The following is a 260000-nucleotide window of genomic DNA, read 5'->3' on the forward strand; positions in this document are numbered from 1 at the left end:
TAATTCACAATATGGCTCCCATTCACCACATTTTCTGAACATTTCTCCAGATATGTGCATTTTTGCAAGTCTTAGTTGCTGCAGCGCTTTGTCCTCCGCCGCACTGAAAAGCAATCCCTGAGTAGAGGTAAAGTGTGCAGACGTGCTGGCCGCTCCCACCTTTGCTTGCTTCTCCACATACTGTTTGTAGAGGTCCTCGCGGGCAGCAGAGCTCTCCACGGCCTTGTAGCGCGGGTCTGTCTCCACCTTGTCCTTCACCTTAGCCCAGCGCTGCTGCACGTCAATATGGTGGTCACTCAGCAGGTCGAAAAAGTCCTGCTTGACCTGTGAAGGACACAGCGGAATAATCATCAATCAAACACAGCAGAACACAGTAGAATGATAAAATGGGGTGGGGATGAGGTTTACATATAAATAATGTATAAATAAGAGACAGACAGTTCTTGCAGGATTTCACGATTATTATTTTTTTTTGTGTGATATTTTGCAATCGAAATGTCTGATTTTGTGGGGAATTGGTTTGCGGGGAATTCTGAGATTTCTTTCTCTTTCTACACCATCTAAACACTACAAAGGCTATACCAGGAAATGAATGAATTGCAGAGAAAAGTGGCAGGCAGACATTTAAGACGTAATTTTCTTCTTTAGTTTTTGTGACCTTAAAGCAGCACTACAGAGTTTTGCTCTAAAACTAGGCATGCAAAACCTTGAAAACACCAGCCAGAGCCTTATTGGCACTGCTAGAAGCTTGCCAACATACAGCCTTTTGGCAATATGTAATGTGATCTTGAAAATCCCTTCACATGGTGCAATTTTACCAACTTATGATTCTGATACCATCCTAGCAACATCCAAGATTTTGGAAGGATAGTATCCAGGAGTTTGCTAGGGGAGTGTCCAGAATGTTGCTAGGATGGTTTCAGAATCTTAAGTTGATGAAATTTCACCAGAGCGGGTTGAAATGGAGCAAAAATCAAGGATGTTTGAGTGCACCATGTGAAGGGTTTTCCTAGATAGTCTGCAATGTTGTGCTTTCATTTTCGCAGTATGTTCCTACCGGAACACAGAACTGCACTGGCCTAGCGCAGATCCAGGATGGCTGGTGGGAATGTCACATGAGTCTAGCTGTCCTTCACATCAAAATGAATTTGAACATGACATCAAAACTACTATGATATGATAATATTGAATAGCCTAGTTTCTGACTTTGTACAATTCTGTTCAGATCCTGCCGTTATTTGAAGTTCAGTCACTGTCGTTAAGTTTCATCGTCGTTAGTTTCTGCCTTCTACCTTGTTCTGGTTGTATTATGCACAATTTATGTGTCAAATAAGAAAACATGCATTCACAGTGAAAAAATGCAGTAATTTGTTGATTTTGCACTAATCTCCGCAATCAGGGAATAGAAGGAGACTGAGATGGAAGGGGGAGGTCATTGGTGCTGACCTTTTCAACTCTGTTCTTGCTGTCCTCCTTCTCCTTCTTTCTCAGGGCGGTCATAAACTCTACGAAGATGGTCTCGCGGTCCTTCATTTTCTCGATGGCCTTAAAGCGGGTGTCTCTCGCATGCTTGGCGGCGAACTCGCTGAACGTCATCCTTTGATAATGAAGACAAAACAAGACTAATTTTAACAATCATAAAAATGTGGATACATATTTATAGCCAGCACATCATTAACATAATAACTATAATGTGTAAATTGACCAAGATGTTTCAAGAGGTTTCAATCATGTGCTTCTTTTTATTTTTTTCGTCCCTATCAACCAGCACAAATTAAAAAATCTATAGACCCTTTCAACAAGGTAAACAAAAACAATGCTTGAACGTTCTATTTGGGCCCCAATCTACTTCCTCTGCATTAAGATAACATATGGAATGTTAAAAAGGAAGTCTTGTGGGGCCAACTATGATGCTGATAATGGAACTCTTGAAAGGGTCCATACCTGATACAAACCAATCATATAAAGCCTTGATGTTAGACAGCTTGATAGTTTAGGAAGAGCTGGTTTCTCTGACATTCAGAATCAGTGAAATCTGAACCATCTATGTGGGTACACTGACCGGACATGCAGCCTGGAGTCCTCCATCATCTTCCTGAAGTCCTCCTTGGACTGCATCAGCTTGTTCTTCTTCTCCTTCCGCTCCTCCTCCGCACGGGTTTTCACATACTGGTCAAAGACCTGCGCATGACCAGGAGGAGATCATTTTAGCATCAAATCGGAGAAAAATGTATAGCTAATTTTGCTACCCATACTGCTACGTACATTCACTACAGCACTAGGACAACACATCTAAATGTATTCAGTTCTAGAAGCATTGAAGCTTCTTGGGAGTTCCTTATGCATTTGTTCTGTTTTCTTCTCCCCTGCGGTGTGCACACAAGGATTCTGAGAAAACAGCACATTTGCCTCTTCTGAGAAGATGTGGTGGCTGCAGCAGCAACTCCAGCAGCAGCATCATAATCAAAGCATTACAAAACCACCAGAAATGCTAAATGTGTTATTTAATATTAACCTAGCTAATGTGCTTCAGCTAGCTTCATCTACACCAAAAACAAAACAAACAAAAAAAAACACTTTGGAGGATTTTATCTGTACCTGTTTTCTCTCCTTTGAGTTTAGGAGGAGGTAACGAGGGTCGAACACTATCTTATGCAGCTCTTTCTCCCAGGTGGAAAAGGCAGATACCTACAGTAGGGGTACGGGGACAGTTATTTCAAAAAACCCAGCACAAGATTTGACCAATATCACATAGCTCAGAAAGATTCCTTTTCAAACACGGTGAAGGCATTCATTTATGTAATTTATAATTTATCTACAGAATATTTAATATTTAAGAGATATTTAATCTAATATTCAATGTTTTTAACTCTATTCATAAAATGTTTTAGCAGAGATATGGTAGTAGGTAATAAGAACATTCTGTACTGAGGTCCAATGTAGTTTTGGGAAATCAAAGGAATGCCTCTGAAACATGAAATCTACAGATATGCTACACATATTAACAGATCAGATTCATCAACATAATCGACATATACAACCAAATGATTGGTTAATACACTTATACAGAACATACAGAACTGAATCAAAAAACATAAATGTACATAAGAACAACATAATAATACAATATCAGTGGTGAGTCCCCAAGTTGACCATTAAAGCCTTTGTAGCCACTGAATAAATCTAAGGTTTAGCTCCAACTTCACAAAAGATGTAGAGAATTTGGTCAGAGTTGAGGTAAATGATTCACAGAGCGATACTGATTCTTAGGGCGGAAAAAAATAATTCTAATGGCACTAAGCTAAAAACAGATTCATGTAAAACTATTTTTTTCTCTCATATTAAAACAGTTCTATGCACATAGTTAGTGAGCTGTGGATTAAAACAATCAAAGATCCGCACTGTACAAATTGTGAGTCTGGAAAACAGTTCATACTCAATCAGCCAACTGAAATGTTAATTGTGCTATTAATTACACAGTGTCCCATCTTTGTCACAACTCTTTGATCTGAACTCAAGATTACCATGATCTACCGCCTCACCCTCCCCCTCCACGATTAAACTGGGACAAAATTTGAAACTAAATTAACTGAAAAGGAGCTGGTTTCCATCCGAATCAATGCAAATAAACCTATGTCTATCAATCTAGGTTGCTATTGCAAATGCAATATGCATGCTATGTAAATGAGAAGTCAACCCACCCCTTTCAAGCAAATTCATTCTTGATTTGACTTGGAAATTTGCAATATATCTTCTAAGTGTTTCCACTTGAACATTTGAATTAAAAGGTTGGATGGAAACCCAGCTACAGATTCTTGCCCGTGAAACCTCCTCGACAGCAACGGCAAAAACCTCCCTTGTCATTAACTACTGTTGGTTTTCCACTGCAGGTTTTAACCATGTCCACCTGAGCACAGTATCACTTGTGTCTCCTCTGGAAAAGGAACAGCATTGAATGCAAAATATAAAGTAGAAATAACATTCTGCATACTGATTCTTAAAAATGCAGACATGCACCAAACATTCTAAATGCTTCATAGATTAATAAAACATCAAAGCGCAAAGGCCTAGCATCTCCTCTCACAAATAGATTCAGAGACACAAGCGAAACCAATGCCCATTATGGAGATGTGACACAGCCAGAGTGAAGCATGCAAGTGGAAAAGTAGTCAGTTATTTTATTCTAGCAACTGTTTGTAAAGCTTGTTTAGTGGCACATTTCCCCAATGGTCTCCTAGTAAGACAATAGATTTAAAGAATTCCTTAAGGGAAAATAAACTCTGTCCTAGCAAAAACACATAACAATTCATCACCAATTCAAGACGAGAATTAAAACTCCAAGAACTTAGATATACAAAAGTAGTTCAAGACTCAAGAGATTTTAAAATCAGAGAACAGCATGAAGAAGGAGGAAGGTGAGGAGGGAGAATAAAAAACAAAAGGATAAGAAGAAACAAACTGAAGATTGTACCTTGCTTGGGCTTCCATTCAGTTTTATGTGTCTAACATTACAGAGCTGGTAACAGTAGTATTGCGGTTGAAGTGTTTTACCCCTCTCTCGAGCAGCATGTCCCGGAACTGCGTCATGCGCACATCCAGCGGCACGACGGCCCGTTCCCGAGCTGCCTTCAGCTCGGCCTCCAGGGCCGCCTCTTTCTCCAGGTCAGCCTCTTTCACTTCCTCCTTCCTGCCGTGCGAGTGGGGGAGGGAAAGGAAAGAGGAGGGGGAGATAGAGAAAAAGAATAGAGTCAGGGGAGGGGGACAGGAGACCCAGACGGCGTCTGGCGCTGGAAACGGATCTGGGCCACATCGAGGCCAGATCCGTACCAGAGAAAGCTGCCATCTGAGAAAAGGTTTTTTTTTGTTTCCTTTATTTTTTTTTTTCCTATTTCAATTTGTTCCCATGGGCCAGTGTGTGGATCAGAGGGCTTCATCTGTGACATTTGGATGAGGACAGAGAAGCTCCATGATCCCAAAAGCAGAGCTGAGGGTGCAATCTGGTGGCTAGTGGGTGCATTAGGGGGTTGAATGGTGGAGGGACTAGCTGGCGTTACCTTCAAACAGAACAGTGGAATAAATATGGAGTGCCTTCTTTGGAAGCTGTAGTGGTAAGGGCAAGTTTCAGCTTATCAATCTTTCTGTTTCAATTAATCCAGTTTATCTAAAAATGCATTAAACGCTTAATTTAATTTAATAATGATTTGCTAATTATGATACTCTTTCTCTCTCCATTCCATTCCCATAGCAGTCTAAAAGAAGGTCAAGCAAGGTCATTACCTCGGAGGCCCAATGTCGGCATCCCCAGTGCTAGAGGCGCTCCCTGAAAAATAGTCCCCAGTGCAACAGGACCACTGTATGGGGAAGGGAGAGGCAGGCTTGCAGAGGCAGGCTTGCACTGACGGGGAAACAGTGACTGATTTGGCTCTTTGATCACATTGGCAACACAAATCACAACATCACATCAGCAATCCCTATGTGTGAATGTGTAACACACCACACATGTAGAACTGTAATGGGTGAACTAAGAGGAATCAAAAGAGCAGAGTCTCAGGGTATGTTTAAGGAATCCACTCTGCTTTTATCCACATGTTCTTTTCGCCATCATAAACCTAAGAATACAACTTTACTTTTTAGGGGCCAGCTCTTGTGGCCAGAGATTAAAGTGACAATATAGGCTTCATCATATTACAAGGTGCATTTCTAGAGGTGATTTTTAAAGTAAGTATATATATAGCACTATGAACCATGCAGCTTCACAGCATACACTACCGGTCAAAAGTTTGGGGTCGCTTAGACATTTCCATTCTACTCCATTATAGACAGAATACTAGCTGAGATCAGTTGCATTGTGTTTTTAATCAGATTTCAGTTTCATCAGCAGTTTCATCAGCAGTTTTCAGATTACATTATGCGCTTACATAATTGCAAAAGGGTTCTCGACTGTTGTAGAAAGAAATGGCTGATCTTTAATTCAATATCTACATTGCCCATTATCAGCAACCATTCATCCAATGTTCCAAAGCCACATAGTGTAATCTGAAAACTGCTACCCTGATTAGAAAAACAATTGATATCAGCTGGTATTCTGTCTAAAATGGAGTGGAATGGAAATTTCTAAGTGACCCCAAACTTTTTGACCAGTAGTGTACATGCCAATTATATCCTCTACATGCATTAATTAGCAAGCTAGTTAGGTCTAATCAATGCCAGCTATGCTGCTGTTGTTGGTGTTTTAAAGGCAAAGCTATTGGCAGTTAGGTAGTTTGGTTGGGAGTGGGACGGCACCACCACCTCAGGGACTGGTACATGAGGAACGATAGCTGCTGTGTGGGGTTCTTCTCCAGCACGCCACACAGCTGTTCAGTGAGTCACTACGGCGACGCCCAGGTAATGAAGATACAACTTTCTTACTGATAAGACTCATGATTATTTATCATTTATCAACTCATCGTCTTTGGAAACCCCCTAACATCTGTCCCACATCACCCGTCCCAGGAATGTAACGGAAAAGATGCTGAAGTCAGCTAAGTGCTTAAGCTTTATCGTCTTCATATAAAATATAGAAAAATTCAACAACACGTGGCATCTATATAGCACCTCTCAGGGCACCTCAGCATCTCTCCGGGGAAACTTGGCACCTCTGCTAGCATACGTTCCTGGCAGCTTGCTTGTTAGTGTTTTTGCGTTGGGTTTCCACAGCGTCCTCTAAGAGGAACAATTTGAAGAGACCAAAGGAATGCTCAGTTACACACTAAATTAGCACAGTAGCTTCTTAAGTTGGGGCTCAAACACAAGTTAACTTTTTCAAATTTTGACTACAGGGAAATGCGTAAATTGGGGTTTGAGCCGTAAGCCTGTAACCCATCATTACATGCAGTCTGGCCACACAGTGCCAAAGTTGTATCTGTCCTTGTGTTTAGCTAGACAGAGGGGCGAGAAAGATTGTGAGTGTTCTTACTTCCTCCTTTTGGCCTGGACTGGCTCCTCCTCAACACTCTCCTCTCGGGCCGGCTCCTCCTCCTTTATCTCCTTGGTGATGACTGAAACATGTGAAAGGTCAGTGTTACAAAAAATTATTATCATACAAATACCAGTTCAGCCTTGATCGCAAAGAAAAGTCACTGGACAATAGATGGCCATTACCAGTTCAACATACATTTATGCATAACACATTTATGCACACATTTACACTTAACAGCTTTATATTTCATAACACATTTATAAGAGCTTTAAGAGCTCTTTTCAAAAATTTTAATGGAAGCAAACAAAATGACAAAGTTTTCTTTTTTGAAAAACACATAGCGTATTTTCCGGACTATAGTCACACTTTTTTTCATAGTTTGGCCGGTCCTGCGACTCAGGTGCAACATATATATATTTATATATATGTTTTTTTTCCTCTTCATGAAACATTTTTTGACTGGTGCGACTTATACTCCGGTGTGACTTATAGTCCGGAAAATACGGTACTAGAGTTTTTCACATCTGTTATCCAAAATTCAGCCCTGAATTCCAACACCAAAGCACTTTTCCTCTGTCGCACACACGCTATTTGTTTATCCAGCACCGGCTTTGGAAATAACGATGTCCATAGACAAGGCAGAGTATGTTGCATGATTTTATGAAAGCATGTCAAATGTGTAGTTTCTTATGTCTCATTCCATCGAACTACAGATCCACTACCCAATCTGGCAAAGTTGCATAGTGCGGTTATAGCCGATAGAGGGTTACGAAGCGAATGCACAAGTGTCATTCACTCCGTTACGAGTTGAGGAACCACTGAAGCGATTTTGGAAAAACTCTTTGGTGTTGCTTTAATATAACATACTGTTGTTGATCTAAGGTGTACTCCAGTCTCATCCTGTGTTTAAAATACTGCTAGAAGAAAAAGCTGCTTTGGCTTCAGCGGTTCCCAGTGCTTGTTTAACTGAGGAACATTCAAGTCTTCTACAGCATGGCATAGTCCCTGTGTTTTAATAAAGAAGGCGGTTCTCACCAGGTGGTTTGGGTCCATCCTCAGAAGTCTTCTTGTGTGGAGGCTCCTGAATGTACTTATCCACGTCGGCTCGGCCAACCAGCTCAGACGGTCGGTCCCACAGGGAGATGCGAGAGGTTGGGTTGTAGAAGAACACCTGGTCATCACCTGTCCAAACCACACACCTGTACAAGAACACAGCAACGACAGCTTGGGTCAGTCACATTTCCTAAAACTGCTTGTGATATCAGAGGAAAACAGGAACTCAATCGATGGTTTTCAGGGTCTGTCTGGAAGGGGTAAAACAGAACTGTGTTTACCAGGGGGTTCCAGGGATTGGGTTTGAAGCGACAGGCTTGGCTCTTTGTGCAGCTTTCTCTGCTTCTGTCATTTCCTCGTCTTTTGGCTCCTAAGCAAACCATACAACACACAACGATGGGAAATACTTCACAAGGGGAGATCAAAAATTCATAACCAATGGGAGACGTAATTGAGAAAAAGCAGTGTAATTATTTAGATTGGTACTATGGATTTTTATTTCCAATAATATATTAATGGAAAATTCCGGTATTTAGCACTTTGAGTCCCTTTTCTGGTTTGTTTTGAATGAACTAGAGTGGTGGACACCGAAATTTTGACGATTGGTCCTGTCTCGACTTTTCTGACTCGTTTTGAATCGCCTTTGCCTGCTCAGGGTGGCTGCCAACAGGCATACTGTAGTAGGCTACTCAAACATGTCCTAAAACATGTCCTGTTGGCAGCCACCCTGAGCAGTCAAAGGCGATTCAAAACGAGTCAGAAAAGTCGAGACAGGACCAATCGTCAAAATTTCGGTGTCCACCACTCTAGTTCATCCAAAACAAACCAGAAAAGGGCCTTAAAGTGCTAAAAACCGGAATTTTCCTTTAATAACACCAGTCAAAATGTCCATTACATCTGTAGTAAAAATGTCTATCTGCAGGAGAAATAAAGAACAAGATACCATTTTTGACTACTGAATCCAAATTCACAAACATGTTTTCCAAGGGGTCCAGGATATGTGCGCTTTACACCTTATTCAAGAGTTCCAAATAGCTTAACAATAATACTATTAGTACAAAAACTTTGACAATCCTCCACCTTACCTCTTTTATCTCAACCTTTGGCTCGACGAGGTCCTCCTGATCAGCCATGTCTACATCCTCAGAGTCCTCCGCAGCCTGCCTCTCTTTGGCTTTCTCGGCTTCCTTTTCTGTTAACAGTATGATGCACATAATGAGACACGCCAAAACCAGGGTGAACAGCAACCAGTATAATATGTCAGCTGATCTACTACAGCTACAAGGAACCTTGATGTCATTTTTCACAACTCTAGACACAAAACTCACAACCAATGAACAAAATGCACATTTTTTCAAAACTACACATAAAACTCAGATCATTTGTTCATTCAACAAAAATCACCTGTTCAATATGACAACTTAACATCAAAGTACTACTATTTCAAAAGGCAATTCACACATTACATTTCAAATGAGTGTCTATTCATTTCCTTACAATGATCTAACTATCAATTGATACAACTGTTCAAAATGATAAGTAACTGTTGCATTACTCTTAATGCATAGTTGTATGAAAACAGACAAACAATCGTCCATGTTTACTGCAAATCATGAATGTTCCAAGATACTGTAACGAGATTCATCGTCACCAATTAGTGTGGAGCATGAACCAGTTAGACTACAATATCCATGGATGTACCCTAATATTTACAATGCTTCATCATACACTGTTTCTATGGTCCCAAATACTGTACCACCTTTTCAGACTATTTACAGTATTGACAGTACTGCACTGTATAGATGCAGGCCCTTGTAATTGCTTGTCCATTTCTGCCAACATGTTACTGATGATTGCTAATTATTGTTGCTTTGATTAAAAAAAAATCTAAGTTGTGATTGTACTATAGTGTTTTGCATCAATATATTACAAACTTTGTTAAATGATTCCACTGTGTCTGTAGTATTCTCTCTACTACTGCAGTACTTTTACAAAGATGTATTTACTGTACATGTAGTACCATAACGAAACCTGTATCACCTATTTTGTTCTACAATATTTAATGATTGTATGAACAATGACACAGTAAAACTATCGGTTGCTTGTGTGTGGGTGATCTATAGTTATGTTTCAATGGTATTTCACAGTAAATTTGTTTTTTGAACCAATGATTCAAGTGGTGCAAGTGCAAGATTTCTTTAAAGATGTGAATGCACAATGCAATGTTTTGAACATTAGACAGCCTGTGTTACAAGTGATAACCGTTTTGAGTTTTGTGTCTAGAGTTCACAAATGACGGGTTGTCACAAGTCGTCACCACGTACAAATGGAACGCTCGATAAGTGGTAGCTCACTGGGCCTTGACCCACAGCTCACCTTTTTCCCTCAGCTCCAAAGGCTTCTCCCAGGTTGACTCCAGTGTGCGGTTGTTGTAGTAGTACGTCTTCCCATCCACTGTCTTGTACTCAGACCACTCTGGTAGGGGTAGGGTACCCGCCAGTGTCGCAGGTGTAGCTGCTATGGTCAGCTGGGGGTGGACCATGGGTACCAAAGGTGGGCCCATGCCTGGCAGCATACCTGGGTAAGATGAGTGAGAATGGACTGAATAGAAATAACAGGGGCGAGAACATAAGATGCAGACCAATGCCATGCCACAACAGAACAGGGACATTTGCTCATCATGACCCTAAACACTAAACACCCTAAAAGCTCATAGCCATGATGTCAAAAAGGAATAGGACTCTGAAACTCTGGAATGCATGCGTTTGCTTTGACACATCAGAATTCATTAATCTTAGGACCAGACTAAGCCACCACAGCCAATAGAAACACTCCAGTCCCTCCCTTCATTTTCAGCAACAAGAGCTTATTTGTTACCATCTATGCTGTCAGGACTGCCCTCTAGTGGCTACTCTGGCAGAGTTGATGTGGTCAGGGCTCGACATTAAATGGTTGCCAGATTTCCTCTTGGCATCCACAGTTGGGTGACTGATAACCACACTGTACTCTCTGGCTATCTCTCTTGGCAAATATTATGGCTAAAATTTCCCCAAGTACAACATAGACAACCAGCAACCAAGGAAACCCCCAACACAAAATCAACATTCTATTACTTGCTGAAAAAGCTGCCTGTGGTCACTGAATGAACCATTGTAATGGTTCCACACACAAGTAGTTGTATGTGTACTGATAAACCAGCTGCAGGCAACTTTGGTTGTGATGGTGAAAAAAAAAAAATTAAATAAACATTGTGGAATATGAACTAAATTCAAACCATAACTGACCCAAATTAAAACATCAATTCACACAAAGACAGCACAGATGGCAAAGCAGCCGAACCTGGACGGAAGACAAGCAGGCCCTTCGTCAAGTGTGAGTGGGTGAAGGCTTGTGGCGAATTCTCACCCACCGGCGGTCTCCCCACAGACAGTATGGGTCCCCCTCCCGCTGTTGAGACCGCAAGCAATGTTGTGTTGCTAATCTGTGGTTGCTACCATTATAGCCTCATGTAACACACACGTAACACTTACAGCACAATATATACACTGAAAACCAAATCAGGCTAAGTGGAACCAAATGCAGGTGGGTGCTCCTAGTTTGGCATACCTTACAGAAGTCTACATAAAGTTGAGGTTTGTAAACTATCATGCTTTTCAATTTGCCTATTACTTCTCAGCCTGATATTGCCTGAAATTGCTATTTCTACAGCAGAGTAGACACAACTCTTTCAACACCTACTAAGGCAGCCTGCCTTCTATTATCCCAGTAGCTCAAGTTGTCAAAATCATGTCACAGCAGCCATACTCTTGTGTCTCGTTGCTAAGCCTGGCAACCACCATTAAGTGTCGAGCCCTGGAATTGAATAAACCACACAGACAGCCACTCCAGTGCTAACCAGTGAATTATAACAATGACAATAATAATGAGAGTGTTTGAATACCGGGCAGAGGGATGTGCATCCCTGGCAGGGGCACTCGGAACGGAGGCACCATGACCGGAGGGAAGGCTGGCACGGTGGCGGTGGGCTGGGGCACAGAGTGAGGCAGGGTCCCCGGGAGACTCTGGGGCATCAGGGGGACCGTCTGCACCTGGGTCATCGATGCTGGTACCCCGGAGACACTCACCACGGTGACGGGTGTCACTCCCCCGGTGGAGGGCACAGAGGCTACAGGAGGCATCTCGGTGTGGGCCGGACCTGGACAGAAGACAGAGTGGACACAGAGGGAGACAGGAAAAAGGAGATTTTAAGGCAATGAAAGGTAAAGTAAAGTAAAGTACAACCCTCAAGTTTGCTGCATGTTTTTGTTTAAATCTATGTTAGGAACAGTTCTGCATAATTTGGAATCTTCTTTAGAGGTGAGGAGCAAAACATATCTTAGGTTGGGATGGGAATAGGTTGGGAAGGCAGCAGTTAAACGACATACTTAGTTAGTTTACATTCCTGTGTAAACACAACAGGCAATCTCTAACTACAAAAAATACCCTGCTGCTGCTGCAGACGGTGAGAAACAACATTGTGAAAGTCATACCCTCCAACTACAAATAACGAAGCCACAGCCAAACAGCAGACTAGCCAATCCAAATTCATAATTATATATTTGAAAGTTTGCTATGGAGTATTGCAATAGAGCATGTCTATCTGTTGCCTAAGTGGTTGACAGACATCCAAATTGAAATTGGTGGCTGCACACAGAGAAGTCACTTGTTAAAATGAAAGCAAAATGCTATCTTCTTTCCAATGAATGACTGCACATTAGGACCTTGACTTCTTTAAATCACTTACTAGACTAGGACTAGTGGACCAAACATCACCCATAACATGTTAAAAAGTATGTTTATGTTTATGGTCTTTGGCAGATGATTTTGTCCAAAGCAACTTACAGTATAACAGAGATTGTCCCTCAACATCTTTTCAGCTGACTTCCATAGAGTACTTACTTGGCCCAGGTGGAGGCAGCGATGGAGCCGGACTGACTTCCATAGAGTACTTACTTGGCCCAGGTGGAGGCAGCGATGGAGCCGGACTGGTGGCCAGCTCGGGGCTGGAGCTGAGGTTGCGGCTGGGCGAGGGGGCCTGGGTGGAGCTTAGGGATGGGGAGACGCTGATTGGGGCCGTGGTGCTCACTGACTGGACGCTGCTCATGCCGCCGTTAGCGTTGGTAGTGGTGTTGCTGACGCTGCTCCCAGGGCTGGTGACCATAGCGACCCCTGCCGCCGCTGCTGCTGCCGCTGCAGCTGCTGCTTGCTGACTGGCCGCCAGAGGAGTGAGCTCAGATTGCTGGATGATCTTTACACCTTCAGGTTTGGTCCAGGCTGACTCCCGCGTGCGAACGTTATAGTAATAGACCTGGGAAAGGGATAAAGGTTGAAAATGCAGGGTTATCTAAAAAGAATATTGACACAACATTTCCATTGCACATCACTGGAGAAAGGAAGACATCAGTGGACCAGTGTTGGCTGGTTGAACGTCTAAGTACATTTCCATACACCGATTGTGAATGGATAGCCTATTGCGGATAACACATAACCACTGACAGCATTAAGGCAAAATACTTGAGACACAGAAATATAGGCTCCGCAGGAGAATACATGAGGTCATGAAATAAATCGTTTTCACTCTTATTCAAATAACAGTGTAATTAACAACCAGGTATCCTTATTCAGACATAATTTCCTGTTTAGTGCTCTATACCAGGGGTTTTCAACTGATTGTGAACCAGGGACCACCATTCTGGCTAATTGCACAACCACACGACCACCACTGAATAAAAATACTGATTCCCACATTGCCACTACATGACTGAATCCATGGTCACAGACCACTAGCAAAGTCCTCACGGACCACAAGTGGGCCGCGAACCACTGGTTGAAAAGCCCATGCTCTATACCTTTCCCTCTTGAGTGGTATTCTTCACCCAGATCTCCTCTGATGGGGGTAGCTTAGGTGCCCCAGCTGAAGGGACTGGGGGCATTCCTGGGGGAAATATCATTCCTGGAGGTGGAGGCATGTTGCTCAAAGGCGGAGGCATGAAAGGAGGCCTCTGATAAACAAAAACAAAGAGTAAAATTATTACAGCCTGGTAAGAGTTTCACAAGTTGTTTGTTTTCCTAACACACAGGTGTTTGCTATCAAAACAAAGTTCCACCAAGCACAAATGTGTATATCATATACATTGCAGACCAACAGCTATCTAATACCATATGGTAAGATACACCAGAAAATAATATAACAGAAACCAAACAACACATGTTCCATATATCAATACACAAACATACCCTGCAACTTGAATGCCAGGGGTCCACAGACGACTTCTCAGTAATAGTTACCTGCAAATGAGGGGGTCCCATTGGTGGGGGCAACCCTCCAGGTGGTGGCATGGGTGGCATGCTTGGATCAAAAGGTGGGCGTCCGAATGGAGGCCTCGGTGGAGGAGGAGGCCCTCTTATAACACCGAAAGGTGGAGGTGGAGGTCTCAACAGGGGTGGAGGATTGCGCATTACTGGCGTGGGGGGAGGAGCAGGGGTGCGGAATCGCAGAGACTGCGGCTGCGCCATCCTGAATAACAGAACATGAGCAAAAAGGGAGAAAAATGAATAACCAACGAGAAATTGTGCAACTTCACTGGAACATGCAAGCAAGGCACACAGAGAGGTGCTCTCCCTTCCACATACAACGAGTGCTCGTTCTAGACAACACTTATTATGTGTCTTACTGAGGTAAAATCAACTGACCATGTTTATTCAACAGTTTAAGTTACCAAGCTCGTGTTGATCTTACTTCATAAACCTGCTAGGAGAAATTGCGTCCCACTTCTTGACTACACTAACTTCCTTGTCCAGTGCAAATAATTGGCAGTTGTTCAATGAAGACACCCAGAGATACCCAGCATGATCCGCCATCCTTGTTTGCTATGTGAATAGCTAGCTGGCTAGCTCGATATGGTCAAACATCCACTTTTAAACGTTAGCTCATATTAGAGCCACCACATAACTTTGACGTACAAGCTAGTAAGGAGAAACCATGTTGGAATGTCTAATATCTAGTACTGACCAGTTCGCTGATCACCGTTTGCACGATAAAATAACTTCAGTGCAATGCATGTCGCTAGCGTAGTTAGCTTCGGACTGCGAACATGTTTGCTAGCCAGCAAGCAAGCAAGACGACTAGCAGCTACCGCCAACAATCAAAACACTGTAGCTGATTAACCTAGCGCACCCTTAGCTAGCGGTACAGTGAGTTGTAAGATGTAAGGTTAAATAATTCATTGCACTTGTGATTCACAGTATGTTGCAGACTGACTGACACGTCTGCTAGCTCTGCAAAAACTCTGGTTTGTTTGGGTTAGGGTAGCTTGCATGGCAAACTCTTCCTTGCTATTAAAGTAGCTAACGTTACCTTCAGTAGCTACTAGCCCCTTCCTCCCAAGAGGATAACTGCTGCAACCGTAACGTTACTTTATTCGCAGTCGTTTTCCCCCTGAAATTACCTTCGTAGGTAGATCCTACCTACCTGTTCTCATTGAATCCCACACCTTCTCCTTCCACATTATCCGCCATAATGGACAGATAATATCGTGAATTAAAATAAAACAGATATTCTTGTTAGCTTTCTCGTTTACGATTTTACTCAGTTTGATGACGACAGCTAGGACTACCGCGCGTGCGCTGTAGAGCGCTGATTCACAAGTCGTCAATGAATGGATGTTGCATACTTGAATCACGAAACCTTAACGTTACTTTTAGCTGTTTAGTGGGAAAATAGGTTTCGAAAGGTTATTTGTAACCCCTGTCATACCTACATGTATTTTATCCTCTTCATGGATCCTTGACATCATTGTTTTTCTGATGAAACTGCCAAGACCAGAAGCAGCAATTCTAGACATGATAATGTAACACACATATGTTTAACAAATATATTTTATTACCAGCTTAAATAAAAATTCACAATACACAAAGATAAGAGTTCAATGACAACTAGGAGAAATTCATTCTGCTTACTAAGTTACTATGTAACCATACTAGGACATTTACTTTTATACACAGCCATAAATCCAATTAACTGTTCAGTTATGCTGAGAGTATTGGCAGTGCAGTCATAAATTATTTTAATTATTATAGTTATAAATAATTGCAAATTGAATGCAAATATTTCCATAACAAACCAACAGCAACACACACACACACACCAACAAAACAGGCTGGCATGCAATTAATGGATTATGAACTGAACAGAAACATTCAATTTTAGGACTGCATGTTAAAAGAATGATGAGCACAACAGGAGTGAGTTTGATGAGGAGAACGCCCTACAGGATCCTCATGACTCTGATTTCCTCCCCATCCTCGCTGACGGTCTGCAGGCGAGAGGGATCGTCTTGAGCAGCCTGGCTGTAGACCACCTCTGACGATGTGGGCACGGTCATGGATGGGGCCGAGACCATCACCATGGAGCTGGTGGAGGGGACCGTCGTGGCGTAGCTCTGACTACTTCCCTCCCCCGCCTCACGCAGCATGAACTCGCGGGACAGAGTGGCCAACATGGCCTCGTGCTTCTGGCACTGCTCCTCATAGAAGCTTCTGACGTCCGACACAGAGTGGGTGAAGTTCGGATAGGCGTAGGCACCTTGGGTATTAGGGTATGTGCTGACAGAATAATACAATAATATCAATTAGTATTAGTCATTATTATTATTTAACAAATGATTAACTACCTATTAATAATAGTTTAAACATTTGATTAGAAAGCTTAGAAATGATGACTAAGTTAAATACCATATGAAATATTGGTACAGTATGATATTTGATCCTCAGCTGATTTTATGTCGGGATTGCAGTGCTACACTCACCAAGGTGGATAGAACTGGGTCCCCTGCACATACATGGGAGAGGGGAAAGAGAAACGTTGAGTAGGGACGGCGTTTGTAGGGTGCTGCCCAGATGTCAATGGATACACTTGCTGGTGTCCGAGATTTGATGTTTGCAGCTGAAAGCCTTTCGGAAAGTGTATCACGTTGGCGGGAGTCACCTCTCTCGGTGGCTCCATAAGCTGGCCATGTTCAGACTGGACACTGGGCTTCATGTAGTAGGGCCTGTGGACCACATCCCCTATCATTTCACAGAGCGGAGCTCGATCAGCGCACAGTCCAGAGGCAAAAATGGAGTACTGCATAATGGATTAACATGATCAGGTGACGGGTGTCCTCTGAAAGCTTACCACATGCAAGATGTACTGTGGGTTGAGGAGCAGGTGGCTGAAGAAATATGGGTTGCCCACCAGGTATCTGGACTGGACCTGTGAACATGTGGACAGGTGGAAGTCCTACAAGGAAACAGTACTATGGATTGGGATTTTGGATTGGGATATCCCCATAAACGTGTGGTTTATATTCAGGGTGTATTTTATTCCAAGGAATAAATAGCCTCATATTTCTATAGTCATTAGGACAGTTTAGTTTCACTCAACAGGAATTTGACTTGTTCTATGTAACTCTGTTGTATTGTGAACATTAAAAAAAACATTAGTATTTTGCAGCTCTAAGATGTTTTACTGAAATGTGTTTAATGCATGAAATTGATATAAACTGTCAGGTGCTTTTCTACAAGACAAAATGCTATGTTTAGACTTACGGGGTCTCCCTGCATTTCTATACACATACTGTCCAGCGGCATTTCTCCCACGTGTAGAGGGTTGTCGTGCCAAGGTGTAGGTTGAAGAACAGTGGGGGATTGGAGGTGGCGAGGTGGTGGTCGGGGGTGGCTGTGTCGATGTTGAAGGAGCCTCGTCCCCGGCAGCACCACCTTTTCTTTTCCCTGGTCTTGGCTGATAGACCCAACCTAATTATGTGGTGGAACAATTAGAATTATATCCAACTGATTTAAAGTCACACTCAACATTTGTAACAACACTGAAAGCCTCCCTGGTTTACCTGGAAACTCCTGACGATGTTTATCTTTAAGTTTGTGTGCCTCCTTATAATAGGGCAATTTCTGCTCTTCAGTCAACCTACTCCACTCAAGTCCCAGCTGCACACTAATGTCTGCATTGTTGGCCATGGGATTGGCCCTGGAGAGGGCTTGACGGTGGATTCTGGCCCACACCATGAAGGCATTCATTGGTCTCTTGATGTAGCCATTGCGGTCTTTACACAATGGTATTTCTGGTTCATCTTGGAGAGGAATTTTCAGAAATTATATTAGATTAGATTCAACTTTAATGTCATTGTGCAGAATACAAGTACAGAGACAACAAAATGCAGTTTTTGGTCTAACCAGAAGTGCAAAAAAGCAGAAAAGTGCAATGTGATATACAAATTAGCCATTAGGCTACCTAGCCAGAACAGAACCTAACCTTCTATTACAAGCCATAATTTGACACTTTGTAACATTTGACATTTGAAGCTACTAAACAGATGTTTACAATTTAGAGCAGTGTAAAAAGAAAAAAGTGGGTCACCCATATTGGGTGTGGACTACACATTTAACTGATGATAATAAAAGTACAAGTAACCTCATTCAAGTTTAACATAACATGATACATTCTGACATTAGTCTTACTTTGAGCTTTGAGGCCTGATCAAGAGCTCACAGTATAAGCTACCAGAAACACTGCTCAGTGTGTTTAATTTAGCAGGGGCGAGAAAAATGGTTATGGGATTTGGCAGACGCTTTTGTCCAAAGTGACATACAAATAACAATACAATAGTTACATTTAACAGTAAACTATTTAAAAAGTTAAGACTGCATCAAGGAAAATAGCAGTAATACACAACAATGTCAATTCAATCCATAGCCAAATGAAAATAAAAACTATTATATACAAACCATAACGCATAAGAAAAGCTTAATAAACTAAGTGCATGTTAAACAGATATGCCTTTAGACCCCTCTTGCAAGACCCAAAACTATCACAGGAACGGAGAGCACTGGGCAACTCATCCCATCAACATGGAACCACTGAGGAAAAGAGTCTTGAATTTGACCTGGCGTTTATGGCTGGTCGACACAACAGATGCTCATCAGAAGACCGCAGTGGGCGGTTGGGAGTGTACATCTTGATCTTTGAATTAAGCTAGCAAGGAGCATATCCAGTCAGTGTCCTATAGGCCAAAGTGAGAGATGTAATCCAGTGGAGAGTAAATAGTGAGAGGAGTTACACGTGTTCTCTTTGGCTGATGGAAGAGCACGCAGCATTCTGACAATCAGTTGTAACGATCTTACTAAATAAGCAGGTAGGCCAGCTATAGTGAATTACAATAGTCCCACTTGGAGATAATCATGGCCTGTACAAAAAGTTGTGTGGAAACTTGTGTCCGATTAGGTCTGATCTTGTAAACAAAGGATAAACCGACATAATTTTGCAATTAAGGCTAGTGCTTCATGCTCAGAGAAGTCGATAAAATACAAACGTTATACAATGCGTAACGTCTATTGACACCGATAGCTGAAGACAGTTAACCACCCACTTACCTGCTGTTGATGGAGATTGTGTGAGATTTACTCCACTGGTATCTATTTTCACAGAGGACTCAGTTGGCAAACCCATGGGAGGAGGGGGGAAAGGAACCCTGCTAAGGGTGATCGGCTCTGCCCCTTCAAAAGTGTATTGTTGCTGGAAATCATTACTTTGAAGAATTTGTGTTGACTGATCCCCTGACATTTGTGGTTGATCGTGCTCGACAAGTTGAGTTGGGATGGAGAACACCTCTGTAATTCTTGGTGCATTAGGGTCATTGTAGTTAGCATTAGCATTGCTTTCTTCATTAGCCTGGACAGACTGCACTTCAACAGGTGAGTTTGTAAAAACAGGGGTTAGAAATAAAACGTTTTGGCTAGCATTAACAATTTCATTTTCCTCTGGTAAAGTTGAGTTGACCAAGTCTTCAGCTTCTTGAGTCGAAGAAGTAGTAACGTTAACTGGCACAATGCTGTCATGACTGGAGCCTGCTTTAAAAATTACTGGAACATTGCGTTTTTTAGAGTCCCCACTGCATTTAACGTTAACGATAACGTTGACGTTTTTGACCAGCTGTTTCTCTTCGCTGGTCTTGTCTTCCGACTGATCAATGTTAGACACTTTTGGTGGCCTACCTGGTTTCCTCACACCTTCGCCACCAACTCTCTTGCTTGGCTTTGGTTCACTTTCCTCATTTTTTCCTTGTTCGTTTTTCCTCAATGACATCTGCGCCCTTCTTTTAGGATGTCTGTCCATTGTTGCGGCGATGATTCTCAATCTCCTTTCAAACCGTTTGTGATCTCAGTAAAAAAACTTGACCGGCCGTTTCAACAATAAACTGTCGTAGAATCTTGCTCATTCAAAATGTTGCACATGCTCTTGGTTACCATGAAGACCAAACATCATTTAACCCGAAACAAAAGATAGAATAATTTATAGAATGTATCACAAAATGTCATAACAAAGTAGCATTATTGTGATGATGGACTGAAGAATGGGACTGATTGGTCAACACATAGTCTATGGGTCAACAATACAAGCTAGGATACATTTATTATTTATGAGAAATTAAATATTAAGTCTACATATAGCTGCTGCCATTAATACAATTTGTTTATCCTATAGGCTGTGCATAGCACTTTATTTAATATATTTTCCAAAATGCAATGGATTTGTGTGTGTGTGTGCTTGTTTTGACATGTTCACTAACTAACATTGACTGTTTATAAGGTCCACCACCTCCACCGAGATCGCCAGGGAAAAAAAAAGCAAATTCACACACTCACCTGTCAACATAGCCCCTTTGAACATTGCACAATCAGCCTACCACATAAACATGCGTGTTTTAAAAGGGAGCCGCGCATTTGTGTTTAGGTTACATACAGGACTTTGGAGGTGTTGTTTTGTCTAGCCTGGTTTGTCAACTGAACTAATTTACCTTCATGTTATGGTACATTCTTAGCCTAGAAATCTAGACGCGCCCCTAGCGTGCTGCCAGGGCTAGTCTAGCAACTCTCCTTTGGCTTGTGAGCTCCAGAAATCGAAACTTAATCAGGCCATTGAAATCGTGTATAGAGTCGTTAGGTGGGCTTAACATAATGATTGATGGCAGAGTTGCAATGGTTTGGCTTGAATTCCCTGCTACTTGAAAACAAATAAGATGGATGTTGCTGCTGGTGAACAGTGTGACATGAGTTAAGCTTTTATTATGTTGGCAAACGTTTGAACTAGCCAACTAGCTGGTGGGAAACGCATGGGACTCATAGCGCTGCCGCTGTCCTATTGCATGCAGAGGGAATTTGAAAGACAACTGATTATCCCGCCCCTCCGACTGAGCACTGCGAACGGTGAGTGCCCAGACCCTACATTTTAATGTGGGTCTGGCTCGCCAGGCTAGTACATTCTCACACAGAGAAAAATGATCAATACAATTTAGAAGGAACAACACTGTGACTAGCAATGCCATTATTAACTCAATTTACTAAAGGTCTCTTTTTAACTTGGATAAACAAGTCGACTTTTTAGGCAGTCATTAAAGTAGGCTAATTCAGACTTCCTAAAGTTAATCCATCCACCCATCCTAGACTATTAACAATAGAAAATGTGTGATTTTCACTTCATACTCCCAAGTTTTGTAAGGACAGTTGTAAAAACAAAATTGCCCAGCTAGACTGCTAGACTGTTCATACACATTTTAACGGGCCAAAGTTGAAGAGCTGTTGTCCGTTATTGTTCGTGCAAATATAGGCTGATTCATGTTCCCTTGCATTGTGTAACTGAGGTCCATGGCTAGTCTGGCTTTCACCAGACCAAGCTCAATCTTTTAAGAAATCAAAAAATAAATAGCGGGCAGATCAGGCTGGGTTCACCCAGCCTAGTCCATAGGCACCCGATATTGTTTAATTTTCCGATTGAGATATCCACGCTCTGGCTATTCTAAATGCAAAAATGCATCAGGGAGTTATAACAAAACTGTAACTAACAAACTAGATCCTAATAGAAAGCTGTTAGCTTCCCTAAGCTACAGGTAGGCTTATAAGGTAGGCCTATTTACAACATAAATTGTCAATATATGCTGGCGACACAAATAAAATCTCCTTTGGAAACCAATGGCTTAGGCCTACGCCTTACAGTATCAAGCGGACTTAAACTGCCATATCGTAGCGAAAAGTTGTAGGCCTAATAAAATTCACGCAGCTCCATGAGTCAAAGAAAGCGCGAATGAAGTAGCCACTTCTAAATGGGACCCACTACACAGTAGCTAAAGGTGTGTTGCTAAAGCAGCCATAATGAAATGAAGGTGTCATTGTTTGGACTTCACACACACGTGCTTTTTAATTTCACAGACTACAACTACCAAGATGGAATTAAAGCACATCGATTCCCCTCTCACACCCTGCACGCACTTAAAACAAAATAAACAGGCATCTCAGTCTCATGCATGTATAGGCAAAACTATCAGAGCGGTGTAACGTTGGTAAATCTTCCATTGCACAGAATGATTTTTGTATCATTGATTTTTGTAGCACGTACAACAAATGACAGTCGAAAGATACAATTACAGTGCTGCTATCAATTTGCTTGGTATAACCGCATTTATAGTTTTCTACAAATGCAATCAATCAAATTGGCCTCCATCACTCAACCAACGCTAATGGTAACATTACCTGGGTCCTTATTGATATTATAAGATTAACATACAGTAAAAACCAAGCATGTCCGATAAACATCCTCAGATTTATTTCGGCTTCAAGGAGAAATGGGAATTACATTTCATGTGAACATCATCCTATCCTAACCTCTGCGGTAAACTACAGTCCTTGTAAGAAGCGTCCATTGTTTTTCCAACCCACTTTTAACTTCCAACAAAATTACGTCTCACTGCAACGATGCGCCATCTAGTGGACAAACGACTAGGCCTACTTATCGCCAATACTGGAAATGCAGCCATGATGATGATGAATATTTATTTTGGCTTTCTTTTAATCCTACTGAATTTGTAATTATGTATCGGCTGTTCTAATACCGATAGTATGTGGGTGCCTGTGTGTGTGTGCATGTGTATATGTGTGCACCGCCATCTACAGGCCAATGAGTGTACAGTCACTAAATGTACACATAACCAGTGGTGGAATGTAATGAAGTACAAATACTTCGTTACTGTACTTAAGTACATTTTCCACGTATTTGTAAAATTTATAGTGCATACTTTCGACTTTTACTTCGTTACATTTTACAGCAATTATCTGTACTTTTACTCCGCTACATTTCTACAACACCATCGTTACTTTTTACGATACATTTTATGATCAGTTTTTTTTCTCTCTGACAAACACGTTTGTTTACCGGGGGGGTTGCTACCAAAGATTCTGGAGCACTACGTGCATTCTTAGAAACATAAGCTTCTAGTCTAGACCAGGCAAAGCGTGAGCTTGTAGCCATCTGCATTCGGTAGGCTATATTCACCAGACCCATGGCTACACTGTACATGCAACTGTGTTCTGTGCCTTTCTCTGTCTGTTATCTGCAGCGTTAGGGCCTCCTCTCCGATGAGATTGCTATCCGCGGATCAGCGAAGTTACAGGCTATGCCCATGCTTCTGTCACACGTCTGATCATTTGCGGCACAAATGAATGGTAGACTATTAATGAACCGGTGGCCGGAAAAGACGTAACATTTTCCAGATTAGGAAATATTCCTTAATTGTGTGTGATTAAATAAAGATGCATAGCCTACAATTGTGGCGTAACGTCAGCGCTCATTCAATGTCTATGCGTCTGCGCAAGTGAAACTGAATTTAATCATAAAGACACCTTTCTCAGCAACTTTTCTGTTCAATCAGCATAATTGGCATTACGATCCACCCGACGTTTCCCCTGTCTACCCCGTTAAACTTCAGGCTCTCGTGTTTTGCTGAAAGATATTACTCAGCAGATCACCCTAGTAGATAACCAGACTTACAGTCTCTAGAATTGTAGGTCAGAATGTAATGGGCCACAGATGGTAAGCACAATTGCATTAACTTAAAACTATCTAGTCGAGTATAACCTAAAACTAGCTTAGAAACTAACTAGATTAAAATGCCACAGCCCATATTGATTTTTCCTTTTAGAATATAGATATTAAGAGAATAAATCATTATGCAAATACTTTTACTTTTAATACTTAAAGTACATTTAAAAGCAGGTACTTTTTACTTTTACTTAAGTAGGGTTGTCATTGTGGTACTTTTACTTTTACTAAAGTAAATATTTCTCTGTGTATTTGTACTTTTACTTAAGTACTGAGTTTCAGTACTTCCTCCACCACTGCACATAACCTAATTTTTTTTAGACCCCCCCATGGATGAAATTCTACGAAACTTGGCATACCCCCAGAGAATGCCAGGTCAATCATACACATAAAATTTGGTGCAGTTCTGAACATCTTGAACTGAAGATAGGGGTGATTAAAGCAGAATAATATTGCATTTTCATTTTTTACCGGGGGGGGGGGTGGGGGGTGCAAATCACAAATCACAAATGAGTGATTATGGGCCAGATTGATGTGGACCCTTGAGACCAACATACCATAAAAGATTCTTCATCCTCAGTGCCACGGTTCAGGTAGTTATTTAGGAAAAACGGGGCCCAGCACGGGGGGTGTGGGAGTGGCCCCCGGGGACGAAACAAAATTTTTCCGTAAAAGTCTAGTGGGGCTACATACTCACCAAATTTCATGTGCCCCGGTGGTTCGGTGTCCCGGGTATCGTTGACCAAAAATTCAGGAAGTAGATGACGGGGAAAAAAAAAAAAAACTTTGACAATCCCTATATGACCGCTTCGCTAGCGGCGGTCATAATAATCATATCAATATAACATAGCCTATTTAATTTACTTAGGCTATGTCAAGTTTTGCTAGGCAACATGCTAAAGGTCTAAAGACATTCCTATTCAACATATACTTAGTTGTTTAAGCGCTTATGTGTTATGGTTTGTATAATGTTGTTTTATTTTAATTGGGCTGTTAATTAATTTGACATTATTGTTTTTTTATTGGTATTCTCCTTAATGTAGTCTTAGCATGTCATTGTTTTTATATTATTGATTGAATGGACATTATTGTTTTATTGCCTTTCCCCTTTTTTTTCCATTGCTTTTTATTAGGCTATTGATTGAATTGATATTATTGTGTATTATAACTATTCTCCTTATTATATTTCACCTACATTCTAATCTGTTCCCTGTTCAATTTTAAATATTATTATGTTGTTTTGTATTTATGTGTCGCTTTGGACAAAGGCGTCTGCTAAATCCATAACCATAACCATAAAGAGCTGCTCACAACTCTGCTGTCTGCGGCCCTGACGTCATAATGATGAGGTCACAATTGCGCTCCTGTCAATGTTGGCGAAAATTCTCATTTCAGATCACTTGATGCATCTTCACCTTAGGACTCACCCGCTCGCTCGCGCCTAGATAATTTGGATTTTGTTCAGTAGATTATATTTAAGTTCGATACCCTTTATTTTAGCTGTCATCAGCAAATTGTAATGTAGCTCGTATCCGTGAAATTTTAAGTTCAATGGATTTTCAAAAGGAGTTCGGAAAACTCCATGCAGAAAATGAGGAGATGAAAAAAATGATGCTACAGCTCCTAATTTTACGCCAGGAGCAGAATCAGAACACGATTTGTACCGCATGTGTGAGTTCCCTCAAACATCTAAGAGCCGGCGTACAGTTTTATATAGCCTAAATTATAACTAAATCTAATATTCCATGTTTCCTGCACTTCATTTGGCATCTATGCTGAAAGGGTAAAAGTCAATGTTTAAGTATGTTTTGATGATGGGCATCTATGAAGTGACCTTTCCAGGTCAAAGTTGAAAGGATACAGCTTTGGTCAAATCTGACTATCAATCACACTTTTTGGGTTAGTGGTTACCATCTATGTTAACAAAGATAATAATGCTAACCAAGTTACTATGCTAACCAGCATGCTAACAATGTTAAAATGCTAACTATGCTAACCATGTGACTTAGCTAACCTAGCTAATCATTTTTAGTAGTCAAGTCAAGTCAGTTTTATTTAGTATAGCGCATTTAACATGCACAAAGTGCAACCCAAAGCGCTCTACATACAATACATTGACAAAAGACAATAAGACAAAAAATGCCAGACGGAGCGGCGTAGTCGCCAGCATTGACACCAGATGACAAAAACATTTTTTTAAAAAAATAACAAACACAAAAGATGCCGGACGGAGCGGCGTAGTCGCCAGCGTTCCCGTGACACAAGACAACAGACATACAAGACAACACAGACATACAACACAGACAACACAGAAAATTGAAAATAATTAGTCCAATTTCCAACCAGCTGAAAAAGTCCAAGGGCAATGATGACCCGCGTGAAACTGCCAATGCAAGACCAACAAAGATCTTTCACTGACCAACTCAGATTTAGCACTACTGGCAGTCTGGAGAGCAGAGCACCGGAAGAACAACAGTCTGAAGTCATGATGGGCGATCTTCCTGCTGATCAGCAGCTCGGTGGCTTTAGCAAGATGTTTGTTGCTTCTCCCGACGTCGCCATCAGAGCTCCCCACGTCAGCACTCAATCCAGACTGCAGGCACCCAGCGTCAGAGGCTATACGTTAATGTTAACGTTATGGCAGCTCGCAGGTCAGCCGCAGCTCGGTGGTCGTGGCTGCTGCAGATCTCTCGCAGAGTAGGCCCATTGCCCTGAGCAATCTTTCCGTCCAGACGAGTCCAGACAGAGGATGTGCAGCGTCAGATGGAAGAGGGACGGCTAGCTTCTAGTCAAGGCAAGCTCATCAGCCCAGTCGAATAGAAACTAACGTTACCGTTAGTTATCAGCCAGAATAAAGGACCAAGAATAACACAAAAACTATCGAAAGTAACGTAAATAAAAGGTGAAAACATTTAACTTGACAAATAAATACAAAAAAATAACATTACATAAAATTATGAACATTACATAAAAACAAACAAAAACATGATGCCAGACGGAGCGGCGTGTCTCGCTAGCGTCCCCGTAACCTAGCAACCTCTTATTCTAACTAGCATGCTAACATACTAACTATGCCAACCATGTGACTTAGCTAACCTAGCTAATCATTTTAGTAGCTATGCTAACTAGCATGTTAGTTATGCTAACTAGCATGCTAACTATGCTAACCATGTGACTTAGCTAACCTAGCTAATCATTTTTAATAGTTATGCTAACTAGCATGCTACCAATGCTAACTATGCTAACCATGTTACTTAGCTAATCATTTTTAGCAGTTTTGCAAAAAATGCTAACTAGCATGCTAACTATGGTAACATGCTAACTATGCTAACCATGTTACTTAGTTAACCTAGCTAATCATTTTTAGCAGTTTTGCAATGCTAACATGCTAACTATGCTAACCACTACTAACAGAGCTGAAAAAATACATAGCACTCTTGTCCTAAGTAAGACCTACGTAACATAGTTTGAATGAAGTTTCTACGTTAAACGGTTGAAGCTGCATTAAATGCGTTAGAAGAAGAATAAGAAGAAGCCTAGGAAGAACAGTACAGTGTATTTTCATGCACTGTAATAAGAAGAAAAGTTGGAAGAACAGTACAGTGCATTTTCATGCACTGTAACTAGAAAAGCATTTCCTGAAGGAAATACAGTGCATGCAAAGTTGTTGCTGGGTTGGATGCTAGGGTAATTATAGTGGTTGCTATGCTATAAAGTGGTTGCTAGGCTGTTGCTAGGGTAATTATAGTGGTTGCTATGCTATAAAGGTGGTTGTTAGGTTGTTGCTAGGGTATTTAAGGTGGTTGCTAGGCTGTTGCTAGGATAATGATAGTGGTTGCTATGCTATAAAAGTGGTTGCTAGGTTGTTGCTAGGGTCATTATAGTGGTTACCATGCTTTATAATGTGTAAATAGTAAAAAAAAAAAGTAAGAATAGTTAAAAGTTATTGAAATTGGGAGAAATAGAGAGAGGGATAGAGAAAATGAGGGAAAGTGAAGAAAAGGAAGTGAAAGAAAGTTGGGATTAGAAGTGAGCTATTCAGTTGAATGGAGAGGGACACAGAGAAGAGGTTCCATTCAAGTTGCTGCAGGCAATCAGTGAGAGAGCACAGGCAGAGAGGGTTAAAGCGGAGCGAGAGGCGCAAACGTTCGACAATTTCCGCGTTCGATTATTGCAAGGGGGAGGGGGGGAAATCCCCCTTTATGCTGACCAGAGTAAACCCTCGCTGCACTAATGTCAATGGAGACTTGTGGAATTTTACCAATAAATTGGTCATTATGTCTTTCTGGATTTGTTGAGGTTTTTTTGGGAAATTTTGTCATAATCTGTAAGTGTTTGGGATCATTTCAAGCCTAAAAGTGTAATTTTTTAGTGTTCGGATTTGTAATAAAATAACCTAATATCAGACCATGCTGCTGCCAGTTACTGTCCGGTTGTTAGCATGCTAGCTAGCCTCTTAGCTAAGGTAACATTTTAAACGGAGAAGTGTAATTTCTTTGAAATGACAACTAGCTGAATAACATTACTGACATTAGTTAAAGTGGATAGTTTATACTCAAGTGAATTTGCAACAGTATATTAAGTTTAAGCGAAGTCCTCAACTAGTCACTTGTTAGCGCATAGCTGTACTATTGCCATAGCTACTCCCATCCACTTGTATAGCATTTTAAGCTAGCGTTAGCTAGCAAGCTAGCTCGGTTCACATGACTAATTAAATGATTCATATCATGTCCTAAAGAATGATTCATTGGTATCATACACGATTATATACAATAATACTGTGAACACAATTATGTTTATTTGTTCTTATTGCTTATTAAGAGAGAAAGTTTATTTAGTGACGTAGGGTGACACTCCCACTTATGCAGACCGGAACTGTCCCGTTTTGCTCCCATAGTAACGAATTACGTTGCTCTATCTTGCTAGTAATCAAGGATCTTTGGCACAGGTGCAGTTGATTGCATTCTATTTCCTTAATAGCCTATTATGATGTCATAAAGCCATGTTAAGTCTATGGAGAATTTTAAAGTTTAGTTTTTATTTAATATCTCAAAAAGTAAAAGTCGTAGAAATATGAAGTCATAGAACGAAAATTTGCAGCAAGAGCTGCGTGTCGAAGTTTGAACCAAGTTTCTACGATAAGCGGTTCAAGCCAAATTAGGGCCTGGAAGAATAATAATAAGTCGGAAGAAGCCCGTGGAATAACAATACAGTGCATTTGCATGCACTGTAAATATAGCTGCAAGCAGCAATGAGGGGGCCAAGCAGTATAGGCCGGAGTAGCCACGGTGACAAGATAGAACTCAGCAGACACCCGGGATCAACAGGACTGAAACAGGGCTGAGTATTGCCACCGCCTCCGCCAGCCAGCCCCCCCCCACCTAATCACCCCAGCCCGTCCCACCCCGTCCTGCCCTTGCACGCACGCATTAGAATTAACTGGATGGAACATGTTGTCATCAGTTTCAAATCAAAAAATAAAAGATTTATAAGCAACTACACATCAAAATGCAATATTGCTAATTGCAGCACCCCCTACAGGTCAAAGGTCACCAAATGTTTTGAGCGTCCTCCTAATGGGGTCATGAATATAAGTAGTAAGTTTGGTTATGATACATGGCAGGGTTGCTGAGATATGAGCTCACTTCCTGTTTGGCGGCTTCGCCACCAATTTCGATTGGCTGTTATGGGCGAATGCTTTTGTCAATTGTTCCAGAGAGCAATATATTGATAGGTTATGGTCTGAAGATGGTCTGTGCCAATGTTGGTGAAGATCAGATGAAATTTGCGACCTGTGATAACTTTTTGATGTTTTTGATTAAATCTAACATGGCGGCCGAATCAATTACGATGACATCACAAGTTGGCCTGGGTCGGTCTAAGGACCTCCATCAGTTTCACCAGACACCACTAGTACATTTTAATTCTAAGCACAAGAGCAGCTACAGGCCAAAAGGCATGTTTCTTAATTACAGCGCCCCCTAGAGTTCAAAGGTCACCAGATTCCATGAGCGTTCCCCTGATTGCGTCCTGAGTCCATGCATCAAGTTTGGCTTTGATACATGCAAGGGTTGCTGAGATATGAGCTCACTTCCTGTTTGGCGGCTTCGCCACCAATTTCGATTGGCTGTTACGGGCGAATGCTTCTGTCAATTGTTCCAGAAAGCAGTGCACTGATAACGCAAGGACTGAAGATGGTCTCTGCCAATTTTGGTGGGGATCCGCTGAAATTTGTGACCTGTGAAAATTTGTACGTGTTTTGATTAAATCCAATATGGCGGCCGAATCAATTACGATGACATCACAAGTTGGCTTGGGTCGGCCTAAGGACCTCCAACAGTATTACCAGACACCACTAGTCCATTTTAATTCTAAGCACAAGAGCAGCTACAGGCCAAAAGGCATGTTTCTTAATTACAGCACCCCCTAGAGGTCAAAGGTCACCAGATTTCTTGAGCGTCCCCCTGATTGGGTCCTGAGTCCATGGACTAAGTTTGGTTATGATAGATGAATGGGTTGCTGAGATATGAGCTCACTTTCTGTTTGGCGGCTTTGCCGCAAATTTCGATTGGCTGTTACGCGCGAACGGTTTTAGTTCCGAAGACAAAAAGCAATGCATTAATGAGGCATGGTCTGTAGATGATATCTGTGTAGTTTGGTGTCGATCGGACAAAATATGTGACCTCTGACAAAGTCCTTTGATGAAATCCAAAATGGCGGAAAATCCATCATGTCGGAAAATGACGTCATAGGGTGCGTTGAACTCGGCTTGGTCCAAGGATTCCAACGATACCTAATTTTTGACAATCGGGCATACGGGTCAAAAGTTACGTGCGTGAACGCACGTCCAACTTTGGCCTGTTGGTGGCGCTAGAGCGCTCGAAGTGCCAACATGAAACTTGGTGAAATTAATCATGGCACTGTCCCTAATCGGTGTGCCAAATTTCACAACTTTTCACCAGACGGTTCTGTGGGCTGCCATAGACTTCCATGGCAGAAGAAAGATGATGCGTAAATATAGCTGCAAGCAGCAATGAGGGGGCCAAGCAGAATTGGCCAGAGTAGCTACGGTGACAAGATTAAACTCAGCAGATACCCACCATCAACACTTTCAACAAGTTTCACATCAAAACAGAATTGATTTTGTAGGGCTGAAACAGGGCTGAGTATCGCCACTGCTTCCGCCAGTCAGCCCCTGACCTAATCACCCCTGCCCGTCCCACCCCATCCTGCCCCGCCCCGCCCTTGCACGCACACATTAGAATGAACTGGATGGAACATGTTGTCATCAGTTTCACATCCAAAAATAAAAGATCGATAAAACACATCAGCAACTACAAGATCAAAATGCAATATTGCTAATTGCAGCACCCCCTACAGGTCAAAGGTCAACACATTTTTTGAGCGTCCTCCTAATGGGGTCATGAATCTATGTAGTAAGTTTGGTTATGATACATGGCAGGGTTGCTGAGATATGAGCTCATTTCCTGTTTGGCGGCTTCGCCGCAAATTTCGATTGGCTATTACAGCCGAATGCTTCTGTCAATTGTTCCAGAAAGCAATGCAATGATAAGGCATGGTCTGAAGATGGTCTCTGCCAATTTTGGTGAGGATCCGCTGAAATTTGTGACCTGCGAAAACTTGTACATGTTTTTGATTAAATCCAATATGGCGGCCGAATCAATTACGATGACCTCACAAGTTGTCTTGGGTCGCCCTAAGGACCTCCAACAGTATTAGCAGACACTGCGTTTTAATTCTAAGCACAACAGCAGCTACAGGCCAAAAGGCATGTTTCTTAATTACAGCGCCCCCTAGAGGTCAAAGGTCACCAGATTTCTTGAGCGTCCCCCTGATGGGGTCCTTAGTCCATGGACTAAGTTTGGTTATGATAGATGAATGGGTTGCTGAGATATGAGCTCACTTCCTGTTTGGCGGCTTTGCCGCAAAATTCGATTGGCTGTTATGCGCGAACGGTTTTAGTTCTGAAGACAAAAAGCAATGCATTAATGAGGCATGGTCTGTAGATGATATCTTTGAAGTTTGGTATCGATCGGACAAAATTTGAAAACTGTGAAGACTTTTAAATGTTTTTGATGAAATCCAATATGGCGGAAATTGACATAGGAAATTGACATTGTCATAGGGTGCGTTGAACTCGGCTTGGTCCAAGGATTCCAACGATACCTAATTTTCGACAATCGGCCATACAGGTCAAAAGTTACGTGCGTGAACGCACATCCAACTTTGGCCTGTTGGTGGCGCTAGAGCGCTTAAGTTGCCGACATGAAACTTGGTGACATTAATCATGGGACTCAGCCTAATTAGTGTGCCAAATTTCACTTTTCACCAGACGGTTCTATGGGCTGCCATAGACTTCAATGGTAGAGGAATAATAAATATAGCTGCAAGCAGCAATGCGGGGGCCAAGCAGTGCGCTATAGCAGGAATGGCATTGCCATGCCATGAGCAAGCACTCACAGCAAGTTTGATTGCCATTGGATAAAGAATGGCTGAGAAATAAGCTTATTTACTTTGTTACAGCGCCCCTAGAGGCCAAATTACACCAATGTCCTTGTGCGCTCTCACAATCAGCTACCATGTCCCTCTACCAAGTTTGGACTTCATACACCAAAGTGTTGCTGAGATGTGAGCTCACTTTCTTTATTACAGCACCCTTAGAGGTCAAATGAGACCACTTTCCTTGCATGTCCTCACAATCAGCTAATATGTCCATGTATCAAGTTAGGACTTCATACAACGAAGCGTTGCTGAGATATGAGCCCACTTCTTGTATTACAGCGCCCCCTATAGAGGCCAAATGATGCCAATTTCCTACTGTGTCCTCACAATGAGGTACCAAGTCCCTGTACCAAGTTTGGACTTCATACATCAAAGCGTTACTAAGATAGGAGCTCACTTCCAGTATTGCAGCGCCCCCTATAGAGGCCAAATGATTCCAATTTCCTAGTGCGTCATCATAATCAGGTAACAGGTCCTTATACCAAGTTTGGACTTTTTACTCCGAAGCGTTGCTGAGATACAAGCTCACTTCCTGTATTACAGCGCCCCCTATAGAGGCCACATGATGCCAATTTCGTAGTGCGTCCTCACAATCAGATACCAAGTCCCTGTACCAAGTTTGGACTTCATACATTAACCCTTTACCCGCCAAAGTCGCAAAATTGCGACAAACAACGTCACTGATTAAAACAGATGATAGATCCATGTACGGTGACAAATCTCATTTGTACTCTCCACCACTAGTTGGCAGACACCCAGAGCTTCGATTCAAGCTCAACCTTTTTTTTTCAAAATGTTCAGGAAGCACAGGAGAAACATGCGAGAAACACACGAAGAAGGCGTGCATTTCCTCCATAACGCGGAAGCGATGCGGGCCATAGTTTTGCACAAATTGAAGCAGAAATACACCAAATGTTGAAAAAAACAATTCACGTCTCGGGTCTTTTATTCATCTATTCTGATTCTAAAGGATAAAATCTGCATTTTGGAGGATATGATCGATCGTCTATTGGCAGTGATAGTCACGGAGCGTCTGTGAATGGGTGCGTATTGGCGTCTTTGCGACAGTGTTCACTAAGCATACCAGGCTTATTTCGACCCTCTGCCCAACATAGCTGTAGGTGCCAGTGGTAATAGTGATGATAAGTGTCCGTAATGGACGTGGTATTACACGCCATTACACACGAGAAACACATAAGAAGACGTGCATTTCCTCCATAACACGGAAGCAATGCGGGCCATAGTTTTGCACAAATTGAAGCAGAAATACACCAAATGTTGAAGAAAAAGTTAACGTGATGAAGTCTTGGGTCTGTTATTTACCTTGTCTGATTCTGAAGGAGAATATCTGCCTTTTGGAGAATATGAGCGATCGTCTAGTCACGCTGCGTCAGTGAATGGAGGTGCGTCTTTGCGTCTTTCCGACAGTGTTCACTAAGCATACCATACTTATGTCGACCCTCTGCCCAACGTAGCTGAAGGTGCCAGTGGTAAAGGTGACGATAGTGTCCGTAATGGACGTAGTAAAGACAGCAGGGGTAGTAAAAATAGGGCTCTGAAGAACTACGAAGTCACCCGCGATAGGAACTGATTTGACCAGGCTACTTTATTGTATAGTAGAATAAGGTTTGTGGTTGTAGTAATAGTTTACTATTGTTGGTTTACATGTGACTGCTTTCCTGTTCAGGTGTTATGTGGGTGAAATGACAAAAAAGTAAGCAAAACTGCTCAAATATAATGTTCAACATCCAGTATTACTGAAATATGCATAATTCGAGATGGTTGTCATCCAGTGACGTCATAATATGCAAATTAGATGTGTACATTTACCCCCTTCATAAACTTTTGTTCATACTCAATGATTTTCACATTTACAGTAGGACTTTATCTCTGACCAGTTTCAAGCCATGGCCTTTTGAAATTTTGATGTAAAAATCGAATGATGTTTTTTTTAAAAACCTGGCGCCTAAAGGGTTAAAGCATAGCCGAGATGTTAGCCCACTTCCTGTAAGGCGGCATTGTCGCCATGTGTGATTGGCTGTCACGGGCAAATAAATTTGAAATTAAAAAATCTGACAAGTATCGTTTGTGCGGCTCGGTCTGAAGATCATCTCCGCCTAGTTTTGTGAAAATCGGATGAAATTTGTAACCGCTGAAACTTTTCGTAGTGTTTGGACCAAATCCAATATGGCGGAGGTCCAATATGGCGGAAAGTGATGGGATAGGGGTCGATGAACTCGGGATGTTCCAAGGATTAAGACGCTACCTCAATTGTGAAAATCACAATTAAATGATCAGTTATTGGATATTTTGTTTAGCCAGTTCTTTAAAAAAAAACATTGGGGCGAGAGTAGTCTGAATTGGGTTCTGGAAGTTTCTTCAAGCTTATCCATTGCACTCATATTCCAGCCGTGAGTGTTTCCAAGCCTGTGAGCTCGTATCCATCAGGAGTGCATGTCAGGAGTGCATGTCAGGAGTGCATCTTGCACAAGCTGACTTCTCCTACGACTGCAGCTCATTGTGGCCCAGGTGTCTGTGCACTCACTCTCCTTAGTCAGGAGATGCTCTGCTTGAGCATTCATTGGCTCTTGTCTCAGACCTTCCCCAAGGTGCAGGATGGAGTGACAAAGCACTCTGCTAGTGACCTCTTCAATGAGCTTCTCCCCACAGAAACAAAGCAGAGAGGGTTTAATATCCTCTATTATGCTACAGGGTTCACATTCATGGTGAAACTACTCAAGTCTATATTTGCCACAGCTGAAATTTTATTTGGAAATGACTTTGGCTGTAATCAAGTGTGTTGTTAAATTGATATTGTGCAAACATTTCAAAGGTAATATTATGATGAAGAAACGTAATATTACGATGAAGAAACATACTTAAAATAACAAAAAAAATGAAAGTGGGCGGGTAATATGTAAATTAGGATGGGGAGGACATCTTCAAACATATTTGTCACAAAGAATATCTGTCAGTGAGGTCATATTCATCGGATAATATATCATGGTCATCTGTCAAAACGTAAATCTCGACCCAAAATGTTATATCTACTTTGTGGTATACATCGTAGCATCTAGAGAATTTCTGCATGAACAGTTTTGGAGACTTTCAGTTTGACTTGAACCTTGGATATTTTTTGCATCTGTGAGTGATTTCAAATCGGCCCAATTGAATTTCATCCGAATTGTAGATGAGCACAATATTGATTTCTGAATTAAATGATCAGTTATTGGATATTTTGTTTAGCCAGCTCTTTAAAAAAAAACATTGGGGCGAGAGTAGTCTGAATTGGGTTCTGGAAGTTTCTTCAAGCTCATCCATTGCACTCATATGCCAGCCGTGAGTGTTTCCAAGCCTGTGAGCTCGTATCCATCAGGAGTGCATGTCAGGAGTGCATCTTGCACAAGCTGACTTCTCCTACGACTGCAGCTCATTGTGGCCCAGGTGTCTGTGCACTCACTCTCCTTAGTCAGGAGATGCTCTGCTTGAGCATTCATTGGCTCTTGTCTCAGACCTTCCCCAAGGTGCAGGATGGAGTGACAAAGCACTCTGCTAGTGACCTCTTCAATGAGCTTCTCCCCACAGAAACAAAACATAGAGGCGAGAGGGTTTAATATCCTCTATTATGCTACAGGGTTCACATTCATGGTGAAACTACTCAAGTCTATATTTGCCACAGCTGAAATTTTATTTGGAAATGACTTTGGCTGTAATCAAGTGTGTTGTTAAATTGATATTGTGCAAACATTTCAAAGGTAATATTATGATGAAGAAACGTAATATTACGATGAAGAAACATACTTAAAATAACAAAAAAAATGAAAGTGGGCGGGTAATATGTAAATTAGGATGGGTAGGACATCTTCAAACATATTTGTCACAAAGAATATCTGTCAGTGAGGTCATATTCATCGGATAATATATCATGGTCATCTGTCAAAACGTAAATCTCGACCCAAAATGTTATATCTACTTTGTGGTATACATCGTAGCATCTAGAGAATTTCTGCATGAACAGTTTTGGAGACTTTCAGTTTGACTTGAACCTTGGATATTTTTTGCATCTGTGAGTGATTTCAAATCGGCCCAATTGAATTTCATCCGAATTGTAGATAAGCACAATATTGATTTCTGAATTAAATGATCAGTTTTTGGATATTTTGTTTAGCCAGTTCTTTAAAAAAAAAACATTGGGGCGAGAGTAGTCTGAATTGGGTTCTGGAAGTTTCTTCAAGCTCATCCATTGCACTCATATGCCAGCCGTGAGTGTTTCCAAGCCTGTGAGCTCATATCCATCAGGAGTGCATGTATCTTGCACAAGCTGACTTCTCCTACGACTGCAGCTCATTTTGGCCCAGGTGTCTGTGCACTCACTCTCCTTAGTCAGGAGATGCTCTGCTTGAGCATTCATTGGCTCTTGTCTCAGACCTTCCCCAAGGTGCAGGATGGAGTGACAAAGCACTCTGCTAGTGACCTCTTCAATGAGCTTCTCCCCACAGAAACAAAGCATAGAGGCGAGAGGGTTTAATATCCTCTATTATGCTACAGGGTTCACATTCATGGTGAAACTACTCAAGTCTATATTTGCCACAGCTGAAATTTTATTTGGAAATGACTTTGGCTGTAATCAAGTGTGTTGTTAAATTGATATTGTGCAAACATTTCAAAGGTAATATTATGATGAAGAAACGTAATATTACGATGAAGAAACATACTTAAAATAACAAAAAAAATGAAAGTGGGCGGGTAATATGTAAATTAGGATGGGTAGGACATCTTCAAACATATTTGTCACAAAGAATATCTGTCAGTGAGGTCATATTCATCGGATAATATATCATGGTCATCTGTCAAAACGTAAATCGCGACCCAAAATGTTATATCTACTTTGTGGTATACATCGTAGCATCTAGAGAATTTCTGCATGAACAGTTTTGGAGACTTTCAGTTTGACTTGAACCTTGGATATTTTTTGCATCTGTGAGTGATTTCAAATCGGCCCAATTGAATTTCATCCGAATTGTAGATGAGCACAATATTGATTTCTGAATTAAATGATCAGTTATTGGATATTTTGTTTAGCCAGTTCTTTAAAAAAAAAACATTGGGGCGAGAGTAGTCTGAATTGGGTTCTGGAAGTTTCTTCAAGCTCATCCATTGCACTCATATGCCAGCCGTGAGTGTTTCCAAGCCTGTGAGCTCGTATCCATCAGGAGTGCATGTATCTTGCACAAGCTGACTTCTCCTACGACTGCAGCTCATTGTGGCCCAGGTGTCTGTGCACTCACTCTCCTTAATCAGGAGATGCTCTGCTTGAGCATTCATTGGCTCTTGTCTCAGACCTTCCCCAAGGTGCAGGATGGAGTGACAAAGCACTCTGCTAGTGACCTCTTCAATGAGCTTCTCCCCACAGAAACAAAGCATAGAGGCGAGAGGGTTTAATATCCTCTATTATGCTACAGGGTTCACATTCATGGTGAAACTACTCAAGTCTATATTTGCCACAGCTGAAATTTTATTTGGAAATGACTTTGGCTGTAATCAAGTGTGTTGTTAAATTGATATTGTGCAAACATTTCAAAGGTAATATTATGATGAAGAAACGTAATATTACGATGAAGAAACATACTTAAAATAACAAAAAAAATGAAAGTGGGCGGGTAATATGTAAATTAGGATGGGTAGGACATCTTCAAACATATTTGTCACAAAGAATATCTGTCAGTGAGGTCATATTCATCGGATAATGTATCATGGTCATCTGTCAAAACGTAAATCTCGACCCAAAATGTTATATCTACTTTGTGGTATACATCGTAGCATCTAGAGAATTTCTGCATGAACAGTTTTGGAGACTTTCAGTTTGACTTGAACCTTGGATATTTTTTGCATCTGTGAGTGATTTCAAATCGGCCCAATTGAATTTCATCCGAATTGTAGATAAGCACAATATTGATTTCTGAATTAAATGATCAGTTATTGGATATTTTGTTTAGCCAGTTCTTTAAAAAAAAAACATTGGGGCGAGAGTAGTCTGAATTGGGTTCTGGAAGTTTTTTCAAGCTCATCCATTGCACTCATATGCCAGCCGTGAGTGTTTCCAAGCCTGTGAGCTCGTATCCATCAGGAGTGCCTGTATCTTGCACAAGCTGACTTCTCCTACGACTGCAGCTCATTGTGGCCCAGGTGTCTGTGCACTCACTCTCCTTAGTCAGGAGATGCTCTGCTTGAGCATTCATTGGCTCTTGTCTCAGACCTTCCCCAAGGTGCAGGATGGAGTGACAAAGCACTCTGCTAGTGACCTCTTCAATGAGCTTCTCCCCACAGAAACAAAGCATAGAGGCGAGAGGGTTTAATATCCTCTATTATGCTACAGGGTTCACATTCATGGTGAAACTACTCAAGTCTATATTTGCCACAGCTGAAATTTTATTTGGAAATGACTTTGGCTGTAATCAAGTGTGTTGTTAAATTGATATTGTGCAAACATTTCAAAGGTAATATTATGATGAAGAAACGTAATATTACGATGAACATACTTAAAATAACGAAAAAAAATGAAAGTGGGCGGGTAATATGTAAATTAGGATGGGTAGGACATCTTCAAACATATTTGTCACAAAGAATATCTGTCAGTGAGGTCATATTCATCGGATAATATATCATGGTCATCTGTCAAAACGTAAATCTCGAACCAAAATGTTATATCTACTTTGTGGTATACATCGTAGCATCTAGAGCATTTCTGCATGAACAGTTTTCGAGACTTTCAGTTTTACTTGAACCTTGGATATTTTCACATAAAGCATCTGTGATTGATTTCAAATCGGCCAATGGAATTTGATCCGAATTGTAGATAAGCACAATATTGATTTCTGAATTAAATGATCGGTTATTGGATATTTTGTTTAGCCAGTTCTTTAAAAAAAAAACATTGGGGCGAGAGTAGTCTGAATTGGGTTCTGGAATTCTCTTCAAGCTCATCCATTGCACTCATATGCCAGCCGTGAGTGTTTCCAAGCCAATGAGGTCGTATCCATCAGGTGTGCATGTATCTTGCACAAGCTGACTTCTCCTACGACTGCAGCTCATTGTGGCCCAGGTGAAATTTTATTCGGAAATTACTTTGGCTGTAATCAAGTGTGTTGTTAAATAAATATTGTGCAAACATTTCAAAGGTAATATTATGATGAAGAAACTTAATATTACGATGAAGAAACATACTTAAAACTAGAAAATGTAATGCCAAAGGAATTACAATAGTGGATGGAAAGCTGCTGGCTTAATGTTGGTAGGGAGATTCCTGGAAAAAAAACACTGCATCACTTAATCTTTGAGTTCATACAAACCCTCGTACCAAAAAACCTTGTATGTCAAAGCGTTCTTGAGATATAACACTCAAGGTGTTTTTCACATTGACATTTGACCTCCAACATCATTTCACTTCATCTTTGACTCCATACAAACACTCATACCAAATTTCAGGCATGTATGTCAAGGCATTTTTGAGATATCACACTCAGAGTATTCATGGACTTGACCTTTGACCTCCAACATCAACTCACTTAATCTATGAGTCCATACAAACACTTGTACCAAATTTGAAGCATATGCGTCAAGCCGTTCTGGAGATATAATGCACTAAGAATGAGATATGGCTGTGACTTTTATTTTGACAGACGGGAAACACTTAAACAGGATCTGTAGTTTAAAAGAGCGCCAGATTGTATGCATTAGAAGCTAAGACAGTTGAAATCACAGGTGACACCTGTGCCAGTGTTGTAATTAGCCCGCCAACTTCTCTGGGAGCTTAACGAGTGCAGCTGGTTTTAGGCCATTATGACATCACAGCCATACAAGTCTATGGGGGGAAAATTAGCTTTTTGCCATTTTTAATCCTCTATTTCTCAAAAACTATACATTTTTAGGAAAATCTGAAAAAGTAACTCTCGTCCAACTCCAGACCTACAAAACGGTTATTTCAACATGTCTGTACGTTAAGCAGTTAGAGTCGCATTCATTCTTGAAAAGGTAAAAAGAAAAAAGGTTATAATAATAACTAGAAAAGCATTTCCTGAAGGAAATACAGTGCATGCAAAGTTGTTGCTGGGTTGGTTGCTAGGGTAATTATAGTGGTTCCTATGCTATAAAGTGGTTGCTAGGCTGTTGCTAGGGTAATTATAGTGGTTGCTATGCTATACAAGTGGTTGCTTGGTGGTTCCTAGGTTGTTGCTAGTGTAGTTAAGGTGGTTGCTTGGCTGTTGCTAAGGTAATTATAGTGGTTGCTATGCTATAAAAGTGGTTGCTAAGTTGTTGCTAGGGTACTTAAGGCGGTTGCTAGGTTTTTGCTAGGGTACTTAAGTGGTTGCTAGGCTGTTGCTAGGATAATGAAAGTGGTTGCTATGCTATAAAAGTGGTTGCTAGGTTGTTGTTAGGGTACTTAAGGTGGTTGCTAGGCTGTTGCTAGGGTAATTTTAGTGGTTGCTATGCTATAAAAGGTTGTTGCTAGGGTCATTATAGTGCTATAAAATGTGTAAATAGTAAAAGTAAGAATAGTTAAAAGTTATTGAAATTGGGAAAAATAGAGAGATAGATAGAGAAAGTGAGAGAAAGTAAAGAAAACAAAGTGTAAGAAAGTTGGGATGAGAAGTGAGCTATTCAGTTGAATGGAGAGGGACACAGAGAAGAGGTTCCATTGAAGTTGCTGCAGGCAATCAGTGAGAGAGCACAGGTGCAGTTGATTGCATTCTATTTCCTTAAGGCGAGACACGGCAGGTGAATACATCGTTTTTTCATGCACTGGTCAAATTCGAGATTTTGGGCTAATTTGCTACCTTAGCATGTATTCTTTCACACTACTACAACAACAAAGCCCGATTTACACATTTTGGTGTTTATTTTAATACATTTTGTCTACTCGCGCCTGTATATTTCTCCTAAATTCACCAAAAGTTAGTCTTCTAACGTTTCATGCTGTACCGCGACCGTGATACAAAACATAACATGTGTAGTACCGTTGGAAAGCTCTGTTTTTCCTGCATGACGTTGTGCTATCCAAATATGGACACTTCCTTCGTAACTGCAACCAATCGCGAAAGTTCAAAGGCGAGTCTAGGCTGAGAACGGAATCACTTGGCTGTGTTCCAAGGCTGTTTTCTCAAATTGAGTTTTTCTTATTTTCCAGTAGAAACATCTCAGCTTATGTAGCACCTATGTACACCAAACTTTCCAGTTATACACTTAGCAGTATTCTGAAGATATTTACAGAGGGATTTGTTAATAAATCATTCCTGGCCTGATTTATGTGACATTTTAATCAAAAATATATGGCAAAAATCGATTTTTTAAGGCTATGGACAGTATATTCTGATTTCCTAGGTAATGAAAGCAGATATCCTGAAATCCCTCTGTAATTTTATTTTCATCTTGTATGAAAACAAAATGAAAAAATAATTTTGTACCTGGCTTTTATCATATGTTCAGATCTATCTACCGAAAATATATGCAAATTTGTGCATATTTAATGAGATAATGCCTAATTTGCATAATTAAACATTCAAATTTCAAAAACTTGTAATACATTTTTTGTTCATACTTGTGTAAGTAATCAACTGAGGAAGTTTCATGGTGATGTCTATTATTTAAAAATGTTACCCTATTCACCTGTAGTGTCTTGCCTTAATAGCCTATTATGATGTCATAAAGCCATGTTAAGTCTATGGAGAATTTTAAAGTTTAGTTTTTATTTAATATCTCAAAAAGTAAAAGTCGTAGAAATATGAAAAGTCATAGAACGAAAATTTGCAGCAAGAGCTATGTGTCGAAGTTTGAACCAAGTTTCTACGATAAGCGGTTCAAGCCAAATTAGGGCCTAGAAGAATAATAATAACTAGAAAAGCATTTCCTGAAGGAAATACAGTGCATGAAAATGCAAAAATATTATGTAAAATATCATACCTATACCTCATAAACTATATTGGTTACTAGGTAGATGAGGTTTAATATAGTTGGAATGACTGAACAGTTAAATAGGTGGATAGTTTAAATGGTTAAATGATTTAGGTAGATAGTTGACGATAACTGACAGTTGGAATGGCTCTAATGTTTACTAGCAGTTATGCTAACTATGTTAACAAAGATAATAATGCTAACCAAGTTACTTAACTTAGTTAATTTAGCTAATGTTTTCTAGCATTTTTTTTAAATGTTAATAATGCTGTTAACTATGTTAACAATGTTAACTATGTGACTTAGCTAACTTAGCTAATCATTTATAGCAGTTATGCTAAAATATTAAGAATGCTAACTATGTTAACCATGTTACTTAGCTAATGTTTACTAATAGTTTTGTCAAAAATGATAACTATGCTAACTAGCATGCTAACTATGCTAACCACGTGACTTAGCTAACTTAGCTTATCATTTTTAGTAGTTATGCTAACTAGCATGCTAACCATGTGACTTAGCTAATCATTTTTAGTAGTTATGCTAACTAAGCTAACTAGCATGCTAACTATGTTAACCATGTGACTTAGCTAACCTAGCTAATCATTTTTAGCAGTTATGCTAATGAGCATGCTAACCATGTTACTTAGCTAATCATTTTTAGCATGTTTGCTAAAAATGCTAACCATGCTAACTAACTACAGTGGGTAGGAGTCATAGTTGATGACAAGTAACAGTTACAATGGCTGAACAGTTAAAAAGTTCAGTAGTTTAAAGGGTTAAATTGTTTAACAGTGAAATACTGTAGTGAAGACTTTTATTTTGAAACAGTTTTTGGGAGAGGAAGCAGTTGAACAGGATGTGTAGTCTTAATAGAGCCAGTTTGTATGCTTAAAGCCTGAGACTGGCAGTTGATCCAGGTGGCCTGAACACCTGCCATAGGATTCTAATTGCTTAACGGCCGTATTGTGATGTCATAATCAATTTGATAGTTTTTAATTAATAGTTTAAAAAGTATAGAAGTTTCAAAGTTGAAAAATACAAAGCCCACATGTCCTAAGTAAGACCTACGCAACGCAGTTTGAATGAAGTTTCTACGTTAAATGGTTGAAGCTGCATTAAATGCGTTAGAAGAAGAATAATCAGAAGAAAAAGCCTTGGAATAACAGTACAGTGCATTTTCATGCACTGTAATAATAACTAGAAAAACATTTCCTGAAGGAAATAGAGTGCATAAAAATGCAAAAATATGATGTAAAATATCATAGAGAGTAAAAACAAACTATATTGGTTGCTAGGTAGATGAGGTTTATTATAGTTAATTAGGTGAATGGTTTAAATGTTAAATTATTTAGGTAGATAGTTGACGATGCTAACCATGTGACTTAGCTAACTTAGCTTATCATTTTTAGTTGTTATGCTAACTAGCATGCTAACATATTAACCATGTGACTTAGCTAACCTAGCTAATCATTTTTAGTAGTTATGCTAACTATGCTAACTAGCATGCTGACACGCTAACTATGTTAACCCTTTCGTGCCCGTGCCTTATTTCTTGAGTATATTACATACCATCAATGGGATATACATACTATTGTAATCAGAAGGATCAGTTCTATCAAATGATGTAAAATACCTAGGGTAATGTTGATATAGTAATGAACAGACTTTGAAAATCCTCTCCAGATGTATACCGAAATTCGTTAAAATTTCATTTCATTCACATAAAAAATCATTTTCATCATATTTCTATACAAGATAGAGAAAATATAGAGTGTATGACATGTTCAGCAAGTTGTGGGCTATTTAACAAAAAAGACTGAATTGGAATATCATTAACCTTTCAAACAATTTAGTGATCAGTGTAAAAAAATGCAGGAAACGGGATTTAGAATGTTGAAAGAATTCACATTCTCTTTCTCACCAAAAACATAAAAGTATGCATAAAAACTAATAATGAAGTCAGACACAATGGTTTAGATTTATTTGGTCCATAAGAATAAACCATTTATTTGTATATAAGCAAATGCTACAGTCAATAATAATGTTATAAAAAAAACATGTACCTTACCAATAATACGGGAAGTAAGTATACTGTATAGTTATTGAAGATCATTTCGAATAGAGACATAAAATACATTTGATTCAACAGATACAACTTCCTTATATAAATCAGTATAATATGAAAATTATATACATCTATAAAATGTATTATTACTTATGAAAAGCTAGGAATACAATCAACTTCAACATCACTCAAAAATCAATGTGTCCTAAAACATTTGAAAGTGGATTACATAGAACAAGCCTGTTGAGAATAAACACATGTATACACAAACTCACACACACACACAAAGAGGAGGATAGGGAAAGGTGGGGTGGGGATCCTGAAGGTTGAACACAGAAGACCTATGACTCATAACGAAACGCATCCCCTCCTGTAGAATGCCAAATCTGACAGCAATTTTGTTTACCAAAAAACGAAGTCACCTACCGCTACACTCCGGGCCATACAAGCTACTAGTGTTATTATGTATTATTTTTTATAACAAAGCCAACCATTTTTCTTTGGCTCCTGCTGTACAGGAATATGTACTTGATGAAAAGACGACAGATTAGAAGTTGGAGCAACTGAAGGCGAGGCTGAAATTTTGACGGAAATGCCTGCCAGCTTTTGGTCAACACTCCCTGATCCCTTCAGAGACTTGGTTCCCCAGTAGCAATGGATATTAGGGAAGGAAGTGAAGCCCCATGCCAATGATCAATCCTAGAAAACTGTGAAAGTCTTCTGGAGTCTCTTCGTCCCATGCCCCTGCACTGTGTGTTTGCATACGACGGCCTACTAAGCACAACCTCCCACCCGTTCCGGTTGATAAAGCCACATATGCCTGGGACAACAACATATAAAAAACTACATAACAAGTCTATTTCACAGTGTTTTAGTGGCAGTCTACACCACCCTATGCACGCCACCTAAATCTATACCTTCTTCCTCCATCCTCACATGGTCTTCAACATTGTGAGCGCAAGCTCATCAGCAGTCAGCTACCTCTTCAGGCCTGCAGCGAGGTCTGTGTAGGTCTTTTCATCCTCCATCTGAAACAACAGTAAAATCATACAAATGTAATACCTTTATTAATTTACAAAATAAAATCAAAACTACAGATGTATGTGTGTGTGCACATACATACACCAGAAGAGGTAGCCTTGAAACTATTGAAGCATTCTGAGTAACTCAAATATTCAGAAGTATGAAAAGTCATTTTATTACACATGGGTTTAGCTGCCCTAAATCTGATTGCCTGGCTGGCATCAAGATAAAGACAGATTACATTTCACCTAGTAACTAACTGCTGAAAATGCAATAATGACATTTCTGACATAATATGTGATTTCACATCATGTTTTCTATAACTACATATTGAGAGGACTAGAAAAGCTATCAAGTCATGTCATTTTAGAAAATGTTGAGACAAGCACGTCTGATGTTTGTCATTTAGAAGTTAGCAAGCTAAATCAGTTCACTACAAACTGCCTAGCGAGGTAACAACTCGAGGACAGGCAATAAGTTAATTAGCACTACATTTCTAACAGAATATGTGATTTCACATCTTGTTTTCTACAACTACATATTGAGAGGAGAACAAATATCACTCAACTTATTTCATGTAGAGAACCGACGCAAACAAACGCAGCGCCCATTGATTTATCCAGCTTTGATGTGCTAACGTTATACTGACTTGCCAATAATGCTTACCTAACAAGCTAATTGGTACTAGAAAACAAACTTACTTACAGGTTATATACTAACAGGTTTTTAAATGAAATTGTCAAATGAAAATAACTGACATCAAAAGCAAACAAGAGTTCTGCAAGTATTTTCATGCACTGTAATAAGAATCAGAAGAATAAGAAGCCTAGCAAGAACAGTACAGTGCATTTTCATGCACTGTAATGATGATATTGTTCATACAGCTACTTTGTAATGTTATTAGAGTGCATGAAAATGCACTCTACTGTTATCCGAATTATTCTTATTATATGTTATTATTATTATTCCGCTGACGCTTTTTGTGCGTTTAATGCAACTTCAACCGTTTAACATAGAAACTTCATTCAAACTGCGTTGCGTAGGTCTTACTTAGGTGACTTCAGCTGTTATTTTCAACTTTTTAATTATACTTTTTAAACTATTAATTAAAAACTACTAAAATTTCCCCATAGACTTAACATTAGATTATGACATCACAATAGAGCAATTAGAATCCTATGCCAGGTGTTCAGGCCACCTGCAGCATCTGTCTCTGGCTTTAAGCATACAATATGGCTGTATTAAGACTACAGATCCTGTTCAACTGCTTCCTGTACCCACAACTGTTTCAAATTAAAAGTCCCTTTAAACTATCCAACTTTTTAACTGTTCAACTGTTATCAACTGTTCAACTGTTGTAACTGTTTGTCAACTATGACTCCCATCAACTGTATCCTCTGCCTTCAACTGTTTCAAAATAAAAGTCCTCACTAGCTACTTAGCTAGTTAGCATCATTAGCATTTTAGCATAACTACTAAAAATGATTAGCTAAGTTAGCTGAGTCACATGGTTAGCATGGTTAACATAGTTAGCATGTTAGCATAGTTAGCATTTTAAGTAAAACTGCTACAAATGATTAGCTAAGTAACGTGGTTAGCATAGTTAACTTTTTTTTTTTTAATTGCTAGAAAACATGAGCTAAGTAAGCTAAGCAACTTGGTCAGAATAATTAGCTTTGTTAGCATAACTACTAGCAAACATTAGAGCCATTCCAACTGTCAGTTATCGTCAACTATCTACCTATATAGAGCCTTTAAACTATTTGTCTATCAACACGCATTAAACTATCAGTCTGTCAACAACTTTTAAACTATCTATATTTAACTTTTAAACTTTCAACATTCATTAAACTATCTGTCTATTAACAACTGTTTAACTATCTACATTCAACTTTTAAACTGTCTACTTCTAAACTATCAACTTTTATTAAGCTATGCTATGTCTGTCCTAGCTTCATTTTCATGCACTCGTAATTCCCCGGAATTGCATTCTCTAGTTATAATGTCATTAATAATGTAATAATATAATGATGCCTTAGTTATTTACTAAATAGTGCACTATAGACCCTTTCAACAATAACAACAAAAACAATGCTTGAACGTTCTATTTGGGCCCCAATCTACTTCCTCTGCATTAAGATAACATATGGAATGTTAAAAAGGAAGTCTTGTAGGGCCAACTATGATGCTGATAATGGAACTCTCTTGAAAGGGTCCATAGTGAAACCGTGAAGATTTCAAACGCAGCATGGCGGTTGGGCAGTTGTGTGTCAGAGGGTGTAGATGGTGGCCATGTTTGATGACATGTTGCCTCTTGCCTCTCTGCAGCCTCATCTTCTGACCTTGCCCCACGATCCCACAGCGCGTTGGGGCCCACCCCAGCCCTTGCATGCCAGTACGGCACCTGGCCAACGGAAGCTGCTAGCCCCCATACCCCCTGCATCCCCCCACCACCAGCTGCAGCGGTCTGTGAGGTCTACGCTGAGACCCCTGAGCGCTCAGCAGAAGGAGCGCCAGGCTCGCAAGGGGCTCCTGCAGGAGGTCCTGGAACTCGCTGAGGAGATCAAACTTGCCAGTCTCAATGATGCCAAGGCCTCGGACCAGACAGGCTGCTCTGTGGGCAGCCTCAGTCCTCGCAGGACCCCGCCGGCGCCCCGTACTCTGCCCTTCCTCAATTCGCCCATTGCCCCTGCTATCCCCAACCCCCCAAAGACAACCAGTGAAAGACCGTTCCAGAGTAAGCTACCCCGCCTCAAGAAGACGATATCACTCAATGTGGTCACTGCTGTGACAGGTGAGTAGTCTCTCTTATACTCTCTCTCTCTTTCTCTCACACACTCACACACAGAATATACTGGCTCAGTCTTTATTAGCCTAATTAAATATCAGTCCAGTTATCAATACAAATAACATAGTTGTTTGCCAAGGCAAATGTAGACAGGATTTCAAACAAACATATTTGACCTTTGACCTCCCAGAGCAAAAGTCCGCAAGAGTCTCTGGCAGGGAGGCAGGAAGAAACGAGGGAGCATAAGGAGGTGAAGAAGAGGAAAGTGACTGAGGCGAGGCATACAAGCAAGACCCAGCCGGCCAAGAATCTGCCAGAGTTGGCCAAACTGCGCCCACTGTCCTGTCCCAAGCAGGCCCTCCTGCAGGCCTTTACGGTGCTCAGCGACGATGACTGGTGGGAGTATAGCTTAAATAGTCTAGACTGATATATTAACAAATGAAAGGCTTTTTGCCAAGATAGGCTAAGCTGTTACGCTATCCAGACAAATCGTAGGCTTTTAGCTAAGATAGATTATACTATGCTGAGATATTGATGTTAAAAGAACAGCATGTCTTTAGAGTAGATAGTCTAGGCTATGTTAACACATAGGATTTACATGGCAAGAGTTGGTAAGTAGCTGGAGATAGAATACTTGAACCAAGTCCATGTATTACCATGTTCCTCTGATGTGAGTGTGTTGTTGGTGCTGCTGCAGGGGGAAGAAGATCGAGGCCCTGATCTCCATCAGGTCTCTGGCTCAGCACCACGCCAACGTGCTGCTGCCCAGGCTGCATGATGTTTGTCTGGCCGTCAATCAAGAGGTGAGAGGCTCTCTGCTGGAAAACATTCTGGAGCACATGTTGTATCTTTTGTCTTATTTCAAACTAGGCAATATCTATTGAAATGCCTTAATGATGCTACCAAAGAAATGATGTTAACTTTGTCAGTATTCTATACAAGTCAAAGCGGTGCAAGCTGTCATTCTAATTCCCTCCTCCCAACCAGGTGAAGAACCTGCGCTCAGTGGTGTCCCATGCTGCCATGGTGACGCTGGCCCACCTGTTTGCTCACCTGGGGCAGGACATGGATGCGGAGGCCGAGGGCGCAGCCCGGACACTGCTGCCGAAGGCTGGAGAGTCCAGCAGCTTCATGAAGGACATGGATCTGGCCCTGGGGTACATGGTGTATAACACCAACCCCATCCGCAGCATGAACGCTCTCATCAACGGAGGGCTCAGGTTAGGGGCAGAGAGAAAAAGAGAGCAGGGTTGTACTGGTTAATTGCTTTCTAGTGCTTCTCAACTTTCTCTGTGTTACCTGGCTATGTAGTTGTCTGTATCAGTTGTTACCAGTGTTGGGAGTAATGCATTAAAAAAGTAATGTAATTACAGTAATGCATTGCTTTTTGCTGTAATGCAGTAATGTAAGGCATTACCAATACAATTTCAGTATTATTTTACTCGGTACAATTCTCAGTAACTGAAGTTACTTTGCTTTTTAATCCAAAATTGAGAAATGCTCAATTGGCACCAGAGAAGATTATCCAAGAATTAAAAAAAAGTAATCTATGCTGGTCCTGGAATTTGATTGCATTGTTTAGATGACTGTAGAAAGGGAATTTGAGTTATCTCTGCCATTCATGCAACAGATCTAACATGGTTAGGCTATACTTCTCATTTCAAGCAGTGAGAATAGCCATTATTCTCAAACTATTTGCATTAAGTCTACACCATTGTAAGTGGAAGGAAAGGCAACTAGCAATGATGAGAACCATTTAAAGTCAACATACAATTTCACCATGGCTATATTTTACTATATTAAGTTGTGAGTGACCTTTGGCCTTTGGGGCCTACATTGTCCCATGAGCCATAACTGCAACCGTTATATTGTTCTTTTGTTAGCCTTAAGCCTAGCTCAGTCATTATGCCATACCACATCACCTCCTGCCGTGTAATGAGCTGCATTGAACACATGAAGATCTATTGAGAACACCAAATCCATATTTCCTGTTATTTTGGTGAAAGTAAAAATGTAAACGTAGTGTAATGCCTTACAATTCAAAGACAGTAATATTGTAATGTAACAAATTACTTTGAGATGACAGTAACAAGTAATAAATAATGCATTACGCTTTTGAAGTAACTTGCCCAACACTGGTTGTTACTCACCTAGTTTGTCTGTCGTTTCTGTGTCTCAGCTGTTTCTCCTGGTTCTGTCTCCTTGTCTCCCCTGGATCTCTGGCTTATCCATTCTCCTGGTGTGACTCATTGGTTCTCTGCTTCTTCTTAGTCACAAACATACAGCCGTGAGGAAGAGCACTGCACGGCACCTGGAGAAAGTGACGGAGGTCATAGGGGCAGCTCGTCTCCTGTCCGGCAAAAACGACCTGACTGCCCGCTTCATCCATACTGCCAGCTGCTTGGCCCTTGACAACACACTGGAAGTCAGGTCGGGAGCCCTATTTCTCTATGTTTCCTTATCATTTACTTATTGGCTTTGTACAAAAGTGTCAGTTCAATTCATAAAAGTAAAAGTAAATGTTTCTAAATTAGCCAATCAGCAACAGTTTCTGTTCTATTATGAGGTATCCAAAAGTCATCTCATGTCATACAGCAATACTGAATGTAATTATCTGTCAGTGCATGGCATTGAAATAGTGTGTTTACAGCTAAAATATAGTGAAGAATTTGGGATTTAATATTCACTTTCCAGTAGTGTCCACAAAAGTTATAGCCTGGCTGACACCTGACTGATTATCAAATCTCCATTGACACAGCTTTCCTGTAAACAAATGTTTTATATTTAGTTGTTAACTCAATTCCAAAGTCTCTGAGAATCTGCTGAGCAAATTCAAACATAGATTTGGCAGGGTTCACCTAGACTACATAAGTTACATTACATATATGAGATATGAGATCTTTTAGGAGGGCCAGAGGCAATGACAAACATGCCATTTTTCCAGTTATAAGTCAGTGTACCATCAAAATGACGTTAAAGCCATAATACTTATATGCTTATACATCATAAACTAATGAGTCAGTGAATCACTGGGTGCTGATGTATTTTGTCTCTGAAACAGGAATCAGGCCCGTAACATTCTGTCTGTAGTGGCCTCCCATCCCGACCTCATCAAGATGGTGGAAAGGTTCGCCCCTCTGAGTGATCAAATCCGCATGAAGGACTTTATTAACAAATGCCAGAAAAGGTGGACTGGAAACATCACCGGACACCATAAACACTAAACACTTTTACTTTACATTTATTTATCAAAGTGACTAGCTATTCAGTATTGTTTAATCTGTGAACATACAGTGTAAATTGTCTTGGTAATGTGCTGTTTTTTCCCCCGGCAGACCTTTGCGTTGAAGTGGACATCAGAGCCAGGGCGAGACCGCACCCACGGGGTCACAGACACACACACAACACCACCATGTGTGACAAAACACACACACACACAGGGCAGTGCTGCAGAGATACGCAAATGCACATCCGTTTCCCACATAAAATAAAGAAACAAAAATGAAAAAATGTGTTTGTCTGCGCTGATTCAACTTTATAAAACTTTCAAAACAATAAACAGTAATGAACACTCATTTTGATCACCTGAAAATCAAGTGCAAAGAGGTCGAACCAAAATGTTTATTATTTTTAATAGCCAACATACTCGTGGTGACAAGAAAGCAAAGTCCTTGAAGTCGTTGGTTAAGAAACAACCCAGGTTTGATGATGTTTTAGCATTATCAGTTGGAAACAGTAAATTATTTACATTTTCTTGAAAAAGATTTACGGGAAACATACGTTAGATTGCTTTCCCTCCTACTTTCCACACCAAATCTTATTTCTCACTGGAAATGCCTATATGAATTTTCAGGGGAATTTCACCTTTAGGAGGACCCTGCGGAACCTAACAACACTGCTGCCTTATGAATAAGCAGAAGCTTGCATTTTCTAAAGCCACCACCTGACGATCTTCTCTTATTCTCTTCCCCCTCTCTCTCTCTCCTCCCCTTACATGGTCAAGTGTCTCTAGCTAAAACAAGTGCTAGCTTGCTAACAACAATCATGAGAATGATAGCAATGTAGTTTGCACTGTAAACAACTGTGAGAATTTAAAGGGGTGTATCATTCATGGATAACACCTTTTGTTAACAGCTTATTGTACTTTCCTAATCAGATATACTTTGAAACACTTTGAATAACATAAGCAGGCTTAAGGTCAAAATGTAAGCACTGTGTAGCAATCTGCCCCCCCCCCCCCCCCTTACATGGTCAATTGGTGTCTCTAGCTAAAACAAGTGCTAGCTTGCTAACAACAAGCATGAGGATGATAGTAGTTTGTGCTGTAAACAACTGTGAGAATTTAAAGTGGGGTATCATTCATGGATAACAACACCTTTTGTAAACAGCTTATTGTACTTTCCTAATCAGACATACTTTGAAACACTTTGAATAACATTAGGTATCTAGCCCAATATGTTTGTGTGCATAATAACGCTAAGCTAATGTTACATTGGATATATAATTGCCTTTCTTCCTGTCACTGCATTCCTAGCATCAACATGGTTGGTTGATTAACGTTATTTGGGATTGTATCCCTTTCCATTAGTGTTTTATGGCGCTTTCAGTCATACTGTACATAGCTGTTTACAGTAGGTTAACCTCCTACCAGCCATTTACTGTTAGTGTTCTGGCATAGCCTAACTTAGCTAGCCTACTACATGTTCCCATTGTGATCTTAACTCTAATAAAGATAAAGTGATATCTATATCGCGTCTCCTTTGCTTATTCCATATCCAGAAAATACCAAGAAAGGAACTAATTATGTGAACTTTATTTATTTATCGAGTAAGATATGGCGGAGCAACTTCCAAGCTCCATCACACATTGGCCTCCAGTCACTTTTACGCTGTTTCCTCCGAAGGGGGGCGTGGTCGCCCTATAAGACGGCAAAAACTGGCATCATCCACATGAACGCGCATCGCTAAGACAGGGAGTAGTTAAGTCGTAAATTCAGTTGGTGTTCTGTTACCCACCTAAATTCAATTCTAAAGACTGGTCTTAACAAAGACCAACTTAGCAGTTAGGAGCAGTCGTAGCAAAGAGTTGGTGCAACCGGTGTCTGCTGTCTGCGCCCCTACGTCATAATGGGGAGGTCACCATTATGGGCGAAAATCGTCATTTCAGATCACTTGATGCATCCTCACCTTAGGACTCACCCGCTCGCTTCTCGGTAGCCTAGATATTTGGATTTTGCTCAGTAGACTATATTTAAGTTCTATACAATTTATTTTAAAGTAGCTCCTATATATCGGCGAAATTTTAAGTTCAATGGATTTTCAAAAGGAGTTCGGAAAACTCCATGCGGAAAATGAGGAGATGAAAACAATGATGCTACAGCTCCTGATTTTACGCCAGGAGCAGAATCAGAACATGATTTGTACCGCATGTGTGAGTTCCCTCAAACATCTAAGAGCCGGCGTATAGTTTTATATAGCCTAAATTATAACTAAATCTAATATTCCATGTTCCCTGCACTTCATTTGGCATCTATGCTGAAAGGGTAAAGGTCAATGTTTAAGTATGTTTTAATGATGGGCATCTATGAAGTGACCTTTCCAGGTCAAAGTTGAAAGGATACAGCTTTGGTCAAATCTGTCTATCAGTCACACTTTTTGGGTTAGTGGTTACCATAGAGGTATTAGAACAATTTATGATATTGTTCATACAGCTACTTTGTAATGTTATTATAATATCATTAATAATGTAATAATAATATAATGATGCCTTAGTTATTTACTAAATAGTGCACTATAGTGAAACCGTGAAGATTTCAAACGCAGCATGGCGGTTGGGCAGTTGTGTGTCAGAGGGTGTAGATGGTGGCCATGTTTGATGACATGTTGCCTCTTGCCTCTCTGCAGCCTCATCTTCTGACCTTGCCCCACGATTCCACAACGCATTTGGGCCCACCCCAGCCCTTGCATGCCAGTGCGGCACCTGGCCAACGGAAGCTGTTAGCCCACATACCCCCTGCATCCCCCCACCACCAGCTGCAGCGGTCTGTGAGGTCTACGCTGAGACCCCTGAGCGCTCAGCAGAAGGAGCGCCAGGCTCGCAAGGAACTCCTGCAGGAGGTCCTGGAACTCGCTGAGGAGATCAAACTTGCCAGTCTCAATGATGCCAAGGCCTCGGACCAGACAGGCTGCTCTGTGGGCAGCCTCAGTCCTGTGGATCGCAGGACCCCGCCGGCGCCCCGTACTCTGCCCTTCCTCAATTCGCCCATTGCCCCTGCTATCCCCGCCCCCCCAAAGACAACCAGCCACAGACAGTTCCAGAGTAGACTACCCCGTCTCAAGAACACCATATCACTCAATGGGGTCACTGCTGTGACAGGTGAGTAGTCTCTCTTATACTCTTTCTCTCTCTCTCTCTCTCTCTCTCTCTCTCTCTCTCTCTCTCTCTCTCTCTCTCTCTCTCTCTCTCTCTCTCTCTCTCTCTCTCTCTCTCTCTCTCTCTCTCTCTCTCTCTCTCTCTCTCTCTCTCTCTCTCTCTCTCTCTCTCTCTCTCTCTCTCTCTCTCTCTCTCACACACACACACACACACACACACACACACACACACAGAAGAATATATTGACTCAGTCTTTATTAGCCTAATTAAATATCAGTGCAGATATCAATTCAAATAACAAAGTTGTTTGCCAAGGCAAATGTAGACAGGATTTCAGACAAACATATTTGACCTTTGACCTCCCAGAGCAAAAGTCTGTTGAGTCTCTGGCAGGGAGGCAGGAAGGAACGAGGGAGCATAAGGAGGTGAAGAAGAGGAAAGTGACTGAGGCGAGGCATACAAGCAAGACCCAGCCGGCCAAGAATCTGCCAGAGTTGGCCAAACTGCGCCCACTGTCCTGTCCCGAGCAGGCCCTCCTGCAGGCCTTTACAGTGCTCAGCGACGATGACTGGTGGGAGTATAGCTTAAATAGTCTAGACTGATATATTAGGCTTTTTGCCAAGATAGGCTATGCTGTTACGCTATCCAGACAAATCGTAGGCTTTTAGCTAAGATAGATTAGACTATGCTGAGATATTGATGTTAAAAGAACAGCATGCCTTTAGAGTAGATAGTCTAGGCTATGTTAACACATAGGATTTACATGGCAAGAGTTGGTAAGTAGCTGGAGATAGAATACTTGAACCAAGTCCATGTATTACCATGTTCCTCTGATGTGAGTGTGTTGTTGGTGCTGCTGCAGGGGGAAGAAGATCGAGGCCCTGATCGCCATCAGGTCTCTGGCTCAGCACCACGCCAACGTGCTGCTGCCCAGGCTGCATGATGTTTGTCTGGCCGTCAATCAAGAGGTGAGAGGCTCTCTGCTGGAAAACATTCTGGAGCACATGTTGTATCTTTTGTCCTGTTTCAAACTAGGCAATATCTATTGAAATGCCTTAATGATGCTACCAAAGAAATGATGTTAACTTTGTCAGTATTCTATACAAGTCAAAGCGGCGCAAGCTGTCATTCTAATTCCCTCCTCCCAACCAGGTGAAGAACCTGCGCTCAGTGGTGTCCCATGCTGCCATGGTGACGCTGGCCCACCTGTTTGCTCACCTGGGGCAGGACATGGATGCGGAGGCCGAGGGCGCAGCCCGGACACTGCTGCCGAAGGCTGGAGAGTCCAGCAGCTTCATGAAGGACATGGATCTGGCCCTGGGGTACATGGTGTATAAACACCAACCCCATCCGCAGCATGAACGCTCTCATCAACGGAGGGCTCAGGTTAGGGGCAGAGAGAAAAAGAGAGCAGGGTTGTACTGGTTAATTGCTTTCTAGTGCTTCTCAACTTTCTCTGTGTTACCTGGCTATGTAGTTGTCTGTATCAGTTGTTACCAGTGTTGGGAGTAATGCATTAAAAAAGTAATGTAATTACAGTAATGCATTGCTTTTTGCTGTAATGCAGTAATGTAAGGCATTACCAATACAATTTCAGCAATATTTTACTCGGTACAATTCTCAGTAACTGAAGTTACTTTGCTTTTTAATCCAAAATTGAGAAATGCTCAATTGGCACCAGAGAAGATTATCCAAGAATTAAAAAAAGTCATCTATGCTGGTCCTGGAATTTGATTGCATTGTTTAGATGACTGTAGAAAGGGAATTTGAGTTATCTCTGCCATTCATGCAACAGATCTAACATGGTTAGGCTATACTTCTCATTTCAAGCAGTGAGAATAGCCATTATTCTCAAACTATTTGCATTAAGTCTACACCATTGTAAGTGGAAGGAAAGGCAACTAGCAATGATGAGAACCATTTAAAGTCAACATACAATTTCACCATGGCTATATTTTACTATATTAAGTTGTGAGTGACCTTTGGCCTTTGGGGCCTACATTGTCCCATGAGCCATAACTGCAACCGTTATATTGTTCTTTTGTTAGCCTTAAGCCTAGCTCAGTCATTATGCCATACCACATCACCTCCTGCCGTGTAATGAGCTGCATTGAAGATCTGTTGAGAACACCAAATCCATATTTCCTGTTATTTTGGTGAAAGTAATGTAAACGTGGTGTAATGCCTTACAATTCAAAGACAGTAATATTGTAATGTAACAAATTACTTTGAGATGACAGTAACAAGTAATAAATAATGCATTACGCTTTTGAAGTAACTTGCCCAACACTGGTTGTTACTCACCTAGTTTGTCTGACGTTTCTGTGTCTCAGCTGTTTCTCCTGGTTCTGTCTCCTTGTCTTCCCTGGATCTCTGGCTTATCCATTCTCCTGGTGTGACTCATTGGTTCTCTGCTTCTTCTTAGTCACAAACATACAGCCGTGAGGAAGAGCACTGCACGGCACCTGGAGAAAGTGACGGAGGTCATAGGGGCAGCTCGTCTCCTGTCCGGCAAAAACGACCTGACTGCCCGCTTCATCCATACTGCCAGCTGCTTGGCCCTTGACAACGCACTGGAAGTCAGGTCGGGAGCCCTATTTCTCTGTTTCCTTATCATTTACTTATTGGCTTTGTACAAAAGTGTCAGTTCAATTCATAAAAGTAAAAGTAAATGTTTCTAAATTAGCCAATCAGCAACAGTTTCTGTTCTATTATGAGGTATCCAAAAGTCATCTCATGTCATACAGCAATACTGAATGTAATTATCTGTCAGTGCATGGCATTGAAATAGTGTGTTTACAGCTAAAATATAGTGAAGAATTTGGGATTTAATATTCACTTTCCAGTAGTGTCCACAAAAGTTATAGCCTGGCTGACACCTGACTGATTATCAAATCTCCATTGACACAGCTTTCCTGTAAACAAATGTTTTATATTTAGTTGTTAACTCAATTCCAAAGTCTCTGAGAATCTGCTGAGCAAATTCAAACATAGATTTGGCAGGGTTCACCTAGACTACATAAGTTACATTACATATATGAGATATGAGATCTTTTAGGAGGGCCAGAGGCAATGACAAACATGCCATTTTTCCAATTATAAGTCAGTGTACCATCAAAATGATGTTAAAGCCATAATACTTATATGCTTATACATCATAAACTAATGAGTCAGTGAATCAATAGGTGCTGATGTATTTTGTGTCTGAAACAGGAATCAGGCCCGTAACATTCTGTCTGTAGTGGCCTCCCATCCCGACCTCATCAAGATGGTGGAAAGGTTCGCCCCTCTGAGTGATCAAATCCGCATGAAGGACTTTATTAACAAATGCCAGAAAAGGTGGACTGGAAACATCACCGGACACCATAAACACTAAACACTTTTACTTTACATTTATTTATCAAAGTGACTAGCTATTCAGTATTGTTTAATCTGTGAACATACAGTGTAAATTGTCTTGGTAATGTGCTGTTTTTTTCCCCGGCAGACCTTTGCGTTGAAGTGGACATCAGAGCCAGGGCGAGACCGCACCCACGGGGTCACAGACACACACACAACACCACCATGTGTGACAAAACACACACACACACACACACAGGGCAGTGCTGCAGAGATACGCAAATGCACATCCGTTTCCCACATAAAATAAAGAAACAAAAATGAAAAAATGTGTTTGTCTGCGCTGATTCAACTTTATAAAACTTTCAAAACAATAAACAGTAATGAACACTCATTTTGATCACCTGAAAATCAAGTGCAAAGAGGTCGAACCAAAATGTTTATTATTTTTAATAGCCAACATACTCGTGGTGACAAGAAAGCAAAGTCCTTGAAGTCGTTGGTTAAGAAACAACCCAGGTTTGATGATGTTTTAGCATTATCAGTTGGAAACAGTAAATTATTTACATTTTCTTGAAAAAGATTTACGGGAAACATAAGTTAGATTGCTTTCCCTCCTACTTTCCACACCAAATCTTATTTCTCACTGGAAATGCCTATATGAATTTTCAGGGGAATTTCACCTTTAGGAGGACCCTGCGGAACCTAACAACACTGCTGCCTTATGAATAAGCAGAAGCTTGCATTTTCTAAAGCCACCACCTGACGATCTTCTCTTATTCTCTTCCCCCTCTCTCTCTCTCTCCCCCCCTTACATGGTCAAGTGTCTCTAGCTAAAACAAATGCTAGCTTGCTAACAACAAGCATGAGAATGATAGCAATGTAGTTTGCACACTGTAAACAACTGTGAGAATTTAAAGGGGTGTATCATTCATGGATAACACCTTTTGTTAACAGCTTATTGTACTTTCCTAATCAGATATACTTTGAAACACTTTGAATAACATAAGCAGGCTTAAGGTCAAAATGTAAGCACTGTGTAGCAATCTGCCCCCCCCCCCTTACATGGTCAATTGGTGTCTCTAGCTAAAACAAGTGCTAGCTTGCTAACAACAAGCATGAGGATGATAGTAGTTTGTGCTGTAAACAACTGTGAGAATTTAAAGTGGGGTATCATTCATGGATAACAACACCTTTTGTAAACAGCTTATTGTACTTTCCTAATCAGACATACTTTGAAACACTTTGAATAACATTAGGTATCTAGCCCAATATGTTTGTGTGCATAATAACGTTAAGCTAATGTTACATTGGATATATAATTGCATTTCTTCCTGTCACTGCATTCCTAGCATCAACATGGTTGGTTGATTAACGTTATTTGGGATTGTATCCCTTTCCATTAGTGTTTTATGGCGCTTTCAGTCATACTGTACATAGCTGTTTACAGTAGGTTAACCTCCTACCAGCCATTTACTGTTAGTGTTCTGGCATAGCCTAACTTAGCTAGCCTACTACATGTTTCCATTGTGATCTTAACTCTAATAAAGATAAAGTGATATCTATATCGCGTCTCCTTTGCTTATTCCATATCCAGAAAATACCAAGAAAGGAACTAATTATGTGAACTTTATTTATTTATCGAGTAAGATATGGCGGCGCAACTTCCAAGCTCCATCACACATTGGCCTCCAGTCACTTTTACCGCCGTTTCCTCCGAAGGGGGGCGTGGTCGCCCTAAAAGACGGCAACAACTGGCATCATCCACATGAACGCGCATCTCTGAGACAGTAGTTAAATTGTAAATTCAGTTGGTGTTCTGTTACCCAGCTTATTTTCATTTGCTTCTTGAGGGTCATTGGGGTTATTCATGTCTTGTCCTACAACATATCTGATACATAAAGAGTATATTAATGCCTTATTTTTTGCAATTCCTATGATATCTGATTGCAAAACCAAAAAGTATGTGAATTATGCTAATAATTAGCAAGCTTAAAACTCAAAATTGAGCTTGGTAAACAAAATATTTGAATTCAGCACCCTCAAATTGTGTGAAATAGCCCCTTTACCGACTTATCCTCAAATTTGCCAACAGGACTTTTTCTGAACGTTTTTTTTTAGCCATCTGCTCTCCCTCTAGCAGGGATGGGCGGTGATGAGCGATGTTTACGTAGCCTGTAAAGTGACGCTTAGTAAATTCCACGCAATATGGCAAAGCATAGCGTTCGCTGCATAGAAAAACTCCATAGCCTTAGCGCTTTCTGTGTAGCCCTACGTCCAGCCCTGAGTGTTGGCCTGGTTGCTAGCTTCTTCAAACTTTGCAAACTCAGCTGGGTGTTGTACAATTGCAGCAGGCGAGTGCATTTGACCGGCATAAAATCGGCATGTCTCAGACTGAACGGCCGGTCGCCGGTCACGTGAAAATCGGCCAATTCCGGTCTCCAGCCGATCTATCGGTGAATCTCTACTTTTGACCCCAATTATATTATGCAGATTGATAAGCACATATGCTACAGCCATACCCTGTGTATCTCCTCTTAGGGGTTTTAAAACACTACCATCTTTACATAGTGTTTGAAACAATCAATCAGTTGGGTGTTTCAGAATCTAAATGGCAATAGGGAAATAAATAGGAAGGAAGAAGTTTGAGATTTAAAAGTCCATGTATGAAAAACGTCAGTACCTGCACTCAAATGTCCATACCTGGGTGACTAGGACCAAACGATCCTCACTAAACAGACTTGGGGGCTGGTCCAGAGTTCCCTTAAGAGTTTCCTTGATTTTCATCCACTTTAGTTTACATACTGACCTTATTAGGCAAGGCAAGTTTATTTATATACAGTAGCATATTTCATACACAGGGGTAATTCAATGTGCTTTACATAAACAAAAGCAAAGAGTAATAGTACATGAAAGCATAGGGCAATATTTTAAGAAATGTTACATAATAATAAAGACATAAAAACATAGGATGATTAAAAGATAGTGCAAAAACAAAAAATGGAACACAGCCAACAACTTAACCTTATGCTTCGTCTATCGGCACAGCCGGTTGGAAATTGGACTAATTGATCATTTTTCATTCAATCATTTTTTTCCCTTTTTAAATGTATTTTCTTTTTTTTACTTTTTATTTGTTTTATTGTCTGTCTTGTAGGCTGTCTTGGTGTCACGGGTAGCCTACGCTGGCGACTACGCCACTCCGTCCGGCTTCTTTTGTCCTGTGTTTGTTATTGTTTAAATGTATGTCATGTCTTGGTGACTGGTACGCTGGCGACTACACCGCTCAGTCAGACATCTTTATTTTTTAAGCGACCTTGGGTGTCTTGAAAGGCACTTTATAAATAAAATGTATTATTATTATTATTATTATTATTATTTCAGGTTAGTTTGCAACAATATACAAGTTTAACCAAAGTCCCTAGCTGCTACCTAGCTAGTGAACATTACTAGCCGTTCCCATTCACTTTCCGTTTACTGTGCTAACGTTATCTAGCTCGGTTAACAGGAAAAATGAAACTTTTCATTCCGTGTCCGAAAGTGTTTTACACACAACCAATGGCAATACAATAGTACATAAAATTATATGAATATTTTGTTACTGCTTATTCAGAGAAAAGTTTATGTTTTGACGCGCCGAGGAGTGCGGAACTGGTGCCAGTTTCTGATGTGCGACGGCTACCGTAGTTCTAAATGATGCAGCGCTTGAGAGGTTGGTTGCAATGTAACACCTAACCACTAGATGGGATAAATTCTTACACAGGGGGGCTTTAAGATATCACATCCACAAGAATAGGACATGTAGTGAGTGACCTTGACATCCAAAATCAAATCAGTTAATCTTAGAGTCCAAGTAAAGATAAGATCAATTTGTATCATTTAACACATTTAATTGTCTCCCAAAGAAGAAATTGTACTTAAATTGAAGCATTTGCCCAAGGCATTCTTGAGACAAGAATGGGACCTTGAATTTGAGATATCGCATTCACAAGATTGAGGCGGACAGATGAACGTATGGACAACACAAAAATATAATGCCTGCAGCCATGGCTATTGTTGACGCAAAGGCATGGAAATCAAGAATACATACAGTATTGTGTTCAGATACAGTACTGAAATAATGTCTCTTTACAGATTCAGTTTTAGTCCTTTGCTACTTACAAGGAATTTCTTCTGAGTGGATTCATACGCGACATGATTTTTAGAGGACTTCCTAGAGCAATATAATTTCTGATGAAGGATTTGTTGGGAACATTTAGAAGCTTTTGTTGGTCTGATTGCTCAGCCATGCTATATTCCAGTTCACTCATACCATCAGCTCCTCTGACACTCTGTGCTGTACTCATGGTATCATAACCAGATGATGCTGCAAAATTGAGGAACCTTGACCTCCACCAGGCCACTATTGGTGGTCCACGACTGACAGACATCTCAAATTCTGAAGGAGTCTCTTCATTCACTGAAATAATATGGTCAAAGAATTCAAGTCAACATGAGTGTGTTGCACATATAATAATACACAATACAGTACAAGCAAAAACTATTATTAACAAATGATAAAGGCCCGCTCATATCAACAGACAAATAGTCATAGGTTTTTGGATCATGATGCAGATCTATGTGTGGCGATGTGCATGACCAATTATAATTGCACTGGACATCAAGTATCCCCCGTTTTTAAATTCTGTCTGTGGCACTATCAGAGTGGTTGTTAAAAGTTAGGACATGTCCACATATATAGGAAATTAATGTCAATATATATGGAATGAAAGTCTGAATATATATATCAAAACCAAAGATTCTAGAACAGAGCTCTGTTCTAGAATCTTTGATCAAAACCCTGATTAAACAACAATTGGGTTCTATGGAACTATTTATTTGTTTCTGATTGGCCGAGAGACGTTCCATGAGTTGGAATATCCCTGGACATTTCAACTCAGACTTTGCACAGCTAATAATAAAAATCACTCCGCAATACAATGCCTCCACCATTTCAAGCAATGGGTTACTCCAGAGAGGGTTAAAGCGGAGCTAGTAATCAAGGATCTTTGGTTACTCCTTAGCAAACCATAACGAAACAGTGCTTCACCACATCTGTTGATTAAGCCACACAGTCAACTCAATGTAAGTAAGATAAACGAGGATGCCAATTGTTCTCAGTATTGCCAGCATTGTGTATAATATGATTGTCACTTGGAGGAGACTTGTAGATAACTAACGTTAGCATAATTAGCTAACAGCTGCTAACGTGCTAGCATAGTTACGTCAGGCTGTGCACAGGTAGTGTAGTGTAACATTTATTCACCATAAATTAATAAAGTTGAGTGGTTCTGCAATGTAGACTATGTTTCCGTTTTTTTTTTTTGCAGTACCGCATCCCTTACATGACATGGCCCAGTGTCCTTGTAACATGCAGCAAACATAGACATGAATTTGATTTCAGCCCGACTTTCAACATTTCTTTCAAGAAGACACGTAAACCACAAAGACCCGTAACGAGGGATCTGGAATGTTGGTTACCTAGCAACCAAGACGCTGTCTATTGAAAAGGGAACTATTTTTTGATGCGTAAGAACGATGTCGAAATTAACATTTTTAAACAATAATGGTGTGTTTTCAGATTATTTAGTTTGTGGTAGAATTGTTGTATAAAAGCAATATAGCACTCGTGATCGTGGAATTGGTCATGGATATTCCCACGGCTGTTGTTGCCTGCGCCACTCGGCCTCGTGGCTACGGCCGAACAACACCCGTGGGAATATTCATGACCAACCCCACATATATCTAACTATATAACTATATATCTATATCTCAAAACCTGAGAATATATATCAAAATCTGAATATTCGCCAGCTCTGTGTAGAACCCGCATGAGAGATGTGACGCAGGACGTAACCCCAAAATTTATTTAGTCCCTTTTGGCATATTCTCATGTTTTAGATTTAGACTTTGATATATATTCTCAGATTTTGAGATATATATTTCATTCATCATAATATATATATAAATATATATATATATATATATATATGGCATGCCGTTTAGTGTGTGTATATATATGTATATATATATATATATGTATATATATATATATATATATATATATATATATATATATATATATATATATATATATATATATATATATATATATATATATATATACACATATACACATATACACACACACACTAAACGGCATGCCATATACCCCTGACAAATATTGATGTAATGTTGATTTTGTCTTGACCAATATGTTTGTTCTGACTGAAAATGACACTGCCACATGCCAAAAGGTTGTAAGACAATGTGGCAGAAAACATGGAATCAAAAAAAAAACGTTTTTATCTAACATTTTTATGAAAAATGGCATGTCCAAAATTATTCATACCCTTTTTAAATAATCAATGGAAACTTCTTTATTTGCCATCAAAGCTCTCAAAATGGTTCTTATAATATCTACCAAGCCTCTCCATGTCTCAACAATGATTGTAGACTGCACCTTTTTAGCAGCAATCTGGGTTTTGAGGCAGGAACAATTATTTGCCATCACTCTGGCCTTGTGGTCACTTTTTTGACTGATTGAGGTCAAATGTTGACATTGTTCTCTGTTAACCATTTCTTGCCTTGTTTGGCTGTATGTTTTGGATCATTGTATGGTTTAATGGTCCAACAATGCCTTTTGGAGCAGGTCTCTTGGCACACTGCCTGATCTTTTCCTCCAGAATCTCAGTGTAGCCTCTTGCTTTAGTGTTACCGTTTACTTTGAGAAGGTCACCAGGTCCCCCTGGTTGAAAAACATACCAAAAGAATACTTTTCTAACCCCCACAATTGAAATGGACATGGCGTCATTTGGGTTTGATGCTTCCTTTTTTTATGCCAATCTCAGGCCATGTCCCTGGGTCAAAAAACAGCGAAAGCTAAATTATTTGTTCAGGTGTGCCCTTATAAAGGTTTAGCTGGATTGTGCATGTTTGGAGAAGAGTGATCCATGATCAGCATCCAAGATGACCAAGTGATCCATTTTGAGATGGAGTGAACATTTCAACCACCAAAACACCATCCACAATGTGGTGAATAGCTATAGAAATGTATTAGTTTTGGGTGTTTTTCAGACAATGGGGCCTGGTGAACTTCTCAAAGTAAACGGTAACACTAAAACAAAGGGCAAATTGAGAATTTTGGAGGAGAAGATCAGGCTGTCTGCCGAGAGACCTGCCCCAATAGGTGGCATTGGACCATTAAACCACACAATGCTAAACAAGGCAAGAAATGGTTAACTGAGAACAATACCAACATTTTAGAGTGGCCCAGCCATAGTCCAGACCTCAACCCGTCAAAAAAGTGAGCGCAAGGCCAGAGTGATGGCAAATAATCATCCTGACTGAAAACCCAGATTGCTGTTAAAAAGGTGTGGTCTATAATCATTTTGGAGACACAGAGAGGCTTGGTAGATATTATAAGAGCCATTTTGAGAGTTCAAGCATTCAGTTCAAGATCAGCATTAAATCAATATTTGCCAGGGGTATGGATAATTTTGTTCATATATATATTTTGTCCACACGAAAACTCAGTTTTCGGTCACTGAAAAACAGTTATTTTTTTAACAAAGACTTTGTCTAAGTGTTTCCATGTGAACAAAGTTTTTTGATTGTGACATTTACTTTAAAATGTTGTGAGGTCTCTGGCAAATATCGCCATCTGTTTGACATGTTCTTGACAGTTTTTAACGCCTGTTTTTGCATATCCATGTGAATGGCATTATTTTACAATACGAAGGAAAAAATACCAGTCTACATGTGGATATGGCCTTAAACTGTCACTAACAAAGTTCTATTTTACAGGGGACACACATCAAAGATGGGGAAATGTAACTTAGTCTTGTTTATAAAAAAATATTTTATAATAAAGAGAGCAACTTTATTATGCAACCAGTTAATTGTTGAAGTTAAAAGTTACACAACAAACGGTTCAACTTACTGTTTGGGATACTGATGACAATGCTTCCATCTCTGGCCTCTACTGGCTTTTTTTCTGGTTCTTCAACCACAGCTCTCAGCATTCTCTCCACGAGGTCATCCTCTCGCTTGAGCCATTCATCCTCAGTGAAAGTTTTTTTCCGAAACCAATTAAATGGCGATGACTGCTTTGCCACTGGACAGAATACTTTTTCTCTGTTTCTAACGATCATCTCATCTATCTTCTCCAACAGCTTACGGACCTGAGACAGTTGAGATTCTGTGGTATCAACAAAGTTATTCAGAAGGTGGTACCTGTTGCCACATTTCTCCACCAGCCACTTAAGGTTGTCGCCTTCACTCTCGATGTACTCCTCAACTGATTTGTTGCCGAGCCAGTCTCCACAGGTGAACACAAGTACGGTGTGTCTCCACGCACTCTCTCCAATGATGTTCATGTACTTGGTTGTAGCTTTCTTGTCTTCCTCTGTGAATGGCTTGTTTGCAGGAATAACCAACAGGAAACCATGCGGACCTGGCAAGCACATGGACACACCACGTGCAATCTCTTCTTCCACCAAAACAGATGCATCATCGGTCGATGTGCTCCAGCCTGGTGTATCAACCACTGTGACATTTTTTTTTAAAATGCGTCTCTGACATGGGAGACATTTTGTGGTCCCGCGACGATTTTTGAACGCCTGCAGGGATACAGGTTACAACAATAAATAGATGAAGACCTGGGGGCCTCACATAAACATCCTTCCATGGAAATCCGATCCTATCTCTGTTTACACATTACAGAACTGTCCTGGGAGACGCTGTGGCCAAACTGGCCAGAGCACCAGTATAGCATTCAGGTCCAAGTGCCCACAGGGACCCAGGTTTGAGTTTAATCTGGGTCATTTCCTGAGCAATAAATGCAAAAAAGCTCCCGAAAATATGCTGTCCCAGCCAAGCTAATTTTCCCAAATGAGGAATCCTAAATTAGGATGGCACAGAGTAGACCCTATCCTAAATTCAAAATAATTTTTAAAAAAATTGACCACAGACGTCTTGTTTTTTCTGTAGTCTATTCTGTCAAGAATACTTTATAGAACCATATTTCGGTTAATTAAATAAATTAAACAAAAATATTGGACAGACAGTAAAGGTGGCCTATATGTGTTTTAAAACAGAGAAGAATAAATAGAATGTCTACAACAGAATATATTTTATGTTTCATCTTTTTATCCCTCACTTCCAATAAATCAAAATTGGCACACTAGCTTCCTTTTATCATGTCCCTGCTTAAGAGTCACCGACATGGCTTGTCCATCTTGAGCAGCCAACTGTCAAAGATTCTTTACAACACCATCTCTGCAACCGTACATTCTAATCATAGATAGCCTATAAGCAGTCTTACATTCTAAGCCTAGATAAAGACATGAGAGGACGATTGACAATGTAAAAATCTAACTGACAGTTAAAGTATTTACTGTAGGATTTCTTAAGATGAGAGGAAGTCTAAGACAAGATAGGATACAGCATGAACCATGCATGTTGTAATAGGAAGATACAATTTTTACTATCTAATACTATACATGGATTTCTATGCAACGTCACGAAAACATGCATGCGCAACTAAGAGCCAGAAAGCACCATAGAACAGCATAGAGCAATGTTCTCCATGAAAATAATAAAATGAGTTTTTGTGCTGAAAACAGCACCAATTCGAAATCACGATGGTTAGAGAATGTTAAATACGATGATATATTAATAATGCAAATGAACGGCAAACTTTGAAATATAGTCTGAAATGAGATGTTATCATTGAGACAACAGGGGTATACAAAAAAAATTAGATTGTAGCTTACAGCAGCTGACTATTTAGGTTAAATTTATAACGTTGTGGACGGCCACCAAGCATCTTCTGCCCCACAGCTGCGCGCATCTAGTTTTGTTGGTAAACGGGAAACCCGTGTATAGTAAACTACTAATAGGCCTACTATAGTTTACTACTAAGATTTACTATTACTAGTTAGGATATTCTTTTGTAATGACCCCATGAATCAAGCCATGTCTGTGTTGAAGATTATTTTGACTTGTCAAATCACCTTGGTGAGGCCAGACCGGAATGCAAATCCCATGAGAATTGTATTGCCAGCTGTGCTTTTCCCCGCTTCTCTTGCACCAAGAAGAACAAGTGTTTGCTCAGAGAAACTGTGTTTCTGACCTAAATGGAAAAAAAGCAATAGTTTATGAAATTAAAAAGTTGTGAAAAGTTTCCAACCATTAGAAATTCAGCATTTTTCTAACTAGCAGTTTTCACTCTGATGAACTCTTAAAGGGGTGGTTCAGGATTTTGGACATAAGACCTTATTTCCAAGTAAGCAAGTGTGATATTTATCAGTGGAGACCGTTTTCAGCACGTTTCATCCAGTCCTTCTAATTGCAGAGTTCGCAGGTGCTAGGCTAGCGCAAGTCAACGGTATGTGCTAGCCTGCCACTAAAGACAGTCTTACCCACTCCAAAGTACACCTGAGGCAAATTCCAGACAATCTATGTAAATGTCTGTTGATAGAATAGTGTAAGAAATACAACTACCCTTGCATCGCGTTGCAATAGTTATACTTTGGTCCCTAAAGTTGTTAGTAGTCATTTTGCAACTCAGCGGCGGACTGATATTACCAAGGCTACTACTAGGTATCCCCATTGGAATGCGCTTTACTGTTTACTTTTCGGCGCAGCACTACTAACCGGAGCAAGTATAATTCCGCCGCTGCTAAGAAACTAGTCCCTCAAAATGTAATGCGATCGTTGAAATGCAAGGATGGAATAACGTTAGAAATAACACTGTCAATACAGACATTTACATCGATAGTCTGGCGTTATAATTTATTTGCCTCGGGTGTACTTTGGAGTGGGTAAGACTGTCTTTAGTGGCAGGCTAGCACATACCGTTGACTTGCGCTAGCCTAGCACCTGCGAACTCTGCAATTAGATGGACTGGATGAAACGTGCTGAAAACGGTCTCCACTGATAAATATCACACTTGCTTACTTGGAAATGAGGTCCTATGTCCAAAATCCTGAACCACCCCTTTAAGTTAGACTTCCTTGCGTCTCTACCCTTTAGCCTCGTTCTGGCCGCCGGCTGAATAAGGCGAATGGATATATGTTTTTTCCAGTGGATGTAAAGCAACTTAATACAAGTGTTGGTATGGACAGTAGGCTAGTAAGTTACAGCTTTTATTTAGGCCTAAGTAACACTGTCGCCTTCTTGTACATCTCATCGTTGTGAAGAAGCTCACATTTGCTTATATCACGGTCCATTTGTTTTCTTATCTTCTCTTAACTACTTTCTCATTAGTAATCACTGTATCTTCCTTTAGCATACCGAGAAAATAGCCGTTGCTACTCAACGTGACATAGTCGCCTGAAATCTATTCAGAGCTGCCCTTCCAGCGTTTGGTCAGAGTGATCGCTCAGGACTTGAAGACACTGGTGGTGTATTGCTCCTGTGGAAACTTGTTCCTTATGTCTACCGACACCTGACTCCATGTTACGGCCTAATTCGCGTCTGCTGGACTGTTCAAGAACACCACGTTGCTGTTTGTTCAATGCCAGGAAAGTAATCAATGCCCATGATTCCTTATTATATTTTCTGTTTTGTAAACTGTATCTTTTTAATGTATTATTATAATCTGTCTGTGCTAGGTTATAGATATGGTTGGCGAGTCATGCCGCTTGATCCAGCATGTTGTTTTTGTTTGATTTACTTTGTAAACCCAGGGCATTGCTGTAAAAGAGCTTAATGCTTAGTCAATTTCCCTGAATAAACATGACTGTTAATGATGAATAATTCCAAGTGGCCCCATACCAAAAATACAAGTTGCTGAATATCTGTTTTGTGATTTACTGAATTGTGCATTTTATTGAATCTTTAGCTTAAGGGTAAGTGTGTCCTGTTAAGACAGTTTAAAATTGTGAGGGGAAAAAAACACTTACCTTTATAGAGTTTCTTAAGAACTGCCCTGATTTTTGTTGTGTTGCCTAGGAGTTTTTCAGCATTTTCCTCTGTTAACATCTTCTTTTCAGCATTTTCCATGGCAACATCTCGATCCATCTCATAACAGCAGCCACTATTACTGGCTACCATCTCATCTATCTTCTTTAGAAGTTCTTTCACTTGGGTTTGATCATCTCTGTTCTTGTTGTTGAACGTATGATACCGGTTTCCACACTTCTCAATGAGCCACTTCAGGTCTTCCCCTTCACTCTCAATACGTTCTTCTGGTGTGGTATCTCCAAGCCAATCTCCTCTTGTAAAGAGAACAATCGTGTATCTCCAGACATCCTCACCAAAGAGCATCATGTGCTCCTTCACAGCTTGACAGTAAGACTTGTTAAACGCTGTGGCAAAAGGAACAGTCAAAATAACTGCATGTGGTCCAGGAGCACAGAGGGACACACCGAGCTTCATCTCCAGTTTGTCCATGGCAGCTGTGGCACATGAAGGGCTATTGTAAAACCACCCAGGTGTGTCTACCACTGTAACATGTCTTCCTGCAACTTTACCCTTTTGCATTGTACATCGGACTGTTCTTTTACTTCCCTCAACAAATGCTTCTCTTCCCAGGATGGTGTTGCCAGAAGAACTTCTTGCTGCATACTGTGCTCCAACGATGGCAATTCTTCTCTCTTCACCCAGCTGATCATCCCTTATGTCTTCTAAATGTAAAACAAATGTTTCAGCAACACATTTTACATAATGATATGTATATAATAATAATGATCATAATAAAAAGAAAAAACATAAAACGCACAAGGTAAAATCATTTAAAAATAAAGAATAATTAATAAGCAAAAAAAAAACAGACAAAAGTAGTAATAAAAGACAAGGTAAAATAATTTTCAAGGCACATTCAGAATTTGTAACTCAGCGCAGTTAGCGGAAAGCATCTGAGAACAGTTTGGTCTTAAGTCTAGATTTAAAAATGGCTACAGTTGGGGCCTTTTTGATGTCATCCGAAAGTTGATTCCAGCAGCTAAAAGCAGCTTCACCATGTTTAGTTCTAACAGTAGGTTTTATAACAGGTTTTTCACCTGGGACCTGAGAGGACGAGAAGGTGTGTACTGCTGAAACATGTCTTGATAGGTATTTGGGTCCTGCTCCATTTACTGATTTATAAACAAGCAGTAGTGCTTTAAAGTCAATTCTGTGACTTACTGGAAGCCAGTGCAGGGAAATAAGAATAAATCTTAGCTGCTGCATTTTGCATCACCGGAAGCTGTTTAATAGTCTTAATAGTCTTTTTAGGAAGGAGTGTGTTATACAGAATTAGGTCATGCCTCTCCTAGGAAAATAGCATTGTTGATTGGACTAACAGTCTATCAGTCTTAGGCCTAGTCCACACGTACCAAACCGATCTTTTTTTCCTCCGTCTTCCCTGGAAGCGTATCAAGAATATTTGCGTCCAAACGGATCCATCTCAACACGACTCAACACGTTACTTCATACCCCAGGCCTATAGGTGGCACTGTGTCTTTACAGAAATTCACCAAAACTTGCGCTTTAAAAACAGACAGAATAGGCTACGGCGAAATGGCTAGTGCAAGGAAACCAGAATTGTTTGTGTGGACTGATGGTGAACTGTCAACTGTAGCCAACTGTAAAACTAATACACTTTATTTTACGGTTTGTGAAGGGTGCAGTCCCGTCCTTTATTTGGCTAACGCAGGTAGGCCTACTAATCACCTTTACCTTCTTTGGTTGTAGGATAGTCCGTGATTCACATTAGTTTTGGCCATCACCGCAATTAGGCTACTAAACGCAAGGCTTACCCAAGTTCTAGGCTATTCTGTCGCCACATTTATAATATTGCTATAAAACCTTCGTTAGTAACAGTCAATACTTTTGCCTGCATCAAATCGTGCATTCGCATTCAGTGTGCTACCATCGGCTTAACGTGAGTTAAGCGTCTTTGTATGCTTATATCGGATTTCACTCGACTGTGAATGCATGTATATATGTTGTAAGACATGTAAAATAAATGAATGACACTGGCACTACGCACAAATTAATGTAGCCTAAACTTACACCGCACTTCCCTAATAACTTAAGATCTCTCGCGTCACTGACAGTAGCTAGAATGCATAAAAAACAAAAAAAAAAAAAAACACCGGGAAAAACAGTGTTCAGTCCACCAAGTCATAAGCTATCGGCGCTGCGCAGCACCAGTTGTGATATTTATCTTAATGGAGTGTAATCGTAGGTAATGTCATGTATGAAAACTAGTATTGTTAGGCAATACTATAAGTGCAAGTCCAGGGCAGCTGAGGTGTGGCGATGACATCATCGATACGCAAGCAGGATGTGCGGTTTCGCTGTCTAAACGAACTCAAACGGGCTACGGTTTCAGATTTCTCCACTCTGGGACCAGGTTTCAGAAAAGTGCGGTTTCGGGCAGTGCGTTTACAGGATTCGTTTGGACGCTCGTCCAAGACGAAGCAAAACCTCTGCGTTTAACCTAAAAAGCGTCTCTGTGTGGACAGGCCCTTAGGCCTAGTCCACACATACCAAACCGATCTTTTTTTCCTCCGTCTTCCCTGGAACCGTATCAAGAATATTTGCGTCCAAACGGATGCATCTCAACACGACTCAACACGTTACTTCATACCCCAGGCCTATAGGTGGCACTTGCGCTTTACAAACAGACAGAATAGGCTACGACGAAATGGCTAGTGCAAGGAAACCAGAATTGTTTGTGTGGACTGATGGTGAACTGTCAACTGTAAAACTAATAAACTTAATTTTACGGTTTGTGAAGGGTGCAGTCCCGTCCTTTATTTGGCTAACGCAGGTAGGCCTACTAAATCACCTTCACTTTCTTTGGTTGTAGGATAGCCAAAACTAATGTGAATCACAGACCATCACCGCAATTAGGCTACTAAACGCAAGGCTTACCCAAGTTCTAGGCTATTCTGTCGCCACATTTATAATATTGCTATAAAACCTTCGTTAGTAGCCTAACGGTCAATACGTTTGCCTGCATCAAATCGCGCATTTGCATTCAGTGTGCTACCGTCGGCTTAACGTGAGTTCTAAGCGTCTTTGCATGCTTATATCTGATTTCACTCGACTGTGAATGCATGTATATATGTTGTAAGACATGTAAAATAAATGAATGACACTACGCACAAATTAATGTAGCCTAAACTTACACCGCACTTCCCTAATAACTTAAGATCTCTCGCGTCACTGACAGTAGCTAGAATGCATAAAAAAATTAAAAAAAACACCGGGAAAAACAGTGTTCAAGGTGTGGCGATGACATCATCGATAACCGCACAGGATGTGCGGTTTCGCTGTCTAAACGAATTCAAATGGGCTACGGTTTCAGATTTTTCCACTCTGGGACCAGGTTTCAGAAAAGTGCGGTTTCGGGCAATGCGTTTACAGGATTCGTTGGGACACTCGGCCAAGACGAAGCAAAACCTCTGCGTTTAACCTAAAAAGCGTCTCCGTGTGGACAGGCCCTTAGACTATGGCGATGTTGCGTAGATGCATGCTTCCACCTCTACACTGAAACCACTTTATACAGTATACCACAGTACCATACGTTTTGTAACCGGTGATTGTTTTAGAACTCATCAATGCACACTTTATCAGAATGTGGGTTGGTCTTCTTTGTCAGATAGGAGGGATAGACATTGCCTTCTCTTTATTTATAAGGCATTAGCAGGGAAACTACCCCCTTTCCTTAGCTCCCTGATTAAATTTAAGTCTATGGGGCGGGCCCTATTACGACAGTCTAAAGCACATGGTCACTGGCGAATAGTTTAAACAAATGTTGGGGTTTGTCCACAGTCGGTGTGGTTTAGTTATGAAATGTCCGGCGCAAGAAGGTGGGCCTTATGTTTCTTAATCATTCCCTTTAACTTCAAACTGCATCGGTATTTCAACAGTCAGTGGCACATTTAAAGGAATCTGCTTGCTCGCTAGACTGTATGATTCCACTAAACCAGAGGTTCCCAAACTGTGAGGCCCGCCTCCCCTGGGGGGCAGTGTTGCGCGGTCTGCCCGAAATTAAGCGGTTGCCCGCGGTCACCCGCGGTTATGAGTCATAAAGAAAATATTTTAATGATATTCGGGTCATTTGCGGGCGGGTCAGTTAAAATTAATTAAATATATATTTTCTACAAATAGGCCTACTTAAAATATCACAAGAAGGCTGGCATCAATACAGTAAAGCATCAATAGGCCTACAGTAAAGAAGCTGAAGACGCGAGTTAAAAATAATAGACACCCCTTCAGGAAAAGCGATATAGGCTATGGAAAATTTTGGGAAAAGTTCTTAAAGAAGATGACAGTAAGTTATGGTCTATGTAGGCCTGCTTCTTGCGAAGCCATTTAAAAGTATGACAGCCAAAACGGGCAGCCTGCAGGAATAAATGTTATGGCACAGACTACACATCCTATGTATAGGTTCGCGCATTCATAAAAGTTAGTTCGTTGTGTTTGTGACTTTAAACAGTGGATGTGCTTTTGTAAAGCTTTGTGCTTCATTCAGCATTATAAACCAGTTCTTACGCTAACGTTTTGACCAGCAATGTATCTCTCTAGCCTACCTTGCCTCACCATTTCTGTTTTCGAAAGAAAGATGTATGTCCATGGCCTTCAAATCTTATCCTAGTGTTCTAATCCTTGGTGTTTGCGTGCGTGCTTGCGCTCTTAGTCTCATTCTCTCTCCATACGCAAACATTGTTCTGCGTGCCTAAATAAATTAGTTTGTTTTACAGAAATGGCCTACGGTCACACTGCATGCAGACTATAACCAAAAGCACACATTTTGTAAATAAGCGGTTCGGATCGCGGGTCGGGTATAATTTTGTCCTAATTAATATTCGCGGTCCGAGTTGCGGTCGGGTTGATTAAAATATCGGGCGACCGCGGGCCGCTTGTGACCAAACCCGCGCAACACTGCTGGGGGGCACCAAATGATTTGAGGGAAGGCGCGGAAGGTTGATTCAAAAAAGAAGAGAAAACGTTTATGTTAGAACTATCTATGTTTTTTTCAATGATTATGTAATTGTCAACATTATAAAATCGAAATAAAATCATAGAAGAGATGTATACTAAATCTTTGGGATAGTGGAAAGTATTATTGATCCCTATCCCGAGTGAGAATGTATTGTGCCAAACTTCATAACGTAATTTAGCAACAGTGCCGCCAGCCGAGCTAGCTGCAAGTTACCAGTGAACGGTAACTTACAGCTCCAAGCGGATTTGTACACGCAGCCTTACAACACTGTTTACAGTTCTTCGAGTCACGGTAAAATGTATTTTTTGGTAGGCTACATAGCTAATTTAGATAAACTTATGGTGTGGGTGGTTGCGTTTCTTTAGAAATCCACCGCCTTGGTTTGTATAGAAATGAATATTAAGTGACAGATACACGTAAGAGGTTGGACATACGTGACTATAATATGTGAGGGGGGGCGCGGAGGTGTCACTGTTTTCGGAGGGGAGGCCCACATTGATTGAGTATGGGAACCCATGCACTAAACCATGCTTTACTAAAACCTAGCATAGCCTTCACGCATTTGCACTGATCTATTATTTGAACTCATTGCCAAAGTGAAACTAACTTCACCATGGTGTCAGTCAGTGCCGATTCAGGCCTCCATGGGGCCCTCCTACCTGAACTCTGAGAGACAAAATGTAACCATTTGTTTTAAATATTATGCGACACCTCAGTGCTCCCAATACAATCATCCCACCCCATTTTGGATGTCTACGGATAATAAAGGACCTTCACAGCTATAAATCCCCAGTTTTAGGGTCTGGGCTGTTTGCTTTTGATGCTTGCTGTACATAGGCCTATCCCCCCTATAACTGCAGTTTTTTTGAAGTACAGTTCAGTAGTAGGCTACAGTGCAGTAGCCTAGTATTTTTTTGTGTCCAAAATACTGCATTCCCTGCAACTGTAAATCCCTCCTTTACAAAACATTTACTTCTTTTAAAATGTATGGGAAGAGTGAAGTCACCGATTAGTTTCGACGGGTTCTCGCATGTTTCTGCTGAAAAACTGCTACAGTAGTTTCATCCCAAGCTGCACATTATCATGAGTGCATTTAAACATGTAACTTTGCGAAGTACCGTGAATGAGAAAGGCTGGCAAGCAAGCCGCAGACAGATCAGGGATTCACTTCCCTGTTAGGTAGCCTACATGTAGGCCTAGGCTAGGCCAGCAACACGCGCTGGAGAGATGCGTGTAGACATCAAACCATGGAACGAACACAAGTTTACCCGACTGCCGTTCCCACTGTTCATTCACATGAAGTTTCTTCAGTTTTTCATGCCCTGAATGCAAATTCAGTTTCATCTTCATCTTCCTAATATATGAAGACGTACTGAAGGGAAATGCAAATTGAGCGGAAGTACGTAGGAGTGCGGAGCCAGGCTATAACTACTCATTATGAGATGTATTTGTAATATCTTTATTCTAATTATGTTTCCCATTGTAGCCTAATCGTGTAATTTGTAGTGTTTTGCATGGATGTGTGCTGGTGCGCGTTCATGGATAATAGAAGAATGGTGCGTTGTGCACCCGCCCATATGATTTTTGATAATCTTAAACTAACAAACAACTCGCCATGGACTTCTGACCAGGGGCCTGTACTACAAAGCGCGGTTACTGGCTTATCTGAGTAACTTCGATCATGTGTGGCGTAACTTCCCGATTAGCCCGTACTCCGAAAAGTGGATAGGTTTTAACCGAGGTATGCTGCCATGGCAATTTAAGCTGCATCCCAAACCTGTACCACCCCTCCACTAACAACTTCTCCCGAGATAATGTCTGCGCACCTGGATGATCCATACGACATTGGAGCGCAAACTGTGAGGGACTCTCTTCGCAGGGCAAGGGTTTTTAGAGACCAACAGAATCCACTGACATTACCGGACGATATTCTTAAAGAAAGATATATATTCTCAGCCGATGGAATTCGTTATCATTGTAAGCTGATCGAGGCAGATGTCTCTAATGTCACCCACCGTAGCAATGCCCTAGGTGGAGGTAGAAATGTGGGTTTTGTTCTAAAACCGGCTGATTGATGTTGTTCTGTCAGAGCATAGTGTCGGTTTCAGTGAATATGATCAAAAAGATCCTGCCAACTGCAGCTATAAATATTACATGTTTTTGAAGTATTGTGAATGTCTAATCCTACATCAACTTTTATTGCCAGATTTAAGGTCCATACAATCTACAATCACAAGAAACAAAGAGATGACAAAGTCAAAAATGTTTTTCCTTACCATTCAGCAATGCCCTTTGCGTTTCCACTGCCTTGATCCTTTCTTCAGCTGCCTCTTTAACTATGCTCCTCCATTGTTCCAGATGGAGAGCATTCTCTCCCGATTCATAACACTGTCCCCCGTTCATCGCTACCAACTTCTCTATTTTATTGAAAAGTTCCAGGATCTGAGACTCATCACTTTTGTTTTTATTGTCAAGGATGTGGTACCTGTTCTGGCATTTCTTTATAACCCACTGCAGGTCTGGCCACTGCTTCAAGTGTTTCTCAAAAACATCTTTCTGATGTGGACCATTTGAACTGAATAACACAATGGTGTATTGCCAAACATTTCCTTTCAGACGTCCTAGGTGCTCCTCCAATGAAAACCTGTATACTTCAGGAAAACCCATGTCCACTGGAATGACAAGCAGAAAGGCATGCGGCCCAGGAGAGCATAAAGCCGCTCCATTCACAAATTCAATCTGATCATGTTTAGGGGTGTCTTCCAGTGAAAAATGCCACCACCATCCTGGTGTGTCAACCACAGTGACATGTCTCCCAAATCTTCGACCCTCACTCTTAACAGATATTGAAGTTCTCTTTCGAACAGGACTGTCATCTTTCCCAAGGATTGTGTTTCCTGAGCAAGTCTTCCCACTTGCTTCAATTCCCCCTAGCTCTCTGCCTCCTACCAGCACAATCTGCAATGCTGGAAGATTGTGCCCTTTAGCTACAAGAAATGGACAGGTTTTTAATATATTGGCTAAATATATTATTGGGGTATTAAATTATTAAACTATTTAACAATAAAGCAGTGCTCACCATAAGATGAAGGGGCCACACTTGTCATAGTTCCCTGAAGTTTCTGATTTGCATCTGAATAGATCTGGGTGTTTCTAACCTAGAGAGACTATTTACAAATATAAAAGACAGATATAAAATAAATGTTATTGACGGAGATGTCACAACTGCCAAAATACATGACCAATACAGCAAAATAGTTTACACAAAATTATACTACTTGATGTTAATATGTTATAGGTTATATGTTTAGCAACATTGTAAATTACCTGGATCAGTTAGACCATTACCTGGATCATCAGCACCATTAGTATAGTCTAATTTTGTTCACAGGGTGTCGATCTAGGTTTGCAATCCTGCATGGTCCGTGTACTTTTTCGTTCATTCGTTATTCTATTTTGGAATAAAAGATTAAATTTAAAAAAGGGTACAGCTTAGTTTTTTGTTTAAAAGAAAACAAGCAGAAATTACTATTACCTCGCCTGGATATACTGAACATATTTAATTGTTTTCAAGCTCATCATTCAGAATATCTGAATAAGTTAAAGGCCCCTTGAAAAGTTTTTTCAACTAGTGAACACATTTCTGAAATGGCCTTCACTAGTTAGTTAGTGGGCGTTTTCGGGCACACTAGTAAACTAGTGACACTTTTTATAACTCACTAGTTAACTTGTGGGCATTTGTGTCTTCACTAGTTAACTAGTGAGCAGTTCTGCCTTCACTAGTTTACATGTAAGTGTAACAGATGCCAGCTAGCTTAGCTGTGCTTGTGGAACGTTGGTAAACCTCACTCCCCGACGCCTCAAGAGTGCTGCTGTTTCGCGGGTTCGAGTCTGGGCGTGTGCAGGGCTGAATCACGCAGGTTCAACATAACGCAGGTTACATTGGTGCCGTGACCCGGATCGGGAGTGAGGTTTAGGGGGGTGAATTAAGCCAGCTAGCTTAGCTGTGCTTGTGGAACGTTGGTAAACCTCACTCCCCGACGCCTCAAGAGTGTTGCTGGCATGCGAGCCAGTAGCCTGGGCTATTGGCTCAATTGTTAGCGCGCTCGCCTCCCGATCCGAGGTGCTGCTGTTTTGTGGGTTCGAGTCCGGGCGTGTGCAGGGCTGAATCGCGCAGGTTCAACACAACGCAAGTGTAACACTGAAGCCAATAGTTTACTAGCTAAAGTTCCTTTTGCCAGCATGTTAACTTGTGTGCCACATGCAAATGTTGTGGGTGGGATTTTGTGAAATTCTGCGCTGTGATTGGTTGTCATGTTTTATTTGGACATAGGGAGCCAATAGAAAGCCTCCTAATTTGAATTCTGCGCCACTAGCGGACTAGTGTGAATTTAGGCTTGAACTAGTTTACTAGTATACATTTATGACCTCACTAGTTAACTAGTTTGGACAAAGGATGCATCAACTAGTTAACTAGTGAGCCTGCTGTCATCACCTAGCTAGCAAGACATTTATGGTTCAGTAGTTAACTAGTGACATTGACCTACTCCAACTAGTTAACTAGTGAGGAGCTTTGCCTTCACTAGTAAACATGTGCACATTTTTGGCTGTCACTAGTTAACTAGTGAGACCCAAAAGCTGACTGGTATGCATTTTGGCTTTTAACTAGTGGACATTTCCGCCTCTCGTTAACTAGTGAAGCTAAAATGTGTTCACTAGTTAACTAGTGGGCATTTTTGCTGTCACTAGTTAACTAGGGTGCACAAACATAACATGGCTCACTAGTTAACTAGTTGATAAAAATGACTTGAATGTTGGCCTGATATCAAGATATCAGAATAAATGCTCAAGCGGCTGGCCAAATTGCATAGAAGTTAACAAGTGGGAATTGGACATTCAGTAGTCAGCTAATAAACATTTGTGTACCTTACTAGTTGACTAGTAAATAGAAGTCTTTAACTAGTGCACATTTCAATGTCCACTAGTAACTAGTCAACATGCTGAACATTACTAGTTAACTAGTAAGATATGAATGAACTAGTTAACTAGAGAGAATTTGATTTGGGCCTTACTAGTTAACTAGTGGGCATTTTGGCTGTCACTAGTTAACTAGTGCACACAGAAATGGCTCACTAGTTAACTAGTGGACAGAAATGGCTTGCATGTACCTGACAATTATGCCTGATATCAAGATATCTGAATAAATGCTCAATCGGCTTGCCATACATCATCAAGTTTCGGTTCATTTATCAATTCAAAATAGCCGATGAGACCATTATCATCAAGTAGCCTACTCCATTTACAAAGCAATGAAGACTGTTTATACGAACTTAATATTATGCATATCATTATAATGTATATAAATATCTATAAATGTAGCACAAACAATGCTAGAGTTTGTTTATCAGCCATAGTTTATATTTTAATGGAGCTGGCAAAAAGGTCTATGTAGACTCAATGCCCTTAAAGAAATTCATATTTAAAAAAAAAAATTTAAAAAAAATAAAAAAATAAAAAATTCTTGACTCTGCCTACATGGATTTCTATGGAACGTCATGAAAACATGCGTGCGCAACCAAGAGGCAGAAAGCACCGCAAAGAGCATGGAGCATAGAGCAATGCAAAAGAGCAAAAGAATAAAATGAGTTTTTGTGCTGAAAACTGCACCAATTCGAAATCACCATGGTTAGAGAATGTTAAATATGTTCAATATCCCTAACGGAATGCATGTCTTTTGCCAAAAATGACAAAATACGATGTTATATTAATCATTCAAATGAACGTCAAACTTTGAAATATAGTCTGAAATGAGATGTTATTATCATTGAGACAACAGGGCTATACAAAAAAAATCCGATTGTAGCTTACAGCAACCGACTATTTAGGTTAAAGGAGAATTCCGGTGTGATATTGACCTAAAGTGTATCGAAACATGATACCGAGTGTGAACGTATGTCTCATAGCCCATCTCGGCTTGTCCCCTGCACTCCAAAATCTGGCGCTAGTTAGCCGATGCTACCAACATCTTTTTCAATAGTGGTGCTTCGGCATCGGGCTAGCCATGCAAATAAATCACTGTTTTACACCCATTTACGAGGCTCAATGCATCTCCACACTTCATTGGTAGACTTCCGAGGGCCCTGACATTTAAAACGAGACATTGAGAACTTTGAAAAAGCACTGGTAGTTTACTTACAAGACGATTTATACAGACAGTATCTTCACGAAGTTTAGCGTTTGTAGCCATCTTGAATTTAGTCACGATAAGTCGAGCAACGAGTAAGAATGAACAGCTATGATAAGGGATCAGATTCCAAAAATAATTCAGTGGAAATGCATGGATTCCAGTTGCTGCTACTGGAAGCAACTGGAATCCATGCATTTCCACTGAATTATTTTTGGAATCTGATCCCTTATCATACCTGTTCATTCTTACTCGTTGCTCGACTTATCGTGACTAAATTCAAGATGGCTGCAAACGTTAAACTTCGTGAAGATACTGTCTGTATAAATCGTCTTGTAAGTAAACTACCTCAATGTCTCGTTTTAAATGTCAGGGCCCTAGGAAGTCTACCAATGAAGTGGAGATACATTGAGCCTCGTAAATGGGTGTAAAACAGTGATTTATTTGCATGGCTAGCCCGATGCCGAAGCACCACTACTGAAAAAGTTGTTGGTAGCATCGGCTAACTAGCGCCAGATTTTGGAGTGCAGGGGACAAGTCGAGATGGGCTATGAGACATACGTTCACACTCGGTATCATGTTTCAATACACTTTAGGTCAATATCACACCGGAATTCTCCTTTAAGTTTATAAAGTTTTGGACGGCCACCAAGCGTCTTCTGCCTCAGGCTGCGCGCGCATCTAGTTTTGTTGGTAAACGGGAAACCCGTGTATGAGAACCGGCCCTGAATGCCAGACAAGATGACAAAGGCTGCATTTACACTGGCAGGCCTTGATGCACAGTTCAGATTTTTTTTGCCAAGGCTATACGATTTTTTTACTGTTGTTTACATCTACCTTTGAAAGTGGCTCATATCAGATTGATATCAGAAATAACACACGCTGCTTGCATTATTAGGCGTTTTCAATTGTTTACTTTCGTTTCGCTTGAAGTCCGCAAAATAAGCTACCGGTTCTATTTTAAGGCGAACAAGGAAGTGTCCTTGTAGCAGTGTAGGGTCCGCAGTTGCAGTTCCAGGGAAATTGGAAAATTTTATTCAATTTCCTAACATTGTGTTTTTTGTTCGCCAGGTGAATACGCAAGTAAGATTTTGGAGTCGTTATGCTGGCCATTAGCCTATTCGTCCTACTCTAAACGCCACCAAATGGCACACGCACGCACACCACTGCCATTATCAGGTTCCAATTAGGTTTTCTCCAATAACAATAGGCCTACATATGTTTTGTGGTCTCATTATTTTCAGCTTCATTACAAGCTGCTCAGAAATTGCTGGGGGAAATACAGTAAATTAACCCTGAATCGGTAGAGAGGCATACAAGGATATAGCCTACGTAGATGCATTAATCCTTGGCAGTGTACACTTTTCATCGCTGTTCCTGATCATTCTCCCTCGCCTTTGCAAGACAATTTCAGCAGTAAATGGACACACAATATGCTTTGTAACTAACCTTTAAAATCACATAGGTTACCAGGTTTAAATACAGCAAGGCTACGCCTTACCAACATCATAACTAGGCTACAATTTTTCGAGGAAATGTATAGCTAACCAATTCGATTTGTGCATTTTTTCCAATGACAGTGTGCACCATAAGTCAGAACAACCATATAATCCATGAAATCCACACAAATTAGGCTAGGCTACTATGAATAACTCACCGCTGTAGTCTCCGTGTTGAAAAGGAAATACAGTGTTTCGAGTGTAAAGTGAAAGTCTGGGTAGCTTGTATTGAAGCCAAATACACCTGGCTGCAGTGTGCAGATCGGGGCTGGTTGGGGCCCAATGATGAACTCTGCCCACGTAATGTGTTTGTTCAAATGTGTTACCGCCCGCGGATGACCTTAGTGTCCCGTTGGTCGATGTTAAGAGTAAACGCAGCGACATGACTGACTTCCAACACACAGCAACAGCTGCGCTCACTCAAGGTGATTTATTCAACACACCAATCACAGTACAGGTAGCCTACACACCCACATTAACAATCACAGGTGTCATCAATCAATTCAATCAACTCAGGATAAAGTCAAATAAAAAGACAATAGCCTGTCTTACTGCATCTGTCATTACTAGCCGCCCAATCTGCATCACTGTATGCTTTTATTCCCAGTGTCTCATTACATTTTCTATAACACAGCTCTTTGTCAATTGTACCTTCAGTACATGTTGTACTGTGGCCCATTGCAGTAGGCTCTGTGAAATACTATGCCAGTTTGCTTACCACAAAACTTATATCAGGTCTAGATGGTCAGATAGATGAGGCTTCCCACTGCCTCTCTACATTTTCTCATCAGTCATCTTTTTCGGCACCATTAGTATAGTCTAATTTTGTTCACAGGGTGTCGATCTAGGTTTGCAATCCTGCATGGTCCGTGTACTTTCTCGTTCATTCGTTATTCTATTTTGGAATAAAAGATTAAATTTAAAAAAGGGTACAGCTTAGTTTTTTGTTTAAAAGAAAACAAGCAGAAATGACTATTACCTCGCCTGGATATATTGAATATCATTTACATATTTAATTGTTTTCAAGCTCATCATTCAGAATATCTGAATAAGTTAAAGGCCCCTTGAAACTTTTTTTCAACTAGTGAACACATTTCTGAAATGGCCTTCACTAGTTAGCTAGTGGGCGTTTTCGGGCACACTAGTAAACTAGTGACACTTTTTATAACTCACTAGTTAACTTGTGGGCATTTGTGTCTTCACTAGTTAACTAGTGAGCAGTTCTGCCTTCACTAGTTTACATGTAAGTGTAACGGATGCCAGCTAGCTTAGCTGTGCTTGTGGAACGTTGGTAAACCTCACTCCCCGACGCCTCAAGAGTGCTGCTGGCATGCGAGCCAGTAGCCTGGGCTATTGGCTCAATTGTTAGCGCGCTCGCCTCCCGATCCGAGGTGCTGCTGTTTTGTGGGTTCGAGTCCGGGCGTGTGCAGGGCTGAATCGCGCAGGTTCAACACAACGCAAGTGTAACACTGAAGCCAATAGTTTACTAGCTAAAGTTCCTTTTGCCAGCATGTTAACTTGTGTGCCACATGCAAATGTTGTGGGTGGGATTTTGTGAAATTCTGCGCTGTGATTGGTTGTCATGTTTTATTTGGACATAGGGAGCCAATAGAAAGCCTCCTAATTTGAATTCTGCGCCACTAGCGGACTAGTGTGAATTTAGGCTTGAACTAGTTTACTAGTATACATTTATGACCTCACTAGTTAACTAGTTTGGACAAAGGATGCATCAACTAGTTAACTAGTGAGCCTGCTGTCATCACCTAGCTAGCTAGTAAGACATGTATGGTTCAGTAGTTAACTAGTGACATTGACCTACTCCAACTAGTTAACTAGTGAGGAGCTTTGCCTTCACTAGTAAACATGTGCACATTTTTGGCTGTCACTAGTTAACTAGTGAGACCCAAAAGCTGACTGGTATGCATTTTGGCTTTTAACTAGTGGACATTTCCGCCTCTCGTTAACTAGTGAAGCTAAAATGTGTTCACTAGTTAACTAGTGGGCATTTTTGCTGTCACTAGTTAACTAGGGTGCACAAACATAACATGGCTCACTAGTTAACTAGTTGATAAAAATGACTTGCATGTTGGCCTGATATCAAGATATCAGAATAAATGCTCAAGCGGCTGGCCAAATTGCATAGAAGTTAACAAGTGGGAATTGGACATTCAGTAGTCAGCTAATAAACATTTGTGTACCTTACTAGTTGACTAGTAAATAGAAGTCTTTAACTAGTGCACATTTCAATGTCCACTAGTAACTAGTCAACATGCTGAACATTACTAGTTAACTAGTAAGATATGAATGAACTAGTTAACTAGAGAGAATTTGATTTGGGCCTTACTAGTTAACTAGGGCATTTTGGCTGTCACTAGTTAACTAGTGCACACAGAAATGGCTCACTAGTTAACTAGTGGACAGAAATGGCTTGCATGTACCTGACAATTATGCCTGATATCAAGATATCTGAATAAATGCTCAATCGGCTTGCCATACATCATCAAGTTTCGTTTCATTTATCAATTCAAAATAGCCGATGAGACCATTATCATCAAGTAGCCTACTCCATTTACAAAGCAATGAAGACTGTTTATACGAACTTAATATTATGCATATCATTATAATGTATATAAATATCTATAAATGTAGCACAAACAATGCTAGAGTTTGTTTATCAGCCATAGTTTATATTTTAATGGAGCTGGCAAAAAGGTCTATGTAGACTCAATGCCCTTAAAGAAATTCATATTTAAAAAAAAAAATTTAAAAAAAATAAAAAATTCTTGACTCTGCCTACATGGATTTCTATGGAACGTCATGAAAACATGCGTGCGCAACCAAGAGGCAGAAAGCACCGCAAAGAGCATGGAGCATAGAGCAATGCAAAAGAGCAAAAGAATAAAATGAGTTTTTGTGCTGAAAACTGCACCAATTCGAAATCACGATGGTTAGAGAATGTTAAATATGTTCAATATCCCTAACGGAATGCATGTCTTTTGCCAAAAATGACAAAATACGATGTTATATTAATCATTCAAATGAACGTCAAACTTTGAAATATAGTCTGAAATGAGATGTTATTATCATTGAGACAACAGGGCTATACAAAAAAAATCCGATTGTAGCTTACAGCAACCGACTATTTAGGTTAAGTTTATAAAGTTTTGGACGGCCACCAAGCGTCTTCTGCCTCAGGCTGCGCGCGCATCTAGTTTTGTTGGTAAACGGGAAACCCGTGTATGAGAACCGGCCCTGAATGCCAGACAAGATGACAAAGGCTGCATTTACACTGGCAGGCCTTGATGCACAGTTCAGATTTTTTTTGCCAAGGCTATACGATTTTTTTACTGTTGTTTACATCTACCTTTGAAAGTGGCTCATATCAGATTGATATCAGAAATAACACACGCTGCTTGCATTATTAGGCGTTTTCAATTGTTTACTTTCGTTTCGCTTGAAGTCCGCAAAATAAGCTACCGGTTCTATTTTAAGGCGAACAAGGAAGTGTCCTTGTAGCAGTGTAGGGTCCGCAGTTGCAGTTCCAGGGAAATTGGAAAATTTTATTCAATTTCCTAACATTGTGTTTTTTGTTCGCCAGGTGAATACGCAAGTAAGATTTTGGAGTCGTTATGCTGGCCATTAGCCTATTCGTCCTACTCTAAACGCCACCAAATGGCACACGCACGCACACCACTGCCATTATCAGGTTCCAATTAGGTTTTCTCCAATAACAATAGGCCTACATATGTTTTGTGGTCTCATTATTTTCAGCTTCATTACAAGCTGCTCAGAAATTGCTGGGGGAAATACAGTAAATTAACCCTGAATCGGTAGAGAGGCATACAAGGATATAGCCTACGTAGATGCATTAATCCTTGGCAGTGTACACTTTTCATCGCTGTTCCTGATCATTCTCCCTCGCCTTTGCAAGACAATTTCAGCAGTAAATGGACACACAATATGCTTTGTAACTAACCTTTAAAATCACATAGGTTACCAGGTTTAAATACAGCAAGGCTACGCCTTACCAACATCATAACTAGGCTACAATTTTTCGAGGAAATGTATAGCTAACCAATTCGATTTGTGCATTTTTTCCAATGACAGTGTGCACCATAAGTCAGAACAACCATATAATCCATGAAATCCACACAAATTAGGCTAGGCTACTATGAATAACTCACCGCTGTAGTCTCCGTGTTGAAAAGGAAATACAGTGTTTCGAGTGTAAAGTGAAAGTCTGGGTAGCTTGTATTGAAGCCAAATACACCTGGCTGCAGTGTGCAGATCGGGGCTGGTTGGGGCCCAATGATGAACTCTGCCCACGTAATGTGTTTGTTCAAATGTGTTACCGCCCGCGGATGACCTTAGTGTCCCGTTGGTCGATGTTAAGAGTAAACGCAGCGACATGACTGACTTCCAACACACAGCAACAGCTGCGCTCACTCAAGGTGATTTATTCAACACACCAATCACAGTACAGGTAGCCTACACACCCACATTAACAATCACAGGTGTCATCAATCAATTCAATCAACTCAGGATAAAGTCAAATAAAAAGACAATAGCCTGTCTTACTGCATCTGTCATTACTAGCCGCCCAATCTGCATCACTGTATGCTTTTATTCCCAGTGTCTCATTACATTTTCTATAACACAGCTCTTTGTCAATTGTACCTTCAGTACATGTTGTACTGTGGCCCATTGCAGTAGGCTCTGTGAAATACTATGCCAGTTTGCTTACCACAAAACTTATATCAGGTCTAGATGGTCAGATAGATGAGGCTTCCCACTGCCTCTCTACATTTTCTCATCAGTCATCTTTTTCGGCACCATTAGTATAGTCTAATTTTGTTCACAGGGTGTCGATCTAGGTTTGCAATCCTGCATGGTCCGTGTACTTTCTCGTTCATTCGTTATTCTATTTTGGAATAAAAGATTAAATTTAAAAAAGGGTACAGCTTAGTTTTTTGTTTAAAAGAAAACAAGCAGAAATGACTATTACCTCGCCTGGATATATTGAATATCATTTACATATTTAATTGTTTTCAAGCTCATCATTCAGAATATCTGAATAAGTTAAAGGCCCCTTGAAACTTTTTTTCAACTAGTGAACACATTTCTGAAATGGCCTTCACTAGTTAGCTAGTGGGCGTTTTCGGGCACACTAGTAAACTAGTGACACTTTTTATAACTCACTAGTTAACTTGTGGGCATTTGTGTCTTCACTAGTTAACTAGTGAGCAGTTCTGCCTTCACTAGTTTACATGTAAGTGTAACGGATGCCAGCTAGCTTAGCTGTGCTTGTGGAACGTTGGTAAACCTCACTCCCCGACGCCTCAAGAGTGCTGCTGTTTCGCGGGTTCGAGTCTGGGCGTGTGCAGGGCTGAATCACGCAGGTTCAACATAACGCAGGTTACATTGGTGCCGTGACCCGGATCGGGAGTGAGGTTTAGGGGGGTGAGTTAAGCCAGCTAGCTTAGCTGTGCTTGTGGAACGTTGGTAAACCTCACTCCCCGACGCCTCAAGAGTGCTGCTGGCATGCGAGCCAGTAGCCTGGGCTATTGGCTCAATTGTTAGCGCGCTCGCCTCCCGATCCGAGGTGCTGCTGTTTTGTGGGTTCGAGTCCGGGCGTGTGCAGGGCTGAATCGCGCAGGTTCAACACAACGCAAGTGTAACACTGAAGCCAATAGTTTACTAGCTAAAGTTCCTTTTGCCAGCATGTTAACTTGTGTGCCACATGCAAATGTTGTGGGTGGGATTTTGTGAAATTCTGCGCTGTGATTGGTTGTCATGTTTTATTTGGACATAGGGAGCCAATAGAAAGCCTCCTAATTTGAATTCTGCGCCACTAGCGGACTAGTGTGAATTTAGGCTTGAACTAGTTTACTAGTATACATTTATGACCTCACTAGTTAACTAGTTTGGACAAAGGATGCATCAACTAGTTAACTAGTGAGCCTGCTGTCATCACCTAGCTAGCTAGTAAGACATGTATGGTTCAGTAGTTAACTAGTGACATTGACCTACTCCAACTAGTTAACTAGTGAGGAGCTTTGCCTTCACTAGTAAACATGTGCACATTTTTGGCTGTCACTAGTTAACTAGTGAGACCCAAAAGCTGACTGGTATGCATTTTGGCTTTTAACTAGTGGACATTTCCGCCTCTCGTTAACTAGTGAAGCTAAAATGTGTTCACTAGTTAACTAGTGGGCATTTTTGCTGTCACTAGTTAACTAGGGTGCACAAACATAACATGGCTCACTAGTTAACTAGTTGATAAAAATGACTTGCATGTTGGCCTGATATCAAGATATCAGAATAAATGCTCAAGCGGCTGGCCAAATTGCATAGAAGTTAACAAGTGGGAATTGGACATTCAGTAGTCAGCTAATAAACATTTGTGTACCTTACTAGTTGACTAGTAAATAGAAGTCTTTAACTAGTGCACATTTCAATGTCCACTAGTAACTAGTCAACATGCTGAACATTACTAGTTAACTAGTAAGATATGAATGAACTAGTTAACTAGAGAGAATTTGATTTGGGCCTTACTAGTTAACTAGTGGGCATTTTGGCTGTCACTAGTTAACTAGTGCACACAGAAATGGCTCACTAGTTAACTAGTGGACAGAAATGGCTTGCATGTACCTGACAATTATGCCTGATATCAAGATATCTGAATAAATGCTCAATCGGCTTGCCATACATCATCAAGTTTCGTTTCATTTATCAATTCAAAATAGCCGATGAGACCATTATCATCAAGTAGCCTACTCCATTTACAAAGCAATGAAGACTGTTTATACGAACTTAATATTATGCATATCATTATAATGTATATAAATATCTATAAATGTAGCACAAACAATGCTAGAGTTTGTTTATCAGCCATAGTTTATATTTTAATGGAGCTGGCAAAAAGGTCTATGTAGACTCAATGCCCTTAAAGAAATTCATATTTAAAAAAAAAAAATTAAAAAAAAATTAAAAAATAAAAAATTCTTGACTCTGCCTACATGGATTTCTATGGAACGTCATGAAAACATGCGTGCGCAACCAAGAGGCAGAAAGCACCGCAAAGAGCATGGAGCATAGAGCAATGCAAAAGAGCAAAAGAATAAAATGAGTTTTTGTGCTGAAAACTGCACCAATTCGAAATCACGATGGTTAGAGAATGTTAAATATGTTCAATATCCCTAACGGAATGCATGTCTTTTGCCAAAAATGACAAAATACGATGTTATATTAATCATTCAAATGAACGTCAAACTTTGAAATATAGTCTGAAATGAGATGTTATTATCATTGAGACAACAGGGCTATACAAAAAAAATCCGATTGTAGCTTACAGCAACCGACTATTTAGGTTAAGTTTATAAAGTTTTGGACGGCCACCAAGCGTCTTCTGCCTCAGGCTGCGCGCGCATCTAGTTTTGTTGGTAAACGGGAAACCCGTGTATGAGAACCGGCCCTGAATGCCAGACAAGATGACAAAGGCTGCATTTACACTGGCAGGCCTTGATGCACAGTTCAGATTTTTTTTGCCAAGGCTATACGATTTTTTTACTGTTGTTTACATCTACCTTTGAAAGTGGCTCATATCAGATTGATATCAGAAATAACACACGCTGCTTGCATTATTAGGCGTTTTCAATTGTTTACTTTCGTTTCGCTTGAAGTCCGCAAAATAAGCTACCGGTTCTATTTTAAGGCGAACAAGGAAGTGTCCTTGTAGCAGTGTAGGGTCCGCAGTTGCAGTTCCAGGGAAATTGGAAAATTTTATTCAATTTCCTAACATTGTGTTTTTTGTTCGCCAGGTGAATACGCAAGTAAGATTTTGGAGTCGTTATGCTGGCCATTAGCCTATTCGTCCTACTCTAAACGCCACCAAATGGCACACGCACGCACACCACTGCCATTATCAGGTTCCAATTAGGTTTTCTCCAATAACAATAGGCCTACATATGTTTTGTGGTCTCATTATTTTCAGCTTCATTACAAGCTGCTCAGAAATTGCTGGGGGAAATACAGTAAATTAACCCTGAATCGGTAGAGAGGCATACAAGGATATAGCCTACGTAGATGCATTAATCCTTGGCAGTGTACACTTTTCATCGCTGTTCCTGATCATTCTCCCTCGCCTTTGCAAGACAATTTCAGCAGTAAATGGACACACAATATGCTTTGTAACTAACCTTTAAAATCACATAGGCTACCAGGTTTAAATACAGCAAGGCTACGCCTTACCAACATCATAATTAGGCTACAATTTTTCGAGTAAATGTATAGCTAACCAATTCGATTTGTGCATTTTTTCCAATGACAGTGTGCACCATAAGTCAGAACAACCATATAATCCATGAAATCCACACAAATTAGGCTAGGCTACTATGAATAACTCACCGCTGTAGTCTCCGTGTTGAAAAGGAAATACAGTGTTTCGAGTGTAAAGTGAAAGTCTGGGTAGCTTGTATTGAAGCCAAATACACCTGGCTGCAGTGTGCAGATCGGGGCTGGTTGGGGCCCAATGATGAACTCTGCCCACGTAATGTGTTTGTTCAAATGTGTTACCGCCCGCGGACGACCTTAGTGTCCCGTTGGTCGATGTTAAGAGTAAACGCAGCGACATGACTGACTTCCAACACACAGCAACAGCTGCGCTCACTCAAGGTGATTTATTCAACACACCAATCACAGTACAGGTAGCCTACACACCCACATTAACAATCACAGGTGTCATCAATCAATTCAATCAACTCAGGATAAAGTCAAATAAAAAGACAATAGCCTGTCTTACTGCATCTGTCATTACTAGCCGCCCAATCTGCATCACTGTATGCTTTTATTCCCAGTGTCTCATTACATTTTCTATAACACAGCTCTTTGTCAATTGTACCTTCAGTACATGTTGTACTGTGGCCCATTGCAGTAGGCTCTGTGAAATACTATGCCAGTTTGCTTACCACAAAACTTATATCAGGTCTAGATGGTCAGATAGATGAGGCTTCCCACTGCCTCTCTACATTTTCTCATCAGTCATCTTTTTCGGCACCATTAGTATAGTCTAATTTTGTTCACAGGGTGTCGATCTAGGTTTGCAATCCTGCATGGTCCGTGTACTTTCTCGTTCATTCGTTATTCTATTTTGGAATAAAAGATTAAATTTAAAAAAGGGTACAGCTTAGTTTTTTGTTTAAAAGAAAACAAGCAGAAATGACTTACCTCGCCTGGATATATTGAATATCATTTACATATTTAATTGTTTTCAAGCTCATCATTCAGAATATCTGAATAAGTTAAAGGCCCCTTGAAACTTTTTTTCAACTAGTGAACACATTTCTGAAATGGCCTTCACTAGTTAGCTAGTGGGCGTTTTCGGGCACACTAGTAAACTAGTGACACTTTTTATAACTCACTAGTTAACTTGTGGGCATTTGTGTCTTCACTAGTTAACTAGTGAGCAGTTCTGCCTTCACTAGTTTACATGTAAGTGTAACGGATGCCAGCTAGCTTAGCTGTGCTTGTGGAACGTTGGTAAACCTCACTCCCCGACGCCTCAAGAGTGCTGCTGTTTCGCGGGTTCGAGTCTGGGCGTGTGCAGGGCTGAATCACGCAGGTTCAACATAACGCAGGTTACATTGGTGCCGTGACCCGGATCGGGAGTGAGGTTTAGGGGGGTGAGTTAAGCCAGCTAGCTTAGCTGTGCTTGTGGAACGTTGGTAAACCTCACTCCCCGACGCCTCAAGAGTGCTGCTGGCATGCGAGCCAGTAGCCTGGGCTATTGGCTCAATTGTTAGCGCGCTCGCCTCCCGATCCGAGGTGCTGCTGTTTTGTGGGTTCGAGTCCAGGCGTGTGCAGGGCTGAATCGCGCAGGTTCAACACAACGCAAGTGTAACACTGAAGCCAATAGTTTACTAGCTAAAGTTCCTTTTGCCAGCATGTTAACTTGTGTGCCACATGCAAATGTTGTGGGTGGGATTTTGTGAAATTCTGCGCTGTGATTGGTTGTCATGTTTTATTTGGACATAGGGAGCCAATAGAAAGCCTCCTAATTTGAATTCTGCGCCACTAGCGGACTAGTGTGAATTTAGGCTTGAACTAGTTTACTAGTATACATTTATGACCTCACTAGTTAACTAGTTTGGACAAAGGATGCATCAACTAGTTAACTAGTGAGCCTGCTGTCATCACCTAGCTAGCTAGTAAGACATGTATGGTTCAGTAGTTAACTAGTGACATTGACCTACTCCAACTAGTTAACTAGTGAGGAGCTTTGCCTTCACTAGTAAACATGTGCACATTTTTGGCTGTCACTAGTTAACTAGTGAGACCCAAAAGCTGACTGGTATGCATTTTGGCTTTTAACTAGTGGACATTTCCGCCTCTCGTTAACTAGTGAAGCTAAAATGTGTTCACTAGTTAACTAGTGGGCATTTTTGCTGTCACTAGTTAACTAGGGTGCACAAACATAACATGGCTCACTAGTTAACTAGTTGATAAAAATGACTTGCATGTTGGCCTGATATCAAGATATCAGAATAAATGCTCAAGCGGCTGGCCAAATTGCATAGAAGTTAACAAGTGGGAATTGGACATTCAGTAGTCAGCTAATAAACATTTGTGTACCTTACTAGTTGACTAGTAAATAGAAGTCTTTAACTAGTGCACATTTCAATGTCCACTAGTAACTAGTCAACATGCTGAACATTACTAGTTAACTAGTAAGATATGAATGAACTAGTTAACTAGAGAGAATTTGATTTGGGCCTTACTAGTTAACTAGTGGGCATTTTGGCTGTCACTAGTTAACTAGTGCACACAGAAATGGCTCACTAGTTAACTAGTGGACAGAAATGGCTTGCATGTACCTGACAATTATGCCTGATATCAAGATATCTGAATAAATGCTCAATCGGCTTGCCATACATCATCAAGTTTCGTTTCATTTATCAATTCAAAATAGCCGATGAGACCATTATCATCAAGTAGCCTACTCCATTTACAAAGCAATGAAGACTGTTTATACGAACTTAATATTATGCATATCATTATAATGTATATAAATATCTATAAATGTAGCACAAACAATGCTAGAGTTTGTTTATCAGCCATAGTTTATATTTTAATGGAGCTGGCAAAAAGGTCTATGTAGACTCAATGCCCTTAAAGAAATTCATATTTAAAAAAAAAAAAATTAAAAAAAAATTAAAAAATAAAAAATTCTTGACTCTGCCTACATGGATTTCTATGGAACGTCATGAAAACATGCGTGCGCAACCAAGAGGCAGAAAGCACCGCAAAGAGCATGGAGCATAGAGCAATGCAAAAGAGCAAAAGAATAAAATGAGTTTTTGTGCTGAAAACTGCACCAATTCGAAATCACGATGGTTAGAGAATGTTAAATATGTTCAATATCCCTAACGGAATGCATGTCTTTTGCCAAAAATGACAAAATACGATGTTATATTAATCATTCAAATGAACGTCAAACTTTGAAATATAGTCTGAAATGAGATGTTATTATCATTGAGACAACAGGGCTATACAAAAAAAATCCGATTGTAGCTTACAGCAACCGACTATTTAGGTTAAGTTTATAAAGTTTTGGACGGCCACCAAGCGTCTTCTGCCTCAGGCTGCGCGCGCATCTAGTTTTGTTGGTAAACGGGAAACCCGTGTATGAGAACCGGCCCTGAATGCCAGACAAGATGACAAAGGCTGCATTTACACTGGCAGGCCTTGATGCACAGTTCAGATTTTTTTTGCCAAGGCTATACGATTTTTTTACTGTTGTTTACATCTACCTTTGAAAGTGGCTCATATCAGATTGATATCAGAAATAACACACGCTGCTTGCATTATTAGGCGTTTTCAATTGTTTACTTTCGTTTCGCTTGAAGTCCGCAAAATAAGCTACCGGTTCTATTTTAAGGCGAACAAGGAAGTGTCCTTGTAGCAGTGTAGGGTCCGCAGTTGCAGTTCCAGGGAAATTGGAAAATTTTATTCAATTTCCTAACATTGTGTTTTTTGTTCGCCAGGTGAATACGCAAGTAAGATTTTGGAGTCGTTATGCTGGCCATTAGCCTATTCGTCCTACTCTAAACGCCACCAAATGGCACACGCACGCACACCACTGCCATTATCAGGTTCCAATTAGGTTTTCTCCAATAACAATAGGCCTACATATGTTTTGTGGTCTCATTATTTTCAGCTTCATTACAAGCTGCTCAGAAATTGCTGGGGGAAATACAGTAAATTAACCCTGAATCGGTAGAGAGGCATACAAGGATATAGCCTACGTAGATGCATTAATCCTTGGCAGTGTACACTTTTCATCGCTGTTCCTGATCATTCTCCCTCGCCTTTGCAAGACAATTTCAGCAGTAAATGGACACACAATATGCTTTGTAACTAACCTTTAAAATCACATAGGCTACCAGGTTTAAATACAGCAAGGCTACGCCTTACCAACATCATAATTAGGCTACAATTTTTCGAGTAAATGTATAGCTAACCAATTCGATTTGTGCATTTTTTCCAATGACAGTGTGCACCATAAGTCAGAACAACCATATAATCCATGAAATCCACACAAATTAGGCTAGGCTACTATGAATAACTCACCGCTGTAGTCTCCGTGTTGAAAAGGAAATACAGTGTTTCGAGTGTAAAGTGAAAGTCTGGGTAGCTTGTATTGAAGCCAAATACACCTGGCTGCAGTGTGCAGATCGGGGCTGGTTGGGGCCCAATGATGAACTCTGCCCACGTAATGTGTTTGTTCAAATGTGTTACCGCCCGCGGACGACCTTAGTGTCCCGTTGGTCGATGTTAAGAGTAAACGCAGCGACATGACTGACTTCCAACACACAGCAACAGCTGCGCTCACTCAAGGTGATTTATTCAACACACCAATCACAGTACAGGTAGCCTACACACCCACATTAACAATCACAGGTGTCATCAATCAATTCAATCAACTCAGGATAAAGTCAAATAAAAAGACAATAGCCTGTCTTACTGCATCTGTCATTACTAGCCGCCCAATCTGCATCACTGTATGCTTTTATTCCCAGTGTCTCATTACATTTTCTATAACACAGCTCTTTGTCAATTGTACCTTCAGTACATGTTGTACTGTGGCCCATTGCAGTAGGCTCTGTGAAATACTATGCCAGTTTGCTTACCACAAAACTTATATCAGGTCTAGATGGTCAGATAGATGAGGCTTCCCACTGCCTCTCTACATTTTCTCATCAGTCATCTTTTTCGGCACCATTAGTATAGTCTAATTTTGTTCACAGGGTGTCGATCTAGGTTTGCAATCCTGCATGGTCCGTGTACTTTCTCGTTCATTCGTTATTCTATTTTGGAATAAAAGATTAAATTTAAAAAAGGGTACAGCTTAGTTTTTTGTTTAAAAGAAAACAAGCAGAAATGACTATTACCTCGCCTGGATATATTGAATATCATTTACATATTTAATTGTTTTCAAGCTCATCATTCAGAATATCTGAATAAGTTAAAGGCCCCTTGAAACTTTTTTTCAACTAGTGAACACATTTCTGAAATGGCCTTCACTAGTTAGCTAGTGGGCGTTTTCGGGCACACTAGTAAACTAGTGACACTTTTTATAACTCACTAGTTAACTTGTGGGCATTTGTGTCTTCACTAGTTAACTAGTGAGCAGTTCTGCCTTCACTAGTTTACATGTAAGTGTAACGGATGCCAGCTAGCTTAGCTGTGCTTGTGGAACGTTGGTAAACCTCACTCCCCGACGCCTCAAGAGTGCTGCTGTTTCGCGGGTTCGAGTCTGGGCGTGTGCAGGGCTGAATCACGCAGGTTCAACATAACGCAGGTTACATTGGTGCCGTGACCCGGATCGGGAGTGAGGTTTAGGGGGGTGAGTTAAGCCAGCTAGCTTAGCTGTGCTTGTGGAACGTTGGTAAACCTCACTCCCCGACGCCTCAAGAGTGCTGCTGGCATGCGAGCCAGTAGCCTGGGCTATTGGCTCAATTGTTAGCGCGCTCGCCTCCCGATCCGAGGTGCTGCTGTTTTGTGGGTTCGAGTCCGGGCGTGTGCAGGGCTGAATCGCGCAGGTTCAACACAACGCAAGTGTAACACTGAAGCCAATAGTTTACTAGCTAAAGTTCCTTTTGCCAGCATGTTAACTTGTGTGCCACATGCAAATGTTGTGGGTGGGATTTTGTGAAATTCTGCGCTGTGATTGGTTGTCATGTTTTATTTGGACATAGGGAGCCAATAGAAAGCCTCCTAATTTGAATTCTGCGCCACTAGCGGACTAGTGTGAATTTAGGCTTGAACTAGTTTACTAGTATACATTTATGACCTCACTAGTTAACTAGTTTGGACAAAGGATGCATCAACTAGTTAACTAGTGAGCCTGCTGTCATCACCTAGCTAGCTAGTAAGACATGTATGGTTCAGTAGTTAACTAGTGACATTGACCTACTCCAACTAGTTAACTAGTGAGGAGCTTTGCCTTCACTAGTAAACATGTGCACATTTTTGGCTGTCACTAGTTAACTAGTGAGACCCAAAAGCTGACTGGTATGCATTTTGGCTTTTAACTAGTGGACATTTCCGCCTCTCGTTAACTAGTGAAGCTAAAATGTGTTCACTAGTTAACTAGTGGGCATTTTTGCTGTCACTAGTTAACTAGGGTGCACAAACATAACATGGCTCACTAGTTAACTAGTTGATAAAAATGACTTGCATGTTGGCCTGATATCAAGATATCAGAATAAATGCTCAAGCGGCTGGCCAAATTGCATAGAAGTTAACAAGTGGGAATTGGACATTCAGTAGTCAGCTAATAAACATTTGTGTACCTTACTAGTTGACTAGTAAATAGAAGTCTTTAACTAGTGCACATTTCAATGTCCACTAGTAACTAGTCAACATGCTGAACATTACTAGTTAACTAGTAAGATATGAATGAACTAGTTAACTAGAGAGAATTTGATTTGGGCCTTACTAGTTAACTAGTGGGCATTTTGGCTGTCACTAGTTAACTAGTGCACACAGAAATGGCTCACTAGTTAACTAGTGGACAGAAATGGCTTGCATGTACCTGACAATTATGCCTGATATCAAGATATCTGAATAAATGCTCAATCGGCTTGCCATACATCATCAAGTTTCGTTTCATTTATCAATTCAAAATAGCCGATGAGACCATTATCATCAAGTAGCCTACTCCATTTACAAAGCAATGAAGACTGTTTATACGAACTTAATATTATGCATATCATTATAATGTATATAAATATCTATAAATGTAGCACAAACAATGCTAGAGTTTGTTTATCAGCCATAGTTTATATTTTAATGGAGCTGGCAAAAAGGTCTATGTAGACTCAATGCCCTTAAAGAAATTCATATTTAAAAAAAAAAATTAAAAAAAAATAAAAAAATAAAAAATTCTTGACTCTGCCTACATGGATTTCTATGGAACGTCATGAAAACATGCGTGCGCAACCAAGAGGCAGAAAGCACCGCAAAGAGCATGGAGCATAGAGCAATGCAAAAGAGCAAAAGAATAAAATGAGTTTTTGTGCTGAAAACTGCACCAATTCGAAATCACGATGGTTAGAGAATGTTAAATATGTTCAATATCCCTAACGGAATGCATGTCTTTTGCCAAAAATGACAAAATACGATGTTATATTAATCATTCAAATGAACGTCAAACTTTGAAATATAGTCTGAAATGAGATGTTATTATCATTGAGACAACAGGGCTATACAAAAAAAATCCGATTGTAGCTTACAGCAACCGACTATTTAGGTTAAGTTTATAAAGTTTTGGACGGCCACCAAGCGTCTTCTGCCTCAGGCTGCGCGCGCATCTAGTTTTGTTGGTAAACGGGAAACCCGTGTATGAGAACCGGCCCTGAATGCCAGACAAGATGACAAAGGCTGCATTTACACTGGCAGGCCTTGATGCACAGTTCAGATTTTTTTTGCCAAGGCTATACGATTTTTTTACTGTTGTTTACATCTACCTTTGAAAGTGGCTCATATCAGATTGATATCAGAAATAACACACGCTGCTTGCATTATTAGGCGTTTTCAATTGTTTACTTTCGTTTCGCTTGAAGTCCGCAAAATAAGCTACCGGTTCTATTTTAAGGCGAACAAGGAAGTGTCCTTGTAGCAGTGTAGGGTCCGCAGTTGCAGTTCCAGGGAAATTGGAAAATTTTATTCAATTTCCTAACATTGTGTTTTTTGTTCGCCAGGTGAATACGCAAGTAAGATTTTGGAGTCGTTATGCTGGCCATTAGCCTATTCGTCCTACTCTAAACGCCACCAAATGGCACACGCACGCACACCACTGCCATTATCAGGTTCCAATTAGGTTTTCTCCAATAACAATAGGCCTACATATGTTTTGTGGTCTCATTATTTTCAGCTTCATTACAAGCTGCTCAGAAATTGCTGGGGGAAATACAGTAAATTAACCCTGAATCGGTAGAGAGGCATACAAGGATATAGCCTACGTAGATGCATTAATCCTTGGCAGTGTACACTTTTCATCGCTGTTCCTGATCATTCTCCCTCGCCTTTGCAAGACAATTTCAGCAGTAAATGGACACACAATATGCTTTGTAACTAACCTTTAAAATCACATAGGTTACCAGGTTTAAATACAGCAAGGCTACGCCTTACCAACATCATAACTAGGCTACAATTTTTCGAGGAAATGTATAGCTAACCAATTCGATTTGTGCATTTTTTCCAATGACAGTGTGCACCATAAGTCAGAACAACCATATAATCCATGAAATCCACACAAATTAGGCTAGGCTACTATGAATAACTCACCGCTGTAGTCTCCGTGTTGAAAAGGAAATACAGTGTTTCGAGTGTAAAGTGAAAGTCTGGGTAGCTTGTATTGAAGCCAAATACACCTGGCTGCAGTGTGCAGATCGGGGCTGGTTGGGGCCCAATGATGAACTCTGCCCACGTAATGTGTTTGTTCAAATGTGTTACCGCCCGCGGATGACCTTAGTGTCCCGTTGGTCGATGTTAAGAGTAAACGCAGCGACATGACTGACTTCCAACACACAGCAACAGCTGCGCTCACTCAAGGTGATTTATTCAACACACCAATCACAGTACAGGTAGCCTACACACCCACATTAACAATCACAGGTGTCATCAATCAATTCAATCAACTCAGGATAAAGTCAAATAAAAAGACAATAGCCTGTCTTACTGCATCTGTCATTACTAGCCGCCCAATCTGCATCACTGTATGCTTTTATTCCCAGTGTCTCATTACATTTTCTATAACACAGCTCTTTGTCAATTGTACCTTCAGTACATGTTGTACTGTGGCCCATTGCAGTAGGCTCTGTGAAATACTATGCCAGTTTGCTTACCACAAAACTTATATCAGGTCTAGATGGTCAGATAGATGAGGCTTCCCACTGCCTCTCTACATTTTCTCATCAGTCATCTTTTTCGGCACCATTAGTATAGTCTAATTTTGTTCACAGGGTGTCGATCTAGGTTTGCAATCCTGCATGGTCCGTGTACTTTTTCGTTCATTCGTTATTCTATTTTGGAATAAAAGATTAAATTTAAAAAAGGGTACAGCTTAGTTTTTTGTTTAAAAGAAAACAAGCAGAAATGACTGTATTACCTCGCCTGGATATATTGAATATCATTTACATATTTAATTGTTTTCAAGCGTATGGTATGTGGCTGCTAGACATAGGCTAACGTTTCAGCTGAGTGTCCCAAGTGGCAAATTCATGAGTTTTTATTGAAGGCTAAATTTAGTAACACAAAATGGAAAATTGAAACATAAAATAAGATTGCACAAAATTGTTTAACATAACATAAGATTGAACAACATTTTAAACAATTTCATAAATTGTGCTGTAAATGAAGTGCAGAATCACATCATTCCCACTTCAGTGTTGCGCGGGTTTGGTCACAAGCGGCCCGCGGTCGCCCGATATTTTAATCAACCCGACCGCAACTCGGACCGCGAATATTAATTAGGACAAAATTATACCCGAACGCGATCCGACCCGCTTATTTACAAAAGGTGTGCTTTTGGTTATAGCCTGCATGCAGTGTGACAGTAGGCCATTTCTGTAAATCAAACTAATTTATTTGCGAAACTTTATGCAGTAGAACTACACGCAGTAGGCATGCAGGACATTTGCGCAGGAGAGAGAATGAGAATAAGAGCGCAAGCACGCACACAACCACCAAGGATTAGAACACTAGGATAAGATTTGAAGGCCATGGACATCTTACATACATCTTTCTTTCGAAAACAGAAATGGTGAGGCAAGGTAGGCAAGAGAGATACATTGCTGGTCAAAACGTTAGCTTAAGAACTGGTTTATAATGCTGAATGAAGCACAAAGCTTTACTAAAGCACATCCACTGTTTAAAGTCACAAACACAACGAACTAAGGTAACTTTTATGCATGCGCGAACCTATACATACCGGTAGATATGGATGTAGTCTGTGCCATAACATTTATTCCTGCAGGCTGCCCGTTTTGGCTGTCATAGGCTACTTTTAAATGGCTTCGCAAGAAGTAGGCCTATAGACCATAACTTGTACTACTGTCATCTTCTTTAAGAACTTTCCCCAATATTTCCCATATCGCTTTCCCTTAAGGGGTGTCTTTATTATTTTAACTCGCGTCTTCAGCTTCTATAGCCTACTGTTGACTTTACTGTATTGATGCTTTACTGCAGGGGTCTCCAACCTTTTTGGGACTGAGGGCTACCTGAAGACCCGAAATCATATATGGAGGGCTACTCTAAACAAACATACCCTCACCCCTTTTTTGCGAGGGTAGTCCTCCTAAATAATAGGCCTATGTGATTTTTACTTTTAAATTATCAATATTGTGCAGGCCTATACGTCTTTATATATTAAGCAACTGTATTTTCAAATTTAATATCAATAACCTATGCAACACTACCAACATTTTTGTTCAGTTTGTTCATTTCAAAGTTTGCATGGGGAATCTAATCTATTTTTTCTATCTTTTTGTGCAATTCATAATTTGGGTTACAATTTGTACCCAATTTATACCCACCCACCATTAGGAATTCAGGGGTTGTTTAAGTTCTGATTTCAGTGGACAATTCGGTTTTAACATTTCAATAGTAATCGCCCACACCACCCTAACATATGAAAACTCCTTTTAAAGTTATTGCACACCTGAAATGATCCATGATCTGACAAAAAAGGGTAATGCACAGTCCTGCTCAGTCATGCATGCTATAACATTTTCAGCGCTATTATACGGCAGTTGCCTACGGAGGAGAAAAGGCCTGTGAGCTAAAGCAATTGTTTTTCAGTCCTTGAACAATCATGCAAGAACCGTATTTGACGAACATGGAATGGCCACAGAACTTTTGCAAAGATATGCTTCCATTGGCTACACCAGACAAGCACGTTTCCCCCCCCTTTACTGCATGCGAGCAGCGTGTATGCGCTCCGCTTCCGTTGTTGTTTAAAGATTGAATGGGAAACGGATTTGGAGCCAAAGGCTAAAATTTAACGCAGCTACAATTTGTAAGATATCACCAATATCAATTTAATGTTACAGATGTATGGCTACATACATTCTTAAAATGGTTCTGGTCTAGACTTAAATATCTATTGAAAACTTCACAATGGAGCGTGTTTTTAGAGCGTGATCTGCAGGAGACCTGTTGGCTATTTTTAGAAAGTGCGCTGGGGCGCCTCATAGCCGTCCCGCGGGCACCGTGTTGGAGACCACTGAGGTAGATGCTATATTAGCATTAATTCACAACCCTGTTACTCGCAACCCTGTTACTCTAATTAAAGTAATATTGTTATTATCATAGTTATCAGGGTATTTTTTGTTAACTTTGATATATTTATGATTAAATATGCTGAGTAAAATTATAAAAAATAATTTATTTGTATAATTAAACATTATTTACATATTTTAAATAAATTGCCAGAATGTCTTCTGTTAGTCCAGCATCATTGCAGCATAGTGTGCCACAATACATGTTGAGATTCAATTACAGCTGAAAATAAACAAATTTTGGTTAGATATTTGTGATTATTTGCAATAGATAGGCATAATATCAGAATTTCTAATGGATTTCTACAGATTTATGATGTTATGACTCAATTTGCAACCCTGTTACAAAAACATTTTTATTAAAATAAGGATAAATAATGGTGAGTAATTTTGCTATCACACAAAAAATTGCATCTATAGGCCTTAGAACAGCTTATATGATTATATGCACAATGTATCTGAGCATATTTGAGAATAGATACTGGAATTATTAAAAAAAAAAAACTGTATGTCACTGTTCAAATTGAAGATAATTAAGCCTTTGATAGTTAGTCGAATTAACATATATAATATATATTAACAGTCTTACCTGAAATCATATGACTCTTCAGTGTAAAATGACTTCCTTTATTGAATGGAATGAAAAAGGATTTACTGAAAAATATTTAAAAAATATACGTATGAGGTGGAAAAAGTACCGTTGATGCCTGAGCTTGACAAATCATATCATTTAGTAGTTTATGACCTATATTTCTTAAATATTCAACATAAAATGTTAAAATAGAAAATAATTTTTTAAGAAGTGTAAATGCCAAAATGTCCTCTAATTCTGGAATGTCCCGGATAACACTTTTTGTAAACAGCTTATTGTACTTTCCTAATCAGACATACTTTGAAACACTAACATTAGGTATCTAGCCCAATATGTTTGTGTGCATAATAACGCTAAGCTAATGTTACATTGGATATATAATTGCCTTTCTTCCTGTCACTGCATTCCTAGCATCAACATGGTTGGTTGATTAACGTTATTTGGGATTGTATCCCTTTCCATTAGTGTTTTATGGCGCTTTCAGTCATACTGTACATAGCTGTTTACAGTAGGTTAACCTCCTACCAGCCATTTACTGTTAGTGTTCTGCCATAGCCTAACTTCCTAGCCTACTACATGTTTCCATTGTGGTCTTAACTCTGAAAAGATAAAGTGATATCTATATCGCGTCTCCTTTGCTTATTCCATATCCAGAAAATACCAAGAAAGGAACTAATTATGTGAACTTTATTTATCGAGTAAGATATGGCGGTGCAACTTCCAAGCTCCATCACACATTGGTCTCCAGTCGCTTTTACCGCTGTTTCCTCCAGTCACTTATACCGCTGTTTCCTCCGAAGGGGGGCGTGGTCGCCCTATAAGACGGCAAAAACTGGCATCATCCACATGAACGCGCATCGCTAAGACAGGGAGTAGTTAAGTCGTAAATTCAGTTGGTGTTCTGTTACCCACCTAAATTCAATTCTAAAGACTGGTCTTAACAAAGACCAACTTAGCAGTTAGGAGCAGTCGTAGCAAAGAGTTGGTGCAACCGGTGTCTGCTGTCTGCGCCCCTACGTCATAATGGGGAGGTCACCATTATGGGCGAAAATCGTCATTTCAGATCACTTGATGCATCCTCACCTTAGGACTCACCCGCTCGCTTCTCGGTAGCCTAGATATTTGGATTTTGCTCAGTAGACTATATTTAAGTTCTATACAATTTATTTTAAAGTAGCTCCTATATATCGGCGAAATTTTAAGTTCAATGGATTTTCAAAAGGAGTTCGGAAAACTCCATGCAGAAAATGAGGAGATGAAAACAATGATGCTACAGCTCCTGATTTTACGCCAGGAGCAGAATCAGAACACGATTTGTACCGCATGTGTGAGTTCCCTCAAACATCTAAGAGCCGGCGTACAGTTTTATATAGCCTAAATTATATCTAAATCTAATATTCCATGTTCCCTGCACTTCATTTGGCATCTATGCTGAAAGGGTAAAGGTCAATGTTTAAGTATGTTTTGATGATGGGCATCTATGAAGTGACCTTTCCAGGTCAAAGTTGAAAGGATACAGCTTTGGTCAAATCTGACTATCAGTCACACTTTTTGGGTTAGTGGTTACCATAGAGGTATTAGAACAAATTATGATATTGTTCATACAGCTACTTTGTAATGTTATTATAATATCATTAATAATGTAATAATAATATAATGATGCCTTAGTTATTTACTAAATAGTGCACTATAGTGAAACCGTGAAGATTTCAAACGCAGCATGGCGGTTGGGCAGTTGTGTGTCAGAGGGTGTAGATGGTGGCCATGTTTGATGACATGTTGCCTCTTGCCTCTCTGCAGCCTCATCTTCTGACCTTGCCCCACGATTCCACAACGCGTTTGGGCCCACCCCAGCCCTTGCATGCCAGTGCGGCACCTGGCCAACGGAAGCTGTTAGCCCCCATACCCCCTGCATCCTCCCACCACCAGCTGCAGCGGTCTGTGAGGTCTACGCTGAGACCCCTGAGCGCTCAGCAGAAGGAGCGCCAGGCTCGCAAGGAACTCCTGCAGAAGGTCCTGGAACTCGCTGAGGAGATTAAACTTGCCAGTCTCAATGATGCCAAGGCCTCGGACCAGACAGGCTGCTCTGTGGGCAGCCTCAGTCCTGTGGATCGCAGGACCCCGCCGGCGCCCCGTACTCTGCCCTTCCTCAATTCGCCCATTGCCCCTGCTATCCCCGCCCCCCCAAAGACAACCAGCCACAGACAGTTCCAGAGTAGACTACCCCGTCTCAAGAACACCATATCACTCAATGGGGTCACTGCTGTGACAGGTGAGTAGTCTCTCTTATACTCTTTCTCTCTCTCTCTTTCTCTCTCTCTCTCTCTCTCTCTCTCTCTCTCTCTCTCTCTCTCTCTCTCACACACACAGAAGAATATATTGACTCAGTCTTTATTAGCCTAATTAAATATCAGTGCAGATATCAATTCAAATAACAAAGTTGTTTGCCAAGGCAAATGTAGACAGGATTTCAGACAAACATATTTGACCTTTGACCTCCCAGAGCAAAAGTCTGTTGAGTCTCTGGCAGGGAGGCAGGAAGAAACGAGGGAGCATAAGGAGGTGAAGAAGAGGAAAGTGACTGAGGCGAGGCATACAAGCAAGACCCAGCCGGCCAAGAATCTGCCAGAGTTGGCCAAACTGCGCCCACTGTCCTGTCCCGAGCAGGCCCTCCTGCAGGCCTTTACAGTGCTCAGCGATGATGACTGGTGGGAGTATAGCTTAAATAGTCTAGACTGATATATTAGGCTTTTTGCCAAGATAGGCTATGCTGTTACGCTATCCAGACAAGTCGTAGGCTTTTAGCTAAAATAGATTAGACTATGCTGAGATATTGATGTTAAAAGAACAGCATGCCTTTAGAGTAGATAGTCTAGGCTACGTTAACACATAGGATTTACATGGCAAGAGTTGGTAAGTAGCTGGAGATAGAATACTTGAACCAAGTCCATGTATTACCATGTTCCTCTGATGTGAGTGTGTTGTTGGTGCTGCTGCAGGGGGAAGAAGATCGAGGCCCTGATCTCCATCAGGTCTCTGGCTCAGCACCACGCCAACGTGCTGCTGCCCAGGCTGCATGATGTTTGTCTGGCCGTCAATCAAGAGGTGAGAGGCTCTCTGCTGGAAAACATTCTGGAGCACATGTTGTATCTTTTGTCTTGTTTCAAACTAGGCAATATCTATTGAAATGCCTTAATGATGCTACCAAAGAAATGATGTTAACTTTGTCAGTATTCTATACAAGTCAAAGCGGTGCAAGCTGTCATTCTAATTCCCTCCTCCCAAGCAGGTGAAGAACCTGCGCTCAGTGGTGTCCCATGCTGCCATGGTGACGCTGGCCCACCTGTTTGCTCACCTGGGGCAGGACATGGATGCGGAGGCCGAGGGCGCAGCCCGGACACTGCTGCCGAAGGCTGGAGAGTCCAGCAGCTTCATGAAGGACATGGATCTGGCCCTGGGGTACATGGTGTATAACACCAACCCCATCCGCAGCATGAACGCTCTCATCAACGGAGGGCTCAGGTTAGGGGCAGAGAGAAAAAGAGAGCAGGGTTGTACTGGTTAATTGCTTTCTAGTGCTTCTCAACTTTCTCTGTGTTACCTGGCTATGTAGTTGTCTGTATCAGTTGTTACCAGTGTTGGGAGTAATGCATTAAAAAAGTAATGTAATTACAGTAATGCATTGCTTTTTGCTGTAATGCAGTAATGTAAGGCATTACCAATACAATTTCAGTAATATTTTACTCGGTACAATTCTCAGTAACTGAAGTTACTTTACTTTTTAATCCAAAATTGAGAAATGCTCAATTGGCACCAGAGAAGATTATCCAAGAATTAAAAAAAAGTCATCTATGCTGGTCCTGGAATTTGATTGCATTGTTTAGATGACTGTAGAAAGGGAATTTGAGTTATCTCTGCCATTCATGCAACAGATCTAACATGGTTAGGCTATACTTCTCATTTCAAGCAGTGAGAATAGCCATTATTCTCAAACTATTTGCATTAAGTCTACACCACTGTAAGTGGAAGGAAAGGCAACTAGCAATGATGAGAACCATTTAAAGTCAACATACAATTTCACCATGGCTATATTTTACTATATTAAGTTGTGAGTGACCTTTGGCCTTTGGGGCCTACATTGTCCCATGAGCCATAACTGCAACCGTTATATTGTTCTTTTGTTAGCCTTAAGCCTAGCTCAGTCATTATGCCATACCACATCACCTCCTGCCGTGTAATGAGCTGCATTGAACACATGAAGATCTATTGAGAACACCAAATCCATATTTCCTGTTATTTTGGTGAAAGTAATGTAAACGTAGTGTAATGCCTTACAATTCAAAACAGTAATATTGTAATGTAACAAATTACTTTGAGATGACAGTAACAAGTAATAAATAATGCATTACGCTTTTGAAGTAACTTGCCCAACACTGGTTGTTACTCACCTAGTTTGTCTGTCGTTTCTGTGTCTCAGCTGTTTCTCCTGGTTCTGTCTCCTTGTCTCCCCTGGATCTCTGGCTTATCCATTCTCCTGGTGTGACTCATTGGTTCTCTGCTTCTTCTTAGTCACAAACATACAGCCGTGAGGAAGAGCACTGCACGGCACCTGGAGAAAGTGACGGAGGTCATAGGGGCAGCTCGTCTCCTGTCCGGCAAAAACGACCTGACTGCCCGCTTCATCCATACTGCCAGCTGCTTGGCCCTTGACAACGCACTGGAAGTCAGGTCGGGAGCCCTATTTCTCTATGTTTCCTTATCATTTACTTATTGGCTCTGTATAAAAGTGTCAGTTCAATTCATAAAAGTAAATGTTTCTAAATTAGCCAATCAGCAACAGTTTCTGTTCTATTATGAGGTATCCAAAAGTCATCTCATGTCATACAGCAATACTGAATGTAATTATCTGTCAGTGCATGGCATTGAAATAGTGTGTTTACAGCTAAAATATAGTGAAGAATTTGGGATTTAATATTCACTTTCCAGTAGTGTCCACAAAAGTTATAGCCTGGCTGACACCTGACTGATTATCAAATCTCCATTGACACAGCTTTCCTGTAAACAAATGTTTTATATTTAGTTGTTAACTCAATTCCAAAGTCTCTGAGAATCTGCTGAGCAAATTCAAACATAGATTTGGCAGGGTTCACCTAGACTACATAAGTTACATTACATATATGAGATATGAGATCTTTTAGGAGGGCCAGAGGCAATGACAAACATGCCATTTTTCCAATTATAAGTCAGTGTACCATCAAAATGATGTTAAAGCCATAATACTTATATGCTTATACATCATAAACTAATGAGTCAGTGAATCAATAGGTGCTGATGTATTTTGTGTCTGAAACAGGAATCAGGCCCGTAACATTCTGTCTGTAGTGGCCTCCCATCCCGACCTCATCAAGATGGTGGAAAGGTTCGCCCCTCTGAGTGATCAAATCCGCATGAAGGACTTTATTAACAAATGCCAGAAAAGGTGGACTGGAAACATCACCGGACACCATAAACACTAAACACTTTTACTTTACATTTATTTATCAAAGTGACTAGCTATTCAGTATTGTTTAATCTGTGAACATACAGTGTAAATTGTCTTGGTAATGTGCTGTTTTTTTCCCCGGCAGACCTTTGCGTTGAAGTGGACATCAGAGCCAGGGCGAGACCGCACCCACGGGGTCACAGACACACACACAACACCACCATGTGTGACAAAACACACACACACACACACAGGGCAGTGCTGCAGAGATACGCAAATGCACATCCGTTTCCCACATAAAATAAAGAAACAAAAATGAAAAAATGTGTTTGTCTGCGCTGATTCAACTTTATAAAACTTTCAAAACAATAAACAGTAATGAACACTCATTTTGATAACCTGAAAATCAAGTGCAAAGAGGTCGAACCAAAATGTTTATTATTTTTAATAGCCAACATACTCGTGGTGACAAGAAAGCAAAGTCCTTGAAGTCATTGGTTAAGAAACAACCCAGCTTTGATGATGTTTTAGCATTATCAGTTGGAAACAGTAAATTATTTACATTTTCTTGAAAAAGATTTACGGGAAACATAAGTTAGATTGCTTTCCCTCCTACTTTCCACACCAAATCTTATTTCTCACTGGAAATGCCTATATGAATTTTCAGGGGAATTTCACCTTTAGGAGGACCCTGCGGAACCTAACAACACTGCTGCCTTATGAATAAGCAGAAGCTTGCATTTTCTAAAGCCACCACCTGACGATCTTCTCTTATTCTCTTCCCCCTCTCTCTCTCTCCTCCCCTTACATGGTCAAGTGTCTCTAGCTAAAACAAGTGCTAGCTTGCTAACAACAATCATGAGAATGATAGCAATGTAGTTTGCACTGTAAACAACTGTGAGAATTTAAAGGGGTGTATCATTCATGGATAACACCTTTTGTTAACAGCTTATTGTACTTTCCTAATCAGATATACTTTGAAACACTTTGAATAACATAAGCAGGCTTAAGGTCAAAATGTAAGCACTGTGTAGCAATCTGCCCCCCCCTTACATGGTCAATTGGTGTCTCTAGCTAAAACAAGTGCTAGCTTGCTAACAACAAGCATGAGGATGATAGTAGTTTGTGCTGTAAACAACTGTGAGAATTTCAAGGGGGGTATCATTCATGGATAACACCTTTTGTAAACAGCTTATTGTACTTTCCTAATCAGACATACTTTGAAACACTTTGAATAACATTAGGTATCTAGCCCAATATGTTTGTGTGCATAATAACGCTAAGCTAATGTTACATTGGATATATAATTGCCTTTCTTCCTGTCACTGCATTCCTAGCATCAACATGGTTGGTTGATTAACGTTATTTGGGATTGTATCCCTTTCCATTAGTGTTTTATGGCGCTTTCAGTCATACTGTACATAGCTGTTTACAGTAGGTTAACCTCCTACCAGCCATTTACTGTTAGTGTTCTGCCATAGCCTAACTTAGCTAGCCTACTACATGTTTCCATTGTGATCTTAACTCTAATAAAGATAAAGTGATATCTATATCGCGTCTCCTTTGCTTATTCCATATCCAGAAAATACCAAGAAAGGAACTAATTATGTGAACTTTATTTATTTATCGAGTAAGATATGGCGGCGCAACTTCCAAGCTCCATCACACATTGGCCTCCAGTCACTTTTACCGCTGTTTCCTCCAGTCACTTTTACCGCTGTTTCCTCCGAAGGGGGGCGTGGTCGCCCTATAAGACGGCAAAAACTGGCATCATCCACATGAACGCGCATCGCTAAGACAGGGAGTAGTTAAGTCGTAAATTCAGTTGGTGTTCTGTTACCCACCTAAATTCAATTCTAAAGACTGGTCTTAACAAAGACCAACTTAGCAGTTGGGAGCAGTCGTAGCAAAGAGTTGGTGCAACCGGTGTCTGCTGTCTGCGCCCCTACGTCATAATGGGGAGGTCACCATTATGGGCGAAAATCGTCATTTCAGATCACTTGATGCATCTTCACCTTAGGACTCACCCGCTCGCTTCTCGGTAGCCTAGATATTTGGATTTTGCTCAGTAGATTATATTTAAGTTCTATACAATTTATTTTAAAGTAGCTCCTATATATCGGCGAAATTTTAAGTTCAATGGATTTTCAAAAGGAGTTCGGAAAACTCCATGCAGAAAATGCGGAGATGAAAACAATGATGCTACAGCTCCTGATTTTACGCCAGGAGCAGAATCAGAACACGATTTGTACCGCATGTGTGAGTTCCCTCAAACATCTAAGAGCCGGCGTACAGTTTTATATAGCCTAAATTATAACTAAATCTAATATTCCATGTTCCCTGCACTTCATTTGGCATCTATGCTGAAAGGGTAAAGGTCAATGTTTAAGTATGTTTTGATGATGGGCATCTATGAAGTGACCTTTCCAGGTCAAAGTTGAAAGGATACAGCTTTGGTCAAATCTGACTATCAGTCACACTTTTTGGGTTAGTGGTTACCATAGAGGTATTAGAACAAATTATGATATTGTTCATACAGCTACTTTGTAATGTTATTATGATATCATTAATAATGTAATAATATAATGATGCCTTAGTTATTTACTAAATAGTGCATTATAGTGAAACCGTGAAGATTTCAAACGCAGCATGGCGGTTGGGCAGTTGTGTGTCAGAGGGTGTAGATGGTGGCCATGTTTGATGACATGTTGCCTCTTGCCTCTCTGCAGCCTCATCTTCTGACCTTGCCCCACGATTCCACAACGCATTTGGGCCCACCCCAGCCCTTGCATGCCAGTGCGGCACCTGGCCAACGGAAGCTGTTAGCCCCCATACCCCCTGCATCCCCCCACCACCAGCTGCAGCGGTCTGTGAGGTCTACGCTGAGACCCCTGAGCGCTCAGCAGAAGGAGCGCCAGGCTCGCAAGGAACTCCTGCAGGAGGTCCTGGAACTCGCTGAGGAGATCAAACTTGCCAGTCTCAATGATGCCAAGGCCTCGGACCAGACAGGCTGCTCTGTGGGCAGCCTCAGTCCTGTGGATCGCAGGACCCCGCCGGCGCCCCGTACTCTGCCCTTCCTCAATTCGCCCATTGCCCCTGCTATCCCCGCCCCCCCAAAGACAACCAGCCACAGACAGTTCCAGAGTAGACTACCCCGTCTCAAGAACACCATATCACTCAATGGGGTCACTGCTGTGACAGGTGAGTAGTCTCTCTTATACTCTTTCTTTCTCTCTCTCTCTCTCTCTCTCTCTCTCTCTCTCTCTCTCTCTCTCTCACACACACACACACACAGAAGAATATATTGACTCAGTCTTTATTAGCCTAATTAAATATCAGTGCAGATATCAATTCAAATAACAAAGTTGTTTGCCAAGGCAAATGTAGACAGGATTTCAGACAAACATATTTGACCTTTGACCTCCCAGAGCAAAAGTCTGTTGAGTCTCTGGCAGGGAGGCAGGAAGGAACGAGGGAGCATAAGGAGGTGAAGAAGAGGAAAGTGACTGAGGCGAGGCATACAAGCAAGACCCAGCCGGCCAAGAATCTGCCAGAGTTGGCCAAACTGCGCCCACTGTCCTGTCCCGAGCAGGCCCTCCTGCAGGCCTTTACAGTGCTCAGCGACGATGACTGGTGGGAGTATAGCTTAAATAGTCTAGACTGATATATTAGGCTTTTTGCCAAGATAGGCTATGCTGTTACGCTATCCAGACAAATCGTAGGCTTTTAGCTAAGATAGATTAGACTATGCTGAGATATTGATGTTAAAAGAACAGCATGCCTTTAGAGTAGATAGTCTAGGCTATGTTAACACATAGGATTTACATGGCAAGAGTTGGTAAGTAGCTGGAGATAGAATACTTGAACCAAGTCCATGTATTACCATGTTCCTCTGATGTGAGTGTGTTGTTGGTGCTGCTGCAGGGGGAAGAAGATCGAGGCCCTGATCTCCATCAGGTCTCTGGCTCAGCACCACGCCAACGTGCTGCTGCCCAGGCTGCATGATGTTTGTCTGGCCGTCAATCAAGAGGTGAGAGGCTCTCTGCTGGAAAACATTCTGGAGCACATGTTGTATCTTTTGTCTTGTTTCAAACTAGGCAATATCTATTGAAATGCCTTAATGATGCTACCAAAGAAATGATGTTAACTTTCTCAGTATTCTATACAAGTCAAAGCGGTGCAAGCTGTCATTCTAATTCCCTCCTCAACCAGGTGAAGAACCTGCGCTCAGTGGTGTCCCATGCTGCCATGGTGACGCTGGCCCACCTGTTTGCTCACCTGGGGCAGGACATGGATGCGGAGGCCGAGGGCGCAGCCCGGACACTGCTGCCGAAGGCTGGAGAGTCCAGCAGCTTCATGAAGGACATGGATCTGGCCCTGGGGTACATGGTGTATAACACCAACCCCATCCGCAGCATGAACGCTCTCATCAACGGAGGGCTCAGGTTAGGGGCAGAGAGAAAAAGAGAGCAGGGTTGTACTGGTTAATTGCTTTCTAGTGCTTCTCAACTTTCTCTGTGTTACCTGGCTATGTAGTTGTCTGTATCAGTTGTTACCAGTGTTGGGAGTAATGCATTAAAAAAGTAATGTAATTACAGTAATGCATTGCTTTTTGCTGTAATGCAGTAATGTAAGGCATTACCAATACAATTTCAGTAATATTTTACTCGGTACAATTCTCAGTAACTGAAGTTACTTTACTTTTTAATCCAAAATTGAGAAATGCTCAATTGGCACCAGAGAAGATTATCCAAGAATTTAAAAAAAGTCATCTATGCTGGTCCTGGAATTTGATTGCATTGTTTAGATGACTGTAGAAAGGGAATTTGAGTTATCTCTGCCATTCATGCAACAGATCTAACATGGTTAGGCTATACTTCTCATTTCAAGCAGTGAGAATAGCCATTATTCTCAAACTATTTGCATTAAGTCTACACCACTGTAAGTGGAAGGAAAGGCAACTAGCAATGATGAGAACCATTTAAAGTCAACATACAATTTCACCATGGCTATATTTTACTATATTAAGTTGTGAGTGACCTTTGGCCTTTGGGGCCTACATTGTCCCATGAGCCATAACTGCAACCGTTATATTGTTCTTTTGTTAGCCTTAAGCCTAGCTCAGTCATTATGCCATACCACATCACCTCCTGCTGTGTAATGAGCTGCATTGAACACATGAAGATCTATTGAGAACACCAAATCCATATTTCCTGTTATTTTGGTGAAAGTAATGTAAACGTAGTGTAATGCCTTACGATTCAAAGACAGTAATATTGTAATGTAACAAATTACTTTGAGATGACGGTAACAAGTAATAAATAATGCATTACGCTTTTGAAGTAACTTGCCCAACACTGGTTGTTACTCACCTAGTTTGTCTGTCGTTTCTGTGTCTCAGCTGTTTCTCCTGGTTCTGTCTCCTTGTCTCCCCTGGATCTCTGGCTTATCCATTCTCCTGGTGTGACTCATTGGTTCTCTGCTTCTTCTTAGTCACAAACATACAGCCGTGAGGAAGAGCACTGCACGGCACCTGGAGAAAGTGACGGAGGTCATAGGGGCAGCTCGTCTCCTGTCCGGCAAAAACGACCTGACTGCCCGCTTCATCCATACTGCCAGCTGCTTGGCCCTTGACAACACACTGGAAGTCAGGTCGGGAGCCCTATTTCTCTATGTTTCCTTATCATTTACTTATTGGCTTTGTATAAAAGTGTCAGTTCAATTCATAAAAGTAAAAGTAAAGGTTTCTAAATTAGCCAATCAGCAACAGTTTCTGTTCTATTATGAGCTATCCAAAAGTCATCTCATGTCATACAGCAATACTGAATGTAATTATCTGTCAGTGCATGGCATTGAAATAGTGTGTTTACAGCTAAAATATAGTGAAGAATTTGGGATTTAATATTCACTTTCCAGTAGTGTCCACAAAAGTTATAGCCTGGCTGACACCTGACTGATTATCAAATCTCCATTGACACATCTTTCCTGTAAACAAATGTTTTATATTTAGTTGTTAACTCAATTCCAAAGTATCTGAGAATCTGCTGAGCAAATTCAAACATAGATTTGGCAGGGTTCACCTAGACTACATAAGTTACATTACATATATGAGATATGAGATCTTTTAGGAGGGCCAGAGGCAATGACAAACATGCCATTTTTCCAATTATAAGTCAGTGTACCATCAAAATGATGTTAAAGCCATAATACTTATATGCTTATACATCATAAACTAATGAGTCAGTGAATCAATGGGTGCTGATGTATTTTGTGTCTGAAACAGGAATCAGGCCCGTAACATTCTGTCTGTAGTGGCCTCCCATCCCGACCTCATCAAGATGGTGGAAAGGTTTGCCCCTCTGAGTGATCAAATCTGCATGAAGGACTTTATTAACAAATGCCAAAAAAGGTGGACTGGAAACATCACCGGACACCATAAACACTAAACACTTTTACTTTACATTTATTTATCAAAGTGACTAGCTATTCAGTATTGTTTAATCTGTGAACATATAGTGTAAATTGTCTTGGCAATGTGCTGTTTTTTTCCCCGCCAGACCTTTGCGTTGAAGTGGACATCAGAGCCAGGGCGAGACCGCACTCACGGGGTCACAGACACACACACAACACCACCATGTGTGACAAAACACACACACACACACACACAGGGCAGTGCTGTAGAGATACACTAATGCACATCCTTTTCCCACATAAAATAAAGAAACAAAAATGAAAAAATATCTTTGTCTGCGCTGATTCAACTTTATACAACTTTGAAACAATAAACAGTAATGAACACTCATTTTGATCACCTGAAAATCAAGTGCAAAGAGGTCGAACCAAAATGTTTATTATTTTTAATAGCCAACATACTCGTGGTGACAAGAAAGCAAAGTCCTTGAAGTCATTGGTTAAGAAACAACCCAGGTTTGATGATGTTTTAGCATTATCAGTTGGAAACAATAAATTATTTACATTTTCTTGAAAAAGGATTACGGGAAACATACGTTAGATTGCTTTCCCTCCTACTTTCCACACCAAATCTTATTTCTCACTGGAAATGCCTATATGAATTTTCAGGGGAATTTCACCTTTAGGAGGACCCTGCGGAACCTAACAACACTGCTGCCTTATGAATAAGCAGAAGCTTGCATTTTCTAAAGCCACCACCTGACGATCTTCTCTTATTCTCTTCCCCCTCTCTCTCTCTCCCCCCCTTACATGGTCAAGTGTCTCTAGCTAAAACAAGTGCTAGCTTGCTAACAACAAGCGTGAGAATGATAGCAATGTAGTTTGCACTGTAAACAACTGTGAGAATTTAAAGGGGGGTATCATTCATGGATAACACCTTTTGTTAACAGCTTGTACTTTCCTAATCAGACATACTTTGAAACACTGAATAACATTAGGTATCTAGCCCAATATGTTTGTGTGCATAATAACGCTAAGCTAATGTTACATTGGATATATAATTGCCTTTCTTCCTGTCACTGCATTCCTAGCATCAACATGGTTGGTTGATTAATGTTATTTGGGGTTGTATTCCTGATTCCATTAGGGTCTTAGCGCTTTCGCTAGATAACGTTTATGTAGGCTAGCCTCCTACCAGTTGTTATACTTCTGCCATAGCCTAAATTAGCTAGACTACATATTTCCATTGTGGTCTTATCTCTGAAAAGATAAAGTGATATCTATGTAAGCACCTGTAAAATCTGTTTATAGTGTTTAATACTGCACTGTTTAATTTTTGTCACTACAATGACCACAATGCTTTGGGTTTGTCATGTCAACCAATAAAATGTCTTTGTTTGTTTGCTTTTATTTGAATTTTATACTCAGCCAATGATTATTTGTTATTTGTTAATGCCCGCGAAATCGCGGGGAATGTGAACATTCCATCTCCTCAGAAAGGTGAAGGCTAGGCAGTCCGGGCCTACAGTGTGAAGAGAGAGGGTGTGCTTTGCAGTATTAGTAGCTGGTTTTGGGGAGACCATTGAACGTGTGCTGCTGTTCATAGGCCCTCAACTCCTTAGCTCAACGCCTGTTATCTCCTGCTGTGGAGAGGGACCTGCGACCTTCCCAAGGAGCTGAGTTTAACTCTGGTGCTGAGCCCACCGGCGGACCGTCCGCCCTGTTGTCGCTGGTGTCACATAGCTATGTTGGCTAGTTCAAGGCAGCTGCTTGCCTCCCATCTGCGCCTGGACAACGGTCGTCGGCTTGGCTGAGTGGAGTGAACCCGTTTCGTTCGTGAGTAGCTGCTACACTTACACTGACACACGTACACTCGGGTCTCCGCCACGAGCAACCGGCGAGTTCGGACGGGCATTGTAGCGGTTGCTAGCAAAGATTCTAGAGCGCTACGCGCAAGATGGATTACTGGCTGGAAAATACGTTGGATATGTTGAAGTACGTTCTATGACTCTACGGGCGCCATTTTAATAAGCTCAGGTGTTCTTTTACTGTCTATGGTCGTCACAGACGCTGGCTACCGTGGGAATCCTATGGCGCTGATCCTAAAATGTTATCAATATTTGTTCTTTAAAGCTGTATGTTGAAATTACGAGAAACCCAATAGACCACACCATGTCTAGACCAGTTAAATATATTGTATAAAGACAATGTCGAATTATTTCCGAGGGTAAATTAGGCTAGGGCACTTGCATCTGTCCATCATCCACCAAAACTAAGTTCAATATGCCTATGTTTGGGATATAGCGTCGTTAATGTAATTTCGTTACTTTGTTGGGAAACTGTACTTTGTTACTGAATAACTGTAACGTCCATTCCTGCATTAGGCCTAGGCCTATTCATATAGCATATTTTTGTCTCCATGATTGCTTATTTAAAATATGGATTAGCCTTGACAGGCTACATTATTTCATAGAGATGTGCGTAGTGTAGGCTACAGCACGCATTCTCTCCCTGCGCATCTCTCCCTCAAACGGGTTCAGCCTGCATCTCCCATAAGCAAATCAAAACGGTGGCTTGTGCAATAACTGTTCATGCAGACTTCAACTGGCGCGGTAGCCTACACAACTTTGCAAAGTCAACTTGAATGTATCAATTTTGAATAGTATTACCCTGTTTAACACAACGTTGTCTGTCGCGTTGTTAATCGCAAACGCAAATTTATTCAAACGGCTAAGGAATTAACTGTAGCTTAATTTGTGGAGATTGAAGAGAAAGCATCTGTTTGACATAGGCCTACGCGTAGCCACGGACGGCACGGTCTACTTGTCAGTCTTGCCCGTCCGATTAGAGGGCTTTCCTTCGTTTACGCTCACCATCTTAAAAAGACGCACATGCAAGTCAACACTGCGCTGAAACCTCAAGAATCAGTCAAATCGCGAAAAGCCACAGCTCCGTTTAATTGTCAGGTGTGATGAAATGCGTTCATAATCCACTTAGGCTATGTCATAAACGTTGAATGCCTATGGAAAGGTTTTGTGGTAGGATTGTCCAATGGTCAGTGTTGCTTCAATTTGTGTTTTGATTTATGCGACGAACCGATGCTGGGTTCATCAGTTTTGCGCAAGTTTAAAACGTTTAGCCAACTGCCTGTCATTTTCGTTCTATAATTTCCATTTTTCATGTCATGAATGTAACATGCCTATGATAAGGCTTTGCAGTTGTACAAGATGGTCAATCTATTGTCTCAATTGTGATTCATGTGATGCGCACACCAATGCTGGGTTCATGCACTTGATCAGCCTAGAACAGGAACATTTTGGAGAGGGAATGAGAGAATGAACGCACGCAAGAAACACTTTTTAATTAAACGTAGGCCTAATTTACAAAGACATCTTAAAAAACTGAAAGTTAATATTTACACCAGGGTCTCACGTCGCTCTCAAGATCAGTCGTGTGCTTTTGAGCTTGCGAGAGGCTTAAGATGCACAATTGCGCAGCCTATAATAAAAAGTAAATAATGCTTAATTAAATAAAGGCATGTGCTTACGCAGCCTATAAGTAAAGAAAAGACCCCTGCCATAATTTGAGGATTTACAGTAGGCCTAGATGAGTAGGCCTAAATAATAGGACTACAGCTATTTTATAACTCAAGCAAATTGTTTTATTAACATATAGCCTAATTGCACAAATTAAGTCCAACGGTTAGATTCATCTGGACGTGTTTTAAGTTGGCTGCAGCCTGTAAATAGGCTAATGATTTTTGAAAACGAACTTCTGTGGTCATATGCATTTTACATAGGCAAGCAGGACAATTTGGGAGTTTTTTTTACTGCATGGAAACGATACAATAGACTAGTGTCAAGCACGGTTGTGTTTAGCCTAGGCCTACCATTTGCATTTATTTAAGTTATGAACATCAGACGCTTGAGTGAAATCTAGACCTTATTAGTGATTGATATAGCATATATCTTATGCGCTGTGTTTAAAGGGGAACTTGGCAACTATTTCAACTTAATAAACCCGTTTAGAAATCATTTGGATGGTTAAATGACCTGTTGGTGGCTGGATGGTGACTTTCCCCGCTGCGCCTAGCGTCCCCAGGCGGAAAACCAACCTTGCAACATTGAGACTACCGTCCCGGAAAGAGAAGTGAGAAACAAGAAACTTGTTTTAAATCGTGTTTCTTACCTTGTAACATCCACATAGTTCTGCCAAACTTATGCTAACAGTTCGCTAGCTTGTAAACAAATCCATGTGCTTTATCGTTACCTTTTCACACAGTTTGAAATAGCATAATGTGCAATTTCTCCAGCAGAGGGGGAAATCCTGCCAAGTTTCCCTTTAAGCAGGCCGTGAACAAAGGGTTAACTTATAGCCTACAGGCAGAAAAAGGAAAAATGGTGATAATATAACTAACGTTAGCTAAGTTAGTTTGCCTGCTAGCTAGCTTATCGGTAGGCTATACAGTCTCTCAATGGGAATTTATGTGATCTATTTACTAGCGCAATAGCTACTTCTGTCTAAATAATAGGCCTATTTACCTCTCCTTATTCAGTGTAACCTTGGAAAAAGATCAATCGGGTCTTTCACACTGTCAGTTCTTGCAGTTCATTACCGAGGAAGAAAAAAAACAACAGCTGGTAACGTTAAAAACAGCTGTTCAGGTGGGCTCATAGAATTGGAACTGTATATGAAATTTTGCGCTGAGCTTATTAAAATGGCGCCCTGTCAGGCTCAGAACGTACTTCATGCCTATGAAGTAACTAATCTATCTTGCTCTGCTCTAGAATCTTTGGTTGCTAGTGCTACCCTGCCTTCAGCTCACCAAGCTGACTTTGTGCACCAATGGAAAGCGCTTGGGGGTTATTGTTTTCTTTGGTATTTTTGTGTTGTCCTAATGTGTTTATCTACCTGTTTATGGTGAATCGTTTTGTATGGTATTTCTCCTATTGTTTTAGTTCATTTATACTGGTGCCATTGACTGGATGTTAGCTCAATAAGCTAACAGGGATTTTCTCTCCTCTGTTAACATTAACGTTAACGTTCGCCTGTCTGCTTCTTTTTGAAGCTTGTTAATATAATCACTTTTACTATTAAGAAATAAATGTTTGATTATTATATTACATTATTTCCAGGGTGTATTGGCAATTCATTGTGACTGCATTCACTAACTTAGTGTAATTACCCATTCATTGTATATTTTGATTCTGTAGGAATACACTACGAGCTATATGGTAAGCAGTGTTTCCCACAGAATTGGAGTCAACTGACTTGGACAACAAGGGGGGTATTAAGATTGTCTTGGTAGTGTATAGGTCTAATTGAGTGCCTGTCACTTTAAGATGTTCGTGAGGGAACCCTTGCAATTGTAACAGTTAAAAGTCTGCTGATGTGTGGATGCAATTCATAACGTTTTCTACATAGTTAAAATAAAGGTTCGTACTTCTCCTTGGGACAAGCACTTTTGTATTTTGGAAAACACTTTTCCATTTACATCGGGATTTTGCAAACATTCAGTGTCAGAGTCAATAAAATGAGCCCTTCAACGAAATTGACAAGCAGCTGCAGAGCTCTACACTAACATTTTTTTTCAGGAGCACTTGTGCGCCCAAGTTAAAAAATGTAGGAGCACAGACAAAAATTTGGGCGCACAGTCAGTTCTGTACTTAACTTACACATAATCTAACATTATACTGCAGCTAACAGTTAAAACATGCCAGTGCACCAATTTCGAATATTAAGAATGACTGACAACATGTAGGCTACAGGAAACAGGATTTTAAAGATCAGTGCCTACTTTATTTTCAGTCTGTTCCTACATTTTGTTAATGTAAAATAATATAATACCATATTTGCATTTAGCCTGTATATCAAGTATCCTGCCAAATGTAGGCTAATTTATTTATTTGTGAATCCATCTATAGCTAAATCAAATATGCCCATGGTGTCCTATCTGACTGCATACTGCCTAATACTACTACTAAAACAGTACATTTTCTCTTCCACAAAACCCAACATAGGCTAATCAAGGATATATGTTTTATACTTTTAATTTTTATTTGAAATATCTGCATTGATGGGGAAAGGCAAACGTTAGGCCTACTTTCGTTTTGCACTTCAGCTTGTATTCGGTGTAAACAAACAAGCATGCGTGGAAGCCTGGAGTTGTAGCGTTCTACCTTTGAATAAAATGGGAGTATTACGGGAGGCTACTTTTGTGCCGGTTCGCTACAGCTATATTTTGCATATTCCAGCCAATACGTCAACTGGGCTAAAAGGCATGTTAGGTTACCTTTCCTTCTCTCACTGCATTCTCAGAATCTCATCCTGTTCCTCCTATATCCAATGAATTCGGTGGATAGAAGAACTAATTTCTTCAATCTTTGCATCTTGGCTGGCTAGTCTAACTTTCCGTTTTTTCTGCGCGCTCTTGGATTTGATAGAAGCGACTACTAGCGAGTCACAACGCGAAACTGCTAACGTTGATGGGAGGTGTAGTTTTTATGCTGAATTCGCGACGTGATTCTATGGTTTGCACCAGTAATGTTTCTCGATGTTGCGGTGTATTTTGTAGGCAAACATTGACATGGTTAGAAGTCATTCGCACCAGTGCGCCTAAATATTTTTTTGCACTCGCACGGCATCATTTTTACTCGCATGTGCGAGTGAAATGGGCGCACTGTAGAGCCCTGAGCTGTAAGTAGGCTAAGCATGCTAAATTCGACATCCAAACAGTGTTCTAACATTAGCTTTGAGAGACTGCTTGATTGCATAACTTCACTTAGTTTAGTCTCTTCAATGTAGCCTACTATGTTGTGATAAGACCTTAGCAGGGTTAACTGCAATGCAGCAGTTTTGAACAATTTTGCGCAGCATGGTCACTAAGCGGATTTAATAGCAATTTAGCCAGACATTTTCTATGCAGTGCTTCTATGTGGCAAACAACAATCCTTAAACAATCATGAATATTTTGTTAAATGCACATGCAGAGGAGGGGAAGCTGGCTACGAGAGAGAGCGGGGCAAGGAAAAGCTGCGTGCGTAAAAAGCGCAGCTCAATGGCAATGCAAGGATTTGATCTTATATTTAATTTAAATGAAAATAAACATAGAATATTAATCTGTGGCGGCCGATTTTGATTTTGTGGCGCCCCGCCAAAGATTAGTCAATGTATCAGAAACACTGGTAAGTAGTATTTTACAGTGGAGGCACCAGCTCTATTTAATTCTTTTATTGTCTTTTAGCCTACTGGTATTCAGGAATCTCAGCCAGCTCACCATTCCACCGCTGATTGTAACTAGTGCCTGTGCACACCCGTTAAGAAGGGGTTTAGTGCTGCCACTAATGACTAATTTTCTAACGACTAATCTTTCGACTAATTTTTCGATTAGTCGACTAATCTAAACGACTATTTTTTTATTTTTTTTTTAAATCAAGTGTTTGTTATTTCGTTGTGTCCATTTTATTTTGAACTCAACTGAAGGGGAAACATAAAATATAGATAACTCTACTTTTGTTAGAAGCTTATTAAGTGAACTGTTCAAAAACATTATGTGTAAAAAAAAAAAAAAATCACCCATTTAAAATGCTACCATCAGATCTAATTTCAGACCTTTGATATACTTTATTTGTATGCCAGTGTTGCAATGGACATAGACAATGTTCAATGTTTGTCAAACTTCTTTGACCTGAGGGCCGAATATTGACATGATATTTAATTATGCCACAATAGCTTTTGGCCATGTTTTTCAAATTTGACTATACAATACAATGCTAGATAGTGTATTAGTCTGTGCTCTGTTTTTATGGAAGTTGCATAAATCCACATTGTTCTATTAAATGTTGTTTCATAATTAAATAGCCTTCCAATAGGTGAATCGGAGCTTTGCTATCAACGTTATCGAGTGGTTTCAGTTTCGCTCGCGCACACGCATGCATTGAATGAACGCTCTTACCACCATTTAATTGTATGCCTCTATGTTTGATGACACTGATTGCAGAAACGTTTGTTTTCTTTTTCTGTCGGTCCGCGGTTCCTTGATAAATTGCGCAGCAAATTATCAGACGAAGCCCCGGGAATAATTTCACTCCACCAGCAGTGTCCACGTCGCGGCCAGAGCTCGCCCGCGGCCCAAAGTTTGAGAAACGATGGTCTAGCCAACTTTGAAAGGCGACAGGAGTTGAGGTCTTAAACAAGTAGGCTACAGGCACTTTGTGCGTCTTACCACATAGGATACCTCACTTTATCTGTTGGCTTGAACGCAAAAAAATATCCTATGCATCGTGACTTATTGAACATGGGAAATAACGCGCACCTTGATTGTTGGTATCACGGGCAGCGCATATTCATTTTAAAGTTTTTTTTTTTGTATGAATGAATAAATGACACGCCGTTGCGTTGTCAACGTGAACCACTCTCTTCACTTCATTTATTGCAATTTCCACAATACTAGGCCTATATTAGTCAGAGTGTGGACTACCGTACTAGCTTAAGGTCCCCCGCTTAACTGCCTAAAAATGAATCGCGCTGAAAGCAGGCAGGCACGCAGCTTTGCTACATGCGTTTCCACTTGCGACCTTAGCAGGGTTTAAAACATGACTGCCAAAGTCTAAGTAGCCTGTTTAACATCCAAAGACAGTCGTCCTTTTCAAGAGTTAATAACATTACAGTGAGCCATTTGAGACGGGAGACCAAAAATAAATAGGTGGTCAATAGTAAAACGACTCTTCAACTAAAAAAAATGCCGTCGACTAATTTTCATGGTCTATTAGGTCGATTAAGTCGACTAATCGCGGCAGCACTAAAGGGGTTACATCTATATCGCGTCTCCTTTGCTTATTCCATATCAAGAAAATACCAAGGAGGAACTACTGATGTGAACTTTATTTATTTATCGAGTAAGATATGGCGGCGCAACTTCCAAGCTCCATGTCACACATTTGCCTCCAGTCACTTTACCAGAGCCCGTCTACAGAGAGCCTCCCCACTCTCTATTAACCCCATACAAACCGAATTTGGCTGCAGTTCACCAGAGTTCACCTAGATGGCGTCTGTAGGTCCTATGGAGCTACATGGCTAAATTTATTGTTTTCACCTATTTAACAACTGGAAACCCTCAAATTTTATTTTATTTTTTGCAAAATGGATATGGATTATCAATCAAAAGTGAAATAATCCGGGAGTCATGTCCTTTCGTTTTCTTACAGGTTGGGTCGTTGTTGCCCATAACACGCTAGCATTGATGCTATGCTATGATCATGCTAATGAATGACGTCTTGACGCGTTTGAAAGGCTTTTTAAAGACACGTTTCCAATTCTGCCCCCACTTGTGTGTGTGACAATGACATGGTCTAGCCAGCTACATTAGAGAAGATGAATAGGCCTAACAGTTTACCAAGAGAAAGTCTGAAGCTGAAGTTCCTTTCAAACCTTTGCATAGGATTCACTGTAAAACTAAGCAGACCAACAGAGTACATTTCAGTTATTTTCTTTCAGGGCTTAAATTTTACTGCGGGATTGCGGGTATTGCGCATAATTTGTTCAAGTCCCACAACTCTAGCCATCATAATGCGAGAAATTCCCGCATACACTTTTACAGCCTGTCTGATGACGTTAATATAGCCTAATCATTAAGTGGCGTGAATGCGGTGCTATTGACCGGACTGATCATCTACCGAGTTGAATTGAACATAGCCTCATGCAGACGCACACACACACGGAGAGAGAGAGAGAGAGAGAGAGAACCACTTTGCGCTTACACAAATAGGCTACGCTACCATGGCAAACTTTTACATCTGGAAAGAGCTCCTTGGTAACTATCCTGCTAGCTCAGGTCACGTCAACACTTGATCCCAGAAAGATTGTCTTCGACATGTCAACATTTATTGTATCTAATGACATAGAAAACATAATGATTTGCATACACATACCGCACTATGCACAACTTTTATTCACTAGCGACTACAGCCTAAAACCGTCAGGTTGAAGGGGGGCTAATTACTCCATAGAATTACTCTCAGGTATTTTCTTAAAGTGACAGGCACTCAATTACACCTACTCATCACCAATGTGCACTCAATTGGACCTACACACCACATAAGTGTTATAGGTTAAACGTCAATATGAGGCATTCAAATGACTAAATATGTTTAGCTAGTAGTAATTACTAGTAAAATGCTATACTTTAAAAAATGCATTATTAAATAAATACACTCTATATAAATTCAAAAATATATTATAGAAACATATCACATAAGCTATCATTTTCAGTGTGTGTTTGTGTGTGTGGAGAGAGTCAAGCAGAATCTAGGATGTCCACTGTTGTGAATGATCCCACTACAGTATATATTACTGATGACGTCAGGGTGGTGGGGCCCCCAAAATCAAACACTTTTTTTAAAAAAGTATCGAAGTATTGAAATCGCAATTCTTGACTTGGTATCAGAATCGACCCCCCCTCCCCCCCAAATTGTGTAAATCCCCCCTACATGAATAACCTAAGGGGGGAATTCCCCCCCCCCATTTTGAAAAATGAATTTTAAGCCCTGTCTTTGATGTTTAGTTTAAGAGCAATCATAGCCTAGCATTCCAAGTTACAGAATAGAAACGAATGCGTTAGCTTATGGCTAATGTATATGAGAAATCCCATAGAGATGCTAACGGTTAGCATAATCGGTAACCGTAGATATTTAGAGCGAACTTCAGTCCATTTACAAAAGGGTTACATAGCTCTTTGTTTACAACTGACTATTAAAATACTCAAAGGCTAATGTTTTCTCTCCATATAATACCGTGTAGGAAAAAACGTGACTGTCTCATCAATGCTACTTGAACAGAAGTAGCTGCATAAAATCACAAGTAGGCCTATACTCTTGCTGCACAAAATAAACATTAGGGTGCGTGTGACAACGTTGTGACCCACTAGTGATCACGTGACACTTGCTCTGCTGCAGCCAGGGGCTTTTCCCACATACACCTCCTGGGAATGTATGAGTCTTCAATGCGTGATTTTGAGTGTTTTTCCCCATAAGTAAATTTAAATACTCGATAATGTCAATTTGCACATTGTTAAAACAACAATCACGATATTATCGCAGACGATATATATCGCCCACCCCTAGTGGTCGCCCTAAAAGACTGCAAAAACTGGCATCATCCACATGAACGCGCATCGCTAAGACAGGGCGTAGTTATGCCTAGGCGTAAATTCAGTCGGTGTTACCAACTTAAGTTCAATTCTAAAGACTGGTTTTAACAAAGACCAACTTAGCAGTTAGGAGCAGTCGTAGCAAAGAGTTGGTGCAACCGGTGTCTGCTGTCTGCGCCCCTACGTCATAATGGTGAGGTCACCATTATGGGGAAAAATTGTCATTTCAGATCACTTGATGCATCTTCACCTTAGGACTCACCCGCTCGCTTCTCAGTAGCCTAGATCATTTGGATTTTGTTCAGTAGATTATATTTAAGTTCTACTGACTACCCTTAATTTGAATGTAGCTCGTATCAGTGACACACTCAATGGATTTTCAAAAGGAGTTCGGAAAACTCCATGCAGAAAATGAGGAGATGAAAAAAATGATGCTACAGCTCCTGATTTTACGCCAGGAGCAGAATCAGAACACGATTTGTACCGCATGTGTGAGTTCCCTCAAACATCTAAGAGCCGGCGTACAGTTTTATATAGCCTAAATTATAACTAAATCTAATATTCCATGTTTCCTGCACTTCATTTGGCATCTATGCTGAAAGGGTAAAAGTCAATGTTTAAGTATGTTTTGATGATGGGCATCTATGAAGTGACCTTTCCAGGTCAAAGTTGAAAGGATACAGCTTTGGTCAAATCTGACTATCAATCACACTTTTTGGGTTAGTGGTTACCATCTATGTTAACAAAGATAATAATGCTAACCAAGTTACTATGCTAACCAGCATGCTAACAATGTTAAAATGCTAACTATGCTAACCATGTGACTTAGCTAACCTAGCTAATCATTTTTAGTAGTCAAGTCAAGTCAGTTTTATTTAGTATAGCGCATTTAACATGCACAAAGTGCAACCCAAAGCGCTCTACATACAATACATTGACAAAAGACAATAAGACAAAAAATGCCAGACGGAGCGGCGTAGTCGCCAGCATTGACACCAGATGACAAAAACATTTTTTAAAAAAAATAACAAACACAAAAGATGCCGGACGGAGCGGCGTAGTCGCCAGCGTTCCCGTGACACAAGACAACAGACATACAAGACAACACAGACATACAACACAGACAACACAGAAAATTGAAAATAATTAGTCCAATTTCCAACCAGCTGAAAAAGTCCAAGGGCAATGATGACCCGCGTGAAACTGCCAATGCAAGACCAACAAAGATCTTTCACTGACCAACTCAGATTTAGCACTACTGGCAGTCTGGAGAGCAGAGCACCGGAAGAACAACAGTCTGAAGTCATGATGGGCGATCTTCCTGCTGATCAGCAGCTCGGTGGCTTTAGCAAGATGTTTGTTGCTTCTCCCGACGTCGCCATCAGAGCTCCCCACGTCAGCACTCAATCCAGACTGCAGGCACCCAGCGTCAGAGGCTATACGTTAATGTTAACGTTATGGCAGCTCGCAGGTCAGCCGCAGCTCGGTGGTCGTGGCTGCTGCAGATCTCTCGCAGAGTAGGCCCATTGCCCTGAGCAATCTTTCCGTCCAGACGAGTCCAGACAGAGGATGTGCAGCGTCAGATGGAAGAGGGACGGCTAGCTTCTAGTCAAGGCAAGCTCATCAGCCCAGTCGAATAGAAACTAACGTTACCGTTAGTTATCAGCCAGAATAAAGGACCAAGAATAACACAAAAACTATCGAAAGTAACGTAAATAAAAGGTGAAAACATTTAACTTGACAAATAAATACAAAAAAATAACATTACATAAAATTATGAACATTACATAAAAACAAACAAAAACATGATGCCAGACGGAGCGGCGTGTCTCGCTAGCGTCCCCGTAACCTAGCAACCTCTTATTCTAACTAGCATGCTAACATACTAACTATGCCAACCATGTGACTTAGCTAACCTAGCTAATCATTTTAGTAGCTATGCTAACTAGCATGTTAGTTATGCTAACTAGCATGCTAACTATGCTAACCATGTGACTTAGCTAACCTAGCTAATCATTTTTAATAGTTATGCTAACTAGCATGTTACCAATGCTAACTATGCTAACCATGTTACTTAGCTAATCATTTTTAGCAGTTTTGCAAAAAATGCTAACTAGCATGCTAACTATGGTAACATGCTAACTATGCTAACCATGTTACTTAGTTAACCTAGCTAATCATTTTTAGCAGTTTTGCAATGCTAACATGCTAACTATGCTAACCACTACTAACAGAGCTGAAAAAATACATAGCACTCTTGTCCTAAGTAAGACCTACGTAACATAGTTTGAATGAAGTTTCTACGTTAAATGGTTGAAGCTGCATTAAATGCGTTAGAAGAAGAATAAGAAGAAGCCTAGGAAGAACAGTACAGTGTATTTTCATGCACTGTAATAAGAAGAAAAGTTGGAAGAACAGTACAGTGCATTTTCATGCACTGTAACTAGAAAAGCATTTCCTGAAGGAAATACAGTGCATGCAAAGTTGTTGCTGGGTTGGATGCTAGGGTAATTATAGTGGTTGCTATGCTATAAAGTGGTTGCTAGGCTGTTGCTAGGGTAATTATAGTGGTTGCTATGCTATAAAGGTGGTTGCTAGGTTGTTGCTAGGGTATTTAAGGTGGTTGCTAGGCTGTTGCTAGGATAATGATAGTGGTTGCTATGCTATAAAAGTGGTTGCTAGGTTGTTGCTAGGGTACTTAAGGTGGTTGCCAGGCTGTTGCTAGGGTAATTTAGCAACCACTATAAATTAGTTAAAATAGTTAAAAGTTATTAAAATTTGGAGAAATAGAGAGAGGGATAGAGAAAATGAGGGAAAGTGAAGAAAAAGAAGTGAAAGAAAGTTGGGATGAGAAGTGAGCTAATCAGTTGAATGGAGAGGGACACGGAGAAGAGGTTCCATTGAAGTTGCTGCAGGCAATCAGTGAGAGAGCACAGGTGCAGTTGATTGCATTCTAATTCCTTAATAGCCTATTATGATGTCATAAAGCCAATGTTAAGTCTATGGGAATTTTAAGTTTAGTTTTTATTTAATATCTCAAAAAGTAAAAGTCGTAGAAATATGAAAAGTCATAGAACGGAATTTGGTTCAAGAGCTACGTGTCAAAGTTTGAACCAAGTTTCTACGATAAGCGGTTCGAGTCAAATTAGGGCCTGGAAGAATAATAATAATAGAGAACTAGAAAAGCATTTCCTGAAGGAAATACAGTGCATGCAAAGTTGCTGGGTTGGTTGCTAGGGTAATTATAGTGGTTGCTATGCTATAAAGTGGTTGCTAGGCTGTTGCTAGGGTAATTATAGTGGTTGCTATGCTATAAAGGTGGTTGCTAGGTTGTTGCTAGGGTATTTAAGGTGGTTGCTAGGCTGTTGCTAGGATAATGATAGTGGTTGCTATGCTATAAAAGTGGTTGCTAGGTTGTTGCTAGGGTACTTAAGGTGGTTGCCAGGCTGTTGCTAGGGTAATTTTAGTGGTTGCTATGCTTTAAAAGTGGTTGCTAGGTTGTTGCTAGGATATTTAAGGTGGTTGCTAGGCTGTTGCTAGGATAATGATAGTGGTTGCTATGCTATAAAAGTGGTTGCTAGGTTGTTGCTAGGGTCATTATAGTGGTTACCATGCTTTATAATGTGTAAATAGTAAAAAAAAAAAGTAAGAATAGTTAAAAGTTATTGAAATTGGGAGAAATAGAGAGAGGGATAGAGAAAATGAGGGAAAGTGAAGAAAAGGAAGTGAAAGAAAGTTGGGATTAGAAGTGAGCTATTCAGTTGAATGGAGAGGGACACAGAGAAGAGGTTCCATTCAAGTTGCTGCAGGCAATCAGTGAGAGAGCACAGGTGCAGTTGATTGCATTCTATTTCCTTAATAGCCTATTATGATGTCATAAAGCCATGTTAAGTCTATGGAGAATTTTAAAGTTTAGTTTTTATTTAATATCTCAAAAAGTAAAAGTCGTAGAAATATGAAGTCATAGAACGAAAATTTGCAGCAAGAGCTGCGTGTCGAAGTTTGAACCAAGTTTCTACGATAAGCGGTTCAAGCCAAATTAGGGCCTGGAAGAATAATAATAAGTCGGAAGAAGCCCGTGGAATAACAATACAGTGCATTTGCATGCACTGTAAATATAGCTGCAAGCAGCAATGAGGGGGCCAAGCAGTATAGGCCGGAGTAGCCACGGTGACAAGATAGAACTCAGCAGACACCCGGGATCAACAGGACTGAAACAGGGCTGAGTATTGCCACCGCCTCCGCCAGCCAGCCCCCCCCCACCTAATCACCCCAGCCCGTCCCACCCCGTCCTGCCCTTGCACGCACGCATTAGAATTAACTGGATGGAACATGTTGTCATCAGTTTCAAATCAAAAAATAAAAGATTTATAAGCAACTACACATCAAAATGCAATATTGCTAATTGCAGCACCCCCTACAGGTCAAAGGTCACCAAATGTTTTGAGCGTCCTCCTAATGGGGTCATGAATATAAGTAGTAAGTTTGGTTATGATACATGGCAGGGTTGCTGAGATATGAGCTCACTTCCTGTTTGGCGGCTTCGCCACCAATTTCGATTGGCTGTTATGGGCGAATGCTTTTGTCAATTGTTCCAGAGAGCAATATATTGATAGGTTATGGTCTGAAGATGGTCTGTGCCAATGTTGGTGAAGATCAGATGAAATTTGCGACCTGTGATAACTTTTTGATGTTTTTGATTAAATCTAACATGGCGGCCGAATCAATTACGATGACATCACAAGTTGGCCTGGGTCGGTCTAAGGACCTCCATCAGTTTCACCAGACACCACTAGTACATTTTAATTCTAAGCACAAGAGCAGCTACAGGCCAAAAGGCATGTTTCTTAATTACAGCGCCCCCTAGAGTTCAAAGGTCACCAGATTCCATGAGCGTTCCCCTGATTGCGTCCTGAGTCCATGCATCAAGTTTGGCTTTGATACATGCAAGGGTTGCTGAGATATGAGCTCACTTCCTGTTTGGCGGCTTCGCCACCAATTTCGATTGGCTGTTACGGGCGAATGCTTCTGTCAATTGTTCCAGAAAGCAGTGCACTGATAACGCAAGGACTGAAGATGGTCTCTGCCAATTTTGGTGGGGATCCGCTGAAATTTGTGACCTGTGAAAATTTGTACGTGTTTTGATTAAATCCAATATGGCGGCCGAATCAATTACGATGACATCACAAGTTGGCTTGGGTCGGCCTAAGGACCTCCAACAGTATTACCAGACACCACTAGTCCATTTTAATTCTAAGCACAAGAGCAGCTACAGGCCAAAAGGCATGTTTCTTAATTACAGCACCCCCTAGAGGTCAAAGGTCACCAGATTTCTTGAGCGTCCCCCTGATTGGGTCCTGTGTCCATGGACTAAGTTTGGTTATGATAGATGAATGGGTTGCTGAGATATGAGCTCACTTTCTGTTTGGCGGCTTTGCCGCAAATTTCGATTGGCTGTTACGCGCGAACGGTTTTAGTTCCGAAGACAAAAAGCAATGCATTAATGAGGCATGGTCTGTAGATGATATCTGTGTAGTTTGGTGTCGATCGGACAAAATATGTGACCTCTGACAAAGTCCTTTGATGAAATCCAAAATGGCGGAAAATCCATCATGGCGGAAAATGACGTCATAGGGTGCGTTGAACTCGGCTTGGTCCAAGGATTCCAACGATATCTAATTTTTGACAATCGGGCATACGGGTGAAAAGTTACGTGCGTGAACGCACGTCCAACTTTGGCCTGTTGGTGGCGCTAGAGCGCTCGAAGTGCCAACATGAAACTTGGTGAAATTAATCATGGCACTGTCCCTAATCGGTGTGCCAAATTTCACAACTTTTCACCAGACGGTTCTGTGGGCTGCCATAGACTTCCATGGCAGAAGAAAGATGATGCGTAAATATAGCTGCAAGCAGCAATGAGGGGGCCAAGCAGAATTGGCCAGAGTAGCTACGGTGACAAGATTAAACTCAGCAGATACCCACCATCAACACTTTCAACAAGTTTCACATCAAAACAGAATTGATTTTGTAGGGCTGAAACAGGGCTGAGTATCGCCACTGCTTCCGCCAGTCAGCCCCTGACCTAATCACCCCTGCCCGTCCCACCCCATCCTGCCCCGCCCCGCCCTTGCACGCACACATTAGAATGAACTGGATGGAACATGTTGTCATCAGTTTCACATCCAAAAATAAAAGATCGATAAAACACATCAGCAACTACAAGATCAAAATGCAATATTGCTAATTGCAGCACCCCCTACAGGTCAAAGGTCAACACATTTTTTGAGCGTCCTCCTAATGGGGTCATGAATCTATGTAGTAAGTTTGGTTATGATACATGGCAGGGTTGCTGAGATATGAGCTCACTTCCTGTTTGGCGGCTTCGCTGCAAATTTCGATTGGCTATTACAGCCGAATGCTTCTGTCAATTGTTCCAGAAAGCAATGCAATGATAAGGCATGGTCTGAAGATGGTCTCTGCCAATTTTGGTGAGGATCCGCTGAAATTTGTGACCTGCGAAAACTTGTACGTGTTTTTGATTAAATCCAATATGGCGGCCGAATCAATTACGATGACCTCACAAGTTGTCTTGGGTCGGCCTAAGGACCTCCAACAGTATTAGCAGACACTGCGTTTTAATTCTAAGCACAACAGCAGCTACAGGCCAAAAGGCATGTTTCTTAATTACAGCGCCCCCTAGAGGTCAAAGGTCACCAGATTTCTTGAGCGTCCCCCTGATGGGGTCCTTAGTCCATGGACTAAGTTTGGTTATGATAGATGCGGCTTTGCCGCAAAATTCGATTGGCTGTTATGCGCGAACGGTTTTAGTTCTGAAGACAAAAAGCAGTGCATTAATGAGGCATGGTCTGTAGATGATATCTTTGAAGTTTGGTATCGATCGGACAAAATTTGTGAACTGTGAAGACTTTTAAATGTTTTTGATGAAATCCAATATGGCGGAAATTGACATAGGAAATTGACATTGTCATAGGGTGCGTTGAACTCGGCTTGGTCCAAGGATTCCAACGATACCTAATTTTCGACAATCGGCCATACAGGTCAAAAGTTACGTGCGTGAACGCACATCCAACTTTGGCCTGTTGGTGACGCTAGAGCGCTTAAGTTGCCGACATGAAACTTGGTGACATTAATCATGGGACTCAGCCTAATTAGTGTGCCAAATTTCACTTTTCACCAGACGGTTCTATGGGCTGCCATAGACTTCAATGGTAGAGGAATAATAAATATAGCTGCAAGCAGCAATGCGGGGGCCAAGCAGTGCGCTATAGCAGGAATGGCATTGCCATGCCATGAGCAAGCACTCACAGCAAGTTTGATTGCCATTGGATAAAGAATGGCTGAGAAATAAGCTTATTTACTTTGTTACAGCGCCCCTAGAGGCCAAATTACACCAATGTCCTTGTGCGCTCTCACAATCAGCTACCATGTCCCTCTACCAAGTTTGGACTTCATACACCAAAGTGTTGCTGAGATGTGAGCTCACTTTCTTTATTACAGCACCCTTAGAGGTCAAATGAGACCACTTTCCTTGCATGTCCTCACAATCAGCTAATATGTCCATGTATCAAGTTAGGACTTCATACAACGAAGCGTTGCTGAGATATGAGCCCACTTCTTGTATTACAGCGCCCCCTATAGAGGCCAAATGATGCCAATTTCCTACTGTGTCCTCACAATGAGGTACCAAGTCCCTGTACCAAGTTTGGACTTCATACATCAAAGCGTTGCTAAGATAGGAGCTCACTTCCAGTATTGCAGCGCCCCCTATAGAGGCCAAATGATTCCAATTTCCTAGTGCGTCATCATAATCAGGTAACAGGTCCTTATACCAAGTTTGGACTTTTTACTCCGAAGCGTTGCTGAGATACAAGCTCACTTCCTGTATTACAGCGCCCCCTATAGAGGCCACATGATGCCAATTTCGTAGTGCGTCCTCACAATCAGATACCAAGTCCCTGTACCAAGTTTGGACTTCATACATTAACCCTTTACCCGCCAAAGTCGCAAAATTGCGACAAACAACGTCACTGATTAAAACAGATGATAGATCCATGTACGGTGACATCTCATTTGTACTCTCCACCACTAGTTGGCAGACACCCAGAGCTTCGATTCAAGCTCAACCTTTTTTTTCAAAATGTTCAGGAAGCACAGGAGAAACACGCGAGAAACACACGAAGAAGGCGTGCATTTCCTCCATAACGCGGAAGCGATGCGGGCCATAGTTTTGCACAAATTGAAGCAGAAATACACCAAATGTTGAAAAAAACAATTCACGTCTCGGGTCTTTTATTCATCTATTCTGATTCTAAAGGATAAAATCTGCATTTTGGAGGATATGATCGATCGTCTATTGGCAGTGATAGTCACGGAGCGTCTGTGAATGGGTGCGTATTGGCGTCTTTGCGACAGTGTTCACTAAGCATACCAGGCTTATTTCGACCCTCTGCCCAACATAGCTGTAGGTGCCAGTGGTAATAGTGATGATAAGTGTCCGTAATGGACGTGGTATTACACGCCATTACACACGAGAAACACATAAGAAGACGTGCATTTCCTCCATAACACGGAAGCAATGCGGGCCATAGTTTTGCACAAATTGAAGCAGAAATACACCAAATGTTGAAGAAAAAGTTAACGTGATGAAGTCTTGGGTCTGTTATTTACCTTGTCTGATTCTGAAGGAGAATATCTGCCTTTTGGAGAATATGAGCGATCGTCTAGTCACGCTGCGTCAGTGAATGGAGGTGCGTCTTTGCGTCTTTCCGACAGTGTTCACTAAGCATACCATACTTATGTCGACCCTCTGCCCAACGTAGCTGAAGGTGCCAGTGGTAAAGGTGACGATAGTGTCCGTAATGGACGTAGTAAAGACAGCAGGGGTAGTAAAAATAGGGCTCTGAAGAACTACGAAGTCACCCGCGTTAGGAACTGATTTGACCAGGCTACTTTATTGTATAGTAGAATAAGGTTTGTGGTTGTAGTAATAGTTTACTATTGTTGGTTTACATGTGACTGCTTTCCTGTTCAGGTGTTATGTGGGTGAAATGACAAAAAAGTAAGCAAAACTGCTCAAATATAATGTTCAACATCCAGTATTACTGAAATGTGCATAATTCGAGGTGGTTGTCATCCAGTGACGTCATAATATGCAAATTAGATGTGTACATTTACCCCCTTCATAAACTTTTGTTCATACTCAATGATTTTCACATTTACAGTAGGACTTTATCTCTGACCAGTTTCAAGCCATGGCCTTTTGAAATTTTGATGTAAAAATCGAATGATGTTTTTTTTTAAAACCTGGCGCCTAAAGGGTTAAAGCATAGCCGAGATGTTAGCCCACTTCCTGTAAGGCGGCATTGTCGCCATGTGTGATTGGCTGTCACGGACAAATAAACTTGAAATTAAAAAATCTGACAAGTATCGTTTGTGCGGCTCGGTCTGAAGATCATCTCCGCCAAGTTTTGTGAAAATCGGATGAAATTTGTAACCGCTGAAACTTTTCGTAGTGTTTGGACCAAATCCAATATGGCGGAGGTCCAATATGGCGGAAAGTGATGGGATAGGGGTCGATGAACTCGGGATGTTCCAAGGATTAAGACGCTACCTCAATTGTGAAAATGACAATTAAATGATCAGTTATTGGATATTTTGTTTAGCCAGTTCTTTAAAAAAAAACATTGGGGCGAGAGTAGTCTGAATTGGGTTCTGGAAGTTTCTTCAAGCTCATCCATTGCACTCATATGCCAGCCGTGAGTGTTTCCAAGCCTGTGAGCTCGTATCCATCAGGAGTGCATGTATCTTGCACAAGCTGACTTCTCCTACGACTGCAGCTCATTGTGGCCCAGGTGTCTGTGCACTCACTCTCCTTAGTCAGGAGATGCTCTGCTTGAGCATTCATTGGCTCTTGTCTCAGACCTTCCCCAAGGTGCAGGATGGAGTGACAAAGCACTCTGCTAGTGACCTCTTCAATGAGCTTCTCCCCACAGAAACAAAGCATAGAGGCGAGAGGGTTTAATATCCTCTATTATGCTACAGGGTTCACATTCATGGTGAAACTACTCAAGTCTATATTTGCCACAGCTGAAATTTTATTTGGAAATGACTTTGGCTGTAATCAAGTGTGTTGTTAAATTGATATTGTGCAAACATTTCAAAGGTAATATTATGATGAAGAAACGTAATATTACGATGAAGAAACATACTTAAAATAACAAAAAAAATGAAAGTGGGCGGGTAATATGTAAATTAGGATGGGTAGGACATCTTCAAACATATTTGTCACAAAGAATATCTGTCAGTGAGGTCATATTCATCGGATAATATATCATGGTCATCTGTCAAAACGTAAATCTCGACCCAAAATGTTATATCTACTTTGTGGTATACATCGTAGCATCTAGAGAATTTCTGCATGAACAGTTTTGGAGACTTTCAGTTTGACTTGAACCTTGGATATTTTTTGCATCTGTGAGTGATTTCAAATCGGCCCAATTGAATTTCATCCGAATTGTAGATAAGCACAATATTGATTTCTGAATTAAATGATCAGTTATTGGATATTTTGTTTAGCCAGTTCTTTAAAAAAAAAACATTGGGGCGAGAGTAGTCTGAATTGGGTTCTGGAAGTTTCTTCAAGCTCATCCATTGCACTCATATGCCAGCCGTGAGTGTTTCCAAGCCTGTGAGCGCGTATCCATCAGGAGTGCATGTATCTTGCACAAGCTGACTTCTCCTACGACTGCAGCTCATTGTGGCCCAGGTGTCTGTGCACTCACTCTCCTTAGTCAGGAGATGCTCTGCTTGAGCATTCATTGGCTCTTGTCTCAGACCTTCCCCAAGGTGCAGGATGGAGTGACAAAGCACTCTGCTAGTGACCTCTTCAATGAGCTTCTCCCCACAGAAACAAAGCATAGAGGCGAGAGGGTTTAATATCCTCTATTATGCTACAGGGTTCACATTCATGGTGAAACTACTCAAGTCTATATTTGCCACAGCTGAAATTTTATTTGGAAATGACTTTGGCTGTAATCAAGTGTGTTGTTAAATTGATATTGTGCAAACATTTCAAAGGTAATATTATGATGAAGAAACGTAATATTACGATGAAGAAACATACTTAAAATAACAAAAAAAATGAAAGTGGGCGGGTAATATGTAAATTAGGATGGGTAGGACATCTTCAAACATATTTGTCACAAAGAATATCTGTCAGTGAGGTCATATTCATCGGATAATATATCATGGTCATCTGTCAAAACGTAAATCTCGACCCAAAATGTTATATCTACTTTGTGGTATACATCGTAGCATCTAGAGAATTTCTGCATGAACAGTTTTGGAGACTTTCAGTTTGACTTGAACCTTGGATATTTTTTGCATCTGTGAGTGATTTCAAATCGGCCCAATTGAATTTCATCCGAATTGTAGATAAGCACAATATTGATTTCTGAATTAAATGATCAGTTATTGGATATTTTGTTTAGCCAGTTCTTTAAAAAAAAAACATTGGGGCGAGAGTAGTCTGAATTGGGTTCTGGAAGTTTCTTCAAGCTCATCCATTGCACTCATATGCCAGCCGTGAGTGTTTCCAAGCCTGTGAGCGCGTATCCATCAGGAGTGCATGTATCTTGCACAAGCTGACTTCTCCTACGACTGCAGCTCATTGTGGCCCAGGTGTCTGTGCACTCACTCTCCTTAGTCAGGAGATGCTCTGCTTGAGCATTCATTGGCTCTTGTCTCAGACCTTCCCCAAGGTGCAGGATGGAGTGACAAAGCACTCTGCTAGTGACCTCTTCAATGAGCTTCTCCCCACAGAAACAAAGCATAGAGGCGAGAGGGTTTAATATCCTCTATTATGCTACAGGGTTCACATTCATGGTGAAACTACTCAAGTCTATATTTGCCACAGCTGAAATTTTATTTGGAAATGACTTTGGCTGTAATCAAGTGTGTTGTTAAATTGATATTGTGCAAACATTTCAAAGGTAATATTATGATGAAGAAACGTAATATTACGATGAAGAAACATACTTAAAATAACAAAAAAAATGAAAGTGGGCGGGTAATATGTAAATTAGGATGGGTAGGACATCTTCAAACATATTTGTCACAAAGAATATCTGTCAGTGAGGTCATATTCATCGGATAATATATCATGGTCATCTGTCAAAACGTAAATCTCGACCCAAAATGTTATATCTACTTTGTGGTATACATCGTAGCATCTAGAGAATTTCTGCATGAACAGTTTTGGAGACTTTCAGTTTGACTTGAACCTTGGATATTTTTTGCATCTGTGAGTGATTTCAAATCGGCCCAATTGAATTTCATCCGAATTGTAGATAAGCACAATATTGATTTCTGAATTAAATGATCAGTTATTGGATATTTTGTTTAGCCAGTTCTTTAAAAAAAAAACATTGGGGCGAGAGTAGTCTGAATTGGGTTCTGGAAGTTTCTTCAAGCTCATCCATTGCACTCATATGCCAGCCGTGAGTGTTTCCAAGCCTGTGAGCGCGTATCCATCAGGAGTGCATGTATCTTGCACAAGCTGACTTCTCCTACGACTGCAGCTCATTGTGGCCCAGGTGTCTGTGCACTCACTCTCCTTAGTCAGGAGATGCTCTGCTTGAGCATTCATTGGCTCTTGTCTCAGACCTTCCCCAAGGTGCAGGATGGAGTGACAAAGCACTCTGCTAGTGACCTCTTCAATGAGCTTCTCCCCACAGAAACAAAGCATAGAGGCGAGAGGGTTTAATATCCTCTATTATGCTACAGGGTTCACATTCATGGTGAAACTACTCAAGTCTATATTTGCCACAGCTGAAATTTTATTTGGAAATGACTTTGGCTGTAATCAAGTGTGTTGTTAAATTGATATTGTGCAAACATTTCAAAGGTAATATTATGATGAAGAAACGTAATATTACGATGAAGAAACATACTTAAAATAACAAAAAAAATGAAAGTGGGCGGGTAATATGTAAATTAGGATGGGTAGGACATCTTCAAACATATTTGTCACAAAGAATATCTGTCAGTGAGGTCATATTCATCGGATAATATATCATGGTCATCTGTCAAAACGTAAATCTCGAACCAAAATGTTATATCTACTTTGTGGTATACATCGTAGCATCTAGAGCATTTCTGCATGAACAGTTTTGGAGACTTTCAGTTTGACTTGAACCTTGGATATTTTCACATAAAGCATCTGTGATTGATTTCAAATCGGCCAATGGAATTTGATCCGAATTGTAGATAAGCACAATATTGATTTCTGAATTAAATGATCGGTTATTGGATGTTTTGATTAGCCAGTGCTGAAAATGTGGATATTTTGTTTAGCCAGTTCCTTAAAAAACACTGGGGTGAGAGTAGTCTGAATTGGGTTCTGGAATTCTCTTCAAGCTCATCCATTGCACTCATATGCCAGCCGTGAGTGTTTCCAAGCCAATGAGGTCGTATCCATCAGGTGTGCATGTATCTTGCACAAGCTGACTTCTCCTACGACTGCAGCTCATTGTGGCCCAGGTGAAATTTTATTCGGAAATTACTTTGGCTGTAATCAAGTGTGTTGTTAAATAAATATTGTGCAAACATTTCAAAGGTAATATTATGATGAAGAAACTTAATATTACGATGAAGAAACATACTTAAAACTAGAAAATGTAATGCCAAAGGAATTACAATAGTGGATGGAAAGCTGCTGGCTTAATGTTGGTAGGGAGATTCCTGGAAAAAAAACACTGCATCACTTAATCTTTGAGTTCATACAAACCCTCGTACCAAAAAACCTTGTATGTCAAAGCGTTCTTGAGATATAACACTCAAGGTGTTTTTCACATTGACATTTGACCTCCAACATCATTTCACTTCATCTTTGACTCCATACAAACACTCATACCAAATTTCAGGCATGTATGTCAAGGCATTTTTGAGATATCACGCTCAGAGTATTCATGGACTTGACCTTTGACCTCCAACATCAACTCACTTAATCTATGAGTCCATACAAACACTTGTACCAAATTTGAAGCATATGCGTCAAGCCGTTCTGGAGATATAATGCACTAAGAATGAGATATGGCTGTGACTTTTATTTTGACAGACGGGAAACACTTAAACAGGATCTGTAGTTTAAAAGAGCGCCAGATTGTATGCATTAGAAGCTAAGACAGTTGAAATCACAGGTGACACCTGTGCCAGTGTTGTAATTAGCCCGCCAACTTCTCTGGGAGCTTAACGAGTGCAGCTGGTTTTAGGCCATTATGACATCACAGCCATACAAGTCTATGGGGGGAAAATTAGCTTTTTGCCATTTTTAATCCTCTATTTCTCAAAAACTATACATTTTTAGGAAAATCTGAAAAAGTAACTCTCGTCCAACTCCAGACCTACAAAACGGTTATTTCAACATGTCTGTACGTTAAGCAGTTAGAGTCGCATTCATTCTTGAAAAGGTAAAAAGAAAAAAGGTTATAATAATAACTAGAAAAGCATTTCCTGAAGGAAATACAGTGCATGCAAAGTTGTTGCTGGGTTGGTTGCTAGGGTAATTATAGTGGTTCCTATGCTATAAAGTGGTTGCTAGGCTGTTGCTAGGGTAATTATAGTGGTTGCTATGCTATACAAGTGGTTGCTTGGTGGTTCCTAGGTTGTTGCTAGTGTAGTTAAGGTGGTTGCTTGGCTGTTGCTAAGGTAATTATAGTGGTTGCTATGCTATAAAAGTGGTTGCTAAGTTGTTGCTAGGGTACTTAAGGCGGTTGCTAGGTTTTTGCTAGGGTACTTAAGTGGTTGCTAGGCTGTTGCTAGGATAATGAAAGTGGTTGCTATGCTATAAAAGTGGTTGCTAGGTTGTTGTTAGGGTACTTAAGGTGGTTGCTAGGCTGTTGCTAGGGTAATTTTAGTGGTTGCTATGCTATAAAAGGTTGTTGCTAGGGTCATTATAGTGCTATAAAATGTGTAAATAGTAAAAGTAAGAATAGTTCAAAGTTATTGAAATTGGGAAAAATAGAGAGATAGATAGAGAAAGTGAGAGAAAGTAAAGAAAAGAAAGTGTAAGAAAGTTGGGATGAGAAGTGAGCTATTCAGTTGAATGGAGAGGGACACAGAGAAGAGGTTCCATTGAAGTTGCTGCAGGCAATCAGTGAGAGAGCACAGGTGCAGTTGATTGCATTCTATTTCCTTAAGGCGAGACACGGCAGGTGAATACATCGTTTTTTCATGCACTGGTCAAATTCGAGATTTTGGGCTAATTTGCTACCTTAGCATGTATTCTTTCACACTACTACAACAACAAAGCCCGATTTACACATTTTGGTGTTTATTTTAATACATTTTGTCTACTCGCGCCTGTATATTTCTCCTAAATTCACCAAAAGTTAGTCTTCTAACGTTTCATGCTGTACCGCGACCGTGATACAAAACATAACATGTGTAGTACCGTTGGAAAGCTCTGTTTTTCCTGCATGACGTTGTGCTATCCAAATATGGACACTTCCTTCGTAACTGCAACCAATCGCGAAAGTTCAAAGGCGAGTCTAGGCTGAGAACGGAATCACTTGGCTGTGTTCCAAGGCTGTTTTCTCAAATTGAGTTTTTCTTATTTTCCAGTAGAAACATCTCAGCTTATGTAGCACCTATGTACACCAAACTTTCCAGTTATACACTTAGCAGTATTCTGAAGATATTTACAGAGGGATTTGTTAATAAATCATTCCTGGCCTGATTTATGTGACATTTTAATCAAAAATATATGGCGATTTTTTAAGGCTATGGACAGTATATTCTGATTTCCTAGGTAATGAAAGCAGATATCCTGAAATCCCTCTGTAATTTTATTTTCATCTTGTATGAAAACAAAATGAAAAAATAATTTTGTACCTGGCTTTTATCATATGTTCAGATCTATCTACCGAAAATATATGCAAATTTGTGCATATTTAATGAGATAATGCCTAATTTGCATAATTAAACATTCAAATTTCAAAAACTTGTAATACATTTTTTGTTCATACTTGTGTAAGTAATCAACTGAGGAAGTTTCATGGTGATGTCTATTATTTAAAAATTTTACCCTATTCACCTGTAGTGTCTTGCCTTAATAGCCTATTATGATGTCATAAAGCCATGTTAAGTCTATGGAGAATTTTAAAGTTTAGTTTTTATTTAATATCTCAAAAAGTAAAAGTCGTAGAAATATGAAAAGTCATAGAACGAAAATTTGCAGCAAGAGCTATGTGTCGAAGTTTGAACCAAGTTTCTACGATAAGCGGTTCAAGCCAAATTAGGGCCTAGAAGAATAATAATAACTAGAAAAGCATTTCCTGAAGGAAATACAGTGCATGAAAATGCAAAAATATTATGTAAAATATCATACCTATACCTCATAAACTATATTGGTTACTAGGTAGATGAGGTTTAATATAGTTGGAATGACTGAACAGTTAAATAGGTGGATAGTTTAAATGGTTAAATTATTTAGGTAGATAGTTGACGATAACTGACAGTTGGAATGGCTCTAATGTTTACTAGCAGTTATGCTAACTATGTTAACAAAGATAATAATGCTAACCAAGTTACTTAACTTAGTTAATTTAGCTAATGTTTTCTAGCATTTTTTTTTAATGTTAATAATGCTGTTAACTATGTTATCAATGTTAACTATGTGACTTAGCTAACTTAGCTAATCATTTATAGCAGTTATGCTAAAATATTAAGAATGCTAACTATGTTAACCATGTTACTTAGCTAATGTTTACTAATAGTTTTGTCAAAAATGATAACTATGCTAACTAGCATGCTAACTATGCTAACCACGTGACTTAGCTAACTTAGCTTATCATTTTTAGTAGTTATGCTAACTAGCATGCTAACCATGTGACTTAGCTAACTTAGCTAATCATTTTTAGTAGTTATGCTAACTAGCATGCTAACTATGTTAACCATGTGACTTAGCTAACCTAGCTAATCATTTTTAGCAGTTATGCTAATGAGCATGCTAACCATGTTACTTTGCTAAAAATGCTAACCATGCTAACTAGCTACAGTGGGTAGGAGTCATAGTTGATGACAAGTAACAGTTACAATGGCTGAACAGTTAAAAAGTTCAGTAGTTTAAAGGGTTAAATTGTTTAACAGTGAAATACTGTAGTGAAGACTTTTATTTTGAAACAGTTTTTGGGAGAGGAAGCAGTTGAACAGGATGTGTAGTCTTAATAGAGCCAGTTTGTATGCTTAAAGCCTGAGACTGGCAGTTGATCCAGGTGGCCTGAACACCTGCCATAGGATTCTAATTGCTTAACGGCCGTATTGTGATGTCATAATCAATTTGATAGTTTTTAATTAATAGTTTAAAAAGTATAGAAGTTTCAAAGTTGAAAAATACAAAGCCCACATGTCCTAAGTAAGACCTACGCAACGCAGTTTGAATGAAGTTTCTACGTTAAATGGTTGAAGCTGCATTAAATGCGTTAGAAGAAGAATAATCAGAAGAAAAAGCCTTGGAATAACAGTACAGTGCATTTTCATGCACTGTAATAATAACTAGAAAAACATTTCCTGAAGGAAATAGAGTGCATGAAAATGCAAAAATATGATGTAAAATATCATACAACAAACTATATTGGTTGCTAGGTAGATGAGGTTTATTATAGTTAATTAGGTGAATGGTTTAAATGTTAAATTATTTAGGTAGATAGTTGACGATGCTAACCATGTGACTTAGCTAACTTAGCTTATCATTTTTAGTAGTTATGCTAACTAGCATGCTAACATATTAACCATGTGACTTAGCTAACCTAGCTAATCATTTTTAGTAGTTATGCTAACTAGCATGCTGACACGCTAACTATGTTAACCCTTTCGTGCCCGTGCCTTATTTCTTGAGTATATTACATACCATCAATGGGATATACATACTATTGTAATCAGAAGGATCAGTTCTATCAAATGATGTAAAATACCTAGGGTAATGTTGATATAGTAATGAACAGACTTTGAAAATCCTCTCCAGATATATACCGAAATTCGTTAAAATTTCATTTCATTCACATAAAAAATCATTTTCATCATATTTCTATACAAGATAGAGAAAATATAGAGTGTATGACATGTTCAGCAAGTTGTGGGCTATTTAACAAAAAAGACTGAATTGGAATATCATTAACCTTTCAAACAATTTAGTGATCAGTGTAAAAAAATGCAGGAAACGGGATTTAGAATGTTGAAAGAATTCACATTCTCTTTCTCACCAAAAACATAAAAGTATGCATAAAAACTAATAATGAAGTCAGACACAATGGTTTAGATTTATTTGGTCCATAAGAATAAACCATTTATTTGTATATAAGCAAATGCTACAGTCAATAATAATGTTATAAAAAAAACATGTACCTTACCAATAATACGGGAAGTAAGTATACTGTATAGTTATTGAAGATCATTTTGAATAGAGACATAAAATACATTTGATTCAACAGATACAACTTCCTTATATAAATCAGTATAATATGAAAATTATATACATCTATAAAATGTATTATTACTTATGAAAAGCTAGGAATACAATCAACTTCAACATCACTCAAAAATCAATGTGTCCTAAAACATTTGAAAGTGGATTACATAGAACAAGCCTGTTGAGAATAAACACATGTATACACAAACTCACACACACACACACACACACACAAAGAGGAGGATAGGGAAAGGTGGGGTGGGGATCCTGAAGGTTGAACACAGAAGACCTATGACTCATAACGAAACGCATCCCCTCCTGTAGAATGCCAAATCTGACAGCAATTTTGTTTACCAAAAAACGAAGTCACCTACTGCTACACTCCGGGCCATACAAGCTACTAGTGTTATTATGTATTATTTTTTATAACAAAGCCAACCATTTTTCTTTGGCTCCTGCTGTACAGGAATATGTACTTGATGAAAAGACGACAGATTAGAAGTTGGAGCAGCTGAAGGCGAGGCTGAAATTTTGACGGAAATGCCTGCCAGCTTTTGGTCAACGCTCCCTGATCCCTTCAGAGACTTGGTTCCCCAGTAGCAATGGATATTAGGGAAGGAAGTGAAGCCCCATGCCAATGATCAATCCTAGAAAACTGTGAAAGTCTTCTGGAGTCTCTTCGTCCCATGCCCCTGCACTGTGTGTTTGCATACGACGGCCTACTAAGCACAACCTCCCACCCGTTCCGGTTGATAAAGCCACATATGCCTGGGACAACAACATATAAAAAACTACATAACAAGTCTATTTCACAGTGTTTTAGTGGCAGTCTACACCACCCTATGCACGCCACCTAAATCTATACCTTCTTCCTCCATCCTCACATGGTCTTCAACATTGTGAGCGCAAGCTCATCAGCAGTCAGCTACCTCTTCAGGCCTGCAGCGAGGTCTGTGTAGGTCTTTTCATCCTCCATCTGAAACAACAGTAAAATCATACAAATGTAATACCTTTATTAATTTACAAAATAAAATCAAAACTACAGATGTATGTGTGTGTGCACATACATACACCAGAAGAGGTAGCCTTGAAACTATTGAAGCATTCTGAGTAACTCAAATATTCAGAAGTATGAAAAGTCATTTTATTACACATGGGTTTAGCTGCCCTAAATCTGATTGCCTGGCTGGCATCAAGATAAAGACAGATTACATTTCACCTAGTAACTAACTGCTGAAAATGCAATAATGACATTTCTGACATAATATGTGATTTCACATCATGTTTTCTATAACTACATATTGAGAGGACTAGAAAAGCTATCAAGTCATGTCATTTTAGAAAATGTTGAGACAAGCACGTCTGATGTTTGTCATTTAGAAGTTAGCAAGCTAAATCAGTTCACTACAAACTGCCTAGCGAGGTAACAACTCGAGGACAGGCAATAAGTTAATTAGCACTACATTTCTAACAGAATATGTGATTTCACATCTTGTTTTCTACAACTACATATTGAGAGGAGAACAAATATCACTCAACTTATTTCATGTAGAGAACCGACGCAAACAAACGCAGCGCCCATTGATTTATCCAGCTTTGATGTGCTAACGTTATACTGACTTGCCAATAATGCTTACCTAACAAGCTAATTGGTACTAGAAAACAAACTTACTTACAGGTTATATACTAACAGGTTTTTAAATGAAATTGTCAAATGAAAATAACTGACATCAAAAGCAAACAAGAGTACTGCAAGTATTTTCATGCACTGTAATAAGAATCAGAAGAATAAGAAGCCTAGCAAGAACAGTACAGTGCATTTTCATGCACTGTAATGATGATATTGTTCATACAGCTACTTTGTAATGTTATCAGAGTGCATGAAAATGCACTCTACTGTTATCCGAATTATTCTTATTATATGTTATTATTATTATTCCGCTGACGCTTTTTGTGCGTTTAATGCAACTTCAGCCGTTTAACATAGAAACTTCATTCAAACTGCGTTGCGTAGGTCTTACTTAGGTGACTTCAGCTGTTATTTTCAACTTTTTAATTATACTTTTTAAACTATTAATTAAAAACTACTAAAATTTCCCCATAGACTTAACATTAGATTATGACATCACAATAGAGCAATTAGAATCCTATGCCAGGTGTTCAGCCCACCTGCAGCATCTGTCTCTGGCTTTAAGCATACAATATGGCTGTATTAAGACTACAGATCCTGTTCAACTGCTTCCTGTACCCACAACTGTTTCAAATTAAAAGTCCCTTTAAACTATCCAACTTTTTAACTGTTCAACTGTTATCAACTGTTCAACTGTTGTAACTGTTTGTCAACTATGACTCCCATCAACTGTATCCTCTGCCTTCAACTGTTTCAAAATAAAAGTCCTCACTAGCTACTTAGCTAGTTAGCATCATTAGCATTTTAGCATAACTACTAAAAATGATTAGCTAAGTTAGCTGAGTCACATGGTTAGCATGGTTAACATAGTTAGCATGTTAGCATAGTTAGCATTTTAAGTAAAACTGCTACAAATGATTAGCTAAGTAACGTGGTTAGCATAGTTAACTTTTTTTTTTTTAAATTGCTAGAAAACATGAGCTAAGTAAGCTAAGCAACTTGGTCAGAATAATTAGCTTTGTTAGCATAACTACTAGCAAACATTAGAGCCATTCCAACTGTCAGTTATCGTCAACTATCTACCTATATAGAGCCTTTAAACTATTTGTCTATCAACACGCATTAAACTATCAGTCTGTCAACAACTTTTAAACTATCTATATTTAACTTTTAAACTTTCAACATTCATTAAACTATCTGTCTATTAACAACTGTTTAACTATCTACATTCAACTTTTAAACTGTCTACTTCTAAACTATCAACTTTTATTAAGCTATGCTATGTCTGTCCTAGCTTCATTTTCATGCACTCGTAATTCCCCGGAATTGCATTCTCTAGTTATAATGTCATTAATAATGTAATAATATAATGATGCCTTAGTTATTTACTAAATAGTGCACTATAGACCCTTTCAACAATAACAACAAAAACAATGCTTGAACGTTCTATTTGGGCCCCAATCTACTTCCTCTGCATTAAGATAACATATGGAATGTTAAAAAGGAAGTCTTGTAGGGCCAACTATGATGCTGATAATGGAACTCTCTTGAAAGGGTCCATAGTGAAACCGTGAAGATTTCAAACGCAGCATGGCGGTTGGGCAGTTGTGTGTCAGAGGGTGTAGATGGTGGCCATGTTTGATGACATGTTGCCTCTTGCCTCTCTGCAGCCTCATCTTCTGACCTTGCCCCACGATCCCACAGCGCGTTGGGGCCCACCCCAGCCCTTGCATGCCAGTACGGCACCTGGCCAACGGAAGCTGCTAGCCCCCATACCCCCTGCATCCCCCCACCACCAGCTGCAGCGGTCTGTGAGGTCTACGCTGAGACCCCTGAGCGCTCAGCAGAAGGAGCGCCAGGCTCGCAAGGGACTCCTGCAGGAGGTCCTGGAACTCGCTGAGGAGATCAAACTTGCCAGTCTCAATGATGCCAAGACCTCGGACCAGACAGGCTGCTCTGTGGGCAGCCTCAGTCCTGTGGATCGCAGGACCCCGCCGGCGCCCCGTACTCTGCCCTTCCTCAATTCGCCCATTGCCCCTGCTATCCCCACCCCCCCAAAGACAACCAGTGAAAGACCGTTCCAGAGTAAGCTACCCCGCCTCAAGAAGACGATATCACTCAATGTGGTCACTGCTGTGACAGGTGAGTAGTCTCTCTTATACTCTCTCTCTCTTTCTCTCACACACTCACACACAGAATATATTGGCTCAGTCTTTATTAGCCTAATTAAATATCAGTCCAGTTATCAATACAAATAACATAGTTGTTTGCCAAGGCAAATGTAGACAGGATTTCAAACAAACATATTTGACCTTTGACCTCCCAGAGCAAAAGTCTGTTGAGTCTCTGGCAGGGAGGCAGGAAGAAACGAGGGAGCATAAGGAGGTGAAGAAGAGGAAAGTGACTGAGGCGAGGCATACAAGCAAGACCCAGCCGGCCAAGAATCTGCCAGAGTTGGCCAAACTGCGCCCACTGTCCTGTCCCGAGCAGGCCCTCCTGCAGGCCTTTACGGTGCTCAGCGACGATGACTGGTGGGAGTATAGCTTAAATAGTCTAGGCTGATATATTAACAAATGAAAGGCTTTTTGCCAAGATAGGCTAAGCTGTTACACTATCCAGACAAATCGTAGGCTTTTAGCTAAGATAGATTAGACTATGCTAAGATATTGATGTTAAAAGAACAGCATGCCTTTAGAGTAGATAGTCTAGGCTATGTTAACACATAGGATTTACATGGCAAGAGTTGGTAAGTAGCTGGAGATAGAATACTTGAACCAAGTCCATGTATTACCATGTTCCTCTGATGTGAGTGTGTTGTTGGTGCTGCTGCAGGGGGAAGAAGATCGAGGCCCTGATCTCCATCAGGTCTCTGGCTCAGCACCACGCCAACGTGCTGCTGCCCAGGCTGCATGATGTTTGTCTGGCCGTCAATCAAGAGGTGAGAGGCTCTCTGCTGGAAAACATTCTGGAGCACATGTTGTATCTTTTGTCTTGTTTCAAACTAGGCAATATCTATTGAAATGCCTTAATGATGCTACCAAAGAAATGATGTTAACTTTGTCAGTATTCTATACAAGTCAAAGCGGTGCAAGCTGTCATTCTAATTCCCTCCTCCCAACCAGGTGAAGAACCTGCGCTCAGTGGTGTCCCATGCTGCCATGGTGACGCTGGCCCACCTGTTTGCTCACCTGGGGCAGGACATGGATGCGGAGGCCGAGGGCGCAGCCCGGACACTGCTGCCGAAGGCTGGAGAGTCCAGCAGCTTCATGAAGGACATGGATCTGGCCCTGGGGTACATGGTGTATAACACCAACCCCATCCGCAGCATGAACGCTCTCATCAACGGAGGGCTCAGGTTAGGGGCAGAGAGAAAAAGAGAGCAGGGTTGTACTGGTTAATTGCTTTCTAGTGCTTCTCAACTTTCTCTGTGTTACCTGGCTATGTAGTTGTCTGTATCAGTTGTTACCAGTGTTGGGAGTAATGCATTAAAAAAGTAATGTAATTACAGTAATGCATTGCTTTTTGCTGTAATGCAGTAATGTAAGGCATTACCAATACAATTTCAGCAATATTTTACTCGGTACAATTCTCAGTAACTGAAGTTACTTTGCTTTTTAATCCAAAATTGAGAAATGCTCAATTGGCACCAGAGAAGATTATCCAAGAATTAAAAAAAAGTCATCTATGCTGGTCCTGGAATTTGATTGCATTGTTTAGATGACTGTAGAAAGGGAATTTGAGTTATCTCTGCCATTCATGCAACAGATCTAACATGGTTAGGCTATACTTCTCATTTCAAGCAGTGAGAATAGCCATTATTCTCAAACTATTTGCATTAAGTCTACACCACTGTAAGTGGAAGGAAAGGCAACTAGCAATGATGAGAACCATTTAAAGTCAACATACAATTTCACCATGGCTATATTTTACTATATTAAGTTGTGAGTGACCTTTGGCCTTTGGGGCCTACATTGTCCCATGAGCCATAACTGCAACCGTTATATTGTTCTTTTGTTAGCCTTAAGCCTAGCTCAGTCATTATGCCATACCACATCACCTCCTGCCGTGTAATGAGCTGCATTGAACACATGAAGATCTATTGAGAACACCAAATCCATATTTCCTGTTATTTTGGTGAAAGTAATGTAAACGTAGTGTAATGCCTTACAATTCAAAGACAGTAATATTGTAATGTAACAAATTACTTTGAGATGACAGTAACAAGTAATAAATAATGCATTACGCTTTTGAAGTAACTTGCCCAACACTGGTTGTTACTCACCTAGTTTGTCTGTCGTTTCTGTGTCTCAGCTGTTTCTCCTGGTTCTGTCTCCTTGTCTCCCCTGGATCTCTGGCTTATCCATTCTCCTGGTGTGACTCATTGGTTCTCTGCTTCTTCTTAGTCACAAACATACAGCCGTGAGGAAGAGCACTGCACGGCACCTGGAGAAAGTGACGGAGGTCATAGGGGCAGCTCGTCTCCTGTCCGGCAAAAACGACCTGACTGCCCGCTTCATCCATACTGCCAGCTGCTTGGCCCTTGACAACGCACTGGAAGTCAGGTCGGGAGCCCTATTTCTCTATGTTTCCTTATCATTTACTTATTGGCTCTGTATAAAAGTGTCAGTTCAATTCATAAAAGTAAATGTTTCTAAATTAGCCAATCAGCAACAGTTTCTGTTCTATTATGAGGTATCCAAAAGTCATCTCATGTCATACAGCAATACTGAATGTAATTATCTGTCAGTGCATGGCATTGAAATAGTGTGTTTACAGCTAAAATATAGTGAAGAATTTGGGATTTAATATTCACTTTCCAGTAGTGTCCACAAAAGTTATAGCCTGGCTGACACCTGACTGATTATCAAATCTCCATTGACACAGCTTTCCTGTAAACAAATGTTTTATATTTAGTTGTTAACTCAATTCCAAAGTCTCTGAGAATCTGCTGAGCAAATTCAAACATAGATTTGGCAGGGTTCACCTAGACTACATAAGTTACATTACATATATGAGATATGAGATCTTTTAGGAGGGCCAGAGGCAATGACAAACATGCCATTTTTCCAATTATAAGTCAGTGTACCATCAAAATGATGTTAAAGCCATAATACTTATATGCTTATACATCATAAACTAATGAGTCAGTGAATCAATAGGTGCTGATGTATTTTGTGTCTGAAACAGGAATCAGGCCCGTAACATTCTGTCTGTAGTGGCCTCCCATCCCGACCTCATCAAGATGGTGGAAAGGTTCGCCCCTCTGAGTGATCAAATCCGCATGAAGGACTTTATTAACAAATGCCAGAAAAGGTGGACTGGAAACATCACCGGACACCATAAACACTAAACACTTTTACTTTACATTTATTTATCAAAGTGACTAGCTATTCAGTATTGTTTAATCTGTGAACATACAGTGTAAATTGTCTTGGTAATGTGCTGTTTTTTTCCCCGGCAGACCTTTGCGTTGAAGTGGACATCAGAGCCAGGGCGAGACCGCACCCACGGGGTCACAGACACACACACAACACCACCATGTGTGACAAAACACACACACACACACACAGGGCAGTGCTGCAGAGATACGCAAATGCACATCCGTTTCCCACATAAAATAAAGAAACAAAAATGAAAAAATGTGTTTGTCTGCGCTGATTCAACTTTATAAAACTTTCAAAACAATAAACAGTAATGAACACTCATTTTGATAACCTGAAAATCAAGTGCAAAGAGGTCGAACCAAAATGTTTATTATTTTTAATAGCCAACATACTCGTGGTGACAAGAAAGCAAAGTCCTTGAAGTCATTGGTTAAGAAACAACCCAGCTTTGATGATGTTTTAGCATTATCAGTTGGAAACAGTAAATTATTTACATTTTCTTGAAAAAGATTTACGGGAAACATAAGTTAGATTGCTTTCCCTCCTACTTTCCACACCAAATCTTATTTCTCACTGGAAATGCCTATATGAATTTTCAGGGGAATTTCACCTTTAGGAGGACCCTGCGGAACCTAACAACACTGCTGCCTTATGAATAAGCAGAAGCTTGCATTTTCTAAAGCCACCACCTGACGATCTTCTCTTATTCTCTTCCCCCTCTCTCTCTCTCCTCCCCTTACATGGTCAAGTGTCTCTAGCTAAAACAAGTGCTAGCTTGCTAACAACAATCATGAGAATGATAGCAATGTAGTTTGCACTGTAAACAACTGTGAGAATTTAAAGGGGTGTATCATTCATGGATAACACCTTTTGTTAACAGCTTATTGTACTTTCCTAATCAGATATACTTTGAAACACTTTGAATAACATAAGCAGGCTTAAGGTCAAAATGTAAGCACTGTGTAGCAATCTGCCCCCCCCCCCCCCCCTTACATGGTCAATTGGTGTCTCTAGCTAAAACAAGTGCTAGCTTGCTAACAACAAGCATGAGGATGATAGTAGTTTGTGCTGTAAACAACTGTGAGAATTTCAAGGGGGGTATCATTCATGGATAACACCTTTTGTAAACAGCTTATTGTACTTTCCTAATCAGACATACTTTGAAACACTTTGAATAACATTAGGTATCTAGCCCAATATGTTTGTGTGCATAATAACGCTAAGCTAATGTTACATTGGATATATAATTGCCTTTCTTCCTGTCACTGCATTCCTAGCATCAACATGGTTGGTTGATTAACGTTATTTGGGATTGTATCCCTTTCCATTAGTGTTTTATGGCGCTTTCAGTCATACTGTACATAGCTGTTTACAGTAGGTTAACCTCCTACCAGCCATTTACTGTTAGTGTTCTGCCATAGCCTAACTTAGCTAGCCTACTACATGTTTCCATTGTGATCTTAACTCTAATAAAGATAAAGTGATATCTATATCGCGTCTCCTTTGCTTATTCCATATCCAGAAAATACCAAGAAAGGAACTAATTATGTGAACTTTATTTATTTATCGAGTAAGATATGGCGGCGCAACTTCCAAGCTCCATCACACATTGGCCTCCAGTCACTTTTACCGCTGTTTCCTCCAGTCACTTTTACCTGCTGTTTCCTCCGAAGGGGGGCGTGGTCGCCCTATAAGACGGCAAAAACTGGCATCATCCACATGAACGCGCATCGCTAAGAGAGGGAGTAGTTAAGTCGTAAATTCAGTTGGTGTTCTGTTACCCACCTAAATTCAATTCTAAAGACTGGTCTTAACAAAGACCAACGTAGCAGTTAGGAGCAGTCGTAGCAAAGAGTTGGTGCAACCGGTGTCTGCTGTCTGCGCCCCTACGTCATAATGGGGAGGTCACCATTATGGGCGAAAATCGTCATTTCAGATCACTTGATGCATCTTCACCTTAGGACTCACCCGCTCGCTTCTCGGTAGCCTAGATATTTGGATTTTGCTCAGTAGACTATATTTAAGTTCTATACAATTTATTTGAAAGTAGCTCCTATATATCGGCGAAATTTTAAGTTCAATGGATTTTCAAAAGGAGTTCGGAAAACTCCATGCAGAAAATGAGGAGATGAAAACAATGATGCTACAGCTCCTGATTTTACGGCAGGAGCAGAATCAGAACACGATTTGTACCGCATGTGTGAGTTCCCTCAAACATCTAAGAGCCGGCGTACAGTTTTATATAGCCTAAATTATAACTAAATCTAATATTCCATGTTCCCTGCACTTCATTTGGCATCTATGCTGAAAGGGTAAAGGTCAATGTTTAAGTATGTTTTGATGATGGGCATCTATGAAGTGACCTTTCCAGGTCAAAGTTGAAAGGATACAGCTTTGGTCAAATCTGACTATCAGTCACACTTTTTGGGTTAGTGGTTACCATAGAGGTATTAGAACAAATTATGATATTGTTCATACAGCTACTTTGTAATGTTATTATGATATCATTAATAATGTAATAATATAATGATGCCTTAGTTATTTACTAAATAGTGCATTATAGTGAAACCGTGAAGATTTCAAACGCAGCATGGCGGTTGGGCAGTTGTGTGTCAGAGGGTGTAGATGGTGGCCATGTTTGATGACATGTTGCCTCTTGCCTCTCTGCAGCCTCATCTTCTGACCTTGCCCCACGATTCCACAACGCGTTTGGGCCCACCCCAGCCCTTGCATGCCAGTGCGGCACCTGGCCAACGGAAGCTGCTAGCCCCCATACCCCCTGCATCCCCCCACCACCAGCTGCAGCGATCTGTGAGGTCTACGCTGAGACCCCTGAGCGCTCAGCAGAACGAGCGCCAGGCTCGCAAGGAACTCCTGCAGGAGGTCCTGGAACTCGCTGAGGAGATCAAACTTGCCAGTCTCAATGATGCCAAGGCCTCGGACCAGACAGGCTGCTCTGTGGGCAGCCTCAGTCCTCGCAGGACCCCGCCGGCGCCCCGTACTCTGCCCTTCCTCAATTCGCCCATTGCCCCTGCTATCCCCGCCCCCCCAAAGACAACCAGCCACAGACAGTTCCAGAGTAGACTACCCCGTCTCAAGAACACCATATCACTCAATGGGGTCACTGCTGTGAAAGGTGAGTAGTCTCTCTTATACTCTTTCTCTCTCTCTCTTTCTCTCTCTCTCTCTCTCACACACAGAAGAATATATTGACTCAGTCTTTATTAGCCTAATTAAATATCAGTGCAGATATCAATTCAAATAACAAAGTTGTTTGCCAAGGCAAATGTAGACAGGATTTCAGACAAACATATTTGACCTTTGACCTCCCAGAGCAAAAGTCTGTTGAGTCTCTGGCAGGGAGGCAGGAAGAAACGAGGGAGCATAAGGAGGTGAAGAAGAGGAAAGTGACTGAGGCGAGGCATACAAGCAAGACCCAGCCGGCCAAGAATCTGCCAGAGTTGGCCAAACTGCGCCCACTGTCCTGTCCCGAGCAGGCCCTCCTGCAGGCCTTTACAGTGCTCAGCGACGATGACTGGTGGGAGTATAGCTTAAATAGTCTAGACTGATATATTAGGCTTTTTGCCAAGATAGGCTATGCTGTTACGCTATCCAGACAAATCGTAGGCTTTTAGCTAAGATAGATTAGACTATGCTGAGATATTGATGTTAAAAGAACAGCATGCCTTTAGAGTAGATAGTCTAGGCTATGTTAACACATAGGATTTACATGGCAAGAGTTGCTAAGTAGCTGGAGATAGAATACTTGAACCAAGTCCATGTATTACCATGTTCCTCTGATGTGAGTGTGTTGTTGGTGCTGCTGCAGGGGGAAGAAGATCGAGGCCCTGATCTCCATCAGGTCTCTGGCTCAGCACCACGCCAACGTGCTGCTGCCCAGGCTGCATGATGTTTGTCTGGCCGTCAATCAAGAGGTGAGAGGCTCTCTGCTGGAAAACATTCTGGAGCACATGTTGTATCTTTTGTCTTGTTTCAAACTAGGCAATATCTATTGAAATGCCTTAATGATGCTACCAAAGAAATGATGTTAACTTTGTCAGTATTCTATACAAGTCAAAGCGGTGCAAGCTGTCATTCTAATTCCCTCCTCCCAACCAGGTGAAGAACCTGCGCTCAGTGGTGTCCCATGCTGCCATGGTGACGCTGGCCCACCTGTTTGCTCACCTGGGGCAGGACATGGATGCGGAGGCCGAGGGCGCAGCCCGGACACTGCTGCCGAAGGCTGGAGAGTCCAGCAGCTTCATGAAGGACATGGATCTGGCCCTGGGGTACATGGTGTATAACACCAACCCCATCCGCAGCATGAACGCTCTCATCAACGGAGGGCTCAGGTTAGGGGCAGAGAGAAAAAGAGAGCAGGGTTGTACTGGTTAATTGCTTTCTAGTGCTTCTCAACTTTCTCTGTGTTACCTGGCTATGTAGTTGTCTGTATCAGTTGTTACCAGTGTTGGGAGTAATGCATTAAAAAAGTAATGTAATTACAGTAATGCATTGCTTTTTGCTGTAATGCAGTAATGTAAGGCATTACCAATACAATTTCAGCAATATTTTACTCGGTACAATTCTCAGTAACTGAAGTTACTTTGCTTTTTAATCCAAAATTGAGAAATGCTCAATTGGCACCAGAGAAGATTATCCAAGAATTAAAAAAAAGTCATCTATGCTGGTCCTGGAATTTGATTGCATTGTTTAGATGACTGTAGAAAGGGAATTTGAGTTATCTCTGCCATTCATGCAACAGATCTAACATGGTTAGGCTATACTTCTCATTTCAAGCAGTGAGAATAGCCATTATTCTCAAACTATTTGCATTAAGTCTACACCACTGTAAGTGGAAGGAAAGGCAACTAGCAATGATGAGAACCATTTAAAGTCAACATACAATTTCACCATGGCTATATTTTACTATATTAAGTTGTGAGTGACCTTTGGCCTTTGGGGCCTACATTGTCCCATGAGCCATAACTGCAACCGTTATATTGTTCTTTTGTTAGCCTTAAGCCTAGCTCAGTCATTATGCCATACCACATCACCTCCTGCCGTGTAATGAGCTGCATTGAACACATGAAGATCTATTGAGAACACCAAATCCATATTTCCTGTTATTTTGGTGAAAGTAATGTAAACGTAGTGTAATGCCTTACAATTCAAAGACAGTAATATTGTAATGTAACAAATTACTTTGAGATGACAGTAACAAGTAATAAATAATGCATTACGCTTTTGAAGTAACTTGCCCAACACTGGTTGTTACTCACCTAGTTTGTCTGTCGTTTCTGTGTCTCAGCTGTTTCTCCTGGTTCTGTCTCCTTGTCTCCCCTGGATCTCTGGCTTATCCATTCTCCTGGTGTGACTCATTGGTTCTCTGCTTCTTCTTAGTCACAAACATACAGCCGTGAGGAAGAGCACTGCACGGCACCTGGAGAAAGTGACGGAGGTCATAGGGGCAGCTCGTCTCCTGTCCGGCAAAAACGACCTGACTGCCCGCTTCATCCATACTGCCAGCTGCTTGGCCCTTGACAACGCACTGGAAGTCAGGTCGGGAGCCCTATTTCTCTATGTTTCCTTATCATTTACTTATTGGCTCTGTATAAAAGTGTCAGTTCAATTCATAAAAGTAAATGTTTCTAAATTAGCCAATCAGCAACAGTTTCTGTTCTATTATGAGGTATCCAAAAGTCATCTCATGTCATACAGCAATACTGAATGTAATTATCTGTCAGTGCATGGCATTGAAATAGTGTGTTTACAGCTAAAATATAGTGAAGAATTTGGGATTTAATATTCACTTTCCAGTAGTGTCCACAAAAGTTATAGCCTGGCTGACACCTGACTGATTATCAAATCTCCATTGACACAGCTTTCCTGTAAACAAATGTTTTATATTTAGTTGTTAACTCAATTCCAAAGTCTCTGAGAATCTGCTGAGCAAATTCAAACATAGATTTGGCAGGGTTCACCTAGACTACATAAGTTACATTACATATATGAGATATGAGATCTTTTAGGAGGGCCAGAGGCAATGACAAACATGCCATTTTTCCAATTATAAGTCAGTGTACCATCAAAATGATGTTAAAGCCATAATACTTATATGCTTATACATCATAAACTAATGAGTCAGTGAATCAATAGGTGCTGATGTATTTTGTGTCTGAAACAGGAATCAGGCCCGTAACATTCTGTCTGTAGTGGCCTCCCATCCCGACCTCATCAAGATGGTGGAAAGGTTCGCCCCTCTGAGTGATCAAATCCGCATGAAGGACTTTATTAACAAATGCCAGAAAAGGTGGACTGGAAACATCACCGGACACCATAAACACTAAACACTTTTACTTTACATTTATTTATCAAAGTGACTAGCTATTCAGTATTGTTTAATCTGTGAACATACAGTGTAAATTGTCTTGGTAATGTGCTGTTTTTTTCCCCGGCAGACCTTTGCGTTGAAGTGGACATCAGAGCCAGGGCGAGACCGCACCCACGGGGTCACAGACACACACACAACACCACCATGTGTGACAAAACACACACACACACACACAGGGCAGTGCTGCAGAGATACGCAAATGCACATCCGTTTCCCACATAAAATAAAGAAACAAAAATGAAAAAATGTGTTTGTCTGCGCTGATTCAACTTTATAAAACTTTCAAAACAATAAACAGTAATGAACACTCATTTTGATAACCTGAAAATCAAGTGCAAAGAGGTCGAACCAAAATGTTTATTATTTTTAATAGCCAACATACTCGTGGTGACAAGAAAGCAAAGTCCTTGAAGTCATTGGTTAAGAAACAACCCAGCTTTGATGATGTTTTAGCATTATCAGTTGGAAACAGTAAATTATTTACATTTTCTTGAAAAAGATTTACGGGAAACATAAGTTAGATTGCTTTCCCTCCTACTTTCCACACCAAATCTTATTTCTCACTGGAAATGCCTATATGAATTTTCAGGGGAATTTCACCTTTAGGAGGACCCTGCGGAACCTAACAACACTGCTGCCTTATGAATAAGCAGAAGCTTGCATTTTCTAAAGCCACCACCTGACGATCTTCTCTTATTCTCTTCCCCCTCTCTCTCTCTCCTCCCCTTACATGGTCAAGTGTCTCTAGCTAAAACAAGTGCTAGCTTGCTAACAACAATCATGAGAATGATAGCAATGTAGTTTGCACTGTAAACAACTGTGAGAATTTAAAGGGGTGTATCATTCATGGATAACACCTTTTGTTAACAGCTTATTGTACTTTCCTAATCAGATATACTTTGAAACACTTTGAATAACATAAGCAGGCTTAAGGTCAAAATGTAAGCACTGTGTAGCAATCTGCCCCCCCCCCCCCCTTACATGGTCAATTGGTGTCTCTAGCTAAAACAAGTGCTAGCTTGCTAACAACAAGCATGAGGATGATAGTAGTTTGTGCTGTAAACAACTGTGAGAATTTCAAGGGGGGTATCATTCATGGATAACACCTTTTGTAAACAGCTTATTGTACTTTCCTAATCAGACATACTTTGAAACACTTTGAATAACATTAGGTATCTAGCCCAATATGTTTGTGTGCATAATAACGCTAAGCTAATGTTACATTGGATATATAATTGCCTTTCTTCCTGTCACTGCATTCCTAGCATCAACATGGTTGGTTGATTAACGTTATTTGGGATTGTATCCCTTTCCATTAGTGTTTTATGGCGCTTTCAGTCATACTGTACATAGCTGTTTACAGTAGGTTAACCTCCTACCAGCCATTTACTGTTAGTGTTCTGCCATAGCCTAACTTAGCTAGCCTACTACATGTTTCCATTGTGATCTTAACTCTAATAAAGATAAAGTGATATCTATATCGCGTCTCCTTTGCTTATTCCATATCCAGAAAATACCAAGAAAGGAACTAATTATGTGAACTTTATTTATTTATCGAGTAAGATATGGCGGCGCAACTTCCAAGCTCCATCACACATTGGCCTCCAGTCACTTTTACCGCTGTTTCCTCCGAAGGGGGGCGTGGTCGCCCTATAAGACGGCAAAAACTGGCATCATCCACATGAACGCGCATCGCTAAGAGAGGGAGTAGTTAAGTCGTAAATTCAGTTGGTGTTCTGTTACCCACCTAAATTCAATTCTAAAGACTGGTCTTAACAAAGACCAACGTAGCAGTTAGGAGCAGTCGTAGCAAAGAGTTGGTGCAACCGGTGTCTGCTGTCTGCGCCCCTACGTCATAATGGGGAGGTCACCATTATGGGCGAAAATCGTCATTTCAGATCACTTGATGCATCTTCACCTTAGGACTCACCCGCTCGCTTCTCGGTAGCCTAGATATTTGGATTTTGCTCAGTAGACTATATTTAAGTTCTATACAATTTATTTGAAAGTAGCTCCTATATATCGGCGAAATTTTAAGTTCAATGGATTTTCAAAAGGAGTTCGGAAAACTCCATGCAGAAAATGAGGAGATGAAAACAATGATGCTACAGCTCCTGATTTTACGGCAGGAGCAGAATCAGAACACGATTTGTACCGCATGTGTGAGTTCCCTCAAACATCTAAGAGCCGGCGTACAGTTTTATATAGCCTAAATTATAACTAAATCTAATATTCCATGTTCCCTGCACTTCATTTGGCATCTATGCTGAAAGGGTAAAGGTCAATGTTTAAGTATGTTTTGATCATAGACTGTATATATAGAACTGGACAGTGTGGTTGCATTCAGCAGTGTTCTATGGAATTGAAGCCGCCGAGGCGACGCCATCTTGGAAAATTTGCAACCAATTTGAAGTGCGGCTGCGCAGCAGAAGTTAAAGCATGCGCAGTGAAGAGGAGTCGCGGTCAGGCACGCCCACTCAGTTGCCACTCAGCGAGTTAAACACGCCCCTTGTCAAGTGAAACCCGCCCCCTTCTCCTTCCCACAACGCAAGTCGACTCGGCGCCGAAGGCTAGCTGGCTGGATGAATTTTGCGGCTGTGAGTTAAACAGTACAAACAACAATCGGTTTGTTCTTGTCTGGTAAGTGTTGCGTATCAACTGAAAAGTTTTTTTTTGTCTATTGTTGTTCTTAAATACGTCTAAGAGAGCTTATTATGTTGATTATAGACTGTGACAATTTAGTATGGTGAATACTAATGAGCTAACAACAGAAATACGGACAGCGAATTACATGCTAACGTTAGCAGCTACATTAACGTTACCGTCAACGGGAGGCTAAGTTAGTCGTTGAAGTGAAGATTAGCACACAGCTCCCGTAACAGTCGATGCATGATATACTTGGTTTTATTAGTTGTTGCTGTTTTCAAATATCTCAATCGTAATGTATGCCATCTCCACATGGAGTAACCATTGACTGTACATGGGGATTAATAACACTAGACAGTCAGTACAGTATATGATGTGATAAAGCAACGCAAGTTAACGTTAACGTAATGTGAAGCATGGACCTCATCAACCCGTCATGTTAATGTACTAGCCAGTTTGCCAGCGTTGCATTTTTTCTAACGTTAACGACAGACACCTCTGTTAGAGCTACTTCTGTGATGGTAGGTCAGTAGTTGTAGACCGCATAAGTGAATGATCGATAAATGAAACCCCTGCATTAAACACTACGCCAAGAACCAGTCACTTCCCAGGGATATCGGTGAACATTTGAGAAAGACCTTAGTTTGTCATCTAACGTCCATGATCAGTCATACTGATAACGTTATTTTTCAAGCTGACGCAAGTTAATAACATTCCCACCGCATATTTAAATGTGTAGTTAACATTAGGTAGGCTGTGAAGTTTATTGCACACATATATTTAATTAATTGGTATTACTAGTGGTGTTGAGTGCCTGATTAGATGCTTTGTAATGTTGTAAAATTGTCTGACTAACTTTATTGTAACTTTCCTTTTTGCAGGTAAGATGGCTGAATGTACTGGAGGTGGCGGCAAGGTGGTCTCCATGGTCTACATTAGTCTGCAAGCAAGGGAATGCCTACGTGAAGTGGTTTGGCTGGGGTGGTCTGAGGTGGCATGTCCTCCTCCTTTCTCCAAGTCCCCTGACATCCATCTCCCTGACATCACCCACCGTCACTGGATCAACCTGAAGCCCCTTATACATGGGACATTGCACAGCACCACTACGTTCTGAAAACACATGACTTTCAATAACTTGCGTGGCACCAAGAAAGGTCTGCCGCTGCTCTGAACCTTCTGTTAATGTGACATCATTCATACTTGAGGCTGTACACATCCCTTTGTTTCTATTTTCTTTATTGATGTCACCCAAACTTTCTGTATGCCCCTGAAATCACACAAATTGTAAATTGCAATGCGCCATTTAACCAGTGGTGTAGTGTAGTTAGTTAGTTGCAGTGGTGGGTATACTGTGAGCAACCCCAAATGTTATTGAATACGTATCCTTGCCTATTTTAAATGGGTATGTTGAGATGATGCTTTTTAAATGGGTTTACTGTGTAGTCCTGTGTATCACGTAGACTATACCATATTAAGGTATTTAAGTATTTAACTGTAGTCTACACAAAGATGTAGACGTTACAAGAATATTAATATCAGAATAATTATTGGTTGATACTAAATCAATATTGAATGTTTTTTTTTTATTTCTTTTGTGGGATATATCATTCAGAATGTTGCAACATGACCGGTCTTCAATCAGCCAAACAGGACACATCGTAACTCCTCTCCTAGTTACTCTCCATTGGCTCCCTACAGTAGCCAGAATTAAATTTAAATCTCTCACTTTGGCCTATAGGACACTGACTGGATCTGCTCCTTGTTATTTTAATTCAATGATCAAGATATACATCCCCAACCACCCACTGCGGTCTTCTGATGAGCGTCTGTTGTGTCAACCAGTCTTAAACGCTAGGTCAAATTCAAGACTCTTTTCCTCAGTGGTTCCATGTTGGTGGAATGAGTTGCCCAGTGCTCTTCGTTCTTGTGATAGTTTTTGGTCTTTTAAGCACTTCTTATACATTATGGTTTGTATGCAGTAGTACTGTTTTATTTTCATTATAGGCTGTTGATTAATTTGACATTTGTTTATTATTGATATTCTCCTTAATGTAGTCTTACCATGTTATTGTTATTATATTATTGATTGAATGGGCATTATTATTTATTATTGCTTTCCCCCCTCATTTTCATTGTTTATTTCATTAGGCTATTGATTGATCCCTGTTTTAAGTATTATATTGTTTTGTATTTGTTAAGGGTAACCATAACCATCATCATAATGTGGTATTTTCTTGTGCACTTGAAACAAAGAATAAAAATGTTTCTTTAAACGTAGTACCACTTTAAACACATCACACACTGAACAGCAAAGTAGCTTCCTGATTTTGTGTAAAATGTTTAGTTTATGTTTGGAGTATCCTGATGTAGTAGGTCCATGTTCTCATATTTTTACAGCTGACATGAAGGCTGCAATATTACATTTTTGATTTATAATGGAGCACCCTCTCTGACTAGCAAGCCTGTGGTAGAGGCATACGATTACAGACATATTGAGAGAGCCTATCAATGAGATGTCACAGTTTTCAATTTAGACGTATTATTTTGAAATGATGTACGTCTACGGGAGGATTACACATCACTGGCAAGACCTGATCAAATCATACCAATGCAAAATGCTTCTCCAGCAGTGCAATCGCAGGTAACAACGATACCTTAACGCATTTTCAGGTACCGCTGTTCTGAGCATACTAAGCATTTGTAACTTTGAATCCCTCCTCACGTTAAGCTATGGTCCAATAATGTGTTCACTAAAACACAAGTAACGTTATTTGTCGGGCTGATTCATAAATGGGCATACCGAGGTTGTCGACCTAGCAGGCTAGGTGGCGTTTATTGGCATTCGCAAAACTAAGCAAGAGTTAACGTTAATGAAACTTAACATCGCCTTCTCCAGTGACTTAAGTGTATTCAAATGAAGTTGCAACGATGATGGCGGCAATCACTGGTTACGTTAAACCATTTGAAACAAGTAGGACTGTAAATGATGGTGACTATGGCTAACGTCACTTCAATATAGCAGAGCCCTTTTACTTTACCTATCAACTGGCTAATGCTAGCATGATGTAGCATGCTATGAGCTAATATACTTAGCATCTACGAAAGAACAGAACATATCTTTTTTCACAAAGAATCTGTCACAACTAACAACGATGTCTCTTACAAACAACTACACAATGTATGACTATCAATTTTGTATTTAGTCAGACTGTGATAAGATATAGCCTAATGATAATAACAGCAACTCTTATTTAGGTTAGATTGTGTCGAAATCAGGTGTCGTTAAAATAAGTGAGCGATGACGTGGTAGCGTCTGCAGCCTAGACGTTAAAACATAATGGACAAAGCGTCGTGTCTGCAGCCAGCCAGCTGTCAATCATAGGTGTAAACACGCCCTTTTTAGATTTGTTAATATAACATTAAAAAAAATAATTTCAGCGAGAAAAGAAAAATTGTGTGTATTGAAGCATCTTCAAAACTATTTTTTCGAATAAAAAGTTGTAGATACAAAAATAGTTTTAGGGGAGAAAAGTGACACGGAAAGTTGGCTACTTGGCCATTGAAATACATGGGGATGGGCGGAGTTACACATTGTACTGCAACCAGCCACCAGGGGGCTCTGGACTAGCGCTCGCATCACTCTTAACAGACGGCACACTGTCCAGTTCTATATATACAGTCTATGGTTTTGATGATGGGCATCTATGAAGTGACCTTTCCAGGTCAAAGTTGAAAGGATACAGCTTTGGTCAAATCTGACTATCAGTCACACTTTTTGGGTTAGTGGTTACCATAGAGGTATTAGAACAAATTATGATATTGTTCATACAGCTACTTTGTAATGTTATTATGATATCATTAATAATGTAATAATATAATGATGCCTTAGTTATTTACTAAATAGTGCATTATAGTGAAACCGTGAAGATTTCAAACGCAGCATGGCGGTTGGGCAGTTGTGTGTCAGAGGGTGTAGATGGTGGCCATGTTTGATGACATGTTGCCTCTTGCCTCTCTGCAGCCTCATCTTCTGACCTTGCCCCACGATTCCACAACGCGTTTGGGCCCACCCCAGCCCTTGCATGCCAGTGCGGCACCTGGCCAACGGAAGCTGCTAGCCCCCATACCCCCTGCATCCCCCCACCACCAGCTGCAGCGATCTGTGAGGTCTACGCTGAGACCCCTGAGCGCTCAGCAGAACGAGCGCCAGGCTCGCAAGGAACTCCTGCAGGAGGTCCTGGAACTCGCTGAGGAGATCAAACTTGCCAGTCTCAATGATGCTAAGGCCTCGGACCAGACAGGCTGCTCTGTGGGCAGCCTCAGTCCTCGCAGGACCCCGCCGGCGCCCCGTACTCTGCCCTTCCTCAATTCGCCCATTGCCCCTGCTATCCCCGCCCCCCCAAAGACAACCAGCCACAGACAGTTCCAGAGTAGACTACCCCGTCTCAAGAACACCATATCACTCAATGGGGTCACTGCTGTGAAAGGTGAGTAGTCTCTCTTATACTCTTTCTCTCTCTCTCTTTCTCTCTCTCTCTCTCTCACACACAGAAGAATATATTGACTCAGTCTTTATTAGCCTAATTAAATATCAGTGCAGATATCAATTCAAATAACAAAGTTGTTTGCCAAGGCAAATGTAGACAGGATTTCAGACAAACATATTTGACCTTTGACCTCCCAGAGCAAAAGTCTGTTGAGTCTCTGGCAGGGAGGCAGGAAGAAACGAGGGAGCATAAGGAGGTGAAGAAGAGGAAAGTGACTGAGGCGAGGCATACAAGCAAGACCCAGCCGGCCAAGAATCTGCCAGAGTTGGCCAAACTGCGCCCACTGTCCTGTCCCGAGCAGGCCCTCCTGCAGGCCTTTACAGTGCTCAGCGACGATGACTGGTGGGAGTATAGCTTAAATAGTCTAGACTGATATATTAGGCTTTTTGCCAAGATAGGCTATGCTGTTACGCTATCCAGACAAATCGTAGGCTTTTAGCTAAGATAGATTAGACTATGCTGAGATATTGATGTTAAAAGAACAGCATGCCTTTAGAGTAGATAGTCTAGGCTATGTTAACACATAGGATTTACATGGCAAGAGTTGCTAAGTAGCTGGAGATAGAATACTTGAACCAAGTCCATGTATTACCATGTTCCTCTGATGTGAGTGTGTTGTTGGTGCTGCTGCAGGGGGAAGAAGATCGAGGCCCTGATCTCCATCAGGTCTCTGGCTCAGCACCACGCCAACGTGCTGCTGCCCAGGCTGCATGATGTTTGTCTGGCCGTCAATCAAGAGGTGAGAGGCTCTCTGCTGGAAAACATTCTGGAGCACATGTTGTATCTTTTGTCTTGTTTCAAACTAGGCAATATCTATTGAAATGCCTTAATGATGCTACCAAAGAAATGATGTTAACTTTGTCAGTATTCTATACAAGTCAAAGCGGTGCAAGCTGTCATTCTAATTCCCTCCTCCCAACCAGGTGAAGAACCTGCGCTCAGTGGTGTCCCATGCTGCCATGGTGACGCTGGCCCACCTGTTTGCTCACCTGGGGCAGGACATGGATGCGGAGGCCGAGGGCGCAGCCCGGACACTGCTGCCGAAGGCTGGAGAGTCCAGCAGCTTCATGAAGGACATGGATCTGGCCCTGGGGTACATGGTGTATAACACCAACCCCATCCGCAGCATGAACGCTCTCATCAACGGAGGGCTCAGGTTAGGGGCAGAGAGAAAAAGAGAGCAGGGTTGTACTGGTTAATTGCTTTCTAGTGCTTCTCAACTTTCTCTGTGTTACCTGGCTATGTAGTTGTCTGTATCAGTTGTTACCAGTGTTGGGAGTAATGCATTAAAAAAGTAATGTAATTACAGTAATGCATTGCTTTTTGCTGTAATGCAGTAATGTAAGGCATTACCAATACAATTTCAGTAATATTTTACTCGGTACAATTCTCAGTAACTGAAGTTACTTTACTTTTTAATCCAAAATTGAGAAATGCTCAATTGGCACCAGAGAAGATTATCCAAGAATTAAAAAAAAGTCATCTATGCTGGTCCTGGAATTTGATTGCATTGTTTAGATGACTGTAGAAAGGGAATTTGAGTTATCTCTGCCATTCATGCAACAGATCTAACATGGTTAGGCTATACTTCTCATTTCAAGCAGTGAGAATAGCCATTATTCTCAAACTATTTGCATTAAGTCTACACCACTGTAAGTGGAAGGAAAGGCAACTAGCAATGATGAGAACCATTTAAAGTCAACATACAATTTCACCATGGCTATATTTTACTATATTAAGTTGTGAGTGACCTTTGGCCTTTGGGGCCTACATTGTCCCATGAGCCATAACTGCAACCGTTATATTGTTCTTTTGTTAGCCTTAAGCCTAGCTCAGTCATTATGCCATACCACATCACCTCCTGCCGTGTAATGAGCTGCATTGAACACATGAAGATCTATTGAGAACACCAAATCCATATTTCCTGTTATTTTGGTGAAAGTAATGTAAACGTAGTGTAATGCCTTACAATTCAAAGACAGTAATATTGTAATGTAACAAATTACTTTGAGATGACAGTAACAAGTAATAAATAATGCATTACGCTTTTGAAGTAACTTGCCCAACACTGGTTGTTACTCACCTAGTTTGTCTGTCGTTTCTGTGTCTCAGCTGTTTCTCCTGGTTCTGTCTCCTTGTCTCCCCTGGATCTCTGGCTTATCCATTCTCCTGGTGTGACTCATTGGTTCTCTGCTTCTTCTTAGTCACAAACATACAGCCGTGAGGAAGAGCACTGCACGGCACCTGGAGAAAGTGACGGAGGTCATAGGGGCAGCTCGTCTCCTGTCCGGCAAAAACGACCTGACTGCCCGCTTCATCCATACTGCCAGCTGCTTGGCCCTTGACAACGCACTGGAAGTCAGGTCGGGAGCCCTATTTCTCTATGTTTCCTTATCATTTACTTATTGGCTCTGTATAAAAGTGTCAGTTCAATTCATAAAAGTAAATGTTTCTAAATTAGCCAATCAGCAACAGTTTCTGTTCTATTATGAGGTATCCAAAAGTCATCTCATGTCATACAGCAATACTGAATGTAATTATCTGTCAGTGCATGGCATTGAAATAGTGTGTTTACAGCTAAAATATAGTGAAGAATTTGGGATTTAATATTCACTTTCCAGTAGTGTCCACAAAAGTTATAGCCTGGCTGACACCTGACTGATTATCAAATCTCCATTGACACAGCTTTCCTGTAAACAAATGTTTTATATTTAGTTGTTAACTCAATTCCAAAGTCTCTGAGAATCTGCTGAGCAAATTCAAACATAGATTTGGCAGGGTTCACCTAGACTACATAAGTTACATTACATATATGAGATATGAGATCTTTTAGGAGGGCCAGAGGCAATGACAAACATGCCATTTTTCCAATTATAAGTCAGTGTACCATCAAAATGATGTTAAAGCCATAATACTTATATGCTTATACATCATAAACTAATGAGTCAGTGAATCAATAGGTGCTGATGTATTTTGTGTCTGAAACAGGAATCAGGCCCGTAACATTCTGTCTGTAGTGGCCTCCCATCCCGACCTCATCAAGATGGTGGAAAGGTTCGCCCCTCTGAGTGATCAAATCCGCATGAAGGACTTTATTAACAAATGCCAGAAAAGGTGGACTGGAAACATCACCGGACACCATAAACACTAAACACTTTTACTTTACATTTATTTATCAAAGTGACTAGCTATTCAGTATTGTTTAATCTGTGAACATACAGTGTAAATTGTCTTGGTAATGTGCTGTTTTTTTCCCCGGCAGACCTTTGCGTTGAAGTGGACATCAGAGCCAGGGCGAGACCGCACCCACGGGGTCACAGACACACACACAACACCACCATGTGTGACAAAACACACACACACACACACAGGGCAGTGCTGCAGAGATACGCAAATGCACATCCGTTTCCCACATAAAATAAAGAAACAAAAATGAAAAAATGTGTTTGTCTGCGCTGATTCAACTTTGTAAAACTTTCAAAACAATAAACAGTAATGAACACTCATTTTGATAACCTGAAAATCAAGTGCAAAGAGGTCGAACCAAAATGTTTATTATTTTTAATAGCCAACATACTCGTGGTGACAAGAAAGCAAAGTCCTTGAAGTCATTGGTTAAGAAACAACCCAGCTTTGATGATGTTTTAGCATTATCAGTTGGAAACAGTAAATTATTTACATTTTCTTGAAAAAGATTTACGGGAAACATAAGTTAGATTGCTTTCCCTCCTACTTTCCACACCAAATCTTATTTCTCACTGGAAATGCCTATATGAATTTTCAGGGGAATTTCACCTTTAGGAGGACCCTGCGGAACCTAACAACACTGCTGCCTTATGAATAAGCAGAAGCTTGCATTTTCTAAAGCCACCACCTGACGATCTTCTCTTATTCTCTTCCCCCTCTCTCTCTCTCCTCCCCTTACATGGTCAAGTGTCTCTAGCTAAAACAAGTGCTAGCTTGCTAACAACAATCATGAGAATGATAGCAATGTAGTTTGCACTGTAAACAACTGTGAGAATTTAAAGGGGTGTATCATTCATGGATAACACCTTTTGTTAACAGCTTATTGTACTTTCCTAATCAGATATACTTTGAAACACTTTGAATAACATAAGCAGGCTTAAGGTCAAAATGTAAGCACTGTGTAGCAATCTGCCCCCCCCTTACATGGTCAATTGGTGTCTCTAGCTAAAACAAGTGCTAGCTTGCTAACAACAAGCATGAGGATGATAGTAGTTTGTGCTGTAAACAACTGTGAGAATTTCAAGGGGGGTATCATTCATGGATAACACCTTTTGTAAACAGCTTATTGTACTTTCCTAATCAGACATACTTTGAAACACTTTGAATAACATTAGGTATCTAGCCCAATATGTTTGTGTGCATAATAACGCTAAGCTAATGTTACATTGGATATATAATTGCCTTTCTTCCTGTCACTGCATTCCTAGCATCAACATGGTTGGTTGATTAACGTTATTTGGGATTGTATCCCTTTCCATTAGTGTTTTATGGCGCTTTCAGTCATACTGTACATAGCTGTTTACAGTAGGTTAACCTCCTACCAGCCATTTACTGTTAGTGTTCTGCCATAGCCTAACTTAGCTAGCCTACTACATGTTTCCATTGTGATCTTAACTCTAATAAAGATAAAGTGATATCTATATCGCGTCTCCTTTGCTTATTCCATATCCAGAAAATACCAAGAAAGGAACTAATTATGTGAACTTTATTTATTTATCGAGTAAGATATGGCGGCGCAACTTCCAAGCTCCATCACACATTGGCCTCCAGTCACTTTTACCGCTGTTTCCTCCAGTCACTTTTACCGCTGTTTCCTCCGAAGGGGGGCGTGGTCGCCCTATAAGACGGCAAAAACTGGCATCATCCACATGAACGCGCATCGCTAAGAGAGGGAGTAGTTAAGTCGTAAATTCAGTTGGTGTTCTGTTACCCACCTAAATTCAATTCTAAAGACTGGTCTTAACAAAGACCAACGTAGCAGTTAGGAGCAGTCGTAGCAAAGAGTTGGTGCAACCGGTGTCTGCTGTCTGCGCCCCTACGTCATAATGGGGAGGTCACCATTATGGGCGAAAATCGTCATTTCAGATCACTTGATGCATCTTCACCTTAGGACTCACCCGCTCGCTTCTCGGTAGCCTAGATATTTGGATTTTGCTCAGTAGACTATATTTAAGTTCTATACAATTTATTTGAAAGTAGCTCCTATATATCGGCGAAATTTTAAGTTCAATGGATTTTCAAAAGGAGTTCGGAAAACTCCATGCAGAAAATGAGGAGATGAAAACAATGATGCTACAGCTCCTGATTTTACGGCAGGAGCAGAATCAGAACACGATTTGTACCGCATGTGTGAGTTCCCTCAAACATCTAAGAGCCGGCGTACAGTTTTATATAGCCTAAATTATAACTAAATCTAATATTCCATGTTCCCTGCACTTCATTTGGCATCTATGCTGAAAGGGTAAAGGTCAATGTTTAAGTATGTTTTGATGATGGGCATCTATGAAGTGACCTTTCCAGGTCAAAGTTGAAAGGATACAGCTTTGGTCAAATCTGACTATCAGTCACACTTTTTGGGTTAGTGGTTACCATAGAGGTATTAGAACAAATTATGATATTGTTCATACAGCTACTTTGTAATGTTATTATGATATCATTAATAATGTAATAATATAATGATGCCTTAGTTATTTACTAAATAGTGCATTATAGTGAAACCGTGAAGATTTCAAACGCAGCATGGCGGTTGGGCAGTTGTGTGTCAGAGGGTGTAGATGGTGGCCATGTTTGATGACATGTTGCCTCTTGCCTCTCTGCAGCCTCATCTTCTGACCTTGCCCCACGATTCCACAACGCGTTTGGGCCCACCCCAGCCCTTGCATGCCAGTGCGGCACCTGGCCAACGGAAGCTGCTAGCCCCCATACCCCCTGCATCCCCCCACCACCAGCTGCAGCGATCTGTGAGGTCTACGCTGAGACCCCTGAGCACTCAGCAGAACGAGCGCCAGGCTCGCAAGGAACTCCTGCAGGAGGTCCTGGAACTCGCTGAGGAGATCAAACTTGCCAGTCTCAATGATGCCAAGGCCTCGGACCAGACAGGCTGCTCTGTGGGCAGCCTCAGTCCTCGCAGGACCCCGCCGGCGCCCCGTACTCTGCCCTTCCTCAATTCGCCCATTGCCCCTGCTATCCCCGCCCCCCCAAAGACAACCAGCCACAGACAGTTCCAGAGTAGACTACCCCGTCTCAAGAACACCATATCACTCAATGGGGTCACTGCTGTGAAAGGTGAGTAGTCTCTCTTATACTCTTTCTCTCTCTCTCTTTCTCTCTCTTTCTCTCTCTCTCTCTCTCACACACAGAAGAATATATTGACTCAGTCTTTATTAGCCTAATTAAATATCAGTGCAGATATCAATTCAAATAACAAAGTTGTTTGCCAAGGCAAATGTAGACAGGATTTCAGACAAACATATTTGACCTTTGACCTCCCAGAGCAAAAGTCTGTTGAGTCTCTGGCAGGGAGGCAGGAAGAAACGAGGGAGCATAAGGAGGTGAAGAAGAGGAAAGTGACTGAGGCGAGGCATACAAGCAAGACCCAGCCGGCCAAGAATCTGCCAGAGTTGGCCAAACTGCGCCCACTGTCCTGTCCCGAGCAGGCCCTCCTGCAGGCCTTTACAGTGCTCAGCGACGATGACTGGTGGGAGTATAGCTTAAATAGTCTAGACTGATATATTAGGCTTTTTGCCAAGATAGGCTATGCTGTTACGCTATCCAGACAAATCGTAGGCTTTTAGCTAAGATAGATTAGACTATGCTGAGATATTGATGTTAAAAGAACAGCATGCCTTTAGAGTAGATAGTCTAGGCTATGTTAACACATAGGATTTACATGGCAAGAGTTGCTAAGTAGCTGGAGATAGAATACTTGAACCAAGTCCATGTATTACCATGTTCCTCTGATGTGAGTGTGTTGTTGGTGCTGCTGCAGGGGGAAGAAGATCGAGGCCCTGATCTCCATCAGGTCTCTGGCTCAGCACCACGCCAACGTGCTGCTGCCCAGGCTGCATGATGTTTGTCTGGCCGTCAATCAAGAGGTGAGAGGCTCTCTGCTGGAAAACATTCTGGAGCACATGTTGTATCTTTTGTCTTGTTTCAAACTAGGCAATATCTATTGAAATGCCTTAATGATGCTACCAAAGAAATGATGTTAACTTTGTCAGTATTCTATACAAGTCAAAGCGGTGCAAGCTGTCATTCTAATTCCCTCCTCCCAACCAGGTGAAGAACCTGCGCTCAGTGGTGTCCCATGCTGCCATGGTGACGCTGGCCCACCTGTTTGCTCACCTGGGGCAGGACATGGATGCGGAGGCCGAGGGCGCAGCCCGGACACTGCTGCCGAAGGCTGGAGAGTCCAGCAGCTTCATGAAGGACATGGATCTGGCCCTGGGGTACATGGTGTATAACACCAACCCCATCCGCAGCATGAACGCTCTCATCAACGGAGGGCTCAGGTTAGGGGCAGAGAGAAAAAGAGAGCAGGGTTGTACTGGTTAATTGCTTTCTAGTGCTTCTCAACTTTCTCTGTGTTACCTGGCTATGTAGTTGTCTGTATCAGTTGTTACCAGTGTTGGGAGTAATGCATTAAAAAAGTAATGTAATTACAGTAATGCATTGCTTTTTGCTGTAATGCAGTAATGTAAGGCATTACCAATACAATTTCAGTAATATTTTACTCGGTACAATTCTCAGTAACTGAAGTTACTTTACTTTTTAATCCAAAATTGAGAAATGCTCAATTGGCACCAGAGAAGATTATCCAAGAATTAAAAAAAAGTCATCTATGCTGGTCCTGGAATTTGATTGCATTGTTTAGATGACTGTAGAAAGGGAATTTGAGTTATCTCTGCCATTCATGCAACAGATCTAACATGGTTAGGCTATACTTCTCATTTCAAGCAGTGAGAATAGCCATTATTCTCAAACTATTTGCATTAAGTCTACACCACTGTAAGTGGAAGGAAAGGCAACTAGCAATGATGAGAACCATTTAAAGTCAACATACAATTTCACCATGGCTATATTTTACTATATTAAGTTGTGAGTGACCTTTGGCCTTTGGGGCCTACATTGTCCCATGAGCCATAACTGCAACCGTTATATTGTTCTTTTGTTAGCCTTAAGCCTAGCTCAGTCATTATGCCATACCACATCACCTCCTGCCGTGTAATGAGCTGCATTGAACACATGAAGATCTATTGAGAACACCAAATCCATATTTCCTGTTATTTTGGTGAAAGTAATGTAAACGTAGTGTAATGCCTTACAATTCAAAGACAGTAATATTGTAATGTAACAAATTACTTTGAGATGACAGTAACAAGTAATAAATAATGCATTACGCTTTTGAAGTAACTTGCCCAACACTGGTTGTTACTCACCTAGTTTGTCTGTCGTTTCTGTGTCTCAGCTGTTTCTCCTGGTTCTGTCTCCTTGTCTCCCCTGGATCTCTGGCTTATCCATTCTCCTGGTGTGACTCATTGGTTCTCTGCTTCTTCTTAGTCACAAACATACAGCCGTGAGGAAGAGCACTGCACGGCACCTGGAGAAAGTGACGGAGGTCATAGGGGCAGCTCGTCTCCTGTCCGGCAAAAACGACCTGACTGCCCGCTTCATCCATACTGCCAGCTGCTTGGCCCTTGACAACGCACTGGAAGTCAGGTCGGGAGCCCTATTTCTCTATGTTTCCTTATCATTTACTTATTGGCTCTGTATAAAAGTGTCAGTTCAATTCATAAAAGTAAATGTTTCTAAATTAGCCAATCAGCAACAGTTTCTGTTCTATTATGAGGTATCCAAAAGTCATCTCATGTCATACAGCAATACTGAATGTAATTATCTGTCAGTGCATGGCATTGAAATAGTGTGTTTACAGCTAAAATATAGTGAAGAATTTGGGATTTAATATTCACTTTCCAGTAGTGTCCACAAAAGTTATAGCCTGGCTGACACCTGACTGATTATCAAATCTCCATTGACACAGCTTTCCTGTAAACAAATGTTTTATATTTAGTTGTTAACTCAATTCCAAAGTCTCTGAGAATCTGCTGAGCAAATTCAAACATAGATTTGGCAGGGTTCACCTAGACTACATAAGTTACATTACATATATGAGATATGAGATCTTTTAGGAGGGCCAGAGGCAATGACAAACATGCCATTTTTCCAATTATAAGTCAGTGTACCATCAAAATGATGTTAAAGCCATAATACTTATATGCTTATACATCATAAACTAATGAGTCAGTGAATCAATAGGTGCTGATGTATTTTGTGTCTGAAACAGGAATCAGGCCCGTAACATTCTGTCTGTAGTGGCCTCCCATCCCGACCTCATCAAGATGGTGGAAAGGTTCGCCCCTCTGAGTGATCAAATCCGCATGAAGGACTTTATTAACAAATGCCAGAAAAGGTGGACTGGAAACATCACCGGACACCATAAACACTAAACACTTTTACTTTACATTTATTTATCAAAGTGACTAGCTATTCAGTATTGTTTAATCTGTGAACATACAGTGTAAATTGTCTTGGTAATGTGCTGTTTTTTTCCCCGGCAGACCTTTGCGTTGAAGTGGACATCAGAGCCAGGGCGAGACCGCACCCACGGGGTCACAGACACACACACAACACCACCATGTGTGACAAAACACACACACACACACACAGGGCAGTGCTGCAGAGATACGCAAATGCACATCCGTTTCCCACATAAAATAAAGAAACAAAAATGAAAAAATGTGTTTGTCTGCGCTGATTCAACTTTGTAAAACTTTCAAAACAATAAACAGTAATGAACACTCATTTTGATAACCTGAAAATCAAGTGCAAAGAGGTCGAACCAAAATGTTTATTATTTTTAATAGCCAACATACTCGTGGTGACAAGAAAGCAAAGTCCTTGAAGTCATTGGTTAAGAAACAACCCAGCTTTGATGATGTTTTAGCATTATCAGTTGGAAACAGTAAATTATTTACATTTTCTTGAAAAAGATTTACGGGAAACATAAGTTAGATTGCTTTCCCTCCTACTTTCCACACCAAATCTTATTTCTCACTGGAAATGCCTATATGAATTTTCAGGGGAATTTCACCTTTAGGAGGACCCTGCGGAACCTAACAACACTGCTGCCTTATGAATAAGCAGAAGCTTGCATTTTCTAAAGCCACCACCTGACGATCTTCTCTTATTCTCTTCCCCCTCTCTCTCTCTCCTCCCCTTACATGGTCAAGTGTCTCTAGCTAAAACAAGTGCTAGCTTGCTAACAACAATCATGAGAATGATAGCAATGTAGTTTGCACTGTAAACAACTGTGAGAATTTAAAGGGGTGTATCATTCATGGATAACACCTTTTGTTAACAGCTTATTGTACTTTCCTAATCAGATATACTTTGAAACACTTTGAATAACATAAGCAGGCTTAAGGTCAAAATGTAAGCACTGTGTAGCAATCTGCCCCCCCCTTACATGGTCAATTGGTGTCTCTAGCTAAAACAAGTGCTAGCTTGCTAACAACAAGCATGAGGATGATAGTAGTTTGTGCTGTAAACAACTGTGAGAATTTCAAGGGGGGTATCATTCATGGATAACACCTTTTGTAAACAGCTTATTGTACTTTCCTAATCAGACATACTTTGAAACACTTTGAATAACATTAGGTATCTAGCCCAATATGTTTGTGTGCATAATAACGCTAAGCTAATGTTACATTGGATATATAATTGCCTTTCTTCCTGTCACTGCATTCCTAGCATCAACATGGTTGGTTGATTAACGTTATTTGGGATTGTATCCCTTTCCATTAGTGTTTTATGGCGCTTTCAGTCATACTGTACATAGCTGTTTACAGTAGGTTAACCTCCTACCAGCCATTTACTGTTAGTGTTCTGCCATAGCCTAACTTAGCTAGCCTACTACATGTTTCCATTGTGATCTTAACTCTAATAAAGATAAAGTGATATCTATATCGCGTCTCCTTTGCTTATTCCATATCCAGAAAATACCAAGAAAGGAACTAATTATGTGAACTTTATTTATTTATCGAGTAAGATATGGCGGCGCAACTTCCAAGCTCCATCACACATTGGCCTCCAGTCACTTTTACCGCTGTTTCCTCCAGTCACTTTTACCGCTGTTTCCTCCGAAGGGGGGCGTGGTCGCCCTATAAGACGGCAAAAACTGGCATCATCCACATGAACGCGCATCGCTAAGAGAGGGAGTAGTTAAGTCGTAAATTCAGTTGGTGTTCTGTTACCCACCTAAATTCAATTCTAAAGACTGGTCTTAACAAAGACCAACGTAGCAGTTAGGAGCAGTCGTAGCAAAGAGTTGGTGCAACCGGTGTCTGCTGTCTGCGCCCCTACGTCATAATGGGGAGGTCACCATTATGGGCGAAAATCGTCATTTCAGATCACTTGATGCATCTTCACCTTAGGACTCACCCGCTCGCTTCTCGGTAGCCTAGATATTTGGATTTTGCTCAGTAGACTATATTTAAGTTCTATACAATTTATTTGAAAGTAGCTCCTATATATCGGCGAAATTTTAAGTTCAATGGATTTTCAAAAGGAGTTCGGAAAACTCCATGCAGAAAATGAGGAGATGAAAACAATGATGCTACAGCTCCTGATTTTACGGCAGGAGCAGAATCAGAACACGATTTGTACCGCATGTGTGAGTTCCCTCAAACATCTAAGAGCCGGCGTACAGTTTTATATAGCCTAAATTATAACTAAATCTAATATTCCATGTTCCCTGCACTTCATTTGGCATCTATGCTGAAAGGGTAAAGGTCAATGTTTAAGTATGTTTTGATGATGGGCATCTATGAAGTGACCTTTCCAGGTCAAAGTTGAAAGGATACAGCTTTGGTCAAATCTGACTATCAGTCACACTTTTTGGGTTAGTGGTTACCATAGAGGTATTAGAACAAATTATGATATTGTTCATACAGCTACTTTGTAATGTTATTATGATATCATTAATAATGTAATAATATAATGATGCCTTAGTTATTTACTAAATAGTGCATTATAGTGAAACCGTGAAGATTTCAAACGCAGCATGGCGGTTGGGCAGTTGTGTGTCAGAGGGTGTAGATGGTGGCCATGTTTGATGACATGTTGCCTCTTGCCTCTCTGCAGCCTCATCTTCTGACCTTGCCCCACGATTCCACAACGCGTTTGGGCCCACCCCAGCCCTTGCATGCCAGTGCGGCACCTGGCCAACGGAAGCTGCTAGCCCCCATACCCCCTGCATCCCCCCACCACCAGCTGCAGCGATCTGTGAGGTCTACGCTGAGACCCCTGAGCACTCAGCAGAACGAGCGCCAGGCTCGCAAGGAACTCCTGCAGGAGGTCCTGGAACTCGCTGAGGAGATCAAACTTGCCAGTCTCAATGATGCCAAGGCCTCGGACCAGACAGGCTGCTCTGTGGGCAGCCTCAGTCCTCGCAGGACCCCGCCGGCGCCCCGTACTCTGCCCTTCCTCAATTCGCCCATTGCCCCTGCTATCCCCGCCCCCCCAAAGACAACCAGCCACAGACAGTTCCAGAGTAGACTACCCCGTCTCAAGAACACCATATCACTCAATGGGGTCACTGCTGTGAAAGGTGAGTAGTCTCTCTTATACTCTTTCTCTCTCTCTCTTTCTCTCTCTTTCTCTCTCTCTCTCTCTCACACACAGAAGAATATATTGACTCAGTCTTTATTAGCCTAATTAAATATCAGTGCAGATATCAATTCAAATAACAAAGTTGTTTGCCAAGGCAAATGTAGACAGGATTTCAGACAAACATATTTGACCTTTGACCTCCCAGAGCAAAAGTCTGTTGAGTCTCTGGCAGGGAGGCAGGAAGAAACGAGGGAGCATAAGGAGGTGAAGAAGAGGAAAGTGACTGAGGCGAGGCATACAAGCAAGACCCAGCCGGCCAAGAATCTGCCAGAGTTGGCCAAACTGCGCCCACTGTCCTGTCCCGAGCAGGCCCTCCTGCAGGCCTTTACAGTGCTCAGCGACGATGACTGGTGGGAGTATAGCTTAAATAGTCTAGACTGATATATTAGGCTTTTTGCCAAGATAGGCTATGCTGTTACGCTATCCAGACAAATCGTAGGCTTTTAGCTAAGATAGATTAGACTATGCTGAGATATTGATGTTAAAAGAACAGCATGCCTTTAGAGTAGATAGTCTAGGCTATGTTAACACATAGGATTTACATGGCAAGAGTTGCTAAGTAGCTGGAGATAGAATACTTGAACCAAGTCCATGTATTACCATGTTCCTCTGATGTGAGTGTGTTGTTGGTGCTGCTGCAGGGGGAAGAAGATCGAGGCCCTGATCTCCATCAGGTCTCTGGCTCAGCACCACGCCAACGTGCTGCTGCCCAGGCTGCATGATGTTTGTCTGGCCGTCAATCAAGAGGTGAGAGGCTCTCTGCTGGAAAACATTCTGGAGCACATGTTGTATCTTTTGTCTTGTTTCAAACTAGGCAATATCTATTGAAATGCCTTAATGATGCTACCAAAGAAATGATGTTAACTTTGTCAGTATTCTATACAAGTCAAAGCGGTGCAAGCTGTCATTCTAATTCCCTCCTCCCAACCAGGTGAAGAACCTGCGCTCAGTGGTGTCCCATGCTGCCATGGTGACGCTGGCCCACCTGTTTGCTCACCTGGGGCAGGACATGGATGCGGAGGCCGAGGGCGCAGCCCGGACACTGCTGCCGAAGGCTGGAGAGTCCAGCAGCTTCATGAAGGACATGGATCTGGCCCTGGGGTACATGGTGTATAACACCAACCCCATCCGCAGCATGAACGCTCTCATCAACGGAGGGCTCAGGTTAGGGGCAGAGAGAAAAAGAGAGCAGGGTTGTACTGGTTAATTGCTTTCTAGTGCTTCTCAACTTTCTCTGTGTTACCTGGCTATGTAGTTGTCTGTATCAGTTGTTACCAGTGTTGGGAGTAATGCATTAAAAAAGTAATGTAATTACAGTAATGCATTGCTTTTTGCTGTAATGCAGTAATGTAAGGCATTACCAATACAATTTCAGCAATATTTTACTCGGTACAATTCTCAGTAACTGAAGTTACTTTGCTTTTTAATCCAAAATTGAGAAATGCTCAATTGGCACCAGAGAAGATTATCCAAGAATTAAAAAAAAGTCATCTATGCTGGTCCTGGAATTTGATTGCATTGTTTAGATGACTGTAGAAAGGGAATTTGAGTTATCTCTGCCATTCATGCAACAGATCTAACATGGTTAGGCTATACTTCTCATTTCAAGCAGTGAGAATAGCCATTATTCTCAAACTATTTGCATTAAGTCTACACCACTGTAAGTGGAAGGAAAGGCAACTAGCAATGATGAGAACCATTTAAAGTCAACATACAATTTCACCATGGCTATATTTTACTATATTAAGTTGTGAGTGACCTTTGGCCTTTGGGGCCTACATTGTCCCATGAGCCATAACTGCAACCGTTATATTGTTCTTTTGTTAGCCTTAAGCCTAGCTCAGTCATTATGCCATACCACATCACCTCCTGCCGTGTAATGAGCTGCATTGAACACATGAAGATCTATTGAGAACACCAAATCCATATTTCCTGTTATTTTGGTGAAAGTAATGTAAACGTAGTGTAATGCCTTACAATTCAAAGACAGTAATATTGTAATGTAACAAATTACTTTGAGATGACAGTAACAAGTAATAAATAATGCATTACGCTTTTGAAGTAACTTGCCCAACACTGGTTGTTACTCACCTAGTTTGTCTGTCGTTTCTGTGTCTCAGCTGTTTCTCCTGGTTCTGTCTCCTTGTCTCCCCTGGATCTCTGGCTTATCCATTCTCCTGGTGTGACTCATTGGTTCTCTGCTTCTTCTTAGTCACAAACATACAGCCGTGAGGAAGAGCACTGCACGGCACCTGGAGAAAGTGACGGAGGTCATAGGGGCAGCTCGTCTCCTGTCCGGCAAAAACGACCTGACTGCCCGCTTCATCCATACTGCCAGCTGCTTGGCCCTTGACAACGCACTGGAAGTCAGGTCGGGAGCCCTATTTCTCTATGTTTCCTTATCATTTACTTATTGGCTCTGTATAAAAGTGTCAGTTCAATTCATAAAAGTAAATGTTTCTAAATTAGCCAATCAGCAACAGTTTCTGTTCTATTATGAGGTATCCAAAAGTCATCTCATGTCATACAGCAATACTGAATGTAATTATCTGTCAGTGCATGGCATTGAAATAGTGTGTTTACAGCTAAAATATAGTGAAGAATTTGGGATTTAATATTCACTTTCCAGTAGTGTCCACAAAAGTTATAGCCTGGCTGACACCTGACTGATTATCAAATCTCCATTGACACAGCTTTCCTGTAAACAAATGTTTTATATTTAGTTGTTAACTCAATTCCAAAGTCTCTGAGAATCTGCTGAGCAAATTCAAACATAGATTTGGCAGGGTTCACCTAGACTACATAAGTTACATTACATATATGAGATATGAGATCTTTTAGGAGGGCCAGAGGCAATGACAAACATGCCATTTTTCCAATTATAAGTCAGTGTACCATCAAAATGATGTTAAAGCCATAATACTTATATGCTTATACATCATAAACTAATGAGTCAGTGAATCAATAGGTGCTGATGTATTTTGTGTCTGAAACAGGAATCAGGCCCGTAACATTCTGTCTGTAGTGGCCTCCCATCCCGACCTCATCAAGATGGTGGAAAGGTTCGCCCCTCTGAGTGATCAAATCCGCATGAAGGACTTTATTAACAAATGCCAGAAAAGGTGGACTGGAAACATCACCGGACACCATAAACACTAAACACTTTTACTTTACATTTATTTATCAAAGTGACTAGCTATTCAGTATTGTTTAATCTGTGAACATACAGTGTAAATTGTCTTGGTAATGTGCTGTTTTTTTCCCCGGCAGACCTTTGCGTTGAAGTGGACATCAGAGCCAGGGCGAGACCGCACCCACGGGGTCACAGACACACACACAACACCACCATGTGTGACAAAACACACACACACACACACAGGGCAGTGCTGCAGAGATACGCAAATGCACATCCGTTTCCCACATAAAATAAAGAAACAAAAATGAAAAAATGTGTTTGTCTGCGCTGATTCAACTTTATAAAACTTTCAAAACAATAAACAGTAATGAACACTCATTTTGATAACCTGAAAATCAAGTGCAAAGAGGTCGAACCAAAATGTTTATTATTTTTAATAGCCAACATACTCGTGGTGACAAGAAAGCAAAGTCCTTGAAGTCATTGGTTAAGAAACAACCCAGCTTTGATGATGTTTTAGCATTATCAGTTGGAAACAGTAAATTATTTACATTTTCTTGAAAAAGATTTACGGGAAACATAAGTTAGATTGCTTTCCCTCCTACTTTCCACACCAAATCTTATTTCTCACTGGAAATGCCTATATGAATTTTCAGGGGAATTTCACCTTTAGGAGGACCCTGCGGAACCTAACAACACTGCTGCCTTATGAATAAGCAGAAGCTTGCATTTTCTAAAGCCACCACCTGACGATCTTCTCTTATTCTCTTCCCCCTCTCTCTCTCTCCTCCCCTTACATGGTCAAGTGTCTCTAGCTAAAACAAGTGCTAGCTTGCTAACAACAATCATGAGAATGATAGCAATGTAGTTTGCACTGTAAACAACTGTGAGAATTTAAAGGGGTGTATCATTCATGGATAACACCTTTTGTTAACAGCTTATTGTACTTTCCTAATCAGATATACTTTGAAACACTTTGAATAACATAAGCAGGCTTAAGGTCAAAATGTAAGCACTGTGTAGCAATCTGCCCCCCCCCCCCCCCCCCCCTTACATGGTCAATTGGTGTCTCTAGCTAAAACAAGTGCTAGCTTGCTAACAACAAGCATGAGGATGATAGTAGTTTGTGCTGTAAACAACTGTGAGAATTTCAAGGGGGGTATCATTCATGGATAACACCTTTTGTAAACAGCTTATTGTACTTTCCTAATCAGACATACTTTGAAACACTTTGAATAACATTAGGTATCTAGCCCAATATGTTTGTGTGCATAATAACGCTAAGCTAATGTTACATTGGATATATAATTGCCTTTCTTCCTGTCACTGCATTCCTAGCATCAACATGGTTGGTTGATTAACGTTATTTGGGATTGTATCCCTTTCCATTAGTGTTTTATGGCGCTTTCAGTCATACTGTACATAGCTGTTTACAGTAGGTTAACCTCCTACCAGCCATTTACTGTTAGTGTTCTGCCATAGCCTAACTTAGCTAGCCTACTACATGTTTCCATTGTGATCTTAACTCTAATAAAGATAAAGTGATATCTATATCGCGTCTCCTTTGCTTATTCCATATCCAGAAAATACCAAGAAAGGAACTAATTATGTGAACTTTATTTATTTATCGAGTAAGATATGGCGGCGCAACTTCCAAGCTCCATCACACATTGGCCTCCAGTCACTTTTACCGCTGTTTCCTCCAGTCACTTTTACCGCTGTTTCCTCCGAAGGGGGGCGTGGTCGCCCTATAAGACGGCAAAAACTGGCATCATCCACATGAACGCGCATCGCTAAGAGAGGGAGTAGTTAAGTCGTAAATTCAGTTGGTGTTCTGTTACCCACCTAAATTCAATTCTAAAGACTGGTCTTAACAAAGACCAACGTAGCAGTTAGGAGCAGTCGTAGCAAAGAGTTGGTGCAACCGGTGTCTGCTGTCTGCGCCCCTACGTCATAATGGGGAGGTCACCATTATGGGCGAAAATCGTCATTTCAGATCACTTGATGCATCTTCACCTTAGGACTCACCCGCTCGCTTCTCGGTAGCCTAGATATTTGGATTTTGCTCAGTAGACTATATTTAAGTTCTATACAATTTATTTGAAAGTAGCTCCTATATATCGGCGAAATTTTAAGTTCAATGGATTTTCAAAAGGAGTTCGGAAAACTCCATGCAGAAAATGAGGAGATGAAAACAATGATGCTACAGCTCCTGATTTTACGGCAGGAGCAGAATCAGAACACGATTTGTACCGCATGTGTGAGTTCCCTCAAACATCTAAGAGCCGGCGTACAGTTTTATATAGCCTAAATTATAACTAAATCTAATATTCCATGTTCCCTGCACTTCATTTGGCATCTATGCTGAAAGGGTAAAGGTCAATGTTTAAGTATGTTTTGATGATGGGCATCTATGAAGTGACCTTTCCAGGTCAAAGTTGAAAGGATACAGCTTTGGTCAAATCTGACTATCAGTCACACTTTTTGGGTTAGTGGTTACCATAGAGGTATTAGAACAAATTATGATATTGTTCATACAGCTACTTTGTAATGTTATTATGATATCATTAATAATGTAATAATATAATGATGCCTTAGTTATTTACTAAATAGTGCATTATAGTGAAACCGTGAAGATTTCAAACGCAGCATGGCGGTTGGGCAGTTGTGTGTCAGAGGGTGTAGATGGTGGCCATGTTTGATGACATGTTGCCTCTTGCCTCTCTGCAGCCTCATCTTCTGACCTTGCCCCACGATTCCACAACGCGTTTGGGCCCACCCCAGCCCTTGCATGCCAGTGCGGCACCTGGCCAACGGAAGCTGTTAGCCCCCATACCCCCTGCATCCCCCCACCACCAGCTGCAGCGATCTGTGAGGTCTACGCTGAGACCCCTGAGCGCTCAGCAGAACGAGCGCCAGGCTCGCAAGGAACTCCTGCAGGAGGTCCTGGAACTCGCTGAGGAGATCAAACTTGCCAGTCTCAATGATGCCAAGGCCTCGGACCAGACAGGCTGCTCTGTGGGCAGCCTCAGTCCTCGCAGGACCCCGCCGGCGCCCCGTACTCTGCCCTTCCTCAATTCGCCCATTGCCCCTGCTATCCCCGCCCCCCCAAAGACAACCAGCCACAGACAGTTCCAGAGTAGACTACCCCGTCTCAAGAACACCATATCACTCAATGGGGTCACTGCTGTGAAAGGTGAGTAGTCTCTCTTATACTCTTTCTCTCTCTCTCTTTCTCTCTCTCTCTCTCTCACACACAGAAGAATATATTGACTCAGTCTTTATTAGCCTAATTAAATATCAGTGCAGATATCAATTCAAATAACAAAGTTGTTTGCCAAGGCAAATGTAGACAGGATTTCAGACAAACATATTTGACCTTTGACCTCCCAGAGCAAAAGTCTGTTGAGTCTCTGGCAGGGAGGCAGGAAGAAACGAGGGAGCATAAGGAGGTGAAGAAGAGGAAAGTGACTGAGGCGAGGCATACAAGCAAGACCCAGCCGGCCAAGAATCTGCCAGAGTTGGCCAAACTGCGCCCACTGTCCTGTCCCGAGCAGGCCCTCCTGCAGGCCTTTACAGTGCTCAGCGACGATGACTGGTGGGAGTATAGCTTAAATAGTCTAGACTGATATATTAGGCTTTTTGCCAAGATAGGCTATGCTGTTACGCTATCCAGACAAATCGTAGGCTTTTAGCTAAGATAGATTAGACTATGCTGAGATATTGATGTTAAAAGAACAGCATGCCTTTAGAGTAGATAGTCTAGGCTATGTTAACACATAGGATTTACATGGCAAGAGTTGCTAAGTAGCTGGAGATAGAATACTTGAACCAAGTCCATGTATTACCATGTTCCTCTGATGTGAGTGTGTTGTTGGTGCTGCTGCAGGGGGAAGAAGATCGAGGCCCTGATCTCCATCAGGTCTCTGGCTCAGCACCACGCCAACGTGCTGCTGCCCAGGCTGCATGATGTTTGTCTGGCCGTCAATCAAGAGGTGAGAGGCTCTCTGCTGGAAAACATTCTGGAGCACATGTTGTATCTTTTGTCTTGTTTCAAACTAGGCAATATCTATTGAAATGCCTTAATGATGCTACCAAAGAAATGATGTTAACTTTGTCAGTATTCTATACAAGTCAAAGCGGTGCAAGCTGTCATTCTAATTCCCTCCTCCCAACCAGGTGAAGAACCTGCGCTCAGTGGTGTCCCATGCTGCCATGGTGACGCTGGCCCACCTGTTTGCTCACCTGGGGCAGGACATGGATGCGGAGGCCGAGGGCGCAGCCCGGACACTGCTGCCGAAGGCTGGAGAGTCCAGCAGCTTCATGAAGGACATGGATCTGGCCCTGGGGTACATGGTGTATAACACCAACCCCATCCGCAGCATGAACGCTCTCATCAACGGAGGGCTCAGGTTAGGGGCAGAGAGAAAAAGAGAGCAGGGTTGTACTGGTTAATTGCTTTCTAGTGCTTCTCAACTTTCTCTGTGTTACCTGGCTATGTAGTTGTCTGTATCAGTTGTTACCAGTGTTGGGAGTAATGCATTAAAAAAGTAATGTAATTACAGTAATGCATTGCTTTTTGCTGTAATGCAGTAATGTAAGGCATTACCAATACAATTTCAGCAATATTTTACTCGGTACAATTCTCAGTAACTGAAGTTACTTTGCTTTTTAATCCAAAATTGAGAAATGCTCAATTGGCACCAGAGAAGATTATCCAAGAATTAAAAAAAAGTCATCTATGCTGGTCCTGGAATTTGATTGCATTGTTTAGATGACTGTAGAAAGGGAATTTGAGTTATCTCTGCCATTCATGCAACAGATCTAACATGGTTAGGCTATACTTCTCATTTCAAGCAGTGAGAATAGCCATTATTCTCAAACTATTTGCATTAAGTCTACACCACTGTAAGTGGAAGGAAATGCAACTAGCAATGATGAGAACCATTTAAAGTCAACATACAATTTCACCATGGCTATATTTTACTATATTAAGTTGTGAGTGACCTTTGGCCTTTGGGGCCTACATTGTCCCATGAGCCATAACTGCAACCGTTATATTGTTCTTTTGTTAGCCTTAAGCCTAGCTCAGTCATTATGCCATACCACATCACCTCCTGCCGTGTAATGAGCTGCATTGAACACATGAAGATCTATTGAGAACACCAAATCCATATTTCCTGTTATTTTGGTGAAAGTAATGTAAACGTAGTGTAATGCCTTACAATTCAAAGACAGTAATATTGTAATGTAACAAATTACTTTGAGATGACAGTAACAAGTAATAAATAATGCATTACGCTTTTGAAGTAACTTGCCCAACACTGGTTGTTACTCACCTAGTTTGTCTGTCGTTTCTGTGTCTCAGCTGTTTCTCCTGGTTCTGTCTCCTTGTCTCCCCTGGATCTCTGGCTTATCCATTCTCCTGGTGTGACTCATTGGTTCTCTGCTTCTTCTTAGTCACAAACATACAGCCGTGAGGAAGAGCACTGCACGGCACCTGGAGAAAGTGACGGAGGTCATAGGGGCAGCTCGTCTCCTGTCCGGCAAAAACAACCTGACTGCCCGCTTCATCCATACTGCCAGCTGCTTGGCCCTTGACAACGCACTGGAAGTCAGGTCGGGAGCCCTATTTCTCTATGTTTCCTTATCATTTACTTATTGGCTCTGTATAAAAGTGTCAGTTCAATTCATAAAAGTAAATGTTTCTAAATTAGCCAATCAGCAACAGTTTCTGTTCTATTATGAGGTATCCAAAAGTCATCTCATGTCATACAGCAATACTGAATGTAATTATCTGTCAGTGCATGGCATTGAAATAGTGTGTTTACAGCTAAAATATAGTGAAGAATTTGGGATTTAATATTCACTTTCCAGTAGTGTCCACAAAAGTTATAGCCTGGCTGACACCTGACTGATTATCAAATCTCCATTGACACAGCTTTCCTGTAAACAAATGTTTTATATTTAGTTGTTAACTCAATTCCAAAGTCTCTGAGAATCTGCTGAGCAAATTCAAACATAGATTTGGCAGGGTTCACCTAGACTACATAAGTTACATTACATATATGAGATATGAGATCTTTTAGGAGGGCCAGAGGCAATGACAAACATGCCATTTTTCCAATTATAAGTCAGTGTACCATCAAAATGATGTTAAAGCCATAATACTTATATGCTTATACATCATAAACTAATGAGTCAGTGAATCAATAGGTGCTGATGTATTTTGTGTCTGAAACAGGAATCAGGCCCGTAACATTCTGTCTGTAGTGGCCTCCCATCCCGACCTCATCAAGATGGTGGAAAGGTTCGCCCCTCTGAGTGATCAAATCCGCATGAAGGACTTTATTAACAAATGCCAGAAAAGGTGGACTGGAAACATCACCGGACACCATAAACACTAAACACTTTTACTTTACATTTATTTATCAAAGTGACTAGCTATTCAGTATTGTTTAATCTGTGAACATACAGTGTAAATTGTCTTGGTAATGTGCTGTTTTTTTCCCCGGCAGACCTTTGCGTTGAAGTGGACATCAGAGCCAGGGCGAGACCGCACCCACGGGGTCACAGACACACACACAACACCACCATGTGTGACAAAACACACACACACACACACAGGGCAGTGCTGCAGAGATACGCAAATGCACATCCGTTTCCCACATAAAATAAAGAAACAAAAATGAAAAAATGTGTTTGTCTGCGCTGATTCAACTTTATAAAACTTTCAAAACAATAAACAGTAATGAACACTCATTTTGATAACCTGAAAATCAAGTGCAAAGAGGTCGAACCAAAATGTTTATTATTTTTAATAGCCAACATACTCGTGGTGACAAGAAAGCAAAGTCCTTGAAGTCATTGGTTAAGAAACAACCCAGCTTTGATGATGTTTTAGCATTATCAGTTGGAAACAGTAAATTATTTACATTTTCTTGAAAAAGATTTACGGGAAACATAAGTTAGATTGCTTTCCCTCCTACTTTCCACACCAAATCTTATTTCTCACTGGAAATGCCTATATGAATTTTCAGGGGAATTTCACCTTTAGGAGGACCCTGCGGAACCTAACAACACTGCTGCCTTATGAATAAGCAGAAGCTTGCATTTTCTAAAGCCACCACCTGACGATCTTCTCTTATTCTCTTCCCCCTCTCTCTCTCTCCTCCCCTTACATGGTCAAGTGTCTCTAGCTAAAACAAGTGCTAGCTTGCTAACAACAATCATGAGAATGATAGCAATGTAGTTTGCACTGTAAACAACTGTGAGAATTTAAAGGGGTGTATCATTCATGGATAACACCTTTTGTTAACAGCTTATTGTACTTTCCTAATCAGATATACTTTGAAACACTTTGAATAACATAAGCAGGCTTAAGGTCAAAATGTAAGCACTGTGTAGCAACCTGCCCCCCCTTACATGGTCAATTGGTGTCTCTAGCTAAAACAAGTGCTAGCTTGCTAACAACAAGCATGAGGATGATAGTGGTTTGCGCTGTAAACAACTGTGAGAATTTCAAGGGGGGTATCATTCATGGATAACACCTTTTGTAAACAACTTATTGTACTTTCCTAATCAGACATACTTTGAAACACTTTGAATAACATTAGGTATCTAGCCCAATATGTTTGTGTGCATAATAACGCTAAGCTAATGTTACATTGGATATATAATTGCCTTTCTTCCTGTCACTGCATTCCTAGCATCAACATGGTTGGTTGATTAACGTTATTTGGGATTGTATCCCTTTCCATTAGTGTTTTATGGTGCTTTCAGTCATGCTGTACATAGCTGTTTACAGTAGGTTAACCTCCTACCAGCCATTTACTGTTAGTGTTCTGGCATAGCCTAACTTAGCTAGCCTACTACATGTTTCCATTGTGATCTTAACTCTAATAAAGATAAAGTGATATCTATATCGTGTCTCCTTTGCTTATTCCATATCCAGAAAATACCAAGAAAGGAACTAATTATGTGAACTTTATTTATTTATCGAGTAAGATATGGCGGCGCAACTTCCAAGCTCCATCACACATTGGCCTCCAGTCATTTTTACCGCTGTTTCCTCCAGTCACTTTTACCGCTGTTTCCTCCGAAGGGGGGCGTGGTCGCCCTATAAGACGGCAAAAACTGGCATCATCCACATGAACGCGCATCGCTAAGACAGGGAGTAGTTAAGTCGTAAATTCAGTTGGTGTTCTGTTACCCACCTAAATTCAATTCTAAAGACTGGTCTTAACAAAGACCAACTTAGCAGTTAGGAGCAGTCGTAGCAAAGAGTTGGTGCAACCGGTGTCTGCTGTCTGCGCCCCTACGTCATAATGGGGAGGTCACCATTATGGGCGAAAATCGTCATTTCAGATCACTTGATGCATCTTCACCTTAGGACTCACCCGCTCGCTTCTCGGTAGCCTAGATATTTGGATTTTGCTCAGTAGACTATATTTAAGTTCTATACAATTTATTTGAAAGTAGCTCCTATATATCGGCGAAATTTTAAGTTCAATGGATTTTCAAAAGGAGTTCGGAAAACTCCATGCAGAAAATGAGGAGATGAAAACAATGATGCTACAGCTCCTGATTTTACGGCAGGAGCAGAATCAGAACACGATTTGTACCGCATGTGTGAGTTCCCTCAAACATCTAAGAGCCGGCGTACAGTTTTATATAGCCTAAATTATAACTAAATCTAATATTCCATGTTCCCTGCACTTCATTTGGCATCTATGCTGAAAGGGTAAAGGTCAATGTTTAAGTATGTTTTGATGATGGGCATCTATGAAGTGACTTTCCAGGTCAAAGTTGAAAGGATACAGCTTTGGTCAAATCTGACTATCAGTCACACTTTTTGGGTTAGTGGTTACCATAGAGGTATTAGAACAAATTATGATATTGTTCATACAGCTACTTTGTAATGTTATTATGATATCATTAATAATGTAATAATATAATGATGCCTTAGTTATTTACTAAATAGTGCATTATAGTGAAACCGTGAAGATTTCAAACGCAGCATGGCGGTTGGGCAGTTGTGTGTCAGAGGGTGTAGATGGTGGCCATGTTTGATGACATGTTGCCTCTTGCCTCTCTGCAGCCTCATCTTCTGACCTTGCCCCACGATTCCACAACGCGTTTGGGCCCACCCCAGCCCTTGCATGCCAGTGCGGCACCTGGCCAACGGAAGCTGCTAGCCCCCATACCCCCTGCATCCCCCCACCACCAGCTGCAGCGGTCTGTGAGGTCTACGCTGAGACCCCTGAGCGCTCAGCAGAGGGAGCGCCAGGCTCGCAAGGAACTCCTGCAGGAGGTCCTGGAACTCGCTGAGGAGATCAAACTTGCCAGTCTCAATGATGCCAAGGCCTCGGACCAGACAGGCTGCTCTGTGGGCAGCCTCAGTCCTCGCAGGACCCCGCCGGCGCCCCGTACTCTGCCCTTCCTCAATTCGCCCATTGCCCCTGCTATCCCCGCCCCCCCAAAGACAACCAGCCACAGACAGTTCCAGAGTAGACTACCCCGTCTCAAGAACACCATATCACTCAATGGGGTCACTGCTGTGACAGGTGAGTAGTCTCTCTTATACTCTTTCTCTCTCTCTCTCTCTCTCTCTCTCTCTCTCTCTCTCTCTCTCTCTCTCTCTCTCTCTCTCTCTCTCTGTCTCTCACACACAGAAGAATATATTGACTCAGTCTTTATTAGCCTAATTAAATATCAGTGCAGATATCAATTCAAATAACAAAGTTGTTTGCCAAGGCAAATGTAGACAGGATTTCAGACAAACATATTTGACCTTTGACCTCCCAGAGCAAAAGTCTGTTGAGTCTCTGGCAGGGAGGCAGGAAGAAACGAGGGAGCATAAGGAGGTGAAGAAGAGGAAAGTGACTGAGGCGAGGCATACAAGCAAGACCCAGCCGGCCAAGAATCTGCCAGAGTTGGCCAAACTGCGCCCACTGTCCTGTCCCGAGCAGGCCCTCCTGCAGGCCTTTACAGTGCTCAGCGACGATGACTGGTGGGAGTATAGCTTAAATAGTCTAGACTGATATATTAGGCTTTTTGCCAAGATAGGCTATGCTGTTACGCTATCCAGACAAATCGTAGGCTTTTAGCTAAGATAGATTAGACTATGCTGAGATATTGATGTTAAAAGAACAGCATGCCTTTAGAGTAGATAGTCTAGGCTATGTTAACACATAGGATTTACATGGCAAGAGTTGGTAAGTAGCTGGAGATAGAATACTTGAACCAAGTCCATGTATTACCATGTTCCTCTGATGTGAGTGTGTTGTTGGTGCTGCTGCAGGGGGAAGAAGATCGAGGCCCTGATCTCCATCAGGTCTCTGGCTCAGCACCACGCCAACGTGCTGCTGCCCAGGCTGCATGATGTTTGTCTGGCCGTCAATCAAGAGGTGAGAGGCTCTCTGCTGGAAAACATTCTGGAGCACATGTTGTATCTTTTGTCTTGTTTCAAACTAGGCAATATCTATTGAAATGCCTTAATGATGCTACCAAAGAAATGATGTTAACTTTGTCAGTATTCTATACAAGTCAAAGCGGTGCAAGCTGTCATTCTAATTCCCTCCTCCCAACCAGGTGAAGAACCTGCGCTCAGTGGTGTCCCATGCTGCCATGGTGACGCTGGCCCACCTGTTTGCTCACCTGGGGCAGGACATGGATGCGGAGGCCGAGGGCGCAGCCCGGACACTGCTGCCGAAGGCTGGAGAGTCCAGCAGCTTCATGAAGGACATGGATCTGGCCCTGGGGTACATGGTGTATAACACCAACCCCATCCGCAGCATGAACGCTCTCATCAACGGAGGGCTCAGGTTAGGGGCAGAGAGAAAAAGAGAGCAGGGTTGTACTGGTTAATTGCTTTCTAGTGCTTCTCAACTTTCTCTGTGTTACCTGGCTATGTAGTTGTCTGTATCAGTTGTTACCAGTGTTGGGAGTAATGCATTAAAAAAGTAATGTAATTACAGTAATGCATTGCTTTTTGCTGTAATGCAGTAATGTAAGGCATTACCAATACAATTTCAGCAATATTTTACTCGGTACAATTCTCAGTAACTGAAGTTACTTTGCTTTTTAATCCAAAATTGAGAAATGCTCAATTGGCACCAGAGAAGATTATCCAAGAATTAAAATAAAGTCATCTATGCTGGTCCTGGAATTTGATTGCATTGTTTAGATGACTGTAGAAAGGGAATTTGAGTTATCTCTGCCATTCATGCAACAGATCTAACATGGTTAGGCTATACTTCTCATTTCAAGCAGTGAGAATAGCCATTATTCTCAAACTATTTGCATTAAGTCTACACCACTGTAAGTGGAAGGAAATGCAACTAGCAATGATGAGAACCATTTAAAGTCAACATACAATTTCACCATGGCTATATTTTACTATATTAAGTTGTGAGTGACCTTTGGCCTTTGGGGCCTACATTGTCCCATGAGCCATAACTGCAACCGTTATATTGTTCTTTTGTTAGCCTTAAGCCTAGCTCAGTCATTATGCCATACCACATCACCTCCTGCCGTGTAATGAGCTGCATTGAACACATGAAGATCTATTGAGAACACCAAATCCATATTTCCTGTTATTTTGGTGAAAGTAATGTAAACGTAGTGTAATGCCTTACAATTCAAAGACAGTAATATTGTAATGTAACAAATTACTTTGAGATGACAGTAACAAGTAATAAATAATGCATTACGCTTTTGAAGTAACTTGCCCAACACTGGTTGTTACTCACCTAGTTTGTCTGTCGTTTCTGTGTCTCAGCTGTTTCTCCTGGTTCTGTCTCCTTGTCTCCCCTGGATCTCTGGCTTATCCATTCTCCTGGTGTGACTCATTGGTTCTCTGCTTCTTCTTAGTCACAAACATACAGCCGTGAGGAAGAGCACTGCACGGCACCTGGAGAAAGTGACGGAGGTCATAGGGGCAGCTCGTCTCCTGTCCGGCAAAAACGACCTGACTGCCCGCTTCATCCATACTGCCAGCTGCTTGGCCCTTGACAACGCACTGGAAGTCAGGTCGGGAGCCCTATTTCTCTATGTTTCCTTATCATTTACTTATTGGCTCTGTATAAAAGTGTCAGTTCAATTCATAAAAGTAAATGTTTCTAAATTAGCCAATCAGCAACAGTTTCTGTTCTATTATGAGGTATCCAAAAGTCATCTCATGTCATACAGCAATACTGAATGTAATTATCTGTCAGTGCATGGCATTGAAATAGTGTGTTTACAGCTAAAATATAGTGAAGAATTTGGGATTTAATATTCACTTTCCAGTAGTGTCCACAAAAGTTATAGCCTGGCTGACACCTGACTGATTATCAAATCTCCATTGACACAGCTTTCCTGTAAACAAATGTTTTATATTTAGTTGTTAACTCAATTCCAAAGTCTCTGAGAATCTGCTGAGCAAATTCAAACATAGATTTGGCAGGGTTCACCTAGACTACATAAGTTACATTACATATATGAGATATGAGATCTTTTAGGAGGGCCAGAGGCAATGACAAACATGCCATTTTTCCAATTATAAGTCAGTGTACCATCAAAATGATGTTAAAGCCATAATACTTATATGCTTATACATCATAAACTAATGAGTCAGTGAATCAATAGGTGCTGATGTATTTTGTGTCTGAAACAGGAATCAGGCCCGTAACATTCTGTCTGTAGTGGCCTCCCATCCCGACCTCATCAAGATGGTGGAAAGGTTCGCCCCTCTGAGTGATCAAATCCGCATGAAGGACTTTATTAACAAATGCCAGAAAAGGTGGACTGGAAACATCACCGGACACCATAAACACTAAACACTTTTACTTTACATTTATTTATCAAAGTGACTAGCTATTCAGTATTGTTTAATCTGTGAACATACAGTGTAAATTGTCTTGGTAATGTGCTGTTTTTTTCCCCGGCAGACCTTTGCGTTGAAGTGGACATCAGAGCCAGGGCGAGACCGCACCCACGGGGTCACAGACACACACACAACACCACCATGTGTGACAAAACACACACACACACACACAGGGCAGTGCTGCAGAGATACGCAAATGCACATCCGTTTCCCACATAAAATAAAGAAACAAAAATGAAAAAATGTGTTTGTCTGCGCTGATTCAACTTTATAAAACTTTCAAAACAATAAACAGTAATGAACACTCATTTTGATAACCTGAAAATCAAGTGCAAAGAGGTCGAACCAAAATGTTTATTATTTTTAATAGCCAACATACTCGTGGTGACAAGAAAGCAAAGTCCTTGAAGTCATTGGTTAAGAAACAACCCAGCTTTGATGATGTTTTAGCATTATCAGTTGGAAACAGTAAATTATTTACATTTTCTTGAAAAAGATTTACGGGAAACATAAGTTAGATTGCTTTCCCTCCTACTTTCCACACCAAATCTTATTTCTCACTGGAAATGCCTATATGAATTTTCAGGGGAATTTCACCTTTAGGAGGACCCTGCGGAACCTAACAACACTGCTGCCTTATGAATAAGCAGAAGCTTGCATTTTCTAAAGCCACCACCTGACGATCTTCTCTTATTCTCTTCCCCCTCTCTCTCTCTCCTCCCCTTACATGGTCAAGTGTCTCTAGCTAAAACAAGTGCTAGCTTGCTAACAACAATCATGAGAATGATAGCAATGTAGTTTGCACTGTAAACAACTGTGAGAATTTAAAGGGGTGTATCATTCATGGATAACACCTTTTGTTAACAGCTTATTGTACTTTCCTAATCAGATATACTTTGAAACACTTTGAATAACATAAGCAGGCTTAAGGTCAAAATGTAAGCACTGTGTAGCAACCTGCCCCCCCTTACATGGTCAATTGGTGTCTCTAGCTAAAACAAGTGCTAGCTTGCTAACAACAAGCATGAGGATGATAGTGGTTTGCGCTGTAAACAACTGTGAGAATTTCAAGGGGGGTATCATTCATGGATAACACCTTTTGTAAACAACTTATTGTACTTTCCTAATCAGACATACTTTGAAACACTTTGAATAACATTAGGTATCTAGCCCAATATGTTTGTGTGCATAATAACGCTAAGCTAATGTTACATTGGATATATAATTGCCTTTCTTCCTGTCACTGCATTCCTAGCATCAACATGGTTGGTTGATTAACGTTATTTGGGATTGTATCCCTTTCCATTAGTGTTTTATGGTGCTTTCAGTCATGCTGTACATAGCTGTTTACAGTAGGTTAACCTCCTACCAGCCATTTACTGTTAGTGTTCTGGCATAGCCTAACTTAGCTAGCCTACTACATGTTTCCATTGTGATCTTAACTCTAATAAAGATAAAGTGATATCTATATCGTGTCTCCTTTGCTTATTCCATATCCAGAAAATACCAAGAAAGGAACTAATTATGTGAACTTTATTTATTTATCGAGTAAGATATGGCGGCGCAACTTCCAAGCTCCATCACACATTGGCCTCCAGTCATTTTTACCGCTGTTTCCTCCAGTCACTTTTACCGCTGTTTCCTCCGAAGGGGGGCGTGGTCGCCCTATAAGACGGCAAAAACTGGCATCATCCACATGAACGCGCATCGCTAAGACAGGGAGTAGTTAAGTCGTAAATTCAGTTGGTGTTCTGTTACCCACCTAAATTCAATTCTAAAGACTGGTCTTAACAAAGACCAACTTAGCAGTTAGGAGCAGTCGTAGCAAAGAGTTGGTGCAACCGGTGTCTGCTGTCTGCGCCCCTACGTCATAATGGGGAGGTCACCATTATGGGCGAAAATCGTCATTTCAGATCACTTGATGCATCTTCACCTTAGGACTCACCCGCTCGCTTCTCGGTAGCCTAGATATTTGGATTTTGCTCAGTAGACTATATTTAAGTTCTATACAATTTATTTGAAAGTAGCTCCTATATATCGGCGAAATTTTAAGTTCAATGGATTTTCAAAAGGAGTTCGGAAAACTCCATGCAGAAAATGAGGAGATGAAAACAATGATGCTACAGCTCCTGATTTTACGGCAGGAGCAGAATCAGAACACGATTTGTACCGCATGTGTGAGTTCCCTCAAACATCTAAGAGCCGGCGTACAGTTTTATATAGCCTAAATTATAACTAAATCTAATATTCCATGTTCCCTGCACTTCATTTGGCATCTATGCTGAAAGGGTAAAGGTCAATGTTTAAGTATGTTTTGATGATGGGCATCTATGAAGTGACCTTTCCAGGTCAAAGTTGAAAGGATACAGCTTTGGTCAAATCTGACTATCAGTCACACTTTTTGGGTTAGTGGTTACCATAGAGGTATTAGAACAAATTATGATATTGTTCATACAGCTACTTTGTAATGTTATTATGATATCATTAATAATGTAATAATATAATGATGCCTTAGTTATTTACTAAATAGTGCATTATAGTGAAACCGTGAAGATTTCAAACGCAGCATGGCGGTTGGGCAGTTGTGTGTCAGAGGGTGTAGATGGTGGCCATGTTTGATGACATGTTGCCTCTTGCCTCTCTGCAGCCTCATCTTCTGACCTTGCCCCACGATTCCACAACGCGTTTGGGCCCACCCCAGCCCTTGCATGCCAGTGCGGCACCTGGCCAACGGAAGCTGCTAGCCCCCATACCCCCTGCATCCCCCCACCACCAGCTGCAGCGGTCTGTGAGGTCTACGCTGAGACCCCTGAGCGCTCAGCAGAGGGAGCGCCAGGCTCGCAAGGAACTCCTGCAGGAGGTCCTGGAACTCGCTGAGGAGATCAAACTTGCCAGTCTCAATGATGCCAAGGCCTCGGACCAGACAGGCTGCTCTGTGGGCAGCCTCAGTCCTCGCAGGACCCCGCCGGCGCCCCGTACTCTGCCCTTCCTCAATTCGCCCATTGCCCCTGCTATCCCCGCCCCCCCAAAGACAACCAGCCACAGACAGTTCCAGAGTAGACTACCCCGTCTCAAGAACACCATATCACTCAATGGGGTCACTGCTGTGACAGGTGAGTAGTCTCTCTTATACTCTCTCTCTCTCTCTCTCTCTCTCTCTCTCTCTCTCTCTCTCTCTCTCTCTCTCTCTCTCTCTCTCTCTCTGTCTCTCACACACAGAAGAATATATTGACTCAGTCTTTATTAGCCTAATTAAATATCAGTGCAGATATCAATTCAAATAACAAAGTTGTTTGCCAAGGCAAATGTAGACAGGATTTCAGACAAACATATTTGACCTTTGACCTCCCAGAGCAAAAGTCTGTTGAGTCTCTGGCAGGGAGGCAGGAAGAAACGAGGGAGCATAAGGAGGTGAAGAAGAGGAAAGTGACTGAGGCGAGGCATACAAGCAAGACCCAGCCGGCCAAGAATCTGCCAGAGTTGGCCAAACTGCGCCCACTGTCCTGTCCCGAGCAGGCCCTCCTGCAGGCCTTTACAGTGCTCAGCGACGATGACTGGTGGGAGTATAGCTTAAATAGTCTAGACTGATATATTAGGCTTTTTGCCAAGATAGGCTATGCTGTTACGCTATCCAGACAAATCGTAGGCTTTTAGCTAAGATAGATTAGACTATGCTGAGATATTGATGTTAAAAGAACAGCATGCCTTTAGAGTAGATAGTCTAGGCTATGTTAACACATAGGATTTACATGGCAAGAGTTGGTAAGTAGCTGGAGATAGAATACTTGAACCAAGTCCATGTATTACCATGTTCCTCTGATGTGAGTGTGTTGTTGGTGCTGCTGCAGGGGGAAGAAGATCGAGGCCCTGATCTCCATCAGGTCTCTGGCTCAGCACCACGCCAACGTGCTGCTGCCCAGGCTGCATGATGTTTGTCTGGCCGTCAATCAAGAGGTGAGAGGCTCTCTGCTGGAAAACATTCTGGAGCACATGTTGTATCTTTTGTCTTGTTTCAAACTAGGCAATATCTATTGAAATGCCTTAATGATGCTACCAAAGAAATGATGTTAACTTTGTCAGTATTCTATACAAGTCAAAGCGGTGCAAGCTGTCATTCTAATTCCCTCCTCCCAACCAGGTGAAGAACCTGCGCTCAGTGGTGTCCCATGCTGCCATGGTGACGCTGGCCCACCTGTTTGCTCACCTGGGGCAGGACATGGATGCGGAGGCCGAGGGCGCAGCCCGGACACTGCTGCCGAAGGCTGGAGAGTCCAGCAGCTTCATGAAGGACATGGATCTGGCCCTGGGGTACATGGTGTATAACACCAACCCCATCCGCAGCATGAACGCTCTCATCAACGGAGGGCTCAGGTTAGGGGCAGAGAGAAAAAGAGAGCAGGGTTGTACTGGTTAATTGCTTTCTAGTGCTTCTCAACTTTCTCTGTGTTACCTGGCTATGTAGTTGTCTGTATCAGTTGTTACCAGTGTTGGGAGTAATGCATTAAAAAAGTAATGTAATTACAGTAATGCATTGCTTTTTGCTGTAATGCAGTAATGTAAGGCATTACCAATACAATTTCAGCAATATTTTACTCGGTACAATTCTCAGTAACTGAAGTTACTTTGCTTTTTAATCCAAAATTGAGAAATGCTCAATTGGCACCAGAGAAGATTATCCAAGAATTAAAATAAAGTCATCTATGCTGGTCCTGGAATTTGATTGCATTGTTTAGATGACTGTAGAAAGGGAATTTGAGTTATCTCTGCCATTCATGCAACAGATCTAACATGGTTAGGCTATACTTCTCATTTCAAGCAGTGAGAATAGCCATTATTCTCAAACTATTTGCATTAAGTCTACACCACTGTAAGTGGAAGGAAATGCAACTAGCAATGATGAGAACCATTTAAAGTCAACATACAATTTCACCATGGCTATATTTTACTATATTAAGTTGTGAGTGACCTTTGGCCTTTGGGGCCTACATTGTCCCATGAGCCATAACTGCAACCGTTATATTGTTCTTTTGTTAGCCTTAAGCCTAGCTCAGTCATTATGCCATACCACATCACCTCCTGCCGTGTAATGAGCTGCATTGAACACATGAAGATCTATTGAGAACACCAAATCCATATTTCCTGTTATTTTGGTGAAAGTAATGTAAACGTAGTGTAATGCCTTACAATTCAAAGACAGTAATATTGTAATGTAACAAATTACTTTGAGATGACAGTAACAAGTAATAAATAATGCATTACGCTTTTGAAGTAACTTGCCCAACACTGGTTGTTACTCACCTAGTTTGTCTGTCGTTTCTGTGTCTCAGCTGTTTCTCCTGGTTCTGTCTCCTTGTCTCCCCTGGATCTCTGGCTTATCCATTCTCCTGGTGTGACTCATTGGTTCTCTGCTTCTTCTTAGTCACAAACATACAGCCGTGAGGAAGAGCACTGCACGGCACCTGGAGAAAGTGACGGAGGTCATAGGGGCAGCTCGTCTCCTGTCCGGCAAAAACGACCTGACTGCCCGCTTCATCCATACTGCCAGCTGCTTGGCCCTTGACAACGCACTGGAAGTCAGGTCGGGAGCCCTATTTCTCTATGTTTCCTTATCATTTACTTATTGGCTCTGTATAAAAGTGTCAGTTCAATTCATAAAAGTAAATGTTTCTAAATTAGCCAATCAGCAACAGTTTCTGTTCTATTATGAGGTATCCAAAAGTCATCTCATGTCATACAGCAATACTGAATGTAATTATCTGTCAGTGCATGGCATTGAAATAGTGTGTTTACAGCTAAAATATAGTGAAGAATTTGGGATTTAATATTCACTTTCCAGTAGTGTCCACAAAAGTTATAGCCTGGCTGACACCTGACTGATTATCAAATCTCCATTGACACAGCTTTCCTGTAAACAAATGTTTTATATTTAGTTGTTAACTCAATTCCAAAGTCTCTGAGAATCTGCTGAGCAAATTCAAACATAGATTTGGCAGGGTTCACCTAGACTACATAAGTTACATTACATATATGAGATATGAGATCTTTTAGGAGGGCCAGAGGCAATGACAAACATGCCATTTTTCCAATTATAAGTCAGTGTACCATCAAAATGATGTTAAAGCCATAATACTTATATGCTTATACATCATAAACTAATGAGTCAGTGAATCAATAGGTGCTGATGTATTTTGTGTCTGAAACAGGAATCAGGCCCGTAACATTCTGTCTGTAGTGGCCTCCCATCCCGACCTCATCAAGATGGTGGAAAGGTTCGCCCCTCTGAGTGATCAAATCCGCATGAAGGACTTTATTAACAAATGCCAGAAAAGGTGGACTGGAAACATCACCGGACACCATAAACACTAAACACTTTTACTTTACATTTATTTATCAAAGTGACTAGCTATTCAGTATTGTTTAATCTGTGAACATACAGTGTAAATTGTCTTGGTAATGTGCTGTTTTTTTCCCCGGCAGACCTTTGCGTTGAAGTGGACATCAGAGCCAGGGCGAGACCGCACCCACGGGGTCACAGACACACACACAACACCACCATGTGTGACAAAACACACACACACACACACAGGGCAGTGCTGCAGAGATACGCAAATGCACATCCGTTTCCCACATAAAATAAAGAAACAAAAATGAAAAAATGTGTTTGTCTGCGCTGATTCAACTTTATAAAACTTTCAAAACAATAAACAGTAATGAACACTCATTTTGATAACCTGAAAATCAAGTGCAAAGAGGTCGAACCAAAATGTTTATTATTTTTAATAGCCAACATACTCGTGGTGACAAGAAAGCAAAGTCCTTGAAGTCATTGGTTAAGAAACAACCCAGCTTTGATGATGTTTTAGCATTATCAGTTGGAAACAGTAAATTATTTACATTTTCTTGAAAAAGATTTACGGGAAACATAAGTTAGATTGCTTTCCCTCCTACTTTCCACACCAAATCTTATTTCTCACTGGAAATGCCTATATGAATTTTCAGGGGAATTTCACCTTTAGGAGGACCCTGCGGAACCTAACAACACTGCTGCCTTATGAATAAGCAGAAGCTTGCATTTTCTAAAGCCACCACCTGACGATCTTCTCTTATTCTCTTCCCCCTCTCTCTCTCTCCTCCCCTTACATGGTCAAGTGTCTCTAGCTAAAACAAGTGCTAGCTTGCTAACAACAATCATGAGAATGATAGCAATGTAGTTTGCACTGTAAACAACTGTGAGAATTTAAAGGGGTGTATCATTCATGGATAACACCTTTTGTTAACAGCTTATTGTACTTTCCTAATCAGATATACTTTGAAACACTTTGAATAACATAAGCAGGCTTAAGGTCAAAATGTAAGCACTGTGTAGCAACCTGCCCCCCCTTACATGGTCAATTGGTGTCTCTAGCTAAAACAAGTGCTAGCTTGCTAACAACAAGCATGAGGATGATAGTGGTTTGCGCTGTAAACAACTGTGAGAATTTCAAGGGGGGTATCATTCATGGATAACACCTTTTGTAAACAACTTATTGTACTTTCCTAATCAGACATACTTTGAAACACTTTGAATAACATTAGGTATCTAGCCCAATATGTTTGTGTGCATAATAACGCTAAGCTAATGTTACATTGGATATATAATTGCCTTTCTTCCTGTCACTGCATTCCTAGCATCAACATGGTTGGTTGATTAACGTTATTTGGGATTGTATCCCTTTCCATTAGTGTTTTATGGTGCTTTCAGTCATGCTGTACATAGCTGTTTACAGTAGGTTAACCTCCTACCAGCCATTTACTGTTAGTGTTCTGGCATAGCCTAACTTAGCTAGCCTACTACATGTTTCCATTGTGATCTTAACTCTAATAAAGATAAAGTGATATCTATATCGTGTCTCCTTTGCTTATTCCATATCCAGAAAATACCAAGAAAGGAACTAATTATGTGAACTTTATTTATTTATCGAGTAAGATATGGCGGCGCAACTTCCAAGCTCCATCACACATTGGCCTCCAGTCATTTTTACCGCTGTTTCCTCCAGTCACTTTTACCGCTGTTTCCTCCGAAGGGGGGCGTGGTCGCCCTATAAGACGGCAAAAACTGGCATCATCCACATGAACGCGCATCGCTAAGACAGGGAGTAGTTAAGTCGTAAATTCAGTTGGTGTTCTGTTACCCACCTAAATTCAATTCTAAAGACTGGTCTTAACAAAGACCAACTTAGCAGTTAGGAGCAGTCGTAGCAAAGAGTTGGTGCAACCGGTGTCTGCTGTCTGCGCCCCTACGTCATAATGGGGAGGTCACCATTATGGGCGAAAATCGTCATTTCAGATCACTTGATGCATCTTCACCTTAGGACTCACCCGCTCGCTTCTCGGTAGCCTAGATATTTGGATTTTGCTCAGTAGACTATATTTAAGTTCTATACAATTTATTTGAAAGTAGCTCCTATATATCGGCGAAATTTTAAGTTCAATGGATTTTCAAAAGGAGTTCGGAAAACTCCATGCAGAAAATGAGGAGATGAAAACAATGATGCTACAGCTCCTGATTTTACGGCAGGAGCAGAATCAGAACACGATTTGTACCGCATGTGTGAGTTCCCTCAAACATCTAAGAGCCGGCGTACAGTTTTATATAGCCTAAATTATAACTAAATCTAATATTCCATGTTCCCTGCACTTCATTTGGCATCTATGCTGAAAGGGTAAAGGTCAATGTTTAAGTATGTTTTGATGATGGGCATCTATGAAGTGACCTTTCCAGGTCAAAGTTGAAAGGATACAGCTTTGGTCAAATCTGACTATCAGTCACACTTTTTGGGTTAGTGGTTACCATAGAGGTATTAGAACAAATTATGATATTGTTCATACAGCTACTTTGTAATGTTATTATGATATCATTAATAATGTAATAATATAATGATGCCTTAGTTATTTACTAAATAGTGCATTATAGTGAAACCGTGAAGATTTCAAACGCAGCATGGCGGTTGGGCAGTTGTGTGTCAGAGGGTGTAGATGGTGGCCATGTTTGATGACATGTTGCCTCTTGCCTCTCTGCAGCCTCATCTTCTGACCTTGCCCCACGATTCCACAACGCGTTTGGGCCCACCCCAGCCCTTGCATGCCAGTGCGGCACCTGGCCAACGGAAGCTGCTAGCCCCCATACCCCCTGCATCCCCCCACCACCAGCTGCAGCGGTCTGTGAGGTCTACGCTGAGACCCCTGAGCGCTCAGCAGAGGGAGCGCCAGGCTCGCAAGGAACTCCTGCAGGAGGTCCTGGAACTCGCTGAGGAGATCAAACTTGCCAGTCTCAATGATGCCAAGGCCTCGGACCAGACAGGCTGCTCTGTGGGCAGCCTCAGTCCTCGCAGGACCCCGCCGGCGCCCCGTACTCTGCCCTTCCTCAATTCGCCCATTGCCCCTGCTATCCCCGCCCCCCCAAAGACAACCAGCCACAGACAGTTCCAGAGTAGACTACCCCGTCTCAAGAACACCATATCACTCAATGGGGTCACTGCTGTGACAGGTGAGTAGTCTCTCTTATACTCTTCTCTCTCTCTCTCTCTCTCTCTCTCTCTCTCTCTCTCTCTCTCTCTCTCTCTCTCTCTCTCTCTGTCTCTCACACACAGAAGAATATATTGACTCAGTCTTTATTAGCCTAATTAAATATCAGTGCAGATATCAATTCAAATAACAAAGTTGTTTGCCAAGGCAAATGTAGACAGGATTTCAGACAAACATATTTGACCTTTGACCTCCCAGAGCAAAAGTCTGTTGAGTCTCTGGCAGGGAGGCAGGAAGAAACGAGGGAGCATAAGGAGGTGAAGAAGAGGAAAGTGACTGAGGCGAGGCATACAAGCAAGACCCAGCCGGCCAAGAATCTGCCAGAGTTGGCCAAACTGCGCCCACTGTCCTGTCCCGAGCAGGCCCTCCTGCAGGCCTTTACAGTGCTCAGCGACGATGACTGGTGGGAGTATAGCTTAAATAGTCTAGACTGATATATTAGGCTTTTTGCCAAGATAGGCTATGCTGTTACGCTATCCAGACAAATCGTAGGCTTTTAGCTAAGATAGATTAGACTATGCTGAGATATTGATGTTAAAAGAACAGCATGCCTTTAGAGTAGATAGTCTAGGCTATGTTAACACATAGGATTTACATGGCAAGAGTTGGTAAGTAGCTGGAGATAGAATACTTGAACCAAGTCCATGTATTACCATGTTCCTCTGATGTGAGTGTGTTGTTGGTGCTGCTGCAGGGGGAAGAAGATCGAGGCCCTGATCTCCATCAGGTCTCTGGCTCAGCACCACGCCAACGTGCTGCTGCCCAGGCTGCATGATGTTTGTCTGGCCGTCAATCAAGAGGTGAGAGGCTCTCTGCTGGAAAACATTCTGGAGCACATGTTGTATCTTTTGTCTTGTTTCAAACTAGGCAATATCTATTGAAATGCCTTAATGATGCTACCAAAGAAATGATGTTAACTTTGTCAGTATTCTATACAAGTCAAAGCGGTGCAAGCTGTCATTCTAATTCCCTCCTCCCAACCAGGTGAAGAACCTGCGCTCAGTGGTGTCCCATGCTGCCATGGTGACGCTGGCCCACCTGTTTGCTCACCTGGGGCAGGACATGGATGCGGAGGCCGAGGGCGCAGCCCGGACACTGCTGCCGAAGGCTGGAGAGTCCAGCAGCTTCATGAAGGACATGGATCTGGCCCTGGGGTACATGGTGTATAACACCAACCCCATCCGCAGCATGAACGCTCTCATCAACGGAGGGCTCAGGTTAGGGGCAGAGAGAAAAAGAGAGCAGGGTTGTACTGGTTAATTGCTTTCTAGTGCTTCTCAACTTTCTCTGTGTTACCTGGCTATGTAGTTGTCTGTATCAGTTGTTACCAGTGTTGGGAGTAATGCATTAAAAAAGTAATGTAATTACAGTAATGCATTGCTTTTTGCTGTAATGCAGTAATGTAAGGCATTACCAATACAATTTCAGCAATATTTTACTCGGTACAATTCTCAGTAACTGAAGTTACTTTGCTTTTTAATCCAAAATTGAGAAATGCTCAATTGGCACCAGAGAAGATTATCCAAGAATTAAAAAAAAGTAATCTATGCTGGTCCTGGAATTTGATTGCATTGTTTAGATGACTGTAGAAAGGGAATTTGAGTTATCTCTGCCATTCATGCAACAGATCTAACATGGTTAGGCTATACTTCTCATTTCAAGCAGTGAGAATAGCCATTATTCTCAAACTATTTGCATTAAGTCTACACCACTGTAAGTGGAAGGAAATGCAACTAGCAATGATGAGAACCATTTAAAGTCAACATACAATTTCACCGTGGCTATATTTTACTATATTAAGTTGTGAGTGACCTTTGGCCTTTGGGGCCTACATTGTCCCATGAGCCATAACTGCAACCGTTATATTGTTCTTTTGTTAGCCTTAAGCCTAGCTCAGTCATTATGCCATACCACATCACCTCCTGCCGTGTAATGAGCTGCATTGAACACATGAAGATCTATTGAGAACACCAAATCCATATTTCCTGTTATTTTGGTGAAAGTAAAAATGTAAACGTAGTGTAATGCCTTACAATTCAAAGACAGTAATATTGTAATGTAACAAATTACTTTGAGATGACAGTAACAAGTAATAAATAATGCATTACGCTTTTGAAGTAACTTGCCCAACACTTGTCTGTCGTTTCTGTGTCTCAGCTGTTTCTCCTGGTTCTGTCTCCTTGTCTCCCCTGGATCTCTGGCTTATCCATTCTCCTGGTGTGACTCATTGGTTCTCTGCTTCTTCTTAGTCACAAACATACAGCCGTGAGGAAGAGCACTGCACGGCACCTGGAGAAAGTGACGGAGGTCATAGGGGCAGCTCGTCTCCTGTCCGGCAAAAACGACCTGACTGCCCGCTTCATCCATACTGCCAGCTGCTTGGCCCTTGACAACGCACTGGAAGTCAGGTCGGGAGCCCTATTTCTCTATGTTTCCTTATCATTTACTTATTGGCTCTGTATAAAAGTGTCAGTTCAATTCATAAAAGTAAATGTTTCTAAATTAGCCAATCAGCAACAGTTTCTGTTCTATTATGAGGTATCCAAAAGTCATCTCATGTCATACAGCAATACTGAATGTAATTATCTGTCAGTGCATGGCATTGAAATAGTGTGTTTACAGCTAAAATATAGTGAAGAATTTGGGATTTAATATTCACTTTCCAGTAGTGTCCACAAAAGTTATAGCCTGGCTGACACCTGACTGATTATCAAATCTCCATTGACACAGCTTTCCTGTAAACAAATGTTTTATATTTAGTTGTTAACTCAATTCCAAAGTCTCTGAGAATCTGCTGAGCAAATTCAAACATAGATTTGGCAGGGTTCACCTAGACTACATAAGTTACATTACATATATGAGATATGAGATCTTTTAGGAGGGCCAGAGGCAATGACAAACATGCCATTTTTCCAATTATAAGTCAGTGTACCATCAAAATGATGTTAAAGCCATAATACTTATATGCTTATACATCATAAACTAATGAGTCAGTGAATCAATAGGTGCTGATGTATTTTGTGTCTGAAACAGGAATCAGGCCCGTAACATTCTGTCTGTAGTGGCCTCCCATCCCGACCTCATCAAGATGGTGGAAAGGTTCGCCCCTCTGAGTGATCAAATCCGCATGAAGGACTTTATTAACAAATGCCAGAAAAGGTGGACTGGAAACATCACCGGACACCATAAACACTAAACACTTTTACTTTACATTTATTTATCAAAGTGACTAGCTATTCAGTATTGTTTAATCTGTGAACATACAGTGTAAATTGTCTTGGTAATGTGCTGTTTTTTTCCCCGGCAGACCTTTGCGTTGAAGTGGACATCAGAGCCAGGGCGAGACCGCACCCACGGGGTCACAGACACACACACAACACCACCATGTGTGACAAAACACACACACACACACACAGGGCAGTGCTGCAGAGATACGCAAATGCACATCCGTTTCCCACATAAAATAAAGAAACAAAAATGAAAAAATGTGTTTGTCTGCGCTGATTCAACTTTATAAAACTTTCAAAACAATAAACAGTAATGAACACTCATTTTGATAACCTGAAAATCAAGTGCAAAGAGGTCGAACCAAAATGTTTATTATTTTTAATAGCCAACATACTCGTGGTGACAAGAAAGCAAAGTCCTTGAAGTCATTGGTTAAGAAACAACCCAGCTTTGATGATGTTTTAGCATTATCAGTTGGAAACAGTAAATTATTTACATTTTCTTGAAAAAGATTTACGGGAAACATAAGTTAGATTGCTTTCCCTCCTACTTTCCACACCAAATCTTATTTCTCACTGGAAATGCCTATATGAATTTTCAGGGGAATTTCACCTTTAGGAGGACCCTGCGGAACCTAACAACACTGCTGCCTTATGAATAAGCAGAAGCTTGCATTTTCTAAAGCCACCACCTGACGATCTTCTCTTATTCTCTTCCCCCTCTCTCTCTCTCCTCCCCTTACATGGTCAAGTGTCTCTAGCTAAAACAAGTGCTAGCTTGCTAACAACAATCATGAGAATGATAGCAATGTAGTTTGCACTGTAAACAACTGTGAGAATTTAAAGGGGTGTATCATTCATGGATAACACCTTTTGTTAACAGCTTATTGTACTTTCCTAATCAGATATACTTTGAAACACTTTGAATAACATAAGCAGGCTTAAGGTCAAAATGTAAGCACTGTGTAGCAACCTGCCCCCCCTTACATGGTCAATTGGTGTCTCTAGCTAAAACAAGTGCTAGCTTGCTAACAACAAGCATGAGGATGATAGTGGTTTGCGCTGTAAACAACTGTGAGAATTTCAAGGGGGGTATCATTCATGGATAACACCTTTTGTAAACAACTTATTGTACTTTCCTAATCAGACATACTTTGAAACACTTTGAATAACATTAGGTATCTAGCCCAATATGTTTGTGTGCATAATAACGCTAAGCTAATGTTACATTGGATATATAATTGCCTTTCTTCCTGTCACTGCATTCCTAGCATCAACATGGTTGGTTGATTAACGTTATTTGGGATTGTATCCCTTTCCATTAGTGTTTTATGGTGCTTTCAGTCATGCTGTACATAGCTGTTTACAGTAGGTTAACCTCCTACCAGCCATTTACTGTTAGTGTTCTGGCATAGCCTAACTTAGCTAGCCTACTACATGTTTCCATTGTGATCTTAACTCTAATAAAGATAAAGTGATATCTATATCGTGTCTCCTTTGCTTATTCCATATCCAGAAAATACCAAGAAAGGAACTAATTATGTGAACTTTATTTATTTATCGAGTAAGATATGGCGGCGCAACTTCCAAGCTCCATCACACATTGGCCTCCAGTCATTTTTACCGCTGTTTCCTCCAGTCACTTTTACCGCTGTTTCCTCCGAAGGGGGGCGTGGTCGCCCTATAAGACGGCAAAAACTGGCATCATCCACATGAACGCGCATCGCTAAGACAGGGAGTAGTTAAGTCGTAAATTCAGTTGGTGTTCTGTTACCCACCTAAATTCAATTCTAAAGACTGGTCTTAACAAAGACCAACTTAGCAGTTAGGAGCAGTCGTAGCAAAGAGTTGGTGCAACCGGTGTCTGCTGTCTGCGCCCCTACGTCATAATGGGGAGGTCACCATTATGGGCGAAAATCGTCATTTCAGATCACTTGATGCATCTTCACCTTAGGACTCACCCGCTCGCTTCTCGGTAGCCTAGATATTTGGATTTTGCTCAGTAGACTATATTTAAGTTCTATACAATTTATTTGAAAGTAGCTCCTATATATCGGCGAAATTTTAAGTTCAATGGATTTTCAAAAGGAGTTCGGAAAACTCCATGCAGAAAATGAGGAGATGAAAACAATGATGCTACAGCTCCTGATTTTACGGCAGGAGCAGAATCAGAACACGATTTGTACCGCATGTGTGAGTTCCCTCAAACATCTAAGAGCCGGCGTACAGTTTTATATAGCCTAAATTATAACTAAATCTAATATTCCATGTTCCCTGCACTTCATTTGGCATCTATGCTGAAAGGGTAAAGGTCAATGTTTAAGTATGTTTTGATGATGGGCATCTATGAAGTGACCTTTCCAGGTCAAAGTTGAAAGGATACAGCTTTGGTCAAATCTGACTATCAGTCACACTTTTTGGGTTAGTGGTTACCATAGAGGTATTAGAACAAATTATGATATTGTTCATACAGCTACTTTGTAATGTTATTATGATATCATTAATAATGTAATAATATAATGATGCCTTAGTTATTTACTAAATAGTGCATTATAGTGAAACCGTGAAGATTTCAAACGCAGCATGGCGGTTGGGCAGTTGTGTGTCAGAGGGTGTAGATGGTGGCCATGTTTGATGACATGTTGCCTCTTGCCTCTCTGCAGCCTCATCTTCTGACCTTGCCCCACGATTCCACAACGCGTTTGGGCCCACCCCAGCCCTTGCATGCCAGTGCGGCACCTGGCCAACGGAAGCTGCTAGCCCCCATACCCCCTGCATCCCCCCACCACCAGCTGCAGCGGTCTGTGAGGTCTACGCTGAGACCCCTGAGCGCTCAGCAGAGGGAGCGCCAGGCTCGCAAGGAACTCCTGCAGGAGGTCCTGGAACTCGCTGAGGATCAAACTTGCCAGTCTCAATGATGCCAAGGCCTCGGACCAGACAGGCTGCTCTGTGGGCAGCCTCAGTCCTCGCAGGACCCCGCCGGCGCCCCGTACTCTGCCCTTCCTCAATTCGCCCATTGCCCCTGCTATCCCCGCCCCCCCAAAGACAACCAGCCACAGACAGTTCCAGAGTAGACTACCCCGTCTCAAGAACACCATATCACTCAATGGGGTCACTGCTGTGACAGGTGAGTAGTCTCTCTTATACTCTTCTCTCTCTCTCTCTCTCTCTCTCTCTCTCTCTCTCTCTCTCTCTCTCTCTCTCTCTCTCTCTGTCTCTCACACACAGAAGAATATATTGACTCAGTCTTTATTAGCCTAATTAAATATCAGTGCAGATATCAATTCAAATAACAAAGTTGTTTGCCAAGGCAAATGTAGACAGGATTTCAGACAAACATATTTGACCTTTGACCTCCCAGAGCAAAAGTCTGTTGAGTCTCTGGCAGGGAGGCAGGAAGAAACGAGGGAGCATAAGGAGGTGAAGAAGAGGAAAGTGACTGAGGCGAGGCATACAAGCAAGACCCAGCCGGCCAAGAATCTGCCAGAGTTGGCCAAACTGCGCCCACTGTCCTGTCCCGAGCAGGCCCTCCTGCAGGCCTTTACAGTGCTCAGCGACGATGACTGGTGGGAGTATAGCTTAAATAGTCTAGACTGATATATTAGGCTTTTTGCCAAGATAGGCTATGCTGTTACGCTATCCAGACAAATCGTAGGCTTTTAGCTAAGATAGATTAGACTATGCTGAGATATTGATGTTAAAAGAACAGCATGCCTTTAGAGTAGATAGTCTAGGCTATGTTAACACATAGGATTTACATGGCAAGAGTTGGTAAGTAGCTGGAGATAGAATACTTGAACCAAGTCCATGTATTACCATGTTCCTCTGATGTGAGTGTGTTGTTGGTGCTGCTGCAGGGGGAAGAAGATCGAGGCCCTGATCTCCATCAGGTCTCTGGCTCAGCACCACGCCAACGTGCTGCTGCCCAGGCTGCATGATGTTTGTCTGGCCGTCAATCAAGAGGTGAGAGGCTCTCTGCTGGAAAACATTCTGGAGCACATGTTGTATCTTTTGTCTTGTTTCAAACTAGGCAATATCTATTGAAATGCCTTAATGATGCTACCAAAGAAATGATGTTAACTTTGTCAGTATTCTATACAAGTCAAAGCGGTGCAAGCTGTCATTCTAATTCCCTCCTCCCAACCAGGTGAAGAACCTGCGCTCAGTGGTGTCCCATGCTGCCATGGTGACGCTGGCCCACCTGTTTGCTCACCTGGGGCAGGACATGGATGCGGAGGCCGAGGGCGCAGCCCGGACACTGCTGCCGAAGGCTGGAGAGTCCAGCAGCTTCATGAAGGACATGGATCTGGCCCTGGGGTACATGGTGTATAACACCAACCCCATCCGCAGCATGAACGCTCTCATCAACGGAGGGCTCAGGTTAGGGGCAGAGAGAAAAAGAGAGCAGGGTTGTACTGGTTAATTGCTTTCTAGTGCTTCTCAACTTTCTCTGTGTTACCTGGCTATGTAGTTGTCTGTATCAGTTGTTACCAGTGTTGGGAGTAATGCATTAAAAAAGTAATGTAATTACAGTAATGCATTGCTTTTTGCTGTAATGCAGTAATGTAAGGCATTACCAATACAATTTCAGCAATATTTTACTCGGTACAATTCTCAGTAACTGAAGTTACTTTGCTTTTTAATCCAAAATTGAGAAATGCTCAATTGGCACCAGAGAAGATTATCCAAGAATTAAAAAAAGTCATCTATGCTGGTCCTGGAATTTGATTGCATTGTTTAGATGACTGTAGAAAGGGAATTTGAGTTATCTCTGCCATTCATGCAACAGATCTAACATGGTTAGGCTATACTTCTCATTTCAAGCAGTGAGAATAGCCATTATTCTCAAACTATTTGCATTAAGTCTACACCATTGTAAGTGGAAGGAAAGGCAACTAGCAATGATGAGAACCATTTAAAGTCAACATACAATTTCACCGTGGCTATATTTTACTATATTAAGTTGTGAGTGACCTTTGGCCTTTGGGGCCTACATTGTCCCATGAGCCATAACTGCAACCGTTATATTGTTCTTTTGTTAGCCTTAAGCCTAGCTCAGTCATTATGCCATACCACATCACCTCCTGCCGTGTAATGAGCTGCATTGAACACATGAAGATCTATTGAGAACACCAAATCCATATTTCCTGTTATTTTGGTGAAAGTAAAAATGTAAACGTAGTGTAATGCCTTACAATTCAAAGGCAGTAATATTGTAATGTAACAAATTACTTTGAGATGACAGTAACAAGTAATAAATAATGCATTACGCTTTTGAAGTAACTTGCCCAACACTTGTCTGTCGTTTCTGTGTCTCAGCTGTTTCTCCTGGTTCTGTCTCCTTGTCTCCCCTGGATCTCTGGCTTATCCATTCTCCTGGTGTGACTCATTGGTTCTCTGCTTCTTCTTAGTCACAAACATACAGCCGTGAGGAAGAGCACTGCACGGCACCTGGAGAAAGTGACGGAGGTCATAGGGGCAGCTCGTCTCCTGTCCGGCAAAAACGACCTGACTGCCCGCTTCATCCATACTGCCAGCTGCTTGGCCCTTGACAACACACTGGAAGTCAGGTCGGGAGCCCTATTTCTCTATGTTTCCTTATCATTTACTTATTGGCTTTGTACAAAAGTGTCAGTTCAATTCATAAAAGTAAAAGTAAATGTTTCTAAATTAGCCAATCAGCAACAGTTTCTGTTCTATTATGAGGTATCCAAAAGTCATCTCATGTCATACAGCAATACTGAATGTAATTATCTGTCAGTGCATGGCATTGAAATAGTGTGTTTACAGCTAAAATATAGTGAAGAATTTGGGATTTAATATTCACTTTCCAGTAGTGTCCACAAAAGTTATAGCCTGGCTGACACCTGACTGATTATCAAATCTCCATTGACACAGCTTTCCTGTAAACAAATGTTTTATATTTAGTTGTTAACTCAATTCCAAAGTCTCTGAGAATCTGCTGAGCAAATTCAAACATAGATTTGGCAGGGTTCACCTAGACTACATAAGTTACATTACATATATGAGATATGAGATCTTTTAGGAGGGCCAGAGGCAATGACAAACATGCCATTTTTCCAATTATAAGTCAGTGTACCATCAAAATGACGTTAAAGCCATAATACTTATATGCTTATACATCATAAACTAATGAGTCAGTGAATCAATGGGTGCTGATGTATTTTGTGTCTGAAACAGGAATCAGGCCCGTAACATTCTGTCTGTAGTGGCCTCCCATCCCGACCTCATCAAGATGGTGGAAAGGTTCGCCCCTCTGAGTGATCAAATCCGCATGAAGGACTTTATTAACAAATGCCAGAAAAGGTGGACTGGAAACATCACCGGACACCATAAACACTAAACACCTTTACTTTACATTTATTTATCAAAGTGATCAATGTACCAAAATCGCTATTCACTATTGTTTAATCTGTGAACATACAGGGTAAATTGTCTTGGTAATGTGCTGTTTTTTTTTCCGGCAGACCTTCGCCTTGAAGTGGACATCAGAGCCAGGGCGAGACAGGGCATCCACAGGGTCACAGACACACAACACAACCAAAACACACACACACACACACACACACACACACACACACACACACACACACACACACACACACACACACACACACACACAGGGCAGTGCTGTAGTGATACGCTAATGGACATCCTTAAAATCACACCTAAAATAAAAAACAAATACAAAAAAATGTGTTTGTCTGCACTGATTCAACTTTCTAAAACTTAAACAGTAATAAACAATTATTTTGATAATCTCAAAACCAAGTGCAAAGAGGTCCAACCAAAATTTTGATTATTTTTAATAGTCGACATACGGTGACAAGAAAGCTAAGTCCTGTATAAAGAAAAAAATCCAGGTTTATTGATTTGATTTATTTTCTGGAAAAATATTTATGGGAAGCATAAGTTAGATTGCTTTCTCTCCTACTTTCCACGCCAAATCTTATTACTCACTGGAAATGCCTATATGAATTTCCAGGGGAGTTCCATACCTTTAGGAGGATCCTGCGGAACTTAACACTGCTGCCGTTGTTATGTATTTTTGCAAAACAAATAACAGGCTCTAGGTGGAGGTAGAAGTACTGTTTTTTTTTTCTAAAACCTGCTGATTTATGTTGTTCTGTTGGAGCATAGTGTCGGTTTCAGTGAATATGATCAAAAAAAGTTTGCCAACTGCAGCTTTAATTCCCGCTACTGTGATCATGGTTGAGGTAGGCCGAAACCAAATATGGCATGAAGGTGTAAATAGGACAGGGGTGCCCAACCTTTTTTGAAGCAAGATCTACTTTTAAAGTTGACTTTGACTATTGAACTTAATAGGGGGAGAATAAAGATAGATGAACAATTATGCACCTTTACTTTAGTAGAGATTGCAAGGCGGAAACAAGAGAAACACTGTGTTTAAATGTCCATTTAAATTGTAGCCTAATACTCTTGCATGTTTTACATTCGAAATGAGGAATGTGAGGTTAAGGTTCATTTAACAGATGAAGCTGTTGGGATATTCATTCAATTTTGGCGACACCTTGTGGATAGAAATAGAATTGGAATAAATGGTTAGTATTTCCAACTTTGCCTAGGCCTACCTCTCAGGCGGATACAATAAAATCCCATATTTTCAATGGATTGTCAAAAACATATTCATATTTTATCTTTGTTTCTTATCTCTATCACTGAGAAAAAATAGGGGCATTCTTATGCACCCTCTTACAGTGGGCCATACCATACACCTTATTTTTTGGTTGATGGTGTTGAAGTTCTCTTAGTTATGTGATGACGGCATCAGCAATGACTGGTGGATAAGTATATCTGAGCAAGTGTAAATATCCATTAACTAAGTTATGTCATTGTGGGGGATCATTGTAGAAGATCAAAATAGTGCAAACAAAATGATTATCACCCACTCTTTTGAATGATTCATTTTGTATGTTTAAAACATACAACATACATTATTCTGTTCAACTAAGAACACTGTGCTGAATATATTTTACAGTGCTCAATGAGTCTTCTAACTACTGACATGTTTGCAGCCTACCATTCACCAATGTCAGTGGAAGGTATCTGTCCTAGCCTACACTAGCACTGTAACAATAGCTGTGATCACCTTTCTGGGGCAAGGTTCTTTGAATGCACAGAGCATCACATGTCTGTGATCCTAATTATAAGGACTTAATTACAGCTTCCATGCTTTGCAGATGAAAGGTATCCTTGGGGGCAGACAGTCTTCTGAGAGCGTACTAGGAAGGTTAATTTGCCTCACTTTGAGAGCAGCTACACAAATATGACCACGAGACTACAGAAAGAGATCACAAAAGGCTAAGTGTTTTTATGTTACATTCAATGGAAAACAATGAAGCCTTTAGATGTTTCAGTGAACTATTTAATGTCATACATAAAATGTATTGAGAACAAATCAAAGAAAAAAATCTATTTTATGAAAGAGGTTCCTCTGTCTTTCTGCTTCTTAAAAAACTAAACTTAAAACTTACTAATGTTTTTTTTTTCTCTCCCATCCCTAAAACAATGTATATATATGAATATAATAAAGTTTTATAATGTTAAGTATTAAAATAGGAAAACTAATCCTCATGGAATAAATCTCAAGAGTAACAAAATAAAGATTTGGTCATTTTAAACATAATGCCTCAGAATGTGATGGGAGGAGATCTGGGTATGTGTTTGAGTGAGTGTGTGACTGTCACATGTTCAGCAGCTTTTGGGTATTAAAAAAAGAAATAAAAGAGACATGCAAATAATTAGCAATGCAAATTTGAACAGCTTCATACATGTACTGAACTAGCCTTTGGATCAAACCTCAAAGTGACATAACCACCACCATAGATAGCTGCAACGCTCACAAGTTCAACTGCTACAGCACTTATATTTATTGGATCATTGTAACATTGTATCATTGTAAGTCAGAGGCAGAATCTGTTGGACGTTCTATACTGACGGTACAACTGGAACAGCTCTCCGTGATGCACTGAGCAGCCTTAAATGCTACCATGTTGAAACAGCCTGATCACTGACAGACATGAAAGCCTAACTGGGTTATCATATACCGTAAGTTTGACCTTGTGCGTTCAAATCCAGACTCTCGTCATCTCAGACTTGTAACAATAAAGGGCTGTGGCAAACACTTCACTTCAATTATGATTTTCTTTCAGTCAACCATGTCCTTCATTGCCAATAGTGTAACAAACCAAAGAAATAATAATAAAAAAAATCTTGAAATAAATTGAACCAATATATTAATAATAATAATAATAATAATAATTAAAAAAAAAAAAAAAATAAATAAAAAAAAAAAACTCACATCATACCTTGAAATACAGTAACATCTTGATATACTGAGATTTTGGAAACAGTTCTCATTACACATATTCTAGGGTTGAATACTGGCTTGCTCTGAAATGTGGCCCAAAGATTTAAGAAGGCAACTAGCTTGCTGTCAGGCACTCTGTAGTTGAGACAGGCTGGCAGTCACTAACTGTACTGTGAAACAGTCATGATCACGATCATGATCATGTCAAGCCTGTCTGTGACTGGAGCAGTGGGGGAGAGAGTCCATTAGGGAATGACAGAGTTACGAGTGAACTGCACGCGTTTTCCTTTTTGACCGGTGGCCATTTTGTAACAAAATGGGATCAAGTGCAGGAAGTAGAATGTCATTTTGTAACAGTATGACTGAAACATAAAACAATTTAAAACAAAAAGAAGAAATAAAAGAAATTAAGGACCTATGGTAGCTCTTTGTCCATCAAGCCTTCTTACCCACATCCATACTGTCCCGAGAGGTCTTAATAATGCAATAATTTATTTCTTTGCACACACACAAAAAAGGAATATTTACAAAGACAAACGCTTTCATTCTTCCGAGTCACAGCATGAAGTATGGATAATGTGAGGTAATTTCTGGAATTTTCTTTTTTTTCCTTCATTAGACTCTAAAAGAAGCAGAAACACTAAAGTAGAAAAAGATGGGAAAACAGGACTCATTTCATTTCATTTGATCATGTTGTTTTCTTGAAACAGTACTGGTAGACGTACCAAAACTCCAAAAGATACTCTCTTCGAAGTATGCTATGTATACACTTTCCATTCCTCACTCCCCTGACCCCCACCCCCCCTAAAAAAGTTGCTCTGAAACCACAACCTCATTCTCTTCCAACCCAGGAAAGACCCCAGAGAGCAGAGGACTGTTGTCAGTTGCTTGCTTGTTTAATTTTTTTTTTTCAGTTTGTCCATGTGATAGGCAGCTCATTTTTCCCCCTCAAGATGCTTTCAGCCCTCCTCATTCACATCACAAAAGTCTTCCTTCCTCTCTTCCTCCTCATGTTCATTTACCAAAGTTGCCAAAGTTTGCAAAGGCATCTTGTTTGGGTGGCACCATGCCGGGAGTCATGCCCTGGCCCATGCCCATCACCGGCATGCCAACAGCGCCTCCAGGCAGGCCCACCCCAGCAGGGGCAGTCATGCCCATGTTCATGCCAAGCATTCCCTGATTGAGGGGCACGCCCCCGACTCCCAAGACACCCATCGTACCCGTTGCCATGGCTGGGGGGGGTATCGCCATGCCCAGTTGCCCACCCGATACCATCATGGGTCCCAGGGGTGGTCTGGGGGCACCTGTAGCAGCTGCTGGTGGGGAGTTAAGGTTCATGCCGGCAAAATTCTGAGCCATCATGTTCAGAGGAGGTTGGATACCTGTAACTGGTCCTGAAGAAAAACAAAACAAAATAATAATTATTATTATTGTGTCCAAAGACACACAAAATGATAACATGCCACAAAATAATGACTCTTTATGATTTTTTTGAGCTGCTCAAAAACAGAACTCCTTCATAAACTAGTCAGGACACATTTCAGAGCACATTAAGTCTAAGTGACTGAGAGTCTATGCAAGGGTGTGTATGAGCTAGGAAACCCCTTCTGAGGAAGTAAATAGCGCCACAAGCCACCCACCCTGCTGCTGGATCATGGTGTTGAGCGTGGGCTGGGAGGGCTTGGGCGGCTGCATACCGGCCGACAGGAAGTCCAGGCTGATGTTGACGCTGGGGTCGGACCACGTGGCAGGGAGGGAGCCCTTCGCCCCTGGTTTCTGCATACCCATCTGCTGTGGCATCATGTGACCCCCTAAACTGTGCATAGGACCTCCCAATGTCTGTGTGTGGAAAAGGAGATGATCAACATCAGAGCGAAATAAAGGTCAGAACCATCACTGAGGTATGCATTCTAATCAAGTGGACATTTTTGGCGTTTTCATGACTAGGCAGGAGAAATTACATAGGAGCAAGGACACAACAATAAAGACAATGCAATATGTTCTTTATCAAGATATAGACCTATGGTTAGGGCTGCTATTAGGGCTATTAAGCTGGGCTTCAGGTATTTATGGCATTTATGGCAGCAAAGAAGCTCTACACCATTATACAGCTGGTCATTACTGTTCAAAAACTCTCCATTTATAATACAGCCAAAACCTGACCACTTGATGGCAACCATGGCAGTATTTTATTACTCCAGTTGAACTGAAGGAAGAGACATGAGAAAGGGCGTGACTGTCCACAGCCGTCCAAGAGACCGCACCTGAGACCGTGACATGGGCATGCCCTGGTTGGCACACATGTTGAAGCTCAGGCTCTGCGAGCCGCTGAGGGTGGCGTGGTTGGGCCCCATCAGGTCAAAGAGGTCGGCCGAGGGGGGCTGTGCAGAGGAGGGGGGCGGTTGAGTCGGGGCAGCCTGGACGTCGCCGAAGAGGTCCGTCACTGCTGGGGGCACGGCCGACGCGGCAGCAGCGGAGGCAGGCGGGCTGGTGGTGGGGAAGGCATTCCACTCGCCAAACTCTCCGTTACCACCGGGGGCTGGAGGAACACAAACAATTTCAGTCACGGTGTGAACATTTCCTGTTACACATTTAACACATTCTATGTCAAAGAAGACATCTTGCATAAAGTACCCATATGTTCATGCCATCACCATGCTAAATTAGACGTATTAAAAGGAGCAGTTACGCAAATTTAATCTAATGCACATTTTGTCAAATTTAGTGAAACACTGTCCATGTTATTACTACGTGTCAAAATAAGCCTAGTGTTTGGACACTGCCCTGCCTCTGTAAATGAGAAGCCATCTTAGTGGCTCAGCCGGCACTATAAACAGGAGTGCAACAGGGAGTTTTGTTGTTTGATTGATTGGTTGTTGAGTTCAAACATCAATGGTCTTTCATTAGAATCTTAGACTGCATTCTGAAGAATATGGCTTAGGTAACCATCAAAATATAAAATAAAACAGTATTCTAGTAGAACCTATTGTTCATAATTCCTACAAAAAATATGTTTTGCTAGTGATCCTAAGTTCACACCTTAATATTACAGCACAACTGAACAGAAATTTGTTCAAGCATATGACTTCTACACTTTGTAGCCAGGTTCTGCTGCCTGGGACATTGCTATGGTCAGGAGAGGTGGACATTGTACTTGGTGGTGGTGGTGTTTTTTCCCCTTCAGAGAGCATTTTTGTTTCCAGGTTGTTCTTGAGTGAGATGTAGGTGTATGCATGTGTATGCATGAGCATGTCTTTTTCCTTTTGATGGGGGAGTGGGGTCAAGCCATCCACCCTGAGGGAGGTGACCGCATGCACAGCCCACATCTAATTGGATCTGACATCACATAGCACTAATATTGACATTCAGGTCTATCTCCCTCAAACACATACCAACCAACAAACACCACACACACACACACACACACACACACACACACTTATACATGCAGCACATAATCATAGCACACTCCGCTTTCACAGTGCAGTGACATTAGTTGACCCTTCTGCAGGTATGTGCGTTGTGGTCGGTGTGCATAAGGTAAACTGGCCATCAGGGAGCGACCTCTGAGGAGGAGTGTGGTGAAGGGCGTGGGAGGCCAGCATGGGCCGGGGGATGTGGGCACGGGGTGCGGAGAGGCACGAAGCGCGAGGCCCCGCTCTGATGGATGAGGGAGGACAGGTGTCCATCCGCATCTGCCTCAGAGGCCTGCGTCTCCATCTGGATGACTCCGACCCTAATCAATATTTCAGCGTCCTTCCAGCACGCAAGATGCCCTGGTGTACCCTACACATGGGCTGCTGCGGCTGCTGTTGTACAGCACAGCTTGTGCTTCTGGACCAAAGGCAAATGACTCCCTACAAGGCTGTTGGACATGCCAATATCCTTAGTCTTCATCTTGTTTTCCCATCTTTTCACACATTAAAAACGCACTGATTTTTTCATATTACTCTCTGATGGGAATGTTGGGTGGTAAGTGGAGGTATGGAAATCTGTTGTTTGTTTGTTTGTGTGTTTGTGTGTGTGTGTGTGTGTGTGCTGGCTCTAATCTAATTTCCCCCAGCAGAGCTGCAGACTTACCAGCTTTGGGAGGGAGGCTGGCGGAGGCGGCTGGGGAGGAGAAATCAGCAAAGCCCCCGATTAGATCTGAACCTCCACCTGCCGAGAGGAAACAGCAGATCAGACAGCAGAGATTAGCCCATGTCTACTCTCCCCACGCTCTCCCTCTCCCTCCCACACACACACACACACACACGTAAATCCCTCTTTCATACACACTGCATCACCTTCTGTCATATCTCATCGGCACACGCTCTTCCTCACAAACATGCTGTCTGTTGTCTGTTTGCTTCTGCTACACACACACACACACACACACACACACTTCTAAAAGGCAGAGTGTGAAGCTGATGGGTGAAGACAGTGGCAGGATGGGGAGGACACAACACCATGTGTGCAGTGTGGCCCCGTGGGTTCTACACCTCCACTCTGTGCACTGCGTTCACCTCACCACTCGTGCGTGCCCGACTCATGCCCACCGCACTGCTTGTTTGTGTGCGTGCCCGACTCATGCCCACCGCACTGCTTGTTTGTGTGCGTGCCCAACATAATTTATGACCAGGGGTTTTATGTGAACAATGCTATGTTCCACAAGAATTTGAATGCAAGACAAGAATTTGAATGCAAAATCTGGCCATAGTTTATACATTGTAACACTGAACTAGACTATACTCAGCTCAAAGGTTTGCAATCTGTCTGAAGCACCCAAAGTTCTGCAATCTGTCTGAAATGTTGTGTTCACTCTCTCCCCCTTTCTCAAACATAGGTGTCTGATACTAACTAGCTATAGCATCTAAGAGAGGCATGGAAATGTTTGGCAACAGCGTGTGCAGATCATCCACTGATGACACATCAGATGACTGGTGATAAATCACGACACCCAGAAAGGCGTTCCACAAATAACCAGTGATGCATGATTAAGCAATATGGCATGAGTCAGAGTGGGGTTGGTAAGATAGCCTTGGCAGTGGTCCGGCCGTGGGCACAAGACCAGAGACCAAGCGCTGCAGGTAACCACAGCAGCAGGTATATCCTTTTACCATGCCATGATCACAACTGTCATACTGCTTTTATACAACAGTTCCACTAACAACTAATAAAAGTTATCAAATTGTGTTTTCCATCATGTATACTGATCTTTGTCTACTCATCCTCCATCTCCATAGTGGGAGAACGTTCAAGAAATTGTGTTTTTTTTGTAAAAAAAATAAAAATAGAATTTGTTGGATATAGTGTTCACAAAATAAGCATACTATTGAGCCTAAAGGCAGTATACTGCCATAAGGGTATGGTTTGTAAAAAAACAAAACAAAAACATAAGGGTATGGTTCTGTATGGCACTCCTGCTGTTCTCTGAAGGAGAGCAGCGCCAGAGCACTTACCACTGGAAGGTGTCTGGCCTGGGTCCACCATTAACAGGTCTGCAAGGCCACTGCTTGATTGACTGATGGATGTCTGAGAAAAAGACAAATGTCAAATTAATAAGAGGAAAGACTTTCACCTGAATTCCGATGGGAAAAAACACTGGCACACAAAGGTAAACAAAACAAAACCAACAAAAGCCTTGAAGCATTAAATACACAGTACGCTGGCAGAGGTTTGGCTGAATTCGAGCTTGTCAGTGTGTAGCCATAAGGTGGCAGCACAAGCTTAGCTTTTACAGCACACACTGGCAACTCGGCCCTCACCAGGCATTCCTCAGATCTGGCCAAACATGCACATTTGACAGCTCAATATCTATAAGAGTGTGTGTATATTAGCCAATTCACGACTACAGATTCTTAATCTTTCTATTACTATTACTAGTTGTAGTTTTTGTTGGTGCCACTCATCCAAATCCATTGCTAATCCAATGCTTGTCAGTTATGCTGATGTGTGTGGCAAGTGACAGCACCCTCATATCTGTGCCTATATACTGAGCGCTACACAGTGCCGGTGCTGGTTACATTACTGCTAGTTCTAGCTGTTGACTGTTGTCCATAGCAGACATGTTGTTATTGTTCTTTGATATAGCTGTACAGCTTACATGTCACTGTGGAACAGGTCTCATTTTTGGTGAAGTACTTCAATGCATAGGAATATCTAGCCTGTTTAACCTTCAGCCTTTTTGCCCATGACTAGTTGGCTGTTGCCTACAGCACTGACTAGTGATTTAAATAGTTAACTTGTGCATATGTATGTGTGTGTTTCAATCTATTTTTGACATACTAGTACTAACATGCATTTTTGCATTATTTCCATTACATTTCTCATTCTTTAAACATTTGTGCACTTGCAAAAAATGAAAAAAAAAAGACATAATGATACTCATAGTAGTAGGATGTGGTTCGAGCGGCAATGGGTTACCTTTGCGTTGTCTGCGTCTGGACTGCTCTTGTCGCCGGTGTAGTGAGCAGCAGCCCCCAGGTCCACTGTTTTAGAAGGAATGCCACCACGTTTGCGCGCAGAGGTGGTGGCAGCTGTCGTGGCGTCTTCTGCCTGGGTGACTGTACTGCCCTTGTTTGTGACGCCGTCCTCTTCATCCTTGAACTCGGACTTGGAGGGCGGGCCATTTTGCGATACTCGGTCTTCCTCGTTGTCACTGGGAAAAGACAAAAGCTTCAGTTTCACAGAATTTCGGTTGTGAGCTAAAGCCGAGGTGAGACTATGCGACTGTTACTTTGCTTTTAAGTCTGATCTATAATCAATCAACTTCACAACTGTCTGCTAGAGATTGCAGAATTTGGCCAGTTGAAGTTAACAGGGACTACGGAAATCTATGGACACACAAATTCAGGCATGTTTTTGATTTTTTGATCCGACCATCAAGGGAGTAACAAGGTGTATGATTCACTCCAATTCCACTAATGAATGTATCCCATCAGAAAACATCTGGGACTATCAGCCAATAAAAATGGACCTTGTTTTGCCTTGAAATAGGATGCCCATTAGGTTCCTGTGATTGCACAATCACACACTTTTTTGTTGATGATTTAGACTTAATTATCATAGCGAGTGAGGAGGCGGAACACGCCATACTAGTCGTCTCTCACTATGATAATTAAATTTTGATAAAGTCAAAATCATTCTGCCAGTAGGCAATAATTGTCTTTTTAAAACCTGTTCAAATTCTAAAAGTTGTAAAAAACTTCAGTGAGACTACACAGATAAAACATTTTTACCAACAGTAAAAACTTTTTATGATTTGATGTGACATTTCAAAGCTTTACTTACAGTTGCTGCGTCATTTACTTGTTTGGATGCAAAAGAGGATTAACAATTGGAACACACACACACACACCTGATTCTATCAGGTGAGTCATCACGGTCTTTCTTGCGGAACTTGTTGATGGTGTCGTCGATGGTGCTGCCTATCTTGTCGCTGATCTCGCCCAGTTTCTCGCTGAAGGGGAAGCCCCCTTTACTCTTGTCCCAGTCCTCCTCCCATTTCCCCTTGGAGTCTCCGTCTAAACTCCGTTCTCCCGCTGGACACAGAACAAGACAGAGACGGAGACACACACATCACTATGGCCTCTCAGTCGCACTCATCACTATGGCCTCTCAGTCGCACACATCACTATGGCCTCTCAGTCGCACACATCACTGACGCACTCATCACTATGGCCTCTCAGTCGCACTCATCACTGACACACTCATGAGACTGAGTGGGAGCAGTTAGAGGGAGCACACTTGGGATGTATGTAAACATGTATTCCTGTTTCTGTTAGCTGCTGCATGCACACATGCGTTTATTAGTGTTTTTCTGTAATCTTTTTTTGCCTGGTACACTTCATTTCTCAGGGGGGAAAAATAAATTATGAACTTGCATGACCAAACGTACAGTGATAATGCACAGACACAACATATAATGTTGCATTTCCATTTTAAACAGAACGTTTGTGCTTTATCCAAATTAAAAATGGGGCAACATCTTCACGAGTCACAAAATCCTAGCGCTTCCACCTGCCATAAGAGAAAGTGAGGCGAAAAAAAATCCAATCACGTTTTACTCTCTGTGAAGCTTCAGTCTGAGAACAGGCCTCCAAAGCCTACAGTTGAGCCAATGAAAAGAAAATCGAATTTTGATTGGCAGACATATGATGATTACTAGTAAGGTTGCAAGTAACGATTATTTTCATAATGAATTAATCTGTCAAACATTTTCTGAATTAATTCATTAGTCATTCTCCAATTCCTTGATTTGTCTAAAAAATTACTCAATCTCATTAATCAATTACCAAAATAGTTGGAGATTATCAATTTGATAAATGACAACAATTGATAATGGTTGCACTTCTTATTACTAGATAATAAAACTGTTCCACTGTTCCATTTCTACAAGGGGGGAGGCAAAAGACATAATTTGTTTGATATCAGGTGACTGGTAGCAACATTATGAAGGGTAAAAGGCTCATTCATATCACTGGAGCAGTACATTGCTTTAATTATACTCTTGTGTAGATTGAGGCTAGGCAATAACTTGTAGCAAAGGTAATGCAAAAATGACTGCATTCACAATGACCCTGCTATCAACCATAAGAAGTGCATGTCTGTGATATTTGAAAAGTCTGTGGTTAAAAACTATAGTCTACTACTAACTACTAAACTACTAACGTTTTCCCAGCTTCATTTTAGTTTCTTTGTTTCGAAGCATGTATTATACAATGCCCATATTTTACTTTGTCCTGCTGAGCTAACATGTTATATTACCTCAGGAACTTACTTTAAAAGATATTAAATTCAACCAACTGAAGTAACGCCCCCACTAATCTCTACGTACTTCAGTTGCCTGTTCTGAAAAGTGTGTGGAAAGAGAAGGGCTACTCTCAGTCAAATCTGAATCATACCGAGCACCACTGACAACTTCTCATCTGAATCATACCGAGCACCACTGACAACTTCTCATCTGAATCATACCGAGCACCACTTCTCAACTGAATCATACCGAGCACCACTTCTCAACTGAATCATACCGAGCACCACTTCTCAACTGAATCATACCGAGCACCACTTCTCAACTGAATCATACCGAGCACCACTGACAACTTCTCAACTGAATCATACCGAGCACCACTGACAACTTCTCAATCAGATGCATACAATGTGCACCCCGCTGTCCTTTTGATGTTGCGTCACCAAACATAATTTTTAAAGTGCCACATCACTAATTGACAAACAGCCTCACTACTCTGCCTAATGAAGAGAGATATCGGAGTCCTGAATCAAAGATGTCACATCAGAGAGTCCATATCAACCGTGGGGGGGGGGGGGGGAAAAATCAAAAGCTTTCACCGACTGCTAGCAATGCTAATGACATGGCTGGGAGCCTGAGAGTCTGTATGATTAGATACACGATCTCCTGGATCTGAAGAGAACAGAGAGATATATATAAAAAATAAAAAAAAAACAACGGTGCTTTTGTGTGGTAAAAACATGACTGTAAAAAAATATTCCTGGTGATTTAGTAAAGCAAAAGTTATTGCCCTTAGTAAGAAAATAAAGCTAATCAAAGTCATATGCGAGCGAGGGCTTGAGGGAACAGGGGACTATCACCAAAGTGAGAATAAAGAATTCTTCTGAGATGACTGTGCTAGCAAATCCCCTAATGAGCCTTAGATAGAGGGATTACAGAAAGCCGTAGGGAAGGTGTCATTGTTCAATTAATACGTATTGTCATTCACAGAGGGATGGTTCAGAGTGCATTCATCTGTGGCATCACAGTTGGCAAGAGAGTACCTGAAGACTGTATGTAAGCTACAAATAAACTCAATAACATCTTTTTGTTTTGGCAATGGGAGTGGGTATATTGGAGGTTCAACTCTGACCCCAAAATTAAAGTCAGCATTATTAGTCTGCTTAATCATGCAATCGCAGAAAATCAGCAAATAAGATGGTAAAAAAAAAGTCTATAAAATACATGTAAGGCAATGCCTGGCTGTGAATACAAAAATGATGAACCCCCAACACACCTACACACAGAGAAACCAATGGACGAGCTGTGCTAATTCCATCAAGCCTACACAAGCAGATGGTTGCAACAATTTCCTTGCATTCAAGCCCCTTGCCAAAACACTGAAAGAAAGCCACATCTGCCACAGTCACCTACTGTTCCCACCTCCCCACCCCTTCCCCTCTAGCGCCCACTCACACTTGAAGCCGCTGCCCATGCTGTCGGAGGAGACGCCGATGTATTTGTCCTTGTTCTTCTTGGCCTTCTTCCTCTCCTCCCGCAGCCGGTCGTCGTCCTGCACAAACTCCACCATCTCCTTCACCTTCTGCCGCACGTTGATGCCCTGGTCCTTCCCATTCTCGTCTGCGGAGGCATAGTAATCGGTTGATAAACAAAAATATATAAATATTTATGAATTATGATCTGTACTGAGTGGTGGCACAAATGAGTATAGAGCCTGTCAGACACTGGCATAAATCCTCTGGCGTAATTGAATTGTGGTTTTAAAAGTTTTAAAAATCATTTGACATAATTTTAGCAATCCTTCAATATTGTTCAAATGGGAAAATATTCCCTAAGGACAGCCCCATATCCTTTGGTATGGGCCCAGAGACTTGAAACCTCTCTAGGCATATAACTGCACCACAATATCCCTCCCTCCTTACTTTCATAGTTAGAGATTTCTTTATTGCATCATATTCCATGTATATGTGGACAGAAATCTCTGTTATGTCTGTCTAACCTTCACAGAGGTCACTAACCTATGCTGCCAACAGTCTGCAGCGGCCACCAGCTGTTCATGTGGACTCCATAAGCATGCGCTGCACAATGGCATCGATTATCCCGAAGAAATAAACATAAACCCACATGTACTGCACTGGTGCTAAAATGTCACTCAGCACTGACTCTTTGGAACTGTGCATACATAAACAATGTGCTGCTGGGGGAAAAAAGTTGGCCTAGAGAGCACATATTTAGGGTTCCCCACATTCTCTGACTTGACTGTTTGTGCCTAGATCACATAACACAAGATCGGTTCCTCTTGCTGTAACCGATAAATCTGTTCCCTGTATTAACCATCCAACAGGTCTGCGTTTACGCACGTTTAAAAAACAGTCCTTGCATGCTTCAACAAGCACCGCACTGGATGAGACGTTTACAAAGTACCAGACATATGATGAATGCACAACATACATACATGCTCTGCAGCCACTATATAAACACACCCAAACTTAACTGCCGTGTGTTCTCCCACCAACAACCCTCTATGAAACATACTGTTATTACGCAATAAAAACAAGCACTGACAGTAAAGTTGCATTATTCATAAAACCAGCCGCCATCGCAACTGTACAATGTGTCAACAGAATTAATGTTTGAGAAACTGCCCAGCTTTGCAGCAGGGATGCTGAGACCCTTGAGTCTACTGGAAATCATCTCAAAATCTACTCGTAAGTCTGAAAGGCAGAAACCAACAGTGGTGGGGAGTGAAATGGGATAGAATGGCTTTTGCACGTAGCAGTGACATTCCTTGCAAAGCAAAACATATGCACTGTTGCATTCCCTGGTCTAAAATCAGGGCCACTATTTTGACAACAATGTGCTCATTGTTGATGCCCCCCCCCCCAATCCCAATCCTCCCCCACCTTTCTTATACAGCCCTTGCCACTTAATCTACTAAACCCCTCTTCTACTGCACTTTTTACGCCCCCCCCCCCCCCCCAATAAATGCACAAACAGGCTGACACCAGACATATTTTCACTGCATTTCTTACATCCAGTAACTATATGCATGTGACAATAAACTTCCTTGTATCCTTGTATGTGGTGGATCCTGTTAATGAATTTTTAATGTCACCATAACCCTTAGCCACTGCAGCGGTTACACCTTTGGAGCGGGAATCTCCCTGTACACTCACCAACAAAGTGGTAGTTTTCCATGGAGCGGAGGTCATATATGTGCTCCCTGGCGCTGGTGACCACTCTCTCAGAGCCGTTTCTGATGAGGTATGCTAGTAGAAGTAAGGCCTGGGGGAGAGGAGAGGAGGAAGAGCAAACGGTCATCACAACACCTTTTACAACCAGCGTTTTTTTTCTTTCTTTCTTTTTTAAAACAAATACAGATGGGTGATGCTTGAGTAACTGCAAAACCAGCATGAGGTGCTCAATGGGAAATAGGGCCAGTTATGTTCAAATATACATATCAAAGTCAAAGTTAAATATACAAAGGCAAATTCACACATATAATTAGGCCTTACAATACAGCATACTCAAACCCTGCATTCATATTCACATTTTGCAAGGTCTACCTTGTAAACTCTTCTCCAGTTTTTCTTGTTGTCTTTCAGCATTCTGGTCCAGAGCATATTCATAACCTCAGGGAACTGTTCGTACATAAACGTGGCTCTGAAGACAGGAGAGGGAGATTACTAAATCAGACCAATTCTTTTCCACTTTTTTGCCCTAGTTCATGCATTTCACATGTCTAGACCTGAAATAAAAAATCATTTGGACAATATCTGACCGTTTTTGAAATTTGTCAAAAATCTGTCTTTTGTCCTGACCCCGGACCTTATCTGAAAATTTGGCCCACCACACTAAGAAATCACTGAAAAGTACAAGAAAAAACACCACAAGCACCCTGGAACTGTTTAACTTCTACGTGACCTTTGGAATACAGGATACTTAAAACCCTTCTGTGAAATAAGAATAATAAAGCTCAGGAAATTGCCAGTACATCTTGCATCAGACTAATTCCTCAATACGCCCAGTACTGTATTCTAGAAAGACTTATCATTACTTTGATGATAATGCATGATTATAACTATTGTCTACAATATTAAAACACATCAATTTTTTAGAATAGATTTTAGACATGTTGGTGTTTTTGTGGCACGAGATGGATTGAGACTCCAGTATCCCTCTCTTCGGTCTACAAGAGAATGCTTCAGCTCCGGAACACTCACTTGGCAATCTCTCCCATGAGCTGTCCGGATGGCCCCCAGGGATCGTCATTAGTGGCTTCACGAACCTTCGACTCGATCTCGGAGTAGTTCATCACCACGTTGGTGCTGGAGAGGCAAAGGGAAGAGGAAGGCGGCCATGAATAAAAAGTGTCAGAACTTAAAGTCAGCTTAGAGGAAGGGAACTGCACATGCCTTAGCCTATCATTCAGCGGTAAGTTCTGATCTCTTTATTTGGCCATGGTGCATGGCTGCGGTGAGAGATGTGCCGAGCCCTGCCCAAACTGGATAATAGCTGGCACCCTTCTCCAATCGTGTTTACCACGGCTTACGGGGCAGGCTGAACACCCCCATCGCCTGAACGTGACTGCCAAAGCCTTAAGTGTGTGCAGCTTTGCTGTGCTGTGCTGCACTGTGTGGAATCTATCGCCAGAGCAATCACGAGGAGATCCAATCACTTCCTGTCTAGGGGTGGATTTCGCTCGGCTACTCCAAGCTGTCCGTCAAACGGCAAATGGCAGGAAACAGCTGGAAAGACTTGAGGGAGGTTGTGGAAGGAAACGCAAACGGAGAGACGAAAATGACAACCATTAAATAGACAGAGAGTTGAGAAAAAAAAGACGGAAAGAGTTGGGGAGCAGCTTTAACATATTAAACGAAACACACATAAACCTAGACACTTGGGCCATTGAAATAACCATTTGGCCTGAATAAAAACACTAGATACATTTTTTTAAAATGCAGAGGAAAAAAACAAAAGAAACAAATGCCACTCAGGCCATGGTGGTGAATAACAGCTCAGACGATGAATGGTGTTATTTTACCGATTCTGTTTTCATAAACTTGGGAAACATACCACTTGAGCCTCTCTCAATTTAGGCCTCATCAGATTACTTTGGCAAGTTGAGAAACTTAAGCCCTTCTGATGAGTGAAGCTGACAAAGATGATGAATGTTCTTACCTAAAACCGAAAAAAAAAAAAAAGACTTCAAACGAGTAACATTGGACTAAAAACAAAGAGGGGTGTGGCAGGTCTGAGGCCGATGGTTTCCATCTTAACCAGAATGCAATTCTTAGCTGAGCATGCTGTCGTAAATCAGGGCAACTGTGAGAGAAAGGGCCTTGCTGGGTGTTCAGAGAGAGTGTTTCTGGAATGTACCCCAGAACGCTTGGGATTCCGATCACATTGCGACATTCACAGCCCCCATCTTACGACTGCCCATGTCTGAGCCAGCACTCTGAGCCACACAATTAACTACACTTCTTCAACACTCAGCAGACACACACACACAAACACACAGACACACGGGCATTACCTTGGGGCTGTCAAATGTCCCAAATGTGTTGTGTGGTGCTGCCTCTGGTCTATTGCTAGCAGCGATCTAACAGTGACTGATGCACTGAGAACAGGCTGCTATCAATTCAGACCTATTGACTGGTTTGAGAAGATCAATAGCCTAAATTGCAATTAGCCTGTGCTAATGTAGCCTGTAGCAAGCAATGATTGGTCTTGGAAGACCACCTGTAAAACTAGACAGAAACCAACATATCAGACAGCCTGCAAAATGTCCTTCCATCAAACCCTCAAATAGATGAAGACATTCAGTGATGCTCTAGAAAGCCTGTTTCTCCAACAGCTGTGAGCACTTAGGGCAATCATCGCTAATATAATTTAGAGCAAGACCAGCAATCACACCCTGTACTTTCACTGCTAGTAAATCCCACTGTGTGGCTGGGTGGGAGAGGAAGAGAGAAAGACAGAGATGTCATGAGCAGAAAAGCGATCTTGGAACTTCTGGAAGTCATTACTGAAGATGGGGCTGGGGAGAGCTGATGGTAAATTACAGATACAGGAATGCGTTGGGTGGTAGGGGAAGGTCAGCACAGGGGTGCTGGCCAGCCCAGTTCTGTATAAGCCTGCTCACAACTTCACAACACCTGCACTGAAGGTGGTGGGTCTTTCGGAGTTGGGATTTCCTGTTCGTCGAGATGGCTAATTGGCGGTTACAAGCCCACTGACTGAGTGAATCTAATTTCTAGAGGCCATGGAAAATGACAGTCATAATGTTAGAACTTGCTGGGGGCAGGGATCAGGCATTAGGCTCAAAAAGCAGGGTCTGCAGCAACCCTTACAAAAAATTGTCTGTTTGTCAATCACCAAAACAGGCAGTACATGCAGAATGCAGTATTTTTGACATGACAAATTTGTATTGCAACTACATTGTACTGATATTCACTGCAAAAATGCTGGACATTTGGACATGAAATTGCATTGTACTTCAAAAACCTGCTTTATAACTGCAGTTGTTTGTCGCAGAACTGCAATTATTGTTTTGGAAAGGGTGCCTGCTTTGTCTACTTGGAGTCTGGATCCAACTACACGGCCATTACATGGCCAATTTTACTTCAGTTCTGCTTCAGCTGTCGAGAAGAACATATAGTCGTTAAAAAAAAAAAGCAGCGCTAGCATTGCCTGCCAATCTAAGGAGCATATTTGCTGTTCTGTACTCTTTCACACTCTTGTGTTTGCTCATATTGCTCACGCACACACAAACCACCGCTAACCTTTGGCACGGTAGACAACACTGCCAATGAATGAGGACATAAATCTACTTCATGCGGACAGACCCACAACAGGATATTTCTTGAAGTGCTCAAACAAGCCAGAGCACAATCACAGAGTGACAAAACTAGGCTCCAGATTTCTGACAGCAAGACAGAAATGTTAGTGTGAAAAAAAAAAGTGTGATCGCAATCTATGCCATGTATCATTTTGTCTTTAGTTAGATTTCCCCCCCTGCACTTTCGTATTTGAAAGCATAACACAGGCATAACATTTAGGCTAACGTTGCTGAAATTACAACAACTACCCTATGGCCTGTAACAGGTATTTTAAGTGGTCATTCTAGGCTGAACTCATCTGCAACCGGCTCCAGAATCAGAATCCAGAATCCAAGGTCATAATGACCCTGAAGGAGGATCCTGACAACCTGGGCTCTGTTCACCACACAGATGGTCATCCACCTCAGCTGATAAAAAGCGCTCCAGCTCCAACCCTTGCAAGCCCAACGGGTCTAAGGTTCCTTCCTGCCCCAATATGGAGGCAGATGGTTGGGCAGTATGCTTGAGTGACTCAAGACATCACAAAATGCTCAAAGACATTTCAGAATTATTGTGTGAGGTGTGAGTGAAAACAAGGAAAAACAGGCAAATGTTTGTCCAGACTTGGGCTAATCTTGGCCAAACCAACCAAAACCAAAATCACATGCTGAGTAAGCAACCACTGTAAATGTAGCAGCCAGTCTGGATTGTATCGGTTCAAAAATCAAGTTAAACAGCCAATAATGCCCTACTCACAGTCCCAGAAAATCTCAAGGTATAGGCCCTACCTGCACACTGCTCCATATGACGTGTTTTGTATGTGTATGTTTCACATACAATCTAAAAGTAGAAGTGAAGTGTAAAAATATGCATTTGTCTACTTTTAACAACGTGCGCAAAGCATGCTGGTTTATGATTCTATTGGAATTATATCACCAACAATAGACAGACATCAGATGGTAAAAACGCTTCAAAAACTGTAAATTCCTAGCAAGTTACCATAGTTGCAAGTGCCTTTAGAAACATTAAGGTATCCAGAAAACTCAAATGAAAACAAAATCTTTCTTAAGAGGACATTATAAATTGCTTGAAGTCCTAGGGACACCAGACAAGTCATGCACTGCTGTACCACTTCATTTTTCACACCTTGGTTTCAGTTGACTGGACACTGCCGTTTCCTCCCTTAATTGGTAGCTCTGCTGTCAATACACCCACTTGCTGACTTGACAGCGTTCATTATTTTGTAATTAGCCTAACTCTGTATGTGGCAGGATGTAAACAACATCCAAAAGGAGTTAAACATATAGACCCTTTCAAGAGAGTTCCATTATCAGCATCATAGTTGGCCCCACAAGACTTCCTTTTTAACATTCCATATGTAAGGGATAATGTATTGTCCGCCAGAAAATAAGTCCCGACAGGGTTGCTTCGACCTGAAGGGACTTATTTTCTGATAATTACCTGCGGACAATACATTATCCCGCTTATTACACGGCTACTTGCCAAAACGAGAAAAGAAACCTAACACAACGAATGTTTAAAAATGATTTTGCTACCGTTTCGTGTCTTCCGCTGACAAAATAAATAGTTCGCCACACAGATAGAACTTGACAGTTTCAGGTGTTGCGTGGCAACGTCTTACTAGCTTACTTTCCCTTTCAATGAAATTCCATTGCAATAAGCAAAGAGTATAGAAGTTACTTCTATACTATACTCTTTGCAATAAGCGAACGGAATTCTTGCGGAGGGATATGAAAGACGTTAATCAACCCGTTGCCATTGACAGCGGTGATTATTTACTTTGCCGGTGATTTATATAGATTTAACATTGGGCCTTCCCAACGTTTGGGCCTTTCATGTGAATGGAACTTTCTGCAGCACTCTGAAGAGCCGTGTAATAAGTTATCTTAATGCAGAGGATGTAGATTGGGAACCAAATAGAATGTTCAAGCATTGTTTTTGTTTTTATTGTTGAAAGGGTCTATACTGTTCCCACATCGGGCAAACAGACAGAGAAGACAGACCGGCAGGAAAAGAGAGAGAGAGAGAGAGAGAGAGAGAGAGAGAGAGAGAGAGAGAGAGAGAGAGAGAGAGAGAGAGAGAGAGAGAGAGAGAGAGAGAGAGAAAAAGAGAGAGAGAGAGAGAAAAAGAGAGCGCAAACAGAGAAAGAGGTCAAGTGGCACAGCGCAAAGCAGGACCAACATTACAGGCAAAAAACTGCAGCACAATGAATAATGAATGGATGGTTATAAAGAAAGAGACCAGCCAGCACATCAGTGATGCCAAAGCAAACACACACGAGACGACCAAGTATGAAAATAAGGAATAAGCATCCTACTGGAATAATCTATGAGTGACAGAGTTAAGTGCCACATGCTGCTGAGGAAGAGGGGCACAAAAACACACTATCCTCGACCGTGCAATAAGCCCTTATCTTGTCTTTTCTTCTCCCTTTTCAGTAATACTCCTGCTCGACTCAATCCCATACTGAATGAGGATGGGCCTAGTTAAGCATTCACCAATGCCATGCAGGCCTTTTGAAAACTCAGGAGCCCTTCTTGAAAGATCTCAGGGGCATTGGCTTCTCCAAAAAAAAAAAGAAATAAAAGAACCTTATAGTACCTAAAGCAAGAGTCTAGGGCAGCAACTTTCAGATGGAAATGACAATGAAAAGTATTTCGCTGATACAGGTATCAATAGGAAGCTATGGCAAGGGCCTCAGAAGCCGCGAGGAAAGATGCATGTGACATTCGCCACCACAAAGCGAGCGAGAGTGTGTGTGTAGCTGTGGACGCTAGCTGGGGAAAAAGAAATCCCCCCCTTGGGGAAGGGAAACGAGACTTTGTGGCGCATTGTAAAAGCAGCCGCTCTGTGTTGCGCCAGCCACTGCGGCGCTCCGCTGGTTGGCGCTCACGCCGAGTTGCATTTGAGCTGCTGCAGTGTTGTGTTAGAAGTGGCACCGTGTTCCAAGTGCTCCTGTCCTCAAAGCCCAAAAGGATAGTGGTGGCTCAGGGGACACAGTCGGAGGGAAAATCCATCTCGGTCCTCTTGACTGCACACAGACTGCTGCCGCTCAATTACCCCGCTCCCTTTTAATTGGGCCGGAGGTAGCCTTCAGTAAAAAGCTATTGACTGGTCTGGAAGAATAGCACAATTTACAAAAACAAACTACATGTCTAATAAACAAGGTAGATACTCTGAAGTGAGTCTAGCAAAACTGTATCAAAATTCCAAACTAAACACTACACGCACATGTCAAAAAAAAATATCACCTGGAGATTCTGTCAAATTCAAAACATCAATGATCCATTCTTGTTCGTTAATGCAGCAGAGAGTTCCCCTCCATGTTGTAGCACGGATGTAAATACACTAAAACACAGCATAGGCCTCCCTGAAGTTAAGCATTATGGGCAGGTTTGTCAATATATGCCTGATCACGAAAGTCTGATGTGAAACAATCCCATGAGCTCCTATAGGCTACAATTTAAATCCAAGCCTATTTACAGTAACTCATTTGGTTGGCCTCAATGTCGTTGACACTGTCCCATTTGGTCATAGTTTAACCTGTCAAATGTGTGTCCAGACAAACGTGCGCTCTGCACACACCTAAAAAGAATGCTTTCGAAGATGGCTATGGGAAGACCCCAGAGTTGCAAACATTTCCACAAGAGGAAAAGATTAATGGGGAACATTATTAATGGGACGCATTTTAGTGGCCTTTTCAATACTGTATCACCTGTGTGTGTAGGGGAATGTTATGAGCCTCGTTTCCATGGCATTCACATGTTTTACCTTATGTCAGCGATGCTGATAATAGAACAAAGACACTGTTGATTCAGCAAAAATGTCTTATCATTAGTTGACCAATGAATAGAAACTGACAATGCCCTTTGCTACTGTGCGTCCTTCTTTACCAACTCAGGTGCTTCGGAAACAATGTTAATTTCAAACCCCAGGCTGTTCCATCTAAGAGCAGTGGGAGGCTTGTACCCATGTAACTTGATATGCCAGTGTGTTAATGAAAATCCAGCGCATGGAGTACAAATGGGAAAAGTCTGCATGACTAGGCATTTGTTTATTTGCGTCTACTTTACGTTCCTGAGGAAACTGCAACCATTCTTTTTACATAGAACTGGTCAGTACTGTTCGGACATGACCTACAGAGAGGCAGAGAGCCTCACAGGCTGGTGAAGACCAGCCGTATTGATGGCACCCGCCATTCAGCCTCACTCATGCGTGCTACCAGCCACAGCTTCCATTACCATCACCTGACTCCAGGCTTGGTCTGGGCCGAATGGTGGTACATGTGTGCGAGAGGGAGATGGAGGGAGAGAGGTTATGGAACTGCCAAAAACTTGTGGCACAGCAAGGCCTCTTCTATCAACAAGAAAACCACAGAGGAACAAGAAATGCTAATGCAAAGATTCAAATGACAGTTACTGCTTGTACAACCATTTATTATTACTATGTTGACAGGTAAGCCCAGAAAACTGTTCAATAAGACCACAGGACGTTCAGACATACTTTTGTTGGACTCGTTGAGTCGGTAGCAAATGTGTTGATGAAGGACACTGTCCATTCCACAACCTGGCAATATTGTACTCACAAAACAAACTGTAACTAATTCACACATACAGAGTCAATGATTGTGTGTGTGCTGAAGAGTGTGTGCAAGAATGGTTGAGACAGAGCTGTTTTCTCCATCAGGTCTCAAGAGGGTTTAACCTTTGAACCTTTCCCTCAACAAGCATGGCTTTGTTTAAGCTCAGGGGGGGGTCATGCTGAGGGAGTGGCCACAGAGACCCATTTACTGTAGAGAATGGTGAAAAGACGCTTGGGAAACTTGCCTGATCAGGTAGGCCCGCTCACACCTACTCTCACCTGAGCTATTCAGCTCAAGCATTTTTCTCCACTTCTCCTCATTTTGATGCATATGAAGTCTGGAGTTTCGATTGCTTACCTCACCCCATTATCGTTTATGGCTGGTTGATCCATGGGGAATGATATAAAATTGGAAGGTCACCACCAGAACCAGCCATACTACAACAAATTTGCCAATACATGCCTTAATGTGGGAGATCAAACAACTGGAACAAGCTTTCAGTTGTATCACACATTAAATCTAATCTCTCTCACACCATATCATATTTGATGTTTTCAAATCGACTGTATACAAGTTGGTTCGTTTAGGTTTACGAATTACCAAAGACACAACAGGCCAAATCAAGTCAAAGGATAAAGCAAAACCGATTGCTTCAACCGAACTTTCATCCTACAGTACCATCACAGATAGACCCGGTGCATTTAATACTAACGCATTTCCTGAGGGAACAGTCGTTAATGACAAATGTATACAAAAAATAAGGTTAGCGTTATTGAATACATGTATCTACTTGTCATGCATGTCATTTGGGAACTAAGGGTAACGTTAACGTTACTTAACGTAATGCATGTGCTGATTCCAAGTCATTGGAAACAGGATCGACTAGCTTACAGTAATCCATGTAAACAAAACAGTGTGTGTGGTGGCGTTACTTAGCTAGAATATGAAATAAAACAATGATAGCTAACGTCAATTAAATAATAACAATGACTTTAATGAATGACAAAATGTGTCGCCACTTAGAGTTTTTCGTTTTCCATCTAGCTAGCCAACATTAATGGCTAGTTAGCAAACTACACGAGGATCATTTGTAAAGAAATTCCAAAACATTTCGACAGTTTTTGACAGCTGTAATGGTTTAGGCTTCGGCGCATAAAGCTTGCCTAGCCTTTGAAGTTAAGCAATTATGATGGGTTTATTTGCCAGCAAGCTTTGCTTAGCTACCGACTTAGCTAGCCAGCTAACAATAACAAGGGCCTCAACATGTTGATGGCTAGCTTACGACTCAGAGGGCAAACAGGACTGTCGCAGTCATACGATATATACACTTTATTATAACCATTAAACTAATTGCAACATGCACCACAATACAATACAATATAAATATGAATAACGTTATGTTAAGCCTGGGCGAAAGGCTAGTTGGATAAGCTAACACTTCTTATCATTCGGGGATAGAAATAGTGACAGGTAACATTAACGGTAGGGATCATTCAGTGGATATATCCAGATAGAATTGTTGTACAAACGGTACTGAAAACCAGAACTCGTGGTGGAAAGACGCGTAAGCTTCATATATGTAACATTTCGTTTCAGTGGCTATTTTGTACATATTAAAGGCTGTCATAGAAACCTCTGTCGGCTAGCAAGCTAGCCATCAGCTGAGCCCATAGTGTGACGTCACGTGCGGGCTACGTGTTTCCCTTGTCTAGATAAGTAGCCTTTAACTACGGGCCTTGCTAACAAACGGTAAAAAGAAAACAGAAAGCATACTTACGCTTTATCAACCAGCTCCCTGACTTTCCACATATTCAGCATCCTCTCACTGTAACTGGGGCTCTCCGCCTCAATATCTCGTCGTCCTTTTCTGTAATGCCCACCGATGGACTTGGATTTCTGTTACCGACAACCCCAACCCCTTTTGCCTCTCCAGTGCTGATAGCGGTAGCGGGCTAGCGGCGGGATAACTAGCGGCCGGATAACTTCAGTTACTACGACAACATTCTACATACGTCATATCCCAGCGCCTACGGTTTAGCTCACCCCCATGGCAGAAAATGTAGTTCTTTTATAAGTAAATAGACAGAGACAGAGTAATTAAATTGTTGGTCTGTCTGTGTTGAAATGCCAGGGTGAATAATGCAATGTTGTTGGTGCATATCGAAGTAGTGGCATATGTTTTGGTGCATTTACCAATGCGTTGCCATTCCTTGGCATCAAGGACTAAACCCCTCTCAACCGAAGACTTTTAAAAACCAACATCACCCCCTACAAGTTCACCATCTGACTAGGCTGTTGGCCATGCATGACCCATCAGTCAAATTCACTGAAATAGCCAACCTGTTGTAACCTAACATAGCCTAACAAATCCAATAGGCTAAGGATTTGTTGACATCATAGGATTAGCTTGAAGTGACACAGGGGCACTAGCAAAACTTAGACTTCATCATAATCTTTTTTTCAACAGTTTGTATCCTAGCCTATATCCTTAGGAAACATAGTCTCTTGCTATAACTAAGGAATGCAGCTTCTTTTAAGCTACAGCAAGTCCCAATCCACTCAGCCGAAAGACTAAAATAACATATTCTAATGTTCCCCATCATTTCAATTAAAACAATAGTGACCGGTGGGATAGAATGTTGTATCTAGATGCACACATACTTCTATACCTACACACACACATACTCATACATACACACACATAGACGCACACACACACATACACGCACACATACGACACACACTCACACATATACACACAGATATATACAGACACACATACACACTCACACACACATACACATATTCACACACATACACACAGATATACACACACACACACACACACATACACACTCACACACACATACACATATTCACACACATACACACACACATACACATATTCACACACACACAGACACACACAGATATACACACTCGCACACACACACACACACAGAGACATACACACTCATACACACACACATATTCACACAAGGGAACTTCACATTGCACGCGGCATGCAAAAGAGTATACTTATACATACATACACACACAGACAAACACACACACATACATATATATATTGTACGAGCACACACACACACACACACACACACACACACACACACACACACACACACACACACACACACACACACACACACACACACACACACACATACACATACACACACAGACATACATACTCACACACACACACACAATATGTACGCTCAGGCCAATCCAAACTTTTCTCATCTGTTGTTCCTCGTTGGTGGAACACACTGCCAGTTCCTACAAGGGCAGGGACATCCCTCTCCATTTTCAAAAAACTCCTGAAGACCCAGCTCTTTAGAGAACATCTCCTCTCATAGCACCAACAAGTCTTGCTGATCCTAGCACTCACCAGCCGTCTTAAACTGACACGTAACTGTTAAAAACAGCACTCACTGATGCAATTATTCGTACTGTACTCTACCGTTTTTTAAATTGTCCTAAAATTGTTGAGAATTGCGTTAAAACTTAAACTGTTTACCATGTTGTTAGTTGCTTTGGCTAAAAATGTGTCAGCCAAATGTAATGTAATGCAATGTAATGTAATGTAATATGCACACTAACTCTCACACTCCATGCAGATACACACACACACACACACCATATACACTAAATCTCACAGCTATATACAGACACACACTCGCAAGCACAGACATACACACTCTATTTTAACAAGCCGAAACTCCTGGTAAATAAACAATGTTAACATATTTTTCATATTTATTGTTGCCATTAATCTCAGTGTTCATATCAGTGTGGAAAGTCCTGTCAGAATACCCTTATTTTAACGAAAAAAACAATTTGAGCAACCTTTAATTGAGTATACGCATATTATCCACAATTATGACCGGTAATAAAACACACTTTTCTTGATTATTTCAAAGGGTAGCTAATAACACATGATTTGCACATTTGGGCTTAAATGGATTAAAACAAAGTGTTGATTGGGATGTCTCCACCAGCCATCCTTGTATGGCCTGGACTGTGTTTGACCTTGACCTTTGTCCCAATGACCTTTATTACCTAATCATGTTATGTAAAGCATGATGACTAAATGTGTCAATGTTGGTCAAACTCCCTCAACGTTTTGGGGTATCATACAAACTATTTGTTTTTGCACAGTAGGCCTATTGTCAAAGATCCTTTAGAACACTATCTTTATCTTTATCTTTATCAACCATCTCTGATTGAGCCCATGTGACTTTGACCTTTGACCCTGTGACCTTTGAGTACCTAATCAGTTCTTCTAGCCTTTGTGGTGATTAAAGGTGCAGTCAGCGATGGCGCAGAAAGTTGCATTTGTTTATGTTTTGTTTATACCAGAGAGGTAGCCAGGGGGGTATTCCATCAACCTCGCTAAAGGCCAAACCTGGCTTATTTCGATATATCTCGCTAATTTTAGTGAGAGTTCCGTTCCATTAGTGAGGTTAACGTGAATCCCAGCTTGGTAACCATGGGAATTTATGCCACAGAACTAACCTGGGGGGTATTCCATCAACCTCGCTAAAGGCCAAACCTGGCTTATTTCGATAAGTCTCGCTAATTTTAGTGAGAATTCCGTTCCATTCCGTATGGGAATTTATGCCACAGAACTAACCTGCTCCGTAGCAGGTTAACTTTCAAGCTAAATTAAGCTGTGTTGCAAAAAAAAGTCAGAAAACGAGTCCAAAAAGATGGTTCCGTCAACCTGTGCTTTCGTCACCTGTAGCCTACAACTTCAAAAATAGAAGTAGAAATGTTTTTTCCGACAGTGTCACCAAGCATGGATTTACACATTCACCAGCTCCAAAGAATTTATGAAGACTATGCAACATAAAATGTTTTAACTTCACATATATATGTATATATATTCTTTTGATCCCGTGAGGGAAATGTGGTCTCTGCATTTATCCCAATCCGTGAATTAGTGAAACACACAGTGAACACACAGTGAGGTGAAGCACACACTAATCCCAGCGCAGTGAGCTGCCTGCAACAACAGCGGCGCTCGGGGAGCAGTGAGGGGTTAGGTGCCTTGCTCAAAGGCATGCCCCGCCCCCCCCCATGCCATCAAAATCCTCGGTGCCACAGTTCAGGTGTAGGTATTTAGAAAAAACAGATTTTTTTGGGTTTCGGGGGGCCCATCGCATCGTAGACCATCAATGACACATTTGATCCATCATCAATTGATTTGACACTTTGCCTGTGGAGTAAATTAGGGCCTTATCTCCCTATGTCTTTTCCATGTAGTGTCTCATTTCTCTGTGTGCATGCATGGTCATGTGTTTATCAGTCTGTGATTCTAATCCAATAAGTTTCCAATTTCCAAATCCAATAAATCCAGTAAGTCTGCATTTGGCTCATGGTGGTCTTACTCATGTATGCCCAAACATGGTGTTTGTAATTATAAAGACTCTGTAAATGACAAACAAAATAGAAATTTGACACAAAAACTGAAATATTAACAAACGCACAAATATAAACACACAAATACACACAGCACACAAATATAAACATGTAGGCTGTCCCTGACGCGTAACAGCTGCAATGCCATACTGCTAGTTTATGAGCATATGGCAGAGGAGGTGATGGAGGTGGACCACTGGAGGGTGCCATCTTCAAGAGGATAGACAACGTTGATGTGTGAAAGGAGGGGTGATTTTGTTCCAGATAGATAGATAGATAGATAGATTCAGTAGATAGATAGATAGATAGATAGATAGAAAGATAGATAGATAGACAGACCTCAGAGATGTCAATCTCTCATTAATTATCCCAATTCTGACACACTACACATTTACCTGATCACAGGACCCAAGAGAGACAGACGTTTAAAAACAAACAAACAGAAAACAAGTATCTTAGAGCGCATTTATATTTTTCTTTAAGAAAAGCTATCTTACATGCTTTCGAGTTGTCACTTCTGTCCCATTTTTCCTCCACTACAGCAACACTTTAATCCATCCAGTCCATGGTCCTAGCCAATGTTCCAGTCTGATCATTAAAGTGCAATGCCAGTCCCTCTGTCTTGTAGACAACCTAACAAACAGAAAGAGCTCATTTCCTCAGCAAATGAAATGGAACTTTTATAATTGGGCATAATGACAAATGATGTGGGATAGCCCATAAGTGTGTGACAATGCAGTAAATTTGCAGTAATGCGCAGTGTTCAAGTGATAATTCGGTAAGTATGTGTTAAGTCCCCCTGAAATGGCCAAAGTACATGTCTTTTTATAATAATCTTTACTGTTTGGAGTGAGGTATAGAGCTCCAAAGCCAACTAGCACTGTTGCCAAATCCTCTCATAGCACTTCCCCTGTTTCTCAGCAGAAGCAGGATTTCCCCTGTTCTCTGGAGCTGTGTTTTGAAGTGGCAAGCTGATATACTCTCAGAAGTACATAAGACACAAAACATTTTTGTGCAGGCCCTCGCAGATTCCTTATAGATGCGATGACATTACGTTTCTATAGAAGTGTTCCAGATGGGGTTTTCCAGAAAAGACATAGAATAGTTATAGACTGAAACCTATGACTTTTGTTACTTGTTCTTGATGCTCACCAGAGGGCAACATTATCCTTGCAGGAACTCAAGCTTACCCCCCCCCCCCCCCCCCCCCACCCTATAGACACAAGCTGACTGCTGTGATGAATCAGCTATCAGATCTCAGCATCAACCTCCTCAGCCACCACTTGCAGTGGATGCCCTTGCTGATCTGTCAATCCATTCCTTCTACTTTCTCACAATCCTCAAGTTATGGACCCTTTCAACAATAAAAACAAAAACAATGCTTGAACGTTCTATTTGGGCCCCAATCTACTTCCTCTGCATTAAGATAACATATGGAATGTTAAAACGGAAGTCTTGTGGGGCCAACTATGATGCTGATAATGGAACTCTCTTGAAAGGGTCCATAAGAGTGGAAAAACAGGTTTAGGTGGATCAGTTGTATGGTTCTACAGTTGTATGGTTATATGTTCAAGGTGGTGTTTGATATGTAAAGGTTTATATAGTATTTCTGAAGGTTCTACCACACTGCTAACCAATATGCATATTTGATTAGATTAGCTATTATTTTAACTCTTGGTTATTGGTGGGTCCTCAAGTTAAAACACATTAAATATCAAGAACATTACTCAGCAGTGAGCTGCAACCACATATTAGCCCTCCTAAATTAGACACTGCAGACAGAGAAAGGCAGCATACTGACATGAAAGCTTTCTGTCAGAGTGTGAGCGAGTGCTATCTCTTTTAGGCCAGCCTGAACAGATGGGACAAAGAGCACAAACAGGCCTTCAACAGAAGCATCGGCAGCTCCAAACAACAGCTCCGCATCAGGCCGGGCAGCCCGTCTCCTCCCGTGCTGTAGCACTTTAGGCTCCTGGCTCCATCAAGCCTGTCACCGGGACAGACAGCAGACAGCCCGGGCTGGATCCGCCTCGTGTCAGCTCCGATTCCAAGCCCATTTCTCAGAAACTCGTCTTGATGCTCTTTGCTCTCTCTCTCTCTCTCTCTCTCTCTCTCTCTCTCTCTCTCTCTCTCTCTCTCTCTCTCTCTCTCTCCGAAACTCACACACACACACTCTTTTTTGTTTTTTGAGTCTTTGCTATGTCTTTCCATTTATCTCCGGCACTCTCTCTCTCTCTCTCTCTCCCAAATCCTCTCAACATGCTTATGTCTGTGTGCATTTTATGTGTGTATAAATTCACCAGGGGGTTTACGAATTTTGAAGAATCTGCATCTCTTCACAACATTCTCTAAAACAAACACTTGCTGAAATATATAAATAAATAAGCAGACAATGACAGCCACACACACACACACACACACACACACAAAAAAAAAACATAAAAAAAAAACTAAACTTGAGAAAAAGTTGCAGCGCTTGACATAAAACTGCACTTAACGTCCCCAAGTTTCTGTGCCTGAGCAGACCATGCCAGGGCCATAGCTGTCATCCACACCGCATGATGCACGGTTTAACAGACCTGAAGACATAATCAGAGCACTCACAAGCAATCTGATCACGTTGACACATGAAGGCCGGGAGAGATTGACAGGGAAAATCTGTTTCTGGCCCCGCTAATAAACTATTCAGGAGTGTTGTGGCCAATGGGAGGAGGCTTTAAGTAGTAAACAATGTATTTCAGAAGCACTTAGTCTCAGATCTTGCTGAAATTGCTGAGCATTGTCAATGCGATCAGGCACAAGCAGGCTGCTCTGTCAACCCTTCTTGTCATATTGAATGCAATTCAAAGGAACTGCTTTACTGTGTTTTCTGAGTGCCATTGTAAGAGATCAGTTCAATTAATTGATAAGTAAAAGATGTCCAATTGAGTAGAGATCAGTCGTTATGTGTTATTAGGTTATCAGAGGTGTGCCAGTGTTTTGAATGAATGGTCTAACACAAGGGTTTTCAACCAGTGGTCCGCGGCCCACTTGTGGTCCGTGAGGACTTTGCTAGTGGTCTGTGACCATGGATTCAGTCATGTAGTTGCAATGTGGGAATCAGTTTTTTTATTCAGTGGTGGTCCTGGGGTTGTGCAATTAGCCAGAATGGTGGTCCCTGTTTCACAATCAGTTGAAAACCCCTGGTCTAACACATAGAATGTACTATTACACACCAAGCCAAGCAAAGTGATGACCTGTTTGTTCAGCATTTAAAATGTAACAGGAAAAATGATTAAAAAGTCATTATGTTATGAATACTTTAATTTTTCCCCAGGTAGCTCAAGAAATTCTACGTTGTTGGTACATTAATTGATTAACTATATTTTGAGCACATGAATGAACATAAAACAGATCAAATCATTGATATGTGAAGATACAGGACTCTTTAGAAATCATTGTACATTCCAGAAAAAAGAGTAGGCTATAAAAATGTGAATGGTAGGTTTCAAACCTTAAGATTAACAAAATATATATATATTAATTTTATTAGGAGTTATTAAAGCAACATCTTGAAGGCTTTTGTAGGTAACTTATTTTGATAAAATTCTTAAATTTAAAGGTTTATGGACATGATTTTGTCACATACAATATCAAAATACAAACAAATGAGATACAAACTAGTTAGTCTAGATAGTCTTTATCGGTTCCAACTCACCTAGTTATGATTCAAAGACAAGTCTGTCGGCTACAGTATGTGCTGGTTAGAAGACAACTTCTTGAATGTCCTTCTTGAATTTCCCCTGGGGATCAATAAAGTATCTATCTATCTATCTATCTAACTTCTATGATGTCTCTTTTTTTCAGTTGTTTCCCTTTCTGCCACTAGAGGGCACTGTAACTCTGTTATTACACCACTCTAAATTTGCCAAAACAATTGGCATAGCATACACCAGAGATTCACTCAAAAATAACTTTCCCAGTGTGTACAGTGAGAGACTTTCCCACCCAGTGTAAATATGTCAGTATAATTGAATATATTAACATTAAATTATTACTATAATAAGATAGTAGTTGTAATATGTAATATGTAATATGTTACAATCAACATTCTGGTAACTTTACAAACATATTGAATATATATTGAAAAATATTTGCTTACCAGTTAAATTATATGACACATTAAGAGACCATATGTGAGTTCATCTGTATTGCTTGTAGTATTATTGTATGTATTGTTTGTATTGTGTTTGATTTGTTTGTTTTTGTTTGTTGGTCTCTCTCTCTCTCTCCCTGTGTGTGTGTGTGTGTGTGTGTGTGTGTGTGTGTGTTGTTCTTAAATGGAGAGTAAAAAGTGGGAGATGTGACCTGTTGTGTATGCTGGGGTCAAATGATCTATGGCATGTGGGTGTGTGAGACGCATATCGCTTGGGAAAAAGAGCAGAGGTCCAAGAGTGGTCTGCGCTCCAGCCAAAAACAACATCCCCAAATAAAAAGCCAAGTGAGTTGAGAGGGAGGGAGGGAGGGAGGGAGTGAGCGAGGGAGAGAGAGAGAGGGAGAGAGAGAGAATAAAAGAGAGATATTCTAGCCAATGACTGTGATTGCAAACCTGAGAACTAAGACGTGGGCATGCACATCTGCAGTGCTGTGGAATGAGACGAAAAGCCACAAATAAGGAACGCTGCATTTCTGATGAAACGGCAAAATGGAAAAGAGAAATCCTCCGTCTCAATCTCACACACACACACACACACACACACACACACACACACACACACACACACACACAAGTGTTTCACAGCACTTAGGTCTAATTGCATCCATATGACAACACCAAAAAAGAATAATGGGAAATTTGGATTGTTTTGTTTATATCTTTTTTTCCATTTTGTGTTTTGTTAAACTATAAAGAGATGGAGAGAAAAGCTGGAGCGAGTCTGTGACCGCCGATGATGATCTGACCACATCTGCCATGGGAAATTCAGCTGAATAAACAAGCCCCCTCCATTAGTACTCATGGAAATTGACAAATGGCTTGGCCGCCATGTTGTTTCACTCGTCAAGTTTATTACCCCCTTTTCCCACTTTTTGGTCCGCAAAAGGTTTTAAACGTACTTAAATATAGGCTCAGTTCATCTTCAGTCTACACACCTCCTCTGTGACTTCAGTGATGAAGTAATTGGTTAAAACAGGTGCATGGGTTCGCTGTTAATAATATACCGTAGTAATTTATCAATCTGTTGTTGGCTCTTTTTCGACATAAATATACAATATCAAATGTATCATTTGTGCTACACCATAGATTTTGCAGCTGCATGGTTCTTAAAAATATTCATAGTCGAAACCAAGGAGCGTTGCTGTATGTTAGTATGCAGGCTGGCAGAGTGGATGATGATTGTGTAGTAAACCCATACCGTGGAGGTAGCTGTAATTGCAGACATTTGCCCTATCAGTGTTGGCGTTTCACAGTGCCCCAGCCCTTAGCCACCCATGGGAATGTTTTCTGATTCTGCCCGTCAGGCTCCCAGCCAACATTTCACCTAAGAGCCGTAAACGCCTGGATCACATGGTCGTTTATGAACCGTTTAGGCTGACGTGAAAATTGCCATAATGTACTCTAGTTAGTTTTCTCACTCTTCTTTTTTTTTCTTTTTTTTTCTCTCTCTCTCTAATTTCTCTTCATGTTGTTCTTTTTCTCACTGCTTCCATACCCTTTGTCTGTGAAGCTGTAGTTTGCATTCCAGGAGCTGTGTGTTTGACTCCGCGTTCCTCGCTGGTGTTAAGCCTTTTGGGGAAAGCTGTCAGTACCATGGCGGTGATGATGGCCGGAGACGCATAAAAAGTGGGCATAAAGTGTTGACCGTTGGAACTAGGGTAACAGCGCAGAGGGAGGCCAAGGGGCCAAAAATAAACAGGGAACTGACATCCGAGGGCCCTGAAGAGAACCCTTCCTCCCTTCCTCCCTTCCTCCCTTGCTTTCTTTCTCTTTCTTTCTTGGGTTTCTCTCTACCGATCTGACAGTAGATACCTCCAGCTCTCTCTCTCTCTTTTTCTTTCCCTTGCCTCTTCTCTTTTCAGTCTTTGTATAGTTTTCCTCTATTTCCTCTATTTCCTCTATATCTTTTTTCCCTCCATTGTTCTGTCATTGTCCAGTATTCTAGCTCTTTCTGTTGTGATCCTCTTCTGGCTTGCTGTTTCCCTCCTTCTTGTTGTCCTTTTCTCTTTAGTCGTTCTCCGGCTTCCCTCTCTCATCCACTATTCCGCTCTGTCATCCTCCCTGTGTCATTTCACTCCAGTTGCCCAATATTCAGCACCTTCTCCCATCAGAACGCAGAGCGCAGCAGCTCCCCTGTTTTATCGACGGCGGCGGTGTTTAGCCTCACTTTTTGAAAATGTATTTATGGCACAAACAAGCAGACAGAGAGAAAGAGAGTCAGAGCAACACATTCCTCTGCTGTTACCAAAATAAACTGGGAAGTAACAGGGGAGGTGGAGGAGAAAAAGGGCCCTTGTTCCTTGCACTTGCATCTGGGGAGCACTGGGACTTAACCTCATGGGAAAGCGCCTGAGCTTACATTTAAAGGGGTTGGATCGTTTCTCTTATCGCGGGTGAAAAAATGAAAGGATGAGGGAGAAGAAGATAGAGAGAGAGAGAGAGAGAGAGAGAGAGAGAGAGAGGGGAGCAAGATCCCCTTTGGAGCACAGCTATAGCATAAGAGGCAGTGAACCTGGTGTTAGTCATGGCTTTTATTTATTTATTTATTATTATTATTTTTTTTCTGTTGTGATTGATGTCAGTAGATTTTTCAAAGTGGTCCAAGAGCCTCAGAGAAGCTCAACGTGTCATGCAGGCCCCTGTGGCTTGCACCACCATGTCGGGGCAGTGAAATGCAACCACCACTATTCCCAAAGTCTCTGGACAGCCCCATCTCTCTCTCTCCCTCCCTCTCTCTCTCTCTCTCTCTCTCTCTCTCTTTCTCTTTCTCTCTCTCTCTTACTCTTTCTATCAGTCTGTCTCTCTGATTCCTGTCTTCCACCCTATACGCCATCATTCTGATCTCCAAAGCATATGCTCTTTTACGGCCACATGCAATTAACTATTTAATGGGTGGAGAGGAAGAGGGGGGGGGGTAGATAGAGATATGGACCACCCCACCCCTACGCCTACCCCTCCCCACCCCCCATTGAAAACATCTGGAGTCATTAACAGTTAATGCCGGAGATGGAGGAGTGGATGGGGCGAAAATGGGTGACGCTCAAGGACACACACGCGTGCGGAGCATTTTAAAAAACGTACAGCGAGCGAGTGTTCTAGAGAGGGGGGGGGGGGGGATGACACAAATTGTCAGATTTCCCTATGCAGCTCAGAATATGTTGCTTATCTGAAACCCAAGAAGCCTGAGAAAAGGCAGCTTACAGCCAAGCACATCAGCACCAGCAACAGCGGCAGCGCCAGTGCGACAGGCGAGGCTGGCAGTGCAGCCCCAGTGAAGGTACTTCAGACGAGAGCTCCACATTTGGGGCTGTTTTTCATTTCAGAACTATTCCTATACGTTCTCTCCACATTTAACAATATAAAAACCACAAGTCAACAACTCAAAGACAACAAAAGAAAAAAGAAAAAGGGGAGGGGGCTGAGAAAGTCAGTCATGTTCAGTCATTATTAAGATACTTTTTACAGGTTTTTGTTTTGTATGTTTATTAGACTGATAATAGATAGCAGATTTTCAGGGTATAGTTTTGCATATTTTACCGACATTTTCTCTGGGAAAACCAGCTTTTTGTATAAACAAGGCACATCTTATTGTGCATTATAGATTAAATTATCCAGAGATACTTTGATTTTGATTTGATATTTTGATTAAGAAGAAATAAGAACATAAAAAATGTTCTGGGAGCCAATAAGAATGATGAATAGAATTTTATTTTCAATTTGGTGGTAAGCCCTCACCAGGCTATATTCCATGGGAATAGCACAACTCAGAGAGAGTGAGAGAGAGAAAGTGAGAGAGAGAGAGAGAAAGTGATAGAGAGAGAGAGAGGGAGAGAGAGAGAGAGAGAGAGAGAACGCATACCAGGGAATTTACATTCTTAAAATAACACTGCCTTGACAGGCAAGTCTCGCGCCATAGCGCAGAGGGTGTTGAAACACCGGTTTGCAAACATAGTCAACTCAACGAGCCGATGTGACCCGTGACACTACAGGAGAAAACAAATATTATTACTTCTCGGCTAGCAGGAAAGTATGACGTGTCGGGAGAAGGTGTAAATTGTTTTCAGGCTGTCATCTTTAAGAGCTGTTGAGATCAATTAAAGATGTTGTGTTTACGCAGGTTTAATCTGAGAACAGTTGTGGAAAGTCAAACTATTCCTAGTGGGCTTCTTCATTGGAGAAGTGTGAGTGCCACAAAGTAATTAAAAAAGACTGTAAAAACCCCCTTTTCTCTCTGTCCTCAAGAATAAATGCTAAATTACAGAATCACCTTGTTAATACATCAGGATTAATATTTGCATCATCTTTTATTCTGATTTAGAGTTCAAAACACCAATCTTTTAGTTGTACTGTGCTTAGTGTATCAGGCCAACATTTATTCACAGGTATTTTGTGTGGTTCAGACATCTTGCGTTATTCCTTTTTGAAGTATTAGAGTTTAAAGATGGAGGTTTAGTTAGACGAGTATCCATGCACACTCAGACAAATCAAATACAATGTTCCTAACAACGCGAAAAGCAGTAAACCATCATCTTGACCAAATAGCTGACCTCAGCATCTCAGAATATCTGCTTTGAAAGATAAGTAAGCGGATAGTGGCCCTCTGGGGCTGTCGGACAGGTGACGCGTTGCTGCCTTCTGCAGCCCTTCCCTCTCAGAAGCTCCTGAGAGCAGCATGTTTTTATAGGCATCCTCAGAAAGGGCGCAGCGCGCAGGATGGAAATGAACAAGCACTGGGAACGACCTTTTAAGCCAATGAGCACAGACAGGAAAGCAGAGGGATGAGGTCGTGAAACACAAGAAACCCAGGAGAAGGAGAGTGTGCTGTTTGTGGAACCCTGTCAGTGTTTACGTCCAGGCAATGATGTGTGGAATTACACCCCCCCCACCAAAAAAAAATCCCCCTTTTCGTCCAGGCTGTCCACCGACAACGGCAGCCGGCCCCCTCCTACCCTCCTGAGAATACCCTGCTTTCCACACCGGTGGACCCCGGTGCCTGATTATAGGCCAGACTGGTGGTGGTGTGGGGGATAGTTTAGAGTGAAGGGGTGGCGGGGTGGGGTGGGGTGGGGGGATACTGATGGTGGTGGTGATTTGACAAAAGAGAGAGGAAACAGAGGAAAATTGGATAAATGCCTTAAGGCCAAACTGTAAAACCACCTTTTTGGTTGTTCACCTGCCACAGTGAATAAGAGCTCAGTCTCCCTAGATGTGTGTGTGTGTGTGTGTGTGTGTGTGTGTGTGTGTGTGTGTGTGTGTGTGTGTGTGTGTGTGTGTGTGTGCGTGCGTGTGTTTTTGCATGTATGTGTGTCTCTAGACTATCTGGTGTGGTTGGGTGTTGTGTGACAGATTGAGGTTCGAGTGTGATTTATGTGGGTACGTAAGATCACTCCATGAGACGATACTGGGATCTGGCTCTGACATGCACTGAAAACATGGTTTTTATAGCTAAATAAATCATTTCTTGACAAAATATGATGTGGAAAATTCTTGAATCTTCTCGCAATTTAATTCCAACATGGTGAATATCTCAAATGCTTTAAAATGGCCTCAGCAAAGAAGTATGCCCAAACGGGGCCAAGCAACACCAGTGCGGTTGCATGGACGGCCTAGGGCTTAACCTCATCGCAAGCCATTGGCATATCCAACCACCTCTCTGTGCTGCATCTGAGAACTATTACGCTGTACCGCTTTACATATGCGATCGCCAACCTCGGCCCCCCACACACACCATAGCCAAGTCAAACAAGAATGATAGGCAGCCTGCCTCCTACTGATATAAACAGGGAGACACAGAGAGGTCAAATGTAAGTCTCTCTCTCTCTCTCTCTCTCTCTCTCTCTCTCTTTGATTATATGTGTGTGTGTGTGTGTGTGTGTGTGTGTGTGTGTGTGTGTGTGTGTGTGTGTGTGTGTGTTTTAAGCACCCATACCACAGTCAGCTGGCATGATTTACCAAGATTTCCCAGGGAAACAGTTGAGACAGATGAAAAGTGGCTGAATTCATAAAAGTGTAAGGTGAATGAGACATTCAACTGCTAAAAGTTGTCAGGGTAAAAAAAAACACTTTCTTCATGACTACATCCACAGACATATAAAAGTGGAACACAACAGATATAACACAGATCAGAGGCCTGAGGAAAGCCAAGACAACAACATTTTATCATCAAACTAGCTGATGTCCAATTGCTGACTCTGGAACAGCGCTGGTCCCGCACTGGCACAGAGCCACAGACTCAACACCAGATCTCCGCCAGCGCTAGCTCTGACTTGCGGTGTATTTATATGGAATAATGATGTGGACATCTGTGGTTTTGCACATACTTAAAGGGCCTCCAAGTGCCTTCACTCAGTGTAACTCTGCCAACATGTGCCCAGACTAAAGAGGAAATGATGTCGGACGTTACAAAATGGGGATGAGGAAAACCAGAAAGTGGAAAAAGTAAGTATTTGTTGCAGCCGATCTTTGCCACCACTGTCATGCTGAAAAGTTAAATGTCACACTACATAAAACAGACCACATATTTATTTATTATTTATCTGTTTATCTATTTATTTATTTGTGTCACTGTAAGCATTCTATCCAAGATATCCTCTTACGTAAATAGGTCCAGTAGTTTTCTACAAAACCCAGTCAATAGTTCATCTTCATCCAGAAGGATATACAATGATGAGTCTGACAGTTGCAGGGAAATTAAGCTACAAAACAATACTTCCAATAGATTGCATTGAACAGGTGCTGATGAATCAGAGAAAGATGTAACTAGCGTTACTGTATATAAAATCACTGCTTTTCAGTCAAACAAGCTGCTTCAAAAGCGGCTTTTGAAGTCAGCGGCTTCATAAACATATGATGCTCCTAAATGGGAGCAGAGAAGACAGCTGCAGCTGCCCCAAATCATAACCTACAGAACCTCTCTGCCCTGGATACAGACAGAAATGATCATGACATCAACTGCATGGCTGGTAGGAGTGCAATTTTCTCTAAAATGGCATCATCAACTCCGGATAGAATTGAGGACACAACAGAAAAAAAGGAAAACAGCAACACGGACTGCAACCCCCAAAGCATAAATATTTAACGCTGCATTTGCATCAGCTGTCTCATCCAATCAGAGGCCTAGCGCATAATCTGCCATCTAGAAGGGGCCCGCTGCTGCGCATTAGCCACTGGTACTATTGGCCTCCCCCGGCTGATTCAGTCAGTCCCTGCCAAGCCGTGCCCTTATGTTAGCCATCAAACAGACTGGGCCTCAGAAACTGGGCCAAATGCTAATGCTTATTAGCCTCGTAAACAGTCCACGGGTTTCTAGTGAGCCATATTTACAGCAGTCAGGTATTTGGATGTGAATGGAAAGCTGATGGCGAGGTTCCCATGATACTCTGTCACGGTCCTCTAGTCTTGCAGCGATTTGATACAACCTTTAATATGACACACTTGGTTCTGCAAGTAAGGGTTGCCAGAGAATCTGTCCAATATGCCATCAGGTGGGTGACATGAGGTGTCATTGAGGTGTCATTAAGGTGTCATTGAGCATTCAAATATTACCAATAGGAAATCCTGAGTGGAAATGCTTGAAAATAAGAAAGAACTAAGTTATTGATATACTAGTAGCAGGTGGATTGACTTCTGATTTGGATAGGGTGGGATGTGACTAAATTTGGTGAAAATAAGTTCATTCACATAAATTCACATTTGTTGATATTTAATTAGATGTTTCTATTAAAGTGCAGTGACAATCTTATGTTTTAAAATATTATAGTAGAGGGCCTTCTTTATGGGAAGATCTTGTGGAATTAGAACTGGTCATACTAGACCACAAAATTTGATTTGAACATCCTATGACAGTGACCAGTGGTTAGACTGACATTAGAAGACACAGAAGACCTAATATGGAAGCTGGGGGCAAGGTTCAGGTAACAGATGAAGACAAATCTAGTCTCACGACTCGCTGGCATAGACTAGAACACAGAACCCCATGCGTACATGGTGACATGCTTTGCTTTTTAAAAAGTATATTGTTTTAGACTTTTTGCCTTGACTTAGATAGGGTTGGGAAGATCGACAGTTAGTGAGTGCAGGAGAGAGATGGGGTGGGATGGGAAATGACTGCAGGTCGAATTTGAACCTGGGTCCCTGTGGGCACTTGGACCTGGACATAAGGTGACTTACCTCTCTTAAAAAAACTTTAGAAGCTTTAAGTGTCAGGCATCTTTCTTTCCCTTCAATCCTCTTTCAAGCACATATGCCCACACACACACACACACACACACACACACACACACACACACACACACACACACACACAGTTCAAACCAGCTGTCAATTTCCAGCCACTTTTGCCAGAAGGAATTTAAATGTTCCCAGCGGCACATGCGTTTGTCTCCTATCCTCCATGACAGCCACGGCGGGTCGAAAGTATTCATGAAAGAACCGCGAAAGGGCGCTCGGCTGATTAGCAAGTGCACTGAACTATTTGTTATGCATTATTAAAATCTCACAGTATCCCGAGCGACGGTTCAAGTACGGAGGGCCCTGCGGCTCATTTATTTACCGGCTTGAAAATAATGATTTTACATCGCGGCTCCACACGCACCCACCCCAGCTGCCTCGCAGGCCTCCCGCGGCTGCGAAAGGACAAATTTGACGGCGGTGTCATAAGCGAGTCTCTCAGCTGCGCTTGAGCGACGTACCCTTTTTACGCTTGCACACTCCGGGGAATCGTTTTCATGGATTGTCGCGGGTCACAGCGCCGGAGGCATCCGACCGACCTGTCTTATTACCACTGCGGTTCCACATCCTGGATGGCTCGCCAAACACAGGATAGAAGGTGATTCCTGCTCAGAGATTGACGAGCGACACTGTCACTTGTATAGGTGCATCTGCTCCTCATTCCATGTTTAATCACGGCGTCATGTCGAACAAGTATCATAATCATAAACTTTTCTACCGTGTGCACCTCTTAATAGGCTACTTGAAGGAAATTTGTCGGTGCTATAATTGGTCTGTGCTGATCCATCAGTATTATGTGGTCATCTTGTTGATTAGTTTCTCTTCAAAATGGAATGTACTTAGTGTGATATTGTTAACACAGACCAAACAAGTCCTTAGGCGCCCACAAAGGTGTATTACTGCAATTGTAGGTGCACTAGTGAAATTATGGAGATCATTATTTGGAACACATACACGCTACACAAACATTTGCAAGCAGATTTTCTACACAAAAAGAAAGCCATCTTCTGTCTCCGGACTCCCTTTAACAACCTTAGCTGTCCATCATGTCTGCTCTTGAGTCTGTTATCGATTTTCAGGAAACGCTTTCTTCTCAGGTAACGGATGAGAATGTTCACCAAGCACTCTTTTTCTGTGTGTGTGTGTGTGTGTGTGTGTGTGTGTGTGTGTGTGTGTATGTGTGTGTATGTATATATGTATAAATGTGTGATATGTATGCATGTGTGTGTGAAAATCTTTGTGCAAGTGTGGTATTGTTGTGTGGTATGTCTGAATATGTGTGTATGACTGTGTGTGTATATGTGTGTATGACTGTGTGTGTATATGTATATGTGTGTGTGTGTGTGTGTGTGTGTGTGTGTGTGTAGTTGTGTGTGTGTGTGTGTAGTTGTGTGATTGAACTTGGTGAACAGGCTGGCCGAGAGGAGAGAGCTCTGCTCTGTCAGTTTCTGTTGTGCACACCAGCTGTGGATGTCCACTCATATGCAGGCCTCACCAGGGACACCAGCTGTCACTCCCGGGGTGACACCAGGGACCCTCAGGGGCACTTGGGGATTGGCACTGTGGTCTCTGCCCCCACCCCGACCAGCCATCCAGTACACACACACACACACACACACACATACACAGAGATGTGCATACACGCTATCTCTCTTTCTCTCTTTCTCTCTCTTACACACACACACACACACACACACACGCACACACACTCAAACCGAACATATGGGTGCTCACTCACTCACTCACACATCTGCACTCTCTCCCTCTCTCTCCCTCCTCCCCCCCCCCCCCTCTCTCTCTTGCACATCCTCCCACCCTCCTGCCCTCCTCTCTGGATGGATGGAGAGTGGTAAAAAGCCAGGCCAGAGTAGCGTGACTGGGCGACTGTGACAGATGAGGGGGGACAGAGTGAAGACAAGCACCTGTCTGTACAGCGAATGTGCATTACAGGGACAGAGAGGGGTCCTGTCTGTGACAGCAGCAGCAGCAGCAGCAGCAGCAGCAGCCTCCGGTGTGTGTTGGCTTCCAACTACTGAGCTTTTTTCCTGGCATCCTGCAAACACACGCTAAAGTGTGTGTGTGTGTGTGTGTGTGTGTGTGTGTGTGTGTGTGTGTGTGTGTGTGTGTGTGTATGTGTGTGTTTGTGTGTGTGTGTGTGTGTGTGTGTGTGTGTGTGTGTGTGTGTGTGTGTGTGTGTGTGTGTGTTTGTGTGTGTGTGTTTGTGTGGTGTGTGTATGTGTTCATGTGCTTATATCCATCTCTTTCAATGTTTGTTGGTTTGTGTTTTTTGTTTTTGTTGCCATTGCAAGGTATATTACAAGGAATGAGACATTCCAGTGACCATTTTAATATTAATCTACTGACCTATAATATGAATGGCTCAGTACAGTGGATGGTAGGATGCAGCAAAGCCCATGGTCCAAGGCAAACACATGTGGAATAACAAGGGGACATATACAGTCCTCTAGAACAACCAAAGACACAAATGAAGAAACACACACACACTCACACACAGAGACACACACACACACACGGACACGTACACACAAACACACACACACAGACATACACACACACACACACAGACATACACACACACACACACACACACACACACACACACACACACACACACACACACACACACACACACACAAACAGGCCGACCAACACATCCTGTTCCCTCTAACACAGTCCCGTGGGAGAGCAGAGAGAGCTACTTCTATCCAGCTCCAGCGGAATGATCTCATATGATTACGCGACCTCGTACGGCATGGAAAATATGACTTCTCCCCTGGGACCTCACAGCATGGGCAGGGTCAGAGAAAAAGAGAGGCAGAAAGAGAGAGAGAGAGAAGGGGGGGGGGGGGGTGCAGAGTGACAAGGGAGGATCTTCCAAATTAACACCAGAGAAATTTAAACTCTGTCTATGTCTATCTCATTCCATCTTGACCTAACTCTATTGCAACAAACAAGCTATCATAGAGTGAAAATCATCAGTTTGGTTGCATAACAGTTAATTCAAGACGGAAGAGGTCAAGATGGAATGAACAGCATGTCAACAAACATATCAAACTGTGGATATGGACAAACGGGGATTTCTCTTTCGTAAGCCATGAACATAAATTCAACACTTCAGGTTTCTGCATGGTAGCTAGTAGCACTGCATACAATACGTTTTTTAAGCATCTATCCAGCATCATGAAGTATCTAGTCTCTCGAATATGAATACAACAAGAATACAACACAGGTTCCTTACTCAGAGCAGTGTGAGTTGGAGGTTCCTTCATAGAAAATTTGGGTAGGAAGTGGTGGAGGAGGAGCTTGCTTGGAAAGTCATTGTGGGCTTCTGCTATGCAAACGAAAGTTTAGCAAATGGCCAGAGGGGAACATTTGTTATTTTAAAATCTATGCTAATTATTTGATTTGGACTTGGTTAGTTTCCAAGCAGGGCCTATTACAAATTTTGTGCTGTGTTGAAATAGCAGTATGTGCACACACAGGTGTGAGAGGGAGGCTGAGAATGTACTGCTGAGAATATCTGTGAATATAAACGTGAAAGACTGACTTATGTTTCATACCATCAACATGGTCTAAATATAATATATATATTCTTATTTCAACTCTGTACCATGCACACTATGGCTGCAAGCTAGTATGTTGATTTTCTCAACTGCAGTCTCTGTCACAAAAGATAACATTTTAACTTGAGTAGACTGTCAAGTTTAAAGACTATTTGGATTTTAAAAAAAAACTATAGTAGCTATGCATTATCCCTCTGTGACTACATTTATTCACTGTTTTTATTTTCTAGATATGAACAGTATTCATGTTGACTCAGCTGAACTCTGTTCGGCTTGGAGGAAACCAGGACTCAGTTTCCATATCACATGTACTATTCAACACACACACACACACACACACACACACACACACACACACACACACACACGTATATATATATATATATATACAGCTAGGCCTACTCTTCCACACACACACACACACACACACTTATGGTGCTTTAATCCTGCAGATAGCTGTTCTATGACGTCTGCACACACTGCCCCGTCCTTGGCTGTCAGTGATTTCTCTGTCACTTTGCGAGAGCACGGGAGCGACTCTCAAGGTCGGGCAGGAAATGCCTGTGCAGATGTAGCCGTAATTTAGGACGCGATGAGAATATTACAGCCGAAGCAAACAGAGCAGCACAGGAAATAGCATACTCTGCAGCTCATTAAGGCCTTTTCGCTCCCTTTTTTCTCTTTTTTTTTCTTTTTCTGTTTCTTTTTTTCTCTTTTTCTGTTTCTTTTTTTTCTCCAATGCGAGTTGGCCGTGGGCCCGTTCATATATTATGTGTAACGACAGAAACAAAGGCAAAGAAGAAGAACAACACAGTGCGAGCGGAGGGAGAACACTGCTTCGCACTTTGCCTGTCTGTCTGTCTCGCATGCTGTGTTTGAAGTGTATAACAATCAAGGGAAAGATATCACATTACGCGTATGGTTCCAAAAGCATTTTCTGCCCTCTCAAATCACTCACTGCGAGGGCTGTAACTCAACTGTAAAACAATTAGTGAGGACGGTGGGAAAAGCTTTCACCATGCCCTGCCATGGTGAGCTCGGTACAGGTTAGGGGCTTGCTGCTGTGTTGGGTCTGTAGTGCAGGGTAGACTAGATGGCGCCATTCTACAAAGTAAAATTCACAAGTTGTAACAGAGAACAGGGAGATGATTTCTCTCTCTTACACTCTCTCTCTCTCTCTCTCTCTCTCTAGTGTTGAGGCTTGAGGACAACTCATGCTGTGCTTGACGTGGCCTGGGGCTGCATGCAGGCGCTGACATGGGAAGCCAACACTTGGCAAAAAGCCCAAAGCGCTCTCCCTTTCGTTCTTTCACCTAAACTCTCCATTTCTTTGGGGTTGAATAGCGCCGAGGGGGATCCTGGCCGCGTTAAATCCACTGGGATACTTCCTGCTTTCCCCCACATGGACCGACGTCTGCTTGGACACGTTCCGCTAACGGGCGTGCGTTGTATGCGTTCAGAGCTGGCAAGAGAGCAACAATCCAGATCCATGGCATATGTGGACACACCTAAGCACTCGTTTTGCAAGGAGCTTGTTGACAGCAGGCTCATGAACCTCAATGTTTTAGAGCAGGTTATGAAATAATACTTGCAAGTGAGAGTTCAAAACCTATATAGTTGGAAACCTTCCAGTTACTCGCCTATTCCGGTTACTTGATCACAGTAAAGGCACTAAGCAGAAGAGATGAACTCTCACTTGGAGAACAGTCAAAATATTGGGAGGAATTGAAAACAGGCCATGAGAGTGTGCAATGATGATTTGCCAACGGGGAATTTGGAAACCACATCATTGGAGGACAGAGGGAAGAACATTTCCAAAGTACACATTGTCAACTTAATACTAATAGATAATAATAGAGGATTGTTTTAAATCTGTCATTATTTTAGCGTCAAACCCATACTCCATATTGCTGGTATAGTGCATATGCCAAAGTATTTTTGAGCAGATTACACAGGAGAGAACCAGTGGGAACAAGAGAGGGGAGAGAGAGAGAGAGAGAGCGAGAGAGAGAAATTGCAACTCCCATTTGTTCTTTTTAGCTGTCTTTAAAGTAACTCAGTGTTTATTGACATGCACATCCTTAGAATAATTATAACTCGATCATTTCTTCTTTTAGGTTGTTAGACTTGATCATTTTATCTTATTCCATACAGAGGGCACAGCAAAGATTTTCCACCACTTCCTTCCCAAATCACAGTCCCCTGAGATGGCAAACTTCAAAAAGAAGG

General features: G+C 41.3%; 17 protein-coding genes and 5 long non-coding RNA genes across 41 annotated transcripts in view; 13 read left to right on the forward strand and 9 right to left on the reverse strand.

Annotated features, from left to right (window-relative positions):
• Positions 1–15848, reverse strand: part of LOC121709078 (transcription elongation regulator 1-like) — a 19448-nt gene extending 3600 nt beyond the window's left edge. For 2 of the 7 annotated variants that reach the window (XM_042092147.1, XM_042092144.1), the window contains exons 1-16: positions 15525–15682; positions 14342–14570; positions 13903–14055; positions 13007–13361; positions 11955–12209; positions 11354–11461; positions 10391–10615; positions 9100–9206; positions 8296–8384; positions 7997–8160; positions 6959–7040; positions 4552–4687; positions 2599–2688; positions 2063–2181; positions 1447–1597; positions 160–324 (exon numbers count right to left, since the gene is read on the reverse strand). In XM_042092147.1, the coding sequence (XP_041948081.1) occupies positions 160–324; positions 1447–1597; positions 2063–2181; positions 2599–2688; positions 4552–4687; positions 6959–7040; positions 7997–8160; positions 8296–8384; positions 9100–9206; positions 10391–10615; positions 11354–11461; positions 11955–12209; positions 13007–13361; positions 13903–14055; positions 14342–14570; positions 15525–15571 (2475 nt within the window). In that variant the 5' untranslated portion in view covers positions 15572–15682. Of the gene's footprint in view, positions 1–159; positions 325–1446; positions 1598–2062; positions 2182–2598; positions 2689–4551; positions 4688–6958; positions 7041–7996; positions 8161–8295; positions 8385–9099; positions 9207–10390; positions 10616–11353; positions 11462–11954; positions 12210–13006; positions 13362–13902; positions 14056–14341; positions 14571–15524; positions 15683–15813 lie in introns of those variants that run through there. The other 5 variants (XM_042092150.1, XM_042092149.1, XM_042092146.1 and 2 more) reach the window with 4 other exon arrangements.
• Positions 15849–15913: 65 nt separating this feature from the next.
• On the reverse strand, positions 15914–20326 carry LOC121709080 (transcription factor SOX-30-like). Of its 3 annotated transcripts, none has more exons than XM_042092153.1 (6): positions 20102–20326; positions 17941–18180; positions 17642–17848; positions 17229–17333; positions 16861–17119; positions 15914–16657 (listed from the first exon to the last, which is right to left on the reverse strand). In XM_042092153.1, the coding sequence occupies exons 1-6, from the start codon at positions 20220–20222 to the stop codon at positions 16321–16323; spliced, it is 1269 nt and encodes a 422-aa protein (XP_041948087.1). In that variant the 5' UTR covers positions 20223–20326; the 3' UTR covers positions 15914–16320. The 3 variants fall into 3 exon arrangements, with proteins under 3 accessions (XP_041948087.1, XP_041948086.1, XP_041948085.1); XM_042092152.1 differs by having other exon boundaries at positions 17229–17306; positions 19481–20326; XM_042092151.1 differs by having other exon boundaries at positions 19481–20326.
• Positions 20327–48515: 28189 nt separating this feature from the next.
• Positions 48516–51835, forward strand: LOC121708459 (TOG array regulator of axonemal microtubules protein 1-like). Its single transcript, XM_042091123.1, has 6 exons — positions 48516–48721; positions 49023–49128; positions 49313–49545; positions 50597–50755; positions 51387–51512; positions 51661–51835. Exons 3-6 carry the CDS (start codon positions 49349–49351, stop codon positions 51671–51673), a joined length of 495 nt encoding a protein of 164 aa, XP_041947057.1. The 5' UTR covers positions 48516–48721; positions 49023–49128; positions 49313–49348; the 3' UTR covers positions 51674–51835.
• A 1669-nt stretch (positions 51836–53504) lies between these two features.
• Positions 53505–58365, forward strand: LOC121708458. Its single transcript, XM_042091122.1, has 8 exons — positions 53505–53755; positions 54229–54700; positions 55064–55268; positions 55560–55665; positions 55850–56083; positions 57123–57281; positions 57911–58036; positions 58185–58365. Exons 1-6 carry the CDS (start codon positions 53636–53638, stop codon positions 57261–57263), a joined length of 1278 nt encoding a protein of 425 aa, XP_041947056.1. The 5' UTR covers positions 53505–53635; the 3' UTR covers positions 57264–57281; positions 57911–58036; positions 58185–58365.
• Positions 58366–61165: 2800 nt separating this feature from the next.
• Positions 61166–82940, reverse strand: LOC121708453 (GTPase IMAP family member 8-like). The gene is made up of 8 exons (XM_042091112.1): positions 82862–82940; positions 78348–78471; positions 78100–78187; positions 77297–78007; positions 69985–70707; positions 68092–68210; positions 66018–66696; positions 61166–62495 (listed from the first exon to the last, which is right to left on the reverse strand). Exons 3-8 carry the CDS (start codon positions 78125–78127, stop codon positions 62194–62196), a joined length of 2562 nt encoding a protein of 853 aa, XP_041947046.1. The 5' UTR covers positions 78128–78187; positions 78348–78471; positions 82862–82940; the 3' UTR covers positions 61166–62193.
• A 21272-nt stretch (positions 82941–104212) lies between these two features.
• LOC121708454 (TOG array regulator of axonemal microtubules protein 1-like) lies at positions 104213–151932 on the forward strand. Of its 3 annotated transcripts, none has more exons than XM_042091113.1 (9): positions 104213–104358; positions 126562–126666; positions 147963–148434; positions 148619–148823; positions 149125–149230; positions 149415–149647; positions 150696–150854; positions 151480–151605; positions 151754–151932. In XM_042091113.1, exons 1-9 carry the CDS (start codon positions 104344–104346, stop codon positions 151764–151766), a joined length of 1434 nt encoding a protein of 477 aa, XP_041947047.1. In that variant the 5' UTR covers positions 104213–104343; the 3' UTR covers positions 151767–151932. The 3 variants fall into 3 exon arrangements, with proteins under 3 accessions (XP_041947047.1, XP_041947049.1, XP_041947048.1); XM_042091114.1 differs by lacking the exon at positions 104213–104358 and adding an exon at positions 110588–110772; XM_042091115.1 differs by lacking the exons at positions 151480–151605; positions 151754–151932 and having other exon boundaries at positions 150604–150848.
• LOC121708460 (TOG array regulator of axonemal microtubules protein 1-like) lies at positions 106004–108942 on the forward strand. Its single transcript, XM_042091124.1, has 5 exons — positions 106004–106241; positions 106426–106658; positions 107706–107864; positions 108490–108615; positions 108764–108942. The coding sequence occupies exons 2-5, from the start codon at positions 106462–106464 to the stop codon at positions 108774–108776; spliced, it is 495 nt and encodes a 164-aa protein (XP_041947058.1). The 5' UTR covers positions 106004–106241; positions 106426–106461; the 3' UTR covers positions 108777–108942.
• Positions 110217–110496, reverse strand: LOC121708463. The gene is made up of 2 exons (XR_006031652.1): positions 110463–110496; positions 110217–110365 (listed from the first exon to the last, which is right to left on the reverse strand). It is a non-coding gene; the product is annotated as an uncharacterized LOC121708463 (long non-coding RNA).
• A 1282-nt stretch (positions 151933–153214) lies between the features above and the next one.
• On the reverse strand, positions 153215–159810 carry LOC121708461. The gene is made up of 2 exons (XR_006031650.1): positions 159686–159810; positions 153215–153331 (listed from the first exon to the last, which is right to left on the reverse strand). It is a non-coding gene; the product is annotated as an uncharacterized LOC121708461 (long non-coding RNA).
• On the forward strand, positions 153502–158313 carry LOC121708456 (TOG array regulator of axonemal microtubules protein 1-like). 2 transcript variants are annotated; one of them, XM_042091118.1, is made up of 8 exons: positions 153601–153876; positions 154347–154812; positions 155010–155214; positions 155506–155611; positions 155796–156028; positions 157077–157235; positions 157861–157986; positions 158135–158313. In XM_042091118.1, the coding sequence occupies exons 1-8, from the start codon at positions 153757–153759 to the stop codon at positions 158145–158147; spliced, it is 1428 nt and encodes a 475-aa protein (XP_041947052.1). In that variant the 5' UTR covers positions 153601–153756; the 3' UTR covers positions 158148–158313. The 2 variants fall into 2 exon arrangements, with proteins under 2 accessions (XP_041947053.1, XP_041947052.1); XM_042091119.1 differs by lacking the exons at positions 157861–157986; positions 158135–158313 and having other exon boundaries at positions 153502–153876; positions 156985–157229.
• Positions 159811–159980: 170 nt separating the features above from the next.
• On the forward strand, positions 159981–168701 carry LOC121708455 (TOG array regulator of axonemal microtubules protein 1-like). Of its 2 annotated transcripts, XM_042091116.1 has the most exons (8): positions 159981–160229; positions 164735–165200; positions 165398–165602; positions 165894–165999; positions 166184–166416; positions 167465–167623; positions 168249–168374; positions 168523–168701. In XM_042091116.1, exons 1-8 carry the CDS (start codon positions 160110–160112, stop codon positions 168533–168535), a joined length of 1428 nt encoding a protein of 475 aa, XP_041947050.1. In that variant the 5' UTR covers positions 159981–160109; the 3' UTR covers positions 168536–168701. The 2 variants fall into 2 exon arrangements, with proteins under 2 accessions (XP_041947050.1, XP_041947051.1); XM_042091117.1 differs by lacking the exons at positions 168249–168374; positions 168523–168701 and having other exon boundaries at positions 167373–167617.
• Positions 168702–169975: 1274 nt separating this feature from the next.
• On the reverse strand, positions 169976–170294 carry LOC121708462. Its single transcript, XR_006031651.1, has 2 exons — positions 170222–170294; positions 169976–170124 (listed from the first exon to the last, which is right to left on the reverse strand). It is a non-coding gene; the product is annotated as an uncharacterized LOC121708462 (long non-coding RNA).
• Positions 170295–170387: 93 nt separating this feature from the next.
• On the forward strand, positions 170388–175083 carry LOC121708457 (TOG array regulator of axonemal microtubules protein 1-like). Of its 2 annotated transcripts, XM_042091120.1 has the most exons (8): positions 170388–170636; positions 171107–171572; positions 171780–171984; positions 172276–172381; positions 172566–172798; positions 173847–174005; positions 174631–174756; positions 174905–175083. In XM_042091120.1, the coding sequence occupies exons 1-8, from the start codon at positions 170517–170519 to the stop codon at positions 174915–174917; spliced, it is 1428 nt and encodes a 475-aa protein (XP_041947054.1). In that variant the 5' UTR covers positions 170388–170516; the 3' UTR covers positions 174918–175083. The 2 variants fall into 2 exon arrangements, with proteins under 2 accessions (XP_041947054.1, XP_041947055.1); XM_042091121.1 differs by lacking the exons at positions 174631–174756; positions 174905–175083 and having other exon boundaries at positions 173755–173999.
• A 1274-nt stretch (positions 175084–176357) lies between these two features.
• On the reverse strand, positions 176358–176676 carry LOC121709151. Its single transcript, XR_006031853.1, has 2 exons — positions 176604–176676; positions 176358–176506 (listed from the first exon to the last, which is right to left on the reverse strand). It is a non-coding gene; the product is annotated as an uncharacterized LOC121709151 (long non-coding RNA).
• Positions 176677–176769: 93 nt separating this feature from the next.
• LOC121709148 (TOG array regulator of axonemal microtubules protein 1-like) lies at positions 176770–181465 on the forward strand. Of its 2 annotated transcripts, XM_042092284.1 has the most exons (8): positions 176770–177018; positions 177489–177954; positions 178162–178366; positions 178658–178763; positions 178948–179180; positions 180229–180387; positions 181013–181138; positions 181287–181465. In XM_042092284.1, exons 1-8 carry the CDS (start codon positions 176899–176901, stop codon positions 181297–181299), a joined length of 1428 nt encoding a protein of 475 aa, XP_041948218.1. In that variant the 5' UTR covers positions 176770–176898; the 3' UTR covers positions 181300–181465. The 2 variants fall into 2 exon arrangements, with proteins under 2 accessions (XP_041948218.1, XP_041948219.1); XM_042092285.1 differs by lacking the exons at positions 181013–181138; positions 181287–181465 and having other exon boundaries at positions 180137–180381.
• Positions 181466–182751: 1286 nt separating this feature from the next.
• On the reverse strand, positions 182752–183070 carry LOC121709150. Its single transcript, XR_006031852.1, has 2 exons — positions 182998–183070; positions 182752–182900 (listed from the first exon to the last, which is right to left on the reverse strand). It is a non-coding gene; the product is annotated as an uncharacterized LOC121709150 (long non-coding RNA).
• A 93-nt stretch (positions 183071–183163) lies between these two features.
• On the forward strand, positions 183164–187849 carry LOC121709149 (TOG array regulator of axonemal microtubules protein 1-like). 2 transcript variants are annotated; one of them, XM_042092286.1, is made up of 8 exons: positions 183164–183412; positions 183883–184348; positions 184546–184750; positions 185042–185147; positions 185332–185564; positions 186613–186771; positions 187397–187522; positions 187671–187849. In XM_042092286.1, exons 1-8 carry the CDS (start codon positions 183293–183295, stop codon positions 187681–187683), a joined length of 1428 nt encoding a protein of 475 aa, XP_041948220.1. In that variant the 5' UTR covers positions 183164–183292; the 3' UTR covers positions 187684–187849. The 2 variants fall into 2 exon arrangements, with proteins under 2 accessions (XP_041948220.1, XP_041948222.1); XM_042092288.1 differs by lacking the exons at positions 187397–187522; positions 187671–187849 and having other exon boundaries at positions 186521–186737.
• A 1658-nt stretch (positions 187850–189507) lies between these two features.
• Positions 189508–194263, forward strand: LOC121709146 (TOG array regulator of axonemal microtubules protein 1-like). Of its 2 annotated transcripts, XM_042092282.1 has the most exons (8): positions 189509–189783; positions 190253–190718; positions 190960–191164; positions 191456–191561; positions 191746–191978; positions 193027–193185; positions 193811–193936; positions 194085–194263. In XM_042092282.1, the coding sequence occupies exons 1-8, from the start codon at positions 189664–189666 to the stop codon at positions 194095–194097; spliced, it is 1428 nt and encodes a 475-aa protein (XP_041948216.1). In that variant the 5' UTR covers positions 189509–189663; the 3' UTR covers positions 194098–194263. The 2 variants fall into 2 exon arrangements, with proteins under 2 accessions (XP_041948217.1, XP_041948216.1); XM_042092283.1 differs by lacking the exons at positions 193811–193936; positions 194085–194263 and having other exon boundaries at positions 189508–189783; positions 192935–193179.
• A 1658-nt stretch (positions 194264–195921) lies between these two features.
• LOC121709145 (TOG array regulator of axonemal microtubules protein 1-like) lies at positions 195922–200676 on the forward strand. Of its 2 annotated transcripts, XM_042092280.1 has the most exons (8): positions 195923–196197; positions 196668–197133; positions 197373–197577; positions 197869–197974; positions 198159–198391; positions 199440–199598; positions 200224–200349; positions 200498–200676. In XM_042092280.1, exons 1-8 carry the CDS (start codon positions 196078–196080, stop codon positions 200508–200510), a joined length of 1428 nt encoding a protein of 475 aa, XP_041948214.1. In that variant the 5' UTR covers positions 195923–196077; the 3' UTR covers positions 200511–200676. The 2 variants fall into 2 exon arrangements, with proteins under 2 accessions (XP_041948215.1, XP_041948214.1); XM_042092281.1 differs by lacking the exons at positions 200224–200349; positions 200498–200676 and having other exon boundaries at positions 195922–196197; positions 199348–199592.
• A 1658-nt stretch (positions 200677–202334) lies between these two features.
• Positions 202335–207070, forward strand: LOC121709144 (TOG array regulator of axonemal microtubules protein 1-like). 2 transcript variants are annotated; one of them, XM_042092278.1, is made up of 8 exons: positions 202336–202610; positions 203081–203546; positions 203783–203987; positions 204279–204384; positions 204569–204801; positions 205834–205992; positions 206618–206743; positions 206892–207070. In XM_042092278.1, the coding sequence occupies exons 1-8, from the start codon at positions 202491–202493 to the stop codon at positions 206902–206904; spliced, it is 1428 nt and encodes a 475-aa protein (XP_041948212.1). In that variant the 5' UTR covers positions 202336–202490; the 3' UTR covers positions 206905–207070. The 2 variants fall into 2 exon arrangements, with proteins under 2 accessions (XP_041948213.1, XP_041948212.1); XM_042092279.1 differs by lacking the exons at positions 206618–206743; positions 206892–207070 and having other exon boundaries at positions 202335–202610; positions 205742–205986.
• Positions 207071–209429: 2359 nt separating this feature from the next.
• Positions 209430–213441, forward strand: LOC121709091 (TOG array regulator of axonemal microtubules protein 1-like). Its single transcript, XM_042092161.1, has 8 exons — positions 209430–209611; positions 209706–209938; positions 210173–210377; positions 210669–210774; positions 210959–211191; positions 212223–212381; positions 213013–213138; positions 213300–213441. The coding sequence occupies exons 1-8, from the start codon at positions 209430–209432 to the stop codon at positions 213310–213312; spliced, it is 1257 nt and encodes a 418-aa protein (XP_041948095.1). The 3' UTR covers positions 213313–213441.
• A 2261-nt stretch (positions 213442–215702) lies between these two features.
• Positions 215703–238310, reverse strand: clint1b (clathrin interactor 1b). 2 transcript variants are annotated; one of them, XM_042092511.1, is made up of 12 exons: positions 238096–238310; positions 229118–229222; positions 228461–228557; positions 228071–228179; positions 226350–226514; positions 223503–223686; positions 222569–222803; positions 221605–221677; positions 220244–220321; positions 218428–218702; positions 217861–218002; positions 215703–217557 (listed from the first exon to the last, which is right to left on the reverse strand). In XM_042092511.1, the coding sequence occupies exons 1-12, from the start codon at positions 238134–238136 to the stop codon at positions 217178–217180; spliced, it is 1884 nt and encodes a 627-aa protein (XP_041948445.1). In that variant the 5' UTR covers positions 238137–238310; the 3' UTR covers positions 215703–217177. The 2 variants fall into 2 exon arrangements, with proteins under 2 accessions (XP_041948445.1, XP_041948444.1); XM_042092510.1 differs by having other exon boundaries at positions 217804–218002; positions 238096–238309.
• Positions 238311–260000: the final 21690 nt, after the last annotated feature.

The sequence above is a fragment of the Alosa sapidissima genome, chromosome 5, assembly GCF_018492685.1.
Source record: "Alosa sapidissima isolate fAloSap1 chromosome 5, fAloSap1.pri, whole genome shotgun sequence".
In the NCBI taxonomy this organism is placed as follows: Eukaryota; Metazoa; Chordata; class Actinopteri; order Clupeiformes; family Clupeidae; genus Alosa; species Alosa sapidissima.

Excerpts from the sequence above, each read along its gene's own strand:
- LOC121708460 (XM_042091124.1), top strand. The coding sequence starts at position 106,462 with ATGGTGACGCTGGCCCACCTGTTTGCTCACCTGGGGCAGGACATGGAT. Across the intron at positions 106,659-107,705 it reads CTCATCAACGGAGGGCTCAG|TCACAAACATACAGCCGTGA; the intron begins GTTAGGGGCAGA and ends GCTTCTTCTTAG. Across the intron at positions 107,865-108,489 it reads GACAACGCACTGGAAGTCAG|GAATCAGGCCCGTAACATTC; the intron begins GTCGGGAGCCCT and ends TGTCTGAAACAG.
- LOC121708458 (XM_042091122.1), top strand. The coding sequence starts at position 53,636 with ATGGATTTTCAAAAGGAGTTCGGAAAACTCCATGCGGAAAATGAGGAG. Across the intron at positions 53,756-54,228 it reads ACATGATTTGTACCGCATGT|CCTCATCTTCTGACCTTGCC; the intron begins GTGAGTTCCCTC and ends GCCTCTCTGCAG. Across the intron at positions 56,084-57,122 it reads CTCATCAACGGAGGGCTCAG|TCACAAACATACAGCCGTGA; the intron begins GTTAGGGGCAGA and ends GCTTCTTCTTAG.
- LOC121708459 (XM_042091123.1), top strand. The coding sequence starts at position 49,349 with ATGGTGACGCTGGCCCACCTGTTTGCTCACCTGGGGCAGGACATGGAT. Across the intron at positions 49,546-50,596 it reads CTCATCAACGGAGGGCTCAG|TCACAAACATACAGCCGTGA; the intron begins GTTAGGGGCAGA and ends GCTTCTTCTTAG. Across the intron at positions 50,756-51,386 it reads GACAACACACTGGAAGTCAG|GAATCAGGCCCGTAACATTC; the intron begins GTCGGGAGCCCT and ends TCTCTGAAACAG.
- LOC121708455 (XM_042091116.1), top strand. The coding sequence starts at position 160,110 with ATGGATTTTCAAAAGGAGTTCGGAAAACTCCATGCAGAAAATGAGGAG. Across the intron at positions 160,230-164,734 it reads ACACGATTTGTACCGCATGT|CCTCATCTTCTGACCTTGCC; the intron begins GTGAGTTCCCTC and ends GCCTCTCTGCAG. Across the intron at positions 167,624-168,248 it reads GACAACGCACTGGAAGTCAG|GAATCAGGCCCGTAACATTC; the intron begins GTCGGGAGCCCT and ends TGTCTGAAACAG.
- clint1b (XM_042092510.1), bottom strand. The coding sequence starts at position 238,136 with ATGCTGAATATGTGGAAAGTCAGGGAGCTGGTTGATAAAGC. Across the intron at positions 229,223-238,095 it reads AGGGAGCTGGTTGATAAAGC|CACCAACGTGGTGATGAACT; the intron begins GTAAGTATGCTT and ends TTGCCTCTCCAG. Across the intron at positions 220,322-221,604 it reads AGGCCAGACACCTTCCAGTG|GTGGAGGTTCAGATCTAATC; the intron begins GTAAGTGCTCTG and ends TCCTCTCGGCAG.
- LOC121708453 (XM_042091112.1), bottom strand. The coding sequence starts at position 78,127 with ATGACAAGTGTGGCCCCTTCATCTTATG. Across the intron at positions 78,008-78,099 it reads TGTGGCCCCTTCATCTTATG|CTAAAGGGCACAATCTTCCA; the intron begins GTGAGCACTGCT and ends CATTTCTTGTAG. Across the intron at positions 68,211-69,984 it reads TCTTAAGAAACTCTATAAAG|GTCAGAAACACAGTTTCTCT; the intron begins GTAAGTGTTTTT and ends TTTTCCATTTAG.
- LOC121709144 (XM_042092278.1), top strand. The coding sequence starts at position 202,491 with ATGGATTTTCAAAAGGAGTTCGGAAAACTCCATGCAGAAAATGAGGAG. Across the intron at positions 204,385-204,568 it reads GTCTGGCCGTCAATCAAGAG|GTGAAGAACCTGCGCTCAGT; the intron begins GTGAGAGGCTCT and ends CCTCCCAACCAG. Across the intron at positions 205,993-206,617 it reads GACAACGCACTGGAAGTCAG|GAATCAGGCCCGTAACATTC; the intron begins GTCGGGAGCCCT and ends TGTCTGAAACAG.
- LOC121708454 (XM_042091113.1), top strand. Across the intron at positions 126,667-147,962 it reads ACACGATTTGTACCGCATGT|CCTCATCTTCTGACCTTGCC; the intron begins GTGAGTTCCCTC and ends GCCTCTCTGCAG. Across the intron at positions 149,231-149,414 it reads GTCTGGCCGTCAATCAAGAG|GTGAAGAACCTGCGCTCAGT; the intron begins GTGAGAGGCTCT and ends CCTCCCAACCAG.
- LOC121708457 (XM_042091120.1), top strand. The coding sequence starts at position 170,517 with ATGGATTTTCAAAAGGAGTTCGGAAAACTCCATGCAGAAAATGAGGAG. Across the intron at positions 172,382-172,565 it reads GTCTGGCCGTCAATCAAGAG|GTGAAGAACCTGCGCTCAGT; the intron begins GTGAGAGGCTCT and ends CCTCCCAACCAG. Across the intron at positions 174,006-174,630 it reads GACAACGCACTGGAAGTCAG|GAATCAGGCCCGTAACATTC; the intron begins GTCGGGAGCCCT and ends TGTCTGAAACAG.
- LOC121708456 (XM_042091118.1), top strand. The coding sequence starts at position 153,757 with ATGGATTTTCAAAAGGAGTTCGGAAAACTCCATGCAGAAAATGAGGAG. Across the intron at positions 154,813-155,009 it reads TGGGGTCACTGCTGTGAAAG|AGCAAAAGTCTGTTGAGTCT; the intron begins GTGAGTAGTCTC and ends TTGACCTCCCAG. Across the intron at positions 157,236-157,860 it reads GACAACGCACTGGAAGTCAG|GAATCAGGCCCGTAACATTC; the intron begins GTCGGGAGCCCT and ends TGTCTGAAACAG.
- LOC121709091 (XM_042092161.1), top strand. The coding sequence starts at position 209,430 with ATGGTGGCCATGTTTGATGACATGTTGCCTCTTGCCTCTCTGCAGCCT. Across the intron at positions 210,378-210,668 it reads GTGCTCAGCGACGATGACTG|GGGGAAGAAGATCGAGGCCC; the intron begins GTGGGAGTATAG and ends GTGCTGCTGCAG. Across the intron at positions 210,775-210,958 it reads GTCTGGCCGTCAATCAAGAG|GTGAAGAACCTGCGCTCAGT; the intron begins GTGAGAGGCTCT and ends CCTCCCAACCAG.
- LOC121709148 (XM_042092284.1), top strand. The coding sequence starts at position 176,899 with ATGGATTTTCAAAAGGAGTTCGGAAAACTCCATGCAGAAAATGAGGAG. Across the intron at positions 178,367-178,657 it reads GTGCTCAGCGACGATGACTG|GGGGAAGAAGATCGAGGCCC; the intron begins GTGGGAGTATAG and ends GTGCTGCTGCAG. Across the intron at positions 179,181-180,228 it reads CTCATCAACGGAGGGCTCAG|TCACAAACATACAGCCGTGA; the intron begins GTTAGGGGCAGA and ends GCTTCTTCTTAG.
- LOC121709080 (XM_042092151.1), bottom strand. The coding sequence starts at position 20,222 with ATGGACAGACATCCTAAAAGAAGGGCGCAGATGTCATTGAGGAAAAAC. Across the intron at positions 17,334-17,641 it reads TAGAAATGCAGGGAGACCCC|GACTTCCACCTGTCCACATG; the intron begins GTAAGTCTAAAC and ends GTTTCCTTGTAG. Across the intron at positions 16,658-16,860 it reads ACCCAGTTCTATCCACCTTG|CACATACCCTAATACCCAAG; the intron begins GTGAGTGTAGCA and ends TTATTCTGTCAG.
- LOC121709145 (XM_042092280.1), top strand. The coding sequence starts at position 196,078 with ATGGATTTTCAAAAGGAGTTCGGAAAACTCCATGCAGAAAATGAGGAG. Across the intron at positions 197,134-197,372 it reads TGGGGTCACTGCTGTGACAG|AGCAAAAGTCTGTTGAGTCT; the intron begins GTGAGTAGTCTC and ends TTGACCTCCCAG. Across the intron at positions 199,599-200,223 it reads GACAACGCACTGGAAGTCAG|GAATCAGGCCCGTAACATTC; the intron begins GTCGGGAGCCCT and ends TGTCTGAAACAG.
- LOC121709146 (XM_042092282.1), top strand. The coding sequence starts at position 189,664 with ATGGATTTTCAAAAGGAGTTCGGAAAACTCCATGCAGAAAATGAGGAG. Across the intron at positions 190,719-190,959 it reads TGGGGTCACTGCTGTGACAG|AGCAAAAGTCTGTTGAGTCT; the intron begins GTGAGTAGTCTC and ends TTGACCTCCCAG. Across the intron at positions 193,186-193,810 it reads GACAACGCACTGGAAGTCAG|GAATCAGGCCCGTAACATTC; the intron begins GTCGGGAGCCCT and ends TGTCTGAAACAG.
- LOC121709149 (XM_042092286.1), top strand. The coding sequence starts at position 183,293 with ATGGATTTTCAAAAGGAGTTCGGAAAACTCCATGCAGAAAATGAGGAG. Across the intron at positions 183,413-183,882 it reads ACACGATTTGTACCGCATGT|CCTCATCTTCTGACCTTGCC; the intron begins GTGAGTTCCCTC and ends GCCTCTCTGCAG. Across the intron at positions 185,565-186,612 it reads CTCATCAACGGAGGGCTCAG|TCACAAACATACAGCCGTGA; the intron begins GTTAGGGGCAGA and ends GCTTCTTCTTAG.